The sequence below is a fragment of the Ochotona curzoniae genome, unplaced genomic scaffold (genome assembly GCF_017591425.1).
Source record: "Ochotona curzoniae isolate NIBS_2020 unplaced genomic scaffold, NIBS_Ocur_1.0 scaffold_3835, whole genome shotgun sequence".
Taxonomy (NCBI): Eukaryota; Metazoa; Chordata; class Mammalia; order Lagomorpha; family Ochotonidae; genus Ochotona; species Ochotona curzoniae.
Genome location: NW_024467114.1, coordinates 6,235,681 through 6,472,717, shown reverse-complemented (window position 1 = coordinate 6,472,717; position 237,037 = coordinate 6,235,681). Strand labels below are relative to the sequence as shown.

The window sequence follows — 237,037 nt, the reverse complement described above, 5'->3', positions numbered from 1 at the left end:
CAGTCCAGATCTTGCGTGGGCGGAGAGACCTCAGCTAACTGAGCCATCACTACTTTCCATAATCTGCACTGGCAGCAAGAGGCATTCAGCATTCAGAGCCAGGAGGAGCCAGTGAGTGACAGGGCCATCCTAACCACTAAGTACCTGCTCCTTCCACCCCCAGCGTGCACACACACAGCTCTGTAATTGCGGCTTTCAAGTAAGCCGTGGTTTCAGATGTTGGCTCTGTGCCTCTTCCGTGGCTCAGTTACCGTAGATAACCTCGGGGCTCAGTTCTCCCACCCTGGGAAAAGAGTTCAATCCTTACCTCTTAGCGTGGTTCTGAGTACGAAGCATGCTGGTTTAACAAGGACCAGCCTTGTTTCTTACATTTAAAACTGCCCCGTTTGCCCTCTTATTGCGAGTAGCTTTGCAGACTAGACAGTGAAATGAGTTTCTTGCCGGCAAAGGCCCTTTTCAGGTGTGGTGAAAGACTTGTCATTAACATCAATAATTAGTTGCCAGCCAATGAAAACTAAAAGCACGGATGTGATTTTGGAAAATATTGCTCTGTATATGGATGTTCTTTCATTAGCATGTGTTTATTTGATCCTGACATTAACGCCAAGCAGGCATGACGGGTCGCAAGTCAGCAGGAGAGACAATCTGCTGTGTGTGCCATGGTTGCCTGAGACTCTGAAGCATAACTTGCACCGGGGCTGGCCAGAGAAGGGCTGGACGGGGTCTTCTGAGGACCTGAGGCCACCCCGACACCTACAATCAGGTCGAAGCACTACACGGTCCTCTGAATAAATCACAGGGCAAGAAAATGGTCATTTCCCAGGAAAACAGGAGGCTTTGGCTGACCGAGGTCACAGGCTACATTTGCACCATGTTATTGCTCTGCGTCCCAAGGATGCTCAGTCATGGTTCTGATTCGGTTTTTGAGTCAGTGTTGAAGAAGGAAAACCCAGGCCTTTCCTCTCCACTTCTGCTCACAGGTGCTTTCCAAGTGCCTGGGCCCGTAGTCTCCGCAAAGTCCCTATTGGTAGGTGGTTTCCTGCCCGTGACAAAACTGACGAAATCACTCTTCCGCTTTTTTTTTTTTTCGTAATATTTGTTTATCTTGAAAGTTACACAGATCAAGGAGCTGTATTGGAAGTGGAGCTGCCAGGACACGAACCAGCACACAGATGGGATGTCAGCATTGCAGGCAGCTTGGATCTAGTGCATGTGGTGCTGTGTCTCACTGTGTGCTCCCATTGCATCCTTACCTGCATCTTTCACTCTTTGTTGGTGAAGGAATCTCACTTGATGTGGTAAAGCCATAAGTTCAACTTTGAATCCTTCAACACCATAATTTCCAAAAATTATGTCAATTCAGGATTTAATTTTCTTTGGTCTGTGCTTCAAGTGATGTCTGGTTTACTTGCCATGCACTTCACACGCTTCTATGGGAAAACGGTGGCCTGGGTATGGATCTGCACTGCAGGAAGCATTCACCGGAGTCCCACTGTTATGGATCCACATTGGAGTTGGGACTGCTCGTAGCATGATGACCTGATCCAATCCCAGGCAGCGCCAGTGGACTGTGAGGTGGCTCATGAGCTCAAGCCCCTGCTGTGCCCCAGTTGAACTCTGCTTTGTTCAGTGCAGTGTGTTCTTACTCCAAGAACCAGAGCCCTATGCCATCACCATGAGGCTTTTTGTTTAGACTCCTTAAGAAATCTACAAACCCTTTGGCAGTACCTTCTGTTTTCCCTGCATTGAAACAGCACTTTGCTTTCTGCCTCTGCAGACCAGGAGCCCAAGGTGAGGCAACTGCAGATGCCAGCATGAGGCTGCCTGGGGAGAGCATCAAGGGGCCAGGGAGGAGCCTTTGCTTGTCAGGGAACCCATGCAACTACCTGAACGGAATGGATGGGAGGCTCAATGCTTTACAACCCCAGTTCAGGCCCAGGTCTTGAGTAAGCAGCCCTGTCTGGCCTACGTGACTGCTCTGCAGCAGCGTGGGAAGGATGCTGGGTAAGGATACTTCACCTAACACCGTGTTGAGGAAACCACTCACCGGCCCACCAAACCAAAGCACTGTTGCTTTCTCATGTGAGTAGGCTGTGCCTGGAGAGTGTGAGACAGGAAAGAACCCCTTCACCAGACCACCCACAAAGCTTCTGAAAGAAACTTGCAGGGAAAAAAATGGAGTCAAGGGAGTTATGCGTAAAATAACACAGATCTTTTATTGAAAGTCGCTTTAATGATGTTATAATGAGAGTAACATAGAAAACAGTGATATCTCACTAGCTTCACAAATGAATACTAATAAAATTGTGCCAGAAACTTGAACTTCAAAGTACAGTGACCTTTAAAAACAGCAAGATTTTTGTTTGTTTGCCTACAAGGTGAGGATGGTTTTGTAACTTAGCCATAAAACAGATCACACTTGCTCAGGAGAAGCAGTCATGATGTGCATTGCACTTGATATTTGCCAAAACCCAGCGAGTTTTAAAATAGCTTAAAAACCAAGTTTACGGTAGCAGAGACAATGTTACAACGATGCAAATCTGAGTATTTACACGCTTCTACCTGTCAACAAAGGGGAGACCATGCTGCTAACTCTAGCCCACAATGGCTTCCCCAGATGTAGACAGCGTCACACCTTAAAAAGAGAGACGTGGAAACACTAACGCACACCTACGCAGGCCACCCTCCGGATGGCTGGGTGTAGGCAGCACACTCAGTTTCTGAAAGAAGCTGATTTTGAAGGATTTTCCTTAGGAGGGGCAGGTCTTCCAGCAAGTTAAAAAGGAGTACGTGCTGACTAGTCCTAAGTTAACCTTTTGCTAAGCACTATTGCAGTTAGTGTAAAAAAAAAAAAAGTCTCCCATATAAAAGAAAAAAGTCGGGTCCTTTTTACCCATTAGAAAGACTAGCCGTAGACACACAGTTTGATTTTGTGCTGGATTAGAAAAGAAAAGTGGGGTTTCTCACCAGGCAGTGGTACACAGGTATAACTTAGCAGGAATTCTTGTATCGTCGTGAAGTGTGTTAGTCAAATCACTTTTTGTGTTGTTACCTGCTATAATTTAGCACCGCTATGGTTAAAGAATTGGGGCTATTTGTGTTGTTTTTAGAGTGTAATCATCAAAACACAGATCAGAGCGTGAAACCTCACAAAACAGAAAGCTCTCAGGCGGAAGCCAATCAGCACTATAAATGTGTTTTAAACAAGAGAGGGAAATATCTTTCTTCAGAAATTCTGTGAAACTTCAATGATGATTTTTTTTATGTTTTCTATCTTAACAAGATTGCTTAGTATCATTGTATGCCTTTTTGTAAAATCGAACAACAGAGCATCCCTTTTGCCTGTTGTTGATTTCAAGGGTGATTAGGAATATGAACTGATAATGCCTCTGATAAAAATCCTGCCAGCCTCAGACAGCTCCCGGAATGGTCTGACCGTGTGAACGGCAGGAGGGGCATGCACAGTGGGCAGCAGTGGGTAGTAAGGGTGGACTAGCCTGTGACATATTTAGAGCTAACTACAACATATGCAAACCTGCTCTCAGTGCCCCGTCCCATGCCCCCAGATGGCCTGGTGGGGGCCCAGTGACCCTCACGGCCTTGGACCCTTCTTGTGGATGTCCATTCTGCTCCTGTGTCCTCCCAAGGTCCCTCAAAGCTCACTGCTGCTTGTCTCCTCCCATCCTGGATCTCACGCTGGCTTCCTAAACTGCATAATCCAGGCCAAAGTGCTCGTGGGAAAGGATCTGAGTGCCTCCCACGGGCACTCTGACACTGACGGTCCTCCTGAGTGGCAGCTTAGCTGAGGCAGGGGCCGGCCTGTGGGACAGTGCTAGGTCCTAGTCAGAGGGAAACACTGCACAGTGGCTGACGGGGAATTTCTGACGGGGAGCAGGAAGATTCTGAAAGTACCTCTCCAATCCCAGAGTGGGGGTGCTTATGATTTTTCAGGCCATAGATGTAAATGACAAAGAAAAAAAATACTACCTAGGCGGGGATTTGTTGTTGAATTCCCTTTACTGGACTGGATCAGGAGATGCTCTATTTGGCAGTGAACAAAATGCACAGAAATCCTCTTAGGTCTCGGGGCACTGCCACAGAGAGCACACACAGCCAGCAGGCACCAGGGGGCGCACTTCCACATCACACCAGCCACGGGGCGGCTGCTTCTCCCCTGACCCCCCAGGACCAAAGGGAACCCCTAGAAACTGAAGCTGTCGACTGCAGTCCTCAGAATTCCCGTGTGGGGAGGAAAGTTGCTGCACCCCCAAATCAGAATAGCCTCCTCTGCTCTGAAACACCCCCACGGAGGAAAGACATGTGAGCCCCAAAAGAAGCTCCATCTGATAAAATGTTGGCTTTGTATATACCTTAAGCTAGTAATGGGAGAATGAATAATTCATCTAACTTCATGCATTTAAGAGTAGATAAAGTATTTCGGTGACAGTTTTGAAGGAAAACTTAAAAAGGGAAAGGGAAAAGGCCATTGGGAACATGAGAAAGCCACATGCCGACAGTGGGAGTAGAGCTTCGTCCACTCCCCGCCTGCCCCACCAGCCTTGCGTGGGGCCGCCCAGGCTGGCAGTGTCCTGCCTGGCTTCCTTCTGCACACACTCCACAAACCAGTCAGGGTCCTTCCAATAGCCTCCCTTTAAGTCAAATAAAACGGCCATTTCTTTAGCCAAGAGATGTATTAGCTATGTTAAAGCACTGTGTGTGTATTTGTGTGAAACCAAGCAATGAATGGATGAGATGAATGAATAGTGTTGACCCTGAGCCAGTCTCCTCTAGGCCCAAGGTGAGGATGAAAAGCTGAGCAAAGGGAAGAGGCAGAGCGGCCTCAGGAGAGCGGCCAGGGACAGACTGAGCAGTGTCCATGGGTCTAAACACAAAAGAACGAGGTATGTAATTCTGTTACAGAACCCAGACATGAACAGTGCTTCTGTGGAGGTGTCAAGTATCTCACTGTATTTTTTGGCCACTTCTTGCAGAAACCCTTCCAGTCTCATGTGTAGAAGCCCTAGGCAGAACCAGCCTCATTTAAAAATGTGATTTCAAAAGCTTGTTTCTTTAAAACAAGAGGGAGAATGGGAAAAAGCAGACCTTACAAAAGCACCAATATCAAACAGAAAAATAAGTGTGGCCTCTTAAGTCCCCACTGATGTGTTTTTAAGGACTGACACTGAAGGATAGGTTGTGTCTCATTGAGAGACTGAGTTTGTTTAAAACCACAGCAAGCATCCCTAGTGGAAACTCTCGCTCTTCTGCCCTGTCAGGGAGCTGAGGATCCTTGGTGTCCAGGCAGCAGGGACCAGGGGGTCTGGGGCTGGTTTTGAGCTTTTGGGTCCCATTAGAAGAAAGTGAATGCAGCCAATCAGGCTAGTCCAGTTCCTAGGCCCTCCCTGCTGTCCTACCCTACGCCATTAACAACAAAGAAACCCAAAGTGTTCTTTCAGGTCAAGGATTGTTGCAGCATCATGACCATGGCCGACTAAGGCAGCAGGGCCTCTGTACACAACCGCAGAAAGACGGGGAAAGGCATACGAAGAGACGTGAAAGCCGAACTGCTGCTTCCTGCCTCGGGTTGATCCTGCAGTAACTGCTGTGTGCCATTCAAATGTTACTTGGGTGACAGGCTACACAACCTCAACTTTCTTTCCAAGACAGACATTTAAAAGGAAATAATGCTGTGCTTGTTGTTAGTGCTTTGGGTTCATTCTATCTACCTCAAAAGATGGAAGGTCACAAATACTTAGATGTAATGCTTTAAGAAAAATCAACCAGGAAAATGAGCTATTTTGGGATACCATCCATAGAGACTACAGATTGGTCAAAGAATTTTCCACAATGGCCCTAAGAATGCTTAAGGGAGATATCCAGCTATCCCAACTGGAACTCTGAGTTACTAGTCCTTGAATCATAACCTCTGTAAATAAATTAAAAAAAAAAAACTACTTTTTTCTCCAATCCACATGAAGGTTATCACCAAGGAGGATGATTACAAATTCTATACCTCTGGAGTCACCACATCTCCCAAAAGGCACATGACGATTTTCATTGAAAAATAATTTCATATTTAAATAGCCAGAGTGAAGAAAGATACATACATTGTCAACAAAGAGATGACTGATAAATGACAGATGGAGACCGAGATATCTGTTGCTACTTAGCTAGTCATTTATGGGTTCTCCCAAATTGGCGCTATCTAACTTTAACTAGGAGGCAAATTTACATGAGGCACCTTGCGTTCAAATCTATAAACTCTCTTTTATAGTCAAAATAAATCTTGTAGCATTGGCCTTTCACATACTCGATACCTGAAAAACATTCAGTGCACATTCAAGTGATCCTGCTCACTCGATTGGCTACATCTTTCTGTCTGTCTGCCCTTTTGTCCTTGGCTTGAGCTGCGTGACAACGTCACCCAACACTCACCCAAAACTCAGTCTGATGAATTTCGGTTTGTTGTAGTATCTACAATAGCATCCTTTCCAATCATGAAAAAACACCATTTCACACTGTGTAATTCCGGATGAGTAAATCGGGGTTTCAGACATTCTCAGACTTTGAGAAGAGAGGTCCATCAGAAAAGATGTCCCATGCCACAGCGAGAGACCAAACATAGAAAAGGTCCTTCTGCAACATGAAAGAGGATGCCAGAAGTACACTCATGGCAGACCATGTGGGTGATCCCCCAATGTCCACTTCAAGAGGGTTGCTTTCTTTTGGGGTAATAGCGACACTAACAACAGCTATTGGACTCTGTTTTGAAAGACAGGGTTTTTAATGCACAAATGCCAGTTTTTCCATGGATTAAGAAACAGAGGATCCAAGACATTAGATCCTTTCTCTTGTCAGGCATCGGTGTCCCATCTCAGGATATCTGAATGTCACTTAACCCCTTATGGCCTGTTGAAGAGGTTTTTCAACTGGGACAGAGTCTTCCATCATCTTGCTCAGAAGTGTGTGCCAAATGACCTGTCAGGACTGCTGGCCCAATGGTGACAAACACTGGTATAGACAGCTCTTTGTTACAGCAAGTCCATCCGGGTTAGGATGGCCACCACGTTTCATCAAGCAAGGAATACCTCCAGCCACAGGGGATTGGGGACCGACAAGTTGGTAGTTAGTGACTCACCAGCAGTCAGCAGTCTCCCATTGATTCCCCTGTGTCATCTCAGCAGGTCGCACTGCTCAGCGGCTCGGGGCTTCCATGGTATGCCCAGTGCAGGTGCGTGCTCCTGACAGGTACCAGGTGCCGAGGCAAGCAGTATGTGCCCACAGAGAAGTGGCCAGGCTGGAAGCGACCCAGGAGCTGACTAGCAGTTGCATTCCTGGCTCCCACTGCAGAGAGCTGCCATGGCCCGAAGCTCACAGGACATTCTTCTCTCCTAGACCACACACCGCATGATGAGACCAGCTCCGGATGACACAGCGCTCAACTACTGTGTTTACAACACAGGTATTGCAGATCGCTGAGCACCTGACGAGCATGGGGCTGGAACTCACTGGTTTAGGCATTTGGCAAAATACACTTATGTGTAACAGCTGCTTTTCCTTGTTGGATTTTTAAAAATCTTTACATATGTACAGGTGTCCTTGTGTGCTGATATAAATATGAGAAGTAAAAAAAAAATAAAAATACATGTTTAGAGTTAGCACATGGGATGTTGGCCTCTGAAAGCTTTAGAATCCTGCAGCAAACCCCTGGCTGCTTTAGCCCTACATGCTAGTTTCTACTATGGGATGCTGTTTCCTTAAATATGAAAAACAATTAACAGAAGTTCCATGCATTGAGCATTGGTTCTACAATGAGAATGTGCTTCTGAGGGTCAGGTTCTGAACCCACTACCGTCCTTAGGAGACTTGCTACATTTGGGTTGTGTGAGTTAATTATACTGATATTTCTATATATGTCTGTCATGCAGATTACACATTAACACATGGGACCCTGACCGTTCCATCATACGGTGACATTCGGTAGTTTTTTTTTGCATGGTTCAGTTCAGTTCCGCCAATGGAGAAAAAAAAAATTATCCAGATGTGAGATTTGGCTTCCCCTCCCGGTGGCTACTCAGGGAGTCTCTGAAGGGCAGACAGATCTGCAGGGATTCCGTGAGGCTGGGTTTCTATAAAAGTTGGAGTAAACAGTTTCGATGTGTCACGTGTAAACAGGTGATCTTAAATGGACGTTTCCCATAGCTGCACAAGAGAGAAAGGCAAAGTTTGCACCTGGTGAGTGTGAGAATCAAACATTCTGTGATCCACACAGATGTGTGAGACTCAGGGCTTCCAGCTGTACATCCACGCTGTGGACACACACCCTTGCAGTCTAATACACAGATACAACTGCTACTCCCAGTCTCTCTTCCACAACTGCATCTCAGCCTTTTCAAAGTCTACCACTTCTTCATGCTTGTTGTTTTTTTTTTTTTTGATATTTATTTGTTTGGAAGGCAGAGTCACAGAGAAAGAAGAGAGAGAGAGAATGAAATTTGCGTTGATTTACTCTCCAAATGGCCTCAAGGGTGGAGCCATCACTTCTTTATACATTGTCCTCATCCAAGGGGCTGATTGTGGTGCATTGTGTGACGTCACTGCCATTGCCTGCAACACCAGCATCCCGTGTGAATGCTGATTCGAGCACCAGCTCTTGCACTCCTGATGCCGCATACTGCTAATGGACCTAGGAAAGCAGCAGGAGACAGTCTGAGCCATGGCTTGGGCCCCTGCCACACCTGTGGGAGACCTGGATAGAATACCAGGCTCTTGGCTTCAGCCTGGCCCATTCCTAGCCATGGCGACTGCGTGGGCAGTAAAACAGAAGGTCATTTTCTCTCTCTCTCTCTCTCTTTCTCCTTCAATCTCTTTCTCTCACCCTCTGCTCACCTGTCTCTGTAACTTTGCCTTTCAAACAAATTAACTGAAAATTTTCATATGCTCATTTAGTGCTATTTGAAATGTAAGTCTAAATATTTAAATGTATTAATAGTTGAAAACAACACTTTTAAGCCACAAATGCTCGTCTTTCCCCAGGACTCTCATACAGCCACCAGGAAATGGTTGTTAATATCAGAGTATGTTACAGTCATCTGGGGAGGTTGTGAATGAAATGCTGTTATCTGCAGCAAAAGGGACAGAACCAGAGGCGAACATGTCAAGTGAAATAAACTAAACACAGAAAGACAAACTTTTTATGCTCTCCTGCAAATCTGGAAGCTAAAAAAAAATTCAAACCAAACCCAAGATACTAGGTTAGGGGCAGACAAAGGTGGAGAGAGTTTGGATAGCAGGTAGCAAACCAGAGTTAGACTGAAGGAATCCATCCTCTTGTTAGCACAGGTGGGTGACTACAGTCCACCAAAACCTAGAATACATTTATGAACGAACAGAAGGAAGGAGCTCCAAGCCTGCAAACATAAAGCAATGTCAAAGAAGAGCAAATAACAATACCCTGATTTGAGTAACACATAATCTGTAAGTACTGAAAGACCAACCATAATCCATAAATATGTACAATTCCTCTGTCCAGGTGAGAGAGGAGTTAGACTGGGTAGTGAGCAGTTAGGGTATTCTGGGTCCCTGAGTCATCATTTTTTTTCTCAAATATAAAAGGGTATTTTCCCCACCATGTCTTGGATTCACCAGAGACAAGCGCATATTTTAACATATCCAGAACACGCTTCCCCAGGAGACCAGGGCAATATTAACATACCAATTCCCCACCTAAAGCATCAACGGAATTCCATCGCAATTCTGTGTCTAGCCATTGCCAAGGGGGTAGTATCAGACTGGCCTCTTTATCATTGAAAAAGGACTTAAGGAAGTTGGCTGGTAACAGGGCCAACTTTCTGGGCCTTCTGTCCCAAGGCCAGTACCCCTGAAACCAGGAATTCTCTCCTTTGTTTATGGAGAGACTTCTTTGAAGTGAAGTTTTAAAACACACTATCCCCACTGTTAGTACGGGTTCTTCTTTCTTTCCTCCTCCTGCCACTATGGCAGAGGTCTAGGCCCTTTTCCCCTCTTCCTCCTGCCACTATGGCAGGGGCTAAGGGTCCTTTCTCTCTTGAAGCCCCCTCCCATCACTAGGAGAGGAACTCCTTTTCTGAGTTTTTCTAATAAATCTTTTTAAAACTAAACTGTGTCCTCATGAAAATTCTTTCTGCAAGACAAGAATTGAGGTTGTTGCCGTATTCTGGGTTGAAAACCCTACAACAAAAAGACACCCTTCCCTCTGAGCCTCTGGAAACCAACTGGGTCTATCTGTGTGAGGATCTGTCTCAGCAGCAGACACCTGCACCGAGCAGAGTTCAACTGGGACCACCAGGCTCAAAGGCAGAGAGCTGGACTGTTGCTCAGAGAAGGGTCTGAAGTGGTAAGCAGTTAAGAATTCGGCTTCAGAGAGCTGATGAGGTTGACTCAAGGATGGCTATGAAGATCAATAAGAGATAGCTTCAGAGAGGAATAAATGAATGGCAATGCAAGTCATGAGGTCCCCAGACTTGTCAAGCCATGGCTCTGAGCAGAAGGCATGAGCTTGCCCTTGTCAGCATGCCTCTGAAGGGCCTGAGCTCCAATCCCAGCTCTGCTTCTGCTTCCTGCTAACATGCCCACAAGAAAGCAGCAGGGGACGCTGCAGGACTTGAGACGTCAAGACTGGGTTTTGTCTGGTTAAGCCCAGCCATTTGGGGCATTTGGGGAGTGAGTTGGGCAGATGAAGACTTTTTCTTTCTTTCCCTCTAGTGTTCTTGCTCTTTCTCCTTCTCTGCCTTTCAAATAAGTAAATGTATTTTTTTTTCTAGTGAAAGAACAAAACACAAAGGGGCTGCTTCTGTGTTTCTTCAGCCAACGACGACACTGCAGAAATGGAAACTGTCTGTTGTGCAGGATTCTGCCCCTGGCTCACACACCTGCTCCACAGTAGACAGAACAAATCAGGACTTTCACAGCTGCAGGCTTCCTGATCAGCTCACTTAGCCCAGGGAAGGAGTCATGGGCCAGCCATTTCTCCTGGGGAGTGGTCATTTTCATTGGCTCTCAGATGCTACCATTTCCAACAACCCCCACTCCAGGGTGTGGCTCAGAGAATATCCTCAAGTTAATGAAGCAAAATAGCAACACAGACAATTTAGCATGGAGAACGCCTGCACACACCCACACACACCATGCTGCACTTAATTTTCTGATAGGGAAGGGAAATTTCAGTCTCACATGAACCATCAGGAACAACTGGGAGTCTATTAAACAATCTTAAGGCTAGAGAGCTAAGTGCTGAAAATCCCAGCGTTCTTTGATCACTTCCCATACGATCGTAAAGGTAATTTTCAAATGAGTAGCAGAATACAACCAACTGTTCCTAAAGACTTTTTGACTGAATTGAGCTAATCAGTTTTGGCTGTTTGCTCAGGACTTTACAGAGTTGAAATCTGAAGGATCCCTATAAACCCTGAATGCCAACATTTAGGGTCAGATTCAATGAAGTTCAGAAGCACCTTTCAAAATTGAGAATTCTGGGAACCCAGGACCCACTAGGGGACAAATCAGCTGAGCCTCTGAAAGCTTTATAAATTGACTTCTTTGCACCATTGTTTCTGGGAACACTGTAGTGCAAAAACAGAGCCTGCACATTAAAGGTAATTATGCACTACTTCCCAGCTCCATTAGGTCTCGAATTCCACACAATGGATACTTTCCTGGAATCCTGCAAGACAGCAGCATCCTCATTTAAAATGTAGGAAGGCACTTGGCATTTAATAAGACTTCTGGTGAATTACATTTGGGTGAAAGGAATCACTGTCTCCATACTTGTTTTTGACTATTTTGAGTATAAAAGCCTGTTAAATTTTGCCCCAACCCTTTGCCATATTCTTTTAACACTGCAGATTTTTCATGTCCCATTTCCTTGTATCAAGACCCCACCCCAATCATCTGTCAGTGATCTGACTCTGTCACAGTTCCTGTTGCTAAGATAGTCAGAAAATGGCATGAAGAAGAGAGGAGACTTGTTCATGTAATTTCTGACATTATCAAGGATATTAAAAGTGGATCAAGTAAATACATACCACTTTATCAATTCCAGGCTTTAAAGTGCAACCAACAACAGAAAATATATAGCAATGGATAATACACACAAACGTTTTCAAAATATATCAATGCAGGTTAAACTAATAACTAAAAATAAACCTGAACCTCAAATCTTCCAGAATCTTTCAGTTATCAAACCAACATTTTTTTTTTCATTTTCTTTTCAGACATGAATTCACAGATGAGTGGGTACGCACGGGCAGGACATCTCCACCTACCCTGGCACTTTGTCGGTTCACTTTCTTCTCCTCATCTGGAAGTGGAGGCATTGGGTAAGGGTATTTTCTGCTGGATGCAATAGACCCAGTCGATGATGAAGGAGACTTGGCAGGAGACAGAGTCCTGAGACGTTGAGAACATATAAAATAACTATTACATGATTGCCCAAGATTATTGTTAAGTATCTGAAAAGTGGGCCTAAGACAAACCCTCTGACTGCTACTTTCACAATCCCCTAAAGCAAAAGCTGAACTACCAGGAAGCTATCTGTCATTCCCAACACTGGCTTCCTAACTTCATGTTTCCCAACACTATAACGACTGCTATGGACTGTTCAAAACGTTACTATCCAGATTCATCATTTTCACCTAGAAATCCAATATGGAAGTTTCCCATAGAACAAAACGCTCACATGGAGAAGGGATAAAGTTATTGTAAGAACTCATACTGGTAAACTAAGTGTACAACATACTAATACTCTGCCTTATGGCTACCACTTAATGTATGAATGCTGCTAAGTACAATAATCTCAGTTATATCTTAAGATCTTAAAATATATCACAGTGGATATATTTGTTAGTTGCTAAATCACACACCAGTTTACACAAAACTCATGCATTTAGAGGCCAGTGTGTTAGTTGTAAAGGAACAAAGGCAAATATAGGAGTTTAAATCGTAAATTAGTAAACATGCAAGCAGTGAGGAGTGCAGAGTTCCAGCCAAACAAAGTCTGATGAGAACATACAGAGATGGTCTGGTTAGTCACTGCGATCAGCATTGCTGGGTAGGCTGCCGGTGCACTGTGCTACATTGGTGTGGTCTGGCATGTGGAGTGACGATGTTTGTAATTAAACTAGGCTCACCAGAGGAGCCCATTCCTGATGCTAACTTGTCTGGAGGAGTAAAAAACATCTACTCGTCACGTATCCAGGGGAAATTGATGGGTTGCTACAGTCCTTATCCCATCCACAAATGACCACTAAATATCATGACTCCTGAACTCCTGCCCCTGCGTGGTGGGGACTGGGGAACTGCTCTCACTGCCACGCTGCAGCCTAAGGACTTATTTCTGTAGCATGCCCCTCAGTGGCTGTGACTGACTGAGCTTGGGAGTGATGGTCATGGGGACAGCATTGGTAGGGCCATAGATTTTGCTTTCAAAACCTTCAACAGAATCAAGACATAAATTTCCTCCCTTTAAACAATACTTATCTTTAGGAAACAAATTCAGTATCTATAAAATGAAGTTTATGCTTTTGGATTTAAGTATTTAAAATGAGGGATCGTAACCTAGGTTCAGCTTTTTAGTCTATTTATGACTGATAAGACATCCAGGATCACAAAACCAAGTCAGGTGCACAATAACCCTATTTTCTATACTTGAAGGGGTCACCCCAAATGAGTCCCCTTTTTAACTTGCGACAGCACATGTATCCATAGAATGAACTGTTGGCGCCTAGCTTAACAATCATGATGACCTGAACTTGGCCATGGACAGGTGTGAGCACCTGTGAAAGCACAAGGAGTGTTGGAATCCCAGGCTTCTCCTTAAGTATTTCCAACAGGCAGAGCCAGTGACGTGTGAAAACAAAAACAGGCCCAAAGAAAGCTCACAGAGTCTACCTCTCACACGAACAACTAGTTGGCACTTGGGACCCTAAGGGGAGGAAGTGAAGCCAGTTTCAATAGAAGGGGCAAGAGGTTCTGAGGGCTGGGTGGGGCGTGGCAGCCTAACCTAATTATCTGAAGAGCAGAGAACTGGGCAGGGCCAATCAGAGAAAATCAACTCAAAATTTCTCACAATGTCTGAGGGAGGTCTAATGCTTAATATCTTTTTCTGGCCCTGGCCACTTGCCTGGAAGTCCCAACCCAGCTTGTACATCATCCTTGCCACATTCCTAAGAACCATGTTAACCTATGTGGGGTGGTATAGGTGCCACGTTATGACTGCAACATAAAGGCATGTATATAAGCCAATGCACTACAACGCAGCTTGGGTCTATGTGAGACTTTGCTGGGCTCACATCTTGTATATATATAAGCCTAGAGATCAACCTCACTCCATTTGTGCTCCCTCTTCCCCAGGACAGGATGAAGCAGGTCAGCTCTAGGAGAGAGACACAGGTCCAACCCTTAGTCACAGGTGTTTCAATATTTCAGAGTAACCTTAACTAGTAGCAGTTATGAAGTGTCCTACTGTAGAATTTTAGTATATGCCTGAAACTTCTCAGTAAATACGGTGGAATGAAATGAGAGCAGATTTGGGAGTCAGAAGAAGCCAGGCTCTAACCCTGCTCCTGATTCTTACTAGCTGACCCTGAATGACTTTCTGTGCCTGTAGACGGGGAGTAAGAATGATCCCTTAGAGTGTCATGAAGGTACGCAGTAGGCACTTGAAAGTTGACGTTAAGTTTAGCTTATTTTCAGGGTAACTGTGTTTTCTGTGTGATCATGGCAGTGAGCTGAAAATCGACTGCTGAGGTGAGCAATCAGCTGGTGGTCTCTTCTAGTACAGAGCTGGCATGGCACTGTTTGCATCTGGAAGGCACAGGCTGGGCTGACAAGATGCTCCAGCCCTGGGCTCCTCCACTGCTTCCCGATGGCCAGGACATGCACTGATGATAACGTGAACGACCACTGTCCCTGCAGAACCAGGTCAGGGCACACAGCGGAGACATCCTGGCGGCTCCACAGCTTCAGCTAACTGCCTGGCTTTTACTAAGTTCCGCAAGGAAAATGTTTTCGATTGGACCCGTAGGCTGCCATCACGAAGTCTCATTGTTTCATGATAAGAAGGCCTTGAACTCTGCACCACGTGATTAATGAGGGGACCTTTATCCTCACTAGTGATAATCCTGAATGATCTGGCAGCCAAAGAAGCAGATCTGAGCACAAGCACAGGCTGGCAAAGCACGAGCCAAGGGGAGGATGCACTCCGGGCCCCTTGGGTGAGGCCTGGCCATAATGGAAAGAGGATGAAATTCCCTCACTTGGAATCCCTGTGTTCAAAGCTCTGTGCCACCTCGGGCATTCACCAGAGCCACAGAAATTCCCTGTTGGTTTTCCAGTCTGACCAACATAGCTCTTGCTAATCCAAAAGTGACAGTTTCAAATTGTAACTGCCCATTGAGCTTCATGTAGCCTTTAAACAAGTCTATGATTTCTCTTAATGAATTCGAATGGGCCTAGCTTCAGCAGAAACCAAGGTCGCTTGCTAAGAGGACACTAAGGAATCCTCTAGGTTCACCTTGCAGCTCTGCGCGTGCAATCGGAGGGCGCTAAAGCAATTCCCCATCCACACTGCAAGTGGACAGCTTCTGGGCAGACCCGCGTGCTGGTTTCGAGAAAGGTGAGCTCTCCTCTGGGAGCCACAGCAACTTCTCAGCTCCCCCATGGGAGGGGAGGCCACTCCTAGGGACCATTTCACAAATCATGGTCACAGACACACTGAGTTTGCTTAGCAATAAGAGCCCTAATGCATACAGGACCCAAATCATTCTGTTTTGGCTCCAGGGCCATGACAAACTACAATCTGCCCACAAGCCTGAGGGAAATACAGAAGAGAAATAGGACTGAAGGCGAGCCAAGATTCCAAGTAGCATTCAAAATCATCTTACCTGTCTTCCTGACGTTGGTCATCTTGGGAGCTACAGGTGAGGGTGGGATGTTTGCATGTGAGTGTATGTGCATGAGGTTCAGTGTGGGGAAGTGTGGGACAAGCAGGAGGCAGGGCAGGAGGGGATCAGGAGGAAAAGCAGCATACATTTTTGTGAGCAGGCAGGAGTTACGCTTTCCTTGGAGTGTATGTAAATGTTATGGGCCAAATTAAATGCAGGTAGGTCTAATCATTTTCTCAAACTATACATGACTAAACTAAATGGTACACTAGAAGAGATAATCCACTTTATATGGATGCTGAGGGTTAAATATACACCTGCTATCTGGTTGGTTCTGACCTAAGTCATGGTAAGTAGTTTGAAAGCAGGTAACTAGTGATTAAGCATATATTTCTTCTCTACATTAATTGTCTATGAAGTAGCCAGATAAAAAGTGGACATTGACCTCCAGCAGGTCATTTGACATTGTAAAAGACTGAAAAAAATGCCATTAAATGTGCTTGGAAATTCTCTCTGCAGTGAATGAGGTCAGTTGAAGAGTTTGTAAACTCCTCTCCGTGGTGAGTGAAGCACATTCTGCCTATGGGCTTTCTGGTCTGGCTGAAGTGTTGGACAGCGACATTGTCATTCAAGTTCCCTGGATGCTTTGTGGAAAATCTGTGACCACTTTTCGCAGCGCTGCCCCTCTTTGGGTGCCAGTGGTTGCATTCTGCAGACACTACTGAAACGTCAACAGATTCCAAGTCTGCTTGGGTGCCAGTTGTAGTGCAATAATCTTTAGGTTGGATCAAATCGATTCCTACTCCAAGCAAAATTCCACTATATCCCATCTAATTTCTTGTCATAATTTCCTTGAGTTTTCAAATGCACTATGCACTCTTAGGCAGTGAGTAGGCAAAGATGCATTATGTAATTTCTAGATTCTAAAAGTTAGGTTGCTCAGGTTAATAGTGTTTCTTTATTAGTGGAAAGGATGTGTCATGCCTGTAGAACACTACACAGCATAAAATGAAGAGGAAGCTACTGACAAGCTGAAGATGACGACAGGGGCATGCATCAGATGACAACCCTTTTCAAATGGCTTCATTTGAAACATTCAGAAAAGCGCTAGACTCGTTCATGGAACCAAATAAACAGAGATCAAGAGGCAGCAAATAAACAAGGACCCCTCTTTCCACCTATAGGAACTTGTATTGGGAGATACAAGCTAGAGAGCCAGTCACACTACAGTACTCGTTTGTGCTGGGAGAGTTTGAAAAAGATATAAAATTAATTTGTGAAATACCTAAAGTATGGTCCTTCAGTGTTTTTATTCACATCTTCTACCCACTTAGCTACATTATAGTCTCTTTTGAACCATGGATTTAAATACCTGCAGAAAGCAATGGAAGGAACAAAGAAAGCAGAACAAGATAGAAAATCTGAAAAATACACAGCACAAGCTTAGCAAGGATGTCTACACCCTCCAAATGCAAGTGACTTTGGCAAATAAACCGGGATGGATGTTGGATGACTATGAGGCAGTCTATACAATGACATGAGTATCATCTCAGCTAAACAAGCCTCAAGGTATTTAAGAATGCAGTCAACCTGAGGACGCAGCTTCTCAGGGCTTCCCCAAGCAAATCGGGAAATCCCTTTCCATCGTGGTCCTGTCAACAGCTCTTCTCCATCTTCCAAAATGACTCTTCCCAGACCACCTCTCATTTGTCCCCTTGGTTTCTGAATGATACTGGTGCTTTTTGAAAAGACTCAGCTGGCTGTGATTACAACCAGGCATTTGGATGCATAACTCCTCAAGGACAGTTAAGAGAGGCTTTTACAAGGCTCTTCTCACTGCCTGGGGTGGATCCTAAGCTGCATTTAACAGACAGTTTGTTCCAGTTGGTTCTGTGGGGAACAGAAAGGGTTCCCCCTTCTGACCCAGGAGCCCCAGGGTACAGGAACTGGGGTTCAAATAGGTCCCTGTGACCACTGAGTTCAATAATCTGGTTGCAGCTGCAATGTTCCCTCCTCCTATTCTCACTGCTCACTAACATTTTTATATTCCGTTGGGAAATGGCTCTGGCAGGTTGCCTTCTGAGTGTTCGTCCTAAATTGCGTGAATGACTTCTAACTTGGGAGCCAAGCAAAACCACATGCTCTTAGAATTTGCCCTTTAAAATAATGCAGATTTAACATTTGAAAATTCAGTGTAGCAAGGATTTAGATGTTATATTGGATTTTTTCCACCACGTTAAAAAGTAACTTCTAGAAATACCATGAGAGATAAGCAAACCCTGTAAAACAGTCACTGAAAAATAAACAAAGGAACACTAAAAAGTACAATATCTGTTTCAGGTTAAAGTTTGCTTCTTTCCCCACTTTTTAGCTTTTGAGTTGTTTGTACATGCATCTCCAACAAGACTGCATTTAAAACAGGTGATTTCCCATAGTCCTTCCCCTCTTCGTTAGCCATAACCAAGGTATTCGGCAAATCTCATCGTGCAGCTCCTGAAAGGAGGCCCCAGCTGCGTTTCTGTGCCCAGAAGGCCATTTTTGCCAAGATAATGTCTCCTGACTCAGAAACAGCTTCCACTTGTTTTGCCTTTAGCCACAATCATTGCCAACTTGCACTTTTCACAAAGATAGCCAATGTAAACTTGCATAGAGATTTCCACTGAGACTCTGAACAGAACAACAAAAACTTAGAAAAGCGAGTGCAGCCACAGATGAAGGCTTGTGAATGCTCCGGCCTGGGGAGAGCCGTGGCAGAAGCCCATGCAGCTATCGTCAGGGAACACAGAGCCACACGGCAGACGGAGGCAGACGGCCACTCCCAGGAAGACACAGTGGTTTCTTTGACGGACCATCTTGGACACTCAAAGCACTGGTGCCCTGGCTCTTCCATGGAAGCACAAGCACATAGCTTGACCTGCATTGTTGAGCCTCTTCCTCAGTGTCTGGGAGCACAGCTCAAGGCCATGATCCGGTCACCAGAGGACACAGAGGAGAGCTGCAGATGGCAGTTCCTTCTGGGCATTTACCCAGGGAAGTGTCTCTGGGGTGGGCTTCCTAGCACCTCTAGGGAGGGGTGCTGGAGTGATGAGATCTAACCAAACTGCAGGAGACCTGCCTAAGTGGCTTGACTCGGCTCAGAGCGCAACATGCAGAAAAAAACAAAAAACTGCAAATACACTGGGTAGGAGAGCTCTCAGTGTTCTCCAGGATGGAAAGGCAGAGAATTAGCTGGTGCCGGCTGAGCCAGGAGCACCGCCAAGCAGACACGGAGCTTGGTCAAAGATCCAGTGACCCTGTTCTCAGACAAGGGAGGGACTTGGAAGGAGATTAAGCGGCAGCCCAGAATGAAGGGGCAGGTGGAGACTGACCTGTGATCCAGACTCCCTGTCTGGGGGCTGTCAGAGCCCCCTGGGCTTATGCCTTGGGATGGGACTGTCTGGGCGAGGGAGTGCCCAGCCTCAGGTGCTTGGGGCTCCCTCCTGTAAAAACACAATATATAATACAGAGTCTAAGCCAAAAAAGTTTTGTTTTTTTTTTAAACGTCATGTACAACAGTGAGGAAGATGCAAAAGGTTCAAATGGAAGACAGTACAATAAACAAGGATGCCTGGTTGGGTTCATCAGCAGAGCGTGCATTTGAGTGGCACGTTTGAATTCCCATCCTGACTTTTGCATCATCCCCTAGGGATGGTGGAACTCTAAACAGCTCCAGTAGTGGACCCAGAGTACTTCCTCTTTCAAAAAACTAAAGGCTCAAAGGATCTTAATGGTCAGTCTGCCCCTCTTAAGGTTGCACAGATATATCAGAAGCAAATGGGATCACTTAAATGTGGAAAGTACAAAACATGCTAACCCAGTTCTTGATACACCATGTATTAGGGCTTCTTACAAGAGGAAGCGTATGCACAGAGAGAGGTCATTCCCATACAGCAGCACGTGTGGGGACAGTGACCAGCCCCGCAGAATGCCTCACTTCATTGGCATGAGTCAGGCAACCAAACTTAGGAAGTCCATAAATCAGAGGGAAGCTCTACTCTCAACAGGTCTCCCTCACTAAGATGCTGTTATGGTGCCTTATTAATTATTATAGCTTAATGATCTCGCAGACAAGATTTTTCAAAGGCTATATGCAGCATTGTGATTTTTATATCCTGATATGAGTACACATTTCATGCAAGTTAAAAAAAATACCTAAGTGCCCTGGAAAATATTGCATACATATTGTTAATATGCCAAATATTCTTTGCTTAAGCTCTATACGTAACATACAATCGACTTTTTTTTTCTTTTGAAGTTTTCAAAGCCTTGTTATAAGAAATATTATCAGAATACTAAATTGTACACAGTGGACACTCTAAAGAAGATTTTAAAGTTTAACGTCTAAGGAGCAACTAAGGGGCTCTGACCAGGTGACTTCATGCAAGACATGTTAAGTCACAATGAGCCCTGAAGCATCCACACGCTTTGGGAATGCAAGAGATAAAACCTCAGGATTAGTTACTTAGAGCAGCATTCTAGGATGTCATTCTGGACCATGCAATGGTATCACTTGAGTTTCTCTATCCATTCTAGGGGTAAGATCTGCCAGGAAACTGTGACAAGCCACTTACAAGTCAATACCATTCAGGTGGAAGGTCCAAACTTCAGGGCAATACTAGCACTATTCCTGGACTGAAAAAGGCAGGGTATATAATGCAAAAGCTAACGTAAGTTTCTGACAAGCACTTAACAAATACCTGCTATTCATACTCTTTAAGGATTAAGGCATGAAGAAGCAATTGAGATCCCTGCAGTAATAATTACCACTACGGGAGAAACAGGCAGGGTTAAAAAAAAGTGCTTGTGACTAAAACCAGGTGGCAGCGCCAGTCTGAAAGGATTCGCAGGCTGCGCTGTGCAGGGAGGCACAGGTTTGCAGAAGCTTTGGCTTTCTTGACCTTTCATTGTGGAGAAACAAACCAAAGTGCATGGTGTCTACTTCATCGTACAAGGCTTTAAGTGCAACTTCTGTTCCCACCCCGAATGAAATGCAAAATCGTGTGATACTGCTGCATTCAGTGACAACGATTCCACTAAAGTGCATGTTCAGGGAGATGCCCTTTTAAATGTCCTCTGATGGAAGATTTAAAAGGGAGCCTGATTCCATTAGTCTGAGAGAATGCTTAGAAGGCAGCCATGAAGACCTGGGGAGGTAGGTTCAGGCTGTGAGCAGTTCCATGCTCTGGGCCCTGATGCTTCCAGGCTGTGTGGATTCTGGGGAGAGGGAGGGTGACCCCTTGAGATGGCTGGATCCCCGGGGGTGATGAGAAGAAAGGAATGTTAGCAAAATTCCCTTCAAACGGAACCAAGACACCACAATGGCAGGTGACTGGAGCAAAAACCCGCAGCGAGGGTGAGACCCCACTGTCAGTGAATATTGGCATGGACAGAGTTGCGGAGATGCCTATGTAAAAGAGAAAAGCCATGGTTAATTCTTAAACGACAGAAAAGAATTAAAAAGACAACACCAAGACCAGAGGCCTGGTTTACAGCTCCTGTCTGGTTAACTGACATTTGATACTAAGCGTCCAGAACCTTGGAGTGCCTTTTCTCCATTAGTCGTTCAGACTTACTCAGTTGAGTTAGATCGAGGTCTAAATCTTTTGCCTCTGATTTTCTTTCTGTTGCCTCCCAGGTTACCTGAAAAAGAGAACCAACAGCTAGATTTCTACATAAATAAATGACTCCTAGGTTCAACTACATAGTATTTGAAGTGGATCTCACAAGCAGCACCACCTACAACACAGGCCTTTACCCAATAGTATCATTTCCCACCCAAGAAACAAGAACCTGACTCTTGTTCTAAATAGCCTCTTCATTAAGAGAAGAGAGTCAGAGTATCCAGAAAAGTATAGGCCTTCATTAACCAGGGATCACATAATACAAAACTTGAATGTGTGGACAGAGACTTCAGAGCTCTGCCCAATACCTTGCCAGGAGTTACTGCGAGGTCGTCCATTTTCACAGATGTCTGAAATATGTTTTGTGTCTGGAATTCTTTCACTCCAAGAATGAGAGAGCCCATTGGACCTGAAATTGAAAATATTCACAGGTTGTTCTAAAAGAGAATCAAATATTCTGATATCACTAAGCAAAACTTGTAGGCATTACTGTGCATTGAATAAAACACATCAAGAAAGAAAAGTCTGAAATGAAAGAATGAAGAGAACATGAAAGTCTTCATGAAGAAGGCAGAATTACACAACATTCAATTTAAGAAAAGTCAAATACAATGGAACCCCATTACAATAGTCAATATAAGTCTTAGGGCACTGTGCAAGCCAATTCACATTCCCCAGAACACAGTGACCACAAATAGCAAAGGCAACACACACTGTGGTTGCATAACCCCAACAGCAGTTATAATGGGGTCCCACCATAGATGTTTCTTAATTGTAAAGCAATGATTTCCAATCTACTATTATGAGAACATGGACTTCTAAGAGATTACATGAAGATTTTGTTCAACTGCAACTAACTAATCATTGTTAGAATAATAATTAGGTATTCTCAGAGAAAAAAAATAATTTCTGAGAATTGACATTTTGGCCCACAAAAATGATCCAAAAAAAGTACAGGAGGTGCTGGTTGGTTTAACAATGAGCAAACTCAGAGGTCTGGCACAAAAGCCTCTGGGAAAGCCCATGTGTACTGAGCCCTCCTGCTGCTTGGTGCCTGCAGTCTTTAAAGGAAATCCTACATATCTTCGTGGTACCCCAGAAATAAGGAGCTGACAAATCCCCTATACTAAGCAGAAGTCTGCTAACAGTCATAGTATACTTTAAACTACTTAAAAATTAGAACCCACTGAATTCTTTCCTAAAATCTGATGTTACTCAGATTGTTTAGACTTTAGAAAGAGATACTTTAGAAAGTGGCACTACACTTAAACACTTTTTCCACATTTCATTCTGGGTAACTTTTAAATGGTTAACTATTTTATCTTTAAAAGACCTGTACAGGTAAGTGAAAATAAAAGGAACTCGGCACAGTTACTATGTATTAATTAATTCTCCAGGCTGGAACTTACAAACATCATCTGGTACATACTAAATGATTTCTATTTTGTACAAAAGGACAACAGAAATTCTGCCAGAGACCACTGACTTTTTCAATTTTTAACTGTGTCGTTTGAGATTTGATATTTGACCAAGAAAATGCCTACATCATGAGAGCATTCGACCAGCTCCCTACTTCATTTCTTAACTAGCAAGTGTGCTTTAAATGAAAAGCAAGGTTTTCAAAAAAAATCATTCTCCAAAACTGCACTCCTTGAGTCCAATTTATCAATTCTACTTTTGTCTTGAGGTGTATTATTTAAAATTACTCTCCATGCTTAACAAAATTCCACATAAAGCAGAGTTCCCGGTGTTGCTAAATTTTTCTCTTTCCCTTTCAGGTTATTGTCTCTGAAGACTGAAAGCCACTGCAGAATTTCCAGATGGTTCCCTGGATCTAGAACTCCAGAAGAGGCCATGCTCCCTCTCAATGCACTAACAGTTTTCCTTTGACTCTACAAGACATCTGATGTGCCCCAAGTCAGTAGTGGGGATTCTACTAGAACTCTGTTCCTCTCTGTTACACCTGTATCAGCAACTTCAGAGAAGTTTTTCAGCAAAACATTTTAGCTTCTTTTTGAAGTAACTGCAAGCCTCTAGAACATTACAAACATTACAACTATTTCTCCTACCCATTTCTTTTATTAAGTGATTATAAAGCATGCGGGATTTCAAATGGTGTCATATACCTTACAATGTTATAACAAGAACACATCATCAGCATTTCGAGTATATAAACAGTACATTAATCCCAGTTGAACTATGAAAAACTCAGGCAAATGTTAAGCATATTTAATAAATCTAATCATTCCATAAAAAAGCAAAAATTATACTATTTAAATACACGATTCACAGAGAAGCAATCTTTATTTCATAGCAAGCTTAGTTTTGAGATATAAAAATTAAAAATATCCAATGCAACACTTATATTACCAACTTATGTTAACAACTGCTTTTATTGAAGCATGACAGTAACCTTTTTCTTTGACTACCAAACATGACATAAAGCTCACCAATTACGACATGATTCAATATGATATATAGTTTGTTAAGTCATATAAAAACAAGACTGAGAAATCCTAGGGTTTCTGCACAGATTTAATGTGTCTGATTGCTTTGTTTCAATTTTGTGGCCTGATTTGCATAACAAATGGTTCCGAGCATATGGCATTTTTCAGTAGAGTAATCAAAGAACAAAGGATACCAGTTCTTAACATTCAAGAAAGAAGAAGAAGGATCAAACCTGCTGCAAAATAATGAAATGTTCTGACTAATGGAATAATGTGGGATGGAACAGGTAGAAATCTGAAAATGCGACAGAAAAGCAGACCTCTTCTTAGAACTAGATGCTGAGTTTGTGCTGACTCCAGGAGGAATGTCGCTATAAAAAGAGTCACCATCTCCAGGCTTTTTTACATAATCTCCCTGGGGTAACTGTCTAAGGCATAATAAACATTTCAGAGTCAGAAAACAGGACACACACATGAACACACACATATACAAATATTATTTCAGGAAAAAGAGAGGTAGGGATAATGATCTACATGAATCAAATCTATCACAACACATGAGATTATCAATAAATGTGACAAGTTAAAGTCATTCTAAAGGCAGCAAGCAGAAATGCAATCAGCAACACTTTGTTAGTTCGAAAGAGTAAAGTCTTTCTTCGAGGGGAGGGAAGGAAAGACGAGGCTTTTATACATGTAGTAACTTCATTATACTTAAGAGATGTTAACTGCAGCTTTGCCCTTAAAAAAAAATAACAAATTGCTATTGCAGCGTATGTGTGAGGGCAGACAAGACCTTGCCCCAAAAGGCACCACTGTTTTCTCACTGTGGTCAGTGAACCGCTCCCAGTTGTCAAACATGGTGTGATGCGACCTCAACTTGGTCCTCAAAGATCTTTTCAAGAAAAGATTTTTACGGCATCCTATTTTTTAATCCAACAATTCCTTATCACAGTTAAGGATTCCATTTGGAGCTTCAATTGATTATTTCACAGACATGTGAATAATAAAAAAGGTGACTTTATAACTGTACAATTTTATAATTGTATAGAGTATGTGATGGAAGGGTTGGAACAGTTCACAAGTTTTGTGGCAGTCTGTGGACAGAAGGTGATCTCACTTCTCCATTTCTACCTCAATAGGAGCAAGGGTAAGGACCCTGTACTCCATCATTACTAATGCCCTCATTTGACTCAAACACACTTCCATGACTCCTCCTAAAGGAATCAAATAGCCTTTTTTGGATAGGACCCCATCACCTTCCCCCTCTGCCCCCAGGCAATGGCTGGTCTGATCATGTGTCAATGAGTAGTCCCTAACAGCCAAATGCATCCGACATTTGAATCTGTTCTCCTCCGTACTCTTGTCGGGATGCCACAGACCAGGGCTGGACTGAGAATTTTAAACAGAGCTAATATTCAAACAGGTCTGCAATAAAAGTACTAATTTTTCCACTTGCTTCCCTATTTGAGTTAGCAGGATAACATTACTTTCTGATGCTTACTTTTATCCCCAAAATATAACTTTCGGACGCAACTTTTTTATTATTGAGCCCGTCTTGATGTAAATGTTTACAATCACTGGCCATCTGTTCATTTGAGTGACTGAATACCTTCTCAGGTTATTCCCAAATTATATAGTCCTACATCTTTCCAATCTCCGATTTTCAATGAATATAAAACATGCATTTTATTTTGTGTTATTTAATCTAATTCTCTCCTATAATTTAATTACAGCATGTAAAATTTTTCATTATTCTGGATATAAGACTAATTCTGGTATATAAGACTAATTAATTGACACAGGTTCTTCCAAAATATTTTTTAATCCTATAAGTGACTTTAGTTCACCATTACTATACTTTCTTTTTCATAGTGTCATAAAACAATTTTGTAGGAAGAATAGTACCAGCCCCATATTTATCATGTTAGCACACGAGAAATGACAGTATTTTCCAAGACAGATTTTGATCAGTGAAATCTTATTTGCTGTTGAATCAGAAAAAAAAAAAAATAATCCATCCACGCTTGAGGGAAAAAAAATCTCTCAATAAAATTAGAGTTCATATTTTGCCTTGAAGAGCAAACTTCCTTTTCATATCATTTTAATATTTACAACAGAATATCACAGAATGCCCCACCAACATTATATTTCCATTAATAACCGTTAGGGTCAACAACCCCTTTTTGTTACTATCTCTCACAACAGCCAGAGTGAAAGAGATGGGCCTCCCCAGATTCAATGAAATAAAGACAAGCTCCTGCTATGAGCTCTGAGCTTGCAAACCTGGCCTCTTCCAAGGCCTCACTAAGCAGGCACTGGAGGTGTTAAGTGGCGTGCCTCACACAGTGGAGGGGGCCCACTGTTTTGCTCTTCTGACTGAGCATGCTTTGGCACGCTTTCAACATTAACCACCCTGTAACGCACGATTATATTGAACACAGGGTACACACGTCCTCAGTGCTGCCCACAGGACCGTAGGCTTCGGTCAAGGGACTGGAGGGGAGTCTTATTTGAACAATCCTCTGGGACACCACCTCATTTTTGTCACCCTGAGCATGAGAAATGTATAAGAAATGCATGTAACGTTCTTTGCACACACAGTTAATGTCAATAGCAGATTACAAATGCCAAGATATCCTGAGGATAATATTTAATATTCTCCAGTATCCAGAAACTTGGTTTTAGATAATATTCATCACATATGATAGCTAATCCTATCAACAGGAATTCCAATGGTTGATAAAACCACATATTGTCATCTGTGACAGAAGCTCATAAATGATGAACTGAATGATTCCTTCAAAAAACTTTAACTGAACTTCTTTTCCAAGTCCTTGATTTATGTTAACTGCATTCTTTCTAAATGCGGAATGTTTTTTTATGTTTCCTTAAGTTTTGAAATGTGAAAGTGATTGCCGTACTAGGTGGCCTGACCCTAAGTTTTACAATGAGAACATTACTTCATTATATGGTATGCAGATATTTTAGACATGTGCATGATTACTATAAACAATAATCAAGAGGAAAATCAGTGCTTTTGTAACTAAGGCCCTTCTCATCCTGAAGGTTCCTCTCCTGCGTGAATGACAGCTGTCTTGCCCTTTGACCTCGGCATTCCACACTGGTGCGCAAGGATGCGCTGAGGCTGTTCCCCATTCCCTTGTACAAGCACCAACCCAGGTAACTCAATGCTAGACAAACACAACCACTTCTCAGGTCTACCACAGCTGTGCTTGTGGGGTGCTTGTTCTTGTTTTTCTTCAAGAGACAAAGCCAATCCATTTGGACATCTTCATAGTCATAAACTGTTGCATAAAATTTGAAGATTAAACAACTGCTTCCCTAATCACCCCCCAAAAGGCTCTAGCAGATGACTGCTCTTCTCATGGGGGAAGTCAAAGCTTTCCTCCAAACATCCGATGAACTATACTATTCACCTTAATAATGAGCACATACTGAAAATGAGGGAAAGAAAAGCATTTACTAAGTCTTTGCTTTAATACCGAAGCAAGTTCTTCTTCAACACTTGGCTATCTCTTATTGGAATTGTTACTTTACTGTTAGAAGAACTACTGTATAAAGTGCATCAAGGCAGATCGACAGATGCATGAATAACCACCAAAAAATAAGATATAAAAATGAAGAAAGGTATGAAAAAGGAAAAATTTATGAGCTGAAAACAAAGTTCCTAAAATAGCTGATGGAGAAAAGAAATGGGGTAGGATTGAATGATTCTATTTCTCCTTAATCATAATAATGTATATTCATTTCAGACAACGAAACAGAACAAAATTTCAGCTGGATAGGGATATTTGACAGTTCTAACTTCAACAAATATTTCTTATTCCATCGCTGTTTGCAAACGTGTCTGAAAATGAAAACTAAATTCTTGTAGCAAATCATTCAGCTGCTAAGTCCTTCAGTAGCTAAGCTATAAAACAAACAGAAAAGTCAACTGAAGCAGCTTCCGTTTCCTTTCCTGAAGATTTTCAACAAAGCACAGATCTTGATCTTTCCAAGTGCCTCACACCCAAGTCTCCTCCGGCTTCATGGTTCCACGGCTCTAACCCCCACGAGAGGACACTGGAAGATGCAAAGTGACACTGCACACATGTGGGATGTTAACACCACCACACCCCAAAAGGGGTACTATTTTTTTTTAATTAAGCAAAAAAAAAAAAGGGGGGGTGTTTCTCATCTTTTCGTCAGATTTCCAAGTAAGCTTATAATCCAGTGCTTTAATATACTAAGAACCTTGAGGACATATGCTCAGGAGGAAAATAATCTATCAAATTATCTGAATGATTCAGGGAATTATTTGTCCTCTCAGTAATTTTAAAGTGGAACTCAATTGGCTATTTCTGAGCCACTACAGCATTAATCGCATCTGGTTGCTGATGACACACACAGTGGCTTGTACTTAGTGCTAAAGCCAAACTTGACAGGCTCCAACACTGCAGCACTTCAGCCAGATGTGTGCACCTCCCATGCACCTCAGCGCTGTGGCTGGTGCTTCCTTCCTCTTGGGGACCACTGTATCCAGCTCTTCTGTCAGCACAGCAGAGCAATGAAAAGGCTTCAGAGGCTCTATACTAACAACGCCCCTTCTATCATGCTTCACAGATGATAAAAAAAAAAAAAACCTTCTTAGGTTTTAGCATTTAAAAAAGTTTCAGTGACTTTCCCATATCACACTGGGACAGATTTCTAAACACTTGTCAATAAATTTTCTCAGTATAGAAACTCAGTAGAAAATCTAATTCAAAGCAATGACAACTCCAAAATTCTTAATTCTGCTTCCTGGCATCCACAGGAACTGAGCAGATTCTTATTCAAACATCTCCAGATAGTTTTTTAAGATGGAAATTCTCTTAATGCCTGCTTTGGTCTATTAACCAAACTGATTGCCATATAACAAATACTTTTCAAACAGAAAAACTCTTCGAAGATACTTTCACAACTTTCTGATCTAAAGTCTATTCTTTGCATTTCTTCATTTTGAAAACTCTCTACAAACCTAATATCCTTTAGTTATAGATAAGGGTTCCCCACCAACAACAATAACAAAAAAGGTGTTGTTGAGACATATGTAACTATACAAAACAAAGATCCACCAAAGATGTGACAAATCTCAAAAAAGGGACAATTCCAAAAGAGGAGCCAGGCTGATGAAACGCTGACTTGCAAGACTAGGACAATCTTATTGGGCATACAGTGGAGATTCTTAGTGTAAAAATGCACCTTACTGTCACTATGCATATGCTGAGTGAGAATATGACATTTGTGCCCACTGACTCTTTAGTGAGAACACGCTGTGTTAGCTCTGTCTGTACTTGAAACACTTCACTTTCCTTTTTGGACATCCCAGAAAGTTAAATTACACCCTCGCTTTAGCTCCTATGGAAACAGAGCTGAGCCATCATTTTTTATCTTACTTCCCAGCATTATGTCTCAGTGAAGAAAGACACCAAGCTTAGGCTTCAAATACGACTAATTACTATCTACACAAGTGAGAGCCCAAGTGGTCCCTGCTCTACTAAAAAGCGTTTGTGAATGTAAGAGTTGGAAACTCATGAAGAAATCTAGGGACTCTTAAAATTCATATGTTTGCTTGACTTTTTTCGTTATTGCAGGGTAAAGTTGATATTCGCTAATATCTATGCCGCGTGCCCAGGATTTCAATCACTATCCCTTGGACACGATGTGTTTATAGAGATGTTACAGACACTTACGGCTAAAGCCTTATAGGGATTTTAAATTATAACACAGAAGGAAACAGAAGAAAAAAGTTTAGAATTTTGATTTATGAAAGGAATTAAAGTTGTGGTCGGGGCTGCAAGTCTCTCAGCACACTTATTATTCCTTACTCCTTATTCCTAACCCACCACACCTGCAATGCAACAACAAGAAAACTTAGATAAGTAGCTATCTCCTTCAATACCCTGAGTGCGGAACTAAAGCCTATATGATGCGCATGACCTGGTCTGTGCATTATTCCAGAGTAATACTGTTACCTTCTTTTTAACAATAGATAATAGAATTAGTAATGTTAAAATGCAAAAAGTGAAGGATGTAGCGCTGTGTTTTGTGTGTATGTGTGCAGATTTAGAAGGAGTAGTAATTCTTATGTAACACCAATGCTTGGCAGTCCTGCTAGCTCTTTGCTAACAGCGGATCTGAAGGTTGTGTTGCACAGCTGCCTGGCTTCGCAGGTATTCCTGTTTTTCAAAACGTAGACAGTAGAGATGCCAAGTGTGCAAATTCTTTCTTTTACTACAAATAAGCAGGCATAACAAGTACCAGAACATTCCCCCTTCACAGCAACACTGTCTCCAAATAAACGTGTCATTCATGATTGCAAGTTATTAATATAACAGCAACAGAAAATAAATCTCTCTGAAAATACTAACCACTAAGCAATAAAGAGGGCTTTAAAAATTAAGTTAGCAAATTAATGCAAGAAAATGTGATATCTTCACATTTGATTTAGAAGTGAAAAAAAAAAAACTTCTATGTATTACTATAAAAATACCAAAATAAGAACTTAGGCTAATTGTGGTATTTTTGAATGAAAGAACCACTAAAATAACACAATTAAATTTATACATTTACATTATTAAATCACTATTTTAAGAAAACAAAAAATCAATATTTGATCATTAAAGCATTAAAAACACAGTGAATTTGGCTCATAATTACACATATAATTCCAACAAAGCCAACAGGAGTTCCACCCTTCAGTTCAACGTCCAGATTATTCTTCTCACGTACCTCTGTTCGCGATAGTTTCTTTTCATGACAAGAAGAGATGGAGGAAAAAATGAAAGAATTAGTTAACTCAGGAGGAAGTGAGGAGGCAGCACTACACACCAAACTCTCCGCTCACTGAAGATTTGGAGTGGCAGAATCAAAACACAAAATACACACTCAAAATTTTCATTTCATCTTTGGGGCAGGCGACACCAAAAGATTAGTGACAACCCTGCCACTATTTTTAAAAGCCTTAAACAAGCCACATTCATTCGAGAGTAACTGCTGTCCGTGTTGTACCTAATATTACTTATGCTCTGAAGTCAATCTTATTTTAGATACAAGCTTTCAGATGTATACGTGGATTTAAATCATGGAATTAAGTTGCTTACATAAATTATTTATATTCTTGGAGCGCCAAAGCCATAATTCATTCCTATCAGAATATATATACCCTAAATTACGGCTATTCCTAAGAACTTCAAACAGGAGAACATTTCACTACTCAGGTACGACAAGCCTGGCTAACACTAGCAAGAACCTCCCGAGCTGTTACCGCAAACTCGCTGAAGCCTCACATTGCAGGGATATGCTTCATGGTTCGTGTCTGTATTATCTGGCCAGGGGCTAAGATAAACTTACATGAGTCTGAAATGACTGATCTTAACCAAAACTCTCCTCTAAAGAGCTCGCTGGTGTAGTACCAGTGTCTTTTTCCAAGAGAATTGTCGGCTTCCTTAACATAATCACATTCGAATGCTCGGCGTACATAAAAGGTCGAGTGAGTCAGTATTCTTAAGATTCCTTTCTCTGGGATCAAGGATAATGCTTTCTCATCTATTCTATCTACACTGCTGGCTTCATGCTTAACACGGGGCACCTGAGTGTAGACATGGCCGTGTGCTGTGACTTTCCATTCTAAACAATACCCGGTGAGGGGAAAAGGGAATCTGGCCTCACTGAGTCAACATGCCCTGTTCCCTATTCCCTCAGTCCAATGACCCGAGCTGTCCTGTCTGAGCGAGTGCTCCTCACGACCTCGTCCTTACCCCACGGCTTGGAGAAGGGCTAGAGAACTCAACTTGAAGGACTAATGAGAAAACGACTTCTCAGATCCAGAATCTGTTTTTGAATTTCAAGTGAAGAACGTGAAACATCATATTCATGAGTTTAATTCCTCTATTAAAATTTGCATGCTCTCATTCCCAGTAAGAAACATTGAAACTTTAATCATTTACATTCAAATAATTTGGGAAAAGGAAACTGCATTACAAATAAGACATGTCGTTTTTTCCTCAATCAATCTGCAAGGTACACATATTAAGAAGTGAAAAAAAAAACCAGTAAGGTTCAAAAAACATTGAAAACTAAGAAATCATATTATTAATTCTAATCATTAAGACAAACAAAAGTAACTTCGTGAGCAATCGGACTAGACAGCTGGGTTTCATATTTTTTGAAAAGCAATATTTTCCAAGATTTCAAAACAGGAAATGTGCATTTGCAGCAGCAGGTGGCAGAGATGCACACACTCCTAGGGCTGACACTCCTTTCCATTTTCACATGACCACTACTTCACAGCAGCAAGGACAGACATGGCAGCCATTCCAGGGCATGCAGAAGGGAAGCTGCGCAAACAGGTTAAGCTGTCTTGGGTGGTGTGAGGCCAAATGGTGAGTGTACAGAGAAGCCTTCCCCACAGATGGACACTTTCTATAACTTACATAAAGCTGTGCCTTGACCCTATGCTTGGTACCTCAAAGTCTCACCCTGGGAGAGGCCCGTAGAGACAGGCACAGGGCTCCTTTCATGGGGCTGAGCCACCCCCTGCCACCGCTTGGACCAGCCAGGCCAGCCAGGCTACGCTGACCGCCCCATGCCCCACCTGCCTACAGCAGTGCCACTCGCTAAGTCCTCCTCAGAAGTCTGAGTTTTGATGTTTGTAACATAAATACTTATTGCAGCCATAAATTCACTGCTCTTTCTTTTCAAAGAAACTCTCCCAGGGCTTTTATGCAGCTGCTATATACATGTTTAAGACTTTCATTTCATCGTGCAGAAATTATTTATGTTTGATAAGATACAAGGATGTTGCAAAAGTTCACAGAAAAGAGAATTAAAATATAAGGTTACTTTGGTCCAAAAAAAAAAAAGGCTTTGAAATTCAGCCACATTCTTCATAATCCAGATTTTCCACGAACTCTATCAACATTCTTCACACATCAACTCATACAACAAAAAAATGAGCCAATAGAAAGGTTTTGGAGAATTTCAAAGTCTAAAATGTTGTAATTCCCATTTAAATTATTAGAGACCTAAGTTCATGCGTACAGAAATATGTGCTGCTAAATGGGATAACACGCCACAGTACCCTGCAGCGGCTGTACGCTTCCAAAACCAGAAAATCCCTGGGCCCGTAGACTAGAACACCATCACCACCTCGGCAGAATATGATGTTTAGTTGAAATATTAAAGAGAAGTTCTGGGCTCCCCATGTCTAAGTTTTAACTTAATAATCTGAATTAGTTACTTTAGTATTAGCGACTTTTTAAATATCATTTGACAGAAGTACTTTAAAAGGAGACTGACCACATTAAATACAGAAATAAGGCTAGAATGCGTGAAAGCATTCACTTAGTAAAACCTCTAAGGGTGTTAAATACCATTCAAATGCTGTATGACTTATACCTTGCTAAAACGTGTATGAATAGGGGGCCAATGCAGTCGGGCAGCACATTAATCATCCACCGCAGTGCCAGCATCCCATGTGGGTGTCAGTTTGTGTCCTGGCTAATCTGCTTCCCATCCAGCTCCCTGCTTGTGGCCTGGGAAGAGTCAAGGACGGCCCAAAGACTTGGGACCCTGTACCTGTGTGGGAGACCTGGAAGAAGCTCCCGGCTCCTGGCTTCGGATGGGCTCAGACCCGGGCATTGTGACCACTTAGGGAGTGAATCAACAGACGGAAGATCTTCCTCCCTATCTTTCCTCCTCTCTATATACCTGACTTTCCCATAAAAATAAAACAAATCTTTTTAAAAAAGAATTAGGATTTTAAAAAACTACCTATGTAGCCATGAGGCAGAGGAATGCAGAGTGATACTGTCTCAGGTGCTGGATCATCTCCTGAATGCCTGGAGCTAACCCAGGTCTCGGTGGGTGTCAGGAGCCCTGCACCTCGCACCGTCACTGCTAGCTCCACCGCCTGCACTTCAGCAGGAAGCTGGCCAGCAGCTGCATCTGGGCACTGGACCCAGGCACTACAATACGGGACGCAGGTGTTTTTACAGCTAGATAAAATGCCCTTTCCTGATGCTTATTCTCTAATTTATTTTTTGTTTATTCATAAGGCAGTGTGACAAAGAGAGGGAGACAGAGACGGAGACGTTCCATCCACAGGTTCACTTTCAACGCCCACAGCTGCTGGGGCTGCTCCAGCCTGAAGCCAGGAAGGGCAGCGGGGTCCTCCACGGAAGTGGCAGGGATACCAGGACTTGGGCCATCAGCCCAGCTGCATGAACAGGAAGCTATTTCAAAGCAGGGGAGCCAGGATTTGAATCACATCCTATATGGAGTGAGAGTGCCCTCTGCAGTGGCGTCACCAACTGTACCACAATGCCTGCCTCCGATCTGGATTAACCTCACAACACCTTTTCTTCACACAAAAACACACAATTAACAAAGAAATGCCTCCTTCTGACTGATTGTGAAAAAACGGAAATTTGCCTTCCAATGGCTATAGCAAGCGCCTGTGTGTGCTGACGGCCACAGCGAGCCCTCCATGCCCGTCCGCTGCTGCTGTTCTATCTGGTGCCACTGCTGTGACCACACCACTAAGGTTTCATGCTAAACATCTTGCCTCGATTTGGAGGTACAGGTTCAAGTCAAGAGAAGTTCTAATGCTAAAAAAAGCAAGTCAACTAAGTCTTTGTAGAAGACACAATGCACATTAATTTTAAGACACTTTAATAATCTTCACACGATATTTGGTACTTTTAGGATTAAAAACAAACTGTCTCAAAATCTTAAAAAAGAATCACTGATTTTTCTCACCATGCCATGCTAATCATTGGCTGACTACTGAGTCAGAGTAATTTTCATTGCAAGTACTCTATCTAAAGGTATAAAACTTTCTAGATGTTTTCATTTAATCCAAATGTTTACAGGCAGATTTTGGCAGTAACAATGTTGAAATGTTTTACTTACTTATAGCCCCAGGCAGTTATTCCTACTATCAGGGCCAGCACTAAGATGGTGCCCGCAATTATGCCTATTATGATATTGGTGCCAGCTACACCTGGAAGAAAAAAAAGAAAAGATGAGTGACCTAGAAGTCTTTCAGGAACTTTACTCTCCAGATTTTTAATCATTATACTAATACAGTTATTTAGTTTTTTTTTAGATGTGTATTTTCCAAAGGAACAAAATCATAGTTCAGCAATCCACATCAACTTAATTTTTAAATAGTTTTTGTGTATGCTGTTTTTTAATTCTTGTCCAAGTACACTTGGCAAAGCTGTATTTTTCTGCAAGCTATGATGTTTTTGAAATAAAGGAAGAAAGGGTGATGACGCAAAGGAGAAGTGGCCACTCCTTTAGCAGGATAACACCCGTTAGGAGGGACTTGCAGAAAATCTGTTATCTCTTTCTCAGAAACTAGATATGCTACTGCTGCCATGTCACTCCATTTGGTCAACTAATTCAAGGCGCTAAGGCTCCTGGTCTGTGTGTGCTGTCTGATCTCTCCCAGTCTTACAGGAGAAAGCCTGCCTGCCCCCAGGCTGGGCAGGGAGGGCCGTGACACTGCAGAGAAGGAGCCTGCACGGAGAAGCAGTGCTAAGAGGAGATGGGGGCCGAGGTGGCAAGACAGAGGCTGCATGGGTTTAGCGGGGGACAGTGTACAGCCAAGCTCTGGCTCAGTGGGGGCACTGCGGGGACAGGATCCACTGTCAGGAGAGCTGATATGTGCCGCTCCAGGGTCACTGAACAGTGGCCCAGGGAGGCCATGGCACACTCGGTGAGTGCCAGCCAGGACCCAGTAGCAGAAAAGGCCAGTCTGAGGGCTGGCTATGGTACCAGGAGCCACTTTGCCAGCACATGTTGAACCTGTATGCTTTGCTCCTGAGGCCTCATGGAGGCCTGGAGGACAGTGCCATCCCCACGGTACAAACAGCAGCCTCCCCATCTGGGGACCCACAGCAGTCAAGCAGGAAAGCCAGGCTAGGCAATGGGCTGCTCTACCAGAGGATCCCCCAGCACCTCACCTAGGTGGGCTTTCTCCTTTTCTCCCACTCATTACAAGAATCAAACAACTTAGATGCTAGCCTTGCTCACTTCTTGGTCACCTAATCAGGCCCATACATCTCAGCACCCTCATCTCGCCAAGAACTGCCTGACAAGCTCCACATGATCCTCGCCAAGCATGGAGATGCGGACATCTTACTCTTCCTTGACCATCTTCATTAAGACCATACGAGTTAACATTTCTAACCTGTTTTCTTGATGAGAGTGGACATGGACTTTTTTTTTCCTCATCCTTTGGTGGTGAATGGGTATCAAGATTAGGCTGTTATTTCTTACAAAACAACGCTCATTAATCAAATGATGAAATGGCAACTGGGGCATTCACCTAGCTGTCTGCACTGGCTTTCTACTTCCCCACTTGGGCTATCCCAGCTATCAGCACTGGCACATTGTATCATTATACCACTGGCCATGGCCAATATTACTACTAGTAGTTGAATATGGATGAGGCTCAATAATAAGGGAAATTAAAGTGTTTAAAGATCAATCCTTGCTTTTTCTTTCTTATTTACCTATCCTCAAAATACAAAGTTCTTTAAGTTCAGAAAGTTAACAATGAGCACCAGTTTGTGGACATCTCCAGATGAATTAAAAAGCCCTCAGTAGGGGACAGGGCTAAAGCAGCAGACCAAACACCATCAGGATTACAGGTAACTAGGGTTTAACAAAAATGATCAGTTTCTAAGCTGAGTGATAGAATTCATTAGTGATGTGGGTATAGTTTTGCATTATCCTAAAAATAACTCAAACATAAATGTCTGAAGGGCAGTTGCCACTTTACTGCCTCTAAGGTCTATCCCAAGGCCCTGCAGAAACACCTACCATTACCAGACAAAGTGAGACCAGTCTTTACGCCGTCGTTGTGTGGGAAGTAAGTGCTGCAGTCAGCGCCTGTCCAGTGTCTGTTACACACACATTTGAGCTCGTTACTGCAAACCTGGAAGCCAAAGCAAACCTGAGTCAGTACCAACTCCAGCACACAGCAATGGACACACAAACACTGGTTTCTGGCTACCTTGTGCTTAGAATTTGGTCCCACTGAAAATTATCGTTGCTTCCTAATACTAATTACTTTTATCTCATTTCAATAATCAAAAAAAATTTTTCTAGAGAAAATGGTTAACCCAATGACGATGACTGTTTAAAATGAATTGTTTAATTAAACAGAAATGCAGGGTAACATGAGAGAGAAGGAGGGAAAGACACAAGATCCTGCCTCTGCCAGTTGACTTCACAAACGGCAGCCAGAGCCAGGTCCACGCCAGACGGAACTCCGCAGCCAGGAACTGGTCTCCCACATGGGTGGCAGGGGCCAAACACACAGACCATCTGCCACGGTCTTCCTAGGAGCGTGATGAGCAGGGAGCTGGACAAAAGTGAAGCGACTAGGAGCTCAACTAACGCCCTGATACGGGACACTGCTGTCTCAAGCAGTGGCTTGACTGGCTGTACTGAAATGCCCTATTCCTGAACAACGAACACATTGCTTAAAAAATAATAATAACAATCAAGTATTGTTTTGACTTGTACTGACTTAAATTTTATGAGGGAGATTTTTAAAACTAAGCAGAAATACCTGTGAGTTGTCTAATACAACAAGAGGGTCTTCGTGCAAAACGTTATTTACATTTTTAAAGAAAGATACATTTATTTATTTTTTATTGGAAAGTCAGCTATACAGAAAGGAGGAGAGACAGAGAGGAATATCTTCTTTCCGATGACTAACTCCCTAAGTGGCTACAACAGCTGGAGCTGCACCAATCCGAAGCTAGGAGCCCAGAGCCTCCTCCTGATCTCCCATGTGGGTGCAGGGTCCCAAGGTCTTGGGCCATCTTCCAGTGCTTTCCCAGGCCACAAGGAGGGAGCTGGATGGGAAGTGGGGTAATTACTTTTTTTTCTTTAAGTTCCATTTTTTCCAACATTAATTTTTAAATTGTTTTCGATAGTTCTTTGGCACTGGGGTCTCCCTTCCCTCTCCCCTGTTACCACAATCTAGCTCCTGGGCTAATGATTCACAGTAGCTCAGGGTGGAGGAGGAAGCAGGGAGGGCTAGGGCAGGTTGCAGAGCAGGCAGTTTCAGAGCTGCCTCCCCAGGCAGGCTTCTGGCAGCACAGGCTGCCTTCCTGTGTGATCTGCTTTTCCAGAAGACATCACACATCAACTCACAACTCAATGCAACATGAAACAGCTCCATCAGAGGACGCGGATGAACGAACATGGGGAGGGGAGGACTGCAGCTGGGGGACAGGGAGGCTCAGGCTTTAGGTCCAAAGGCCTGGATCTGAATGCTCATTCCACCATGAAATCAAGTCCACCTGCCTTCTGGAACATCAGGCTCTGTGTCCTACGGCAGCCCCAGGTAAACAATAACAGGATCAAGATGCAGTGTGCATCTTAGGTAGCACAGCTAACATTTCCTGCACACTGCGCCCCAGGCCTTGCTTCAAGTGCTTTACAAGTGTTAACTGCAGGACAGTCCTAAAAAGTAGGCATTTTTATTACTCTCCACTTCAAAGAAACTGAGAAACAGAGAAGCTCAATAATTTGTCCACAGTTTCCCATTTATTAAGAAACAGAAAAAGAGAACCAACAGTGCAACAGAGCAGATAAAGATGCCACCTACAGTTCCAGTGTCCCATACAGATGCAGGCTCAAGCCCCGGATGCTCCACTTCTGACTCAGCTCTGTGTTAATGCGCCTGGGAAAGCAGCACATGGGCCACATGTCTGGGTCCCTGCACTCACATGTGAGGCCCAAATGAAGTCTGCTCCTGGCTTTGATTTGACCCAGCCCTCACGGCTGTGGCCATTACCGTCTCGATCCATAACTCTGCCCTTTAAACATAGCTCTTAAAAAACAAAAGCAGCCACATAGGTGGGATTCAAAACCATCTGATTACAAGCCAACATTGCTGAAGAATATTTAACCTTTTTTTTTTCCTTCTCACATAACTAGGTTAAAATTCTATTTTATTCTATCTATTTTGCATAATTACTGTAAATTATTTGGATGCTATTTGCCATCTGACTTATTTGTATCTACTTTTACAAGTCCTTTCAACAAATGGTCATTAAACAAAGCTTTATTTTCTGAGTTTTGTACTCAAATTTTAAAGATGATTATTCATTAGTACAGATGATTAAGAAACAATGTCTTCTCTTCCCTGTCTTTTCAAAGAGCAGGTGCCCCCCACATCCTCTCAGTGACAAGAGGAGGCGGCCCAGCTGACCCCCGCACGGGAGCAGAACTACCGAGCGTGTCCTTCTGTGCCATAACAACACCTGCTCTGTTGGCAGGAGAGATGCTTAGCTACCTCCCTTGGAAAGTTCTTGGTGGGGGAATATCCTCGGGGATATGCAAGGAATGACCAGGATTGAGTCCTTACACAGGGATCCTTTACTTCAACTGTCCAATGCAACCAGTTAAAGGATCCAAAGAAAAGCACACAACACACAAGAAAAAGAATCTATGTTTCCTAGTAGTGTAGGTCCCTAACTACAAGTGACAACAGAGAATTACCACGCCAGATGATAAACACTTAACCTACAAACTTAGCAATGAGGATGTATGTATCTGATATACAACTGGAAGAATTTAAAGGGTTTGCTCCTCTTCTTTCTATTCCTTTGTAAGAAAATATTTCCCCGAATCACTGTTCTTATTTCTGAGATGTTCTCTGAGCTGGTACACATTCATTATAGTCTGCTTTGATAGCTCAGTGCCCAGACCACATGAGTTATTGAATATCATAGCATCCCCCTGCTATCCCAATATGGCCTATTAAAATCTGTTTCCCAGCTCACTTCAGAAAGCTGACATTACATGAAGTCACACTAGTAGAAACAAAAATGGAAGAATTTGCTTAGAAGGATTATCCTCCCTTCTCACATCTGTGTTTGCACAGATTAAACAGAAACTCTCAAGTAGCCATGATCCAATTAATGTTAACCAACCAAGGACAAACACATTTTTGTAATTAGGGAAATAAACAGCCTAGGATTACATCTACTTCTGAGAAGTAAAAGAAACAAAGGAACAGTTTCTCACAGTGAGGTGCAAATACTTACTCCATTTCCTGAACAAATAGTGCCTTCTTTACTGCTTAGACAAGTGCTAAAGTTGAAAGAAGCCACAGGAAGACACCTGTGCTCTAAGCACATCATTTGGGGACCACAAGGCGTCCCATCTTCCACATAGCCAAGATCCACATCTTCTTCCAGTTTGACATGCCCACCACTAAAAGCAAATTGGGAAGAAAAATAAGATGCTATTTCATTAACATGTGAACATGTTCAAAAAGCAGAAATTGGGCAACATCCCATCGCCTAATTCCTACTCATAATTGCAATAAAAACCAATAGCATAATCATGTCAAACTTTTAAGTGGAAAGAGCAGATGAACCTAAGCGAAGCCAAAGACAGAAGCCAGATCTGCATCTGGGTCTCACGTAGTTGCAATCCAGGCACTTGGGCCTTCATCTGCTGCCTCCCAGTGCACAGCAAGACACTGGACCAGAAGCAGAGCATGGACTCAATCCTAGGCACATAGGCTGAGGAACTCAATTCCAACGGCAACTTAAATGCTGTGCCACAATAATTTCCAGATTACTTTGTTACTTAGCTATGCATGTATTTTTAAATAATACATTTGCATGACAACTCTTTATTCTTCAACTTTAGATATTATCAGTTGACTTTACTCTTTGGAATTCCAAAGTTTACCCCTTGTCTTTCTTTCTTATGTCACATGCATAAACTTCCATTTTCCCTACCCTTTCCATTACAAACTTTGCTTCATCAAAAATTAAACCACATTATTACAACTATGTAAATCTTACTCAGTTTAGTAATGTCACAATTAAATCCTTTCAGAATGCAACTTTCCCTTCAGCAAACCACTTATCTGTTTTTTGTTTTATTACATATTTTTCTTAAAATTTATTATTAGCACAAAACTAATACAAGCTTTCTGCTGGCTGTCCAAATCCCCTCAAAAACTTCATAAATGGTCTAGTGAAATATGCCTCTAATTCCACACATAGTTTCCGGAGCTGTTAATGTGTAAACTCATAATTCCCTCTTGGGCATTGCTCTCAGTTTCTCTTATAATTTGGTAAGTTTTCCTCTGGTTCTATTTCTTTGCCTTTGCCTTTTGCTGTCTTACTGAGAAGAACAAATAGGGGTCATGTTTACAACCAGTCACTAGTTTGTTTCACTTCTGCCATCTTATTTTAAATTTCCAATGGCACCTTTTCTTCTCTGAATTACACGTTTTATTGTTGCTGTTGTTAATACCATTATTTTCTTACATCATAACAAAAACCTCTCATATCTCGCTAATAATGATAGGTGGTTCTACCACTACTAATTAAAAATACTTTGTCTCCTTTTTATTCATGTCAGAGACTTTCTTTACATACCTGGTAATTTATTTGTATTTTAGTTAGGGTACCCAAGTATTTGACGAGAAATTCTATTGCTCTGCAGACTGAGAATGGACCAAACCCATAAAACCCTCATATCAATGTTGCCTGCTGTTCCCCAGCTATGAAACCTTTTTCTTTAATTCTCTGTGTAGCACACAATTCTTCCATGGATGTGTGGGAAGCTCCCAGTGCATCCATGCCAGAAAAGTGCCCACAATGTACAGCTAACACACCAGACCTACAACACCTAACTCTTTCCCACTCTCCAAGATGACACATCTGATGTCTGAACCTTTGGGGAAGTCAATCTTGGAGAACCTATCTTGAATAGGTTCTCAGCTGATGAGAATTCAGCTTTCTTGGCAAAGATCAGTCATGTACCATATACCCACTTGCTTTATCCATTTCAAAGTTTAGTTGACATTACAGCCCATTTCTTTCCATGTCTCCATGTGGATACAGCAACTCTAAATATCTATATTTAGAGGGCAGACAAGTAGCCTAGCAGTTAGGTTGCTGGTTGCGATGCCTGCATCTCACATTGGGATACCTGGGTTTGAGTCCTAGCTCTGCTCTTGAATCCAGTGATCTGTTAGTGCGCACCCTTGAAAGTGACAGTTCAAGGAGTTGGGTTCCTGCCCAAGTGGGAGAGCTGCAGTGAGCTGCCACTTCCCAGGTTTGACCCAGCGCAGTCTCAGTTGCTGAGAGCATATGGAGAACAGATGAATAACCAGGAGTTCTCTCTCCATGCATATCTCCCATCTTTCCAGCCTGCCTTTCCTCCTTCCTTTTTATTCCTCCCTGTTTCCATCCTTTCTTTGCTTCCTCTTTTCTCTCCTCTCCTCTCCCATTGTCTCCTCATCTCTTCTTTCCTTTCTTTCTTGCCCTCTTAAATAAATAAACAAATACTTATTTAAATAGATTTATGTAAACTGGCATTTAGTTTAGTGGGTTAAGGTATCTGTGTCCTAGGCCTAGCACAGTAGCCTGGTGGCTTAAGTCCTCACCTTACATTGCACCAGGATCCCATATGGGGGCCAATTCCTGTACAGGCTGCTCCATTTCCCATCCAGTTCCCTGCCTGTAGCCTGCAAAAGCAGTAGAGGGATGGTCTAAAACCTTGGGACCCTAAAAACACATGGGAGACCCAGAGAAAGCTCCTGGCTCCTGGCTTCAGAGTGGCTCAGCTCCAGCCATTGTGGTCACTTGGAGAGTGAATCTGCAGACAGAGGATCTTTGTCTCTGTCTCTCCTTCTCTCTGTGAATTTTCCTCTCCAGTAAGAATAAATCAGTCTTTCAAAAAAGAAAAAAAAAATCTGTGTCCAATGCTGGAGTGTCTTGTCCATTTCCAGCTGTAGCTTGGGAGGCCACAGCAATGGCCTGAGTCAATGGGCCGCTGCCATTAACTCATAGATCGCATCCCCAGCTTCTTGGTCCAGCTTCATCCCAACTGGCCAGTGTGTGGTAAAACAACAAATGCAAACTAGTTCTCAATAATAAAAAAATTTAGAGATCCATTTAGTGACATTTGTGTAAACATGAGTCCCCATTTGTTTTTCTCAGTAATGAGGAAACGTAAACCAAGCCATTTAAGACTGTACTAACCAACTAAGCACAAACCTAGTAATGACATTACATCCTACATTCAACAGGATTTATTCACTCAGTCTTTTCATAAGAAGAGATTCCACTCCAGCCTGATGACATGGAGAAGAACTCAAAACAGAAGTACTGCACTGCATTCCTGGGAAGTTGAGGGTCGATGGGATGGTCAGAAGATTACCTGCAGTTTAATGTTCTCCCCTGCTGCACAACCACAGTAGATGTGATTTCACCATCGAGCTCTCCAAGCCGTGGAATGTTCCCAACGTTAGTGCACAAAAGGTAACCGCATAGCACATCCCTGTCCAAAGAGTACTGGTTACTTCCTTCCTCAAAGATGCAGAAAGGCATCACAACAAGAAGGGCGATCTCTCATTTCACACGTACTTTTCATCTCAACAACTCATACACAGCAGAAGAAAACAAGACCAAGGAGTCGGTCGCCTACAGTCTCCTCTCTGAAACTCTTCGTTGTGTATCCAAATCCCAAGTATTTCCTACCTGTTCCTTTACTGTCCATTTGGCCAGGCAGTTAGCTACAGAAAATTCTTCATCAAATAATTTCTTCAGCATCACTCTTCTTTTTATCAAACACATCACTGGATATGTTAAAGTATTTTGAAAATATTTTAGACGTGAACAAATGACCTCTGAATGACTATTCTTTTGCAAAACAGATATTTGTACAATTTAATTGCCAAGAACCAAAGGAAAGATTATAGATCGCCAGACAAAGGGGCTCTTTCTTTCCCATTTTTAATATATTTTATTACTTCTCCAATGACTGTTAACTTTTGTAAGCTAACTTACAAAAAATATTTTCACTGGTGTAACATACCATCGTACCTATTCTACCTGTCTAACAACCATATGTCAATAGTTAAGTAAATATTTGATGAAAACTAATTTATACAGCATTGAGATTGCATATTGAAAATATCAGATTTTATTCAACAGAGAAAAGAAGAAATAGGGTCTGTTTCTATCAAATAGAAAAAAAGTATTAATCTATTATTTAAAACTAAATTTAATTACATAATCATTTTTACTATTTCTATCATAAAACACTTTCTCAACACAGAATCAATGGTCATTCAAAAATATTTGAGTATCCTTTATGTATATGAACTTTACTAAGTGATTTAGAATGCAAAAAGAAGCTCAGACATCATCTTCATCCTTGAAGAAATTACACTCCAGATAAGAAGAGAAATCACAGACATTAACAACTACAAACAGATTAGGGTAAATATGTTTAGGAATAATACAATGGGAAGTGGGAATTTCAAGGAAAAGAGGAAGATAGTTTACTTCCAGAATGAATCAGGAAATTATTTATAGAGGAGATATTTCATAACTGGGTTTCTAGAAAGGGTTACATTTTGGCCTGTTGATGGTATGAATATAAATGGTACTACCCAAGGACTAAACAGCACAGCCACAGGCATGGAAGAAGGACAGGATAAACACACATTAGAAATGGCAGGGTTTGCTACACTTCAGAAGACTAGAGAAGACAAAATTATAGGTTGGGGAAAATTGTGAAGAAGGTACAGTGCCAAGATAAGGTTCCACTTTATTTCATGAATAAGACAATGTAACTCTCAGAAAAGTAATTGAGAGTTCTGAAATCAGATTGCCTGAATTCTAATTATATCTCTAGCACATCCTAGCTCCAGGATCTCGGGCAAATTAATGAACTATGCTTCAGTTTCCTCAGCCATAAAATGGAAGGAATGCCATATAAATGACCAGGTATAAGTACAGTAGGGTCCTCAGCCCATGACGCACACTCCATAAACATGGTGTGCTACTCTTGTTACTAATCAGCTATGAGGTACCACTGAAATCTGGACAAAGAATCAGCCTAGTCAAAAAGATTCTGAAGATTATTCTGATGCTAGCAGTTTAGAATTTGCTGGCATAGAAAAATTATTAAAAGATTTGTGTAACTTTTAAAGACTAACAGAAGTCTCGGTTGGGTTAATGCTAATCAGAATGGGAATTAAAGACAAATGGTGGGGACTTGATAGAGAACAGGATCGTGTGACATGCGGACAACAGAGAGAGGGACAGTAGATTCAAGGGTCACTTGGAGGCTTCCGAGCAGACACGACTTATGGACTGACATCCTTGGCAAAACCTAAGTGGTTTAGACAAGTTAGAGCCCGTTACTCAGTCAATGGCCCTGTGTGCAAATACTGCTGGCTTTCACTTCTGTAGCTTTTCAGATGCTGGTTGTCTTCTAGCACTGCAAGCCTGGGTCTCAGGAGAGAGGTGGGGTCCTTGTCAAGGCTGGGGAACCCTGCGCAGGTAAGGTAGGGACCCTGGGAAGGAAGGAGGTGTGGAGGTAAGAATCTGCTCTGCAGGCTGCAGAGGACTGGTGACGGACAGCCCTGTTCATAAACTGCCCAAGGGATGAGCCCCAGGCACCCTTCTCCACCTCACCGTTTGTTGCACTGAATCCATGTGTCTTTGTCTTTCCCACAGTTACCCTTCTCGGTCCCTTCGATGTTCAGTTTCTCGTAACAGTATTTGTCTGATGCTGTCACCTCTGCAGCAGAAGAGAAATGTTTGTTTTTCCTTTTTTTTTTTTTGTCAGTTAATGAGACAACATTTGAATGGTTCAAATGGCTTAAAGTCAAGGGTCAAGGTGATGTAAGAAATCTTCACTGAAATATTAGCAATTCCCAAGATGATCAACATGGTTCCGAGGAGCTGACATGTTGACATCGGCACTCGGGTATGTTGCTCACGAGTATATACACGAGAGTTCCAAAGAACAAAAAAGGTCAGATCTCGGATGACATTCAAGTTCTAGGTCGCAAAATCGATAAACGTCAGGAACAAAATTATATAACTATATATTATACACACACACACACACATTAGGAATTATCTAGCAATTAGGAAAAGGTGCCACAAAGTGGTTCCTTAAATAAATAATTCATCCAGGCTTTAATTTGTACCCAACGTAAAACATGCATTTCTCACTCACTATCTTACCACTCACAAAGTAAAATGTATTAAAACACTTCATAATCCAATTGGATTTCATGAACAGTGGAAGAACTTGCAATTTGCTTACAAATTCTTAGCAAATTCCAAAACTTATTTTGCTTTGAATAAGCTTGGTGCAAGCTAAATCTCTGGGAGTAAAGTAACACTTTAAGACACACACAGAATCGCTGCTTGTTATCTTGTCTGAAGCACGAATGATCAATACAGCTATCTAAGACAATAAAATAATTTTCACAAATTGATCCCAGGATGGATGTTTGCATATGTTCAAAGCCACAGCTAATTAGGTTGGTAGCTTCTCTTTTCTGCTCTAGGGGTAGAAATGAAACTATGTGTCATTATTCAGAGTATAAACCTGATTGTCTAAAATCCTCCATGCCAAGGTTCCTAGTTGTATAAAAAGAGCATATACTTCTCCTAAAATGAGTACAGTCATTACTACTGACAATTAAAGAGTATCATGATTCTTACAGCCTGTTGGTATTGGGAATAACACACACTGCCTCTTGAGGAGCCAAAAACAAAAAGTATTTATAAAAACCTTGGACAGTAATGCTTAAAGAAAAATATATTTGTTGTATTGTGATACATTAAAAGTTTATGAAGAAGGTCTCCCCAAGAGGCCACTGAACTTATCTGGACAATAAGACGCTGAACTTTATGCTAGGCAGGTGTTTGCAAGCAATGAATCTCAACTGAACTTGAACTAGGGTTATGCAACAAGGTGGAGGAATCCACCATGGGGGGAGGGGTATGGGAGGGGTGGGGGGGATCCCCAGCGCCTATAAAACTGTACTACATAATATAATGTAAGCAACAATAAAAAAAAAAAAAAAAAAAAAAACGAAAACAAAAAAAAAAAAGTTTATGAAGAAAACAATGAAACGGGCTTGTGTTTGTGGAAACACTTTTAACATCCATGCATAGCTTTTTCATAATAAGCATTTTAATGAACTATTTGTAGATTTTTCAAATTATTTGTAATTAAAAAAAAAATGTTTTACACCAAATAAACTTATCTTTAATTCAATTTTCTTCAAATGCCTTGGAGTATACTTGTATGACATTTATATGTATATATCTCTCTATATAGACATACATATATATATATATATGAGAGAGAGAGAGTATAATTTAAGTAATGGGATGTAACAGACCCATTTATAGTTTCCACTGAAAATCGTACAGATTTGAAGGAAACAATATTAAAATTTCCTTTTGACACGAGTGCTGGCTTGGCTGAAGGTCACCTGTAACTAGAAAGCTAATAAGAACGTACTGCAATTGCAATGTTCCAGTTCCAAGTGAAGGATGCCCTATTCAGGGACCATGTCCAACCCATATGGTTATACAGGTGTTGCTGAGGGCACCCAGCTTAGCAGAGGGCGAGTGGAGCTGAAATGCAGGTTCGCTCTGTTCCCCAAGCTGTGCATCCTAGCATGGGCCCCACCTGACAGCAAACACACCTTCTGTCCTGTCCACAGGCACCGGCAACCAGCAGATGTATGGGGCTATGTCTTCCCAAAGGGGTGCCTTTCTTTAATTTCTAGAAAAGTGCCCAGCTAAGAAAGACCTGTAGCAGCTTTCAGAACTTCCATCATAAAATGGTAAAAATGAACCTCTAGATTATGTGTCTTTAAGAAATCTGATAGCACACTTTAAACATAATCAAGCTGCCATTTCTACTTACTCTGTCCCCAGATATATTTGCATTGTCTGTCCCTGGTTTTGCATCTTCCTCCAAAGCAAATTCCCTAAAAAGAAATAAGAAATCCTAGTCAGTGATGCAATGTTGGTTACGTCTGGTAACTGAAATACAAAATAGGAGCGGGGAAGCTGCAGGCATGCACGCGTACAGCCCTGTGCTCTTCAGAGTTGATTCAGAAGCACCTGATGATATCCCTATTTCGATAACGCATGACAATCTTACGAAAAAAAGGAAGTGGCCTACCTGAACACCATCACATGAATAGCCATCCATTTTATGAATGTTAGGGGCACACTGGGGAAAGAGAACAAACCATGAGCCACATACAGAGTACAATACAGGGTGAGCCAATGCTTTGTAATTTTATTTTAAAAATTACTTTTGATAATACAGCTAGTCCCTTACCATCTGCAAATAAAAACAAAAATATCAAGAGGAAATACAACAATCCATGTACTTTTCTTTAAAAGTGTGATCTATCAGAAGCAAAAAAAAAAAAAAAAAAAAAGTTGATTACACAACAGTGACTCAAAAGAACAATGGGCTTATCCAAAAACACACTGAACTGCATCTTGCTCCATCCATGACTCCACAGAGCAAGAAAAGAAGGACACACGACAACAGCACAACTGTGTCCAGGCACTACAGCCTCCCCCCTTCTGTCAAGAGAAGCGACACAGCCCTCATGCTTAGAGTGATGACCTGGAAGCACAAGCCTACTTTGAAAATGTTTTATTAAATTTCTCTCTCCATTCCCCTCTTGTAGCCACTGTAGAGAATTACAATTATTTTACAGACATTTATAGATGGCAATTTTCAAATCCTATTTTGCATTTTCTTCCATTAATTACAGAGTCCTTTGAGAATAGCTGGGAAATGTAAAAGAAAGTAGAAAAAAGTAAGACGAAAGTCACCCATGCAACTATGTGCTACCTAACAGCAATAGACTTTTATATTTAGATACCTTTTAACCTCAACATTTTTATGCAAAAATTTACATTTTAAGACACAGGCATGACCGAATCACAGGTTCTCTTTTATATTGCTATCTCCCGTGATTTTGGTCATTCTACTGTCTACATGTGCATAACAAACTGCTCTATGGACACCGTTTTGAAAGGCTCTCACACACTGCATTGAATATAGTACAACAATCACTTCTATTTACTGGCAGACAACGTCTGCTGTTACAACAAATGCAACAAAAGCAACCTGTTATGTGTTATGTATTTTTAGATTTAGGATTCTTCAAAAACTCCCAGCTGCTTATAAAAATCGCATTCCAAGGAATGTGGTCTAAAATATACTTTCTTTTTTGGAGTTTTAAAGGTAACCATTAGCAGGCAGGTATTCACTTAAAAGACACTGCCACTTAGCAGGAAAAACACTTTTACACAAAAGATCTTTAATATCTTAGGATGACTATCTTTAAATGACACCTGCTTAATGCTCAGCATATGCATATCACAACTGAATCACTCTTCTCTGCAGAAAAAGTAATACAAAATCAGGCCTTGCTCTGCACAGCACTGGTATGCAGGAATTTCAGTTTCTGAGCTTTTTAAATGACAGCAGCTCCCCAATAACAGAGCCATAAGTTAAGTTACCACAATATATAAACTGTGATCATGCAGTAAGCTCATGAATCAGCTGATCACTGGGCACATGCCAGATGCCTCGAGAGCCACAACTTCCTTCAGTACATCTGGATCAGCCGCTGCTCACCTGTGCCCACTGCACAGACAAGAGAGTGTATAACTGTGTTGCCTCTTTTTCTCCAAGTAATACCAATCTTTACAAAAGTGAACACTCGAAAGAGAAAAGAGAAAGTGTAGACCCTGGGAGTCAGCAGGTGGTTGAGGCCCTGACACCCACTTGGGGTTGGGGTCCCTGATCTTGTGCATTTAGGTAGTGAACCAGTGGATGGCAGTACTCTGCTTTTCTCTCTGCCTTTCAAAAAAGAGTAGTGGGAATACAAAGTGATGAGACTAGAGTAAGATTCATATTATACATACATGGAACAAAAGAAAACAACAGCTTACTGGGACCAGTGATGCTGTTGCACAATAAGAGACTCTAAACAAACAGGAACGCAGTGATAAATTTATTGGCAAACTGAATGAAGTGCATCTGACATAACAGGTAATGTCCCAGAAGATGCAATGCCCAAATTCTTGCAACAACCAGGCCTGGGCCAGTCCAAAGCCAGGAGCTCAGCTCTCCAGCTGGGTCTCCAACGTGTGTGGCAGGGGCTCCAGTGTTGAGCCATTCTGCCACCTCCTAGGATGCACAAAGCAGGAAGCTAAACTGAAATATTCTGGATTCAAACCAGGCATTCTGACACTCTGATACTAAGTGTAGGAATCCTGATACGATTTAGTCAGTGTAGGACCACAGGGCTGGAGGTGCCTGCAGGCCACCAGCCCCTGGGCCATGGACAGTGCCTGATAACTTATCAATCAAACCACCATTTCCTGGGTTGTATCCCTGGGAGCTGGAAGGAAGGCACCAGGTGAAAGGTTGCTCGCCTTCTGAGCTCATCAAAGAACCCAGCCTTTGGGAGGCCCTCTTCTCACTGCACAGACCAGGATGCGAGGAGGTGCTGAAGGTGCCTTCTCTCTACTCCCCTGCCCCACTCCTTTCCTTACGGCCTACATCCACACATGTGCGTGTTCCCTTTCACGCCTCCTGGACAAAATCCACTTTACAAAATACTAGCATTAAGAATCCATCTCTGCATGCCTGGCAGAGACCTGGCATAAAAATTAAGTTATTAAGTTCAAGAACTGTTAGTGGCTAGGGTAGCTAAGTCAGCTAAGTGCCAGGAAAGAGGAAGGGGGAACTCAGCCTCCACGGATCTCTGCCTGGAGCAACTGGCAGAGCAGTTCTTATTTTCACTTTCACTAAGTAGAAAATAAAATGCTTTTTACCCTCTGCTTAAAAATAAAACAGTTAAGGCATGCGTGCAGTCGTAGGTTAGCTTCCTATTAAGACAAAATCATGCTAAACAGCTGCCCAGACTTCAACCACTCTAACTCAAAGTCCTGAAAAATTAAAGGAAACGTGATGGGAAAGATAGCACCTTGGAGTCAGTGCACTAAAAATACTCCTGCCTTTCTGCTAGAGAGGAGAAGAATTACTGCGTAAATTACCTGGCTTGAATTTCCTGAGCACGTTTCACGGATGTCACAATCGTTCACAGCTTCTCGGCATACGGTCCCCACAGGCTGGAACTATAAAAGGAGCAAAAAATTAACATGTAAAACTGTACAAGGAAAAGAAATATTCATATTATCATCTGGAAAAATGAAAATTGTGCAGATAGGAACTATCAAACTATTCCGTGAAAGCCACAGCTACTGAACACCATGCTGCTTTAAGAGACAGTCTCTCAGTGTGATTCTCACGGCCAGCGCACACTTCCAGGTGCTGAAGAAGGATGGAGAGCATCTCCACAAGATGGGAACAAGTCCAAACTCTGCTCTGCCCGACAGCGTTGGCATCCACGCTTTCTCCTTTCTTTGGTTACTCACTTCCTCCTTTTCTCCTCCCCTTTCTCTTTCTTTCTCCCTTCTTTCATCATATTTTCCAAGAATCTGAAGCTTCCAGGTTGATTTTCAAAGGCACCCTCCTAGCTTTCCCCCTCCCTTCTTCTTGCCTTTTTTTAATTTCCATGTAGGTAAAATCCTGGTCTTTTTTCTAATGCTCCCATTATTTGTGCCTGTGTTGAATTTGTTTCCTTGCACTTTGTTTTCAACTACTTCAAAGTGTGGGAGATGCACAAATAAATGTTTATATTCATTTATAAATTACAAGATTCCTTAGAAAAAAGGTAATGTTATCACACTTGCTCTCCTTTTCCCTCTACAGACCCTGGAGGCAGACACCGGGACCTTCTAAGCTTGTATTTCTGCTCAGACAACTGTACCCAGGATTTGACTTCCTTTCACTATTGTACCAAGTTTATCTTCTCTCGCTGCTGGGAGCCCTCCAAGCACCCAAGTCTCCTGCTCTTGGTGATATGGTGCAGGCAGGCAGCCAGATAAGGGTCACAGAGTTTGGAACCCACAACTCTCCTGCCCACCTGTGAGTCAAGTATGACTCACTTACCATTACCTGGAACGTTGGGGGTAGGGAGGGCTGCACTGCACCAAGGTGTAACCGTTTCCCTCCAGAGCCCTTAAAGCTGGCACTGAGGAGAGCACTAAAGCCGAGTCTTGGGAAGCCTACTGTGCTTCACGGTGAGGAAGGATGCAGCAATCCTTCATCCTTATCTTTTCATTTTCCAGCCCACTCTCCCTGAACACAGCCACGTATGTCTGGATTCCTCATCCTCTGAATAAACTTTATGCTGTGATGAGGCCTGTGCTAAAATGGCTTTTTAAGTAAGAGACAAACATCTGACCCAAACCTGGACCACAACAGCACGACATGTGCAAAAACTCTCAGCCAATTCTATTCCAGCTATCAGCAGATATTTTTAAGGAGAGAATAACATCTGTTCATCCGTCAAGTATTTACTAATCTCTTACAAGGTGCCACCCTGTGTTGCTCTACCCACTGTGGGTTCAATATGGAACAAAAGACAAGAACCTTTTACGGCATCAGTAGGCAATACAAATAAGTAATCAAGATGACTTAGGACTATCCTGAGCCATGGCTGAAGAAGATTCTCCTATGAGCAGATCTGATGAAGACTTTAGATGAGGGTATAAATGCCCAACAACTTCCAGGAAGGAAACTTCACAGGAAAGCTTAGTGAGGGAGAACTTGCTCCAAGTGCTAGAATACAGCAAGGGATAGAGTAACTAAAACCCCTTCCATCACGAAAGGAAAAACAGTACAAACATGTAAACAAGCAACATTTCACAGCAGGGGTCTACAAAGTCTAGTCTGAAGGTCAACTGTGGCTGGCTGGCTGTCTTTACAAATAAAATTTCATCAGAACACAGTTATGCTCATTTGTTTCAGCATTTGTACCAGCTGCTTTCAAAGACGGAATTGAGGAAGCGGGGTAAGACTTGAGTGCTCACTACGTAGCCCTATAGGAAAAGTTCACTGATGCCTGACTTACAGGCATATGAGTATAAACACTTGCAGAGGAAATACAGATATGCACCAATTCACATCCTGTTCTACTCTCCCTTCTCCATCCACTACTCTGCTTCTGGCTCCCTGAAGAGGCCGGATGGAGAAGTGATTGGAATAAGTAGTGAAGAAAGTGGCAAAAGAAAACAAAACAAACAACCCAGCTGTAATTTATATTGTAGGGCAGTAGTTATGTTATTTCATCTTATATATTATACCATATTTTGTTGTACATGCTCCTTGAAATGATTATGGTGCAGAGTCTAATTCTAGAAATCAAGGGAGAAGAAAGCGTAATTGAGTGCATTTTAATCACTGGCAGACTTTAAAAACTCAAGGATTAAGAGAAATCATTTGGGATCCCTTGTTATGGCACTTGGAAAAGCTCACAGAATAAACAGTTGCAGTAGCCAAAATCAAAGAGTGTCTGTTTCCCGTATGATTTAGTCTTCCTTCTTCTGAGAGCTCTGCCTGTCACTAAGAGCTGCCAGGAGACACAGTGGAGGATGGAAACCACAGGGGCAGCTGCCAGCCAACTGGGATGGAATCGCTCTTATTCCGTCCAGAGCATTTAGCAGTCTTGAGATTAGGATCACTCAATTGTAAACGTCAGGAAGATATGCTCATCTCAAAAGGGTACTGGTGAACACTACAACAATGGTTTCAGGCAGAGCGATGGGGCCTCAAGCGAACATTTGGCACTGTCTGGAGAGATTATTGGTTGTGACAATAAGAAGGAATGCTGTTAGCATCTAAAAATCCTGCAATGCACACGGCACACCCTCACAGCACTAAGGGATCGCCCAAATCTACCAACAGGGTTGAGGCATGCAGCTCTATTCATGACACAAAAAGTGCGGATGCAACCTCAGGCACACAGTGTGTTTTGGTCTGGCCCTCCTGCAGCTCTTTTGACCGAAGTCAGTCATCGAGCAGGCCTTGAGAGCACCGTGCTGACTGTTTCATTCACCCAGCAAATTACTGAGAACCTGTACTGATCACTGCGTAAGTGCCTGGCTCTGCTCCCAAACAAGCATCAGTCTTGCCACCAAGGCTCGCGTCTTTGTAGACAGCTATGAAAACGCTATCAGGAAGACAAAATCAGGCAAGTGTACATTTTGTAAGGAAGCATATCTAAAAGTATTCCTTTTTAATGCCTTAACAGACAATATGAGAACCATATTAAGCTGAGTCACAAGAAAAGAAGCAGCCATCGAATACCTCCTTGGCTTTTTGAAGATGGGTAAAAACCATTACGACTAGTAACATCTGGTTTCACACCACAGGTCCACTTTCAGACCTCAGGGAGTAAGAGGTTCATACCCTGGATTCCCAAACCGCTTGGTGCAAGACCTGGACCAACTACTGAGCCACCACATGCCTCAGTGTTCTCATCAGTGATATGGGAATTATTATTGCCCTCGAAACTTATAAACATCCTGTTAAGCAGATAGAATTTAGTAACTTAATGCATGTTGGATGCTGTTAATTAATTCATATTCATTTACCTTGCACTTTTTACAACAAAGACCATCACTGCATTGAGAGTCTTGAGTCAATGTGCATTTCTTGCAACACTCAGCCCCCTCTAGGACACATTCCTAAGGAACAGAAACATTTGCAAAAAAAAGAAGATGATGATGATGGCATTGTCCTGAAAATATAAGAATATTTTCTAAAATTAAATGCATGAACAATATTTTTTTCCACAAATCCCATAAAGCTTCCAAGTAATGGGGCCGGTGTTGTTGCAGCATAGCATGTAAAGCTGTCACCTGCAGCACAGGCACTCCATATGGGCACTAGTTTGTGCGCTGGATGCTCCTTTTCCAACCCAGCTCCCTGCTAATGGCCTGGGAAAGCGACAGAAGGTGGCCCAAGCGTTTGGGACTGTCACTGATTGGGAGATCCAGGAGAAGCTCTTGGCCCCTGGCTGCAACCTGGCCCCGCCTTGGCCATTTTGCCCCTCTGGAGAATAAACCACAGTAATGAAGATCTCTTTCTCTCTGTTTCTGTGTGTGTGTGAGAAGTTTCTTTCTCCTCTCCCCGTAACTCTGGCTTTCAAGCAAATAAATAAAATTTTTTAAAAAGCTTCCTAGTAAGACATTAAGACATTTGCTGTAGCTCAGTGCACAGATATGGAACGTCCTCAAACGATCTGAAAACATCATCAGAACAGCCCGAGACTTACAGCAGGAGTCCCACAGTCACACTCCTCTCCAGTTTCGATGAAGCCGTTACCACACTCGGGAGGATCAAGAAGCTGAGGGAGGAAAACCCAAGAGGGAGCTGAAATCCAGAAGACCGACAGACCATTTCACTCGTACACACCCGGCAACCGGACCGTCACTACAAAACATGTTTTTCTATTTCCCTACGCTATAAGATACGATTAGATCTTGGAGCACTCTCTATTTAACATATGTAAATGTGTTTACATGCATGTTTATGGATGGTAGTGTTTCAAAAGGTTCAGAGAGAAAGAGAAGTTAAAGCCAAGTTTATTTGGGTACAAAAATGTTTGAAATCCATGCATAAAATAGAGTGTCAAAAGTTCCTAAGAATGCATGCTATGAAAAAGAGCTACATCTGAATTTCAAATTTTACTGTACAAATTTTTTTGAGTTTAATTTGCTAGTTTATTTCCCAGAAACTTGAAGTACCTTCTTCAGCCAAATAGGATCTGGTTCAATGGAATAAAAACATATCCTAGCTACTGACTAAAACCAAGCCAGTCTGACTCCTGAAATTTAAGTTCTGACAAAAAGTAAGGCATTTACACCAGAATCTTTGAATTAAAAATCTTGGTTCAACTGATAATCCTGGGCAAAACCATGGCGCATCTCAAGAGACTTTAATTTTTGACCAGAAACATCTATTAGCTGTGCATTTACATCTCAAAATTGTGGTGAGGACCAAACTTTAAGCACCCATGAGAGAATCTTTCTAAGAATATTTATTTCTGAAGAACAAAGTTATTTCATGGATACAAGAAAACATAAGTTCTTTCTTTAAAGATAAAAACCTGTTCTTATTGTATTACAGAAGATTTCATAACTCGATCACATTTATTACCTTGGAAGGTTTGTTGAAAAGGCAGGCACCACCTCCACTGTTCAGAAAGTCATGGTACTCTTCGATATTACACTGGGTGAACTTTTTAGGAAGATAATAGCTATAAGAGAGAAGCAAATCCAATTCCATAGGTACAGCTGTGTCTTCCTGTCTAGTACTCTGAAAACTGAATCCTATTAAAAATTCACTTATGCATGATATTGTATTTCATCTCTATGAATTTTGCTTCAACATAGAATTCTCAGTTCTTCACTTGGCAACTATGGGTTGTTTGGTAGTTGTACACTCATTCAACAGAGACACACACATAATAGGACCTGTAATTTAACTCAATGAAAGTTAGAGCAAAATTATGGTACGAGAGATATTTCCCAATTACTAAAACTGGGATGGAACTGCAGAGCATACTACAAAATACGCAACCTCTAATCCATGCATGTGTCAGGTCACAATAGGTGAAGACAGACTAAGCAATTGTTCTGGACTGAAAGAAGTTAAAAAGACAGAAAACTAAAAGTGATGCTTGATACTCAGCCTTCTGTCATAAACGATGTTGCGAAATGTAAGATTACCTTGAAGGAGAGCTAAGCATTAGATGGTTGTATGGTTTGAACTGCAGTTATGTTGAAACATGAACTTGCTAAAAAATGCCCACTAAGGTATTTGGGGGTGAGAAGACACCAAATTAGCAATTTATGATTCAAAGAATGAAATGGTTTATTGTCATTAATCTTGTACTTTTTCTTCAAGTTTCAGATTTAAATATGTATGCTGGGGTCAGCATTGTGGCACAGCACTAAGACTGCTGCCTGTGATGCTGCTTTGAGTCCGGGCTGCTCCACTTCCAATCCAACCCCCTACTACCAGCTTTGGAAGGCAGGAGTAGAGGGCCCACGTTTCTTTCATGGGATCCCTGGATAACGCTCCTGGCTGTGGCTTCAGCCTGGCCCACCTGGCCATTGTGCTCACCTGCTCAGGGATACCAGGTGATGGAAGATCTCTCTGTCTCTCTGTTTCTCCCCTCTTTCTCTGTAACTCAGACTTTCAAACAATCAAATACACCTTTTAAAAATATATATAGCAAAAAAAGGATCAAAGGCTAATAAAATTTAAAAAAAAACTTGCTCTGAGAACAATTTGGCAATGTGCATTAAGAGCCATCACAATGAGTACATCCTTAGGTATAGTAATTCACTAAATTTTTCCTTTACACGTTTTAACTTATAACAGTTGTACGTATTTACAGGATATGATGTGGCATTTTTATTACATGCAAAATGAGTACTGTCCAATCAGTGAAAACATATCCATATCCTCAAATACCTACCATTTCTTTGCTACATCTGACTTCCTAAAACTTTCACCCATAGTTCTGTGTTTCTAATTACCTCAAGTCATAATCCTCTATCATGGAGGAATACCACCTCCACACTGCCTTTCAAACATCTGAGGGTATTGCCATGGCCCCTGTTTTGGGATGTGAATATCTGTTGTATTCAATGCACTCTTAACATTTTACTTTTTTGACTTGTAAATACAACTGATGCTACTCATTTCTACCATGCTTGGCAACAATTAGGAATACAGAAACTCAAAAAGTAGAAGTGGAAGAGAATCATGGACACACGTCCATTACCAGTAGTGCTAGGTGATGTTTAACATAGATTAAATTATAGAAACAGATCACATAGTACTGTATATAAAGAGCTTTTCTCTTGCTTGTATCTAGATAATGTAACAAAAGCTCTAATGCAAAAGCTATGCATATGTGAAGGCCGCCATATGATTTTGCTATACAGTATGCAAAGTGCTATGCAGACTATACACTTTTTAAAGATTTATTTATTTTCATTGGAAAGTCAGATATAGAGATGAAGATATTCTGTCCAATGATTTGCTCCCCAAGTGGCTGCAATGGCTGGAGCTGAGCAGAACTGAAGCCAGGAGCCTCTTCCAGGTGTCTTACATGGGTGCAGTGTCCCAAGGCTTTGGGCTGTCCTCGACTGCTTTCCCAGGCCACAAGCAGGGAGCTGGATGGGAAGCAAGGTCACCGGAACACAAACTGGTGCCCATATGGGATCCCGGAGCATGTTAAGGGCAAGGTCTTTAGCCACTAGGCTATTGTGCTGTGCCCTATGCACTTCTTTTTTTAAATCATAAAAATAATAAAATGTATTACAGAGCCTTCATAATACAAGAACTTCTAGCATAAACTTTCCTAATTGTTAAAATGTTATAACTGCAACACAAACACCTTTATTACCTGTCAAAACTAAAGAAAAAGTCCAAGGACATTTCAAAACATGCTTAAAATATATATTTGCATACACATTCCCTCCAATATTAATATTCTTTGTCAGACATACCAAAAACTCAAAATTCAAATGCAATCAATAAATATTTATTGAAAACCAAGTCTATATGAAGGATTATGGTGTGGAAGAATGGCATATAAATGAGCATAAAATGTAATCCCTTAAAAATGTATAACAAACTGGTTGGAAGAAGCATAAATACCTGCAGGGGTTAAAAATCTTAATATACCTCAGATGGCTAGGAATATGCTAGAGGAAAGAGGGGGAAGGCATTGCGTGCGAAGTCAGGAGGAGCAAACATGGAGAAGGCAAAATCCCATGGAGGATCTTGGTTAGCAAATCAAAACTGCAGGAAACACATGCACAGTTAGGAAAGCAATGTGATCACAAACAGCAAGTGGAAAAGGAGACCGTAAATCCACCTGAGAAGGAGCACATACTCCTGAATTCTACAAAAGGAAGTCTGAGCCCCACCCCTGAGACTACGGAGACTCACAGAGCAACAAAATGGATGGAACTGGAGAACATCAAGTTGAAGGAAGTGAGCCAGACACCTACAAAGATCAATGTTCTCCCCTGCATATGGGAGCTAAAATTAAAAGAAAAGCAAATAAGCAAACACACACACTCTGAACACTGCATGCGAGCGGTAAGAGGGATAGCAGGGGTATGGAGTTAAAAATCCAAGAGAAGCCGGATGAGGTCCATTCATTGTAACACGAGATGTTACTATGGGATGGGGTGAGGGGTATACGGAAACTTTTGGTACTAACTACCTCACAATTTAAATTTAAAACTATTTTGAAATAAAATGAGAAACAACACGTCTCGCTGTGGGCATTTTTTGCTGCAATTAAGCTACCACTTGGGTCAGCTGCCTCCCATGATAGTGTTTTGCTCCAGATCCACTTTTTTGCAAACGTGAATTCTGGGGAGCAGCAGAGGATGGCTCAAGCGCTTCTGTCCTGCCTCCCAAGGGGGAAAGGGCGCCTGCCCCGTCAGGAAGGCGCCTGCCTGGCTTAGTGCAGGCCAAGCTGTCGCTGGCATCTGGGGGACTGAATCCACACATGTGAGATCTCTGTCTTTGTCTTGTTGCTTTTCAAATAATATACATTTAAATACTTTTCTAGAGAAAGAAGATTTACTTTCAGTTTTGTCATAAATGCTTGTGATGAGGTTCCATACAGCCAGTTGCTGAGTGTCACATTCCTAAGACAAGAGCACAGCAGGAAAGGAGGAGGGAGTGACTGTCACAGAGAAGTGGCTCACCCAGTGTCGCCCATGATGCATCCTGACCAGGTGTCCTCACACTTACACTCACCTAGGAGGAAATGGACACACAAGTCTTCTTAGAAAGTGAACACAACTGCATCTGTTTCTATATATTAAAAAAAATCCTCTTGGCTTTCTGTCTTAAATATCTTACTACAGTTCTTATACTTAGAAGTTTTGTTATGCAATAGTTAACAACAAATAGATACATGGGACTACCAAGACAATATAATTTGAATAGAATAACAAAAATCTTCTGATGTGTTTAACAATGCTTTAAATGAAGGACAACCCATAACCAATTACAATAAACTAACAGCTTATGGTAATATACAGGATCCAGTTTCATATGCCTTTCTGGGAACGATGACAATTTCTCACTCATTGGTAAAAGTTTGGTATGAAGGCTCCAAGTGGATGGCAGTATACACAGGTTAAGCATCAGGAACACTTGGTTTGTCACCAAGTACCTGTGTATCTTAGAGGGGTGTATTTTAAACACAAATAAGCTAAACATGTACCAAAACTTACCACTTGCTAACTTTCGTTTGTCTGAGATAATACCAATATTATGGGCTAATGACTGGGCAAGGGTAACTGCCATTAAATCCGGTTTCCCAAACTGGAAGACAAAGAAAAATTAAACATTTAAATACAAACTGCTTTTCATGATGGGCATGACACAGTGCCACTATACAATCGACAGTAAGCAATTTCTGAGCTTTCTCCGCATCAGAAGCTTAGCATGTCGGTAGCTAGTGCTGAGCGTGTGTCTGGGAAGAAGTAATAAGAAATCAATTCATGTTGCATTAGGTCTTATGGGGGAGATGAAAAGCTGGAGAGTTAACAATTTTTGAGTTTGGAAACTTGAAACTAAACCTGAGCCCAAATTTCTCCACTGAGATGTATGTTAAACTGTGATCAAGCCAGCGTTTCAGATGATACAAAACAGAAATATAGGTGCAAACATTATCTGGAATTCGTTCACCCCCTTGCACTTGTATTCTCCACACGGTGCACAATGTAGCTAAAGACAACAAATGGGATGACTTAGGAGGAGTCGTTGCAGTCTGGCACCAATACAAATTTTCTAAGAGGATCTTATGATATTTGTGTAAACTGCAGCCTGTCCAAGATATGGATGTTTTCTTTTAGATCACTTCTATCTAGTTGAGTGCCTCAGGCATAAAAGGGGTCTTTTGGAAAATCCCTCCCCCAATTTTTCCTCTTCCCAAATCTGCCAAATCCTGTAGAGATAAGAAAATACCCAACGGGGTTTTAGGAGGGCACCCAAAGTTTCCAGAACTCACTGAGCTTTCTGGAAAAGCATTCGGAATGCCAGGGGACTCCAGTGAGGGAGGGTAAAGGGAATGATCTCTGTATCATCTGAAAACACACCAGGCTGAACCTGGAAGTCACGCTAAGTAAAACATGATTCTGTGATTTCCCAAGTCTTTCCCCGGCTATTAGTCATGCCCACTCTGATGGAGAGTCAGGCTAACAGCTGGAGTAGGGGCAACACCGCGAGAGCACGCCTGTAACATTAGAGAAACGTCTTCAGCCATCATACCACTGGGTATCGTACAGATGTTCACACCTACTTCATTCACGCCTCCTCCTTTCAGCAACGAGCAAATCCCACCAATATAAGCAGCCCCGCTCCGGCTACTCTCAAATTGACTCCCCCTTCAGAAAAGGAAACGAGAGACACTTACTGCTCACAGTCCAAACATCACAGCATGCTTTGTTATTCATTGGCTACATTTCTCTTCCCAACATGCACACCATGTCAATACCATCTGCCTCCTTCTAGATTCTCAAGGTCAGAGAGGAACATATGTCCCCACAACCAGTACCCAACTTAGCCTGAAGTACACCAGTTGAAAAAAGCATCTTTGATATGACTTACTCTGAGGATACAGAATCACCTAATTGGTACTTCAGCTAAAAATGCATAATGTGAATCTCCTACTGAGAAAACATCCAACATCCCCACTGTGATGAACAGGCTATAAAATGATTGGTATGCACTCCTCAAAAATGTCAAGCTCAAAAAAGACAAAAGCTCAGGGACTCTCTTAGAGGAGAGGGAGAGTTATGAGGTATGATGATTCAATGAAATGCAGGAAACTGCTCTGCATCCTGGCTGGGCTAAAAATCAGCTACAAAAGACAATGAGCCAACTGGAGAAATAGGAAGACAGACTACAGATTACATAGAAGTATTAGTGTTACGCTTTCTGGATTTAATAATTTACTGTGGCGATATAAGAGAACATATTCATTCTGAAAAAAATACATGCTGAAGTAAGTATCTCCAATTTAACTCTCAAAGGATTCAGGAAGAAAAATAATATATGGATAAATGGATGAAGGAAGGAAGACAGGGAGGAAAGGAATAATAAATGGGGAAAACACAAATAACTGATGAGTATGGATTAATGGTTTACTAATTTCCTTGCAGTATTCTTTCTCTATATTTGATATTAGGTTAGAATCAAATGTGACAAAAACATTATAGCTTTTAGTTCCACTGACAACTTTCCTCAACAGATCTGACTTTGGATCCTCAATGCTAATTTAAAAATCTGCTATTGCAGAAAATATGTATGTCATTCCAGAAAGAACATAATAAAAAATTAAAAGATAAACTGCAGAAACACTGAATTCTCACCTTTCAATGAAAACCCAGTATTAACAATTTTGAAACGGCAACTTTAAAAATGTATCTGATATTAAGAGTACTCTACATGACCATGAACAGTATTTTAATCAATCATGATTAAATCTTGAAAAATTCATTGAAATAGACTTGTAATAATAAAATAACCCAAAATTTCTTAAGATTTGATTGAAATTTCAAAGCATCTACACATTAAGCCCTTTTCTAAATTGTCAAATCACAAATATTAAATGCAATAACAGTATATATCTCAGACAAAAAAGAGCATTCAACACAGAACCATAAAAAAAGGTAATAAATTATCACAAAAGTTACGTACGAAAAAAGGTGAACTGCATCACTTTTCTCTTTGATAAAATCCCTCCTGTATTTCATAAACTCACGTAGGGTAATCAATGGATTTTCAGATATGGCGAACTTGTTGTCAGCTGCCCAGGTTTCCATGGCAACCAATACTATCCTTGTCTTAAGTTGGTCTTTATATATCTAGTGTATTAACAAAATGAACACATCAGCTGTACATGTGATCAAATGGTTCATGAATAGGCCTATGAAGCTCCTTTCACGGAAATACCCTGAGTTGTAGTTACAGGCAGGAAACTGCTTCTAAGGTGCTTTGACATGCATTTACTTAGAATAATAGAGAATCACATTTACCAAGTACAGTCCGCAAAGCACATTTGTCCATTTGGGACAAATATTTGCACCCTACTCAGGGCTCCCCCGAGTGGATTTTCTGGCACCCTAGACTAACAGTGCCTACATTCTTGGGTTCCTCTCTCTAAAAAGGGAATGATGAGTACACTCTCTCCTATACCACCTAGTCGGTGCCTGAGAAGGCCTGGGGACAGTGGAACTAAGTACATCATCACCACAGCACCAGGCACTCCTGAAAGGGCACAACTGGTATCCCAGTTCCACGTCGCCGGAAGCACTATGAATCTAGGTTCACGGCTGTGACTCGGCCTTCATCTGCTGGGGCATAAAAATGCATGGGGCAGAACTGTAGGCACCTCTGTAAGTAACTCGGATCATTTCCATTCATGGTTCCCAGCCATAAATCAGAGTCAATAAACTACAGTGTCACCCCAACACATTCAAGACACCCCAGTTAAGCTACAGCTCAGGACGCAGAAACTAGAAAAACCATCTCCCCACTCCGTTAGTTCCAGGGAAACTCACCCAGGGAAACTTACCAAGTCTGCCATGTTCACTACAGATTTTGCATAGGTGTTGGTGTGTACCACAGAGAGCCGGTGCTTTTTAAACTGGAAGCAAAAGGAGAAACCAGAGAAGGATTTGAAAGTCACCAGGAAATTAACATCCTAGCAAAGAAAACATGCTGCAATGGAAAGATCCCTAGGGCTTTTTAACAAATATAATTCTTAATGTTGAGGTGTCCTTCTGTGAGACGAAGAAGAAAATGCCCTTCCATTCATTTCATCTGATTCCTTTGAACAGGATTTTGATTCAAGAGGATAAAACATGAAAGTTGTCAATGAATTGCTAAACATATAGACTTACGCAGGGTACAGCCAGAAAAAGTGAATGTGAGCATTGCAACCAGTCTTAGAATTCACCACGCACAGCACTTTGTCATTATTTGGTAAGAACAAGCCCTTGAGGTCTTCAAAGGATGACAGGATAAGGGCGGATTCCCATCTACCTTCAGTTTGGCCCCAGTGGTGTTTCAGAATTCACAGTGTGCTGGCTTCAATTCAAAGCAGCATCACCATGAAGCACAGGCAGCCAGAGCACAGATCCTGCTCCCTGACACCACGCTGGCCTTCTCTTTCTCCCCAGCGCCCTTCCCTACTTAGACCCTGCATCTGGTTCACTTCACTTGTTACCTGTCAGAGGTAGTTGCAGAACCCTGAATTTATAACTGTTCCAAAATATTTTAAAATGTGTTCTTTTAGCTTATTGTTTTACAAAAATCTAGGAGGACAAAAGCATTCACAGGATTCAAATAGCTTGCATGACGAAGTAACACTCAATCTTGATTGCATTATTACAAGGGTGGCTACAATGCATACTATTTGATTAATCATATACAAGTAAGTGGCACATTATCCCCTCAACTAAATCAAATGAAGTAAATTAACAAATCCTTGTATCTGAAATCAGTTAAATTCAGAGATGTGCACTAATCGAACCTCTTTGATTTAACATTCTGGTTACATGGGATAATCAAAAGCATAACCTTCTGTGTGATAAAGCTCACCATATTGACTGAAGCTTGCCATAAATTAAGTATATACATGCTGGTTTCAAAATAACTGACTAAACAAGGAGGGGCACTGTGCCAAGTTCTCATCCTAAACTTCTTCACATGTATCCATAGAAGCATTTCCATATGGTTTTCTCCATGGTAAGAAAGGAAGAGGAAAACTGCCCTTCTTTTATTAACATATAGCCATATATTGCAAAATAAATGGACATATAACCAGCGACTCACTGTTTCAACAGAAAATGAAAGTTCCCATTTTCCCTTGACCTTGCCGTATTGGATGAGGACATTCAAACACGAGTACCTACACTGATGAAGCAAATCCAAAAAATTAATATTATCAATCACAGAAATGCTTCTGGGAACTCACGAATTACTTCTAGCTAGTATTTCTACATCATATGCCTTATTCTTACAGGTTGTTGCTGGTTCACAAATAGGCCCAACTATAACTTTGTGAGTTCTTATTCTTGAACCTACCAGCTTCACCAAAGGTATGGACAAGCTATTTTTTTAAAGCAGCAAATCCTACCATAAGATGGTCGTTCACAATCATCAGCTCGATGTACTTGGTTTCCTCTTCTACATCACGAGGATGTCGAAGATGCTGCAACACGGCAAAGGAAACATACATGAATAAGCCCTCTAAACTCAGAGAGGGAGAGCTTAGAAATAGGAAGAAATTAACATAACAAAATGGTCAACTTTTATTCCTTTAGCATATATATTTCCATGTTCACTTAGTTGCTTTGCTTACAAACAGGTAATTCATCTACACGGTTCAAAAATAAGTATAAAACGATATGGGAGAAACCAGACATACACAAAGCCTTTGGTGAGTCTGCATTTTCATTTGCATGCCCACGTTTCATTGTCTGCTGCATCTAGCTAATTCTGCTTAACAGTCGATCATAGAGTGACACGGTAAGAGCATTCTTTATTTAAATTTAAGCCCCTGAGGATTTCTGAGAGGGCACAATCAGGTGACTGACACTTTCTAGAGTCTGCAAATCTCTGATTGAAAGGGTCTTTTCTGGGGTGTGGTTCAGAGAATCCTGAGGCAACACAGGGGCTTTGCTGAAACTGCACCCTGAGCTCCTGGCCAGTCATGCAGAGCCCAGCAGAGCTAGAGCTGTCGGCTCCATGACCAATTTTCTCCATTTACAATCATAACCATAAATATGAGTGGCAGGAGCAGATACTGAGGCAGCCATCCTGTTTGATCTCTGCAGGTGGACTTTAACAATCTTTTACAAGAGCTGCAGAGTTAACCTGCTCCTTCAGACCAAGATTAAATACATATTTTTTCAAGTGAAATACTCAAATTTTATTCATTTATTAGAAAGGCAGAGAACAAGTGGAGCTGCCGGTCACGGCTCCCTCTGTAACTGCCCATAGCAGCTGCGGGCTGGGCGAGCCTAAAGCTGAGAGGCCAGATGTCCATCTGGGTCAATCTATGAGTAGGAGGAGCCCAAGGACAGGAGGTGTTGCCTGCTGCCTTGCACAGCGAGTATCGGCAGGAAGCTAAATCAGAAGCTGAGTGGACAGCCAACCCAGGGACTTCCATAGACACAACAGGGCATCTTAAAATCTGTGTCAAATGACCACTCCCAGAAAATACTTTTCACTTACTTAACAAGGCCATTGTTTGTGATTAACACCTATAGTCAAAACATATCTATTTATTTGGAGTGTTGCATTTAAAATGAACTTAAAAGGACCATAAAGATTTTTATCTCATTGCTAATCACATCCTTTAAAACATGAAAGAAAAAAACTGATTACATAAAACTGATAGAAAACAGAGTATAAACCAGAGATGGAAAAGCAAAGATGAGTAGCAATCTATAATCAATGACAACAGTCTTCAAAACAACAAAATAAGACAAACAAATATAAGAAACCCAACAGATATTTTTAGGATGACATGATCTGCTTTATTAACTGTGGAAGAGAATGATTAGCTAATACAAAAGACTGCCCAAAAAGTCTCTTTCAGTTTTTTAAGGGCATTTTTATTTGTAGGTCATAGCCACAGAGAGAGAGGAGAGATGCAGAGACAGAGAGATCTTCTGTCTGCTGGTTCACTACTTAAATGATTGCAAATCACTACTTCAAATTAAATAATAATGGTAATCATTTTTACTTAACCAGGTTTTAGGATCTACATTCACTGTATCCATGTGTGTCCAGAGTGTGTGTGTGTGTGTGTGTAGGATGAAGATCTTGATATACATATATATGCATATGTATATGTCCACCTGAGGGATTGGTCCCAGGACTGTCATGAATACCAAAATCTTTGGATGCTTTAGTCTCTTACATAAAACATAGTATCTGCATAGACCCCATGCATCTGTAAGCTTTAAATCAGCTCTAGATTCCTTAAAATGCAACTTGCAATGTAAATATTATGCAACTCTTTGGGACACTTTCTTGTTTAGGAAACAACAATAAAAAATGTCCACACATGCTCAGTAAACAAGCAATAGCTTTTTTTTCTCAAAGGTTTTCAATTAATGGTTGACTGAATCCATGATTGTACAGACAGACAGGAGGAGCAACTAGAGAGAAAAGTGGTTCACACCACACACAGAGCCTGTATGTGGAACACACAAGCCTCTGAGAGGCAGCAAAAAGGGCACCCGAGGTTCCATGCACCTCTTGGAGACCAGGCTTCCCCGGTCAGAACCTCAGTATCACAACTGGGTAACTGTATGATGGTGGAGGAATTTCTCAAACCTACAAGCTTCATTTTCTTTATCAACAAAATAGGAGACAATAAGAAAAACATTTTGCTTGAAAGGGTGCCACCAGGGTTAAACATGTTCATATAGCTAAAATTCTTACAATTAGGCTGTGCATGTGGCAAATATTCAATGGCATGTAGCAATCAGAAATCTGATTATGAACATTTCTTATGTCAAGGTAATTAAGAGGACCAGTTCCTTCAACCAATTCATCTTCCTCTCATCCTCTCTCCCTCTAAGTCACACAAATACACTTGCACACTCACCACGACTTCCATCTCCACCCCAGTGAGGACATCCAGATCCTGATGACCAGTCCTCTTGATTTGTTCAGCCAATTCACTACATCTACAATTCTTGGTGAATCACAGTCACCTATGAGAGTCATCATGTCTGTCCTTGTGAAAGGGGAGTAACCAGCCACGCCTCCTTCACATGGTTTGAAGCACTGTATGAACAGATGACTCAGTCTCAGATCCAGGTATGTCCTAATTTTATATTACGGACTCCATGGTAGTTCAAATAAGAGGGAACAATTTTCTGGTTTCTAAACTTGACAGATTGATCCTTAGAAAGTAGTTAGCCAGGGGTGGACAACAAGCAGCCCATGAGCTTGAAATCATTAGGTCTGTCTCTGCCAAGGCAACAACAGGTGGGAATCAAAATTCAACCAATCCCTAGACAACTAGGTTTTAAGATGATAATTTCATATGACCCACAATGCTACAAATTGGCAGGGAAAAAAAAAAAAGGCTCCCCGCCCCTGCTGAAAGATTAGAAAAAGGAAAAAAAAAAAGGACAGGTGGTACACACACAGACTGCCTGGTGAGAGGGCAGAGGCTCATGGTACAACCTGGGTACAACCTGGGAAGAGGCTGAAATGGTACAACCTGCGCCCTCACAACACATCCTCCCGGTGTGAATCCTAGGATGATCTGCTGGGTGGAATCTTCTCAGTCTACCAAACAATGTAGCCTCGATTCCATTGTGCTTCCAGACTTGCCACCCTTGCCATCAGCCATGCTGCCAGACACCTGCACCTCTTGTTAAGTAGAGACAACACAGAGTCCAAGGACCAGCAGCAGCTGAGTGTTTTAAAACATCCCAACAGAGACCTGCAAACACATACCTGCTGTATGCTCCTTTTTGGTCTTGACTTGAAAGTAAATTTTGGCAGACTGGTGTCTGCTTTCTGGAATTCTGAAAGCAAATAAAAACAAACAAAGTAAATTTAACTTAGTACATTTGCCATGTTTCTTTAACACAGGGAAATCAGGGCTCAGGCAGTAGATTGGCACAGTGAGTTAAGCCACCAACTGCAACACTGCCATCCCATATAGGGATTGAGTCCCTGCTGCTTCACTTCATCTGTCTGTTTGTTTGTCTCCTCTACTTCCGATTCAGCTCCCTGTTAGTGTGTCTAGGCAAGTAGTGGAAAATGGCCAGGTGTTTGGGCCCCCCACCATCCATGTGGGAGACCTGAATGGAGCTCTGGGCTCCTGGCTTGGACCTGGTCATTTGGGGAATGAACCAATAGATGGAACTTGTCTCTCTTTCTTTTGCCCTGTCTCCATCCTCTGCCATTCAAATAAACTTAAAACAATATTTTTTCTAATAAAAGACATGAAATCAAAGTTTTGCTGATCTTTCCTTGTTATGAACTGAATACATTTTATGAGAAGTTAAAGGAAAATAAAATTAAAACATGTTATTTGTAAAATTGTTTTTGAACTCTATACATTACAAGGTATTTAAAAAGTTCACAGAAGGTGCATATTATGGAAAACTGTGAGTGAATGTAAGAATTTATTTTCTACAATATAAACTTTCTTTGAATTACTGTTTCCACAAGCTTTTTGAAATTTCCTACTATATATTATTGCACTAATGACCTCACAGACCATTATTATAAGATGTTATCTGACAGTTATTATAAACAATGAGTGAATATAATGTACAAGATCTCAAATATCATTCTTGTACCAATTTGTATCAAAATTGTTTACGTTTCTCCTATAAATATAATCACTTCTTTGACAGGAGACTTCTAAACAGCCAATCTTCAAGGGCAAAACAAATGAAAGAAGAGCACACACACACAAAAACAAGTGGAATAATCACACATTTATAAGCTCATGATTTATTAAGGAATTACTATAGAGCACTCAAGTTTTCAATTAATTTTCCAATTAACTGGCATACTTCTTCACCTGTAACAAAATTTGCCTGACTTTTCTCATCTTGGGAACAGAAGTGAAATCTGATCTCCCCTGACCTGTCAACATTAATATCCATTGTTTCTGCATACAGATTTAACACTGGATAAAAGCAAGCCTATTTATACTGGAGGATATGCCTATGAAGTGAAGCAGAAACTGAACTCATTCCCCGTGGTATCTATTTCATAAGATTTTGACATGACTGAATGACATGAAGATGTCTGATGTGCAGCTTCTAATGCGAATGACGTTACATGACAGTGTGAAGCGTAATTGTTGTTATTAGGTATTATCTGTATAAACCAAAAAGTTCTCTGAAATCACACTGCTGCCCCAAAGTACTACACAACTGTTCACATAGGCAGTTACAACATGCATGGGGAAAAATTACTATGTATCAATTTACAAAATTACAAAATAATTTTAAATGATTTTTATGACTTTATCATTGTTATTGAGATTCATTTAAGTGACTTTATGGGGGCAATGGAAGACGGGAATGAGGGAGGGGGGAGCACTGAGAGAGATGTTTCAACCACAAACTCATTTCCCAGATGGCCCAACACCTAACACTGGGCCAGCCCAAAACCAGCAGCCAGAAGCCAGGAATTTCCAAAGAATCTCGCACATGGATGACAGGAGCCTAACCACTTGTGTCATCTTGTGCTGATTTTCCCAGGACTTTGGCATGGAGTTGGGTTGGAAGTGGGGCAATCAGGACACAAACCAACACCCATAAGAGATGCCAGCATCTCAGGTGGCAGTTTTACTACTAGTTCACAGATGCCTGCCCCAATCATTCTAACTTTTCAAAGACTCACTAAAAGGTAGAGCTACAGAGAGAGAAATGGGAAGACAGAGATTTACACCCAATGGTTCATTCCCTAAATGATCACAACAGCCAGCTGTGGGCTGGAAGGAAGTCAGGAGTCAGAAGCTTCTTCCAAGTCTCCCATCTGGGTTCATGGGCTCGAGTACCTGGGCCAGCCTCCACTGCTTCTCCTAGACTGCTGGATACGTAGTGCAGCAGCTGGAACACAAGCCAGCATCCATGGGACACTGGCATCGCCATGCCTTTGCTCCTTCTGCTACAACACTGGCTCTTGGACCATTTCAATCTTTAAGAACTGGATGTTAAGGGATCACCAGAAATAAACAAGCTTTTCCCGAAATGTATTCTTAGGAACAGTAGTCTTGAGAGCTCACAGCCAACAATAAGATTAAGATGGAGATCATCCACAAACCAGTTAAATGCACCCAACCTAAAACAAATACGCTTACTTTTAAGTTCATTTCACAAACACTGGAGTTCTAACATTTAGTTGTTTCTCATTTTCTTCTAATTCATTATATTAATCACAGTAATTTTAAAAATCCATTCTAAAAATTGACAATTCCAACCTCCACCTTAAGAGTGGGATTTGTTGTACAAAATTAGGAGAAAGGAAAAATAGCAAATAATTGAGGCAAACCTAAGTTTTCAAAGAATATGCCTAAGAACCATTTTAATAACAAGACTGCTGAGTCATTTCCAAAGTTTGTACTGCACAAAGCTCAAGAAATCTGGTAAGCCTGTATCATAACATGCCCACAAGAAAGTCTTCAGGGAAAATATTTATTACCTTAAATACTAATTAATGCTGGCTGCTTCCAGTAACATCTATTAAATTGTAGTTTTCAGGCAGCTAGCTTTGATTTATTTTCTTCCCTTAAGGGGAATCATAAAGTTTCATAAAGTTACAGAAGGAAGAGTTCGTGTCAAGCCAGAGCATCAGAGTTTTTGCTTGCAAAAATTACAAGGGTGAATTCTACCCAACAGGATCTTCTGGCCTGGTGGCAGCAGGAAGCCGCAGGAGTCCACACAGTCTTATTTAAGAGACAAAGGAGTATTAGCAAAAGGTGAAGATATGCTTTAAACTTCTAACTTTCTAAAGCAGTCAACTTTAAACTTTCTATGCGCTTGCTTGGGATTTGGTCTTAGATTCACAACTTTCCCATTTCCCCTCATTTGCCTGTCTCCTAGAGAACCTTTTCACTGAGTCACAATCCAAAACCCAACTCTCCCCTCTCATAGCTGTGTAAACCCTGTAAAAGGAAAACAGCTCGGGCTCTGCTCCTTCACACTACGGAAAAACGGGAATCATACAGAACTGCTGCAAAGATGATGAGGGAATTAAACATGAAGATGGCTTTCCGTAAGGAGAGGAGGAACAGCTCCACACCAGAAATCGGCATCTTATTACAAGGAAAGCACGAATGATGCACCAAGCCAGATACAACCGTGCCCACAGCACCCGGCTCCACCAGTGAGGCCAAGGGAAAAGGTGCACGCTCCTTCCAAGCTGTGCAGAGCGGAAGGCAGCTCTCAAACCACAATCTCTCCATGAGTGTGCCTATAAATACATGTGAGTAGAAAACAATAGTTTCAAAATAGCACATAATAAAAATAAAATGTTGGTCTATACTAGTTTTTTTTTTCTTAAAATGTTCTGTCCAAAAAAAAAAATAGAGAAGTGAATACTATGCTTGGGTCCAAAAGTTTCTGTGTTAAAATCTTACTGATCAAAGTCCCATACTGATGGCGTTTGCATATGGTGTTAAAGCAAAGCATTTGTGAATAAGTTCACAAGGGTACGGTCCTTGGGTGACATCAGTGGCTTCATCAGAAGAGGAGGACACACTGCAGCTGGCACACCTGCTCTGCCTCACTGTGTGACACCTTCTGCACAGGGTTCTAACAAGATGGCATGCAGGTGCCAACACCTGCTCTGGGACTTGCCAGCCTGCAGAACTACCACCCAGACCTGCATCCTTTGTAAATTACATGGTGTCAGATACTGTGCAACAACAGTGAATGGACTGAGACAATGAGGAAAACAACAAACAGGAAAAGAAATTCATTCCTATGTTCACAGAACCAGTATTTCATCCAGAGTTTACATATTTTACTTCTATATGTCAATAATTCCTCGAGCTAGTAGTAATAATAAGCCATATCTTCGGAATTCATCCCGTATTAATTAGAGGCCAGTTAGCATTTTATTCGCCCTCTTTATGTAACTTTATGCAAAAAAAGTCACAAGCAGTTGTGGGCTAATGATATTTCACATGTGTATAAGTTCTAAGGCATCAGATGAATTACTGAAGTTGCTTTTTAAAACAAAAAGTCAGTATATAAATGTCATACCAGATGGCAGATCATCCAAAGGAAATTCAGACAGCCTGGCCTTGTAAATGGAATGGAAGTGGAAATCCTCCTGAAAGACACAAGCAAGGGAGGGTAAGCAGTCAGCCACTTCCGGCTGCTCAGTCATGCCAGGAGAAAGGGAGACCCTTAAATGAACCACAGCCTGACTAGATATTCCTGGGTTTACAGCCATAGCACAACCCCTCCCACCCAGTCTCCTATTTTCCCAACACTAGAGTGACAACCAATCAGAAACAAAGCACCTAAACAGAGAGAGAAGGCAAGGTCTGCAGTAATGGAAAATCAATGACTAGACCTATTTCCCCAAGGAAAAATAAGACATCTAAGGGGAAAAAATGGGTTCTTGTTTTCTTATGACTGATTCTTTTTCACAGATCAGTGCCCCCTTTTAACAGCCCAGATAACATAGTAAAACCTGCAGGGTATCAACTAGCCATGCACTGGGGAGTGGGCGACTGGTGCTGTGTGTGCCTAGGGCAGACCCTGCTCCAAAATTCAGGTGTCACAGTTACACTAAAGGTTAAGACATAAAGATGAAAGGTGTTTCTTTTGAGAAAAAAGTAATTAACACTCATAAAATCTCATTTGGCTTCATCTAATTTAAAAAATAGATTATTATAAACACTCAGGTCTCAGTGTATTATTTAAAATGATGAGACTGTCAAGCAAAGTGATAGGACAGCCAGCAATGGACTCTTGGAAAATAATATAAAATACAGATGCTTTCCCAAACCATATTATTTGGTAGTAGTACATTATTTATCAATCAACTATATCAATAATTCAGTCCTTTTCTAATCTAGAGAAAGCAGATACTTCAACCAAAGTGAGGTAGAGAGTTAAGAATTCGTTTTCTACAAACCTCATTGGCAAAGAGCCTTAAAGGCAATTACTAGTGGGGAAAAAATACAGAAAATATGGGGGAAATGGAGTGAAAAATGAAAAAAAAAAAGGAAAAGTGGGGTAAAAAATTCATCCATCTGTGGAACTGACTATGAAAGGCTGCAGGTACATGTCATTTGGTGAAGTCGTAATACCAGTGTGACTGTCTGGAGATGCCATCTGTGAACAGGTGAGAAAGGCTAATCAAGGTCACAAAGGGAAGCCTAATCCAAGAGGGCCGGGCAGCTTATGTTCACATTTGCTGTGGCAACAGAAGGAGCACTTACTTGGGCTGTCTCATTTTCTTCTGGCTCAATGAGATACGTGTGCTTCCCGTCATAGAACATCCCACTGCCAAGGACAAGAAAAGAATTTAGGCGTGGCTAGACTTACGTCACAGCAAGATCACCAATAAGTCTAGAGCAGCCAGAGCGCCAGGTACTCCCATTGCCCTTTGCCAATGCCACCCCACCAACTGACCACACAACACACATCCTGTGCTTGCAGGGTTCCCTTATTCAAATAAGATCTGGGGCTCTGGAGGACCACACAGAAGCTGTGTCCATTACTCCTCCCTCTACCATACAACTCTAAGACTATAATTTGCAAAGAGTCAGCTGCTGGGCACAGAGGGGATGATGTAACAAAACAGGTCTTTTAGGACCTTCCAGAGTGTTCTGTGCGAGACTCAGGCAGTAGCTACCCAGCAAACCCCTGGGACTCAGGCAGTAGATTCTCAGCAAATCACAAGTGGTTTTGATTTTCAGGGGCTACACTGAGACAGGCTTTCCTACGACACCCCAGAAAGATCTTCTACAAACAAGAGTTTCTCACTTAAACAACTTGCAATGAGCTAGCTACTTGGCACTCATGTTATCTTTTCCACAAACTAGGGTACCTGTCATCATTTTACAGGCAAGGAGATCAAAGCCCCAAGAGGTGAGGTAACTTGTCCAAATTACGTAACCTGTAGGAGCAGAGCAGGAATAAAGCTCAGGGCCATGGCTCCTGAACTGTCCAACTACAGTCTGCCACCTACCTTGGTCCGTTCATTTAACATCCACTCATCTGAAAACCAGCAAAAAGCACTGCTATAGGTGTGGACACAGCAGCACTGAACTAAACAGACCCACCGCCCACCCCTTGGACACTAAGGGGTACCCCATAGATGACAGGCCGTAAATATATGAACTGAACAGACCCACCGCCCACCCCTAGGGCACTCAGGGGTATGCCAGAGATGACAAGACATAAACACAGGATTCAAACGGGGACATACATGAGATGCTGGTCAGTTCTAGGGTAGGAAAATAAAGTGGAAAAGGGTAATAAATAGTACAGGAGGGTAAAACATGAGAAATCAAGGGAGAGGACTGTGGATTCTTAAGGTAATTAGAGCAGGACTTCACAGGAAAGATGGGACTTGAGCAAAGACCTGAAACAAGTGAAGGGGTGGGCCATAGGAAATCTGCACAAAGAGCATCGCAGACCAAAGCCATGGTGAGACACTCTTGGTTTATGTCCAGAAAGAGTCAGACAGAAACATGGCTGGAACAGAGCCTGCGAGGGGTGGTAGAGGCCACGGACCAGGGGCCCTTCTGAGGGCCTTGGCTTTCCCTCAAAGAGACAAAGAGCCAGTGCAGGGTTCAAAGGGAAGGCAAAACACATCCTCCCTTGAGTTTTAAAATGATCACCCTGGCTGCTGTGTGGCAGTAACCGCTCGGATGGCAAGGTTAGAAGCAGAGACTCTGTGACAATGATCCAGGTGAGAGAAGACAAAGTCAAGCAGGCAATGGCAGCTGTGGGGAGAGGGAACCAAAGTCCGCACACATCAACAGGACTTGCTGATGCTTCTGGAACAGAGTGTGCAGGGTGGATGCCTGCATCCCACATCACAGCTCCAGCTTCGAGGCCTGGCTGCTTTGCTTCCAACCCTGCTTTGTATAGTGTGCACCCTGCGAAGCAGCAGATGACAGCCCAAGGACGTGGGTCCCTGCCACCCAAGTGGGAGATGGACAGGGACCCCTGGCTTCAGCCTGGGCCAGCCTTGGCAGATTCAGCCATTCGGAAGGATGATATACCTCTCCCCATCCGTGTCTCTGTGTCTGTCACAGATCCAGGGAGGCAGGTATCACGGCTCAAGGGACTGGGTTCCTGCCACCCAAGTGGGACACCTGGCTCCCCCACTTTGGTTACCCAGCTGGTCCTGGCAGCTGGAGAGTGAACTAGTCAATGACAGCTCTGTCTCTTAGCTCAAAAAATACATATATTTTTAAGATCTTGTGTTATCATTCAGGCATGTGAGAGGGACAAATCTAATCTTTTGCAGTGATTGTTCAGTTCCAGGAGGGCATGAATGCGTAACTTCCAGCTGTTCAATTCAGAACAGTATTTTTTTTTGTCCCTGGTACCTTAATGATACAGGTTGGTCCCCCTGCTCTATAATTATAACGCTTTCTAGTTCTGCCTCTATCCAAATTCTTTCATTCCTGCTGTAACATCTTCCACATGTCCTTCATGTTTATGTCCCCACATCTGCAGTTTTCAATCCCAAGTGCACTTTCAGAACTTGGAAGACAATGCATTTGGAACTTAAAGACAAACAGATGCAATCTGTAAGCTATTATCAACAACATATGTTTGAAGAAGCAGAGGGGGATCCTTTTCAGAACAGGAGACCAAATGCAGGAGCAAACACCCCTTGTGCCCTGTAGAGGTGTGGCCAGGCCCACCCAGAAAATCTTGTCACACGTTGCCAAACTTCACATGGCAACACGGATTAATGCAAGCAGATTGTTCTGTTAAAATACCTAGGATATTATTCACCCTCACATTATGTTAATATCCAGTAGGAAGATCAATTCTTTTGACAGGGTTTAAGCATCATGCTCACAGTGTAATTAGAGCAAATCCTGACATTAGCTACACCCAGAGGATTCTGGTTTTCTGAATTATACAATCCCAGCATTCATTAATTAACCAGTAAAAAATGTCACATGTGCTTTGTGTGAAAATTCACACATCTTTGCTACATTTATATAAATTCTAATAATATACACTTCAGTTCATAATAGAAAATTCTTGAATAAAAAATAGCTGGGACCAAGAATTACAAGCCAATTGAGATGAAATTATTAAAGCTACATTGAAACAAGCTCTTGGAAGAAGACAGCCATTTCACAAGTTTCCACAAGAGGGCACTAACCCCACATTTAATTCCATATTTTAGGGTTCCCATAGTTACAGGATTTTTGTGATAATAGCAAACATACAAAAATGTCTATTTGGTCTTTGAATTTTGAAAAAAAAAGCGTGCCCTCAGGTTCATATAGCAGACACATGAATTTGTTCTGCTTTATTTTCCTCTACTGAATTCAGTAAATCAAAGAACAAAAGCGGGAAGAAAAAACAAACCCTCCCTATGGATCAGGTAATTTCTAAAGGACGAGTCATGGACAAAATAAAGCACCTCACATCTAAACCACTGTCACTGGGAAGCAAACACTGTCCAGTGTTTAGTACCACTGCTCCAAAACACTTCTGTCCACAACCAGGACGAGGAATGCAATACCAAAGTCACAAGTCACGGCGAACAGAGGGGTGATCCAACGGACAGCAAAGTCGCAGCTCAAACACAGCAGTGCACAATCCTGGCTGCGGACACGGGGTGGGTTTCCTGTTTATTTATTTTCAAATGAGAATGTGTTTAACAATAATAGTACTTTTACAAAGCCTTTGTAGAATCCAGAGTTCCTGATGCTGTCACTGAAACCTCGCTTGGTTCTCTAAGCGCCTGTCATCCCATAGCAATACAGAAACACACATCAAGGACTGGCACCAAGGGGTTAAACACTCACCGAAACAGAAACCGAAGTTACCCAAGCCACTCCTATTTGAATTCCGGTGAAACTAGAAAAATGTTTCTGGTATCACTACAGGATATGCTATAATCCCAAAGTCTCTGGGGTTTTGCAACTTTAATTTAAAAAGCTTCTTGAGTCATAAGCCTCAGAGGGGGGAGGGGGAAATATCAGATCCAAAATTATTTTTTTATATAAAATAGAAATGTCTGCTACAGGGTAGTATAAACTAAGAACCTTAAGCTACTGAAAGGATACATGGTACAAATAACGTTTTTGAGCACTTACTGGAGTCCGTGGCAGGTTGACAAGGCAACGAATGAGGCTCGGTTTCCTCGGATACGGCCCTGGTAGTAACAGTGCTCTCCTCCCTGGGAACAGAAACAGAAAACACAAGCTTTGGCCATCACAGGGAGACTGCAGAGGGTCGTCTCCCACGGGGTTCCGGTCGCAGCACACACCCACGCATCCGGCTCTACACACTAGTCAAGGGCTCTGACGACCACGGCCAACCATTTCTAACAGAAGTACTTAAAGCACTCCGAGGGAGCTGACTCCCAAAGGAAAGACAGAGAGATAAAAGTTGACTTCACTTGCTTCTTCTCTGTAGCTGGTATGACAAAGTCACAGATACTGCGCTACGCACCAGTCAGGTGTGTATCTTTCCCACTGTGCCAAAGAAAGTTTAGTTACCATTCTCTCTAGCTCTGCAAGACTCCACCTACAGCATCAGCAACACGATGAAAGCACATGTGAATGCTGAGACTCGCCACATCACACTGAAAGAAGACACCTGTTTTTATGGTGTCTGTACTAAGATTTGACTGTTGCTAAACACTTTTTTTTCTCAAATCTGGAGGGATTTCCCAGGAAGCAGTCTAGGGACTAGGATTTGAAATTGTGACATTTTGCGTTGGAATTGTGGCTCATCAGGTCAAGCCACCACCTGCAAAGCCAGCATCCCATATGGATGTCCCATCTGCTTTACTACCCACCCAGACCCTCCCCCACAACCCACCAGCACCCTGCTGCCGTGCCTGAAAACGCAGCAGAGGATGGCCCAAGTGCGTAGGCCCCTGCACCCACATGGAAGAGCTGGTTGGAGTTTCCTACTCCTGGCTTTGGTATCGCTCAGTCCTGGTCTTTGTTGATTTCTGGGAAACAAATCTACAGATGAAATATAGCTGTGTCTCTCCTTCTCTCTGTAACTCAGTCCTTCAGATACTTAAATAAATCTTTTATTTACAAAATGAAGTATATTACAAAGTTTCTTCCAGTAGTCAGTTGTACTACTCTAGCTAACATGCTTGGAAACAGAAGTCTATCATACTTCTGGTTGTTTCAGATTTTGGAATATCAGTGTATACACAATCAGAAATCTCAGGGTCCAAACATGGGATTCACTGGTTTCATAGACACTTGACACGTACAGCAGAAAGGTAATTTTATGTATGCAACATTTATGCCTGCATTTTGATGGAATGCTTCCCATGGGGTCAGCTGTAGAATTTTCCACTTAGGGCCTCTTGTCACCACTCAAAAAGGTTCAGCTCTAGTGCATTTCAATTTAAGATTTTCAGACAAGGGATGTTCAGCCTGTACTGGTAAATTCATTTTTTTTTAATTAAATGTTCCTAGAAAAGGTACTAAGGTAAATCCACAGCGTTGGCACTCAGAAACCAGAAGCACTAACCTCCCCAGACACTCACTAGAAATGTAGACTCCCAGGTCCTGCCCCAGAATCTGCATTTTAACAAATGCCCCAGGTGACTCATTTGCATATTAAAGTTTGAGCTGCTCTGCTCCAAAAGATCTTTTTCTGCTTCCCCCATTAGTCTTTTTCTCCAGTGACTGGAAGCTTCTAGTTAAATTGGCTCCCTGAGATGGGAAGAGCAACACAGAAGGACACAATGGTTCCTCAAAAGGACATAATGCACCTGCTTCAGCATTTGACTGTAGGATAACCCAACTCCAAATGCTCAGAGCTCCACGCCGGAAGGGGAATGAATCAGGGAAAGCAAGGCGGAGCAGGGTTGGACGAATTTGCTCATCAGAATCCCAGAGAAAGCAGCCTGGCCTGAGACGGCTGCTCTCAGGAGATCACCCCAGGAGCCGCGGACTCTCAGCTTTGGGGAATAGCTGGGAAGGTACACACAGCAAGCCCTAAGTCAGGACAGTTGCAGACTCCGCATCCGGAGATGAACAAGGAGCTTGGGGGGAGGGAGAAGACAGAAGATGTCCTGGCACATGGGGGTCAGACATGGGACAGAACCCAGAAAGCCACCTGGAGCTTGGAGGCAGAATCAACACTGGACACCAGAACGTGGCCACTGACTCCACACGGAGAGTTTGAGTACCACAGTGTGAGCCCTGAGATCCTTGACTTTCTGGCTGTGTCATCTTCGGCAAGCTACAGAACCTACCTGGGTCTCAGTTTCCTCATCCGTCAAGAGCAGATGATTATCTCAGAGGGATGGAGGATTAAATGAGCTAACAGGCATAAAACGGTTAGAACAGTGCCAGGTTCCTGGCAAGCTCTCAATAAATGTTCACTGCTGTTAAAATTACTATGCCAATTATTGTTCTACTCAATTCATAGACATGATCACATTAAACCCTCACACCAATCCTTTGGAGAAATGCCATTATCTCCATTCTACATAGCAGGCCACAATCTGAGAGCCATGGTTGTCCACATGCGAAGTTGTCAGACACACATGTCAACTCTGTGGTGGCAAGGCCTGCATCCTTTCCCCTGCGCTACTTATGAGCTTAAGCTACAGCCTGCGAGAGGTGCAGCACAAATGCGAACTTCTCCTACACAGATTTATGTTATCTTACTCTATCCTATTTTATTTTATTATTTTGGGCAGTGCTGGGGGTAAAATTTTACATAATTTTAAAAAATCTATAGGTTGGAGCTGTAGCATAACAGAAAGCTTCATCCTCCGTGTGTGGTACCGGATATGTCTTCTGGCTGCTCCACTTCCAATCCAGCTACCTGCTTATGGCCTGGGAAAGCAGGGGAGGGTGGCCCAAGGCCTTGGACAGTGGGAGACCCAGAAGAAGCTCCTGGCTCCTGGCCTCAGAGCGCCCAGCTCTGGCCTTTGAGACCATTTGGTGAGTGAACTAGCAGATGGAAGATTCTCTCTATCTCTCTCTCACCTTTTCTCTTTCAAATTAAAAAAAAAAATCTTTAAAGCAAAAAAAATCTTAGGTGGGGCTGTAAGACTGGTGGCTTTTCCAGAAAATTAGATAATACAGACATAAGAGGATGTGATTTTGATGATGTAGGTTTCCTGGACATATGAACTGGACCAGAATCAACAACCCAGTCACGTGCTGGCCAAACATGAAAGGTATGTAGTCAGTTGTCTAGATGGAGACAGAATTTAACCGAAATCAGCTCTGTATGCCAAACCAGGATTAACCCTTTCAGGCAGGCTCAGAGTTAAGAGTCATACAATTGGACAGGATAAAGGGAAGAAAGGAAAAGCAGGGAAATGAAGCAGATAACAGCAAGAATTACATCATCAGTATCAATGGGAACTCATCACAGGTGGAGGAAGTATGTCAGTGACAAAGAGTACGAGAAATCTTCTGCAAATCATTAAAGTTTTCTTTAAAATATCAACCCTGTGAACACATCATATTAAATCACAGAAAAAAGTCATTATAAAAACATTTAAAATGTTTTCATGTTTTATTGTGGTAAGTTGGATGATTAGATTACAGAAGGCATTTTGGGGCGGGGGGACTTATCTCAGAATTTAAAAAAGGCCCAGAAAGTGCCTTTGATGGGGGCCCACCTGCACAAACACCAGCGCATCTCCGCAGTTTGGATTCTCAACTGGTGGCACATGGAACTGATTCCAACTAACAGCAAAGATTCAGATTTGTGTGATGATGTTTTTAAGAAATTATTCACTGGAAATCCAGAATTAATTACTCAAATTAATAACATCCTCTTTTTCTTCAAGATAACTATATTTTTGTCCAAGACAGAGACTGTATATACTATGAAAAGTGTTCCTTAATTTGTATAATACATCAGGAAGTTGAACTGAATTCCATTACTTTTTAATGCTTAAATCATTATTTTTATCTATTACTTTAAAATTCCATGCACTAGTGGTGAAAAAAAAATCCTCAAAATTCAGGGAGCACTTGGTGATGAGTAAAACGCCTTCCCTTCTAGACACACTGTTGAAGCTACACTTCCTTCTGAAAGAGAAGCCATTTTATCTTCTGCAACCTGTGGAGAATAGTCTGTGGATATTTATTTATTTACGGCCAGCTTCTGGTAATACATCCTGGGAGTCAGCGGATGGTGGCCCAAGTGCCTGGGTTCCTGACGTTAACCGGGGAGACCTGTTGGCAGCTCTGGCATCTTGAGCTTCACTTGGCCCTTGTAGGAATTTGGGGAGCACAATGAGTGGATAAATTTCTCTTTTTCCCTCCCTCCCACTCTGCTTTTCAAGGAGATACAAATAAATAGACACACATAAAATGGTTCCTACGATTTTATAATTAATCATTTGTAAAACTGAAAGACATACCACACTTTTGCTAAATAGCCAGCAAGAGGTCAAAAGAAAAATAGAATTCATTGTGAATTAACATCAAAAGATGAAATGATAACAAAAAAGTTAAGCAGTCTGAGTTAGCAAACAATGAAAATCCCACGGGATGCCGGTGCAGTGGTATAGTAGCTTAGCAGCTAAATCTTCCACCTGTAGCACCAGTATTCTACATGGGCTGCTCCACTTCTGATCCAGCTCCCTGCTTATGGCTGGGAAGTAGTGGAATCCAGCCCAAGTCCTTGGGCGCCCTGCACCCATGTGGGAGACCCAGAAGAAGCTCCCAGCAGGTGGAACACAGTATGATTAGATGAGGGGCAGAGACGGATAAATTTACTGAATGATGGATGCTACAGTTCAATTCTCTTACTTCAGCACTTCTGAGACTGATTTATAGTGAAGTTGATGGTGTCTCTTGCCCACATTGTTTGTTTAGGTAGCTCAGACAGCCAGGAATTCACATTTTAAAAAAAGATTTATTTATGTTTATTGCAAAGTCAGATATATAGAGAGAGGAGGAGAGACAAAGAGGAAGATCTTCCCTCTGATGATTCACTCCCCAAGTGGTAGCAACGGCTGGAGCTGAGCCAATCCGAAGCCAGGAGCTTCTTCCGGGTCTCCCACAATGGGCCATCCTCCACTGCTTTCCCAGGCCACAAGCAGGGAGCTGGATGGAAAGCAGGGCTGCCAGGACTAGAACCAGCACCCATATGGGATCCTGGTGAGTTCAAGGTGAGGACCTTAGCCACTAGGCCACTGAGCCATGCCCAAATCCACATTTTTAAATGCTATTCCAGTTTTACTAGTGTAGTGGATCTTGACCTTGGCTTGACCTAGTGGACTTTGAAAACTCTGCACTCAGGCCACCACTCAAACCAATCCAGTCACATTCTGGGGCAAGCCTCAGCATATGTCTCCTCTGATGCTCCAGGGCAGCTGCCAGTCTTGCAAACCCTACATAAGAGATATGCCACTCCAAGCACCACTCCACCAAGGGACTCAGTGTCACTGCATTGGGTTTGTTTTTTCTTAAGATTTATTTTTAATTTTTTTTTTATTGGAAAGTCAGATATACAGAGAGGAGGAGAGATCTTCCATCTGATGATTCACTCCTCAAATGTTCGCAACAGCTGGATCTGAGCCAATCCAAAGCCAAGGTTCCCGGAGACTCCTCTGGGTCTCCCACTCAAGTGCAGGGTCCCTAGGCTTTGGGCCATACTTGGCTGCTTTTCCAGGCCACAAGCAGGTAGCTGGATGAGAACTGGGGCTGCTTGATTTAGAACTGGTGCCCATATTTGTTCCTGGTGCTTGCAAGGTAAGGACTTTAGCCGCACTGGGCCCATGCAGTGGGTTTTTAAACACACTGATCCTGAGGCCTTGCTTGGTGCCCTGCTGGGTCAGAATCTCCAAGGAGATAAGAGCCCAGGCTTTTTATAGCTGCACAAGGTTCCCAGGTAATTTTCTGATCATAATTGGAATTATGGAATTAAAAAATATCTGAGATGAAGCCATCCCGACAAAGAAGATACCAGAAAGACAGATCTTGCATAGAACGAAGTGTCCACCCTGGCCATGCTGTCAGGGATTTATGTGACAGTTTATGGTGACTAATGAAGTGAGAAAACAGACTGAGAGAACCCTTCAAACCCAAGTACGCAGTCAAGGCTCTTTGTCCTTGTCCTCAAAAGCAGAAGGCTCAGCAGCATTAGCATGGGCTTGTTAGAAATGCAAAATCTCAGGCCTCTCTGAGGACTTGGAAGATCTGGGCGTGTGGCCCAACCTCCTGCGTCTCTGTACTGGCAAGGTGAATTCATTGTACCCCAAAGTTGGGGACACAGCCCCTTCTCACTACACCTGTCTCAGACCGTGGAGCTCCTCGTGGCTGAGCTCACTGAAATCGTACCCTACTTCTTAGCAGATCTTTCCCAAAACAGAAAGGATATAAATAGCCAACAGTGTTCCACTGCTTCTCTTGTTCCCTTAGAACCAGCTGGTTTTATCAGAAGCAAAATGGGAGGTGAGATAAGTATATGCACAAATTTTGCCATGCAGAGAACCAGGGAGAGCTGAGTTACTCCTTGTAGGTGCTGGTTACAGGATATAGTGTACGGGATGCTACAGACTGTATTGAAAGGGCTGGAGGGATCACCTGTCCCAGTGCCTGAGATAGAGTATTTCCCAGGATGCTGGTCTTTCAGCATTACACCTGTGGAAGTTACAGGCAAGTCAGAATGAGCTGGTCACTCCAAAATGGGCAGGGCTGGGACAGATATCTCCAGAGAAAAACTACCTCCCTCACTTTCTGGGGCTCTCCATTCACCCTCCTCCCCAGGTGGGAGCCTGCCTCACCCTGCTCCAGCACAGCACCTCTCAACCCTAGGTGCTCATAAATACCCTGTGGGAAGCTCTGCCCAGGTCTCCCACTGGGTGGCACAGACTCAACCACTTGGGCTATCACCTGCTATCTTCCAGAGTCTGTACCAGAAGGCAACTAGAATCAGGGTCAGGGCCAGGGCTGGACCCCACATAGGAAATCCACAGGAAGCTCCTGGATCCTGATTTCAGCCTGGTCCAGGTGTGGTTGTTGCAGCCATCTGGGAAGTAAACCAGTACATAAAGAAATCGCTCTCTCTTACTTTCTTTGTTCCTATCTCTCTCTCATGCTCTGTGACTCTGCACTTCAAAATAAGTAAGTAAATCTCTTTCTGTCTCTCTGTAAATCTGATTTTCCAATAAAAATAAATCTTTAAAAAAACCAAAACAAATAAATCTTTGAAAATCAATCACACACACACAAAGAAAATCAATCACACACACACACACACACACACACACACACACACACACACACACACACACGCACAGGAGAGAGAGAGAAACAGAGAGACAGAGAGATCTTCCATCTGCTGGTTCACTCCCCAGATGGGTACGGCCAGCACTGGCCAGGATAAGGTCAGAAGCTTTGTCCAAGTTTCCCATGTGAGTGTAGAGGCCCAATTAGTTGGGCCATCATCTACTGCTTTTCCCAGGCAACTTGCAAAGAGCCAGACTGGAAGCAGAGTAGTAAGGATATGAACTGGCATCCATATGGGATATTGGCATTGCAGGAAGCAGCTTTACATCCTATGTTAAAACATAAATACTTCTTTAAAAAAAGTAGATTACAAAAGGGAAAGAATTTTCATATAAAAGATGTATAGCAAGAATGGAGGCCTTCCAAATGCTCATGGCAATATGTATCATGAAAAACCCATGCATGGCCTTAAAAAAAAACTGCCCCCAAATAAAAAACCTTTTAATTCTATTTTTCATCAGCTTTTTGAAGCTCCTTTATAGCAAAACTTTCCATAAGAAAGGAACACACTAAAAAAAGTAGATAAATAAAAATGATAAAGAAGTTTATTACCAGTGGATGATAAACATCACAAAATACAGGAGCCGTAAGTATATTATGAGTTTATGAGTTAAAAACAAAACCCACAAGAGACTCTCATATCTGTTATATTGTGGGGCAGTACCCTTTCCTTACCCTGATGTGTCCGAGACAGTGCGAGCCGATGACTGCAAAGTATGAAAATGGGGATTTGGTGTTTCCCAGGAGTTATAGCTACTAAGTACCATAAGGTAATGACCCTGGAAAAGCAGTTGTTTCCAGCCATGTGGGCTTGTTCCCCCTCCCACAAACAAGTGCCAGTGCATCTTTTGTTCTCATGCTATTAAAACACTTCCTGTGCTCCTCTGTGAGGGTCACCAGGACAAATGACCCAAATCTGAATGGTTTACAACATCAGAAGTTAACCCCCCAACCCTGAAGGCCAGGAAATCTAAAACCCAAGCACTGCAGAGCCTGTTTCCTCTAAAGGCTCCAGTAACACTCCATCCCTGCCTTTCCCCACTCCCAGGTTGCCGGGCCTTTTGTGTCCCTGGCTCTTCAGGGTGTCCCTGCAGTCTCTGCCTCCGTCTTCATGGGTTGCTTGCTCCATGTGTCTGCTTCTGCCTTTGCCCCTCAATGTCCCCTACCAGGTCATAACCCAGGGGGCTGGCTTGGGGGTAGGTCTAAGAGCTTGTGGTGAAACTGAAATCCACACATCCAAGTGGTCTTTTAAAAAACTCATGGAAAGTTTCTTTACGAGAAATCAATGCAATTTCAATCTTTCTGCACATGGCTTATATTTTAATCCCATTTTCCATGATTGTTTTTAAATACCCTTGCATGACCTTATCTTGACTACATATGAAAATATTTCCAAGTAAGTGCAGGTTCTCAGAGCAGAGATGAAATAATTTTGGGCTGAACACTTCCCAGCGCAGTTCAGCTTATCCCTCTAAACAGGCTCAAGTAGCTTTCATATTCCTAATCCATGGATTTTGGCTTCTAAGCAGCTTGGCTCAGACATACAAACTAGAGGTGTCAATCATGACTATTACTCATCTAATAAGATTAATTTGTATTCAGTCAGCCATTCTAGTGAGCTGCATTTAAAAATATTCATCATTATTTTTACACAAATAATATGAAAGACCTGATCTGCTACTCTATCATTAAGTCAAACCAAGCTTCCAAAATTGCTTATCTTTAACCACAGAACAGTCAACGGCATTATTTTTCAGCTGTCAGGTAATCATTACACACCCACTAATATAGCAAATGTCTTTCCAGACTACCAAAAAAGTTTAGCTTCCCACAAAGTGCTCTTCAGCAACAAATTACTGTAAGGCACAAATTGCACTTGGGTTTTCCGAGATGCTGTTCTAAATTGGGAGAATGGAAAATCAATGTGAACCATGTACAGTGACTATATAATTACAAACTCAGGAAATTATAACTCTATCCAGGAAACCACTGCATCACTGTACCTTTTCACAAATAATAAAATTTAAGTGTATAGCTCTAAATAGCTTTTTTAGCACAAAGCGCATACATATATAATTTAGCATAATATATTGCCTAAAATCTTTAGCTGTAACTGTTTGAATACTGACAGAAGGAAATGTAACTAAAAAGAAGGCAGTTACAGAAAAAGAAGTTACAGCAGAGCATCCTTAAAGAAAAAACAAGATTATTATTCCAGAAGAAATGATGAATTTGATTATTATTGTTTGACTTTTAAGAAAATATGGGTAACTCTATGAAAATCTGATGTGGAGAGACAAAGAAAAATGCTTTTTCTCCATTTTTACCATGAATGCCTGCCTCCTGTATTTTCATTTCCAACCATTCGCCCTCCTATCTGCTCTGTTTTGAAGAAGGACAGATACACAAGAAAAGCCTGCCTGCCAGGAAAGGGCTTCCTCAGAGCACCGTCTTCTCTCTTGCTCCCCTGCTTGACAAGCAGTCCACAAGAGGGGAGGCGCTGGGGTTAATGTGCTGCGTGGGATACTGGTGTACTGGGAAAGCAGTGGAGGAGGGCCCCCTGCACCCACATGGGAGACCTGGAAGAAGATCCCGGCTCCTGGCATAAACCTGGCTCAGTCCAGCCACTGTGGCCACCTGGAAAAGGAGCCAGCAGACTGAAGACTCTCCATCTCTGTCTCTGCGTAACTCTGCCTTTCGTGTAGGTAAAATAAACTAAAAGACAGAGAAAGACAGTGTGGACCTGCACCCTGTAACTACATCAGAACACCTGGGTTGTACTTCTGTCTCCAGCTCCTGATTTTAAGGAAATATTAAATCTATACATAGATGTCTTTAATATACTTTCTGGATATGATTGAAATATTCCAAAATCACAGGAATTTTTGTCAGAGATCACCTGCTGGTATTTCATTAACTGGAAATGAAAGCTGATGGAGAAGTGGTTGTAAAAGTCCTTAGCAAGGAAACCCACGGGAGTGCGAACTTGTGTACAGGGGACAGACGGCAAGGCAGAGCAGTGGCTAGGGCTTGCTCTCTGGTTTCATCTTCCCCATGTCACCGTGTGCTCTTTTAGCAGGAGGAGGAGCATGCTCTCCCAGACATGTCACACTGGACTTTCCCCTCACACAGACACATACACGGATGAACGGAGTAACCACCAATCTCCTGACATGCGTATTCATTCCTTAACATGTTTTCTCCTTCCACAGATATGTGCTTTTCATGTACGAGCATTATGCTAAATGCCGAGTCTGCGTGTGGTGCAAGTTCTCCCAGAGTTTCTCTTGGGGTGCCTTGTGATAGCACTTGCAGCCTAGGCACAGAAGATGACCTCGTGAGGGCGTGAAGGGTGGAGGACCTCTGCGAGCCGCAATGCTCCCCATGTCACAGGCAGTAGTGGAAACCAGCAGCTACCAGCAACCAAGCCAGAATGTCCTTACCACCTGCCACCCTGCCACAGTCAGACGTCAGAACATGGATGGAGGGAGCACTCCCCATATCGCGAGCTCTGGCTGCATCAGGTGAGGACAAGGAAGTGCACAAGTCCTACGTACACAGTTCAAGGCCGCCACCTATTAACTGGCAAAGCCGGGATTTGAGGTCAGGTCCTTGTAGCTCCCCATTGATATTCCAGAGCCCCTAGGCTTTACTGCCTTCATATGTCATAGCAGCAAAGGAGGGACCTGTAGCATCTGCTACTTCTGCACAAGGAAATCTTAACCTTTTTACCCAACTGGAAAGGTAGCAAGAACTCAGGGAGCTATTCTTCCTCTGTCCAGACATCTGACCACTCTGCAATGCCTGATGACCTGCTCAGGGAGATTATCGCTGTCCTGCCTTCAGAGAGAGTTGCAAACACATCTTCAGGGTCACAGACAACCAAAGGAAGATGGAAACCAGCCTGAGAGTCACCTGTGCCTCAGTCCCTCTCCCTTGAGGCTGTACCCGGCTCTCTCCACTGCAGCGTGCACTCAGGGTTTTTATAACTCTTCGTCTTGTGCCACACGCTCCACCCTGACTCCGACCACAGCCTATCGGTCTCTTTCTGTTCTTCTCATGCAACAAGACCCTAGGCTGAGGTCCCTGAGCCTTGGCACATGCCAATTCCGCTGCCTGAAAAGCTCATGTTTCCATTTCACTTACCTGTAATTTAGCATTCAAACTTCAGAATTTCTCATTTTCTCTTCCTGAGTAACCCGACTGAGTCAGTTCTCCCATTAAATGCTCCCAGGATCACAAGCGCACCTCTCTTAGTGAGCTGCAAAGATTTGTGGGGAGTTATGTCCATGATGTCAGTGGCTCTTAAAACACGAGGCCCCAGGGCAGGAGCTGTGTGAGATGGTACTCAGCTAGATCCTTAGGCCAAGGGAAAGCACCTAACTCACCTCTGCTTAATGCAGGAGAGGCCTGAGAATACACATAGGGTTTCTGAGAACACAGGTGTTTCCCTGTTTGGTCACAAATCCCAAACACCAGCTTTCTAGCCAGTGGAGATTTCACGTGCAGGGCCAGTATTGGGGGCACAGTGGGTTAAGCGTTAAGCTGCCACTTGGAATGCCCACTTCCAATAATGGAGTGCCACTTCAAGTCCCAGATGCTCTGCTTCCAATCTAGTTCCCTACCGACATACCTAGGCAAGCAGTCAAGGACGTCCCAAATGTTTAGGTCCCTGCCATCCATATGGGAGACCCTCCCCCCTCCACCTCACTCCTGTTTTTAAAATCAATAAATAAAAAGACCATTTTTTAAAAACCAACTTCACATGCCTAGGATTCTAGCAGCCCCTTAGGGCGTCCTCATGTCTATTTCCATGAACCTCCTTCTATGTTCACAGGAGCGGAGAAAAGGCAGCTTGCAGCAAAGGTCAAACGGAAGCTGAAGAATGGCTAACCATCTCCCTTCCCTGCTCAGTGCCAGAAACACTCAAACCATTTTGCATCCAGGGTAGCTGTTCTCTGCTCTTTTATCACCTGTTCTTATTTTTACAGTGTTCCCTTATTCACTGTTCACTAGGAAATAAAACCTTTTATTGATGAATAAAAAATAAGTTTGGTTTGGGGAAACAGTAAGGAAATATATATATATATTTGCTTCAACCCACCTAAAACTTGTCAAAAGCAATGTCCTGTTCAAGCATAATAGTTCATTCTTTCTTTTTGAAATTGTGACATAAGAGTTGAAAAAAAGATATTATATAATGAAAATGTTAGCTCTACAATTAAAATTAAAATAGAAAAGATAGCCTATTATAAAATAATTAGTTCTATATTTAGCAATATCATTAGTTAGTGCTACTTTGATTATTTTACATTTATGGATAACTTCTTGAATATGAACAGCTGAAAGTAACCCTTTAGATACTGAACTTGGAAATAAAAATCTTACCATCAGAAACAACATGAAGAGGGCTTTCTACCTGAATAGGTTACAAACAGAGCTGTGGGAGCAGAGCCCACGCTGACAGCAGCTGTCACTTCGCATTTCATCTTACTCTCGGAGCTGAGATCCCTGACCTGTACAAACTGGTCGTAGGCCAATGTATTTTCCTCAGGCTACAGAGTGAAGACCACTTGCAATCTTAACAATGCCGTTAAGGCAGCTGATGCATTATACATGATGATGGAACTACAGCAACCTCGCTCAGTCCCCAGGGAAAAAAAATTTACCTAATATCCAACGAATTTTTTTACTATAAGGCAAAGGGAATTCAATTATGGAATCTGAAACCACACTGCTTGCAAGACGGGAGAGGAGCATATGTCTGCCTAAGCCTGCCAGGGGAAAATAAATACACACACATCAAGCTCATAAAAAATACAGAGATGCCTAGTGGTGCACACAAAAAGAAAGTTAGGAGACATGCCTGCAACAGCCTGATGTTATTGATGCAGAGGAAGCAAGCATCTAATTGGACAGTTTATCAGATTTGTACAGGTCTTTTGCGCTCTCTCTCTCTCTCTCTCTCTCTCTCTCTCTGTGTGCTGGAGAGAGGAGAAAGCAGAATTCTGATCTACTCTTTTGGCAGAATGAAGATATATCTAAGCTTAGTTTCTTTTGCCTATAAAACTACACATTTCATCCAGATGCAAATAAATTTACACATAAGACTGGCTAAGAGCTGAGCCATATGTTTATCATGTGCAGCTCAGCAACATACTGCAAACAGGAATGATTCAGTCCACAGAGCTGCTCTGTAATGAGTAATATACAATCTGACATCTATAGAGAACAAAGGATTAGAAATAAATCCTAAGGGAATATGAAAACAGCATGCCTCAGGAGGTCCTTGCTCTTCTTTGGAATAATGGGACTCTTATGCTGCAATAATTTCATCTGCAACTCATGGCTTGCTGAAGTAACTGCTAATGCAGATGCCACTGCAAATGGTAAATGATACATTTGGTGCTGTTACAATGATTGCATTCGAGTTTCTCTGCCACTCGTATTATTTGCTTCCATAGAGAGAGTATGCTGTTGTGAATAATAACACAAATTCTGGAGCTGAGCTTTCTGGCTTCAAAGTCTTGGGGAAGTTAACTATACTTCCTTTAGTAGAAAACCAAAGACAGCAATAGTGTACTGAGAAATTAAATATGTTAGCATGCACGCATCTCCAAGACCAGTTCCTGGCGCCTCATAGACACCAGGCCAGCATCTGCTGTTGCTCCACTGGCAACCAGTCCTTTCGCTCTTGCTGTTCCACAGTCAGCAATACTGATCACATCAGAGTGTCACATGATTGAATGGAGTACAGACTGTGCAAGACAGCAAATCCTGGGGCTGGTGCCATGTCATAGTGTGTTAAGATTCCACCTACAGTGCTGGCATCCCAAATGGGCACAGGTTCAAGTCCTGGCTGCTCCACTTCCAATCTACCTCCCTGCTGATGTGCCTTGGAAATTAGCAAAAGGTGTCTCAGTTGCCTGGCCCCCTGCATTCACGTGGAAGAGAATGGAAACTGGTACAGGGTGATGGGTAACCTGTTACTATGTTACAGACTGCAGCACCAGGTGCCTCATGGAGGCGCTCTCTACCAGGACCCTAAGGTAAAAACACAAATGCAGATGCTAGCAGGTGATGAGCTGTACCTCCCAAACACCCTGCCACTTACTTCACTAATTATGTGTGATCCCTTTAGTCAGCTTTGTTTATACAGTTCAAGAGAATCTCAGTCCTCCAACAGGCAGAACAGAAACAGAAACCACCTCAGTTTATGGTATGTGACAAACAACTGAATAAAGCTACGTATGAAAGATAAATAACTCAGGAGTAGATGGCTTAGCCTACTGGTCAATGCACCCACATCCCATATTACAGTGTCTGGACTAGATCCCCAGCTCCAACCCCTGCCTCTAGTTTCCTGCTGGTATAGATCCAGGGAAGCGGCAACTGATGGTTCAAATAACTCACATGAGTGTTCCACTCCACACTCTGCCCGGCCACCCCCAGCCCTTGTGGGCTTTGGGTGCCAATCAGTAGCTAGAAGCTCACTCCATGTCTCAAACAAACAAAAACCACTCTGGCAGCAGCAGCAGAACAGCTTCTAAGGACTAAATCATGGGAGTCTTCAATGAACATTCAGCCTTGAAATGCATCAGGCTGCCATGCCTGTCCCCAAACTTACTTATGTAAGAGAGGCCACCCCATATCCAGGGAGCAAAGAAAAAGCCTGAAACTTGGGCTTAAAATTTAGTGATAAGATGAGGCACTTAAGTATTATTTGCTACAGTTCCTATACATTGCTAAGTGTAACAACAACAACCCCCTCCAAAAAAATCTTCTTGGGTCCAGTGGGATAATCTTGTGGCTAAAGTCCTCATCTTGTACGCACCGGGATCCCATATGGATGCTGCTTCACATCCCAGCAGCCCCGCTTCCCACCCAGCTCCCTGCTTGTGGCCTGGGAAAGCAGCAGAGGACAGCCCAAAGTCGTGAGACCCCGCACCTGCACGGGAGACCCAGAAGAAGCTCCTGCTTCAGGTCAGCTCAACTCCAACGGCTATTGAGACCACCTGAGCAGCAAACCAGCAAATGGAAGATATTTCTTTCTGTATCTCCCTCTCTCTGTATATCTACCTTTGCAGCAGTAAAAATAAATAAATCTTAAAAAAAAAAAAGGCCCTTCTAAAAATCATCTCCCAGGCCATGTGATATGATCATTGCCTAGGTGCCTAAATATGTCAGAGAGTGACTGGGAAAGCTACCTTGGTGAGAATTCAAGGCAGAAAGCGTGTGGCTCAGATGTCAGGGAAAGCTGCAAACAAGCAAAGCCTCCTGCAAGGGAAACGCAGATGCAGAGCAGAGCCCTGGTGGGCGTCACTCTGCCACAGCTGCACGCACTGCCTCTCAAGGGCAGCTGACACAGCACACTGACAGCCTGGAAGGCTCCTGTCTCTGCCCCGATGATGCCCCCTGGATGCCCCTGCACAGGCAGCTCTGCATGGTGCATGCAGAAAAACGCCCTGTATGTCTAGGCCTGCCTGCCTTCTTCTTTTTCTTGCTGCTCTAAGAAAGAACGGAGACTCTGTCAGCTAATGCACTTTGGGAATCAATAAGGCAATTTGATATTCAGGAAAGGTAAAAGCAGAACAAGCCCTGTGTCCATTTTCTCTGCTATGAGAGACGCTTACAAAGTTTAACAGCTATTTCTGTACCCACCATGGTTGAAAAAGAAACAACTCAAGCATTTTTATAATGTTCAATTATTTGCACTGGAATTTGAGAAAAATGTGTATCATTAAAGGATATATTGGTAAAGACCTCATTTAAAAAAAAAAAGCAAAGGCAAAAGAATAATGCACCTAAACAACCACAGCCTACATGTTATATAAACTCAATTCTATCATGAACACAAAAGGAGAACATTTTCTTTTCAGAATGAAGTCCATAATATTTTACAGCACCACAGAATGATCTAGGGAGGTTTTTTTCTTTAAGGGAAAAATAAACAAAACATAAAAGATATTTTCGGAAGCATTTTCATAACACACATTATATCTCTTGAACCCCTCAGGGGTTGAGAACGGTGCTCCAACAGAATTCTAGAACACGGGACATGAGAAAGCCTGAAATCGACTCAAGGTCACCAGCAAGTTTGTCTCGGCGCCGTCTCGGTTCACAGGAGCTGCAGAGCGCCAGGCTCCTGCTGTCCCCACAGCCGCCACCTGCAAACCCGGTGATTCCTCAGGGCTGTCCCCTGCACACAGCCTCTTTCATGGCATGACAAAATCACGGCAGAAAACAAACCATTACGTTAGTGTTCTTTTTCTTTTTTTCAAAAGTAACATCTCTTATTTTCTTTTAAGATTTATTTTATTTTTATTGGAAAGTCAGATAAAGAAAGAGGAGAGACATAGAGAAAGATCTTCATCTGTTGATTTACTCCCCAAGTGGCTGCAACAGCTGGAGCTAAGCTGATCTGAAGCCAGAAGCCCAGAGCCTCTTCCGGATCTCCCACATGAATACAGGGTTCCAAGGCTTTAGGTTGTCCTCGACTGCTTTCCCAGGCCACAAGCAGGGAGCTGGATGGGGAGTGGGGCCACCGTGACATGAATTAGTGCCCATATGGAATCCTGGCGTGTGCAAGGGGAAGACTTTAGCCACTAGGCTACCACACCAGGTCCGTGACATCTCTAATTTAAGAAAGAAGGAATGAGCTGCAAATTTGACTCAAAAAAATGCACACAAAAAGATTGAGAGCACCTGCTGGAGGCACAGGTACACAGGAATTGTGCTAAGTTGGAAACATTTAATGAAGCTTCACACTTAGGCTTGGGGCTAGGAGGAGGTAGATGTGAATGGCAGGAGATGCTCAGCAGAAACACTCCAGCGCTCTCCTCACTTCTGGAGTAACTTCTGTCACTGTTTCCAGAAATGCCAGTGGCCATTTCAGCATGCTTTAATTAGAAAGGCATATTTACAGAGAGAAGGTCTTCTGTCTGCTGGCTCACTCCTCAAATGGCTGCAACGGACAGGACAGAGCTGTGCTGAGCTGACCTGGCCCAAAGCCGGAAGCCAGGAGCCTCTCCCAGGTCTCCCATGCAGGTGCAAGCTCCCAAGGATTCAGGCCATTCTCTGATACCCTCCCAGCAATAAGCAGTGATCTGGATTTGAAATGGAGCAGCTAGGACATCAACCAGCACCCATACAGGCAGAGAATGAGCCTGCAGTGCCATCAGGCCAGCTCCTTAGGGCTTTCTTTCTTTAGAAATTAAAACAAAAGGTGTTGGAGGAAAAGAAAAAAAATGACTCAAGAATACAACAAATAGAAAAGCTAAAGAGAATTCCAAGTCATCAATGAAGAAAAGGAAAACTCTATCAGATTCCATGTAAAAAGAACCATCCATAACAATGAGGTGCAGGGGCCGGCAGGAGGCAACAGGCAAGTAGCTGGCTTCTGGCAAGGACTGAGTGGTGGGATGTGGCACATCCAGTGCCATTCTTGGAAAGCACCCAAATGGGAATTTTTAGTGAGTCTTTTTTTAAAAAAGATCTATTTATTTATTTGAAATTCAGAGTGAGAGGAAGAAAGAAAGAGATCTTCCGATTCTCTCCGCAGAAGGCTACAATGGCCAGGGCTGTGTCAGGCTCAGGCCATGCGCCTGGCACACCATCTAGGTCTCCTGTACAGGTGGTCGGGGCCCAAGTACTTGGGCTATCTCCTGCTGCCCTCCGAGGTGCATCAGAGAAGGGAGCTGGATTGGAAGCAGAACAGCCAGGTCTTGTACCAGAGCTCCAACATAGCATGTCTGATAACACGCGGTGACTTCACTGGCTACACAACAGCAACCCCCGGAGTGGCTTGCTTAGAGCAGAGTTACACCCTCCAGCTGTACACTGTCATAGGAGAACGGGCTTATCAATCCCCTGGTCTGACAGACTCAAGGGTTAGGAGAACCGTCAATGAAGAAGATGCAAGTCTGCTAAAAATTCAGCCAACATCGTGTGTCAAGGTGGTGCTGCATGTATCATATGCATCCACAGATGCCCTGTGACCACAGATGAAGCATGCCTTACTCACTGAGTCCAAGCTCCTCAACAGCAGTACTACTGTAAAGGTGACTCGCCGGACTCATTTCCTGCCACATATGGACAAGGAAACTGAGTGGACTGCTCATTCCCTCTACTCCAATTCAACAAAGAAATAGGATACTCTGCATTCAAAAACCATTACCACATAAACCTGAGAAGGAAAGCCCGATGCGCACTGATGAGAATAAAAGAAACTGCAGGCTTAAAATCTAAGTAAGCAAAATGACAGGTCATGCCTAGAAAAGTCTCAGTATCCTTTTCACAGAAAGGCAGCGACATAAAGCAACCATTCAGTTACACTGAAGTCTGGAATGGTCATCAGCTGGACCAACCTTCTGAGAGAACCAGCACAAGTATATCCAGGTCCCTTGTAAAAACTGAGACACATGAAGTCTCTCTAGGTCACAGACCTGCAGTTGTGTACAGATGCACTAACTGGTCTACATCACACTGTCTAGACGATCTTTAAAATGCTCCACAGAAAACAAAAAAGTAAGCTGAGACTGATAAAGGACTTCAGCCGACTGGTCTGCCGGGGCGGGGGGAGCGAAGGAGTGCATCATAGCATTCTTTTTATTTCTGCATATATTTGAGATTTTCCAGAATAAAAGTTCAAACTTGTAACTGAGAACCCCATTCTCTTCAGGCTGATGATGGACAATGGATGTGATTTCACTTACTGAACACAAAAGTGAAATGAAACGAATATCTTCACTATAATAATATATATAAGCAGAAAACAAGGCAACTTAGGCTTTGTGGAAAAATGAGAAAATATTTACAACATAACACACTATTTACAGAAAACAGCATGATACAACATTGCAGAAATATATTGAGTATTATTCTATGTAAATCTATGAAATGGATATTATGCATTATGTTATATATTATATGTATTATGCATACTTATGCGTTATAATATGCATTATATGTATGTATAAATAGTATTGTATGTATAGCATACTACATGCTATATAGTATATTAAGTATATTTACATAGAGATATACATAGTGATATGCATAAGTCAAAAAATACTAAAAGGGAATGAAGAAAAGAAGAGAAGCAAAGTTTCTCAGGGATAAGTTTAAAGGTAATGATGTTTTGCTTTTTGTTATACTGTTCTTACAAGTCTTCTAAAAGGAGAGTCTATCAAATTTGTAATCAGAAAAAGAAAATAGAAACAAATGACATCATAAATCAGATAAGGAGAAAAGATAGCCTGAACCCTATTCACAAGAAAACAAACACTTGGCCAGAATACTACCTTCAACATCAAGCAGAGAGAAATGCCCTCTGTAAATGGGTTCAGGCCTCAATTGCCCTCAGATGACATCAGCAGGAGAGTGGGCAAACTCCCTAAGACATCTGGCACAGTGGTTGGTTCCCATGCTGCTTGGGCATGGGCATCCCATATTCAAGAACCTGGGTTCAGACGCTGACTTCCTGCTGATGTGCACCCTGGAAGTAACAGGTGCTGGCTCCAGTAGCTGGGTCCCTGCCACCCATGCAGGTGATCTGCATTAAGTTCCCAGCTCCCAGCTTCAGGACGCTGGAGGTACCCTGTGCATGCTCTCCCCACCCCATCCTCTCCCTCCCCCACGGATACAGTAAGTACATAAAAAAAACTAGCGATATCACAGTGTGCCAGGGAAAAGTCTTTTCACAGCTGAATGCAAAGCCATATACTTATCTTGGACACAGGATTTCACCTCTTTCTTCTCAGTGCTAACATAAAAGGCAATTTTCAGCAATTTTCTATGACAGATTCTTTCAAAGAACTACTTGCAGCTCCATTAATACCACTAAACAAGTTCAATACCTATAATACACTTAGAAATCTTTTTCTGATAGCTAAAAGTAAAGTTTCATTTTTCTACAACTTTCTTAACAGGTTACAAAATACATTAGAACTCTCAAAACTGTACATTGAAACCATAACTGAAAATTAAAACCATAACTAATAGCAAAGATTCTGAAAAATTTCCCTCAAAGAGAAGGAAAGCTCACTTACTTTCACTTCCACAGTCTTTCCTCCATGGTCAACGAACCTCTCCACATACTCAGAAGACAGCAAATCACTGGGAAAACAAAGAAACAACGGTGAAAGAGGGTCCCAAAACGTACTTGAAGATTGGAATACAGGTGACACAGCTTCTTCTTTATTTTTTAGATTTATTTACTTTTAAATTTTTATTGGAAAGGTGGATATACAGAGAGGAGAGACAGAGAGGAAGATCTTCCGTCTGATGATTCACTCCCCAAGTGAGCACAACGGCGATGCTATGCCGGTCCGAAGCCAGGAGCCTCTTCCTGGTCTCCCACATGGGTGCAGGGTCCCAAAGCTTTGGGCCGTCCGTGACTGTTTTCCCGGGCCACAGGCAGGGCGCTGGAAGGGAAACGGGGCTGCCGGGATTAGAACCGGCGCCCATATGGGATCCCGGGCGTGCAAGGCGAGTACTTTAACCACTGTGCCACTGCACCACCGCGCTGGGCCCGACACAGCTTCTTTAGCAATTCTTTTGCCTCGAGACATAACTTCTGCAAAAACTTCTTATTGTTTAAATCACTAGGGCATAAATTTTCATTAATACATAGGAATAATATATGAAACTAAGTTTCTAATGATGTTCTCTTAATAAACAGGGTGAATAACAACAGAAGCAAAACTTCTTTAAAATGCTGATGGACATCACCAAGTAAAAATTGTCCCAAACATACACACATACCCACAATGTGAACTTTCCAAGCACACAGCAGTAAATGACAAACACCATGCCTGCAGATGTTTCAAACATACACTGAGCAAACACTGCAATAAAGCAGGCATGATAATCCTGTTGTTTCCAAGGCTTATTTTACCTTTTAGACACCTATAATTACAGTCCCCACTTCATTTGTCTCTAAAACAAATGGTTCTACTGACTTCATATGAGAACCAGCCAGAATGTTCTAAGCTGCAAGTCAACAAAGGCACCACCCAAAGTGGCACACACATTGGCACATTTATCATCTTGCTTGTCAAAACCTCCTGGGCCAGTGTACCGTGACTGCTTTCTGCAATATTCAGTCACTGTTTGATGAATGAAAGCAAGGCTTATAAAACATATGCAAATGTTTTTCAAGATTTCTTAAATATTACCCAGCGCAATGGCTTAGTAACTCAATTCTTGCATTGCAAGTGCGGGGATCCCACCTACTTTGGGTCGTGTCCCAGCTACTCCACTTGCCACCCAAGTCTCTGCTTGTGGCCTGGAAAAGCAATAGGGGGGTGGCCCAAAGCCTTGGGACCTTGAATCTTTATGGGAGACCTGGAAAAGCTCTTGGCTCCCGGCTTTGGGTCAGCTTGGCTTCAGCCATCGTGGCCACTTGGGGATTGTACCAGCAGATGGAAGATCCTCTCTGTCTCTCCTTCTCTTAAATCTGGCTTTCCAAAGATAAATAAATTTAAAAATTGATCTCTTAAACATAGGTGAGCAGCTGGCAAGGAAATTTCTGTTAGAAGTTGGCAGAATTCTTTCAAAGCATGTAAAAAGTCTAAGAAGATCACGTATGTATTGCACATTGACAGAAAGGGTTAGAAGACTCAAAGGGAGTTCCTATCTGTGAGACATCTAGGAAATAACTACTCATGTTATACTAAACATGTGGAATGCAAAAAAAAAACACACACACACACCCAGAATATACTTAAAATGTATTAATCGTATTTCCAAGATCTTAATTCTACCAGCCACTTACACTATCCAGGGTTTCTCAACTTTGAAACTACTGACATTTCTGGCTAATTAATTGTTCATATTGGGAGGTGGCCTCTCCCACTGCAGCATGGTCAACACCAACGCTGGCTCTACCCACTGCACACCAACAGCGCCTCTAACATGCACCAATCACAGTCATGAAAGTATCTCCAGGCTCCACAGGCACCGCAGGAGAAAAGCCCTCTCGGCTCAGAACCGCTGATCTGAGCTCAGGCACCCCAGCCCCGTGCATTTCCCGTGAATCAGAAATAGAGCTTGTGACTGATCCTCAGGCAAGCCACAGCGGCTGACGGACATGCCTCTCCCCACACCCTTCCCACAGAGTAAGTGGGTGCCACTGGCCCAGGGCACTGGCCATCTAGAGGCCTCATCTACACCTCAGTTCTGCTCCTGGCAAAGATCATCAGCAGGGAAGGTGGAAGCAGGCACAAAGAGAAGCACGACCAAGGGACACTGTGTCCCCAGGGATTAACTACCTTGGTCCTTCTATCTTGCTTGCACTCTGTCCCAACCGGCCTCTTCCCTCTTGTTTCTATTGGTTAGCATTAAACCAATAGGGCATGGCCAAGCTCAACATCACAGAGACCAAGAGCAAGGTCCACTTTCTGCTCTGCCAGCAGCTTCTTTCACAACACAGCCACAGCAAGTAAAAACCAACAACAACAACAACAAAACTGCAAGGTTAAAAAAAGCTTACTGTTTGTTTTTTTTAAAATGAGCACACAAACCCTTCCCAAAATGCTCCTAGCATTCGTCTTCTGCCTCTTGCCAATTACATTATATGACTGTGCCCACTCCAATACTTTGACAAGGGCATCTGTCTTAGAACCATCCAGATTTTCCTGTCTGGCCTCTCTGAACATAATGACTAACACTGGGAAGGAGAGAAGAGTTGTTTTGCCTGCAACCATTAACTGTTTTTTAAAAATCTGAGTATGTTATCTACCGCATACTCAGTGCAAGATAGTAAATTCCGGGCCATAGGGAGGCAGTATGGTGCAATCAGCTGCAGACAACTCCAGAAGGCAGAGGGACCAGGCAGAAATTTGCAAGACCACCATGTCCCCTGGCCCTGCTATCCATGGCTGAAATCCCTCCAGCCCCAGATCTAGGAGGGAAGCATCACAACAGAGGCACACAGCCAGCTTTCCTCCAAGAATCTTATTTGCAAATTTTGAGTACTTAGCTCAGGAAAGAGAGGGAACTAGAAATTGAAAAATGAAGAGAACTGAGAGAAACTGACTTGTACCTGGATGCTGACCTGCCCAAGGCCAACACGGGGTATCTGCACATCACTGCCTGGGAGTAAAGGCCACTATCAGAGCGCCATGAATGAAACTGTATGTGCCCACGTAACAGGATGCCCAGAAGGGCAGCAGGGGCAGTTATCAGCAACTGTTCAGCAGCAACTCCTGTGTCTTGCAGATTCTCAGATGTCAGGGAATGTTTTCATTCGAATTACTTAATCTGTACATTCAGAGCATGTGATTCAAGGTGCAAATGTAATTACAGCACCAGAGAGCCCTGTGCTCAGGAGCTATGCGGCTGCTGCAGTCAAGCCCCACAACTGGGAGCATTGCTGGAAAGCATTTCACGTAAGTTAAACCGGAAACGGCCCACACCGTTGGCTTTGTTGGCCATATTGTGCAGGTCAGCTAACTATTGGGATTTGAATTATTAGGTGAAAAATCCTTCCGTTCCCTTTCCTGAACCATAAAACCCTTAGTATCAGCAAGTCCGAGCCCAAGCCAATTTCTCAAAACACTCACACACAAAATTCAGATTCTTTGGAACACAAAGGACATTTTCCTTGACTCTAAAATGAACCCAGTAGAAACCACTCCCTGCTTATAGCAGTTTCAATACAGATGTGTAACTGCTGCTTTGTCAATCTTGAAAGGTAGATGTAAAAATCATTTTCACCCCAAATCTACAGTCCATTCATTCCCTATGAAGCGTATAGACATGTTTTTAAAATTAGAAATGGAGACCACGCTTCCCTCTGCATACCATCATAAGCCTAGAATAAGCCAAGAGAATACAGTGTAAACATTCTCAGATGTAATAACCATTATCCTTGCTCCAGCAGGCGAATGTCATGAAGCAGGGGCAGCTAGTGGAATAAAGAGGTTTTTGAGCTGATCGTAATGACAAATGCGCTTTTAGAGCTCTGCCACTGGGCAGCTGCGTGACCTTGCCAAGGAACTCAACCTCTGTGGACACGGCATGCCCCTTTCTAAAATGGAGAAAACCAAAGCTGCTCCATAAAGCTGGGGTGGTGCTGAGCCCAAATCCTACACCTGCCATCACCTACTGCCTTTCTCGACAACTCCTGTTTCTGGATTTTCAGCCCAAACATTCCACCTGCCACTTCTTTACTCTGCAGCTGCTTTTTATCCACTTTCTCTGTTTCCACTACATGGTCAATCATGTTCATCAATCCATTGAACACAGTCTGAATCTCCTTATACCTCGCACCAACCCCACCACATCTCCTTTTGCCCTCATTTGCCTGACTATGGCAAATCTTAACTCTTCTATGAATCAAAGTCTGACCTGAAGAAGTAGAACACCTAAAGTGGTCAGAGGTCAAATTTAAGACTACAGTTGTAAACTGGACCCCTCAGCACCATAATGCCCCAAAGTGTAAGTCCACTATATTTGCCTAATCAACTGACTCTGGGATGACCCTTCCAAACTTCTCCCTACTCAAACCTCCAAAGCAGTCCTTCATCATTATTCCTTCCAATGAAGAAAGATACTACCATCATGTATTTTTGAAGTAATGTACTAAGAAGCACATCATTTGTCATCTAGTCACTCACAGTGCATAAGAAAAACAAATGAACAACGAAAGCAGACCTTGCACACATTCAGGACAAAGACTTAGTACAACTTGTTGTTAGATGAATCAGACTTCAAGATCAAGTCAAGAACATATTTGCAAGACCCTTTTTTCAGACCTCAGAAAGACTTGAGGCTGTCTTGTCTAGTCCACAACATCTACATAAAGAGTTTCTCAGATTCATAAGAGTTTAGCTCCTCATCTAGAGAAAGAATTTCCAAGGCTCTTCTAGGTAAGACTCATATATTCTCACATGAATAAAAATATCACAAGAATGTTACAGGTACTGTGCCACAGGACCCTAATTCACAGTCTAGACAGAGAGGTATACCTGGAAAAGATTTCTGGATGTGGTTCTAATGGAGTAAATCACAATGAATTTACACGAAGGCCTTCAAGCGTAAGGGGCAAAAAAAGCAGCACAGGAATGACCACCTGCATGAACCAAAATGGACAGTGAATTCAAACCTGTTTCAGTCAGTAAGCAGATGCAGAAAGACAGCCCAAGACCTGGGGCACATCTCAAGGTAAGAAATGTAACTTAGAGGGTGGAGCCAAGACACGTAACTAGAAGGAAGAACAGAGCCCCAATCAATGCACGGTCCATTTTCTCAAAGCAAGAAAAATTCATGATGTATCTTTTCCATGTTGGAATTTCACTGGACCAGTAGCTGCTGGATAGCTCTCCCAATCTTTCCTTTCTGAAGAGGACTGTCTACTGAAGCTACCCTCATAACTTAAGAAATGAGAATACAGAATTTGCCTTTTTAGATCAAGAGTCCAACTCACTTGAATTAATATGTCTTACTGATACTTGTACCTGATTCACATAAGATGCTGAGCCTTGAATTTGCTCGTGATGCTATAATTGAATCAGAATTTTCAGGGATCTTGGACAAAATTAACATATTTTGCATACGGGAGAAAGGTAAATACTTTGTGGGCAAATGATGAATTGTGGTTGGTTTAAGATGGTCACATATTCTGGGTCACTCTCAGAGTGAAGAGTTGACCATTTCTTATCATCTTTAATCTAAACAAGTCCTTGTAACAAACATAATAAAACTGAATTGAACCTATGTGTATTTAGGATCTGCGGCTTCCACTGTCATAATGTGGACCTCATCTACCATGCTGTCAGGAAGCCCAAGCAGCCAGAGAAAAAGTCTCACTGGAGCAGATCCAAATCCCTGGCTAAGAGTCCCACTTGAATTACCGGTCAGCATTGACACCCATTTCCAACCATGCGCTCGAGGTCCTACCGAACCTCCCAGACATCATGACGTCTCAGCTGAAATCACATGAAACATATGTACCCCATCAATACACACTGTTTTGCAAAATAACACCTTACAGAGCAACCAGCTGATCGTGCCTTCTTAGTCCACATGTCACGATTCTTACAATGCACAAAATTAACACTATTTTTCTTAGAGCAGTCTCCAAATGTTCGATGTAACTTTTTAAAAATAATATAAATATAAAAGAAACATCCAAAAATCTGAAGATCATAATCTATCTAATTAAAAAGGAAGAACAAATCCCTTATGTCATTGATTTCAATGAAAAGCAGAGACTTCATTAGGTTTTTAAGCTTGTGAGAAGAACTAAGGAAACAAGTTTCCAGCATCTAAAATTCATCATTTTATTTAAAAGGAATAAAAAATGGTAAATATTCCAAATTTCTAGAAGCATTCTTCCGATTATCTACAATCTATGCATATCTCTTCCTACCCCTCACTATTTCTCTTTTTTCCCTAAGTTCATTTATTTTAAAAAACAGAGGAGAAAGAGAAAGAAAAACAGGAGGAAACAAAGGCAAAAAAAAAAAAAGGAGAGAGAACACAACTTAATCCACAATGCCTACCCTCATCTTTTTCTCTGCATCAAAGGTCACTGAAAAATAGAATTAAATGAAAGCCATGCATAGCTCTTTCAGAGAAGACAGTGTTTAAACATTTCAAAGATCTCTTGTAGTTTCACACTCTTCTCCAGCTAAACATCAACCTTATAAAACCTTCTGACCAAACTAACATCTTGTTAAGAATCCTCACTACAGAGAATAGACACCGGCCCTGGATCTTCACAGCACTGAGGTTCAACCACCCATATTTGTGCCTTGATTTTTTTGTGTCAGAACTCTTCTCTGTATCATCAACATGTGGTAACCAGCATTCAGAATTCCTATTTTGTTCAAGTCAAATGAAAGGGAAACTATATAAGTGAACTAGAAGTTTAATGAACATCTGCTTTTTTGGATGAAAGCTTAGTTTTATTAGTTTCTACTCTCTAAACATGAAAATTCCTTTCCTGCTTAGAAAAACGAAATGATTTTTCTATACACCACTGTGCCTAATGGCAAGGCTATTTTAGTTATGATGAAGTTCATGGATAATGTATCTTATGAAAAACAATTATTCCTGCACCAAAAGGAACTCATCTTTTCATTCTATTTTCCCACAAACATTCTGAAGTAGCCTTGTATGGAGGAAGTCACAATCTGGATGAAAACCGTGGCAGAGATTTCAAGCTGTTTGTTAGTACTCAGGCACTCACAGCAAATGTGACTAGGTAAAGGTGAGATGGGCACTACCCTTAATGCTAGCCTTCCTTACAGAATTCTTACTAAAAAACAAAGGATTCCAAGCTTGGCTTGCACTGGAATCATAAAAACAGAAACACAAAGCCTGAGCATCCACAGACCTATTGAATCAGAGCCTCCTAGCTTGATTCTGACATACAGGAAAACATTGCCAAGACATGAAGATGCATTCAAATGAACGTCTATAGCCATTTTAGATTTCATTAGCAGATAGGGCTTTTCTGTGTTCTTATAAGTGTAACTCATTTCCACTTTGAAAGTCAAAGGATATCAGGGAACATACACAGCAAAGCAATGAAAAGCAGTCCTGGTGAAACAGGGTCTCATCAGCAGGCAGCTGTACGTTCCTCTCCACTGCAGGTCACTCCAAGACTAACTTTGTAGGAAGGAATCTGCCAGACTCACTTCATAATGTACTTAGATTCCCTCTGAGAATTCCAGAAATGGTAAATTTAGATATCTAAGAGTTTAATTTTGGAGGCGTAGTTCAAATAATTATTTATATTTATCAAAGATTCCTTTTTTCTAATATTACTCAAAAATTAGACTCAGCAGAGCAGAGCCAGCCTCAAATTCCCTCTTTCTCTCCCTCCCTCCACCCCAGCCCTCTCAATATATTTCCTCTTCTTTTTCTTTTTCTGTCTCTCTCTTCTCCTCCATCTAACAGGCATCTTGACCTTCTCCCTCCTCTCCACATTCGCCTTCTGGGAGTGAGACCATAACCCATTACAAGAACACATCATCAAAAATCAAAAAGGGCCTTGGGCTCCAAGAATCCTGCGCCCCCTGACACCTGTGTGACCCATGAGCAGAAGTTCAGTGGGAGTTTCAAATTCTGCCTGTTCTTGGCAAAGGAGTACCTACCACCTACCCTCCACCAACATGCTGAGCCTCAACATGTTGAACCACTTTCAAATAACCAAGATTCATCTAACAGGACCCTTTGTAAGTCCACAAGCTCAGACCCCAAACCACTGTGAGCTCTAGCCCTCCAACCGTGTTAGCTCTTTCCCCTCCTTCTTCTCAACTCTGCACCATCACATGCTGTTCCACAATGCCTTCCAGAACCTGGTTGCCTTCCCCTCCAGGAGCTGTATCTCCTGAAGTACATTCTATCTGATGGGGGTCTGTGACAGGAGATGGGACCTTCTTGCTGATCACTGCTCTATCACACCAACCTCCTTCATTCTGAAAGTCACCCCACCTTGTGCCTCCTTTCCTCAGACTACACCACTTCCTCCCATCCTTGCAGTCACTCACTGACTCCCAGTCTCTTCCCTCTTTCCAAGACTTCAGCTTTGCTTTATGGAGTCACTCTCCCACGTGACCCCTGCTGTACTTGGAGATCTTTCTAACTAGTTAGGACAACTTTACACACACTAGATTCCCAGGACCTTGACCTCATCTTCTGAAAACTTGCTTCAAAATGCTTCCTCCTTCCAATCTCATCCACCCACAAAATGGCCACAATGTCCAGTATCGCACATTCCACCACCTCCATCCATTCTAGTTTCCTTCTATAAAATTCATAACCTAGTGGACCCACAACCATTGAACTGTTCTCTGTCTTTTTCATGCCTCACTCCCATCCTTGCTCAGCTTAAATTCAATCATAATACTCACCACCTTGCAAATGTCCTTACCCATCCCCTGACATGTGACAGGTCCCATGGTTACACCTATCCTGGTTAAACTCTTGACCTGTTGCAGGACTGTTTAGAGCAGTGGAATGAAGCAGCAGAACAGCACGTCCTCACACTGACATGCTTAGCTTACAGCGATAAACACAAATCCCAGGTGGTCCCATAAAGCTGCCTGGCAATCATATCCCATCTTCCTGTATGTTTCAACATATCCATGGGCTTCGCCTCATTCCTCAAACCTTCAACAATTATTCCCCAGCCATTTAAAAAAGACATTTTTGTTTCCTTACTCATTGGAAAAAATAAAAAAGAAACAATCAGAACATTGCTGCCAGATCTCCTCCCCCTCCACCATACAGCTCTGCACCTACTAGTGCTTGCATTCATAGAGCAGTACTCCTGGTCACCACGAGTGGCTGTCCACACACTTATTCAAAGCAGTATTCCCATCCCCTATTCAGGCACCACATCCTTCCTCGCCTACTCATGCATCTGGCACCAGAAATTCTTCCTTCTTCTGCAACATCAGATTCCCCCTTTTATACCAGATCTTTCCTATCATGGTATAGATGCTCTTATTTACAAGCAATAGTTTTCAATGCCATTTCCTCTGTCCAGCTACACAAACTGTTCATGTCCACTAATCAAAACCACTTGAGATAACAGCCTACACTCATTTTTCATTTCTGTCCTCTCCTAGCTCTTGAACTCATCCAGCTGTGTTCTTCCCACTTCACCAAACCTGCTCTTACCAAGGTCACTGTTTACTTACCTCCATGCTAAGTCCAAAGGCCAATTCTCAGCCCTCATTTGACACAGCTGGTCACCTCCTGATCTTAGAAACAGTTCCTCCGGTTTCCTGCCAGGCACCTGCGTGTATGCTCTTACTCGCCTAATGGCAGCCTCTTTGTCTCCATTTCCGGTTTCTTCCTCCCAACCTCTAAACACTGGAATTCCACAGGGATTAGTCCTTGAGCCTCACCTTTTCACCCCACCTCGTGGTTCCATCTAATGTTTTCTCTTAAATAACAATTCTATGCTCACAAGATACATATTTCTTCAAGCTTAGAGTTCTCCAAATACTAGCACTGTTTACCCAATTTTATATTCAGCATCTCCTTTTACTCGGCAAACATGCATCTCACACTCAATATGCCTGAACTTGAGCTTCCGATCTTACTTAACATGATCTCAACAATCACCATAATGACTACTTCATCTTTCCAATTACTCCAGCTCAAAATTGTGGAATGACCGCTGACCTCCTAATTTCTCTTACGTCCCATTAGCAACTGATGCACATTCTGTCAACACAAGCTTCGAAATACGACCATCTTCTTAGCCATGCCACTTGGTCAGAGCCACAGTGACACCTTGCAAAGCTTCCTGTAATGCTTAATGTCTATCTGTGAAACTGTCAGTACTTCCTTCATCATCTGTGCAAGGAACTAAATGGTCTTATAGGGTGTAAATGGAGTACCTAGAACAGTTATCCACTGTTCACAATGGTCAGTTACAACTTCCTATTAGGAAAGGAATCCTTAAAATTTTAATAAAAGTCCAAAACTTCTGATGGCCTTTGCACCCAAGAATCTGAATATAGTAAGTAATCCTAAATATAGAAGATATTTTATGGCATCTAAAAGGTATTATTCAAAAATCTAGTGCTGATAAACCTACTTCTTAGAAAAACCAGGAGCACAGTAAGCACAGCTTGTCATAACTTTGCAGATGGCAATTTGATGATGCATATTAAACGCACACCTCTGAGGCCTGCAATTCTGCTTCTAAGGATCCAAGCTCAGGAAATAATTTTGAGTGCATGCTTAGGTTGACCTACAAAGACTGTCAATACGACATTATTATGAACAAACACTGGAAATAACAGAAAACCATTTTAAAAATAAGGTACAAAATGTACAGTGGAATACTCTTCTGACACTGCCACAGCTACTATGAAAAGTTCCACATTTGGAAAAAGAAAGAAATCTGTGTATGTGATGGGGAAAAACAACATCAACATATCACAGACGATAGTGAAATAAGTTTATATTTATAAAGTTCACTTAAACATCCCAGTTTTACAAAGGAGAGATGGGTGTTTTAAGGGAAAAAGTTAAAACTGGGATTTAGGACATTTTTTAATAATGAGTACATTTTTACTAATTTGGCACACTGCTTTTATTATTACTTCATTACTACTACACTGATTCTACAGTTTTCTTTTCACACATCATCTAAAATTTCTATAATAAAAACACGCTAAATTTCTAAGAGGAAAACAAATGCTGAAATGTACTTCACTAAGAACTCATACCATGTTATTAAGAAAACTTAAATACACCAGAAGAGATGACTGCATAAGTTCCATTCATTTATTATAATAAAAATAATAAAAAGTGAACAAAAGCTCTTTAATAAGAGTTCCTATTAACTAGAAAAAATGTTTCTGATTATTAAAGAAAGCAGAACATAAAATTATAGAGAGAGCACATAAAATTATATGAATAGATCCATGTACAGAAAAGAAAACGCACTCAGATGATTATAAATTTCAACATTAAATAGCAGCATTATATATATCATTACAAATTTCTTTGTAATTTTTATGTATTCATTTAATTGCTTTAAAGACAAAGGGACAGAAAACCAGAGTGACTCTGGGTGAAATCCTAACAGCTGGTTTCCGCTCCCTCTGCTCGAATGGATACAGCAGAGCCAGGCAGGAAACCAGAGCCAGCAACTCAGGCTGGCTTTCCCACAGGAGTGTGGAAATCCAACCACCTGAGCAATTGCCGGCTGCCTCCCAGGTAGGCATGAGTGGAAGGCTGGAGCTGATACTCCAACTCAGGCACCCCAGTACGGGGTGCAGGCACCCCAGGAAGCACTGTAACTGACGCTCAGCCTTAACATCATTTTAAACAATTTCTTCTGGGTGTTTAAATAAAAGAAATAAAACTTCTACATTTTTTTTTCAAATTTAAAATAGGCACTACAAAATAACGATTGAAGACAAGAGTCTTCTATCACAACCATGACTAACACTACGACTCCTGACTTAACAGCTTTACATGCATTAGCTCGTTTGATCCACCCAACCACTCTGTTCAGGGGTTATTAGTAGGATCTGCACTCAGATATGCAGCTACAGCAGCAACAGGTCAGTAACTGACTCAAGGGTACCAGGTCACAGAAAGCGGCAAAGCCAAGGCTCAAATTCAGACCACCTATGCTAGGGCTCCTTCTCTTGACACTAAACCAAGACCAACCTGCACCTTTCCTGCTCCTATAATTTCTTCTCTATATTATGTTCAGTTTTCTATGTGTGCCACTAAATCAGTCCTCCACAGAAACCTAGAGCCTTCAAATATGAAGAGACATCAAGTAATCAAGCAGGTTTTGTGTTGTTTTTGTTGTGTTTTGCTTTGTTGCTACACCCTTCCTGAGGTCTACCATGCCACATCCAGAGTAAGGGTTCACTAGGCCTGTTATTCATCTGTAATCTTGGAACTGGTCTTCATGGAATGTCTTTTATACCATTTCTGAGGCAAACCTTTCTTCCTGCATCAGAAATCTTCATCCTTCTTGACGGTTTCTCTTGTATTTGAGTGGAGTCCAGGCTCTCATACTTTCCAATTGAAGAACTATAGTGTTGATTTGTCTTAGGCATGCATGCCATTCCAGAAGTTGCCTTTGCTTGGTTTGGATGCTCAAGAACAGAAGTCTTGCTGGATGCAAACAGCATGCACTCTTGCTAGCCTCTAGTAATGCCAAGGTGAAGTCCACTGCTATTCTGACTCTAATCCATTTACATGACCAGTTTTAGCCCTCCTGATCTTGTCTTTCACTCCTACTTCTTAAACTCACAAGTTGTGTGTCTTCCTGTGGGTCTTCCTTCACTCATGCTGTTCTTTAGAATCTTTCCTCTCTGTGTGTCTCTGCTGTCTTTCTGGAACTCGTAATAGTTATCTATTCTGCTGGATTAATTCTCCAAGTTTTTATCTTTTCTTTCTTTCCTTCCATTGCTTGATTTTTTCCCTCATGTTTTCTGGGAGGCTTTTTTTCTTTAAAGATATATTTATTTTTATTGGAAAGGCAGACTTTTACAGAGAGATAAGAGAGACAGAGAGGTCTTCCGTCTGATGGTTCACTCTCCAAATGGCTGAAATAGCTGGAACTGAGTTGATTTGAAGCCAGGAGCCAGGAGCTTCTTCCGGGGTTTCATTTATCCCTTACACCATGGCCTGGATATAATTATATTTATTGAGCCTGTGTTCTGACTGTGCTTTACCGTACCAGGTCAGGTGTGAACCTTTTCCATTTGTGACATTAGGTCAACATTTCGAGCATCTCAGATTGCAGCATGCTTCAGAGTGTACATTTTTAGATTGGGGATGCTCAACCTACAATTAGGACAATCATTCATACTGGTAAAAAAAAAATGACTCTGCATGGCTGCAGACTGCTTCCAAAACTCAAATATACCTGATGAAATAATATTCTACTATCTAAAAGTTTCAGAAATGTCCTACCAACTTTGCTAGCAAATCTCTCAAAAGCTCTAACATTGGTCCAAGCAGCAGAGCTATTATTGTAATAAAGGAAATGGCCTCCTAGCCTGGAGTCATTATGACTCTAAAGAGACAATTCAATTGTCTGTACAGGTTTGAAAAGTCTGTTAAAGTCTCATTATGGAGGCCAGTGTTATGCTGTAACACGTTTAGGCACAATGTGTGAAGCCCACATCCTACAAAGATGTCCCAGTTGTAGTCCTGGCTGTTCCACTTCCCATTCGGCCTGTTGCTGAGATGTCTGCAGAGGCAGCAGATGGTGGCCCAAGTGTTAGGGTCTCTGCCACCCATGTAGGAGACCAGGATGGAGTTTCTGCCTCCTAGCTTCAGCCTGGAAATTGTAGAAATATGGGGAGTGAACCAACACATGCAAGATGGATCAACCAACCTATCTCTCATCTCTGTTGCTCTTTCGAATGAATAAATACATCTTTTAGAAAAAGAAGACTTATTACAGGAGTGGGCATTTGACCTAGTGGATAAATGACCAAATGTCATCTCAGAGTGCCTGAGTTCAATTCCTGGCTTTCCACCAAAGGGAAGCAGTGGCAGTTGAGGCAAAGAGATCCTGGCCAGTCCCAAGATCAGCATACAGAGTTCCCAGGTCCTGGCTTCTGATGCGCTTGCTTTTTCAGTTACTGCAAGCATTTGGAAAGTGAACCAATAAACATGAGCTCAATTCCTCTCTCTTTTTGCCCCTCAAACATCAAAATCTTATTACCTCATAATCAGTCCTCAAAATGGCTTAAATATAAAATAACTGTAACTAATGAGGATTATAGCATTATAATGTTACTGAACTAGCTTTTACATTTCGGGAGATAGTAGTAAACATTAATTTGCTTTTCTCTCCTGTTCTCCAGGATTTTAAAGTCATCTTTAGGAAAACCTCTTGGACATGAATTTTGTTATGTAAAAGCACTAGTAATTTTTCACATCTGAAAAAAAAAATGCCTAAAAGATGAGAAGGGAGCGATGTCATCTCTGTCAGTTACGGCTGTCCACACTCCAGGTATGGAGGACTGAGTGTCCAAGGCCTCTGTCCATGGCACCTCTTTTCAGAGTCACCTGATGGACCATTGTACTCTCTTAAATCCAAATTCAGCCACCATTCTCCAAAAAGGAAAAAGCATTTTCACTGCTGCTTTTTAGCTGTTCTTTTCAAATTGTGCTATTTCAAGACAGAAGTCAATGCATACTGTTGAGATTTTATGTCTATTTACAAAAAAAAAAAAATTCTGTGCAAACCCCCAAAGGAAAAGGACCTACATTGCTTACACGTGACAGAAATATTCACCCATGGCTCCTCATAGTCTGTACTAACTTTAGATTTTAGTATCAAATGAGTAAGGCACTGGTGGGAATATTTTCATCAAAATTAAACACTGTCCTTGCATGTTAAGAGGATTCAAAGGGAAGAAACTATGAATAGTTTCTGCACATGTTCCAAGAAGTACCAAACTGTAAGAGCTAACTCTATAAATATTAAATATTGTAAGAAATAAAATAGAAGTAGGAAGCATAGATTAAAAGAATGTTTTAGTACAGGGCTAAAAAGAATTTTAGTGCAGGACTAAAAGAATATTTCTCAAAATGCTTGAGAATAACATGAGGTTTTTCTTACAGGCAGATTCAATGCGATTGCCATGATCATGAGGAACTGTGTCAGTTCTACAGAACCCAGTACAGCATGGATTGTACAGGAGGAAGTGGGGACAGGATGGGGAGCACTTGCAGGATCATGTGGTCAAACATGCTTTCCAACAGCTGCAGCAGCAAGAACACCTCTTCTGTTTGACTCTCAGTATTTCCAACTTTGAGCAGATCTTAGGTACAAGGATGCAAGAACAGAAGAAATCAGAAGAAACAAGACACCTCTTTGGTATGTGCTGAGCTGATGAAACACCAAAGTATTCCTTTATAAAATGCTAATGGATTAAGGATGTTAGTACTGGGGTATAGACTGGAACATAGAGGAGAGTCCTACGCAAGCCAAAAACCGATGGACTTTAAGGGATTTTTTTTATGCCTTAAAGAAATATAAAACAAGGACTAGCATGATGGCTAAATTGGCTAATTCTTCCCATGCAAGCACCAGAATTCCACATGGGCACCAGTCTGTGTCCCCGGTTGTTCCACTTTTCATCCATGCAAGCTCCTTGTTTGTGGCCTAGGAAAGCAGCAGAAGACAGCCCAAAACCTTGGGACTCTGCATCTGCCTGCGAGACCCAAAAGTTTCTAGATGCTGGTTTCAGATCAATCCAGTTCTGACCATTGCAGAGTGAACTAGCAGATGGAATATATTTCTCTCCTCACTCTCCTTCTCTCTATAAATCTGCCTTTTCATTAAAAATAAATAAATCTTTTTTAAGAAGAAATGTAAAACAATGAATTACCCAATTTTGTATATAAGACACAAAAACGAATTTTAAAATAATCACTTATATCCCATCCAATTCTAAAATTTTTACATGGGGTTATTTAATTTCATTCATCAAAAAACATCTATTGAGCTTTTACTGTATGTTGTCCTAGCAAAGGTGTTTGGAGAAAGAGATAAAAATGGAATCACCCATGCCAGCAAATCAGCTAAGCCGAAGGCCAAGCAACGGACGAGGAACACACATCACAGTGATGAGCCCCGTGGCAGACGTGAGCAGAATTCTGCCATGCGTGCAGGACAATGTCTCACACAAAGAGAAGAGCACCAAACCAGGCCGGGAATGTTCGTGGAGAAAGAAACGAGCAGCAACAGTAGTTAAGGTGTTTCTAACAGGAATTGAAGGCAGAGCTGAGTCTTAAGGGAGAAGAAAGACTGGAGGAAGGGAGGAGGCTCTGCTAGGATGGGGTGGCAGGCAGAAGGAACTTTCCAGGGGTAAAACAATGTGCAAATTGAAAGAAGCACGAGAGAACAAGATCCCCGAGGTCCTTCAGGGAAGTCCGAAGCAGCAAGCACATGAACAGCTGGAGGAAGCAGACACTGGGGGGAACCTGTGAACGTGTCACTTGGGTACACCCTTTGACACAGCATTTAATTTACAGAATTTATCCTACAAGCACAATTCCTTGTGTTCAAAAGAATGTGTTAACATGCTCAATCATAGCATTATTTGTAATAATGCATCACTGGGACCAGTGTTGTGGCATATGAAGTCATGCCATGACCTGCAATGCTGGCATCCCATTTAGGTGCCAGTTCTAGTCTCGAATGCTCCACTTTCAATCAAGCCCCCTGCCAATGTTCAGGCAAAAGCAGCAGAGGACAGCTCAAGTGCTTGGGTTTCTGGTTCCCGGCTTAGACCTGACCCATTCCTGCCCATTGCAGCCATTTGGGGAATGAACCAACAAATGGAAGATCTATTTATCCACCTATGGCTTCCTTTCTCTCTCTGTAACTCTGACTTTCAAATAAAGATAAATTTTAAACACACATACAATTGTGAAAACCTAAGTTACTTTCCAAAGAGGATGAATTTAGTAAATTACAGTCACATCTATCAAATGGTATACTATGTAGTCCTCAGAAGGAATAAGCTGATGCCATATGGACTGATATGAATGGTATCTCCAAGACCCTGCTAAATGAGAAAATTAACTTGGAAGAATTCCTGAACTATCCCAAAGATTACATAGAAAAATAGAACCAGGGCCGGCACTGAGGCCCAGTGGATTGAAGCTGTCACTTGCAATACCCGCATCTCATGTTGGAATGCTGGTTCAAGTTCAGCTAACACACCTGGGAGAGGAGTATAAGATGGCCCAAGTGCTCAGATCCTGGTCACTCACCTGGGAAACCCAAACAGCCCCTGCCTCCTGGCATCGCCTGGAACAGCCTCAGCTGTGACAGCTATCTGGAGCGAACCAGCAGGTGGAGGAGCTCAGTCTCTGTCTCTGCTTTTAAATAATCAATCCTTAAAAAATATAACCATATGTGTTCATGCATTTTACAAATATCTGCATACAACACACAGGGAGGGGCCATAACAAACGCAATAAAAGACTCCACCAAAACAGGGAACTGACTTGCTAGAGGACAAAGGTATAAACGATATGCCTCTGACAGCCATTTTAATGCATAAGATAAATTCATGTAAATAAAATCCTAGAATAGGCCCAGTGCAGTAGCCTAGTGGCTAAAGGCCTCTCCTTGCATGTGCCAGGATCTCATATGGGTGCTGGTTCATGTCCAACTGCTCTACTTTCCATCCAGCTCTCTGCTTGTAGCCTGGGAAAACGGCTGAAGATGGCCCAAAGCCTTGGGACTCTGTACCTGCATGGGAGACTCGGAAAGAAGTCCCGGCTCCTGGTTTTGGATCATCTCAACTCTGGCTGTTGCAGCAACTTGGGGAGTGAACCAGTACATGGGAGATCTTTCTGTCTATGCTTCTCTCTGTAAATCTGACTTTCCAATAAAAACAAATAATTTTTTAATTAAAAAAAAACCCAGGATGACTTTTTTTAATCAAAGAAAGCTTTTACATAACTAATAATGGCTTGAGAGGGTGAGAGAAGAAAGAGTTTCATCAAAAGACTGGAAGAGTAAACTCAACTGCCGGGCAATGCACAGGGCAGCTGGACAAAGTGGACAATGAACTGGTTTCCTCCGTTAGTTGTAAGAGAAATAGATGCAAATATGTGGAAGGGACAGCAGATACTATGCAGCTGTTTCATAAAGCTTCAGACATCACGGAGAAGAGGAAGTTCTATCATTTGGGGATGGTGCCACGCATTCTGATCCTAGGCAAAACTTGATAACCTAATCAAATGGCAGCATTTGTTTTAAGGTAGCAAAAGCCGAGGGCCTTCGCATTCTTCCCAGACACTCAGCCACTTTGCAATGTGTACTAAGCGCAGGGAACAGTGGGGACATACCAGGATGGGCAGCAAGTGGCCAACACAGTACCTGAAAGAAGCACAAATAATAGAAAGCTTCAGGCAGTTTCACTGCTAGCAGATTAAATCTACCCAAACTTATATTCTGAATTGGGGAGGGGTTCACTTAATTTCACTCCTTGAAAGCAAACATAAACTTTCCCCGGATACAGCAAGAAAAAAGGAGAGCAGAGGCAGTTGTCTCATCCACTTTATCCCATTCCTTGACCTGCCGACCCTAATCGACCCACATGCGTATGCATCCCTCTCAACTATGTAAATATCATCAAAATAAGATGAATTTATTATTTAAAAGCAAAGGTAAAATCCAAAAACTGATTATTTACACCAAAACTAAAAGTGAAAGGTGAAAACCTTAGCTCATGATTCCCTTTCCTTGGGCACAACACATCTGAATCTTTCATCAGTCAGCAGAACACGATGTTTAAGAAGGGCCAGGTCGAAGGCCAAGTTCCTATAAGCCAGACTGTTAAGACAGCCAGGTTCTTTTTATAGAATAATTAGATCACTTAAGCTTTTCTCTAACCCTGATTTTAATGACTTTTCTATGGAACTACTCAGCAATCTTCTTTGCTCAGGGTCTTTTTCAATTTTTTGATTTATCCAACTGAAATCTCCGACTGATTCTGAATATTTTCTGTTCTATTTAATTCTTAATAATAGTCTCAAGAATTTAAATTATGGTATTAATAATTGAAGGCTAATTTTGGGACAAGAGTTTTTAAATAGAAAATACAAATTAAAACTTTATTCCAAATCTGTCCCATGTTATATTTCTGAGTTCACCTTTTCTGGTAGTTTTTACAAAAGGAACATCACTGTTTGTTCTCCTGAGAGTACTTCATGGTGCAAAGTTTCCATTATGAGAAGCACTTTGTATAAACTGATCTATTTCGGTTAAAAATAATATCTGTTGAACCACAAAAAAAGGTCTGTACCAGTCATCAGCTCTAACCTTGTACTTCCCAATTTATGACCAGCAAAGACAAATCCCTGTCAGCCCACAGTTTAGTTATTAAAACGGCATGTGGAAGAAAGTACACAAAGAAAATTCTACTCCCACAAAGACCTTGGGCTCTGCATGAGGAACTTGCCCTACAAGGACTTCAGCTGGAGATGAGAAGTATTCCAGCTCCCTGTATGGGATGCAAGAACTGGGCCTTGAGATACACAAGGTTTCCCAAGAGGGTGCAGGCTTCCAGTAGATGTTAGAGCTTCAGCTGGAGGCTTCCAACAAGAACCGGCAGGCCATTTATAAAATAAAGCTGGCCTCATCGCACACTGTGCCCATCAAGTCTAATTGGGCTAAATGATCAATTATTAAAAACAAAACCATGAAAGTAGTAAATGCTTTCGATAATCATTTTCTCTATGAGCAGGGCCTTTCTAAAACTAAAACTAAAAAACAACCAACCCCATAGATTTGGTTACTCATACAAAAGACTTATTAAACTCAGCTAATAACATAATGTGAGGAAGTAACAGAAAGGGGAATTATCTCTGGAATGTAGAGGTTAGTCATCAAATCTGGAAACACATTTTTTTGATTCTGAACTATAATAAAAACTCATAAATTACGTATTATTTATTCTTCAATGACTTTAGATTACTGACTGTCTATAAAGACAGAACGAACATCCTTAATGTATAAAATATACCTTCAAATCAATAAGAAAAAGTAAATATTCTAATGGACAATGGAAAGGGCATAGGAGGAACTGATTATAAACGGCCTACAACCTTTCTGATAGGCTGCAGTTCCCACTGGTAATCATGAGAACCAGAACTGGAGGCGGGCATGGCTGGACAGGCAGGGGCACCCACTGGCAGGAGTGTGGGCTGGAAGATGGAGTCAGTTGGGCTGAGTTAGGCTTCAATGCCCATACAAGATCTGGAAAGGCGGATATACAGAGAGGAGAGACAGAGAGGAAGATCTTCCATCCGATGATTCACTCCCCAAGTGAGCCGCAACGGGCCGATACTATGCCGATCCGAAGCCAGGAGCCTCTTCCGGGTCTCCCACGCGGGTGCAAGGTCCCAAAGCTTTGGGCCGTCCTCAACTGCTTTCCCAGGCCACAGGCAGGGAGCTGGAAGGGAAGCGGGGCTGCCGGGATTAGAACCGGCGCCCACATGGGATCCCGGGCGTGCAAGGCGAGGACTTAACCACTTGCGCCACCGCGCCGGGCCCCCATACAAGATCTGAATGGGATATGGGACAAACCGGACCAGGGAGGCTCGGAGGTGGACTATGTTGGCCAGTTGACCTCGGAAGGATTTCCTCATTCTTGAAGGGCAATATCAACAACATCTCAGAACTATCTAAACCACTTGAGCAGAACCCTCAGAACAAGCTTCATGACAGGGACTCCAGGATGACAGCAGGTACAGAGGCGGTTGGGAAGTTGGGAGTAGTCTCTCCCATTGTCAGAAAAAGAAAATATGTAAACAATGGACTCGCTCACTTTCCCTTGACCCTTGACCTTTCCCACCTGATCAACCATGTAAACATCGTCAAATATGAAATAAAAAACAAACATTTCAAAGTGCCCATTCAACATTTACAGAATCAAAGAAAAATAAAAGAATGACATTATTTTGCATACCATAAGCAAAAATTTTAAAGGATCAATGAAAGTGTAGGCGTACAGATTAACCTTGAATCAACTGGGATAACCTTTACAGAAGACAGCCGATAGGAAGTAGCATAAACAAAGGACATTTTCCAAGTCACTCAAATAACTCTCCTGAGAAAACATCCAAAGAAAATAATCGGACAAGAACATTGAAACATAGGAACAAGGATATGCATATGAGAATAGACAGACACTGGAAATAACCTAAATAGGCACAAGGAGGTTAGTTTTTAAATAAATTACAGAATAACCATGTATTAGCATATCACATAATCATTAAAAATGATCACATGGACCCACTCATTATAAGGAAATTTCTGTGTAATAAATTTAGTGAAAAAGTAGGCCACAGACAAGCGCAAATATTACCTTGCCATAAATAAGACAGGGAAGACATTCTTTTAAAAAAAAAAAAAATTGATGGAAGCCAAGCAATGGAGCAGGACGACCAGAGAAAGCGGGTAATTTCAAGTGCGACCTCACTTGCACTTTTACTTCACTCTGCCATTGCTAATCTTATGTTTTCACCTTTTAGAATATGCAGTTTTTCTATATATATGTTCACATGATGCTATTTAAATGCATTCATTGGATGCTCATATTTGATACATTTATTTTTTAAAATGTAATGTTTTATACATGTGTACTCTAAGCTTTGTACATTTTACATAAAATTTTGTGAGCTACTTCAAATAAATGATACAAAATTTCCACATGAACATATTACAAATCTATGCATCCAAACATATTTTAACTATTGAATCATTCAGGGTTCACAAACATCTGTAGTTCATAATATCTAATATATCATTTCTTAAACAAGGGCCATCTTTTTCAATTTCTTAAGAATACATGAGTAAGTTCAACTTCGGGGCTTGGGTGGATGGAGCTCCCAAAAGCATAGTGGCTGCTGGGGCTACGTGAGTCAGACTCAATGCTTGGGGTCCTAGCCCCAGCCACTGCTGGCAAGCAGAGCATCCTGGGCTTGTGGGTCGCTGGCTGCTTGGCAGCAAGCTCTAGGGTCTTGGGGGTGTGGAATTACTGCCTAGGGACATCCATGGATAAGCCACCGTATGTGTAGGTGAGGAATGAATCCTGAGGGACTCCCAATGACAGGGTCATTGTACTTGCATGTAAGCAAGGGAACTGAGACCTGGTGGTTTGGAGGGGAGAGATCAGAAGATCTGTATGGGTCAGACTGATATGGCAGCCCACATGGGAGACCTAGATGGGCTTGTTAGCATGGAACATTGCTGACCACCACACGCCACCCCACACAAAAGCTAAGGCTGGGGACCTGTCTAGCAGGGTACACGACTGGGAGAGATTTCATCGTGCTTGGAATGGTGGGATTGGTTGGCAGCAATTTAGAACTGCTGAACTATCAAAATGATTTTAACAGAGCTCTCAGAACATGCACCACTTGAGGGACCCTGGGATGGGTAGGAGGCTGGGTGGGGCTTCATCCTTTATCTTCCCTCTTACTCCAGATACAGAAAAAAAGAGAGAATGTAGAAACAATGGTCTTACCTCCTTTCCTGTAGCCCTTGACCCTTTTGCCCTAATCAACTATGTAAAGATTACCAGAATACAATAATAATTTTTAAAAATATATAATTTTCCAAAACAGAAAAAAAGAGCATTTCTGTTTTAAATTTATTTATTTAAAAGATAGGATAACAAAGGGTGGGGAGATACAGAATGAGTGAACTATCTTCCATTTCCTAGTTCACTCCCCAAAATGGCCACAGCATCCTGGCCTGGACCAGGCCAGAGCCAGAGCCTGGAACTGCACCTGGGCTTTGCTGAAGCAGCACTCTGATGGGGATGCTGGCATTGCAGTGAAGGCTTAAAGTGGTGCATCACAACACTGGCCCTGGATAAGGGCAGTTTTCGAAAGAGTTATTTATTTTTATTTGAAAGGCAGATTTATAGAGAAGAGGAGAGAGACCTTCCATCCACTGGTTCACTGCCCAAATGATCACAAAGACTGAAGCTGACCTGATCTGAAGCCAGGAGCCAGGAGCTTCTTCTGGGTCTCCCATGAAGGTTTAGAGGTGCAAGGACTTGAGCCATCCTCCACTGCCTTCCCAGACCAGAAGTAGGGAGGGTAAGAAGTGGAACAGCCAGTACAGGAATGGGTGCCTGTATGGGATGCCAATGCTGCCAGTCGGAGGATTAGCCTTTTTGACCCCATACTGGCCCTAAGATTATTTTTAATGGAACGGTCAAAGCGTCCCTTCATGTTCATTAGCTGTCCTGTTGTTACAATACAGAACCCTTGGCAGTCTGGTTCAGGAACCAGCTCTGCCTTGCAGTGAGTCATGGTGCTGTCATTGGTCAGCTGTGCTTGTTTCTTTCATTGTCCATATGAGAAAACATTGAGCTTGAAACTTGACCTCTCGGGCTTCTGCTTCTTTGTCTCTCAAAGGAGATCCTATTTGCATAACTTATCAATTGCCTGTTTATTTCTGAGGACTACTTACACTTTTAAAAACCCAGCACAGGACCAGCACATAACAACACTCTATTGTAGCACTGTTGTGCTAGCTTGCATCCCCCGCTCCAGGGGGGCTTGTCTTCTGTGTCTCTGCAGTCACTGGGACATTGCCCCTGACCTGCTCTTGTTACTCCTGTCATTTCAAACATCCTTCTCTGCTCCTCTCCAGTCCAGGAATATTTGATCCATTTTCTAGTGTCTGAATTCGCTCTTTTCCATGACCTCTAACTTGACAGTTTCAATTTACAGGAATCTTTTTTTTTTTATGGATTCTCTGTGTCTACTGTCTGCTCCACTTATTGTGACTTCTCAGTAACGCATTGCATTAGGGTGTGTTCTATATATATATATATATTTTTTTTTGTTTGCCTGCTTAGCAAAACTGAACAGTCCATGATAATAAATACTCTTTCAATTCTCATGTATTCTGCTTTTTATTTTTAATTATTTTTATTTTTGATGATTTTAACATAGTTGATTAAGGTGATATGGGTTAAGGGCTACAAGAAGGTGGGTGATTTCCATATTCTCTTTTTTTCCCTTCTGTATCTGGGGGAAGGAAGGAGATAAAGGGAGAAGCCACACCTGCCTCCCAACCATCCCAGGGTACCCAACATAGGACATGCTCTGAGGGTCCTGCTCATGAGGTATCAATGGTTCAAAAGTTCTGAATTGCTGCTGATCTTGGCACTCCAAGCACAATGAGATCTCCAGAATCCACTGGCTGACATAGTCCACCTTAGAGTCTCTGCTCAGCCCAGGGAGCCCCCAGACTTGGCCCTCATGTGAACTGGAATGTGTTACAACCCAACCCAGCCCAACCCACACTCCATTCTGGTACTCATATTCTCCAGGAGCTGATGATGTGAACTGTCCCAACCTGTTTTATCCTAGACCTGAGCCAAATGTATGCCAGTGGGTACCATTCCCTGGCCTGGTCTCAGCTGCTCCCTATCATGGTTCTTGCACTCACCTGCAGGGAGTGTGTCCAGACAGAGGAGTTCCCCATGCTCCTCCATCAGAACCTCTTGCAATGCCAGATCTTGCTCCCATTGGTGGGTCCTTGGGCCAGCCCTACTCAGTCCACCTCCTGTTTGGCAGGAACAGCTTCCTTTCCTGACTGGCCCTCAACTCGTTCCATTTCTTACTGTTGGATGTTTCAGTTGAGCCAAGCCAGCAAGAAATACTCTTAACTGAAATAATGTTAGAAAACTGAAAAGTCACAAGCAGAAGAATGGAACTAACCTTGTATTTCACAACATACTAAGAAGTCAAAATGTATTAATGACTTAAGTACAAGAGCCAAAACTCTAAAAGCACTAGAAGAAAAGCATTCTGAAATTGTTCAAGATTTTTTTAGATATGACCCCAAATCAAAAATAAGCAAACAATGTTGCATAAAACCAAAAAGTATCTGTATAGCAAAGAAGATCATCAGCTGAGAAAGAGACATTTGTTGGGAAAAAGATTATGGACCATTTATGACATCCCACGTACATATAGAACCCAAGCAATTCAAAGAGCAAACAACAGAAATAAAAATAAATAGCCTAACTTTAAAAATGGACAAAAAATAGGAATATGCCCATAAAGACACACAAATGGCCAACAGATACACACACACACACACACACACACACACACACACACACACACACACACAACAACAACAACAAAAACCTGTCAACGTCATTACTAACTAGGGAAATGCAAGTCAAACCCAAAGTGTATATACCAACTCACTGAAGTTAGACGGTCATTATTTAAAAACTTTTAAAATGCTGACAAGGATGAGAAAAGAGGCGAACATAAATTAAGGTAGTTGTTGCAGAAAACGGTATAAAATATTATTGAAAATCAGCACAAGAACTATCATATGACCCAGCAATCCCACTTCCAGGGATATTTATGAAGAAAATATAATCAGTATGTCAAAGAAGCCATCCCCACTTCCATTTTGCTTGCAGCATTACTCACAATTGCCCAGATTACAGAATCAATCTAAATGTCCATCAACTGATGAGTCAAGAATGAAAATGTGGTCTGTTAATATATGCGATATACAATTCAACCCCCACTCAAAGAACAAAATTCTGTAATTTGCAACAACTGGATAAACCTAGAATATACTATGCTAAGAGAAATAAACCAGGCCCAGAAACACAAGTATTGAACCTCAAAACTGGAATCACAGAAGACTGAGTACCACAGTAGTTCCCAGAGACTAAGGGTGGAGAGATGGGAGCATGTGGTGTGGTTGAAAGGGCACAAAATTCCAGTTAGACCAGAGAAATAAGCTCTGAAGATTTGCTGTCCCACATAGTGACTGTACTTGCTCATGTATTATATAATCAAAAATCACCAAATGTTCTCACCATAAAAATGATGTTAAGCAACAGATACAACAGTCATTTCATAAAGTATACATGTCAAGACATAATATTGTGAACCATAAATACATAGTTTCAGTTTCCTATATTTTTTTACTTAAGAGAAATTAATTGACCTCCTATTCACTGTTTGACTCTCCCAAATGCCCACAACAGCCAGTACTCATGAACTCAATCAAGGCTTCCCACCTGGGTGGCAGAAACACCAGTGCTGGAGCCATCATCTCTGCCCCCAGGGTCTGCAATGGCAAGGAGCTAAAATCAGGAGGCACAGTCAGGAACTGCACTCTGCAACCCTGATAAATGTCTCAGGCGTCACAAGTAAACCAAGTACCTTCCCCTGTTCGCTATATCTTAAAATATTGGGAAGGCAACTAATTAAAAATTACATAATTGCAGCAAGTAGAGAAGAGTCCTATAAAGACGTATCTTTTACATATGTTCAAAATGAATGTCTTGAATTTAGGGTAGATTTCAGTGGGAAACTCCACCTACCAGTCATCTGTGTGTTAGTAACCATTAGGAAAACATCTAAAGGAGCAGATAACACAGTAGCTCCTGAGCAGCCCACAAAAGCCATCCCAATATAATCACAGATAATACGTACATGCAGTATTTACCATCCAAAAGGAAGTCTAACTTTTAAATCCATTTGAATCACTTTCTTCAATAATTGGATTAATGCTAGTTGAACTAAAATGCGATTACAGTGTAACATTTCAGAACTGTAAAGGGCAATATGATTACACTCTGAAAACTTTTAAAAGCATTTTTACTAAATGGTATAATGTTTAATTCCTATTTTCATTTCAAAAAGGAATACTTCTCTCTCAGGTTAGTGTGTACCATATTGTAGTGATGAGAAGATCAGTACATTTGATTTATATAATACATACACATAAAATAGATGAAAAGAAGTACCTTTGATGTTAAGGATGGAAATTATTTTCTCTGGTATTCTCCTGCTTTTAAATAGTATGCATACTGAAGAAACACTCTCCACAACGTCCACCCACATATGGACTCGCATGGGTCTGTATGGATGTATCTGACATGACGTAAATGCTTTTCTTAAGGATCTTGCCTATACCTTTATACTCAGCTTTCTCATGGATTCAAAATGGGAAGAAATACAAAACTTTAAACATTTGCTATCAGAAGAAATGATATAAATCTTCTCTGAAGAGTAGAACATTCTTAGTATGTTCATATACCTGTAGTAAGTTATCAAGATAATGCAATGAATCACTCTTGCTATTTTTCCCATGTTTAGTTCCCTGATGACTATGCTTCAGACAAGATATGACAATATTGTTTGAAATAGATGTGACATACACACAGCTTACATTAAACCTTCATGACAGAAATAACAGGTAATCTACTTCAAAAGTGAGCATGGTACAAGTAAGTTTATCTGATCTAACCTTTTGCTTCCAATTGCAAACAATTGTTTTCCTCTACAGAAACTATAGAATATATCCAAAATTTCATCTGGTATGTACAGGAAAATGGAAATAAATAATGTTGAGATGGAGTTAGAAGCACGTTTTAGCCGCATTCAGTGACATTCTTTGGTGGATTCCTATTTACCAAGGCTGTCTTAGTTGGGAACAAAGCATCAACTGACTAGAACAAGTTCAAGAGAGACATGAGCTGGAGGAATCATTTCCTTCTCCACTACTGCTAAGTACATCTTGGAAAGGAGGGCTGCATGTGTAGGTGGTTAGGGGATGGATATTAATTTGCAGGCTCATTTTGAATTCCTTCAGATTAAGTGCCAAGCAAAGGGGTCTAAGCAAAGCAATATATGAACCAGAGCAGATCATCCCCCTCAGTGGTCCCAACAGCAACAAGCACATCAAAAACAAACGATGAGGCAAAAGAGGAAGTCTTCATTTCATATCTAATCACCAATTTAAAAACAAAAATTCCCTAGCAAATATACCACACTTGGAAGAAGAAATCCTAATTGTTCAATCCCCTATCTCATAAAATGAATTAAGAAGGAACCTTCTTACAGTCTACTAAATCAGTAGCCAAAAATTAACAGTAGGCCCTGCTGTACGCAGAATCAGTGGAGACCTGGGAAAATTGTCACCTAAAAAGATACTTCTTACATTGGAAAAACGATTGGAACAGTAAAGCAGAGAATACACAGATACAACTCAAAAACAAGCTCTATCATCGATTTTAGAAACACCAGCAGAAAATAATTAATAGCAAATCTCTATATTTACATAGAAGCAGATATTATTTATAAATATATTTTAGGAAACCAGAGCAGAAACATTGTTTTTTCCTTACTCAAATAAGAAAACTACATTTTTGCTTCTTAAGAGATTTCTCCCTATTTCTCAAATAAGAAAACAACATTTCAAACTGTGGTTTGGCTCATGCCAACGCCCACTACAGCAACTCAGAGGAGTCTTGACGTTGCTGCAGAGGTCGAGCCAAGACAGAAAGCAAACTTCAACCCTTACCTGAAACCAACAGCTCACACCACACCTGGACCAGCGGAAGAGCATGCACAATCGTGCAGTATTTTACAAAGGATACACACAAAAGGAACCAGCACCTACCTCCCAAAATATGCATTGAAATACAAGTGACTTGCAGGAAATGCTTACTGAGAAGCATCAAGGATATATTTAAGTTATAGGTGGTAGATATGTCTGGATGAGAGCATATTAAAACATTCATGTAAGCTTATCTTAGAATACGTACATATACGGATATATCATGAATATAATTTGTCATCAACACTTATATACATACAAATATAAAACCCCAAATTGTCACTTCTAACAGCACAAACTATGTTAGTACAACTATGTTAATATATTCACTTAAAAAAAAAACTAATGATAGAATTCAGTACCATCATTCTTGCTTTGAGTTGTGGAAGGAGTTTTGAGAGTCCTCAAAATTTCCACCCTCCACTGTATACACACCCTGCACTATACATTCATGTCCAGTGCTGTGGGATAGTGAATGTGAGATCCACACCCATGATCATGTTGGAGACAGCAGATTCAATTAAAGCCCCTTATGAGCTGACCCTTGGGATAATGAAAGGGACACGGAATTGGGTGGGTGTAACTTTAACTGGGTGAGCCTTTCATTGGGTCAGTTGTAAACAGAGAAAGCTTCGCTGCGAGCCTGGCAAAGGAACCATAACACCACAACTGTCTTATGGAGGTGTGGGAAGAGGAGGCCAATTTTAGGAAATACCCACAGAAACTAAGCAGCCAGCACAGTTCCTGAGACTACGAAAAGGGCACTGACGCAGGCCAGGATACAACCACATTTAGCTAAGGGGGAAGCTGGCATGAAACAAGTAGGAGGAAAGGACAAATCTGCATATCAAGTCTTGAGGATTTTCATCATCCTCTTTCTTGAGGATTTTTATGTCTTTCGAGGTAACTTTTCCAAGTCTTAGAGAGCATGCAAAGTAATGAGGTGATGGAAGTAGTTTCACCAAAAACTTAACAGGAAAGTAAAAGTGATGTTTTCCCCTTAATTTCAGATTAGGTAACCAATCCCTGACAGTACTCAACAGTACCATTCTGAAAAAGGAAAACACACAGAGTGAGGAACACATCTCAACTATCATCCAATCATTCATCGCAGTTTTCGAATTCTGCAATATTCATAAAGGTACAACACCCATTTCCTATATAGGAAGTTATTTATTTTCTAATTTAAAATTTCTCCCCAAAACTTTCATAATTATAGCAACCATCTCTTAAACGTCTATGCTTCTGGATAATCATAAACTCTGTTTTTATTTTAAAATGCTTGTATGCAATCACAATGGAGAATTACAAAGATGTATCTTTTCGTTTATGGATTTTTTTGCCTTTTTTTTCTCTTTTTCTTTTCTGTTTTAGAACTTGCTTGCATGTGGAAGCTCCAGTTTGAGACTTTACTGAGGAGTTTGGGTATTTACAAGGCAATGACCATGTCTGATCACAGCAAGCCAACACATCTAAAACATATACTTCATATTCGAAATTTTAACAGAGTGGACTAAGTTTTTATCCTTAGTCAAAATAAGCAAACTGCTCATGGAAGTTGAACATAGAATAGATAGATTATATAGGAATAGGGGGATACCAAAAGTCTTAATTTTTATAGCTACTGAGCTGATTCTAGAGACTCAAAAGGAAATAAAAGATGCCATCAGACTAAGAGTCCAGCAGGTCACAACTCCAAAGCATTTGCATGCCAGCTTACAAACAACATTCATAGGGTACAAAAGAAACTATTCATGACGTAAGAATTCAGAATTAATCCATGCTGTTTAGCTTTCTAATCTACATAACATATGAGGCTTCTCTGGCCAACAAAGTCTTAATGAAATGGTATATGAAAAAAGCTTTATGAAAAAAGAAAACTTCCAGGAGAGTGAGAATGAGAGAGTGTGTGAAAGAGAGATGGAGCACGGGGTTATCATCCAAAAGCTTCTTGCTAAAGACAAAGATGATGGAGAATATTGCATCACCTTTCTTCATGATCATGACTGCATCTGAGGGCAAGCACATAGTGAGTTGTGAAACGTGTTCCAATCATGGGGGGAAGGTTAAAGACATTACAGCAAGCTTCATGAAAATTGGACAAAAGGCAGAAAAACCCAATACACATACCCTCACCATTCTTCTCTTTTCTTTTCTTTTCTTTTCTTTTTTTTTTACGTGAACCTCTGGGCTTTAAACTGTTTTTCCTCTCATGAGAAACAGAAAAAAAAAAAAAAGGAGGTAATTCGGTAGACCGAGAGTGATATGTGTACATGAAGAATAAAATTCTATTTTTGTGAGCCTCAATTTTCAAGAGTTATTATAACATTGCAGCTACATTTTCCTAAGTTTCAAAAAATTCTCAAATTCATTGTGCAATTAGATTACTAAAAAATGTTATCTACTCTTGACCCAATAGCCCTGTTCCTTTCAATTTTTCTTGAAGAAATAGTCCCTTATGTGTTCATAACTGCATCATTTGTGAAGCCCAACACTAAAAATAACATAGGTAACAACCAAAAAGCATAAATTCCTTCACAAACTGCAAGAACATCAGCAAAGATAATCTTATTCAGTCATAACTGATTGTAGCATAGACGAAGAAGTTGGTGGCAACTGTTCAGTAGAGTGAGAGAACACACACTCTGACAGCGCAGGATCACAATGACACACAGTACGTGCAAACCTACCGGGCAAGGAAACGAAACAGTAAGGTGGGCAGAAGCCACTTTTTTCTTTCGTTAGTAAAATTACATCGGAGGCCTCTTGTTTTTCTCTTACTGTTATCATAAATCATAAGCATTTATACCAAAATCCTCAGAAATGTTTCCATTTATCTTACACTGAGAGGAGTCATTAAAAAGTCTGATGCCAAAGCAAGGGAAATGGATGCAATCCTATCTACTCTGGTGGATTCCAAAGTAACAGTTAACTTTCCCCATGGCTTTGGTGTGGGTGGTTGTTCAAGTAGCTGGCTGTGCTGTTCATGTACCATTCATATATTCCAAGCCATAATGCATATCAAACATGACAATTAAATGAGCTGCCATGTTGAAACTGGGGCTGTGAGAAATGTTTTACATTTTTATTCCTCTTAGTGTCTGTTTCTAGCCCTTGATTTGAGCATTGCAACAGAAAAATGGCATTTTCCCATCAAAAGGATTAGGACAATACATGCAATCACTCAAAAGGATGTCTGATTTTTAGGGATGGGGCAATAAGCCTTGTACCTATTATAACTCCCATTCTTTAGTGAAGGTTTTAAGTAATTTGCAAAGAAAAAAAGAGAGAATTACATGGAAAAATAAGCAGTGAAGACCTATTATGTAAAAATGCCCACGTAGGAATTATTTCCACATGTGTCAGGCACATGAAACGTAATGTGTGACATATTTTCCACTTGCATTCATATTTAATTTTGTTAACTTAAAAGCTTTTCACAACAACAAAGATTAGGTGATGATTATATTTAAGTATTTTCTATTTGACTGTTTTCTATAGAAAGACCATGAACATGTGTAGATCATAAAAGATCCACATTTTTCCAGACATTGTCTCTACTTCCACAGTTAAAATGGAGCAAGCGTAGGAACCCAGAGGACATCACTGCAGTGTCTAACGTGACAGTAGCATTTTTTGACACAAGTGCTGGTATAAACTCACACACTGCTGATGTCTGCTGGTTAGGCCCCCTTAGCAAAATGTCTCCACTACTCCGCCAACTGACTATACCACACGGCTGGTGGTGACCCAAGTTGACTGGCCTAACTGCACATGGGCCCAAAGCCACACCACCAACCAACTCATGCACCTTGGATTTCCATTTATTCTTAAACAGGAAAAGAGAAGCTTAATTTCCTCTATCATTTTATGTCTGTGGTAAGTTTGACCTTTTCCATGTCTGTGGTGTATCTTGACCTTTTCAAGGTCTATGGTCTCTCTCACTTTCTCTCTCTCTATCTCTTTCTTTCAGCATGAGGAAAACTGTCTTAAAAGAGAATGAGCCCAGGACAGATTCAGGTAGGGTCAGGAAGCTGAGGCCCTAGAAGCAGCCAGGCAGGAGCTTGGCCCGTATCACCATGAAAACAATAAAATACACTCCCTCAAAGCTAGCCAGGTTTCAGGTGTTGGTCACCACGAAGTCCCAAGCAACAGTGAAGTGACCTGTGTGGAAGTGAACATGGATCTAATCCAGCATAGCAACGCACTACAATGAACAGGGCAACAGATAGGCATCTGACATGGGATTTACCATACTGCTGGGGCCACTCACACCCCACTGGGGAGAGACAGAACTAGAGTCCCACCGATATTCCTACATCTACCTTCCTGCCAGTGCTTACACTATGAGGCAGCCACTGAGGATCCTGCCACACATGTGGGATATCCAGACTCAACTCCCAGCCCCTGGCTTCCAAATGGTGCAGTCCTGGCTGTTACAACATCTGGGGAATGCACTGGTAGATGGGAGGTGTCTACCCCAACTCATTCTCTCTCTGCCATTCAAATAAGTTATTTAAAATAAGTAACTTCTTGAAAATCATACAACTTCTTGAAAATCACACAGCACAATAGTTTCAGTAGTTTGTGCACAGCAAACCAAGCCTCTGCCTAGGGTCCCAGCATCCTACATTGAGCACTGGTTCCCATTTAATTCCCTGTTAATGTGCCTGGGGAAGCAGTGAAAGATGGCCTGGGCCCTTGAACTCATGTGGAGGACCCAGAAGAAGTTGCTGGTTCAAGGTTGCTCAAGGCTACAGCCATCTCAGGCTTGGCTATGGTAGCCAAAAGTTAGGGAGTGAACCAGTGGGCAGAAGATTCTCTTTCTAGCACCCTCTCTCTGTAAAGCTCTGCCTTTCAAATAAACTAAAAAAAATATTTCTTTAAAAAGAGAAACAGAAAACACCCCTAAAAATAACTAGAATATCATATGTTGCTCTTTTGTAATGATTTTAAACATTAAGTTAGAATGTATTTTCCTCAAGAAAATATCTGACAAGAAGTAAGAGCAAATTAAACAGGAATTAAAATTGTGGCAAGACTGTAAAATAATCTACATAAAAGCATAAACCTATCATAAAATAAATGTATTCAAATTACTTTATCAAACTTATTTACAAATATTAAAAAAACAAATTTCACAAGATAAAACAAAATTTCTAGTCAACTGCTTGCAGAAGAAAATGTTATGCAAGTTTTTCTTTAATCCAAATCTTATTGCTTAAGCAAAACATTTTTATCTTGCTCAAATTCAACAGAAATAGACTCACTGAAAATAAATAATCGCATTAACTGGTCATGACTTTTTTTTTTTACCAAGATTGCACTGTTTCATATTTCATTTAGAAGCAACTCATCTACCTCACTAGAGAATCTCAGCTTTCATGTTACTAGGAAGATGTGAATTTCAATGTCATAAGATGTCTGGTATCATGCGGTTTGTCTTGTCCACTAAAACTTAAGAGTACAGAGGTCACATTAAAACACACACACACATACATAAGAGGAAAAGAAATTCTAGACTGCACTTGCATTACACCAATGATTCTCTTACATGACTCAGGCCTCTGTGAGAATGTAATGGAAGCCATGGCCCCACCCTTCTGAAAATGGCACAGGTGCATACTACAGCACTTTGGGTACAGTTTGTATCATTCTTGAATGTCAACGTCCACCCACAGATGGAAGGTTAAGAAAACTGAAAAACCTGTTTAAGGAGAAAAAATTGCTACAATCACTCATCAGAAAGGAGCCAATATATTCTCTCTCTTTCTCTTTTTTCTGCCAGATCAGTAATAGAAAACACAAGGCAATAACACAAAAACAACCTACTTTGTACTTTTAAAGCCAAAATAGACATCCAAAGTACCCAGAATACAAGAATAGGATGATAACATGCCATAATGTCTTGAGTGAGCTTCACCAAACCTTTGGCATGCGTTAGGGTTTCTTCCCAGCAACAAAGTTTGCTTTAGGCCAACACACAAGTCCACTCAAGCATCACCCACCATTGGTTTACTTAAAAACAGCTTTCTGGAGGCCCAGCGGCGTGGCCTAGTGGCCTAGTGGCTAAAGTAAGTCCTCACCTTGCACGCCCCGGGATCCCATGTGGGCGCCGGTTCTAATCATTGGACGGAAGATCTTCCTCTCTGTCTCTCCTCCTCTCTGTATGTCTGACTTTCCAAATAAATAAGTAAATCTTTAAAAAAAGAAAAAACAGCTTTCTGGAAGGCTTTGGGGAAATGGCTGCTTTCACACAGCAGAACAAGGTATCAGGGCAGGAAAAAGACTGTTGTCCTCACATATTTTTCCCCTGGGTTTTCCTTGTGCCTCACAATTCACTTGCTACCCTGTCCTGTACCCCAGAAGGCTGGGGTTGATGGCTCCCAGCAAAGAGTTCCATGCTTTCTGGTTCTGATACTGTTGGTGCTAGAGTTTGTGGTTTTTCGTCTCTGAATCCCATGTTGAGGCTTGGTCTCTAGTGTGACAGAATTGAAAGGTGGTGGAACAACTCTATAGTAGGGCGTTAGTAGGAAGTAGCTGGATTGTGACGCATCTCAAGAGAGATTAATGCTGTTCTCATGCAGTGGGTTGTGTCTCACAAGAATGTCAGTATCTCCTCAAGAGCCAATAGTTACATAACAGTGTGGCTGCCCTTTCCATGCTGTCTTACTTCCTGTTGCCCCCAACACCTCTCCCTCTCCTGCCATTGCAATGCCACGAGGCCCTTACCAGCAGTCAGATCCATGCTGCTGGGTCTCCAGAAGCGTGAGCAAGATCCACCTTTTGTTCTTAACACCATACCCAGCCTTAGGAATTCTACTGTCCAACATGAAACAGACTAAGACTAGGCAATGGAAAGGACAGTGAATCAGAAGGAGGGACAGGAGTGAGGTTCCTTCATTCAAGGCTCCCTGAAACTAAATTCTCTCCCCTAATCTCAGGTTCCTTATCCCCCAGACTTTCATAAATGATTTCATTATATATATGTAAAAAAAACTCAGCAGGAATAATCTTGTTTTGAATTCCATCTATCTCCTCCTGGACTGTTCCTGAATAACTTAATTTTTTTTTAAGATTTATTTATTTATATTGGAAAGTAAGATATACAGAGAGGAGGAGAGACAGAGAAAGATCTTCCATCTGCTGATTCACTTCCCAAGTGGTCACAGTGGCCAGAACTCAGCTGATCTGAAGCCAGGAACCAGGAACTTCTTCCTGGTCTTCCACATGAGTGCAGGGTCCCAAGGCTTTGGGCCATCCTCGACTGCTTTCCCAAGCCACAAGCAGGGAGCTGAATGGGAAGTGGAGCTGCCGGGACACAAACCAGTGCCCATATGGGATCGGATCCCAGTGCATGCAAGGTAAGGATTTTAGCCACTAGGCTTCCATATCAGGCCCTGAATCACTCTTTCGGTTCTTCAAATTATTTACTATATGAACATAAAATAAATAAAATTTAAAGTATTGAAAACAAATGTTATCTTAAGAGCAAATAATGTGAAACCCTTACAAACTTTCTGGGCCTACTCCATCGGCAGGAGGATTCTAATTTCATTAGAATTCACCTGACAGAATTTCACAGGCAGGCAGTACTTCCTAGGAAGGGTGGTGAAGGAGGGAGTGAGGCCAAGGCCAGCACACTGGAGCAATCAACACGCCACAACAACAGTGCTGCTTCCACTCTCACAATGAGAACCTGTGCAAATATCAAAAGCCACCCACTGAACAGACACGCATCCTCCGGGTAGGACAACAGGACAGTGCCCTCCTGAACAATGTCTCCACACGTATTGGTGGCATCATCTGGGATGCCACTGACACGAGTGGTGGCTTAACATCATGGGCGGAGCTTGAAAAACCCGGAATGTCAGATCTTAGCTGGGAAGTTCCAACTTCAAACTGAAGGAGACTGAAGTTGCAGCCTGAATGCGGTCTCAGGAAATAATATATGAATGAATTTGTACATCATTTACATTGGTACTTTACACTTCAGAGCTTGCTCATTAATGCCATGGTACCAAGAGAAGGTAAGCCGTCACAGCCGTGTCAGCAGGACCATTTCTGATCATCAATATTCCCCAGGAAATAATTTACTGTCCATGTAACAGTTGACTGTTAAAATTTTTGCAGACTCTTATAAGGGCTCACAAAGTCAACACTTAGTCCATTGTCCTGTTATTTTAGACAAGAAAACACTGAAGCAGCTTTCTATAATTTATGGTTTAGTATTCACATTTTAAAGATACACTCTATTTAGAAGAAAGTTCACTTCCTTAAAATCCAAATCAGTACGATAGACCTTAAAAGGGCCAATGTGTCATCTTCCTAGGTCAATGCTACATTGTTCAGAGGCGTTTATTTCACTAAATAAAACTGGAACACTTTTGAAGCTAAATCTTTTTTTCATTTAGAAGTTTATACATTTCAGAAAACAAAACTCCACTGGGTTTGACACATGATGTATGCCATGAAATATGTTTTGATACTACCATATAGAAATATTTTCATAATAAAATAACATAGATCTCATGAGCTATCTATTAAAAAGAATGTGTACTGATACCAACTTGATATAGGGTTTTTTTTTTTCTAAAGTTTATTTCATCCAATAGTTTCCTGAAAATGAACTGGAACGGCACCTTGATATGGCCAGCTAAACCTTTGCCTGATGCACAAGCATCCAATATGGGAGATAGTTCCAGTCCTGGTTGTTCCAGTTCTGATCCAGCTCCCTGCTGGTGGCTTAGGAAAGCAGTAGAGGATGGCTCAATGCCCTGGACTCTGAACCCACATGGGAACTCCTGGCTCCTGACTTGAGATCAGCTCAATTCTGGGCGTTGTGGCCATTTAGGGAGTGAACGAGTGGACAGATGATCTCTCTGTGTGTCTTCCTTTTCCCTCTGTAACTCTTCCAAGCAGAAAATAAAGTAAATCTTAAAGAGAACACAGAAAAATTAATTATGTAATTTGTTTTCCACAGATCATTATGTAAAAAGCGGATATATTTCCTGCTGAGGAGCCATTACTTATTGCTACAAATACACTGAAGTGAGATTCAACCTTCTGGGGTTTCCAGGTTCCAACTTTGTTCCAGGCAGGAAAAGAGGCAGTGAAGAAACCTCCGAGGATCTAAAAAATGAGTTCAATTGGAAAAGTTCCTTTGGAAATAGTTTTCTTTCTTTACCATGTACCTTATTGCCAACAGTTGCTGCAAATAAGGATAAAGGCAGATGCTCTGTCCCTCACCCAAATCCCAGTCATAAAACCCCCTCTATTAGATTTGGCTTCTCTCTTTTTAAGCACATCCTGATGTTTTCTTCCGATCTGGTCAGGAAGAATATGCTAACTAGGCAGAACAGCAACACGGGGAAAATCTGCATTATCTAGTATAACTCTCTTGCAGAACAAACATATTCTCACAAAAGGGTCTAGCCATGACCCTGCTCCATATGGTTTTTTACAAGATTTTAAGAAAGAACAACAACAACAAAAAACCAACCAAACAAACAAACAATAAAACAAATCAGCAAAGACATTGTAGCTTGTAGGAAAAATGAAACAGAACTGTGGCTCCTGGATGTTGTATCTGAACATTTTATATGCCAAAAACAAAAGGGAGACAAAACTACTGCCTTCGTGTCCACCTGGCATCAGAATGATTTGGACCATCTAGCACAGAAACAGTTGGGATAAACTGTGCGATTTCTCAAGAGCTGCTCATTAACACAGGGTAATGAAAGCTGCTGACCTTGGACAACGTGTCTCCGTTAAAGTTCAGAGCTCATGTCAGAGACCCGAATCAATAGAATTGCCTCTAAATCTTGGGAGAGAAAGTGTGAGTACACACGAGTTCTCCCTGACCTCAGCAAGTTTTTTGTGGATAAGAATGCAGAGCAGAAATAGTTCATATTTTTGTGGAAAAAAAAATTAAAGTGAAATGAGAAAATATACACCTATATGTATGCAGTTGTAAAAAAAGAAACAATAAAAAGAAGATTCAGAAATTCACACACAAAAAAATAGCTCTTCCTAAGGGAGGAGGTGGAAAGTGCATGTAGGGAAGGCTTGTACATCCACCTTTTTTGAGTGCACACTCCACCTCTTATTTTTGTTTTCCTGAAAGACACAAATATAGGGATCTTCCATCCACTGGTTCACTCTCCAAATGCTTGTTTGTGATGGATCTGGCCAGGTCACAGCTGGGAGCCTGGAATTCATTCCCAGAATCCTGCCTGCTGCCTTACAGTGTGCCTGCTAGCTGGAAACTGAAATCAGAAGCAGAGCCAGGACACAAATGCATCTTCTTGAAATGCAGATGTAACACCCGAAGCGGTATCTTCACTGCTCAGCCCTGAGCACATGCTTTGGACACTATCGAACCTGTATACGGCTAACACAAAATCCATTCCAAAAACAGTTTATGAAAACATGGAATTAAAAGTTTATATTGGTGCAAAAAAAAATTTTTGCAAGCAATTTTAGGGAAAATCCTAAGGGACATTTTCAATTTCAAACACTCCTTATACATTTATGGCATTGAAGGAAACTGATTTTAATTCAAAGCAGGAGCAAGCAATAAGGCACAGGTTATGACATCAGCATACCATATGGGATTTCCTATGCTTGATCCCTGGGCTCAGTGTGGCTTTCAGCTTCCTGCCAATGCACAACAGTGATGGTTAAACCAACGGGGTCCCGGCCACCACCTGGGAGATGGAGCTTGACCACCTGCCTCCAGTCCCAGTGCAGACCCAACCACTGAGGGTGTTGAGAGAAACAGCCAGTGGAAAGGAAGGGTGGGGAGACTGCTCTTTTTCTTTTTCTCTCTGCCTCTCAAATAAAAATAAATCAAAAGCAGCTGCCTCGTGCAAAGATAAAGTATATGATTATTTACTTCATTAAAAATGTACATAGGTAACCTTGATCAAAAAAAATCAAACTCAAAAGGGAAACATGATAAGTACTTCTGATCCACTTCACAAATTCCACAAGAGCAAAGACATGTGCAGGTTCTTAGACTGGTAAAGAAAGAACAATATCTGAGAACATGGTGGTTGAAAAAAAAAAATGCCTGGCTTCTACAGCTCAAATTGTGAATTTTCTGGGCTTGGCTCGGTTCTAGTAAGATGACAATGTTCTGAAATGAAATGTGATGGCTGGAGATCTGTTCTACTTCCTCTAGTTTCACCAGCTCAGACTTTTTATTTGGTCCAACCATCTTCCTTTTACCACTTAGTTTTTCTGAACCTCTCTCCTGAAGCCAAATGCTCACACCTTTGTATGCCTGGGACGACTGCCACCAGATGTACAATGAAATGTCAGGCCCAGCAGAGACAGCCCGGTTCACTCACACACACAGAGAATCCACACTTGCTTTATTGTGCTAGAGTATGGGCATATTCTTTAGGCATTTTACTAATTTTCTTTCACCTTTGTAAAGGTAAGATAAAATTTATCTACTTGACAGTTAATTAATGTCTGTGCAATGCTTTCCAAGCCATAGATAAGATTCATTAGGGTTTAAAACAGCTCAACCAACTTTAACCCAGAACTCCTTCTAAAGCGATTGTAAACTTCTTTGGGACAGGTGTTTGGCACAGATATTAAGATGCCCCTGGAGACGCCCATACCCACAATGGAGGGCCTGAGCTTGGGTACAGGATCTGCTCCTAGTTCCAGCTTTCTGTTAACGTGCATGTTGGAAAGCTGCAGGCGACAGTTCACATTACTCTCTCTCTCATTCTTTCTATGTGTGTATGTTTACCTTTCAAGTAAATAAAACAAACACTTTGAAATTAACTTCTTTAGATGTCTTCTTCAAAATGCTAGTCAGCAACCACAATGAGAAGGAAACAGGGAAGCTGCAAGAGATCTTCAAAAAGTTCATGAAAAAAGAGTATGTTATGAAAAACTACACATTTCCAAAAGGGTTTTTTTTTGAGAAAAAACAAACTTACATTGTAATTCCATCTTTCTCTGCCTACTTTGAAATGCCTTCATATGTTGGATTATTAAGTGAGGCTCTGCCCTAAGAACAGGGCACAGAGCACAGCTGGATGGCACTGCTACATCTCAGATCAGCTGGGGAGACACAAGCCTGCAGGTTCCCAGCTGCTCCTCCTCCGGGGCCACTTGGGGCTTGTCCCCAGGGATAGTGCTACAGCCAGTCTGGAGATCCACTTTTGGGAATTGCTGCAGTGTCATTACTTCAATAGAATGATGACTTGTGAAATGCTATACCTGCACACCTCCAGTGCCAGCCAGCAGGCTCTCCAGCAACTCCGGGTGTGATGTGGCAAATCCTTAGAGAGCCCAGTGCTGCCAGGAAGGGTATAACTTTCTGGTAAGGATCCTGCCAGGACAACTTCCTAGGCTGACGCTCAGATTTAAAGAATTCTGCAATTACTTATTCTCATGGATATGTGACCCAGGAATTGAAAGAAAGGTGAGCCTTTTGAGAAGAGATGCAGGCCCTGGGCCATGACCTTGTCCCTCCCACACCAAGTCAGATTCTCCCAGGGCAACACACTTCTGCTGAACCAGCTGACTAGGGAAAGATGAAACAATCAATGCTCTAGTGACAGGCTGTTAGCCAGGGGAGAGCAGTGTGTTCCATCCTAGGTGAGCATGCTACTGCCAGGACATCGAACAATTTTACGAATGTTTTATTCTAACATTTAGGCAATCTTATCATGGCCTATCAGTAAAAAAATAAACATATTACCAAAGCAAACCCAAATATTGCGAATGGAATATGTGTATATATGTTATAGCTATTGCTACTCCTTGCAGTGAATGGGTATATAAGATTTTAAAAGTGAATCTTCAAGAAAAGTATTCTGCAAATAATAACTGTCATATTAAGATATAGCTAACATTTACTCTTCATACAACTTTTTGAGAATTTTAAAAAATTTATTTGAAAGGGAGAGTTACTGAGAGAGAAGCAGACCAGGAGAAGGGGGTCTTCTATTCACTGATGTTCTAAAGGGCTACAACACATGGGGCTAGGCCACACTGAAACCAAGAACCAGGAACTTCTGACCGAAGGATCCTAAGCACTCAGCCCCTTCAGCTGAGTTCCCCAGAGGATTAACGAGAAGCTGCGTCAAACGCAGGCTGCCAGGACTGGAACCATTCCCCATATGAGATGCCAGAGCTGCAGGCAGCACCTTGAGCTGTATGCTACAACGCCGAGCCTTACATGGCAATTATTGAGAAAGGCATTCTTGTGAAAGAATTTAGACAAGTCTCTGTCATCCTCAAGATTACATTCTAATAAAGTTAAAGCATGAATATGGAAAATACCTTTTAGTACTTTCCATATGAATTTGATTATGAAAAGCCAAAAATCATTCATCACCATATAGCACTCAGACTGTTCAGGAAAAATATGAAGGGAGTGAGACTTAATCATAAGATTGGAGAACACATCTCTCTCCCAAACCGCTACTCACCACGTATGAACAGAACTCCTGTGAAAAACAAAACAAAACAACAACAACAAGCGCAAAAACAAGCAAGCAAGCAAACAAAACACAGTAGGGTACAGCAAAAAGGGCTACAAAGCATGAACCATCCTTAAGGAGTTGCCTGATTTTCAAAAGCAAGAGAAACAAAGAACAGCACAGGAATTCGAAACATCTAGTACTTACAGCCATAGCAATTTTTAAAACAACGTATCCCCGACGATATTAACATCAAACAGTTCAAAATCTACTTCTACCCAACATTTTATGTCAGGTTTTCGACAACAGTTACAGATCACAATAAAAACAAAAGGAGAAAAAAAAAAAACATTGTGAAGAGTCATATCAAGTTTCAAACAATTATCGATTATTTTAAATAAAAATGAATAACATGCTAAAAGTGTTCATAGAAAAACACATAAGAACTAATGAATAAGTAAGCAGAAATATGAAAATTTGAAGAAAGTCCAGAAAAACACTGTAACAGCAATGAAGAACGCCTTCAATAGGCTCACCTGCAGAATGGACATAAATGAGGGAAGAATCAATGAGCTTGAAGACCTGTTCAATAAAAACCTCACCAACTAAAAAAAAAAAAAAGATTAAAAATGAAAAATTATCCAAGAACTATGGGACAATTTTCAAATAATTCCTTACTGCAAGGAATAAGAACATCTGCAAAAAATGAGGTTTGAGGTTCTAGCTGCATTTTTGGTGATGCATGTTGACATGCTCCCGTAAATATTACAATAATAAGTACTATACTGTGCACAACTGAAATGCCAGAAAAAGCAAGGAAGCGAGAACAGGGAAGGAATACTTGAAATACTTGTGGCCAACTCCACAAGACACCAAACCAAGGAACCAGGGAGCTCAGAAACCACCACTCAGGATAAACACTGAAATATCTACACTTAGGCACATGACATTCAAACTGAAGGAAACCAAAAACAAAGAGAAAATTTCAAAAAAGTAGAAGGGAAAACAGGCCTTCCAGAACAAAACACAGTAAAAAGTAGGTTTATAACAAATCTGACAGACTTCCTAAGCAGGACCAGCAAAAGTATTCACATGGTCTTAACACTGATCATAACTGCCAAAGATATTTAACCACAGTATGAGTGGTTATGAACATTTTGAGCCGGCAGTAGAAGTGGAGTGGAGTCAGTGAGCCTGCCAGAGAGTTCACATCCCTTTCATGTGCAGTTGAGTTACTGAGTCTTGAAGGGGTGGGAATGGCATCCACAGACCCTTCAACAGCCCAATAAACAGTCAACACAACAAGAAGGTCCTCTTCCCAGGGATGTGCCCTGGGATGCAGGACACTAAAGCACACAGGTGATGAAGATAAGAGGTTTACAGAAAGACTAGTCTGTGGAAAATTTTTCCAGTTACCCAGATGCTTAAAATAATTAGCACTGAATTCCATTATCACTGATGCCAGTCAAAATTCAAAGTGCCGTCAGAAATATACTCACACTTCTCTTTTTTGATGAAAATGGCATATTTGGTAAAATTTGGATGCATCATTTTAACTGAAATTTGAAAAAAAAAAAAGACTTCAACAAAACTACTAAAGTATTATGATGTCTGAATTGGACATATACAAAGAGTACTTTGGTTTCTTTGAGATTTATTAAACAATAACAAGAAAAATCAGATTTTTAAAAAATGAAAGCAATCTCAAAGGTGAAAGGAATTAAAATTATTTTGACACTAAGAATCAAATGTTATAAAATTTATTCAGCCTGTACCAAAAGCAGTAAAACACCGGAAAGAAATAAAAATAATGAATAGACTCTGGGTTATTTAGCAACCTAATTATTTAGAAAATATTATCCCATGAAAATTCTGGACAAAGATTGTTACAAAACGCTGAGATTAGTAAAGATAAAGCAAGACTGATAGGATGCTGGCAAATGTATTTAAGGAGGTCACAGTGCAAAGTATTTAAGGTTAGTAAATGTCTGCCTCAAACGGGAAATGTCATTAATCTTGGCGTTCATTATGATAGAAGTTCACTCAAATTCTTCAGCTGAGAAGCTAAAAAAAAACTTTTCTAAGCTATGAACTACTGAAAAATACATGTCACTCTTTTTTAATCTGAAAATGTGGAGGGCTCTGAAGAGAAAGGAAAAAAGCCTGTTTTATCAGAAACTCTGCACCTCTTAAAAGAGAAAGGATTTTCACAGCATTGTAAATCAAACACCTGAACGACAGAAGTTTGCCAAAAGATGCTTTGAGAGGCAGGAAGGGCGTTTGTCTGTGGAAGCGCTCAGCTGCAACCCAAGGAGCACAAGTAGAGGTAGAGAACTCCGACTCACGTGGTGAGGGGGGCAACAAGTGCTGGCACCTGCAGAACTCAAAACCTATCAACGGAGAAGGCCAAAGTTCCACAAGAGGCTATAGCTTGCTCACTTCTGCCGAACCTTCAATGGCACTTTTTCCAAGCTCTGAAAGGTTGAGTCCTGCTCAAACTGCAGAACCACACATCATACGGGGATGGGCTGAAGTCAGCAAACAAATGCAGTTACAAGTGCAGCTATGGCCGGATCAATAAGTTAAGTGCCATGACAGACAGCACTATGATTGCTCAATCTCTCGGTAAATATAGCATCATCTGCCTAGCAAGGCTCTGATTCATGAGATCTGGACCAAATATACTTTTTAAATGCTTCAAAGAAGCAAGTAACTTTCCATGGTCCTTAAAATTATCTTCCCCATATGGTGTAATGCAGAAAAAGACCACCCAGTTTGCAAAAGAAAGATAAGCTGTAAAAAGGAAAGACTGGATCAACAGTCTTACTTGCAGGATGAACTAAACAGTGACGGCTTTCAGACTGAGGAGGAAAAGAAAGAAAATGTCAAACAAACATGCAGAAACAGTGTGCCCCTAAAGACTGTAACATGGAGAGTATTCAAAAGTGCATAGCCTCCCATGATGGTAAAGCAAAGCATTGCAGCACAGCTGCAGGCCACTCACTTTTTATATAATGTCACATTTCTGGATTTTATGTTGTTGTATTTGCCAGCTTTTGTTTAAAAATGTATCACCTTTTTTCACCTCCGATATGAATTTTCACAACCATAATTTGTTTCGCATTTTCTCCTTGAAAGGGCTGTTAAAATCATGTAACACTCAGGTTTACAGAACCTGGATTGAACCACAGACCCAGCCCTGTCTCATCTGAGGAAGAGTCCCCAGGGATGCCTACCTTGGTCAAATGTGGCTGACGTGGCAGCATGTGTGGTTAATATTCCTACAGCTCCTCAATCTCTGGGAGCTCGCATCCACCAGAGCTTTGAGCCTCTGAATACACTAGTATAATCCTTCACAAGACCAAGCTTGGGTCTAAAAAAAGCCTGTTTCTGCTGCCCGAAAACTCAAAGTGTTTGATAGTAGTAGATCCCACGATGGTGGTGACAGCACTGGGCCAGCCACCTCCAGAATCCACCCACCACAGGCACCATCTGCTCATCTGCAGTACTTGGAATGGGTCCCCCACCCAGCCCTAACGTCCTGTTCACAGCCTTACACTATGTCCCAAGGAGTTCAAGAGCTGCCCCTCTTCCACACCTTCTTCTTCCAAGTACTGTTTCTTTGTCATCACTGCCACCAGCAATGTTCCAATTAACAGGAGAGATTCACTTGATCCCTGTCTACCTCACAATCCCCAAAGCCTTCCTCTTGCTTAAGGACTCTTAATGAACAGTGGAATGACCCACCCAAATGTAGGCTCAGCCTTTCTAGCCAGATGATCTTGGCATCTCCTCTGATGTTTCTCCAGAGCACAGAGAACAAAGTGCCAACACCAACCTGGCAGGCAGTGCCGGTGGGAAAATCTCATTTCTACAAATACACAAATTCAACGAGAAGTGCTGAGTGGTCTCTAAAACAGCAGAGCTCTTCTTCCCCTCCTCCATGAAAAGGAACCAAAACTTTTTGGGGGTAAATCACATTTTCCAAAATCATCAGAGTTCTTACTCTGAGAGGCAAATCAGTGTTGTCTAAAAGCCTAAACTCGTTGTGACTCATCGTGAATCCCAGCTTCACCACTTACTCCATGGGTTGCCTTATGCAGTTAGCATACTCTCCAGGCAGCACCCATGCCTGGGCTTACTGTTGTGAGTTTCTGCTGCATTTACACAAGCAAAGTGCTCAGAACCAAGCTCGGCATGGGAAACAAGGACAACTTTCACCATTTGGAAAATCAGAGCCTCCTGAGGCTTCCTTACTGCATTTCACAGTTTAGTGTTTCTTCACCTGGAATTATATCCACTAAGGTCACCACCTTCCATTCAAGAGCTGGGGCTTGAAGGGTCAGAATCTGACCCAGGTTAGATCTTAGACCTTCATTCCTGTGATCTCAAAGATGTTAACAGATGGTTCCATGAAAACAACGATGTCAACCTGATAAAGACGCCTAGAGAAATGCTGAGTTTCGTGTCTACACCCCAGGCATTAGAAGCTTCAACATGTGGGCATTTATCATCCAGTTGACAGAGTCGTAGATAATAAATTAGGAGAAAACAATTCCAAGTCTGTCAGCTTTCCAAGTATTTTCTTACGATATTTCTTTCTTTCTAAAGTCCTCACGTTGCACACACTGGTTGGGCTTCATATGGGCACCAGTTCTGGTCCTTGCAGTCCCACTTCCCATCCAGCTCCCTGCTTGTGGCCTGGGAAAACAGTTGAAGACAGCACAAGGCCTTGGGACCCTGAGGAGGAGGGTGATAGACCCGGAGGAGGCTCTGTGCTCCCAGCTTCGCATTGGCTCAGCTCTGGCCATTGCGGTCACTTGGGGAGTGAGCCATCGGGCAGAAGATCTTCCTCTCTGTCTCTCCTCCTCTCTGTATATCTTAATTTCCAATTAAAATAAGTAAATCTTTTTTTAAAAGTTATTTCTAGGACCTCCTAACAATTCTGCAGACCTGGGCCTTGCTTCTGCACAAAGTAAATCAACACAGTTCATTCCTGAATGTTGACTTGAGACTTGCGGGAGCAAAGGCAATTTTTCATATTCCATGTGCTCCTTTACATGTGGTTCCAAGAATTAGACAGAATGCAGAGTATTTCCTGAACTTCTCTGACTTTCAGAACTTTTTTTTAAAAAAAGGAACAACTAAAATAATCTCAAAGACCAGCTGCCCTCAAATAGTGCTCAATTTTTGTCTTCCTAGATGGTTCTGTTATTAAAGAACAAGATTTCCTTCCACTTGGAAACTGTTATCTGCCTTCTCTCCACATTCCAAATCCAAAACAGCCAAATATTTCACAATATTTTATGAATACTGGCATGTAACCCCATCTTCTAGAAGAAGTCAAGAAGAGGCTCTCAGGATATATTGAACTTGCAGGAAGAATTTGAATGAAAAAAAAAGGTCCCTAGCAAACCTGAATGACAGCAGCAGCGCCACTGACCCACTTGACTCCCACTTATGGCAAGACACAGACCTTCTCTAAGCTCAGCTTTCCCCCACTGCTAAAACAGAATTGTCATGAGGCCTAAATGATACAGAGACTATCAAGCTTCTGGGACAAAGCAGGCAATTTTCAAATGTCAATTTATTTCCTGAGTTATGGCTGTCCAACATCCTGCAATCCCATGTCTCTTTGAAGCTGGTTTATTGTGGATCTCCTAAGACTCTGCTCTCCCCAGGGGCAGCCATGCCATGCCTCCTGCAACTGTCTGCATTCCCAAATAAAATCTTAATGGAGTTTCCATAGTATCCCTTACTTCAATTCTTTTCATTTTGACTCCACGAAGTCTCTGAGATTTATAACAGATTTCACAATTGATGGAGCTACCATCTTGGCTATGATGTGCACCTTTCTGACAAAGAACTGCTATTTCTTAGTGCAGGTTCCAGGACCGCACAAATCATGTTATGTTATTGCATCTAGCAAGTTTTGCTAATTTTGTTTTTCTTAAATTAAGACCAAGTTTGTTCCCAAACTCCCTAAAGGTCATGAAGGAAGTAAAAACCACCCCATCTAGGATTCTCTAGTAGAGAGAGGGTGCAAACACAGTTGTGCTGATGTTCAGCTGCTTCAGGAAGGTTCCCTGTCCCCCTGATCCCTGGACACTCACCAAGAAAACAGCAGTGTCCTGTTGCGTGCTCAGTTGCTCACATGACACAGGATCCCATATGTTAGTGAAGTATTTTCCAAAGGTCTTTTGGGAAATCACCACACATTCAGCTCATGTATACTGGGGGATCAATTTCAGGCCCCTGCTAACCACAGCCAACAGCATCATTATACTCCTGGCTAGGAAACCTGCTTCAGGGATGAGCCTGAACACTCTGGAGCTGGTTCAAGACAATGAGACCCGGGGTCAGGCTTGTGGCAGAGCACACTAGGGCAGCGCTCTGCTTCACTGCTGTGAGATAAGTGTTGAAGTGTCCAGAGTGGCAGAAGATGCTCTGAGTGCTTGGGCCCCTGCCACCAAGCAAGGAAACCCAGATGGAGTTCTAGGCTGCTGGCTTTGGACTAGCAGAGTCATTGCAGCCATGTGGGGAGTAAACCAACAGATGGAAAATTAATCAATCAATCTTTCCCCACCTTCCCACTCTAAATCTTTCAAATAAATAATTAAGTATTTTTTAAAGGCATTGAAACTCAGTCAGACAATAAGACATGGGTAGCTGTCCTCCCCACAGTATGGAGCTTGAAGACACATTAACTTAGAAGCTGAAGACAGACAGCAGCAGAGCCAAGACATGACAAGCAGTAAGAACTGCAGCCCGAAAATCAAGATCAGCCTGGATTGCAGTCACATGAGTCAATCAGTCCCTCTTTTCTTCACAAAGTTGCATCAGATTTTTCTTACACATGACAGGAAGATTCCCAAGCAAGTCACTTCTTGCTTAACTGCTTAATAAAGTTGGTGAGATGAACTGTTTACACAATCCTGCCAGGTCAAGCAGAAGAACAGAATTTGCCATATTAGAATCAAGCAAACTGCCCTCGAGAGAGGTTACACAGGGTGGACAAGGGCACGTACTAGGAGGTGAGAAAATCCAAGTCAGGCTTGTATCTCTCAAATCCCTGGTGTATCCTAATTTTTACTTTTCTACAAATGTGTTACAGAGCTTTGTAAGGCACCTGCTCCTATCTGACCTTGCCAGCTCTCTACACTGTGGCCAGGCCCCCAAAGCCCTTGTTCCTGGATAATTACACAGATCGCGAGGCCACCATGCCACAGTGCAAATATCACCATCTGCAAAACTGTAAACTTGGTCTTTAATTAAGATATTGGATTTTTGGTTTTAACAGGCATTTACTTGTTTTTGAAAGGCAGAGTGACAGAGTAGGGAGGTAATTAGAATGTTCTTCCATCCACTGGTTCACTCCCCAGATAACCACAATTGCCAGGTCTAGGCCAAAACCAGGATACCAGAACTCCACTGAGGTCCCCCCTCAATTGGCAGGGACTATTCAGGCCACCTTCTGCTGTTTTCTGAGATGCATTAGTAGGGAGTTAGCTCAGCAGCCAATAGTCACAACTTGGACTAGCACGCCAATACTGGATGCTAGCCTAGCATCACAGGCAAAAGACTAACCTGCAAGCTGTAATGCCACCCTTTAAACTGTCAGCAGCAACACACAGTGGACCACACATCTCCTCCAGCCACATCTTCAGTGTCCCACCCTCCCATTTTCAAAGACCAGACTCTAGCTGTAAATCCAAACCCATGAGATGGTCCCCTCTCAGAGCAGACAGTGGTGTGCCTGGTGGCTAACCAAGAGTGAATTCTTTATTTCTAAGCATTAGCTTTTGATCTTTCACTGCTTTTCATGCTTTCTTGATCAAAGAAAGCATGTATCATTGTATCTTTTTTTTTTTTTTTGCTTTTATTTCTGTACTTTTTGGCTAAAAGATGGGCAAGTACCAGAAACTAAAGTCCCTTTTATTAAGGAACATATCCCCTGAAATCTAACGAATCTCAAGTCTTCTAATCTTACAGCACCAAAGCAATACAAGACAATCCAGTTGTAGTGGTATGCTGTCCACACCAAAAGCTAACAGCCAACAGCTAACAGAGATGGGGAGCAGCCTTCCCCATGACTACAGCAAAAACAGCTCAATTCTCCTCCAATCTACTTCTTCTCTTCCCAGCATACCACAGCTAATTCATTCCTGCTGACGGCAATATGAATTTTCCTAAGTTTCAGCCTAAATGTTCGAATATTCATATCATCATCGCTACTTTCCATCTCCAAGCTTCCTTTATACAGTCATTTTTGTTTAGAAAATCATGTTAGCTAAGCTGCAATTTATTTTGTTGACCTGTAAAGTTGGTCCTCAAAAACCAAGACTTTAAAAATGTATCATAGTAAATAATGCAAAAGTAGGACATTTTCCCATGGATTAGAAAAAACAAAGTGAAAGGAACAGAACAAAGACATTGGAAAAGTCATTAGCCTTCATGTTTACTTTTCAAAAAATATGCATAACCCTGAATATGCATACCTAGTTTGTTTTAATTTCCTGAAATCAATCATAAAATTAAAGACAATAGAACATAATTTTACCAACAACCCGAAAGAAAGTTCCTGTTTACTTATTACAGCTGTGTTGCTCATGCCCTAACTAAAATACTTACGGCTATGCTGTGATTTGCTCTTCCTATTGATGCGTATTTTTATCTCGCTGTACTGTTGCTTTCTGTCAACACTTTACTACACAGAGAAAACAGAGACCAAAACAGCGAGGAGGAGTTTAAACATAAAACAGCAGGGGAACAGTTTATTGTTCAAAAAAGAATATTTTATTATGGTAGGAAAAACAAATGAGATAGCTAAAGATTAACAAGAAATTATTTAGCAACACAGAATGTAAAGAAATGCTTCTGTAAAGAAAAACACATTTGTTATTTCCAGGACTTAAAAATGACTGCTATATTGATGAACTCTGGGTTTTGGAGAGATGGTATATTGTAGCAAGTAATTTTTAATAACGAATTCATCTAAGAATAAAATATTCAAATGAGACTAATCTTGAGGTTTAGCTGACGTTTTAAAAATCCCAAAATAATGGAAAATGTTAATCCCTTGATATTCTAAATCCAAATTAACTCTGGTATCAGGCCAAGTATCATCCATTCCCCATAAGAAGTTTTTACATGTTTTAAATATTTTGAAATATTGTAAAAACCAAAACAACTCTCTGGGGGAGCTTTAGAGTGACCCAGGAGATCAAATTGCAAATCCCAGACTCACTACCATTTTTTAGCAAATAGGACATACAGTCTTTGAAGTTAGAACTAAGTTCGAGTTTCATTTCCACACCCTAAGTAGCCATCTGGCCCACACAAGTCAGCCCCTTTGAGTCTTGTTTGAGGTACATGCTGCAAGATGAAGAAAACAGCAACCTTCATGGATTACAGGGATTCTATTACATATCCACACTCACACCCAAGGTGGATGGTCTGACTGAGCAAAGTGAACTGCCAAATATTCCAAAAACATTATTCTCTCCCTTCTTTTCCCTTCTCTATAATAGTGACGCCTCCTTCTGAATCCTCAAAATAATGAATCTATCTCCTAAGTCCTTTTTGGCTTTCTAAATCTGAAGCTGGAGAGCATATTAGCAACTGTTCTCTCAAGCACTGAGTGCCACACATGGACCACTTCACAGAATTTTAAAATATAGATACAAATGCTTTCAAAAATATCTTTCACCAGTAACTTTTTATAGCACTTACACAATCTCTTCAAAAACCCTGGGGCCTTATGTGTTTCAGAGTGGAGAAATTGTTCCAGACTGATAACAATGTGCATATACTATTCATATTACTCAATGCCCCAGCAGGATGAAGAACAAACTAGGGTCAAACCCATGTTTCTGTGCCAAATGATACTTCTGCAGTGTCAGCCTGAGATTGCAAGTAGTCTAGGTGTCATGGGAGGCAGAATTTACAAAATGTGCCCCAAGATTCCAATTTCCTGGTTGCTCAAACACTAGCCTTGGTCCTGTGTGCAGAAAAGTAACCAAAGTTATTGACCAGTGGTTCTCACAACAGGGAAGCTAGCCTAGGTCATCTGGGCAGATTCAAGAGAATCACAGGAGGCCTTCCCAGAACAGGGAGGGAACAGAGTCAGTGGGGGAGACAGGTGGAGAGGAGAGAGCAGTGGACTGGGGTCTGAGAAATGCAACACTGGGCAGGGACTTGCCAGGGCCCTCTGCCTTTGCAGCACGAGGAAGTGAAGGGGGGGCTGGCCAAAGACTGCAGGTGGTATCAGCTAGAAGCCATGGACAAATTCCAGTCATGCCATCAGTGCACACTTCTCCAGAGCCCTAAAAAAGCATAGAGTCTGGAGCACACCTTGATTCAGCTCAGAAATGCCCAAGCAGAAGACCCAGTAGCGAGTCCTTCTCTGCTCAATCCCCACCCGGGATCCTAGCTTCTGGCCTGCAGAACCCACAAGATCATTACATGGCTGTTGCTTTAAGATGCTTAATTTAATGGCAGCAACTAAAACTAACAAATGTATATTCAAATGGAGTCTGTAATGTTTGTAATGTTGATTCAACCACTTTCACAAGTGTAGAATGAATTTCAGGTAATATTCACAACATCAGAATAATTTTATAAAAAGAATTAGGATATTGTTTCATATCAGAAAATCTAGGAGATTCCATTATTAATATTATTATTATTTAATCATTTATTTATCATTGGTTTGACTTTATTCTCTAAGCCATTATTGCTCAAGTGTCTAAAATTCCTCAAGAAGTGTAAATATGGGTTTATGGATTCAAATTATCCTCTTTTATTTATTTTCTTCTTTATTTAATTTGAAAAGCAGAGAGATAGAGACAGACATACAGAGACGTCTTCTGTCCACTGGCTTAGTCACCAAATTCCCACAGCAGTTGCGGTTGGGTAAGGCCAAAGAAGAGATCCCGGGACTCAAGCTGGGCCTCCCATGTGGCTGACAGGAAGCCAACTACTCGAGCTATCTTCCACGCACACATTAGCAGAGGGCCAGCACCAGAAGCAAAGTCATGACTTACATGCTTTTGTTCTTACAACCCAAGCAGCATTCTAACAACCATACCAAATGCCTGTGTTTCTTTTTAAATTGTTTATTCATTTTTTTTCTTATTTTCTTTGAAAGAGAGACAGAGACAGAGGCGTATTCAACATGATCATTCACTTTCCAAATGCTATCAAAAGCGGAGGTTGGGCCAGGTTAAAATCAGATGCGTGAAATTCAATCAAGTGGATGGAAGGGTCCCAAGTATTTGACCCATTACCCACTAACTCGCAGAATACACTGCAGCAGGAAGCTGTACTGAGAAGCAGAGCAGGGATTTGAACAGGCCCTCCCATACAGGATGTGGATGCCCCAGCCAGTGTCTTCCTCACTGAGCCACGTACACGCCCCTCAAGTCACTCTGTGAGCAAGGCTAATTCTTACTATATCATTTGTAGAATAACAGACAACATCACAGTATCCAAATTCCTACTTGTCTTCCCACCGGTCCTGAATTACCACCACACTGCAGAGTCAATCTAACATGCTGCATCAATTTATCAGACAAGTGATCAACAATATAGTGTACAGAGGTGACGACAATGCTCAACAGGGCACAGGAGAATGCACAAGGGAGTGGAGGTTGTGGGGGCAGGCGAGGACAGGAGGGAGTCAACAAGGGGGTGCGATTGCCTGAGGTGTGCTGACTTTCCAAAGAGGCTGGCAGGAGGGCAGGGACGCAGAGCACCCAGAGAGTGGAATCTCAGTGTGGGCAACATGACATTCCATACTGACTCATCTGATTATTCAGCTATTTACGGCAAAACCACAACCATGAAAAAATATTAAAGCAGTTTATTCTGGGGTCTCATTGATTATGAATGCCAAAAGGTGTATGTGGATTACCAGTGGACAAAGCTCAGTAAGAGTTTCCTAGGGAGAGAGGTGCAGCTTGGCACAGCAGTCAGGGCACCCTTGGGATGCTTAGATCCCGTATAACAATGTGTGGGTTCCCACATTCAACTTTGTTCCTGACTGCAGTTTGCTGCATGCACACCCTGTAGGTCAAGTGCTGGGTCTCACAGGAAATCCAGACTGAGTTCCCAGCTCCCAGCCTCAGCTCAGCCCAGTCCAGGCTGGAAGAGGGATCCGAGGACCGAGTGATGGATAGGAGATAACCCCACCCTCCCCTCCTCTCTCTCTGCCTTGCTTTGTCCTGCAATTTTTTAAATTAATATAAAAAATTATAATTCCCAGGATTTCCTGTCACATGGCTTCCTATTTTTTGATAAAAGGAGGTCCCTCTAGATCAGATGATCAAAGGTATACATCTACTAGACAGAACACTCTCCTTTCAGCAAGTCTGTAACACTCAGCCCTCAAGCCTGTTCATTCTTTGAAGGTCATCTTTATCCAGAATTCTGCTAGGCAAACCCAGCTGGCTTACTCTCCAATACCCACACCACGTAGCATTTGCTAACAGAACTCTGGCTCAGACAGCCTCTCTTCTTCCATACGAATCAGGGTGGGACAAACACATGGCAGCTAAGAGCGATCCCGATCATGTCAACAACCCACAGAGGATCTTTTCCATCGTCAACAACTGGCTTACAGAGAGGGTTTGACCAACTGTGGCCAGCACCACCTCTGGAGCTCCAGTAACGGAGCTGGCTCCCCTGCAGTGAGACGGGCAGAAACGTGACCTTGGCGATCTTTGTGTCTTTCCTCTAGGCACAGGAGCCCAGCGGGCGCCACACCAGGGCTGCCCCGCCTCTGGCAGAGTGAAGTGAGATCATGAGTCTCCCTCTGCTTCCCCCGGGATGAGTCAGACCTTTCTATTATCAAAATGCACCACAGGAAAGCAAACTTCACAAGCTGAGTAGACTAGGTACGGCAGACTTACAAAATAATCACCACCAACACAGTATATTTGAATAGAGACAGTTCAGTTTTTAAAATTCCATATTATCTCAGACAATGATGTCATTAACAAGAGAATAGAAAGTTTTATTAAGGATTAACATGAATATTAATACTATAAAATGCTATATCATGAATGCAAAAATATTTCCTTGTTACAAGGAAAAAAAAACTACACTTATAAATATTGTGTACTTGTATACAAAATAATTTTATGCTTCTGTTTCTGAAGGCACCTTTAGGATCTTAAAGCAGTACTCCAGTCAAGCAATTAGCAGTACATAAATCTATCAATATAAAATATACAAAAGATCGGGTCTTGTCTGTACTGGTTCTTTGAATTCACAACATGTGTTACTTTCATCAAATTTAAATTCTTTGCATCCACTTTGTGTTCTTTTAAAAAACTTTTTATTTTTCTTTGATTAATTATCTAACAAAAACAAGTTGGGATAAAAATGTATTTAAACTTTTCATCTGTTCCTCTATATATGGAAATTTGTCACAACTATTATTTTTATTTAAGGAATAATGTTTTGATTAAAGAGCTCATTCATAAATGAAAGCATATAAAATGATGCCATACCCTAAATTCATTCAAATGGTTTCTAGCCTATATTTCCCTTTTAAGAACCAAATTTAAATTTTAACATGGAAACAGTTAAGGCATAAAACTTGATTATATGTAACTTTTTACTCTAAAAATAAAACATATGCAAACAGAATTAATTGTTCATTTTCTAATCCTTATTCCCCTGGAACACATGCAGAGAGGATACAACAAACTTATTCTTGTTTTTTTTTTTTTTAGGAAAAACTTCTATTTTTATTTCAGCAATCATAACTTCTCTTTTAAAAGAGCTAGTGAGAAGGCTAATTGTGTTGACTGGGAATAAAAGGAAGTTCCTTGAAGCAGCTATTTCACTTTTGTAATGGAGAAGGGAAGCCACCCTGTGGACCACCACTGTGGGAAAGGACCCTGGGCTCTAAGAACACAACAACGGAATAAAAAATAACCTCAGTGCCTTTCCTTGCTCTCTTCTCCCGTATCTTGGAATTGGTAAGGTGAGGATATTATTGTATCCTAAGGTTTAACTGTACAATTATGACTTGTATCAAAATATTCAATGAAGATGCAAATACCTTCCCATAACATATGAACTTACTATGTATCCTATTTATGGGAATTCTGCTTTTCTCCTGCTAACAGCCAGAAACGTGTAATCCGGCAAATGCAGTTCCTGAAGCGGTCCCCATGCTGTGCTGCAGTCCAGGCCCCTCAGCACAGTCCAGGGGCTGTCCACCAGGCACCAGTGCCCCCAGCCACAAATGGACACAATACACGTAACCCCTGCTAATCCCAAACCAACCTGTCTGCCAGGCTGCCTTGGGGTTCTGATCGTAGGTTTTCCAGACCAGCTCCTGGGAGGAAGTGCATACGGAGCTCCACCTCCAGTTCCCAAAATGTGCGTCCTTAATAACTACAATGTGAATCTTTGTTTCTTAGAAGTGTGTTTATTCTTATCATTTCTATTCCATCACAGGTCAGCACTGCTCAATTTTAGACAAAAGACTCAGCTAGAAATCAGATGCCCACACTTGCTGCCTGAGGCTGGTTGTCACAAACATTCAGAGGACAACGGTGTAGTGTCTAACCTGCCCTACCAGATCTCACTGGCGAAGCACGCCTGCCAACAGGGGTAGGATTTGGGAGCAGTGGGTTAAGACACTCTGCAATGTCTACATTCCACTCAACAGTGCCTGGGCTCACTTCCCACCAAGCCAGTTCTTCCTTTCTTTCTAGTTTTCTTTTTTTGTTTTGTTTTTAGAAGATTGTATACTTAATGAGACCAACACTGTGGCATAAGGTACATTCCTCTGCTTGTGGCACAGTATCCCACATAGGTTCCAATTCGAGTCCTGGATGTTTTGTTTCCAAGCCAGCTTCCCGATGATCTGGGAAAGCAGCAGAAGATGGCCCAAGGCCTACACTTAAGCGGGGGGCTCAAAAGTTTCTGGCTCCTAGATCCTGGCTCCTGACTTCAGACCAGTCCAACTCCAGCTGTTGCAGCCATTTGGGAAGTGAACCAGTGGATGGAAAGTAAAGCAGCTGGAACTTGAAACAGCGCCCACCTGATACCATTCAGGAGGCAGCTCAATCCAGCAGCCTCTCAAGCCCGCTTGTGATTTCAGTTTTCTGCTGATACCGCTCTGGGAGGCAACAGGGGATGGCCCCAGCAATCGGGTCTCTGTCACCAACGTAGGAGACACGGAGTTCTGCCTGTGAGCCTCAGCCTGTGCCAGAGCCATCTCTGCAGGCATTTAGGGAAATAGGTGCCTGCATCTCTCCCCCTCTTCTTACTCTTTCTATGTCAAAGAAAAAAAATCAAAAACTTTTACTAGAGATGCCAACAGGTGAAGATGTTCACAATGTGTGGGAACAGACTGACACATGCACGGAGTGAGAACCGCTATTTCAGAACCACAGAACAAGCCGGTTCTCTGCAGAAGGCGTCAGCCACGCAAACACGCACCTGGTACCTCACTCGAGCATTTTACTGTAAAACGAATACTGCTATTACATAACAGGTTTCCACTTACTCACACTGGGACTCTTACAATGCAAAGAGTTTGTTCAGTCAGTAATTTCATAAACATAATTGTAACTGCACTAGGTTTGTATAGAAAACCCAATTCGCTGTGCCTGGTAGAGCTCCCTACAGTTGAGCTGTACTGTTATCACAGCCAGATGATTCAGCAGCCTTTAGTAACTTAGCACCTTGGAGAAAAAAGCCAGTGAGCATCCATGATTTAATCCTCAGCACGTCTCTTTAATCACTGTAACAACTCAAGAGTTGTGTAATTATCCAAAAACAATTAAACTACCAGCTTCATTGTTGCATAGGAAAAGTATGGGATAGGGGCTGGCATTGTGGGATAACACCTTAAGGAGCTACCTGTGATGCCAGCATCCCATCTGGGTACCAGTTCACACCTGGGCTGCTCTATTTCCAATCCAGCTGCCTACTAATGCACCTGAGGAAACAGCAAAGGATGGCTCAAATAGAAAGCGGTGGTTTATCTCAACTTTTGGAAGCCTGGTTGTAACTTTCTCTTTCAGGCAAGCACCTGCTGGGCTTAGCTCAGGGAGGCCTTGTGCCCACCTGGGATACCCAGAAGAAGTTCCTCATCCTGGTTTCTGCTTGGCCCAGCTCCAGACACTGCAGCCATCTGGGGAATGCACCAGCAGACAGAAGATATTTCTCTGTCTCTTCCTCTCATCACTGTAATTCTACTTTTAAGTAAATAAAACCAATCTTAAAAAAAAAAAAGATTTATTTATTTGCATTGGAAAGTCAGATTTACAGAGAGGAAGATCTTCCATCTGCTGGTTTATTGCCCAGGTGGCCACAGTGGCCGGACCTGAGCCAATCCAAAGGCATGAGCCAGGAGTTTCTTCTGGGTCTCCCATGTGGGTACATGGTCCCAAGATCTTGGGCCGTCCTCCACTGCTTTCCCAGGCCACAAGCAGGGAACTGAAAGGAAAGTGAAGCATCTGGGCTTGAACCCACACCTATATGGGATCCCGGGTGTGCAAGGCAAGAACTTTAGCCAACAGGCTACTGCATCAGGCCCTCAATCTATTTTTTTAAGCATTAACTATTACCCAGTAAATTACATTTTCAATTCATCTAATAAAACTGTGACAAAAAAAAACAGGGTAATCATTTCAAGCATCAAAAACCGTGTGTATATGTTTCCTTGAAAAGTCTAACAATATAAACAACATCTTAGCTATCCTAAATAATATTATAACTATTTTATATACAATTTAAACATGCTCATAAGTGATTCAGATTTCTAGATTCCCCTATTAATGAACAAAAAAGTAGGCACTGCAAAAAATATCTAGAGGTTTTGTTAAACAATCAAATGACAACACGTGTGCCCCGAGGATGCACCTTCAGAAACAAAGGAGAAAGCACCAGCTTGAACAGGTGGGTAATGAGAAACCACTCAGTAGCCAGACTCCACATGGCTCGGCCCTGCCTGCTCCCAGTAAGAGGCCTGGCCGCCCTCCCACAGCATCCTCTCCACCCACCAGCCTGGCCCTCGAGAGCCCAGTAAAGAGCTCCAGCCCCAAGGGTCCTAAGAGACATTCCAGACACTCCTTCGGAAGCAATTTCCCTGCCTTGGGTCACTCTTTGATTTTTTTGCCAGACACATCCAACGGAGGATGGAGGGCTTCCGGAGCCTTGGATCTCCCCTTTGCAATGGGCTGTGCAGCCAGAGGCTGTCCACTCATCGCCAAGGCCACCCTGAGCGGAGCCCAGGGACTGCTGCCTGGAGGGGAAGCAGAGAGGGGTTACCAGTAGGCTTCCAAAAGCCCAACTTAATCAGCCCTTTTTGATGCTAGAACAAGGAGAAATAAAGTACGAGTGAAAAGCCAAATACATGAGGTCTACACAAAATACAATGCTACTCCTTAAACATTTTTCCATATATAAATACATACGTGTAGATAGATCCAAGACCTAATTTGATGATGAATCAATCAGCATAAGATTATAGGCATGAGGAGTATGTAACTCTTTCAGGTCTTACAGAAGACATGTAGCTGAGAGCCTGAAGCCACAGTAACTGGATTCATATCATCCCTGCTGAAAAGCAGAGCTGATACAATAACATCTGATGCAGCATTTTATAGATAAAAAAAAATAAATCCTAAGTCAACCCAAGAAAAACAGCACTTCTCAAAATAATCAAACGTAAGACTATCATATAATCTGAATATTCCATTTCTAAGTATCCAACAAAGAGAAAAGAAAGCCTACACCCAGGCACTGACTGGCTCGTGGCAACATCAGCCACAAAGCCAAACCCTGGGAAATCTGAACGCCCCTCAGCAGGTGAATGCAGAAATAACACGTGCTCTTGCCACACAGTGAAAGAACATTCAGGAAGAAAAACCAATGGGCTACTGACACATGCTACATCAGAGATGAACTCACCATAGTGAAATTAGTAAAAGAGCAAGATATTCAGTTATAAATGTATTAATAACAGTGAGATATTAGAACTGTCATAAAACATCGTCATTTAATTATAACCTTACCTTCACCAGATGCTTCTGTCCACATCAGCATTGATAAGTAAATGAGAGTCTTCCAGAGCTAACTTCGAATCCCTACTGAATCCATACCCTATTAGCCATGGAGAGCCCTACTTTGCCTTTGATATCAAAAACTCCAGAGGACCAGAATCAAGAGATGCCAACTGGCAAGTGGCTGAGAGAAGACAGGACTGAACTTGCCGGTCTGAATGGACTCCAGGTCCATTTTCTCCCATCTCGGCGCACATGTTTACCACCTGTCATTCTACACAGGGAGCCAGGTCTGCTGACACCTGTCATGTCTGACTGCCTAGCTGTCTTTCCTTCCCCGCCCCAGTGAAAAACAAGAGAGAGACCACTACAACAGGATCACCTCCCTGAAAACCAGATGACAACACGTGGGTTTTCTCCATTCTTCATGTTGCCCATCATACAACAGCCAACCATGGTCCCTGTGGAGGGTCTGTCTCTGTGTGGGGGAGTGCAAGGGACAGAGGACTAACCTTGAAAGGAAAAATGCTTTCAGTATTTGCCTGCTTTGGGCAGTTCCATTATCCCCTTCCAGATGAACGGGACTTACAGGAAAGGACTGGGCCCACACAGCTGAGCTAATACAGGTAAATGTCGTTATGGAGCCTTTTTCTTCCAGAGGAATGTTTCACAATGAAGTATACTATCCACTGCCTCCTGGCAAGGACCGGTGGAGCCACAGGACTAGCTCAGCAGGCCAGGCAGGTGCTATGTCAAGTTTTATTCATATTATCCACCCAAAAGAATAAAACTTCCCAACTCTGACTCCTGGAAGGGAAAACTATTTCCCTTCCTCTTCACGATTGTGACAAAACAGGAACTGGCAGTGCTTTTCATTTTAACTTGGTTTTTCATTCATCTGCCTGTTGTAACTAAGAGACCTGAGCACAGCTCAGCACACACTTACTGGTTCAGCACGACGTCGAGAACGAAGGATGTTCCGAAGGCATCAACCTGGAAGCTGGCCTGGTCAACGTGAGCCAACTGCAGAGTCAGAGAGAAGACCGAGCGATAGTTAGCACTTCTTGCAGTTATCCGAAAGCCTGTGCAACACCACCACGGAAAAACACAGTTCAACACGGAGAACAAAAAAAAGCAAATGGATATCAAGTCACCCGTTCTTAGAAACCAGGCAGATGCCAAACTGAACTAAGTCACTGCCTGATCGAAGAGCCCAAGGGCCCTATTTCTCTGGTGTATTTCAAGTGGTTAAACATTTACTTTTTTTTTTAAACCTGTTTTTAAATTTTATTTTTTTTTTTTACTCCTCAAACAGTAACAACTATTTGCATATTATTTACACTGGTTTAGGTGTAATTTAGAGATGATTTCAAGAAATATGGGCAGTTGTGCAAAGGTTCTATGCAAACACTAGGGAGATGGGTTTATTTTTTAAAATGTATTTGAAAAGCTGAGTAACAGAAATAAATATTTCCACTGCTTCCCTCCCCAAACGCCTGTTACCACCTAGGACTTAGCCAAGCTGAATCTGGGGACTAGAAATGCCACCTGCATCTCCTGTGTGGGTGGCAGGAACCCAAGCACTTGGGCCATCATCTTAAACACTTACTTTTGAAGAGGACTACACGTCATCAATCTTACTCCATATTAATGGTCTAGCTCCTTGACTGAAACTTTGTATGCCCCCAAAAGGAAAATACCCTTAGTTTAAGAGTAACATAACATGGTGAGTCTGAGGTATTTGCAAAGCAGACACCTGCACTTTTCCAAAAGCCTTTTCATCATGTTTAAAATTGTATCTTAAAAAAACAAAATGTCCAATTGACCAAACCTAATTTCACGGAGGTTTTTTCACATGTACCTGAAAACAGAATCGAACCTGTACATCTGCTACAAATACCACCCATTCAAATTTTCTTGGTTTAAAAAAGAAATCACTATTTTCTACATCATTCTCCTAGAAGGAGACACAAGAGACTAGAAAGCGAAGAAGGCAGTGGGACCAGTCACACCAGTGCAGCCTGTCGGATGGCCTCACGCAGCAACCGGAAAGAGGAAGCTAACTATTCCTTCCATCTAGCCCCTCCAATTGTAGTTGAACTGTAAGATCATAACGTAGCAGATTTTATGATTGTTTTGTAGAGTATATGACTTCCTAAAATAAATGCACACAGTTTAGATAATGGGTAAAGGCAGTAAATACTTGGGAAGGAAAACCATTTGAGCTCCCACGTGCACGTGGAGGTTGATGGTCCCGCAGCACCCGAGGACCAGAGCATCCTTGGCAGGCTGTGGGTGAGCATGAGCCAGCCCTCAGCAGAACGCTCAGACTGACCCCTCAACTTGTACTCCTCACCCTGCCCTCTCACCAGCCTGTCACTAAAGATGTCTTCCTTTTCCTTTCTGTAATTTTGGGAGCCACTTCACCCTTCATTTTCACCTTTAGCACAGATCACACGGGCCTCTATGGTGCTGAACTCTGCTTCTTAGCAAGATCCTTACATGCTTCAGATCTCCTACAGCCTCCAATATAATCCTCCTCTCCCTGGAATCTGAGCTCCTCAACCGTCCCTTAGCATAATTCCTTCTTGGGCCCAGGGCGATAGCGTAATGGTTAAAGCCCTCGCCTTGAACACGCTGGGATCCCACACAGGCGCCGGTTCTAATCCTGGCAGCCCTGCTTCCTATCCAGCTCCCTGCTTATGGCCTGGGAAAGCAGTCGAGGACGGCCCAAAACTTTGGGACCCTGCACCCACGTGGGAGACCTGGAAGAGCTCCTGGCTCCTGATTGACGTGGCTCCATCTGTTGCGGTTACTTGGGGAGTGAATCATTGAACGGAATATCCTCCTCTCTGTCTCTCCTCTGCTCTGTATATCGACCTTTCCAATAAAAACAAATAAATCTTAAAAGAAAAAAAAAAGATGAGAAAGAGAAAACATATTTCTTTAAAAAAAATCCCCACATGCCCACACACATTCCATGGCTCAGCTCTCCTATCTATTCTTTAATTCAAATGTTTCATTTAACCAATTTTTCCCATGGCTTCTACTCATTCCTTTCACTAAGGGCTTCTCTGACCCAGACTCCATATCAAGGCTTTTCCCAGAGTATGGCCCTGCCCTTCCATAGACCCACCTCAGCTTCCCCTTTGTCACGGTCAGATGGGTGGCCGGAACAGCACGCCACACCCATGCAGAGCATGAGCTGTGCAAACGTGCTTTGCAGCATGCTAGAGGCTGCAAGTCAGACGTACTGGGGATCAGAGCGCCTCTTCCACAAAGTTTTCCCAATTCTTCCCGCTGCATGGCCCCCTCCAGTGAACATCAATACAGCAGGGCCTCTGGGCCGATCACCAACAGGTACTGGTCACGTGTTTTCCGCCCGGCTGACCCAGTTGCAGGGTCACTTTTTGAATGGCCCGCATGCATAAAGGAAGAACAACCAAGGAGCTCCAAATGACTCAGACAAACACAGCTGTCCATCCTGGTAGCTTTCACTGCCACGTGCACAAGTAATGTGTCTACACTGTTGGGCACGGTCAGCTACCCCGGCTCCTGCAGCCCTCCTAGGCTCTCATCTCAGCCTCTGTGGATTACAAATGTTAATGCTGCAAGTCTGTGATGAAAACAGAAGATGCTACCATGACAGACTGAGCCAAGTGAACATGACCAATCTTTCTGGCACAGCATTTACTGACTGCGTTCATTCGAATTCTTAGACTTCACTTTACACCTAGTATTCTATTTTGTTGCTCTCGGTGACATCCCCAAAAAAGCTGCTGATAGCACACTGAAATGCTGTCTAATTTAAAAAAAAAAAGGTTTGCATTATTCATCTTAACAGGAATAGGAGTGCGCTGAGACATGGGGTCCCTGACACTGCCTACACATCGATTCATCTTGAGTCCACTGGGTGCTGAGAATACCCTAAATGTGGGGGGAAAGCGGTGAAGACTGTTCCAGTGGAGCTTATCTTTTAGCAAAAGGAGACAAACAAAAATGAAGTGCATCAAAGAGTATAATACACTCTTCTCAGATTTTGCAAAAGTAAAATAAATCTGTCAAGAGTGACCAAGGAGAATAAGGTTTAAAGCAATCCAGGAAGGCCTCTCTGAGGAGGTGGCGTCTTGAGGCAATCTGATGATCAGAGAGAATCTGTGCTGCGCAGAATAATGGCCCCGCAAGCAGTCTAGTTCCCAGCCCCTGTGACCTTGGGATCTTGGTGACCAAGCCAAGAGGGGCTTGGCAGATGCAACTGAGGACCTTCAAATGAGGAAATCAATCTAGATGACTTGGGTGGGCCCACTCAGCCACAAAGGTCCTCACAGGAAGAAGGGGACACAGTCAGAGCTGCCAACAAAGCACAGCGAGGCAGGGCTGGGAGAACAGGAGGCGGGGCTTGAGAGAGGAATGCAGGGGCAGTCTTCAGCACTTAGAAAAGGGAGGTGATGTCTCCCCGGGCCTTTGCAGGCTCAGAGAGGCTGCTAGTTTCACGTTAGTCTCCCAAGATGCGTTTCAGGCTCTGGGCTCCAAAAATTCGAAACAATATATGTTGCTTCAAGACACAAAGTTTCTGGCAAGATGAGGGTACTTCAAAAAGTTCTTGAAAAATAAAGTTAAAGAGTAAATTCATTTTGACACAGAAAAACACTGAAATCCATGCATTACTTTTCCATAGTATATATTCTCCATGATCCATGCTCTCAGCAATTCAGTTAATCATGGACTTGCCTTTTGAGTTCAAAGAGAAAAGACCTGTTTGAGATGAGAGAACTAAATCATATCTGGATCTTCCTTTGGGAGTGAGCCGGCTGGTGCACAGCACCAAGGGGTGGGGGAATCGAAAACTCATTAGCTTTAAGACTAGAGAGCAGTTATTGGCTCTCAGAGAGATTTGAAAAAATATAACTTTGTATAATGCACTTTCCTATTACTATAGATGAATTATTTATGAAAATACTAAACATTCCAGCATCACAGGATCATAGGGAGAGAACCCCTATAGCTCCTAAACCACACATCCTGGCTTCACACAGAGGGAGACCGAGACAGTGTTGGCAACCAGGCTTCGCACAGGCTCTGCACGGTGGCACTGCTGGCATCTCCTCCCCAACGCTCCTTTGCTCAGGATTCTGCTCTTTCGCTTTGGTTCTGCAGCTCAAAGGTGCCAGCAGGATTTCCCAAGTTTTAGTGAGTATTATCACTCCAGGAGCATTTCCAGGAGCCAGGGATCATTGTCAGGGGCACAGTTCGTGGATTTGAAAAGAAAATCAGAACAAGGAACCAACTGAAAGAGTCCCGTTCTCCTTGGAAAGGTGCGTGTCACCGCATCGGACACACGTTCACATTCTACAACTTTACAAATCCAGAGGAACACTCTGAAATGCACATGGAGGTGCAAGGATTAACTACCGCTTCTGATGCCATGAGGAAATTTCTGATGCCACGGCACCAGTCATACCTCTGCTTCTAACCTAGCTCCTTGCGAATCCTACCCTTAAGCACAGCGGAGAGGGCTCACACACTCGGGTCCAAGCACACGGACACCAGGACACCTGGCTTCTGGCGTGGATGGGCCCATCCATGGCCACTGCAGGCATTGGGAGGGTAAGTAGCAGATGGAAGCCACCTCCCCTCCTCCACCACACAATGCATCCTTCACTGCCTTTCTCCACCTCACCCCATGTCTGACTTTCAAAACATGTAAACAGATTAGTTTAAAAATCATGCAAATAAACTATGTAAGTATAATAAAGTGACTGTGGTTGTTCTTTAACACATAAGCATTTGAGGCTGATATTTATAGAAGCTGTGAAACAATAGATTTGAGGAGAAAGACCAAAGTATAAAATAACTATCCAGATGGCAAGAACGCTTCTTTTTTTCTTTAATATTTACTTATTTTTATTGGAAAGGCAGATTTACAGAAAGAGGGAGAGACAGAGATAAAGAGCTTCTGTTTACTGATTTCTTCCCCAAGTGACCAAAATGGCTGGAGCTGAGCCAATCCAAAGCAAGGAGCCAGGAGCCTCTTCCAGTTCTCCCACACAGGTACAGAATTCCAAAGCTTTTGGCTACCCTTGACTGCTTTCCCAGGCCACAAACAGGGAGCAGGAAGGAAAGTGGAGCAGCTGGGATACAAACTAGCACCCATACAGGATCCCAGTGCCTGCAAGGCGAGGACTTTAGCCCTAGGCTACCATACTTCTCCTCCCCCTCCCCATTCCTCCTACCCCGACCCCCAGGATTTTTATAGTTAGAAAAGGTGAGTCAAAGATGGGGCCAATTCCTTCCAAATTCACACCCAGGGAAACTTGAGCCACAACTCAAACTCAACTTCTTCAACTGATGTTACTGGATGTAAATAAATTGATAATAACAAGCAATAGCTGCTGTCTCTGTTTTGGAACAAAGAATATATCATGTAGATCTCAGTATCCAGGAACTCTTGGGGTAATGCAATGGATACCACAAAATACAACTTATTGAAATCTGAAAGGGTATTCCCTGACTGAGTTTCCAGCTCAGAGGGCATGACTCCCTGGCTGCTGAGGCCCAGTCTCCCCCATGACCCCCTGCTAAAACCAGCCGGAAGGCAGGGAAAGAAACAGAGCCAGCACTGGCACTGGCTCCCACTTTCTCATCTCATTCAGGAAGCCAGGCAGCCTCATTACCTATTTATGCCTCCACTATCTTCTGACGAATCAGTCTCTCCATCATCTTGGCCATTAAACTGCCCATTACTAGGCCTGGGCAACAAAACGCTTACTCACACACTCCCCCAAGTCAGAGTAGACCTTTTAGATACTAAGTAGGTTGGGAACAATACAATATGTATTTATATTGAGCTGTAATTAAAGCTGAGTGTAAGGAAACTCAACATTTAGATGCAAGACAATCAGCAGACAAAAAAAAAAAAATCCCTCAGATGAGTGGGTCCTGGGAAACTGATATTCTTGCTCAATACAGGCAGGCTGGGAGGACTTCCTGGCCCGTTGTTGGCTTGATATTTGATTTACTGAAGGAGTCGTGTAAGCTTTCCACATGTCATCCTGTTTTTACCATATGTGGACTGAAAATAGCCACAATTACAGAATTATGAGAAACAAAAACTTTTGTTTACTGTGAAAAAAACATACAGAAACTAGTTGCAGAGAATATTGCAAATTCTGCAGGCTAAGTAAAAGGTAAAAAGAACAGAGGAGGAAAAAAATGAATGGGTGGTTAAACCACCATGCTCCCAAGCAATGAACTAGTCAGTGTGGCTCTAGATCAGACAATTCTAAAAGACCCGGAAACAGGGCCGTCTCCGACAGCTGGGCTGCAACCTGTCCTGCAGGCAACAGCAGAAACAGGCCAAGTTCAAAGAAGCAAATTAGGAATGGTGAGTTCTTCATATCAAGATCTACTCTACCCAGATTTGTCAGTGGAGCTTTCCTTGCCCGATTGAGCCTTACTGACTCAGACAGCAGAGGTCGAAACCTAAGGCACAGTTCAACTAAAAGGCCATCTCTGAGTTTGAAACAGAAAACATCAGAAACATCACAGAACAAAATCCCATGATGGACAGCTGGCACGTGGAAATTCTACAGCACTGGTTTTTGGGAAACAAAGTCATTTGGAATAGAAAGCCTCTTCTCCCCAGAACCACATGGCAGCTGGGCGTTTCATCTAGCACTTAAGGCTGCCATGCTCCGTGTCAGAGTGCCTGAGCTCAACACCCAGGTCTAGTCCCAACTCCAGTGTGCTACCAAGTAGTTTTCTGGGTGACAGTGATAATGGCCCAAGAGACTGCCACCCACATGGGGGACACCCAGCTAGTCCCACGCTCCTGAATCCCACCTGGCTCAGTGCAGGCCCAGCTGCCGGCGGTGAGGGAGTGGACCAGCACATAAGCTCTCTCTCAAGTTCCAAAAACAACAACAAAGGCACCACAGAATTCCAGAGGACTTCTGTTCACACAAATAACAAATTCCAAAAGGACCAGATTCTTTCCTTACTAACATACAAATGTTTAAAGTTGAAAAATAAAGAATGTATCAATGAACTCCCAAAGAGCCACTGCCATCGGGATGAGGGAATGCTGCTGTCGGGACAGGTCAGAGGACTCATCCCTCACAGCTCCACGCCCAGGCACTCAGCCGTGATCCCTTGTGTCCCGAAAGAGACCCCTGGCTCTTTGCTGCTAACAGGCTCTGATTTAAAGCTGAATAAACCAAACTCTTTAGCTCCTGCTTCTCCTGAGGGCAAATGAGGGTAGCTTAATGAGGCCCCTGTACACCTAACATGCTGGGTTAAAGAGAGGATGCCTGCAAGACACCCTGATTCTTTTTCACAAGGAAAAAAGGCTTGGGCACATTTGTTCCTTCACAGGTCTTAGGTTTTTCTTTCCCCTTAGAACTTGTTGTTGCTCTGAGGCAAATGAGTACTTTGAAAGTAACACAGAAGGGGCATTTTTCATCTCATTCATTAAAGGATCCCCAGGAGAATTTACTCATTTCCAAAAAGTGTGTAGGTAGCTTCTCTGAACTTCAGCCAGTGGGTTTCTTGGAAGCCACCACCTGGCAAGCGTCCCTAATGAAATGCTCCCCAGATGCGCACGCACAGCGTCCAGCTCCTGGCTGCCCTCCTCTGCCCTTCTCTGGCCGTTCCTGCAGGACAAAGCATCTCCACTCTCATCACCAAGTCCTAACCCCCTTCCATGTGCACAGGCCTCCAGGAGAATCCAGCAGGCCCTGGGGGAGACACAACCCACGCCCCCGGATCGCTGATGTCCAGAGAGCCGTGTCACCATCGCACAACACAGAAATCTAGTCCAGAACCACACATTTTGTCCAAGATAGATTTCCACCTCCCAAGAAATTGTGAACATCTACTTACAAAATGCTGCGGAAGATAATGAGTTAAAATGCCAGATTCTAAATTTAAATTTGCTACACTAAACGTCTAGCTCCATTCCCTTCTAAACTGAAGGATCCTGGGCAAATTAAATTCAGCTCTGTGTGCTTCAGTTTACTATTAAATGGGAATGAATAGTGCCAACCTCTGGTCACTGATGTCAAGACCAAAGACATGTAAAATGCACAGAAAAACCATGCTCCACAAGTGGGGGATTATTACTCTGCCACATGAATAGCACAGTACAAATGAATGAACAGAACTTTACACTGTATTCAACACTCAGAACCATTCCTGCCACTCTTCACACTTTCAGATGACCACTCCCCTCTCTATGAGGTCCATGTTTTAAGATATAGCACCTGGGCCTGGCGCAGTATTCTAGCGATTAAATTCCTTGTCTTGCATGCACTGGGATCCCATACAGGTGCCGGTTCTAATCCCGGTGGTCCCACTTCCCATCCAGCTCCCTGCTTATGGCCTAGGAAAGCAGTAGATGGGCCAAAGCTTTGAGATCCTGCACCTACACAGGAGACCTGGAAGAGGCTCCGGGCTCCTGGCTCCCAGTTTTGGATTAGCTCAGCTCTAGCTGTTGCAGCCACTTAGGGAGTGAACCAATGGATGGAGGATATTTCTCTCTGTCTCTCCCTCTCTCTGTAAATCTGAATTTCCAATAAAATTTTAAAAAGAAAAAGATGCATCACCTTCCACTCCTCTGTACCCCTAACACCTGGCACTTTACTTGGCACAAAGCATATGCTGCTCAAAGCAACCTGACAACTGTTATCTGACAATAGTATAAGCATAATTGATTTTCCAAACAGCAATCAGCCAAACACTGGAAGTCATTATCAAGTTTGGGACATAATAAAAGTTGTTCTCATATAGTTAGACTGCTTTAATAGTTTCTTAGTAGATCTTCAGAATCTGTAAGCACTACAGTTGTCACAAATCTTAAAACCATTATCATCGGATGTGTTCCATTGGGTCTCTTTTAAAACATCTGATCGGTGTTAACTTTATGTAACTAATGAGTTGAGGAGTTATGTGGCTCTTTAACTTGGAACATGCATGATCTACAAGACAAGGAGAGCAGAGTGGAACACATACTTACAGGGAACCCTGGAGAGCTGCATGATTCATTCATGTGTGAGGAAACACACATCCACTCAAAGGCATTTTGAGAAATGCTTGTTGAGCCTATTCCATAAGGTCCTTAACCCCCTCTTTGGGCTCTGTTCCAATGCTGAATCATCTTATTTTCCCTCTGCAACAGTTAATAAAATTCTGTCCTAATGTGATTTAAATTCATCTCCTCTATTTGTGAAATGAGAAACGTTCAAAGATGACTCAGGAGCATGCCTTTCAGCTGGTAGGCACAGTAGAAGTATTTGCTACCTGGTAAACCTCATGATTAGAGGATTAGCACTAGAAATACCTACCATGCATGCAGAGTAAAACATGGCTCCACCTCTGCCCCAGCTCTGGACACTACAAAGCATTTAGGAAACAACCAGCAGATGGGAGCTCTGTCTATCTCCTCTTAAGACAAAGGTATAGCCCATGCTTGCTGTACCCTTACTCCCCAATATTCAGCTATACCTATTTTTCTTTCTCACAGCACTGAACACCTACAAACTGTTTAACTTATAAGTCACTATATTTTATCTACCTGCTACAATGTAAGTCCCAGAATAAAGAATTTTGACTTTTTTTCTAATCCACTGTTAATTTCCAAGGACCCAAAACAGTATCTGCAATGCAATATGTTCTCAGTAAATATCTGTAAAATGAATTAAAAGTATATCAATTCACAGATAAAACAGTATGTAACTGCATACATACACACACAAATGCACATACCCAAATACACGATATGAGTGTTGTCCAAGTAACTATCGAGTCTTAACCTAAAACACAAGAGTATCAATGGAAAACTTTTACCTGTAGAGTTGGCACATTAAAACTTCATAGGAAGAGTGACAAGAGTCATATTATATCAAATAGTTGCCAATCTCTTTGGTTCCCTCATTATTCAAAGAGAGGAAGTCAGAAGAAGGAATAAGACTTTGTGGTTCTGTGGAAAGCACATCACAGAGAACAGACACTATAAAAAGACATGATGACTGCCCAGACAGAATTTAAATACCCCAGCACACATTCTAGAAGGTGCAGAGGAAAGTAGAGCTGTTTGTGTCATCAAATGAAATGTAAGGACTCAAACTGACACAACAACCTTATAGAGATAAGTGGTCCCATGAAAACACACACACACATACACCTCTAACCGCAGCTGCAACAATGTTCTCTGCACTTGGTGCTGTTTTTCGTCTAAACATTTCTCTACAGTGAACATATGATGCTAAAATACAAGCATACGGACTTCTTCTAACCTAATTATTTCTTGAAAAAGAAATAACACAAACAATCCAGTTTGAAATAACAGATTTTGGAAAGATTGTTGAAATGTTGGAAATTCAAGAACACATGGTTGGTGGATTAAGTGTTAAAATATTTATGAAATAGGGGAGTCCATGGGAAGAAACGGAAGAGCTGAAGGTCGCAAGCAAGGCTAGGTGAAGAGTCACGTTGATCACAAGCTGAGTAAGAGAACTGCATGTCCTAATCGGTTTCTAATGGTACCACAGGAAATGTAATGCTAAGTGGACAGTCCAATAAGCAATGTAAAAACAACGAATGCAAAATTAAAGATTTACTAAAAGCTGCATTAGGGGCTGAGTATTTAGCCTACATCACCATACATGGGTTTGATACTCTGCTCCAGACCCTGACCCCAGCTTGCAGCTATCACAGAGCCTGGGATGCAGTAATGGCAGTTCCTACAACGGATGCCTGCTTGAGATCCACAGGTGTTGGTTTGGACCCAGCTCAGTCCCAGCTGTTGCAACATCCAGGAACTGAAACAGCAGTTAGCAGCCATTCTATTCTGCTCTTCAGTATGTTACATCTTCCTGCTTCTCAAACAACTAATATTTTAAGTATTTTTAAAATAAGCCCTATATAAAATACTAGTGAATTGTATGATTCGAAGAGGTGGATTTTATGGTATATTTTATAATTTTAAGTTTTAAAAAAAAACCCTGAACATCCAGCATTATGGCATAAACGTATTTCAAGAGAAAGGACATAGCTGCTTTCACAGAGGAAGAAGGCTTCCCCAAGTTGTTTCACTGCAGCAAGGCTGAGAACTTTCAGGAAATAACAGAATCAAGCAGGGGAAGGCACACTACTGCATGAGGCCAGGGTAATTACTGCTGCTCGACACGCTGATGGGTGTGTGCGTTTGCACGGGTCACCTACTTCTGCACAAGTGTTCACAGCAGCATTACTCATAACACACAAGCAACGGGAATAACCCCAATGTATTGATGTGAGTAGATAAAAATGGGATACTAGTCAACAACAACAAAAGGAATGGACTACTAATGCATGCTGCACTATGAATGAAAATTGACAACATTATTCTAATTAAAAGAATCCAGTCAGGGAAGATGGCACGGCGGTAAGGTGCCCAGGTGAAGTACTGGTGGTCTGCTGTGTGAATGTGGAGGTCCCATGCATGAACTGCTCAGACAGGAGGGTCTGCAGGGGAAGAATGCAGAGTCGGGGCTTCCTAGGACGCAGGGCGGGGTGGCTGGGGAGCCAGGAACTGGGGAGAAGATGTTTAATGTTGCTCATTGTACTACTTGCACAACTCCAGAAATAGGTTAGAAAACAGAATTGCACATCATTTTTTTTCTAAATGGATGGATTCCATGGTAAGAAAATTATCTCAAAAAAGTAGCTTTAAAATATACACAAGTAAAATAGAATTGTTTTGCTCCTCAGAGTATACTAGGTCAGCTGAACTTACGAAGATGGTTGAGGCTAACTTCTGTGGGACGGCTGATTCATGTTCTGAAACACAGCTGCCTTGCCACGGGGAGTACTCACTTTCTTTTCCAATCTTGAACCCACTCGCAAATTTTCACTCACGTGAAGGTATACATGCTGAAAAGCACTTATACTGAAAAGCACTTATGACTATTTTCCATTGGTGTTTTTTTCTGATTTAAGTCAGATGCTACAGAACTTTTACAAGCATGGAGGTTTCACAGTGTGACATATGGGTAACATCCACACCCTCACATATTTTTTAAAAAATAAAACAATTGTAAATATTTTAACCTACCTTCATTACTATTATTAATAAAAACAACCTTATGGAATTATATGTAACTTATGTTTTATTCTTATGAATATCATAATAAAATTACAGAATTAATTTATAGTTTTAAATGTATTTTATACTAATGTATTGGTCTATAAACAAGAAGAATGAGAAAATTAGAAAAATAAGAAGGCAGGAAAGTAACTGGATTGGCTAGAGAGAGAAAAGAGAATGGGGGGGGCGGAGACTGTCTTCAATTCAAAACCACAGTTAAAATCAAAAAGGATTTCAAGGGAAATCCTTGGCTGAATGTGTCACATGAACACAGATCCATCAGAAACACTGTATGTCACTCTCCCAGAAGATGAACGCCATTGTCTTAAAGAAAACACTGCTCCAGGCAGCAAATGACAATGTCTGTGAATACAGTCACACACAAAGGTTAAGTAGGTTGGATTTGTTTTTGTTAGGCAGATCAGAGCTATAAACCGACATAAATGATTTTGTCACAGTGATTCAAGTGGCTGAGGGTATGTTGGTATGCCAACCACTGCTCAAGTTCAAGTCCCTGCTATCTGAGTGTCACTCCCCCTCCCCCATCACCGTGGTGTGGCCGTGCCTTGTTGGGGACATGAAGCACGAAACAGCCTTTTCATTTCAGGCGATTGCTGAGCTGGGTTTCCCAGAGAACACAGGAGGACTCCATGGGCCAGCAGCAATACACGTGGGTGGAGACGAAGGAAGAGCTGAGAGATAAGGGTTTCTTGTGGAAGGACTCCATGTCATTCCAACAAAAGCCCTGAATGATCCAGAGGAAAGAAATATTACACTGCTGCCAATATCCAAAAGCATATATAATACCAGAAACAACAAGGATCACAAAATGACTTTTTTCTAGATGTATGAAGCAAAAAAATCAAACAAAAACACACTATACTATCAGTGTCCAACCCCACTGGCAACACACACGGTATACACAATTTTACATCAGGCGTCCAAGGCAAGCTTTCTTTTCAGTGCACCTGTAAAAGTACCTCACTGTTCCTTTATGCTAACTAGGACTCCTATAGTCAGGCAGCCACAGGTCACTATGCAAAAGCAATGGGTCACCGTGCAAGACCAAGAAGCCACAAGCTTAGCACGAGTGGCTCGGGATTGAACATAAAACTCAATGCTTAACTCCAAAGGACAAGGAGCCAAGAGAGGTGGGACAGGAGCTTTAGGAAGGAGATGATTCCAGAAGCAATACATGGGGACTCTTCCCAACAATGAATGCAAACAAGCTCCAGAGCTTGGTCTTTGCTTTAGTTGTTAAGAGGAAAGAGACACCAGACAGAAATAAAGAGGGAAAAAAGTATAAAATAGACCAACAGCCATAGCGACGGAATAGCTATGTTCCCAAGGAAATGACAAATACAAAGAAGCTCTAGGAAAGTGGCAGAGCAGGGACTGAGACTCAACAAAAGAAGATATGATGAGACAGGAAAAGAAGAATTAACCAGGGGAACAATATTATTATCACATAGGAATGGGAATATAAGAACAGAGTATAGCTCTCCCTGTTAAGTCACTGCACTAACAATTCACTCAGCACCACCTGCCTGTTGAGCACTGGCTATGTTTAAGGCTACACCAGAGTTCAGGGTCGGGAGTGGGGAACAAAACCAAGCACCCTTGGGTCCATGCTTTCATTACATGATCCATGCAATCAAATAAAAATGAAATTTTATCCCATAATCCCACAACTGCAAACTCCAGGATTTCATAGTCAGAACACTCTAACCATTTATTAGCTACTGACCTCAAAAAGATTTCATGTTAAGTTGATTGACGCCCGAGACCAGCTCCAGCCGAGTTCAGATCTCAGCCACACGGCCACTCACACTTGGCGCCCTCTAGTAACAGCTCAACAAGAAGCTGTCCTTTTTATTTATTCAGACACATCACAAGCCTCTGCGCAAACGCTTCATTGTTCTATTTTTACTTTATGACCAAGTGGGTACGCACAGATGCTTGATTATTTTATGTTTTACTTCATGGTCAGCCAGGTGCTCTTAAAGATAATTCTTTAAGTTACCATAATCATTTTCTTCAATGTAAGCCATTATTCATTCTTCAGTAGTAGCCACTGGGTGACAGCCAGGACTCCAAGGTCAAGGCACCTGCGATTACCTGCTAATCAGTAATACATTCCTACTGCATTTCTATTTCCACAACTAAATGTGGAAGAAATGGGAGAAATGTGACACAAGGAAAAAAAAGCATAAAATCCAAGACAAAAGTTTCAAATATTAAATTCCCCTACAATTATACTCTATAACCCCATAAACAATCAAACAATAATCAAAATCATATCTCTATAATTTTGATAAAAGCATCCTTTAATTCTTCTAGCCAAAAATTATATAAGAGGCTATAACAGATACATTCCCTATGCTCCAAAGAAATTGCAAAGACAGGCTAGCCTTTAAGGTCATAGTAGTTGTATTTATTGCCATAGCAGTTTCAGCTCATACTCCCACCATTTACATTAGTTTGTAGGATTCTTTTTTTTAAAAAAAGATTGATTTTTTTAAATTACAAAGTCAGATATACAGAGAGGAGGAGAGACAGAGAGGAAGATCTTCCATCCGATTATTCACTCCCCAAGTGAGCACAACGGCTGGTGCTGTGCCGATCCAAAGCCAGGAGCCAGGAACTTCCTCCAGGTCTCCCACATGGCTTTGGGCTGTTCTCGACTGTTTTCCCAGGCCACAAACAAGGAGCTGGATGGAAAGTGGAGCTGCCGGAATTAGAACCAGTGCCCATATGGGATCCCAGCGCAATCAAGGCGAGGGCTTTAGCTCCTAGGCCACGCCACCGGGCCCAGTTTGTAGGATTCTTATCAAACCATTTCCCAGAAGGCATGTTACTTGTCTAGGCCAGATTCCAGGACAATGGGTGGCACATAATAAGGTGTCCAGAAGCTGCATGGGCTTAACTGTATCCCTGTGTATAGTTAAAGGCCCACTCACCAAGACATTATCAGTAACAATAACCCCCAAGTTAACATCAGTTGCAAACAACAATGCTGCAATAGGTTACAGAATTCCTAATGGGGTAGTTGAGTGTCCATGCAAAAGGGGTGAGACTGCAAAAAGGTGGTCAGAGAGACATCCACCAGGCCGTGCCAAACAGCTGGAAGCTCCTCTGGGCCTTGCCAAACAGGGGAGCTGTTCTCTTCACATTTTTGTGTCATCCATACCCAGCAGATTGAATTATAAATTAATGGTACTTTTCCTATTATTAACTATGAGAGAACACTGTCTTTGCAAGATCATTGAGAGTACAAGAATATCATGCTAAATTTATCTCAGAAACTAAATTGATATGGATTCTTGATATTTCAGCACCAATTCCCACTTTTTTGAGTACCATGTGGAACCTGAAGTTTAATTTAAAAAGAAAAAATTGTTATGCAATGTGATTTGAAATAGTCCTACCTCTAGTTAACTATTTACCTTGTGACATCAACGAACACAGCCTGAATTTCCCCTTTTTTCTTGGCAATCAATAACTGTTGATAGTATAAAGTGCTTTTATAAAGAAATGTTAGGGGGAAAACAGCAATATATTATTTGCAGTTTGACCAGCTGTAAAGGGTCATAAACGATGAGAATACTTTTAAGAACCTGAATCAAAATTTTCATCATCTTCAATGAAAGGGGAAGACAAAGCAGCAGAGGAGAGGCTGGAGCAAAAGGAGCTTGATGAACTGCTTTTTCCTGGAAGTGAACACTAAAAGTTCATGAAGAGATTGGGGGAAAAAATATCCCAAGGACAACTAGAGCAAGTTTGGCTTATAAACAATTAGTATAAGTTTCTCTTTAAAAACCCAAGACCCAGAAATCAAGAGTGGAGCCAACTACAAAAATCTAGATGACTGAGATTAAAATTCATCAAGTGCCTCGGATCCAGAAAGCTCCCTCTGGTTGAATCAACACAACACACTTCGGACATGCTTTTCCCTACAGTCCTTCTTGGGATGTGCTATGTGCTACCTTCCAACCTTCCACTGCCCTTTTGGCCACAGCCAGCTCCTGGCAAAACCTGATGATCCTAAACCACTCTTGGTCAGTTGCCTGCCTGGTTCTTCTGCAGTCTACTCACAGTTAACACCAGCAGGCTATGCATAGGGCAGCTAGCCACAATGCCCACAGAGGATCCGTGAAAGGCTATACCAAAGGCCTTTGAAATCCAAGGGCAAATTCAAGAAACTGCAGAACCAGGGCTGTCACTAACAGTGCCTCCTGCAGTATCTTGCTACTTAACCCAAACAAAAAGAAAACACTTGGAGAGAAGCTTGAGTAATGACCAGGAGCACCAAACTTCCACCCGCACCCAACGCCCAACAGCCTAACCTCATTCATGAAGGACATGTCCACAAAGCAAGCCTCCTGAAACAGCAAACCAAGGGGCAGGAGGGATCAAAATAGAAACTGACCAACTAGAGGTCAAATGGACAGCCTTGAGGCAGTGCCAAGGAGGAGAACAAAGGACTTAACAAAATTGTCCACCAGAAATTCTGCCTCGAGTAGAAAATTTTTAAATGACTTGCAAAATGGGAGCTCTTGAGGCCTGTCTCCAGAAAATACCATCGATTTCCCATCCTCAAAGAGTTATCTAATGATCTTTACTTAGCACTAAAGAAAATATGCAGCAAAACAGCTACTACTGCTCAGTGCTAAATCCCCTTGCACAAAATCAATGTTTAAAAAGGAGAAAAAAAAATGTTCAACCTCACTGATATATATGATTCTGAAAATCTGTAATACAAATAACACAAATTTGGAGGCAAAGGGAGATAACCGAATTTTTTAATGCGTTGATTTCCAGTTAGAACTGATTTTTCTGGATTGTGATACAATATTTTTTTAATTTTATTTTCAAAATCAAGTTACATATAATAGCCTATCCTGAGGAAAACAAAACTGATATTTATCTTAAAAGGAACTTGAGTGATGAAATCAGAAGAAAGGACAGCCAGAAGTCTAACATCTTGTTTTACATGGAATATTTTTTTGGCTTGAAAATACAGCTTGTTGATCTCTGCTGTAATTACATTGAAATAGCTACAAGCTAACTAAAGAAAATATCTGGGCAGGGCCAAGAGTCTCAAGGAAATAATGAGCTGAATGCAAGAACCACATGTCAAATCAGAGACAAAAAGATGATTACTGTGGATGCTAACATCTTCTTGGGAGTCTTTTTTTTCCTTTTTTTCCTTTTTTTTTTTTTTTTAAGTCAGATATACAGGGAGAAGGAGAGACAGAGAAAAATTTTCCATCCACAGGTTCACTCCCCAAGTGACCACGATAGCCAGAGTTGAGCTGACCCACAGCCAGGAGCAAGAGCTTCTTCTGGGCCTCCCACATGGGTGCAAGGTCCCAAGGCGCTGGGCTGTCCTCCACTGTTTTCCAGACCTCAAGCTGTGTGGCAAGCGCAGCAGCCAGGACCTGAACAGGCGTCCACATGGGATCCTGGTGCTTGCAAGGTAAGGATTTAGCCAATGAGCCATCACATCATGCCTGAGAATGACTTTCCAAGTGCCACCACTTGTTTGCAGCATTATTCAGCCAGTTCAGGCTTCCTCAGCCTCCAGTCTTCTCTTCTGTACAATGGGGAATCAGTCCCTCAAGTTAACAGGTGCTGCATCTACACATCAACGAACCACAGATGGAAAATACTCGGGAAAAAACTGTGTCTGTATCAATTATTCACAGATTTCCAGGATTTCATTTTATTTCTGATTTTTTAATTTTGTATGTGAGGGGCAGAGTAACCAAGATATAGAAACAGCTCCTTAACGGCCACAGTGGAGCCCAGACCCGACCCAGGTACCAGGCTCTCAGCTGAAGTCTTCCAGGTGGCCAGCGGGGACCTAATCACTCGAGCCACCACACGCTGCATCCCAAGGTCTGCACTGGCCACATGCTCGCATCAGCAGGCAGAGCTGTGCACCTAACCAGGCACTCCCGTGTGAGAGACAGGGGTTATAACCACGAGGCTAAATACTCCCTCCTATACAGACTTTCTGTTATTATTGGTCCCCAAACAACACAAAATAGCAGCTAATTACACAGTATTTATTTTTTATTAATGATTATAAACGCTCTCAACACGACACAAAGCGTATACTCGTACCTACCTACTATGAGAGGTAATACATGCAGATCACTCATCACAGGGGCTTACAGTTATTATCTAACAAACCTGAGCTGCTTTTCTCAGCTCCTTTCTCCCACTGTTTGCTTTCTTGTGCTTTTATTACTGAAGGAAAAATATCCACCTGCTCACAAAAGCAAACACTTTAGATTATTTGTTACATATCCTTTTTTAGATAATTATTTTATTTTGATGATTTTTACATATTTGATTAGGGTACAAAGGGTCAAAGGCTACAGGAAGGTAGGTGAGGCCATTATTTACACATTCCATTTTTTCCTTCCTGTATCTGAGGGAAGAGGGAAGATAAGAGAACAAGCCACACCCAGCCTCCCAACCATCTGTACCCTGGGATGGAGGACAGCCACCTAACACCATCCCAGGGTCCCCACTGTGGGACATGTGAGGATCCTGCTCTAGAGGCTTTCGTAGTTGAAAAGTTCTGATTTACTGCTGATTTTGCCACTCCAAGCACAATGAAATCGCTCCAGAATTCACTGGTTGACATAGCTCCTACATATCTCTTTTTTCTTTAAAGATCAATTTATTTACTTAAAAGAGGGACAGGGAGAGAGAGAGAGACAGAGGTATCTTTCACTTGCTGAGTCACTTCCCAAATGGCCGCATGGCTGGGCCAGACTGAAGCTAGGACTTCATCCAGGGTCCCATATGGGAGTCTAAACGCCAGACTCCTGTTCTGTTGGCTTTCCCAGGGCATGAGCAAGGTGCTGAACCAAGATCTGAACTGACATTTGTAGTTCTGCTGGAATCAGGCTATAACACTAGCCCCAATTAGGTCTCCTTTACCTGAATGATTTCAAATTTGGTAACCTGGTATGACCAGCTCTGTAAAACCACAAAATATATTTCTTCCCCCCTTTTTTTAGAAAAGGATACATGAGCATAGATGCCTATTTAGCACTCAGCCATGTTTCCATTTATAAAATTACGACCTAAGAGAACATACATAATTCTAGTGTGAACCACTGAGTACTAAAATGTTTGCCTTACAATAAAATGTGTAACAACCAGTGAACCTACCCACTAACAGTATACATGTCCTTCAAAAGGTAGTTTTTGCTATTTAAATGTCAAATGTCTACATAGATCGCATCTTCATTTTCAAAATTGTAAAACTGAAGCAACGTTGCTGTGTTCTGAAGTTTCTTCAGTATCACAGTTTTAAAAATATATGTATTTTTTCAAGCTCTGCAAGAAATAGACAGTGCCAACGAGATAACTGTAAAAAGTCATTGACTCCAATCCCAATATATCTAAATGTTTTGGATGACTTCTAAAGAATAGTTGCTGACCTCCTACCACAAGCAGGCTAGTGCAGTGGTCACACCCACACAGCACTGCAGTGGTCATACGCCCACACAGCAGTGCAGTGGTCACATGCCCACACAGCAGTGCAGTGGTCACACGCCCACACAGCACTGCAGTGGTCATATGCCCACACAGCACTGCAGTGGTCACACCCACACAGCACTGCAGTGGTCACACCCACACAGCACTGCAGTGGTCATATGCCCACACAGCACTGCAGTGGTCACACCCACACAGCACTGTAGGGCAGAGGTGCCTGACTTCAGCTCTCTTCTCAGCTACCTATGAGTTCTCTGATTTCACAGATGCTGTGTTGTCTGTCACATGTGACTTTGAGAGGATGAGATGAACTAGCGGTACATCAAGAATACAGGAGGCTAACAGGCACATCAAAGGCACCCATAATAGGTTGGCATGAAACACTTGCCCTCTCATGCAAAGTCAGATTGCTAGTAGAACTTCCAAGATATCTGCAAGCATCGACACTAACGGCCTAAGTGTCTGTATTTTGTTAGGTCTCACAGAGTAAAAAGAGATGAATTCTTAAATTTGTTGAGATGACCCACTGTTTTCTTTCTAGGATTCTGAATCCACTTAGTTTTACACATTTTAGGGAAGATTAAAGAAAACTCTTACAATTCTGAATTTTAATTTCTTTTTAACTACTTCATTGTAACAGAAGAATCCTGGTAGGGAAACAAAAATGCAACACAAAATAGTTCCCCTCTGTGTGTAGCATAAGAAAGTCTTGTTTGGTGGCAAAACTATCAAAATTAAGCTACTCATTTAACAAAGGCAACTCTCAAAAATGCTCTATCCTTGCAAAAATATTTCCAAAGCTGTAATTCCTAGGAGTCCTCCACTGGGGAAGCAGCACTGCAGGCAATTTACTGGCAAGCTGACTCAGAGCTCTCCAACGAAACGGCACAACTGTAAGTACAACTGTAAGTACAGCTCTGCCCTGCACAGGGACGCATCACAAGGAAGCACACTACTGCTGGCCACCTCGCTACCATCCCCTCTCATTACTTACTATCTATTTTTAATTTTTTTATTTACTTATTTATCTGAAAGGCAGAGTTACAAACAGAGAAAGAGAGAGAGAGACCAAGATTGTCCATTGCTGGTTCACAACAGCCACAAATGGTTGCAACAGCTCAGGCCAGGCCAGGCTGAAGCTGGGAGCCAGGAGCTCCTTCTAGGGCAGTCAAGACTTGAAGAGGTACCCACGTGGAATGCCAGAGCTTAACTCATCAGACCACATGGCCAGCCCCTCATTACCAGCCATCAAAACCAAGATAAACTGTACATTGAACTGATTATCTCAGAGACACAATACTTTATAGGAGAAGAAATAAAGAAAGAAGTAATCCAGCTAATCCCTGGCATCAAAGAGTTTTGATAAGGCGACATTTTGCTATTCATAAAGAATAGAATCTTTGGTTGAAAAACAAACCACTGGGGATTTGGGAGATAACTGCACAACAAAATAAACCACACAAGCTCCTTTCCCTGATGGTAATGTAAATTTATGATGCCTGAAGTAATCAATAACTTGTTTATTCTAAAAACTAGCAAATACATGATCACAAAAGCAAACAATAAAAAAAGATTCAGCAGGTGACATCTTAACCATAAAGAGGCCAGTTTTTTTTGGTGTTGTTTAATGAGTTTTACCCTTTCTGCTGGAAATAAGAAATGCCTTTAACATAAACAACCTCAAGACAGAAGACATCAAACCGTTTGGATAGTCCTGTGTACTATTTCCAGCACTGAAATTACATCTAAGCAGAGACAACCTTGAAGTTTCCCAGTCACAAACAAGTATGATCCCTTTGATGGTTACTTCTGGATTCTATGACACCCTAAGCTCTCAGTACTGGCCAATCATCCCACTTGGATTAAAAGCAAAGGATATACTCAATACTCAACCATGCGGTAAATACATCTTTTTAAGAACAATCCAATAGCATTACTATCTCAAACAAATTGTCAGCATTTAAACAGAACAAAAGAAAAAATTCCTCCACAATGATAGTTTTATGTTCTCATTTAAGGATGAAAACTGAAACAAGACCTTATGAAGATAAAATTATGGGGTTAAATTTCTTGGGAGCTTTCTGAAACATTATCCAACACATTGCTGATTCCTCAACCCTTGATCAAGGTCTCCAGTCGCCCAAGTGGAAGTAAGTCCTGAATTAGGTTAGATGACGTGCAAGATCTCTTCCCTGCTATTTGATTCCACTTAATTATGCAAATTTGAGTAGTCTGTAAATTAGTTCTAGAAGTGTGTTTAAATCTCTGGTAATTGGGGCCTCCATTTTACATTTAAGTGACGTCATACGATTTCTCAATCCTGCTGAAGAAAGGTAACACTGCTCAGCACACGCACGTAGCACCTACTGTATACGCTCAGCACTGGTCCAGTAAATTACAAATGTTAATTCACACACTGTCCAGTATCTGAGCTCTTGTGAAGCTTAAGTAAAAAATGGATTTACCAATAAATTAAAATGAACAATCACACGCATATATTCCTTAAAATCAAAACTACTCATTCCACACAATCAGGACTGCCCCACAAGGGCATGCATCTGATCAGCTAACTTCTTCTGGAAATCCTTCCATCACTTCCAGACCAGTCCACACTCCTCGGTCAGCCAGCAAGGGGTTTCTGCACCCACCACCTGCTCACCCGCCTGGCCACTGCTCCCTTAAACCTTCACTGTTTGCAGACACACCCCACTCTCACATGCCTCTGTACTTGCTGCCCCTTTGCAGGATACACCCTCCATCTCCTCTCACTGTGGCTTCTTCTAGCACTCCACAGACACCGACAGCTCCTCCTTCAGAAAACCCACTCTAATTGATCATTGGGGTTAAGTACTGGGTCTGTTATTCTCAGGAAAGTACAGGGCAGGGCAAAGCATAACTGATGGTTCACTCCTTCATCCTTCCTCCTCTAGGCTCCTGAAAGGCTAGAGCTAGGGTTCCCCCCCCCGCTTCAAGCTCTGTAAGTCCCTGCAAATAAACAGATGATCACGTAAACTTGGTGAGCTCACAAAAAAGCATCTTAGATTTTATTTCTAAAGTACAAAAGGAGTTGCTAAGATATTAGAGGTTGTGTCTATTGCATTACCAAAGAAATCAGGGCGGCTACAGAAAGCTGACCAAAGGCTTCTGTTCCAACGAGACAGCTCTCAGAGAAACCAGAAAGGTCAGAAGTGCAAGAAAATTCAGGTTTCCAGCTGTAAGAGAAGTTGTCCTGTGGCGACAAGGACTTTACAACACTGCCAGATTCAGTGCTGGCTGCCAATGACTTGTAGCCGTAGCTCCAAGGACCTGGACCACTCGGTGGTGGCTCCCCTTAAGGCACGCACTGGGATGCCCTGTGCAAAACCCACTGTTGGGAGAACCTGGGACAACCTCTGGCAGTGACAGCTCTGGCGCCGGGACTGGGCAGCGGCTTTTACTTCAGGCCTGGATAAGGAAATCTATTCACGAGGGCTGGCATCTAGCCTGGCAAGTAAGATGCTCATGTCCTGCTTCAGAGTGCCTGTGGTAAATTCCCAGCTCCGGCTCCTGGCCGGAAATGCCAAGATTCTCTGGGCAGCAAAAGGTGGTGGTTCAAGCAATCGGATTCCTGTTTCCCACCCAGGAGGCCTGGATTGAGATCCTAGCTCCTGATCTTGTACCTGGCTTCATTCCAGGCACTTGTTTGGAGAGTGAACTAGCAGATGGAAGTACTCTCTTTCTCTCTCTCTACTTCTCAAATAATCCATCCATGTAGCTAATTTTTTTTAAAGACTTACTCATTTTTATTTGAAAAGTAGATTTTATAGAGAGAGAAGGAGAAACAGAGAGAGGGGGGTCTTCCATTTGCTGGTTCACTCCCCCAAATGGCCACAATGGCCAGACCTGAGCTGATCTGAGGCTGAGAGCCAGGAGCTTCTTCCAGATCTCCCATATGTCTACACGGGGGCCAAGGACCTGGAGCATCCTCTACTGCCAGGGCCAGTTCTCCCAGTGCCCCCAGTCCTCCCAGGCCATAAGCAGAGAACGGGATTGGAAGTGGAGCAGCTGCGACTAGAGCCAGTATGTATGTGGGATCAAGGTACCAACAGACAGAGGATTAGAACGCTACACCACTAAGCTGGCTCCTAGTCATGCTCTTTAATTTGAACCCTACCAATTCATCTGTACCTCACAGGAAGTCAGAGTCATTCGTCTTAACCATGAGGTTTTAGAGGACCAAGAGGCCTTCTGCCCGAGTGGAGAGATGTGAAAGCCAAGGAAGCTACCGAAGTGGTGATCCCCCGAGCAGGAAGAGGGGGAGCCACCTATCTTCCATAGCAGTGGTCCTTTCCCCCACAGATGGGCAGGAGGCTCTGGGCACCTGGCCAGAGCCAAGCACCACCCTGTGGCTCTCTGTTTCTGTTCCATCCTTCCTCCACCCAGAAAGTCTTTGAGACGTACTTTAAAACGCTGCCTGTGTCAGCAAAATCCAAAGTTGGGAAACTCTACATGAAAAAGCCATGTTTTCAATGAGTAGATTTCAGGGACAAACAAATAAATAAATGTTGGAGGCTATAAACTAACAAACCTTTACAACACTGGGTGGCCTCCAGGCAGAGCCACTTCAGACACTGGTATCCCAGTCCAGAGAGCTTCTTTCAAGTTCCAGTTCCTCCACTTTGATTCAACTTCCTGCTAATGCACATGCATAAAGCGACACACACATCTGTAGACACACACACACACACACACATTTCCTGAAAGGCAACTGGAAGACTAAAAAAAAAACCTAAAATTCTTAATTTTTAAAAAATATAACACAGTCACATTTTCAAAAGAGCCCTAACATCCTGCAGGCCCATTACTGAATTTTTTCATTAATAAAAGAAGATTCACTTTAAAATAATTTGGGATTGGGAAGAGAAGAAATAGTCTACAGATAAGGCCAGCTTGGTGATGACCTGCCAATTGCTAGAGCTAGGGAATTCATATCTGATTTTTTTCTGTTTGTGTATAATCAAAGTTTGCACAAGGACATGAGAATATTCTTCCTAACCAGGTGAAAAGTAAAACAAAGAAACGGTGCCCCCAACACTTCAATTTTCACATGGAAACAAGACAAAACGGACAAGGAAAAGTGGCATTTACCAAACATTAGTTCCAAGAATAGAATAGTTCCTTAAAAGCTTGGCATATTAAATTTTCTATCTGGTAATCTAACTTTAACGTGTGCTATGGTGTCCCTTAAATTAATTCCCTATCTTCTATTCTACAAAATCAAGTGTTGGTTACAACTACAGATTTAAATGTTCTCTGCTTTCATATTTTCACACACACAGATATAAACAGATGAACCATCACATCACCAATGCAAGCTGAAAAGGTGGGACATATTTACGCTTGTGAGAATCTGTAGCTTGCCTTTATTTCACTGAAGTTGGTGACTACAAGATAAGTTCTGTCTTAAAAGATACCTCAAGCACGTGAACTGCCTGCAAGGTTGATGTATATAAACGCAAGAAAAAAATCTACACAGCCCAACAGAGGCTTCCCGAAATGAGCCAAGAAAGTCACAATTCCCAGGAATATTTGTGAGTATGTAAAACTGATCCACATCCACATGCAATGACAAGAGTTTCTGAAAACACGATTTACAGATGCTCGGTAAACACTGTCCCAACGGCACCAAGAGGAAAGGTGGGAGAGGGAGGTGGCTGGCACGTGTCGGACACCCACAAACTGGAGGGCGCCGAACACCCTGAGGCTCAGACGGCTGTGACTGTTGGCATTTCCCTACGGCGTCTCTAGCCTTGTTCTTTCTCGCCAGTCCTACAGTGTCAATCTCAATGGTTACCACAAGAATGATGATGCAAACTGCGCAAATACGCTCTCCCTTCTCCCCTACGCTGTTGCCGGCAGAAGGGGCAAGGTCTCCTGCCTGTACTCCACTCCGGTCAACCACACCACCTCCCCTCCACCAAAGCCCTCACCCTGGAGTTCTCAGGCTTTCTGTTTATGCGGGTCCACCTCTGCCTGCTTTTCCACAGGGACCGCCATGCATGCAAGGCTCCCGGTAGGACTGCGCCCTTCATTGAAGACACAGCGTCTCCGGGGCAACCGAGAGCAAATGCGCGGGGTCAAGGCTGAGCAAGGCTGCACAGGACTACTCTCCCACCCGCGATCCCAGTCTCCAGCCCTGGACCATGCCTCTCACCTGCAGTCCCCCAGGGTCACCCCGTACCCGCGTGTTGAGCTCATCGTGCTGGGTCTCATCCTCGCCGCCTGAGCGGTAGACCAGGCGCAGGGGTACAATGCTCTGGCGCTCCAAGAAGCGGTTGTCTCTTCTCCTCTCCAGCTCTGCCAGCGAGACGTCTCCTGCTAGCAGGAAGGGGTCAGTGGAGAAGGAGAGAAAGGGCAACGAGGATGACACAGACCCTCACTCCTCCGCGCAGCGCTCCCGCATCTCCCGCTGCTTCCTCCTCCCTCCAGGACCCATCAGGGAAGGACGCAGTGGCGCGGGCTGGGAGCCTTGGAGCATCTCAGCGGAGAGCACCTAGGCTTGGGGCCCAGTAGCCAGAGCACCCCTTCCCCACCCTCCCCACTCCTCCTTTTCACGAGGAAAGCACACATTCGACCAAAGATTTCCAAAGCATCTTCCCAAAACAGTTTTTTTCCTTCACTCCTCAGCACCATTCCTAATATCAAAATCATCATCATCAACCCCACCATCATCTCCCGGCGCACTTGGGAAACAGGGATGCTTCCCTGTGACATGCGCCTGAGGACTCCCAGGATTCCCGAAGCCTGCGAGGTGGACGAACTCACCTGCCCGGCCGCAGCGCGCCGGGGGGCAAGTCCCCAGGGCGCAGAGCAGCAAGAAGGGCACGCACGCAGCCGCAGCCGCCTGCATGGTGCAGCTGTCAGCCTGCCTGGCCGAGACGCTCAGCTCCTCATGCCCCGTGCGCCCAGGCCGGCTGCCTCGCTCGGCGCTCCCCGGCTATCCTCGGCCGCCCCCTCCCCGGCCGCTGCTGCGGTGGCCGCTGCTGCGGTAGCCGCGGCGCTGCAGCCTCCACCGCGCTGCCGCCTCAGTGCTGCATTGTGCTCCGCGGGCGCTTCCGCTGGCGGGGGGAGTGAGCCAGTGCTGCATTGGGCGGTTGGCAGTAGCTAAGTGGCTTCTGGCGCCTCCCACCTCATCCCCCTGGCACAGGCTCAGGCGGGCGACGAGCGCACGGCGGGGCGCGGGCGCACTGTGCACTCGCCCCACGCGCGCGGGCAGGGGCGCACGCCGGGGAGCCCGCCGGGAAATGTAGTCCCGGCTCCGCGTGCGCCCGCCTGCGTGACGGCGCTGGCCGCGGCTGCCTCGTGAGGGCGAGGCCCTCTGCCTCCTGCGGGCCCCGAGGAGGAAGGGGCAGCGGGAGAGGGCAGGCAGGCCCCCTGGCATCGGGCAGACCCGGCCGTGGCCTTGTCGCAGCCGGAGAGGCTGAAAGGAGCCCCGCGGGTGAGTAGTAGCAACCGAAGTGATCCAGGCACCTCGCGGCAGGAATACAGTAAGTTCATCACTGGGCCAGTTTGGGCAGAGGGTCTTCTGGGTGGCGGTTGGCAGCCATGAAGGGTGCGTGTGTTAGACACACTCACTCTGAGACACAGGCAACTGCAGAACGCTTCTAGAGGAGGGTCAGTCCCAGGACAGTTCCCTGGTGAATGTCTACCCAGGGCCCCACTCTGCGGGCATTTTCCTCAGGCACACCTGCCTATCTCAAACCTGGATTGGGAAACGTGGGGGAAACTACTTTTCTCACGCTGCTCGTTCCATTTTCTTCTGATTCCAGAGGTTAGAATTTTTTTAATGTACTTGTTTGAGGGAGACTATCCTATGCCCAGCTGGGGCTGGGTCCGTCGGAAACTAGGAGGCAGGAACTCCATCGAGGGGCTCACACGGGAGAAAAGGAGTTAGCAGGAGGCTGGACCACAAAAAAGTAGCAGGGACCAGCACTGCGCAGTGGGATGTGGTGACCCCAGCAGAAGCTCAATACATTGTGCCACGAAACCTGCCCCCCACCATCACCTGTTGTGTTAGAAATCTTGAGCATAAAACAAAAGCAAAATAATTGCCGAGATGTTTAACACATGCATGATATTGTACAGTCTTCCAGACTTTACATACTCTTGTTATCATATGATCTTTAAGGTCAATGATTTCGTAAGAATTATGTCCATTTACAGGCAGAACTCCCATCTGCTGAGGAACTGCTTAAATACCAGCCAATGTTCAGGCTGAGCTAGCATGAAGCTGGGAACCAGCAATCCAGTCCGGGGACCCTCTCCAGGGGACCCAGTGAAGTGAGCAGCACCTGCTCCTCGGCAGGTGTGCGTTACTGCCAAGCTGGCATGGGGAGCAGGAGTCGGATCACAAACCCAGGTACTCCAGGAAGGGCTGCAGGCTTCTTAACTGCCATGTCACACGAGGTCCTATACCCACACGAAAAGTTTGAGAACTGTGCCATCCAAATACAGCAGCCCTTAACCACATGTGATCACTCACATTTAAATGAAGTAAAATTAAGGTTCGAGTTCCTACATCACACCTGCACATTTTCAGTGAACCCAGTTCTGCTGTGTTGGCTTAGCTACTGAACATTCCCATGCATCGAAGGAAGTGCTGTTGGACAACACTGACTTCCGGAACTGAAGCCATGTGGCCCGAGGTCCCATGCCAGGTCGTGAGTAGGCTGGTGTTGGGATTTGCCACTTGAAGGGCTGAGCTCTTCCCACACCCCTTTACTAGAAACCCGTTTCTGTGTAACCCTCACCCTGCTCCTGCAGAACACAGACAAGAATCTTCCATATAATATTCTTTGGAAATGCTTTTCTCTTTCCCAGAAGATTGGCTTTAACTCCATGCTTCGTGTGACTTAGTTGTAGTTTTCTTTCCCTTCCTGAGGGTCTGAAAGTATATCCCAGTATGTCAGTGTCTCAGCTAAACTGTTTTCAAGAATTCGTTATAACTCAAACATGTTATTGCCAGCAAATAATAGACGCTTTTTCTTGTCCTGAATTCTTGCCTAAGAGGACATTTTATCATATTTTGGTGAGGACATCCATTAAGTTTATTATTTTAATCCCCCAGATCTTCTAATCAGTGACAGTGAGAACCCAGTGTAGTGTGTACAGTTGTGAGGGCAAGCCTCGTGTCCAGGCGTGAGGATGGCCCAGTCCCACACTGAAGTGCCTGGGTTCCACTCCTGTGGCGGTTTACGCCACCTTCCCAGCCAAGGCTCAGGCAGCTGGTTTCCTGCCACCATGGAGGATCTTGGCTCTAGATTGTCAGCTTCAGCCCAGCCCCTGTCTTCTCAGACAGTTGGGGCAGTGAAACAGGATGGGCGTGCATTCTCTTCCAATAAATTTATATAACTTTAATTTCAAAAAAAAGACATGCAACTAATACATGTTAGGCCTTAAAGCAGACATTTTACAGTAGGTAAGAAAGATAATTAGAATGCAGTACCTGGACACCTTTACCTTCCTCCCATATTATCACAGATCCATTTTTAACAAAGTTATCTAACCAGAATGGATGACCAAACTGCTCTACCTATACTGTTTAGTTTTTTTTTTTGTTATATTTGAAATATTTAAATAATTTCATAGGATGAAATCATCAGCTCGATATAGTAAGTTAAACGTTTTCTTGAAGAGGCTTGTCTGGTGGTGCAGATGAAGCTGCTGCTTTTGAATGCTGACATCCCAGAGTGCAGAGTCCCGACTACTCACTCTGCTGCTGCGGCAGCTTCCTGCTCATGCGCCCAGGAAACGGCAGAGACGGCTCCCACCCGCCCCGGAGGCCGAGGCGCAGCTGGCCTCGTCCCAGCCCGGCCCCAACGATGGCAGTCATTTGGAGAGTGAACGAGCACGTGGAAGATCCCCCTCACTGTTTCTCCCTGTTACCTCTGTAACCCCTTCAGACACATGAATAAATCTTTAAAAGGACGTTCTTCAGGCTTGTGTAACTGACACAACTGACAGGACTCCTTAAATAGCGCAAGCATGCATGTCGCACAGTCGGAGGTTTGAAGATGAAGGCAAGTTCAAGAGGGCTACTTCCCAACCTAGACAAGCAGCCTTTTTTTTTTTCTTAAAGATTATTTTTATTGGAAAGGCAGATATACAGAGAGGAGGAAAGACAGAGAGGAAGATCTTCCATCCATGGTTCACTCCCTAAGTGACTGCAGCAGCTGGAGCTGAGCCAATCCGAAGCCAGGATGCTGGAGCCTCTTCCAGATCTGCAGAGTCCCAAGGCTTTGGGCTGTCCTCAATTGCTCTCCCAGGTCACACGCAGGAAGTTGGATGGGAAGTGGGACCGCTGGGATTAGAATCAGCGTCCATATGGGATCCTGACACGTTCAAGGTGAAAACTTCAACCATTAGGCTATTGCGCTGGGCCCAGCCTTATTTTTGCCCTCGGACACACTGACTCCATCCTGGTGGTTCCACCCTTATGACTTCATTACCTTCCAAAGGCCTCATCTCGGAGTAGCATCACTGTTGTGCTTCTACAAATTTAGGAAGACACATTCAGTCCTCAGCAGGGAGTAAGACGCTATCATTTGTCAGATTTGTAAATCTGAATCGTTAGGTGCCTGGCATGTTTGAGCAAACAAGTAATGAGTTGCAGACTGTTTTTTCATTAGTCATGTTCACAGTGTTTAATGTTTGGGAAATTTACTCTGCCAAATTTGTAAGTTAGTTGAATATTAATCAAAGAAGAAGTGAAAATGATCATGCTTCACAAAACATTAAGATCAGCAGCTGAGAGTAAAAGCGTAAGGAAAGCAATGTTTTCATTGTACCAGAGTATTGCTGTAGTGCGCGGGCACCTGCTTCAGGCAGCAGTGCCCAGCGTGGGGAGGGCAGGGTGCTGCTAAGCATGTTAGATGTACTACATGCTTGGGGAACTGGCGGCTGCTCCACCCGCCCCGGGCCCTTCAGCAGACAGTCCAAGGAACTCAGAGGCCTTCTTCCTTCCACATCACCAACTGCTTTTTGTCATGGTTCCTAATGAGGCGTTAAAGGAAAGGGGCCCTCGGGAGACAAGGAGTCTGAAACAGAATCATGGTGTTGGTTCTTAACTATAAATTATCTGAAAAAGCACTGAACTATTTGTATCAAATACAAGTTATGCTTCAATAAGGTTCTTAGAAAAAGAATGCAAAGGTTAAGACTTCTGGTGTGGACGTGGCAAGCTCCCAGCTGTCAATCTTGTGTCGTCTCACTGCTCTAGAAGAGGGGCACTAATCAAGGGAGGGATAGAAGAGTGACCATGGGAGGTTTTGACTACAATAGTCATATGCTAGCTCTCATTTCTACCTAGCAATTCTTTTTTAGCATGCATGGATTAACTCTTCTATTTTTACAAATGAGGACTTCTGCAAAGTAGGGGCCTAAGAATCCTGTAATTTCTCCAAATGTACTGTAAGCTAATTGAATTTTTAAAAAAGATTTTTCTATTCATCAGGGAGTTTCAGAGAGAGGAAAGATCTTCCATCCACTAGTTCACTTCCCAAATGGCTGCAACAGCCACAGCTGGGTTATTCTTAAGCTAGGGGCTTCCTCTGGGTCTCCTATGTGGGCGCAGTGGCCCAAGGACTTGGGCCATCCTTCACAACCTTCCTGGGTCTTTAGCAGGGAGCTGGATCAGAAGTGGAGCTGCCGGGACTGGAGCTGGCATATGGGTTGCTGGGGCCTCAGGTGAAGGCTTAGCCTGTTACACCTTGGTGCTGGAACCAAGTTAGTTTGAGTATTTCAATGGCAAGATACTGGAAGTTGTAAAGTCAATGTGAAGGTTATGTAAACATTTACACTGATCTCTATATGTACACATATTCAATACTTTTTAGATCATCCTCAACTGCTTTCCCAGGCCACAAGCAGGGAGCTGGATGGAAAGTAGAGCAGCCAAGAGTAGATCTAGCACCCATATAGGATCCTGGCACATGCAAGGTGAGGATTTTAGCCACTAGGCTACCATACCAGGACCATATTTATTAATTTTATACTAAAAAGTTTTAAATCAAATTCACAGGCCTAGCTACCTCAAAGAAGTTTGTAAAGAGAAAAACAAAACAAACTATTGTTTAAAATGATTTAACCTTTAAACATTTTTCTATTTGAAATATGAGTATTTTGGCCAGAAAAAATTCAAACGTGTTTGTGTAAAAAGCAAAGCAGGGCCTGTGCCATGGCGTAGTAGACCAAGCCTGTGGATGCCAGTTCATGTCCTGGCTGCTCCACTTCCCATGCAGCTCCCTGCTTATGCTAGGGGAAGCAGTGGAGCAGGGCCCAAGTTCTTGGGTTCCTGCACCCACGTGAGAGACCTGGAGCTGAGCTGATCAACAAATTAGTTGTTGCAGCCATCTGGGCTGTAAACCAGTGGACGCAGGCGCTTCTCTCGAACTCTGCCTTTCAAATAAAAATAAATGTTTTAAAAATTAAAATACATCCATTTTGTTTTTTCAAACAAAAAATATGCTTTTAACATAACTTTAAACCAATTTTGTACGTAAGATACAGTTTATTTTCTATGTTGCCAAAATTAGCAGCAACTTCTTTGAAAAGGACTTATTTTTATTTGAAAGTGAGATTTACAGAGAGGAGATGGAAAGACCTTCCCTCAGTTGCTTCATTTCCCCATATAACTGCACTGGCCAGGCCTGAGCCATCCTATGTGCATCCACCATTGGGCGGCACTATGCTATCCACAGGAAAGAATTTGTTGTTGGGCTGCTGTGGTGGCATAGTGCTCCATTCCACCATATGTGATACTGACATCCCATATTGGCACAGGTTTCAGTCCCAGTGGCTCCACTTTTGATCTGGCTCCCTGCCAATGGCTGGGAAAGCAGCAGAGGATGGCGCAATGCCTTGAGACTCTGCACCCACACAGGAGACCTGGAAGCTGATCTGGCTCCCAATTTTGGACCCCAGCCCAACTCTAGCCATTGTGGTCGCTTGGGGAATGAACCAGCAGATGGAAAATCTGTTTTCTCTCTGTCTCTCTGTAACTTTTTGAAGTAAAATAAATAAAATCTTATTAAAAAATGTACTGCTTCAGGCAAGGAGCATTATCAAAAGTAGACAATTTTCAAGTGTTCTTCCTTTAGGTATTGTCTAAGCTGCCCTGCTGCATATTAGTGAGGCCCATTGCTCAAGCAACCCAGTCAACTAGCTAGTGCATCTTCACATAGAAATTTTGCAAATTCCCACGTATGGTCAACTGATACCCAAAGGCATACTCAGAGCACACCTGCACATCAAACCTCAGAAGTATCTGCTTATTGTGGAATTTAAATCTGTAATGAGTTACAATAAAACCTCATAAAAATAGTTTGATGTTTGTCAACATCCCAGATGAAAATAGATGCAAACATTTCTCAGCAAAATACTAGCCAACTGAATCCAACACATCAACAAAGACCATTTATCCAAGGAATGCAGACGGGTCAACATGTATAGACAAATACATTTAACATGTTACCTCAACAGAAGAATAAAAATAATTTAATTGTCTCAAAAATGAAAGAAGCATTTTGTAAAATTCAATATTCTTTCATGACAGAAACCCTGAACATGTTAAGAAAGGAGTATAACCTTAACATAATAGTGGCTACAATAAACCCACAGCTAAAATGCTGGTGAGGAAAAGCTGAACGCTTCCTGTAAGACCTGGAACCAAACAAGGATGTGGCCCACTCTCATGACTCTTGGGCAGTGCACAGATAAGATAAATGAAACATATACAAATTGGAAAAGAGGAAATCAAGTTACTGCTATTTACACTTGATATTACATATATATATAAATCTAAAGATCTCACTAAGAAGCTATGAGAACCAATAATGAATTCAGTAAAGTTGCCAGATTCAAAATGAACACACAGACACCAGTAATACTTTCATACACAATAACAAACTCACTGAGAAACAAACTATACCAGGCCCATTCACAATAGCACACACATAAAAATACCTAAAACAAACTTGCCTAAAGATGCAAAAGACATCTACAATGAAAACTATAAAAGACTGATGAAGACACCAAAAACAAACAAAAGATCTTTCAATGTCATGCAAGGATTAGAAGAATATCGTTGAAACAACCACAGTACCCAAAGTGATTTACCAAGTCAACACAGTCTTCATCACAGTACCAATAATGTTCCTCACAAAAATGGGGAGAATCCTAAAATTCATATGATAACACAAAATAGTGCAAATAGCCAAAACAGTATGAAATGAAAAGAACAAAATTGAGGACATCACAGTGTGGTTTCAAAACACAGAGCTCTGTAAGAGCATTGTATTAGTTCTTGACAAAAGTGCCAAAGACATACAATACAAAAAGGAGACTTTTCAGCAAATGGTATTGGGAAAGCCACAAACCTATACATTGAAAATTGACTTATCGCTCTATGTAAAAATCAACTAAAAATGGATCAAAGCAAAGATCTAAATATAAGATTGGGACTATGATGCTACTGCAAGAAAACATAGGAGAAAGATTGCAAAATATCAAACCTCTTTGTAACTTACTAAAATACAAATATTTTAAAAGAAAAAACTTCCCTATCTACTAAAATTTTTTCAATTCCTGAAAGTATGGAACAAAAATTTTGGAATCTATGCATTTTTTTTTTAAGTTTTCCATGAACTCTTTAATGGTTTCATTGATATCATAGAATTCGACGTCATGTGCTTGCTTGGGAATTGTTACCTGCCTGGATCAATTTAGCTTTTTACTTTTTATAAACATGAATTTCTACTTTTAATAAACATATATTCATTTGAAATACACAATTATAGACAGGGGTTTTTCAATGGCTGGTTCACTCTCCAAAGGCAGCGACAGCAATGTCAGGGATTGAGCTCAGACCAAGCCAGGAGTTGGGAGCTTCTGCAGCGTCTCCCATGTGAGTGCAGAGACCCACTTAAGCCTTCTTCCACTGTTTTCCCAGGAGCATTAGCAGGAAGCTGAATTGGAAATAGAGCAGCCTGGTGTCGAACTGGTGCCCATAGGGATGCCAATGTACAGGCAGAGGCTTACCCAGAAACAATAGTTCTGGCCCAAAAGCACATCACTTTTAAGCAAATCAAGTTTCCTGTCTACTTTGCTAAGGCCTTTTGAAGATTCCAACTTCTGAAGATACTTTGCTGTGTTAAAGATCTGTTTGGTTTCGTGGGCAGATCTGGAAAACAAGGTATAATTGTAAGTGCTATTATAGAACAAGTGCCACTAGAGGTTTTTAATTAAAGGATTTTTAAAAAATCACCTTCTCTGGATACACAAAATCCCAAAGGTACACGTGCTGAGCGTGGATAAAATTTAAGAAAAGCACTTGGCGTCTATCTGGGTGCCCTCCCGGTCAGGACAATTACATGCTGCAGAGAGCTGGATGCCCACCAGCTTTCATCCTGATGGCCAGGTACCCATCAGCATGCTGCAATCCAATGCAAGCTACGTGGCCGTCTCTCAGTTTATAGCAATATTCAAATTAACTGCTACCCAAGCATTTCTTGAATGCTCATTCTGAAAAGCTTAGAGGAAATTTAACAAACCCTAGAGGTTTCAGCTTGACTTTTTTCCTCATTATTAAATACAATGAAAGCAAAATAATTGTGAAGCAACAGCACTGCAAACTTAAGATTCATTGGAAAGTCAAGGAATGCAGCAAGCTTACCTCTTATTTATATAGATAATAACAAAAGGAAAACAAACTTCAAAGTACCTTCCACTTTTCTAGATTTTTATGACTGTCTATAGAGCCCAGCACAGTAGCCTAGCAGCTAAAGTCCTCGCCTTGAATGCACATGGATCCCATATGGGCGTCAGTTCTAATTCCAGCAGTCCTGCTTCCCCTCCAACTCCCTGCCTGTGGCCTAGGAAAGCAGTCGAGGACGGCTTAAAGCTTAGCGACCCTGCACCCAAGATGCAGAAGAGGCTCCGGACTCCTGGCTTTTAATCTGGCGTGGCTCCGGACATTGCAGCTGCTTGGAGAGTTAGGAAGATCTTTCTCTGTATCCCCTCCTCAGAATATCTGCCTTCTCAATACAAATAGATAAATCTTAAAAAAAAAAAAAGTTTATAAAACTTGACAAATACACACGTTCCTTTGCGATAGAAAATGCTGTAATCTGCAACTGAAACAAGCTCTAGGTGGCAGTGTAGACTCACTGATCCTACCTAAGGAACTGGGATGAAAAATCAAACTGAAAGACTGAGTATTCTCACTGATATTGTGCAAAATCATCCAAATAATATAAGGGTACTGATAGTCTTGAATGGTTTTTACAAAATACACATTTTCCATAAACTGTAAAGTTCCTTTCATGTCAAAACATGTAACAGTGTATAAAGGAGCTACAGGGGATTTCAAAAACTTGTGACTGTCAACTGATGTTAACTTTTTATGACAATGTATTCATGCAATACTCAGTGGCATCAAGTTTTTACCACTGGAATATTCCACTGCTATAAATACCTTATTCTGTAAAGATTTACTTAATGGAAAATGGCTCATATATCCTTAAAAAGATTTTTTTTTTTTGGTTATATATATATCTAAATTATTGTACAGACAAGAGGTAGAACAAAGCAAATCACAGATTTGCCAAATTGTTAACTATAGTTCAACATCACCTTTCCTTTCTCAATACCAAATTAGCACAGAGCATCATTCCTCTCAAATTTACTTACAAATGTAAATAATTAACAGAAAAGTTATATTCTACATTGCAGCTGGTTAAGTTTTTCCTTTATGGCTTGAATTTACCATATATACATACATAATTTGTCAGTTAAATAAAATATGGTCCAATTAGGTCACCCTCAAGTGTCAGTGTTTCTAATAAAAAATTCCAGAATCCCAATGAAAAGCTTACCTTTTCCTTTTTTTATGAATTAAAAAAAATATATATAATAATGCTGTTTTATCACAGGAATCTATTTTAATGGACAATAGATATAACTAAAATATCCAAATTCATGCTGACACATTTCTCCTATTCTCAAACACTCAAATTAACTTGCAGCGGCATAAAGAAAACTATATTGTTCATTATAATGTGCCAAAAATAATTATGAACATAGTAAAATGACATGTGAAAAGTTTATAATTTTCCTAATAATTCAATTCTGGAGAAAACAAAGCATCACCTTTATCATTAATATTTATATTTGTAAGCAAAGTTGGTCCAAAAAATCATAAGAATTTTTATAAATATTTATAACATTTTAAGAATATGATCCACATTTTCTGAAATGTAAATATCCTAAAAGCCAGTAAATGTAGAATTTGAGGGGGAAGAAAAAAACATTGACAACAGATTATTTGAGCTTTCATTGTCCCAAATATCTAAAACGTCACACACAGCACTGTTTTCAGGATAGCTTGTGAAACCCAAAAATTCTGACTTCTCTTCACTAGTCTGAAATAAGTCCAGTAGAGACTGTACTGGTGAACTGCAAATACTCTCTTCCTGTGTAATAAGATACTCAGTTCTCTTCCTATCCATTTCAGCATTTGGCTCCAGATTTTCTTTTTTATTTCTTCCTAATAATATTTTTACTTTTCGACGTATTTTACAAGGTAAACTATCCACATTCTTGAGGTCACATTCATTGGGTTCGTCACCAGGCCTCTGGGATTGAGTTTCTGCCTGAGGTGTTGGGAACTCTTGTGAACTGTTAATTGTTCTTAGATCAGAACTGGGATTAAATATTGAATGAAGGTGCGTTTTCTTTGTATTCTTTGCTGGAGAAAACACAGTCTCTAACTTTTGCGTTGGTTCAGCTGCACGACCAGTCATACTGGAAACAGAAACTTGTGCAGGAGTTTGTAGTGTACATGGATAGTGATCTACCCTCAATGCTTCCAAGTCAGTGTTAATTAATTTAGGATCAGAAATGTTCAGAAAACATTCCTTTATATTTTTATGTGGAGGTAGCTCTCTAGAATTCTGGCTTATATCATTTTCTGCTCTATTGAACATGGAACACTGATTATTCATCTTCTCATCCAGTCCTCTCAATTCTTTTGAGGGATTGTGGATAGATTCTGGAACCAACAAAAGCTGTTCTTCTCGTTCCTGGGTTTCTCCATGCAAGAGATTCTGCTCCGTCACCTGCACCTTACTGTCCCTGAAGTCCTTCTGAGAAGTGTGCTGCAATTCTAGCTTCTGTTTTAGTTGAGTCTTTTTCAGGACATCAGCAGAAACAGGAGAAACGCATCCAACACTGTATTTGATTCTTTACAGGAAGAAAAAGAAAAGGCAAAAGATAAAACGATTGCAAAAATACCTCAAAACTATTTGAGAAACCAATTTAACTTAGAAAACATCACGATAAAGAATTCTTAACATTTTGTCTAATTTTAGGTGTTCTAAAACTAATTAAAATATTAAAGATAGAGCTGAAACTCCTGCATCTCACTTTATCCACATTCTATCCCTGCAACAATTAAATATCCCGATTCTGATGCTTCTAACTACTTAATCATGTAAAGCAAAGAAAAATAACAGATTTAGGTCTGCCCTGAATTCTGCTCTTGTCCTGAAAAGCTTTCCTACTTCTGTGCTTTGATTTGTACTAACACACAGGGCTTATCCATACAAAAAGTAATCTTATGAGATTTCGGGAATAAGCTAATCAGAAGTATTTTTCTTAATAGGCAGTTGTTGTACTCTGAATAATTTTGTATTCTCAGTTAAAAGCCTTGTTGGCACCTTTAGTAATTATTACCAGTAAGGAGAGTTTAATACTTAGTGAACGTAAAAAAATAAGACTTCAAAGAGGCAAGCTGAGGAAGATGCCTTAAAATTCTTGAGATTAATAAAAAAAAGTTGTAATCCTCTTTCTAAATCTATCATTCTAGAGCAAAGACAAGCAAATTATACAAATTATGGGACAAGATGAAGTGTTCAGTGTACTTCCTTAAAAAGTTTTATAGCAAAGTTTTGTGGCTCAAAAGCTGGATAGTTCCAACAGAAATCTTGTGGTTCACATAACCTTATTTATTTTAGACTGATCTGCTTGAGAGGAAGAATTACAGACAAGGAGAGATGGAAAGTAATCTTCTATCCACTAGTTCACTCTCCAACAATTAGGGGTAGGCCAGGGTGAAGCCAGGTCATCCATGGTGGGTGTGGGTCCAAACCCTTGGGCCATCCTCCTCTGCTTTCCAGGTCCATCAGCAGGGAGGTGGATGAGCAGTGGACCAGCTGGGATATCAACTGCACCCTGTAGGGTTGCAGTAGCACAGGCAGGGCTTTACCAGCTATGCTACAATCCCAGCCAACATTATACTTCAGAAATGGCTCTTTGAAGAAAAAGTTTGCCAATTCCTCTTTTAAACAATAATGTCAAGAAGGGAATTAAAGGTAATCTAATGTAAGCATCTTTGGTAGTGGGGAAGGAAAGAGAGGAAGTCACTAGTTCTTAACCATGTATCCTGAAAGAATTTCCAAAGACAAGCACATTTCAGAATTATTTTGAGGTTAATCAAACAGTTAAACCTAGTAGAATTTAAAACTTAGGTTGATCAATTTACCTTTTTTTTTTAGGTGTGTCCCTTTCATATTCCATAAAGTCAAAAACTAACTTGGATATGATATCATCAACAACTTGATAGTGGCTACTCTGTGCAAAGTTTCTGTGTTGCTCAGTTAGAAGATGCTAAAGTAAAAGTGAAAACATGTCATTAAACTATATTTTTAAACAAACAGATTGCCCCCCTACCCTGTTCAGGTTTTCAAATATGCTCAGGCTTCAAAAATTAATTTACAATAATTATTCCAAAGAACATACTCTAACCATACATCAAAAAGATGTTAAAATAAAACTTCTTAGAAACCAGTAAACTACTTTTTCAGTGGAACTGAAGAGTAAGCAATCAAAAAAGATGGAGAAAGAATAACACTGAACATTTAGTGTATGTTTTAAATATCAATAATGTATAGTTTAGGGAGTAGTAAATGAATGAATAACTAAAATTAACATCCAAAAGTCAAAAACATTTAAAGACTGTTCAGATTAAATGAACATTATGAAGTATAGAATTAACAACTCATAAGGAAGTTAACATCTGAGAATGAGCAGAGCAACTAAAACCAAAAGTAAACAGAAAACAAAGTTCTTTCTAAATACTTGCTTTCTCCAAACTAACTCTATCACATGTCTGTCAACTGGCCAAGAAATCCCATCTACAATCTTATGCTAAGATAACTATGCAGGAATCTTATTCCCATTTCCCTAGTTTCGCATGTTAAATTTTGATTACGTCAATATCTGAAAATTAAAAACTACTGGCGCTAAAAAACAACACGTCAGATACATATGTATTTTCTGACTTGCAATATGTATGAAGTACAAGTTATGCATAAGAAATTTCAAAAAGTTCACGGGAAAATGCATATTCAACAGTATAAAAAATGGAACATATAATTTTTCGAAGTATTAAATGTGTTCCGGGGGAAAACCATTCATTAGAATGAAACCTTTTCCAACATGCAGTTCCTCTCCATCTCCACCTAGTTCCTATTCGACCTGTAAATCTTGAAAATTTCACTTTCTTTTATTCTAGGCTAAATAATCCCATTATTTATGATAAAGGCTTCACATTTCACTTGTGACATCACATCACGTTTACAAATGTATGTTTTAACTCCATCTTCTCTGCCATAACATAAAATGTAGAATAGGGCGTGCCTACCTTGTTTTAGCTTCAGTGACCCCAAAATATTTTTAAATTAATTTCTAATATTTTACTCCCTTTCGATTTCTAAAACCTAAAGATATTTTAATCAAAAAGAAATATATACTTAGTTATCACATTGCAGACGATCAATGTAATAAGCTACAATTTAAACAGCAAGTATCCAGCTTTACAAACATCAATCCCCTGAACATAAAATCCCATTTACACTGTCGAGATCTTCATATTTCTGCAAACAACATTCACAGTATCCTTTTCTTTTCTTCTCTTTCAAATGGATTTGAACTGGATTTCCACCATATTTATCAGCCTCTGTTTGGATTCTGAGAACAGAAATACATGGGGAAAACAATTCACAGCTGAGCCTAAGCAAAAAATTTTTCAAAAACTATTGTTTTAATCTGTTATGTACAGAATCTTCCATACTTTGTACAAATTTGTATTACCCAATGCTCTTGTACATTTATTTATCTAGCTAATTTAATTTGATATAGATAGATCAGAAGATCCACTGCTCACTCCCCACATGCCTACAGTCGCCAAAGCTGGGATAACTTAAAGCCAGGAAGCCTGGGTTTCCACGTGAATGCAGGGATCCAAGTACTAACTTATCTATCACCTGCTGTTTCAGAGTATACATGAACAGGAAGCTGGAATTGGAAGTGGATCCAGAACCTGAACCTAGGAATTCTATTATGGGACATTCTAATAGTGTTTTAACTTCTGTGCCAAACACCCACCCAATAAATGCTTTTACTTTGTTCAATTAAAAGGAAAATATGAAAAAAATAAGAATAATGGATATTCTGAGGAATATTTCAGATCACTTAAGAGAAATATTCCATGTTTATTATTTGAAAATATTTTCAGGCTCTCCTTCCCAACAAAATATGGTACCTTAAAAAGATCACACTTCACATCTAGTAGAGTGCTACTAAAATTACACAGGTGGGAAAGTAATCACAGTAGCCCTAACAAACTAGCAGTTTAAAATAAAACTTTTCAAATTATTATTTATAAAGTAAAATTACTTTAAATTTTAGAAATAATACTCCCCAAAATATTAAAAGTTCAAACCAACCTTAGTTTAACCTGAGTTTTCTTTTGCACGGCAGATGCTTTATCTGTATCAAATGGACTGAAGGGCTTCTGGATAGAATAGTTGATACAAGGCATAATGGTCAGCTGAAGGTAAAATGGCCTATACATTCTAAAAAGTATAAAAAGATAAATATGTAAGATTCCCTATAAAGAAAGGAAACGAAGCTTAAAGCCTTCCATTTAAAAATCATATACTTGGAGTCTGAAACAAATAATAAAAATGGACTGCTTCCCTTAAAATGACAAATTTCTACAAATAATTTTTTTCAATATTTAAAAGCAATCTTAACTTGTGGAAATATACCACAGACTTAATCATCCTAACTACTTTTAAGTGACTAGCACAACTTCATTAAATTTCCTCAATACTACGGATCCACCATCAGCACTGTCCTATGCAGTGCTATTAAACCCTGTACGCAGTAAGTAAAAAGATCCTCATTTCTCCTTTTTCCTAGGTTCTAGCTACCACCATCCTCCTTCCTGCGCTTAATGAATTTGCCTATTCCAGATGCCTCACATAATTGGAATCATACAGTATCTTTCCTCTTATTCCACTTAACCAGAGTTCATCTGTGTTTGTGTACATGTAGACCACTGATGATGGTGGGAAGGGTCAAAGAATAGGGGCAAGTTGGTGAGACAATTTGTTTCCAATTTTCTTTTTCATCATCCAATATCTGAGGGAATAGGGATGAGAAGGGGAAAGTCATACCCAGGATCCTACCCACACCGTACCCGGGGTCAACCCAGGGTCACCAATGTGGCACACCGTCCAAGGGTTCTGCTCCAGTGGTTGCAATAGTTACAAAACGCTGTCGATAGTTGGCGGGAAGAGTTGTCCAATTGGTCCTGCACACCAGCCTTTGCTATGGTACTAGATACCCTCTGCATGCTCCAATGGACTGTCATATTCCCTACATGCATCTGGGCATGCCACCTACAGCACCATTGCCAGCAACTGAGGAGGCCCAATTTTGATTCATGCACTTCACGGTCAGATCAGATCTTGCAATTCTTCCACTGGCTGGAGTTCTAAGTCCAGAAGTTTAATTGGAGATCAGGAGGTCTCCAAAGAAACCTTGTCTGAGATGACCCCACACGTGACTCCTGTGTGTGCTAGCCAGTACCAGGTCCAGTTCAAGCTGTCACCCACATCAGGTTACACACACACTGGTAGTTGCAGATGCGGGGTCTTTCTCCAGCCCCATCTCTTAAGCAAACCAATGGATCTTGTGGCCCAGACCAACCCTGCACACGACACTCTCAGCCCTCATGTATACTGGCGGGAACTCAGCCCAGTTGGGTGACCCAGAATAGCTCCCACCAGGAGACCCCCACCCAGCCTTGGTTGGTATCATAATTGCTTCAAATCTGGCATTTCAAAGAAATACCTATAACATATTAAAACTAAATTTAGCTCTGGAGCACAAATGATTTAATACTATCTTCTGTAACTTCTGCTATATGCAGATTAGAAAAACAAAAATGAAGCTACAGAAATCAAACAGTATTACTGGAGTTAGTTTGATTAGTTATAAAGATGTCTCTAATGCTAAAATCATACAGACTGAATTGAAGATACTTACTGATTTATATCTTCCACCTTTACAAAAGGCTTTTTGAGTCTTCCTGCTGGAGCACATGGAAAAAATTAAACACAAATCTGATTTTTTTTTTAAATAAAACTACATGGCAATAAACAGCTCCTCTATTCACACCTTCCCCTCCTCTCTAATACCTTATAGATTCATTTCAAAGTTTAAGCCTCAGGTGAGATATTTTCTATTATCACTCATTTCTAGAAATCATAGCAACTGTTTGCATATCCCCAGATTATTAAGCTGAAATAGCTTAAAAAACTATGATTAATTTAAGAGAAACTTGAACTGCAACTGGGGAAAAAAATGCATTTGTATTTTTATTAATCTCTAACTGAAATTTAACATTCCTCCAGTTGTAAGCAAAGAAAAAAAAAATCACAACTGAATTTAAGTACCAATAACTCTGATATCAAGAGAAACAGTAGATATTGATATATTAATCACAGCTCTCAAAAGCAACATTTATGCTAGTTATTCCAAAAATAGATAACAAATGGAACCACAAGAACTTTTCTGGGATGGGTAGTAAAACCAAGTATATTACCAATTCATAATTACAATCTATTCTGATATCTGATTTTGAATACAATTCGATACAACTAATTTGATTGCTTCTGTTTGTTTTCTTAAGTCATCTAGTAATTTACTTTTTAAAAAATCTGAGAGGCAGGGTCCGGAAAAGTGGCCTAGCGGCTAAAGTCCTTGCCTTGAACGTGCCAGGACCCCATACAGGCAGCAGTTCTAATCCCGGTAGACCCCACTTCCCATCCAGCTCCCTGCTTATGGTTCAGCTCTGGCTGTTGCAGCCACTTGGGGTGTGAACCATCGGACAGAAGATCTTCCTTTGTCTTTCCTGTGCTGTGCATCTGCCTTTCCAATAAAAAATAATAAATAAATCTTTTAAAAAATTGGAGAGGCAGAGAAAAAGAGCATGAGCAGGAACACTCCAATGCTCACTGCCTCATTCCGAACACCTGGGGAGTCAGAGTATACAGAAGTTTCTCTTTTAAGTCTTTCTAAAAAAAATAAATAAATCTTAAAAAAAAGAAAAAGAGACATCTGAATACATCATTTAAAGAATTGCTTCTAGGGCCTGGCGCGATGGCATAGTGGTTAAGGTCTCGCCTTGAATGCCCTGGGATCCCATATGGGCACGGGTTCTAATCCTGGCAGCCCCACTTCCCATCCAGCTCCCTGCTTGTGGCCTGGGAGAGCAGTTGAGGACGGCCCAAAGCTTTGGGACCCTGCACCCGCGTGGGAGACCCGGAAGAAGCTCCTGGCTCCGGATTGGCTCAGCTCCAGCCATTGCGGTCGCTAGGGGAGTGAATCATCGGACAGATCTTCCTCTCTGTCTCTCCTCCTCTCTGTGTATCCGACTTTCCAATAAAAAATAAATAAATCTTTAAAAAAAGAAAAAAAAACTGAATTGCTTCTAGATTTATTTTGTCCCCTAAAGCAAACTACACATATTTAAAGATATCAAAATACTTACTTTTGGTTTTTTGTGAGCCAATGCAAACTCTTTTACCCTAAAAAATTTTGAAAAAATATTGAGTTTCATTACAGCAAAAATAAACAACTTTAATTGCTAAACATCCTGAAGAATAAAAAAAAATCATATAGGAAACCTACCATATATTAAAAAGGAATGATTTGTGAAAAAGAAAATTTTACCTTACAAAACCAACTAAACCAAAGCAATTAAACAATGACTATTCAAAAATTAATGAACTTAACCACTGGTAAAGAAAAAGTTCAATTCTATAGCAAATCCACTAGGTACCTTGCATTCCAACTATACGTGTTTTTGTTTGGTTTTTTTTTTTTTTTTTGCCTTCACAGAAATTTTTAATTCTTAAGCTACAGTCAGTTAACATGAAAATGGTTATACAAGTTGGTTATGCTTTTATGTACTCATCCAGCAAAACCCTTGTGTTAACATGAAGAAAACATTTAGCCAAGAATTTACTGTATATAGTCTGTTCAGGCCAATGTGAATTACATCTAACACAGGCAGTGAAACCCACTGACAACTAAAACCTCCTAATAATATTTACTGCAAGGAACCACCTGTAGAATGGAAAGGCAAGAGCCGACTATGGAAAGGAACCACGGCACAGTTCTGCAGTAGCACGGGAAGAGCAGCTACAGTCCCGCACCAATCTCACCTTTCTGGCTCCAGCAGTCCTAAGACTACTAAGGGAATCCCTGCATTGTTTCTTTTTCCTTTTCTTCCAGTTTTTGCTCTCACAATGTGTCTTGGGTTTGAAGCTGTAGCTGTTAAGGTAGCCTCAGCAACTAAAACTGAGGAACACTGTGAAAAGGACTACTGCGTACTAGATTTACAGGCAACCCAGACAAAGAGGAAGCAAGAGGAGACCCCTGACTCCCTGCACAAACTCACTCCTGTGGCAGATTTAACTTCAAGCTGTAGATGCTAGGACAGACCTAAAGCAGCAAAAGGCTTTGCAAATTTAATCAAGATTAAAGCCACCATCCAAATTGTAGACTAAACTATACATGGCATGTACACATGACAACTCAAAAGCTTCAAGCAAGACTAAAACTTGAAATTGAGATTAAAACAACCAGGCTCAAAAATTAAAATGCAATTGTTCTGGGGGTGGGGAGGGAATGGAAGAACTATGTGATAAGAAAAAACTAGCATTTTTCCACTATTGCAATACATCTAAGAACCATACAGCCAAAAGTTGCCCCACATATAAAGAACTGGGAAAGTATGATCAATTTTTAAAGGAGAAGGGACAAATAGATGGAAATTCTAAGATGTTTCCAATGTCATAATTACCAGAAAAGATTGTAAAATTAATGGTAAGATACAAGTTTTCAGCAGAAAAATAAAACACAAGAAAAACAAAATTTGCAAAACAAAAAATACCTGGAATATAAAATTCATTAGAACAGGCTTAATAAAAAGCAAAACACAAATAATAAAGTACTAGTGAACTCAAAGACAAATTAAGAAATTTTCAGTTAGAAAAAAAAAAAAGGAAATTAAGTAGATAGAGGATCTGTGGAATAACATAAGCGCTCTAACCCTAGTGGTGTTCAAGTTGTAGAAAGCGTCATCCTCTAACTCACCAGTCAACTTGTAATGTATAAGAGAGAATGTTCAAAACATGCCTTCCCATTTATCAGCTTCATGGCTATGTACACCCTGCTGTGAAATGTTATCTTCCTAAAGCCGCTACAGCATTCATTCAAAAGCTCTACAGACCATTTTTGATCTGCGAAGAATAAGGAGAACCAGAAGAAAAAGAAAATTCTGGAAGAACAGAAATAAAGGAATGGATGATGACCTATCATCAATAGGACTGGTTTTAAAAAATACTCATGTAAGGGAATGTATAGTTATGGCCTAACAGAGATTAACATATTCAGATGTGAAGATACAACGCCATATGCTTTCTTACTTCCAAATCAAAAATGAACTCCCAATGAAATTGTTGGACATGTCTAGACAATGGGATGCTGGACTGACATTCTCTGTACCAGCAATGTAGGGGCACACTTAAATAACAGACTGATGCACTTATGACTGCATATGAAGGACTGTTCTAATATGGGAATAATCAGTCAAGGGGTAGGTGCAGAAAACCCAAACCCTATGGAATTGTACCAAGAAGTTCAAAACAAATTAAAATAAAAAATCTGAGTGGCAATTTGTCAGGTGTTTTATACCTTGTAATTTGAAAAGTGGGAAGTAGAATGGGATAGAACAAATCTAAAAGGAAGAAATTGTAAATATTAGATACATAGTTAGAAAGAGATGTGAGATTAAGGAAGGTTTTTTCTACTTTAATAATACTTTGTGTGGCAGGATAAATTTTATATGTACATAAAAATCAAACTTGATCACTTTTAAAAATTAAAGAAGGCAACATACCACATCTTTCACAGAAACACTTGATTTCTTGAATAAATACAATTCTTTTTTCTTTTGGTCAATGTAGTATCTAATATCTTTATTAAAAGAAAGAGAAACGTTTAAGATTAGCAATTTTATCTTGAAGTTACAATACTGTTTTTTCAGATGTAATAAATTTTAATGAATGAATTGCCATTATAAATAGCTGTTGCTATTAACATTTTCATTACATAAGTCAGGAACTAAAGGGTAGATATAAATTAACAAATATTGTCAAAAAGACAATCATAAAATCCTTACCATCAATATGAAGAATTTTTACTCCCCATGATAAGGCATTTGATAATATACTATTTGATGGGATAAAATCCTGTAAAAAAAAAAAAAAAAGGACAGTTTTTCTAAGAAATTATCATTTTAAATAAAACTAAATTGCTAAAAAAAATCAATTGTTTGAAGCTTACTAGTTTACTTTGTCTCTGAAGTGCTAACTGATAGCAGGTCACCCTCTGAAGTTACAAAACCAATGAAGGCATTAGGTATCTCTTCATGGTGTTTCTAAAATCAACCCCATTTAATATACCCTCACATTCTTTACAATTTCATGAATATTTGTACCACAAACTTCAAGTTCTCAGTAACATTTTAAAAGGCCACAAGATGGGGATGTTTCTTCACGAAAAGCAGACTGTAATATAGACATAGGTTGAAATTCATGTTATCCCTTTTAAAATGATCAAAGAAAAACTCCAAAAATATCCGCTATTTCCAATTAAGTTTTAAGTAACAAAACATGCAGTGTGAACTTTCAAAGTTCCTACTTACATGGTCCTTGATAGCTTTTTCAACCAATAATTTTCCTCTGCTTAAACATACCTAGAAAGGAATAGGAAAATAAACAGATGTTTAATTTGGAAAAATTAAATAGCTATCTCTTAATAGCTATCAATACCAAACCTATGTAATATAGAGTGATTTCTTCAGGACTTTGGCAGGACTTTTATAGATCACTTTCCTGTCTGTTTTTTTTTCTCAATTTCTCTGCTTTTTAGATAGCTGCAGAAGACTTAAGATTTATTTATGGGGCCCAGCATGGTGGCGCAGTGGTTAAGTTCCTCGCCTTGCACGCCCGGGATCCCATATGGGCGCCAGTTCTAATCCTGGCAGCCCTGCTTCCCATCCAGCTCTCTGTTTGATGCCTGGGAAAGCAGAGAGGACAGCCAAGATCTTGGGATACTCCAGCCATGTAGGAGACCCAGGTAGGAGCTCCTGCCTTCTGCCTTTGGGTCAGCTCTGGCTGTTACAACCACAAGGGGAGTTAACCAGTGGACGGAAGATCTTTTCTGTTTCTCCTCTTTCCCATAGATCTAACTTTCCAAAAAGAGTAAATATTTAAAAACAAACAAAACAAAACCAGGCAATGGGGGCTAGATATGACTGGGGCCATATTTTCCTTACCACCTAAAATTAATATATTTGCATTTCTTCTTTAGAACAATCTAGTGGTTGGCATAGTGGCGCCAACAAGCTAATCCCCCACTTGCTGGCACCGGCATTCCACATAGGTGTCGGTTCCTGTTCCAGTTGTTCTACTTCCTGATCCAGCTCCCTGCTTATAACCTGTGAAAGCAGTAGAGAACGTCTCAAGCCACTGGGCACCGGTACCCACGTGGGAAAGAAGCCCTTGGCTCCTAGCCTGGGACCAGTCCTGCTCTGACTGGTGAGGCCATTTCTGCAGTAAACCAGCAGATGGGAAACCTCTACCTGTGTCTCCCTCTCTTTCTTTCAAAGTAAAAGAAATAAATCTTAAAGGGTTCATTTAGAATCAGGCTAGAAATACACAAGTACTATTTTTTTAAATCATTTCCAAAGATAGCACTCTTATTGTTACCAGGAAATCACAAATAATATGACTGTATAACTGTTCTAGCTAAATGAAATGAAGTCTGCAGCCAACCTGCTATTGAAAACCAAGAGATCCTCAGGTGACAGCCTTTCCAAGCACATTTAAGGGACTTACTGTGTCTGGAGACTTAAACGAGCTCCCATCATGGCTGGGGTGAGAAGTGGCTTCTGCAGTATACACAGATTCGGGACTTGGTACAGGAGATACTCGGCCCAAGGTTTGTGCAAATTTAGCTTCCTTTTTATTTGAAATAAGATAACTGATATCTTTGCTGAGAAATTCTTCGACCCGCTAGAGGCAAATAAAAAATGTGTATGTCATATATTAGGCACAGGTTAAAGCCCTATTTTGATGCAGTTTACTATTTTGTAAATTATTTTTATGGCTTTATTTTAGTAAACATGGAATTCTAAGGAAGTATGAGAGTTTCAAGAACACAACAACAGCATGTGCTGTGACCCATGTAAGAACCACACGGAACTAGTGCTTTCCATTTTTTTCAGGAGACGAGATAAATCGTGGCTTGTCAGAGGTTATACCAACAGTGAATTACAGACTTTGAACAGTTATTTCAACTTGTGACACAACTTTAGTTCATAATCTAAAATGGCAGAGCCCATTAAAACTTTTTGAAATGCTGAAAAGTTTTCTGAAGTAACCAATACAGTCCCCACTTGCCATATGGGATTATTGAGCACTTGAAATCTGGCTGGCGTGAATAGGCCATGGGATTTTATATTTTATTTGAACCTAAATCACTAAATTATAAAACTTTCTGCCAAGGCCTAAGCTTACAAAAGGGTAAGAAGCTCCACCTTGACAAGTGTAAGATAGTTTAAAGAGAATCTCCCTACAAAAAGTGTGTGATATGGGCCCAGCGCAGTGGCGCAAGTGGTTAAGGTCCTTGCCTTGCACACCCGGGATCCCATATGGGCGCCGGTTCTATCCCGGCAGCCCCGCTTCCCTTCCAGCTCCCTGCCTGTGGCCTGGGAAAGCAGCCGAGGACGGCCCAAAGCTTTGGGACTCTGCACCCACGTGGGAGACCCGGAAGAGGCTCCTGGCTTTCGGATTGGCATGGCATCGGCCGTTGTGCTCACTTTGGGAGTGAATCATTGGACGGAAGATCTTCCTCTCTGTCTCTCCTCTCTGTATATCCGCCTTTCCAATAAAAATAAAATAATAAAAATAAATCTTAAAAAAAAAAGTGTGTGATAAGCACTGTTCAAATGTCTGCAGTTATGGACACGAAACAAGTCAGCATTACTGAAGATCAGTCACGCCTGGGGCAGGCAGGAAGCACACACTAGGTTAAAACAAACAAACAAAACCGCTAGTACCATATAAAATATACACTGCATAAATACAAATATTAAATAAGACACTAAATACTAGGCAGAAAAAAAATTATTAATAATTAATTTTGCATAAAAGAAACTCTTCTTTAAAAAAAAAATTGGTTTTTGTTGGAAAGTCAGATATACAGAGAGAAGAGACAGAGATGAAGATTTTCCGTCCATTGATTCACGCCCCCAAGTGACCGCAGCTCCTGGTACTGGAGCCAATCTGAAGCTAGGAGCCAGGAGCTTCCTCCAGGTTTCCCATGCAGGTGCAGGGTCCCAAGGCTTTGGGCTGTCCTGGACTGCTTTCCCAGGCTACAAGCAGGGAGCTGGATGGGAAGTGGGTTGCCGGGACACAAGATGACGCCCATATGGCAAACCAGCATGTGCAAGGTAAGGACGTTAGCCGCTAGGCTACCACTCTGGACCCAAAGAACCACTTTTTAAAAATGGATAATTTCATCTAAGAATTACATAGAATTCGCTACTGAAACAAGCAAGCCTTCTTTGGGTACAGGTAAATCATTTTTTGTGTATTCATTTTCACTGATTAACAAATACAGCATCCACATTAGTTTATTCCAGGGATTACAGACTCAAACCCCTACTAGTTAGAAAGGAACCTAAATGAGCAGTTCAGACAGCAAATACACTCTTCATTTTTCTAATATTCCAAGAGAAGCCTAATCTCCTACATATTTTGTAATAAAATATACACAAGGCATGGCGTGATGGCCTAGTGGCTAAATCCTCACCTTGCATGCGCCAGGATTCCATATCAGTGCCAGTTCATGTCCCAGCAGCCCCACTTCCCATCCAGTCCCCTGCTTGTGGCCTGGGAAAGCAGTCAAGGACAGCCCAAAGCCTTGGGTCTGTGCCTGTATAGGAGACCCGGAAGAGGTTCCTGGCTCTGGCTTTGGATCGACCGTCAGCTCTGGCTATTCAGCACTTGAGGAGAAAAGCAGCAGACAGAATATCTTTCTCTCTTCCCTCTATGAATCTGATCTGACTTTCCAATAAAAATAAATCTTACACACAAAAGTTTTAGCATTTTAGCCATTTTGAGAAGTTTACTTTTTACTTATTTGAAAGACTAAGAAGCAAAGAAAGTTTATTCATTTGCTGGTTTACTCCTCACATGCCCCTAAGAACCAGGGCAGGGCTAGGCCAGAACTCGAAGCCAGGAACTCCAGGCATCTCCCAAGTGCTCAGCAGCTAGTCAAGTACTGGAGGGACACATTGTCAGGAAGCTAGATTAGAGTAACTAGGACTCCAACAGAAGTTCTGATATGAGATGCAAGAGTTCCACAAAGCAGCTGTAACCCACTGTGCCACAATGCCTACCCCATTTGAGACATTTTTTTAAGTATTCAATTGATAATAAGTACATTCTCAACGCTATGCAAACATCACTGCTATCAAAATTTCTACAACTTCTTCATAATCCCAAATTGAAAGTTTGTACCAAAGTAAACAAGCTAAACACCTTCTGTCCCCACACCCCAGCTCACAGTATCCTTTATTCTATTTCCTGTATGAATGTACAATTCTGAAAGTTCTCAATAAAGCTCATATTGGAATTTAATACTGTGAATTCCTAATCTGTGGTATTTGGAGGCAGGACCTTTTGGGAGCTACTTCCTGTTAAAGGAAGCCATCAGCATGCATGCTAATTTAGCAGGCCTGAGGCTATGATAAAAGTGTCACCATGTAATGCTCTTCCTGCCTTGGGACTTGGCAAAGGCTTCTCAACAACAAGACCCTGCCAGACAGGACCACCTGACTTAGAATTTAAAAACAGAAGCCAAAAGAAACTTAATTCTTAATCTGTAGGACTGTGGTAGCAACAGAAAGTGGACTAAGCCACTCATGTCAGTGGAATCCTATATTTGTCCTTTTTGGAATGTTTTATTTCACTGAACATATTTTTAAGGTTTATTCACAATATGTTCTATATTTCTTTTTAAAACTGAGTAATAATCCATTGCAAATATCTATAGTGAATGATGTTTCTGCTAATAACTATTAACTGTGGATAACACCTCTATGAACATAAAAAATCTTCCAGAACGATTTTCACATCTTTTGCATATAGATAGCCAGAAATAGAACTGCTAGATCATAAGGTAACTCAATTTTTAATTATTTTTTTTAGAAACCACCCATACTGTTTCACATATTTTTTATTTACACTCTTAGATAATGTTTTTTGAGGCACCAGTTTCTAATTTTCTAAGTCCACCTTTTCTAGTTTTTTTTATTAGCTGTGATTTAGCTATCATATCCAAGAAATAACTACCAGTCCAATGTAATAAAAGGGTCTCCCCCCTAATATTTTCTCCATTAAGTTTTTTTTAGCTCATATTTTTATTTCTTAGATCCATAGTTATTTTAAAATATTACATTAAATATTATACTGACTCAACTTCCTGTTTTGGGGTTTAGATAATTCCGTTTTCCTAGCACGAGGTATTGCAGAACTCATGTCTTATTCCCACAGAATGATCTCAGTACTCTTATTGGACCCAGCACAATAGCCTAGTACATAAAATCCTCTTCTTGTACATGCTGGATTCCCATATGGGGGCTATTTTGTGTCCCAGCAGCCTCTCTCCCCATCCAGCTTCCTGCCTGTGGTCTGGGAAAGCAGTGGAGGACAGTCCAAGCCTTGCATCCATGTGGGAGACCTGGAAAAGACTTTTAGCTCCGGCTTCGGATTGGCTCAGCTACGGCCTTTGTGGTCACTTGGGGAGTGAATCATCGGAGGGAAGATCTTCCTCTCTGTCTCTCCTCCTTTCTGTATATCTGACCTTGCAATAAAAATAAATCTTTCACAACTCCTTGTGTTTTCTACACTTCTTAGAAGGGATTCAAATGCCTTTTACAACTAAATCCTAATCTAACTATTTCTTGCCATTTCCCTCTTCTAAATCACGGTAATCATTTGCCTCAGCTTTAACAACAATTTCTACATATTTTGCCAAAGTACTAACAGTGCTTTACTGTAAATCATGTATTAGCTTGTCTGGCATTCCCACTAAGTTGTTACTTCCATGAGCGGACCTACACCTTATTGCCATACCTATCATCTAAAATCAGGCTGATTACTGGAGGAAAAATTGGGGGGTGAATATTCCCAAGTCCATATCTTGTTTTTTTAAAGTTACTTCACATATATACACTCTTCATCATTATTCAAAGATGAGTTCAAACTGTATTTATACAATATTCTCTAGAATCCCTCAGATGGAGTTCATCTCTCCTTGATATTCCATGTCAACTCTATCTAAAGCAGAACCTGAGGGTGGGATAGAAACACTGCATTCACATTTTTAAACACAATTTTTTCCCCTTTTTTTAAATCAGAAAAGCAAAGTGAAACAGGAAAGGTTCAATGGCATTCATCCTCGAGAATCAGAGGATGAGGGAGAGTATCATGTTGGAGTGTGGCAATTTATCCAGCTACTGATTCAGCTGGCTAGAGCTGGCATGAACTCCAAATTTACTCTTGCATACACTGTCCCCCCTGCCTAGCTATGAGCGGAGTCAGACAAGGTCTACTGGCATGCCCTGGATCCACATTTCTACCTACCATGACACAACACACCATGCTCTCCAGTAACCAGATACTCACAATTGTTGACTTTACCATGGTCTTTACTTTTTGATGACTCAAACTTGTGGTGGCTAACTTTAACACTATCCTCAAGTTCATGGTGTGGCAGGGTATCTGCCCTCACATTTCTGTTCTTTTCTAATTTTAACTGTGACTGTTAAGATATAGACCTAAATGTGATTGGTTCCAGATGGCTTTGTAAAACAATAGTCACTTTTCTTACCATTATTAGATATTTGGTCATCATTTTGTATTTCACTATTATACCCTCAGTACTTGAATTTGTCAGGCACCACTGCCAAATTGGGGTACTTAAATGTTTTAATTAAGACCAGAAAAATATATAGAAATGCCCAATTAAACAAAAAGTCACCATCAGTAATAGTATGGAGACAAACTGTAAAAAAGATAAAATTAAGAAACACACAGGAGCAGGTATTTGGCATAAAGGTTATGATACCACTTAGGGTTCTGCATTTCATACTGGAGTGCTCAGGTTCAAGTCCTGGCTCTACTCCCAGATTCCTGCTAAATGTATACTTTGCGAGGCAGCAGGTCATAGAGTTCAAATGCCTAAGGCTTTCCTTACCCACACAGCAGGCGAGGACTGAACTCTGGGTTCCTGGCTTTGGTCTGGCCAAGTCCCTGCTGTTGCAGGAATTTGGGGGAAACAGCTGGCAAATGGGAAACGTTTCTTTCAATTCTTTTTTAAATTAGTGCCTAGAGGCCAAAGTTACTATAATTCATGTAGATTTTTACGACATGATCTTTTTAGTGACAGAAATGTGCCAAAACCAGAAAACTCAATCCAGAGAATAAATATTGGAATCCAGTAAAGGCCATACATGAAGGCATCAGAATTCAATGAATAAAAATATTTTAAGATGACAACTGAGGCTAGTATTGTGGATAGCAAGTTAAGTGGGCACTTGTGACCCCATACCATGACAGTGGTTCAGGACTGATTCAAGTCCAGTCTGCTCCACTTCCAATCCAGAACCCTGTTAACAGACCTTGCAAAGCAGCAGATGTCCTAATTGTTTGCATACTTGCCACCAATGTGGGAGACCCAGACGGAGGCCCTGGCTCAGTCCCAGTCACCACAACTATTTCAAAAAAAAAAATCAGTGGATACAAGATCTCTTTCTCAGTGTTTCCCTCTGTCACTCTTTCAAATAAATAAACTTTTTAAACAATTTTTTATTTCTGTGAAAGAATGATAGAGGGAATGAGAGACAGATTTATCCACTGGTTAACCCCCCAAATGCCCTCAAATGCCAGGGCTGGGCCAGGTGCTTCTTCCAGGTTTCCAATGTAAGTAGAGGTGCTGGGGCATCTTCCACTACTTTCCCTGGTATTTGTACAGGGTGTTGGATTGGAACCCTAACAGGAAAGCAGGGTCACTGGTATTGCAGGTGGCAGCCTTTTCTATTATACCACCAGAGTAGCCCAAATAAAATGTATCTTCCAAAAATGAGATTAGCAAATTAATTTGAAAATCCACAGCTTTAGGGATAAATTTTATACAAGCCTTTAATATGCTCCAAATGTCATTAATCTCTTCAAGCCATTTTAGTAAAGATTTGCAGCATATACAACCAAAAGATTCCTCATCTATTATCTATGGCAGATTCATCTTACAAGCACCTCATAAACTGCTAGTGGGGATAAAAAGCAGGGCAAGGAGTTCTTGTTCTGGCATCCCTATTGCTGCTAGTTCCCTTTTCACAGCCTTTCTGCATTGCATTTGTGAATGTACATTTTTATACCACCATTAAACACAAAACTTGAGGGTCAGCCCTGTAGCATAAAAGGTAAAGTCACCACTGGCAATACCAGGCATCTGATATGGGCTTCACTTGGAGTCCCAGGTTCTCTACTTCCTATCCAGCTCCCTGCTAATGTGCCTGGAAGGGCAATGGAGAACAGTGGAGAACCGTGTGAGTACTTGGGTCTTTGCATCCATGAATGCAACTCAGAAGCAGGTCCTGGCTTCTGGCTTTGGACTGGCCTAGTTCCAACTGTTGTGGTTATCTGGGGAGTAAAGCAGTGGATGGAAGCTCTCTCTGTAACTGTGCTTTTCAGATAAATACATCTTTTAAAAACAAAACAAGATAGAACAAAACAAACCCACAACATCAGTAACAATAGCTAATGGCTCAGTCATTACATTTCAGAGAGCTGTCATAAAAAGCTACTTGACAGCCAACGGCTGCTACAGGAATAAAAGGTGCCCTGGTACATCATGACTCTGGAATTAGAGACCTAACATTGCTTTCACTGATCTATTTAGCAAGTACTTCACTTCTACAATGAAAACATTCAACGACTAAGATCCTGAGCAAGTTAAGACCACCTTGATAGGCAACAGTCATTATTAGAAAGCCTAGAAATAAAACATGAGCTTTAGGAATTCAATCTAGCAAAAGATGAGTAGCAAAACTGAACTGAAGAATAACTTTCTAGACAAGTAAATCACATGGGCAAACAATCCTAGAACACATGTTACAAACATGCCTAGCCTGTCTGGCTCCTGAAAGGACCAACGGAGATGCTCAGAGATGTTGACCTACACTGACTCAAAAGTTCAGAAATCTTCAGACAGAAAGCATGCGCTAAAATTTAGCTAATATTTTCCTTAATTATAAGAAAATCTTAGCTTTTTGCTTGAGTTTCCTAATTTCTAATTAATGGATCAGGTAGTAAAGTGAGTTTCTCACAGTGGTACTCTAAAATTTTGTTTCCTTACTGACATTTGTTCTTGTTCAGCCTCAATATTTCTATCAGCCAAGAACAATTTTAATTCTTGTTCTGTAGTAACATTTTAGATTGTTACACTCATCCAAATTAAGTAGATCTTTTACTAAGCTGTAAGGCATCCAACATTACAGTGAAAAGGCAGAGTAGTTCCACTAGGACAAGGAAGTCTCATTTTGCACACTTTGATAATTCAATGCTACTTTCTTAATCAAAGAAACCTCAAAAAAAAAAAAAAACACCTGTTTTTATTTATGACACATTGATTTAAAGAAAGTCTTAACCCCAGTGGTAATAGATGGTTATAAATTTTCCAAAATGAAAAAGGCAATTACATGATTACAAAATTTCTTTCAACACACAGTTCTTACTTACCCCTCCCAGATCCTTAATTTCCTTTTGCAGTTTTTCACACACTGGGGCAGAAGGTATGTCAAGGTAAAACACTTTCCCCCAAAGCGGTTTATATTTGGACTTTTCTGGTCTGTTTTCAGTTTTCAGAGATTTTAAAGACGATCTGTTTTTCTCATTTTTGACTTGAATTCCATCTGTTATTAAAAATGTTTAGAATGAGATCTCACTGGAGATACAATCTGTTTAAAAGTATTTCATGCCACAGTCCTAGGAACAGTCCTCATAAACCTTAAATCATTAGCATGTAAATACTTCATAGCACCACTGAAGATAAAGGCAGCAAGCCCCAGCCACTTTTTACTGATTCGACCTTAGAAAGTTGCATCTGCAGGAAGGCGCAGAACTCTACAAAAGTGCAGACAGAAGCTTTTAAAAGCATGCACACTCTTCCTACGACTCCGAAGTGCGTCCCAGGCATCACGGCCGGCCTGCTGACCCTCGGAGCTCACAGCCCGGCTATGGCTGCCACGCAGGCCCCAGGCCGCCCAGGCCTGCATTCCACAGCCAGTGGGGCTCCTAGGTGGAGAGGAACCCAACTTGGGATGTCCCCACCCACGGCATCATCCTTCCTGGAAGAGACCCTGAGCTACAAGCAGCTGCTTCAAAACAGCCAACCGCTGCCCACGGGAAAGCCAGCCGCGACGGCGACAGGCCCAAAGGAAGGCGACTCCACACGGACTGCTTTCCCTCCCCGAAACCAGGGCAGAGAAACACAAAGGCTTTCCCCTAACCCCAGCAGCGAGGGAGAGCGGACGTGGGCACAGACCCCCGAGCAACCGGCCCTCTCACCCTGAGGCGCGAGCCCTCGCTATCGCCCTGAGGAAAACGCGGGACGCAGCCGCCCTTCCACCACGGCCAAGAGCTGACCGAAAAGAGGAGAAAGGCGGCAAAAAGGAGGCGGCGGAAGAACCCGGACATGTACGTGGGGCCGCGCGAGGAGGGGAGGACTGAAGGCTCGGCGGGCGGAAGAGGGGCCGCGTACCCTGGAAATGCCCTTTACTGTGAATCCTCATGGTTCCGGAGTTCATGGCAGCCGCCCGGCACCTACATGCTGAGAAGCGCAGGCTGTCGCGCCGGAGGGCCGCCAAAGCACGGCGCTGACAGGACGGCCGCGCTCCCTCCCGACCACCACCGGCCGCCGAGCCGGCCGAGGTCCGGGAGTCGGCGGGCCGGGTTTCCGGGTCCGGCTCGGGCTCCTAGGCGCGGAGGAAGAAGTGCCCCAGACACCAACGAGTGAGCGGCGGCGGTTGAAGATTTGAAAACGCGTCACGAGGCCGCGGCGTGCCGACGCGCGCCCCGCCTCCTCTCCCGCCCGGTGCTGACTGCGCGTGCCCGCCTCCTCGCGCCGGTTCCGCCCCCTGGCGCCGCAGCTCGCCTCCTCACGCCTCCCCTCTCGCGCTCCGCCCCCTCGCGCCGGTCCCGCCCCTCGCGCCGAGGCCCGCCCCGCTGCGGCGCCCAGGCTCCCGCAGGCCCCAGCCCCGCCCCTCGCGCTCGCTCCGCCCCCTCGCGCCGAGGCCCGCCCCGCTGCGGCGCCCAGGCTCCCGCAGGCCCCAGCCCCGCCCCTCGCGCTCGCTCCGCCCCCTCGCGCCGAGCCCCGCCCCGCTGCGGCGCCCAGGCTCCCGCAGGCCCCAGCCCCGCCCCTCGTGCTCGCTCCGCCCCCTCGCGCCGAGCCCCGCCCCGCTGCGGCGCCCAGGCTCCCGCAGACCCCAGCCCCGCCCCCGCCCTCCAGCGTCCCGCCCCGCTCTGAGGAGTTGGAGTGGCTTCGGGGTGACCACCGCGGGTGCATGCAGTATCCCCGCCGCACGGCGGGCTGTCAGCAGCACCGTCCCCCCGGCCTCTCGAACTGCCCGGAACCTCGTGCCCTTCCAGTCGCCTTCCCCAGGTACGCTTGTGTCGCGCGGGGCGGACGTCCCGGAGGCTGCGGCCCGGCCCGGGTCGCCCCGCGAGGGGTGCCCACGGTGCCCGCGGACCATCCGGCTGCAGACAGGCCGGGCAGCCCCGTGACCCCGACGCGGCCCAGGCTGCCCGCCGGCTGCTGCCTGGTTGTTGACCCCGCGCGGCCCCGCACACCGGCGCTGGCCTTCCGGGGATCAAAATGACGATGACGAGAGTGGAGAGAGGACCCTGTGGCGTGGCTCATCCTCGCGACTGGGATAACGGAGCACTGTGGTGTAGTAAAATGTGAGGCGCGAGTTGGAAAATGCCACCAAAACAGATTAGGGTGAATTGCAAATCCCTGCCCTGAAGCGCAGCCCGGGGAGACCTGTGACACCTGCTTAGCAGAAGCTGGGAACTCGGGGCTGGGTCGGGTGTTCCACAGGGCAGCTGCGAGGCAGACAGGCTTCGGTGGAGGTCCCGAGGCTCCTGCTGGAGGGCTCGGCCCGGGTGGACAGCTCGCGGGGCGGACGGTGGACGGCGGCCCCGGGCGGGTGCCCAGCCGAGGCTGCAGGTCTGCGGGCGCGGGAGGAGGCAGGCTTTGACCGAGCCTTCAGGGTTCTCATTTCTAGTCGACAGAACCTATTTTAAGATGCAAGATACCAAAAGAGTACAGGATGTTTATCTTTGTATGCTTCTGTGTGAAAGGGTCGCAAACTAGCCCAAGTCGGGGGAGTGTGAGGAGAGTGGGAGATGGGAAAGAGGACCAGCTGTAGGATGAGACCTCGGAATGCAGCTTGCAGTCCCCAACTCCCGGATGGCACATACTGGAATTTCTGTGAGCTTCTGTGGTAAGAAGGGAGTTGCAGAGAGTTCTCAGGGCTGTTAGGAGGACGTGATGGGACATTTTTGAAATCTTCATTAATATAGAATAACAGCCCAGCAGTGGCTGTCATCCTGGTGAACTCTACGCCAATCCCTCCTTCCCAAAGTTTAAGAAAATACCACGACTTGAAAAGTAGGCTTTGATGGTGCTGGTTTGTCATTGGTTTCCTTAGAATTTCTGCAGGTGGCAGAGCTAAGTACTAAGTAAATATGATGGACTTGAGGTTGACAATTTAAGCATACTGTTTACAAAAACTTTGTCAGTAGAGAAAAACATTGGGTCTTTGGGGGATTTAGTGGGTGTGGGATAGATTGAAGTATGTTTCCAGCCGAGCAGGACGAGTCTATCTGATGCTTCAGCTATGTTTCTTATTTAATGTAATGAGGCAGCACAGTGACGTAAATGAACACTTGGCCTGTCAAACTCTGACTTGACTTCGCAATTCCATAGGATGATTAAGCACAATGCTTGCCTTGCCTGTCGGTTAGTGTTTTTCTCATCTGTCATCTGAGGTTAATTTGTCACAGTGTTATTGGAGCCCATATCTTTGAGTGACTGCAGCAGGAAGGGTTTGGTCATGAATCTATGACCAGTTAGGATAGAAACCTCCTTAGCAGTGACATCGTTAATCCAACCTATCAGTGAGAAAGTGAGATTCCCACCAAGCGCGTGAAAACATGCGTGAAGAGCGTCATCACATAAAGGGTGTGCATTCACAGGGAGAACTTAAGGGCACAGGGTTCTTTGTAGTGACAAGTGTGATTAGTCAGTTAGAGCGAGGCTGAGCCCAGGAGAAAAGCCGCAACTCAAGCCATACACTCTGGTACGTGAGAGGGGCACCCCAATTCCCACCGCTTAAGCTGAATTTTTGTGATTACTGTAACCGGGAAGTCTTCACTTGTTGGTTCTCTTAAGATTCCTGTGACCTATAACAGTTCTCCCGCCATTGTTCTCTTTTTTCCCTTTCTCTATGAGCTGAGGAAAACAAGAAAATGGCAGCTAGAATTCTACCACTCCTATCATTCTATAGTACCTGTTATCTCATTACTGTAGTTTCTGTATTTCCTGTGAATTGAAAGTTAAATGTAAACCCCATTTGGATCCAAGTTAAAGATTTTTTTTTTCTCCAAGAAATATTGGTGATGCTAGGTCTTTAAATTTGTGTAACAAAATGTGCTTGTTCCGTTATAGATGATGCCAAAAGTAACATTGTGTTCAGGTCCTGAATGGTTTCCTTTTTAAGATTTATTTATTTGTTTTTTACTGGAAAGTCATATATACAGAAAAGAAGAGAGAAAGAGAGGAAGATCTTTCATCCATTGATTCATTCCCTAAGCAGCCACTATGGCTGGAGCTGAGCCAATCCAAAGCCAAGAGCCAGGAGCCTCCTCTGGGTCTCCCACATGGGTGCAGAGTCCCAAGACTTTGGGCTATCCTCAACTGCTTTCCCAGGCGACAAACAGGGAGCAGGATGGGAAGCAGGGCCACCAAGATAAGAACTAGTGCCCATATGGGATCCTGGGACACTTACAAGGCGAGGACTTTAGCCTCACTAGGCTACCACACCAGGCCCAGTTTGTTTGTTTGTTTTTTTAAAAACTGAATACGTTAACCAGGATAGCATGAAGTTTTTGTGAACATGAATTCATAACCTCAGTGCTTTTGTTACTGTGTTCTGCGTGGTCTTCCAGATACTTATCAAGAAACATTTAGTAAATACAGTATATATATATATGTGTGTGTGTGTGTGTGTACATATATGTACATATATGAATGTGTTTTATATGTTGATTTGTGTTTTTAAATCTCACTATTGCTCTCCCTTAGACTTATTTTCCCTTTCCTATATGGAACGTTGAGGGCATTGCATTCTTTTTTCCATTATAGGTTTTCAACTACTGATGCTACAAACAATAAAATACTGGAGTATACAATTGAGGAAAAGACTTAAACCAGGTACGTAGATACCAGAAGCCTAAAGAAGCCGTAAGACTACCATTCTTTTTTGTGAAAGACCCAGTTAATATAATCTACAAAACTGGGATTTCAGCTGTGGAATGTTATAATTGTTACCTGACTTGGGTAGATATACGGTGATTACATAAAATAATTTTCTTAAATAATTAGGGTGAAGGGGTATTGGTTTGTGCTGCCTACTTTTAGAAAAAGTAAATTACATGTGATGTGAGAGAAAATTTGTTGAAGATGTAGGTCATTAGAACACCATACAAGGATGGGCATGTGAGTGGGACCCTCCACCCTACCAGCTGCTTTTGGCTGGTTGTGGGGGCCTACTAGCCACCCGGCAATGAGCTCTAGAGTCTTGCAGGTATGGAATTATTGCCTAGGGACATCCACAGATAAGACCACTCTATGTGTAGGTGAGGGATGAATCCTGAGGGACTCCCAATGACAGGACCACTGTACTTGCAGATAAGCAAGGGAACTGAGACCTGGTGGTTTGGAGGGGAGAGGCTAGAAGATCTGTATGGGTCAGACTGATACACCAGCCCACATGGGAGTCCTAGATGGGCTTGTTAGCATGGAACATTGCTGACCACCACACACCACCTCACACAAAAGCTAGGGCTGGGAACCTGTCTAACAGGACTAGTTCCTAGTACTTGACTGAGTGGCAGCACAGGGGACTGATCACATTAGCTAGGGCCATGACACCAACCAACATGCGAGAGAACAAGGTCCAGGGTTAGATTCTGTGGGGGATAAGTGAGCCCAAACCCTGTGGGAATACAAGTCTCGCTGGTTAGCTCATGAGTTGGGGTGGTGATGGGCTAAGCTAGGTGTGACCATGGAACCTGCCAACACTCACGGATGCTGGGGCCTAGAATAGTCTGGGCAGGTACAGGCTGCAGCACCCACATGTGCATCCTAAAATAGGGTATGGGACAGGATGGGATGCAACATTCCACATTTCATAAAAGGCCAAGATGGAGGGGCAGGCTATGCCGGTCAAGGGCTTAGAATGTGAAATCTGGGTCTGGAAGTGAGCCGAGTGGGAGAACTTGAGAAACCCCTCGTGAGTCATAGCGCCCACTGGTGAGCATGTGGTCCAGGTCTAAGGGTCGGGCAGGCTGGTATCAAAAAAAAAGTTAGATCTTATAATATGCATTTTCCATTTACTCTTTGAAGATCCTTGATGTGCATGAATTTCAAAATTTTTCCCAAAAGTAAATGTATTTAAATTCCATTTTTCTTTAACTTTTCATGTCCCCACATGTATCATATGTATTTATGTATATACATATGTATTTTTACAGTTTGCATATACATATAAGAGAGTATAGACACAAATATACACACAGCTTATGCTGCAAGTAGTGTATCTAGACTTTTGAAAAGATGATACCTCTATGTTATCACTGATTATTTTTCAATAATGTTTTTAATAAATGATTTACGATTTTTTGTGTATTATCTGACTTTCAACAAAGGACCTCTGATGCTTTGCTCACCAGTTTTTTTTAAAGATAATGAATGCTTCTTATGAAGCTTCGTGTCTTGTTTTATGCCTATGTGGCAACATTCGATGCAGCAGAAGTAGTGTGGCAGGTGTGTGAGTAGTTGATATTCACCAGTCTGTGACTTGTTGATCAGCCCCTTTCATTCTGTGCTGGGTTTAGGTTCTTTCCTGTGTCTTAGATCCCCTACAAACATGATGCTGCTCACAGGGCCTCCTCACCGAAGAACGTCACCATGTGACGTGATATCGTCATGGCAATTGTGTGCTACCTTTGTGTGTGCAACATTAGTTGAAAACATGAACTTTGGGATAAGTTCTCATTCTTGCTTTTATTTCCTTTTTAGCAATTAATTTTAAGGACATTTTCTAATCAAGCTTATTTTTTTGCCCTTCTATAACAGATTTTTCTTCGATCAGTTAGAAAGTATGGAGCCTGATACAGTGGCACCGCAGCCCATCAGAGTGACACCTGTTCAGCAGATGCTTGCCTCCTGTACAGGAGCTGTGTTGACCTCCCTAATGGGTAAGGTGCTTCACACACACCACACAACCTTGGCTGTCCCAGTGTTTTACTGACTGTGAAGTATGACATGTCTGTCAAGAATTCTCGTATTCCTTCTTTGGCACAGTGATATGAAAAGATCCTGGCCAGGGAAGAGGGAGACAGGTTTTACTGCTTGCTGAGTGAATGCGGCTAGGAACAGTACTCAGACACGACTTTCAGACTGGAGTCTTAGAGTAGTCTTTTGTGTGTGTGTGTGGTTCCTTTCAGTATTAAACTTTATGACTGTTGCCTATTTTTAAAATAGCTAACAAGAAGATGAAATAAAACTGACACAGTAAATAACTTATACAGAATTTGGACAACTGATAGTAACAACAAATGTAAAATTAGTGATGTGCATTAACAATTACTTAAATTTCTCTGCATCACATTTTATTTGGTTTTGTCATTATTATAAACATAGCAAAATAACAGGTGAAACTTTAGCATTTTTAATTTGAATTGTTGAGAGATAAACAAGTTAACAAACAGATCTAACTAATTGCTTTGTGATGTAGAACATTCAAGGGCAGAAATTTAGAGCTGTAAAGCCTCAGGGGTTATGACTTGCCTTCCTCAGAGGAGGTGTTTTCTTAAAAACCACCCTTGATGGCACTTTAATGTGGATACAATATTTTACAGTAACTAAACTCATTTTTCTTTCCTGTGCTGTTGCCAAATGGTATAACACAACTTAAAGACAATTTATGACTGTGTAACTCAAATTTTCATTTCCTATCTTTTTGATACAAGTGGATTTAATACAGTGGGTAAGCCAGTTGATTAATAATCACTTGTAACACAAAATGATTCTCAACTGTCTAAGTAGGCTTTTGGAGCTTTATTCCTTACCTACAGAACATACTGGCTCATAAATATTGGTATTTTAATATTACTGTTAATGGAATTATAGCTGAAAATTATGGAACAAGTATTATACATATATTATATATATAATATATATATATATAGTGCTAATTCTCTTTAGGCAAAATTCAAGTTGGAATGTTACACTCAAGACTAAGATAAATTTACCTATCACATAGTCATAAGGGAAACTATGAATTGATGTATTTTGTGTTTTGAAAGTTGTACAGTTTAGAAGTATCACTTGCTAATTGAATCTTAATGTTTGCTTTTAGTGACACCCCTGGATGTAGTTAAAATTCGGCTCCAAGCTCAACATAATCCATTCCCCAAAGGTATGAGTGCTAATGCTCCTGAAAATGCTGTTACCTTTTTTAATGTTAGGGCATGCACTTTTGCATGTGTGACATTAATTTTTATTAATTTGATGGGCTTTGTACCTTTTTATCCTCCTGCAGGCACATTTCTCACCATTTAGTGGTACGTGATGAGGTGTAGGCAGAAATCAAGATGCACACATCAGTGTTTTATGAACCTGTGTGTAGTTGGATGTGTGCCTTCCAGGCAGTGATGCAGCAGCACAGCCAAGGGAGCCTTGGATTCTAGGTGCCTCAGTTATCCCGAGCCAATCATATTTCATCTTAGAAAGCAGAGATAGTTCCCTTTCTTTTTCAAGGCTATTTCTCTTTTCTTAAGTATCTAGCCCCCTCATTGTACCTCCAGTTTGCTCATCTGTAAAACTAATCCCGTGATGTGAAGTGATTGTTGACAGTTGCTGTCTTCCTTGTAGGAAAATGTTTCGTGTACAGTAATGGCCTCATGGATCACGTGTGCGTCTGTGAAGAGGGAGGCAACAAAGTGTGGTATAAGAAGCCAGGCAACTTCCGGGGGACAATGGTGAGAAGACTACAGAACTCAGAATCACTGTGTGTCTTCTTCCCTTTCCATTTAGGTCTGAAGGATTTCTGTTTACACAGAAGTAATGAGTCCATCTGTCTAAAGGAAAAAAGGAAATGCTTTGCTTTTTAACCCTCTGTGCTTTTCATTAGTTCATGCATTTTATTACATTAAAAAGGGAGGGAGCTAAGTTTTTTTTTTAGTTTACTTTTTTGACTTTTATAGGTCAAAAGAAATTTAAAGGGGCCCAGCGTGATGGCGCAGTGGTTAAAGTCCTCGCCTTGCACGCCCCAGGATCCCATATGGGCGCCGGTTCTAATCCCGGCAGCCCCGCTTCCCTTCCAGCTCCCTGCCTGTGGCCTGGGAAAGCAGCCGAGGACGGCCCAAGGCTTTGGGAACCTGCACCCGCGTGGGAGACCCGGAAGAGGCTCCTGGCTTCGGATCGGCATAGTATCGGCCCGTTGCGCTCACTTGGGGAGTGAATCATTGGACGGAAGATCTTCCTCTCTGTCTCTCCTCTCTGTATATCCGCCTTTCCAATAAAAAAATAATAAAAATAAATCTTTAAAAAAAAAAAGAAATTTAAAGAAAAGTAAATCTCCTATACCCAGTAGTAAGATCTCACAAAACTAGTACAGTACACAACAAGGATGTTGACATTTATAAATAGTTCACATGAAGAATAATCCTGTAACCACAAGGATCTTGCCTGTTTCCCTTAAATTGTTATGTATTTGTTTTTGCTTTGTTTGAAAGGCAGACAGAGAACTCCCATTCCCTAGCTCACAACCGTAACATTTAGGCTGGCTCTGTTACTTTACGTTCCCATCAACATTGCATGGTTGGTCAGTTTCTGTGCATCTTCGTGAGCATTAGTGTTGTGACTATTACAAGTTTTATTTGTTGAAAGAGATCCTTCATCTGCTGTTCCTCTCCCCAGATGCCCACAGCACCCCGGGCTGGGGTTTGCCATGTGGGTGGCCCATGCCACGTGCCTCTTCCCAGGTACTGGAACAGAAGCCACGTTGGCAGCAAGCACGTGACGCAGTCAGTTAACTGATCGCCCTTTTGTTGTTCTTGTTCTGTGTTTTTGTAGCAGTTGTGAGATTGTCTAGATTGGTATCTCATTATGTTTTAATTTGCATCTTTTTGCAAGATGATGATGTTGCCCATATTTTCCTGTGTTTTTTTTTTTTTTTTGGCCATCAGTGAATTGGCTCTTTGCCCATATTATAATTAAATTGATTGTATTTTTTTTGCTGTTGTGTTTTGAGAATTCTTTGTATATAACAGATACTAGCCCTTTGTTTTGGATGTGTAGTTTGCAAATTTTTTCCCCCACACTTTTTAAAAAAGATTTCTTTATTTTTATTTGAAAGGCAGATTTTCAGAGAGGAGAGACAGATCTTCCAACCTCTGGGTCACACTCTCCCCTCTCCCCCGCCCCACAAAATGGTCACAAAGGCCAGAACTGAGCTGATCCAAAGCTAGGAAGTAGGAGCTTCTTTCTGGCCTGCCTTGTGGGGATAGGAGCCATCCTCTGCTACTCTCCCAGGCATGCGCAGGGAGCTGGATCAGAAGTAGAACAGCCAGGACACAAACCGAAGCCCATATCTGATGGAAGTGCTTGCAGGAGGATTAGCTTGCTGAGCTACTACACCTTTTCATGGAGGATATGTTTTTATTTTTTTTTAAATCCTCTTTATCATTTTTTTCCTTCTAGATCATGCTAAGATCTCTAGATCAGTGTAAGAAGTCTCTACTTACCTTAGGACTCTTTCCTAAATTTTTATCCTTAAAATTGTATAGCTTTACGTTGTATTGGGATCCTTGCTCCATTATTTTTTATAACTATGAAGCGGAGATTGAAGCTTGTATGTTTGTGGCTGCTGCCGATGCCCGCGGCTATCCAGTTGCACTGACTGAGAAGGCTCTCTTTCTTCCACTGAGTTGCTTTTTTGTACATTTAACCAAAATCCTCTGGAAATACTGAGTGCATCTGTTCCAGGAGTTCATGTTCAGTTCCATTGATACATGCCTCTTGCTCTGTCCTCACTGTAGCTTTGTTATAAGCATTAATTATTAAGTATTCAAATCGGATTCTTCCTGTTTCATTCTTATGTTTCTTTTTCAAAATCATGTTCCATACTCCCCAGGTTCCTTTGTATTCCCATGTATATTTTGGAATAATCTTGTCAGTATAGGCAAAAAAAAAATCTTGCTATGATTTCTGTAGGGATTTCACTGTCTATATAAACTTAGGGAGAAATTTAATATACCATGTTATATTTATTGATATTACTTATTGGCCATTGGATTATTTCTACTATTGCACTGAATAATGCTGGTATGAATCTTCATGTTTTTGTGTGACTTTGTGTTTTAACTTCTCATGATTACATACCCAGAATTTAGAGTGATCCGCTCATGTGGTAATTCTGTTTATCCTCTGGAGAATATGCCAGAATGTTCTCCTAGGTGGCTCTACCATGTTACAGTACCTTCAGTCTTGGATAAGGGCTACAGTTTTGCCACATTCTCACCAGCACTTACCATTGTCTGTCTTTGTATTTTAGCTTACCTAGTAGAAGTGAAGTCCCATCTCACTTTGGTTCTGATTTGCATTTCCATAATGATCAGTGTTGTTGAACAGTTTTTTTCACAGGCTTATTGGCCATGTGTGTGCATTCTCTGCAGATGTGTCTATGAACAGCCTTTGCAAATTTGTTTTGTTTTACTCATTATTATTGACATATAAGAGTTTGTTAGCAACAGAAATCCTTTCTGTAGCTCCCTATTTTTGGTTCCTCTCCGAGATTTCCTGGTGGGCTTTGGTCGTAGGTTCTCAGACTTATAATTTGGAGAGCTTATTGGACTAACCATCTGCCTTTGTACTTCCTCATTTTTATAATATTTCCAAGGCTTTAAGCTCTAGAAATGATTGATTTAATTGGTATTGAGATTGTGATTTTTAAAAGGATGGACATAAGCCCAATAAACTAACTTTATAAATGTTTGAATCAAGTTTCCAGTACTTTTAACTGTAAATGTTTAGATAGCAGGTCTCACGGTATGTTGACTACTTTTTTACTGTGATTTTAGGATGCCTTCTTAAAAATCATTCGAAATGAGGGAATTAAATCACTGTGGAGTGGGCTTCCCCCTACCCTGTAAGTTGGAATTAAATTTTTTTCCTACTAAATGATTGTTTCATTGTGCTTTTAAAGATTTATTTGAAACTCATGTTGTGTATGTGTGTGTGTGTGTGTGTGTACACACACAGAGGAAGCTTCCATCTTTTGGTTTGCTCCCCAGATGGTCACAATGGCTGGTGCTGACCAGGCCAACTCTAGGGGCCAGGAGTTTAATGTGTAGCTCTCATGTGTGTATCAGGAACCCAGATGCTTCTCTCAGGCAGTTAACAGGATGTGGGATGGGAAGCGGAACTGTGAAGACACAAACCAGTTCCTGTATGAAATGCTGGCACCATAGGCAGCACCTTTTATCAACTATGCTGCACGTGCCCCTGTTGTGGTGTTTCTGTTTGTGTATTTTCAATCTTGGATTTTGAATACTGAGAACTGGCTCACTTTCAGTAATGTCTCGAGAGTCTCACAACCACGCATACACTGGATGTGGTGCTGGAAGGGCTCCCAGGGCCTGCACCAGCTGGAATGTAGGGTTGGAAAGCAATTTCAAGCATTGAACCTCAACAGTCGGATATAGGATGTGACTATCTTTTTTTTTTTTTAGCATTTTGATTTATGCTCAGTTTATAGTTTAGCTTTTTTCAAAGATTTATTTATTTTCATTGTAAAGGCATATTTACAGAGAGAAGGAAAGACAGAAAGGAAGATCTTTTGTCTACTGGTTCACTCCCCAAGTGGCCACAATGGCTGGAGCTGAGCTGATCTGAAGCCAGGAGCCAGGAACTTGCATTTATGTGAGAAATCTGAATGAAAACTTCTGGTTGCTGGCTCTTGGCTTTGACCTGGCACAGTTCTAGCAGTAACTGCTATTCAGAGAGTTAATCAGTGGATGGAAAATCCTCCCTCTTTCTCTAACTTTGCTTTTCAAGTAATTAAATCAATATTTATGGCTCAGGGCGGTAACCTAGTGGCTAAAGTCCTCACCTTGCATGCACCAAGATCCCATATGGGTGCTTGTTCATGTCCTGGCTGCTCCACTTCCCATCCTGCTCCCTGCTTGTGGCCTGGAAAAGCAGTTGAGGATGGCCCAAAGCCTTGGGACCCTACACCCACATGGGAGACCCAAAAGAAGCTCCTGGCTCTTGGCTTTAGATTGGTTCAGCTCCAGCCATTGTGGCTACTTAGGAAGTGAGCCAGCAGACAGAACATCTTTCTGTCTCTTCTCTCTGTAAATATGCCATTACGATGAAAATAAATAAATCTTAAAAACAAAATTTTTCTTCCAAAATAAAATCAATCTTTAAAAAAAAAATGAAGAATTATGTCTAGGCTAGTTTTTTGAGGTTTCAGCTTAGGAGAGGGGCAGCATGTGACCTGGTGGTGACAGTGATGGCTGGGACACGTGCTGCCCCCCATCCGAGCACGTGGGTTTCACCCTGACTCCGGGTATCAGCTTGCAGTGAATGTGCATCTGTGGAGAAGAGGCACAGGGTGGCATTGATGGTCAGGAAGTTGGGTCCCTGCTCCCAGCCCGAGGTCTCAGCCCCAGCCTCATCCTCGGCTGCTAAGGACTATGGGAAGGGAATCAGCATATGGGAACTTTGTCTACTGTCTCTCATTCTCTGAGACTGTATTTCACACTTTGTATGTCTCTCTCTCAATATGTTTGGTTTTGTTTTAGTTTGTGTAATAATAATTTAAATTTTAAGAGTATGTTAGAGACCTGCTGTTGATTTTGAACAAATCTTTTGTGCATGCATCTCCGACAGAGTGATGGCGGTTCCTGCTACAGTTATTTATTTTACCTGCTATGATCAGTTAACTGCTGTTCTGAAGTCTAAACTAGGAGAAAATAAAACCTCCATTCCAATTTTTGCTGGAATTATAGCCAGATGTAAGTAATAAACCTTTATTTTTATTTTGATTTCTTTTCAAAGCATGTGTGTAACTGTTGGCGTTCGTGGAGCATATGTGTAATACACAGGGTCCTGCTAAGCTGTTTTGTTGTATTACTGTTTCTGTAGTTAACGTTGTCACATGGAATGGTGATCGCCTGTAGAAAGAGCAGCAATTAGTCCACGTTAGGTGATGCTCAGGCCAAGCTGTTAGAATGACATCCAACAATGGTTCTGAATGACCTGAGCTTTCAACAGTGTCCCCTGGCACCAATTAGGACAATGTTCTCAACCGCTGTCCTTCTGAACTTTGGGCATCAGAATTTATTCAGAAGGAAATTTGCCTCCATTTATGGAAGTATGCTTTCTAAAATGGTATGTTTTGGGGTGTTAGCTGAAATGAGTTTTTATAACAGTTCTGTTGAGTATAACATTTCTGGAACTGCTCTTAAAGAACCAGGATGTTGACATCATTAGATACTTTGGAATTAAAGTTTATCAAAAAATGCATTAAATATTCATCTTTTGGATGTGTGTTTGCATAACACATTATTTTGTTTCATTCTGTTTTCCCTTGCTTGCTTGTATTAGTTGGTGCAGTCACTGTGATAAGTCCCTTGGAATTGATTAGAACCAAGATGCAGTCTAAGAAGTTTTCTTACAAGGAGCTGCATCGCTTTGTCAGCAAGAAGGTGTCTGAGGATGGCTGGATTTCCCTTTGGAAGGGCTGGGTGCCCACAGTTCTCAGAGATGTACCTTTCTCAGGTGGGATACATAGCATGAGTGTCTAATCAGTTTTGAACAGCCTTGTCGTATTTCTGTATTATTTCACTGAAACGGAAGCCCTTTATGCTGTAGTGACACCCAACTCCTCATTCATTATTGTCAGTTCATGACAAACTTTCATGGATTAAATAGTTTCTGCAAGCCTGGTTTTCTTTTCTCCTTGTTTTCAATTTATTGTTAATCAATTTTATATTAAATATCACAGGGTACAAATTACCTTTAATAATCTAGATTTAATTAGTTAAAATACTAAAATGGGATTCACAAAAAGCTGGATCAGGACTACAGCTGCAGTCTGCATAGAATGCCCACAGGTTTGCCTGTTACACCACCCTGCCGGCCCTGCGTGTCTTCATTTTTCATAAACATAGCTTTTCCTTTTCTTTATTTTCATGTTTTTGCCAATGTGTGTTATCATGTAAAGGTTTTGATAACTTTTGCATTTCTGGCGTAGCACACCTCACGCATGATATATACTCTTTGAAAGAATAATTCTGGCCTCTGTTGCTTGTTGTTTCAGAATTTGAACATCTGTGTTCCTCAGCCAGGCTGCCTTCCCTTTCTCCTACTATTCGTGTGTGTGTGTGTGTGTGTGTGTGTGTGTGTGTGTGTGTGTGTGTGTGATTATAGACCAGATGTACTGCTGTGCAGTTTTGTTTATAAGACTGCCAGAATATTACTGAGAATTGTGTGCTCTCCCTTTTTAAAAAGTTATACCAGGTGTAGGTATCTAAACAGGAAGTTGTTTTCAAGGTTAGACATTTTCGTTTCCTTTAGTAAATATTCCCTGTAAACCTTTCCTTTAAAGTTTCCATTTCATTTCTGAATGTGTATTCATTTCATGTTCTGTTTTTGTAGCACTGTACTGGTATAACTACGAAATTTTAAAGAAATGGTTGTGTGAGAAATCTGGTTCATATGAACCAACGTTTATGATCAACTTTACTTCAGGGGCATTGTCTGGTTCTGTAAGTTTATTCTTTTCTTCTTAGTAATCCAGAAAACTGATAACTGTTACAACAAAATATTATTTGTATTTCATACATATTAAGATAGTAATTTGGGGGTTGTATCGCTGTAAGAATTTTCTAAATATTTGCCATCCTAATTTATAAGGATAAATTAACCAGTTAATATTTTAAAGTATACTTTGTGTTTATATTTTTTGTCATATGAAAATACATTATCAGGTTTTTCCAAGAAACACTGAGGATTTTTAAAGATAGCTACAGTTTTGAGAATGATAAAAGTTTTTTTCTTTTTTTTATTAATTACATTGGAGAATGATAAAACTTAAATACATTGTTATATATAGAAAATTTGGTTTTTTATATATGTATATATATATATATAAGTTCAATAAAAGCTAGTAGATAATATTTCATGGAGTCTCAGCCCATATGTTTAACCATATTGAGAAAAACAATCCTCCACTGTTAATGCTCATTTCTTTGGAAACATTTTGACTAAGTACTTGAAAGAATTCAATAGATTAGCAGACAGAAGGGAGGAATCACAAATGGCTCTCTTTATGCAGTAGACAGTTCACCTTCCCCAGCCCTCAGTAGAATGGCAAATCATGTACTGGACTTCCTTTATGAGATTCGGGTCATCATGACCTTAGTATAAGGGTTTTCTTATAACCTCGTGCTTCCAATGTGAATTTGTGATAACAGTAAGACATTGACACCCCAGAACACAATTTAAAAAAGAGTGATAGGGCAGAGGTGAAGTGATGGAGAGCTGAAGACAGAAAGTCTAGACTGGAAGGCCAGGGAAGCTGAGTTCAGAACTTAGGTATGGATAATTGAATGCCTGTCATCTATCGGATAAACCAATGGGCCAGAAGCCTCCCGAGCCAAAACTGACAATTACTTTCATTGAGTAATGCCTTCAAGATGTTTTACCACTTTATGGACATATGGAGGGAGACTATTTTACAGAGGTGGAGGTGGAGAGATCACCCGCCTTCTGATTCAATCCTCAAACACAGGCAGCGTTTGGTGCTGGACAAGCCTGAAACCAGGAGCCAGAATCTTCACCTGGGTCACTCACAGGGGTGGCAAGGATCCAACTGCTTAAACTACTGCCTCCTGGGGTGGCTCATTAGCAGAAGGCTGGCATCCCAAGCACCATTGTGTTGACCTTGTTGTTGTTAAAGATTTATATATTTTCATTTGAAAGGTGGATTTACTAGAAGGAGAAGAGAAATCTATTTGCTGATTCACTCCCCAAGTGGTCTTAATGATAGGAGTTGAAGTTGACCTGAAGTCAGGCGCCAGGGGCTTCCTCCAGTCTCTTATGTGGGTTACAGGGTTCTAAGGAGTTGGCCATCCTCTGGTGCTTTCCAGGTCATAACCAGGAAGCTGAATCAGAAGTGGAGCAGTTGGGACAGGAACCAGTGCCAAAACAGAATCCCAGGGCTGTAATTGGAGGATTAGTATACGCTGTTCCTCGCCTCACCACCATCAAGCAACATCTTAATGCTGCTGTCAGATTCCTAAGAAAAATTACTTTTAATGATTCTTTTAAGTGATCTAGAAAAGTCACAAAGGTACAACTATTTTCAAATAAGGTTGTGTTTCTACAACAAAAAACACATGAACTGTTTCCAAGCTTTCTTTCAGAATACAAGACACTTAGAACATCATCATTTTGAAATATGTCAGAGGGGCTTACACGGCCTCATGGTGGAGGAGCGTGTCAGAGGGGTTTACACGGCCTCATGGTGGAGGAGTGTGTCAGAGGGGCTTACACGGCCTTGTGGTAGAGGAGTGTGTCAGAGGGGTTTACACGGCCTCATGGAAGTTGCACAGAGGTAGAGACAGTCACTAATTTGGATCTGCCCTTAAATCTTTGAATCTGATCTCAAAAGCTTAAACAAATCATAAATGATTTTAAGGGGCATTCTATGAGTCCTGGCTAGATGTGAGATGAGAAGCAAAAAATAAACAGTAAGCTTAACTCTGTATAACTGTTATATCAAATATTATAATATTCTTAAAAACCTTTACTTACTCAGAAGATCCTCTCTCGGGGCCAGCCTGTGGTACAATGGATTGGCATGCTGGCATCCCGTATAAGTGCTGGTTTGAATCTCACCTGCTCCACTTCTAATCTAGGTCACAGCGACTGAGCCCAGAAGACAATGAAAGATTGGCATGAAGCTCGGTCCCCTGGCACCATGTGGGAAACCTGGGCTGAGCTGAGCTATCTGGCTCGGCCCCCGACATTTAGACATTTGAGGAATGAACCAGCAGAAAGACGCCTCTCTTCTTTAACTTTGGCTTTCAAATAAATCTTTAAAAAAAAATCTTCCCTTGCTTAATTATCATACTATGGAGATTTCACATGAAATCACTTTTGAGAAAACCACCTTAAAATTTAAATCATGAAAGCTTTTAATGATATTTGATAAACGTGTTAACAAAGAGAAGGCATATAGAACTCAACGTTTGAAGTCTGTTATTTCTTGAATATTTAAAATTTATTGTTAAAACATTTGCTGAGAATTTTCAATACTTACATTCAAGCTACCTGAATTTCTGCTTTACATTTCCTGTGAAGCAAAGGCATGGTGTTGCGCACAAAAGCACCCTAAATCCTGAGTGCTCTTTTTGGGGTCAGAGAGATTTCATTGGAATTATAGCTCTGTTGCCATTCACCGTGTGACCTCAAGAAAATAAAGTTTTTCTGAGCTTTGTGAGAAATATGTAAGACACACACACCTGGTTTTGCTTAAGGCCCACTTGGTTATGATTTATTTATATTTTTACTAAATAATATGTTACCTAGAAGAATGTAAAAGTATTTTAGGGAAAAAAAAGTGGGCTTAAAGTAACCAATGTTTCTTTTTGATAGTTTGCAGCTATTGTAACTTTACCATTTGATGTCGTAAAAACTCAAAAGCAGACACAACTTTGGACACATGAAACTCATAAAGGTAAGTTTGTTTGTAAGATGCAATTTTTGCTTGTTTATCAAAAATAGTTAGAATTATATATAGTAAAAAAAGCACAATTATTTTCTTATTCCTTATTCTTTATATAATGGAAATGATAAATGTATACTATTAAAACGTAACACTCAGAAAAATTATTCTAAACCCAAACAAAACATCCAAGAAATCTTAAGGTCTAATGTTTTTCTTTAAAGATGTATTTACTTGTTTGTTTGACAGAATGACAGAGCAGGAGCCTCCATCTGGGTGCTTTTGCCAACTGAGCCCAAAGCCAGGGCCGGGCCAGGCTAGGACCAGGTGTCAGGAACCTCCCTCCTAGAGGGTCTCTGTCTGGGTGGCAGGAAACTTCTTCCCCTGCACATCAGCAGGGAGCTGGATGGAGGTGGAGCGCCTGGGACTTGAACCTAGTATGGTATGCAGGGGTAATTTGCTGTGCGGCAGTGTCTGCTTCCTGATTTTCCTTGACTGCTATCAGTGAAGTCTCCTAAATACGATCCAGAAGGATAAATGGTCGTCTTTCTGATTTGAGGGACAGAGATCCACTGACTCACTCCCCAGATGCCTGCATCTTCAAGGGCTGAGCTGGGGCCCCAGCCAGGAGCTAGAAGGGCAGTGAAAAAAGAAAGAAAGAGAAAGGAAAGAAAGAAGGAAAAGAAAGAAGGAAACAAAACAAAGATTTTTTTAAAAAGCTGTAAAAATTTAAATGACAAATGGTTATCAGGACTTGTTTGGGATTTCCTATAAAGGTTAATACACATCTTTTAAATATTTGTAATGAAATATGTTTAAGGAATGAAAAAAATGTAAAGAATTCTGTACCAAGCTTCAGAATCAGACATTACCACTTGAACCCTTCTGGATTGTTCTCCCTGACATCCAGCTGCCATATGCCCTCAAAAGTAATCTTTGCCTACTTTTTCATAAATCCAACTGTTAAAAATAAGATTGAAAATAGCTCTTTACATAAAATAGTTCTTCTGTTCTATTAACTAAATGATGTATCCTCAGATGGCACAAACACCACCTTATTTGTATTACCTGTATTAGAAATTTCATTGATTTAGACTGGCATTTTTTCTTTTATTTAGTTCCTGTGCCTTTGCAAATGTCAACTTGGGTTATAATGAAGAACATCGTTGCAAAAAATGGAGTTTCTGGATTATTTGCAGGTAAAACTACTTGCTTTCGCAAATCAGTGCTCCATCACCTAGCGGTGACATTCAGGGGAAAGTCCACGTTACATTCCAGGTTAATTATTTTCTCCTAAAAGTGTTAAATAACACTAGATTTGCTCTCAGTAAAATAGCATTTCTATATACATTGGAGCTGAAGTTAGAAATTTGAAAATGAACCCTTTGACCTGTTTACTAACAATTTAAAGTACAAAATTTTATACATCGGTTAGTATATTAAAATGAACCCCCAAAAAGTTGTTTATTTATTTATTTGTTTTTTAATGAAGGCTAATGTGCTGTTTTTCCTGTTCTCCTCTCAGGCCTGACACCTCGCTTGATTAAAATAGCCCCTGCCTGCGCTGTTATGATCAGCACGTATGAATTGGGAAAGGCTTTTTTCCACAAACAGAACACTCGAAGGCAGCAGTAGTAGCGATGCTGCACCTGGGGAGAGCACCCAGCGCCCAGCGAGGTGGACGCTCCTGGGAAAGGACTTTGGCCACAGTTATGTCTTTACAATGATTTTTTTTCTTTCCTGGCATTTAAATGATAATTTTTAATCTACCTATATATTTAAAAATAAATTATATCCTATTTTTGGAGGTAGTTAAAAAGCTATCCCAGAAATCACAATCACTGGGTATTTCTCATAAAAAAAGGGATTATTCTTTCGCATTGAAAGCAGTGTATGAGAATTTAATATACGTATTTAATGGCTTTTTTAGGATAATTGAATCACATTGGGAGTGGGTCAGACACATCAGAGCTTTTTTGAATTACATGCAAATGATGGACAGAGTCTAGAAGGAAAAGCCCAAATCTTATGCACATTTAAATTATGTATGTGGGCATTTCAATGGATAATACAAGGCAGCCATTAAATAAATCATTCTTGTTTACCAAATATTACCTGTGGGTTTTTTTTTGGGGGAGTGGTTTTGGTAATTCAAAGACATGAGGTTTTTTTTCATCATGTTAGTTTAAGGCCTCATTTGCATTAATGTTTCTATGATTAAAGATGTGACTATTTTATCTTTATAAACCAAAACATATTCATGTGGTATGGCCTGTATCATTTCCGATTTCTCTTTCACTGAAGCAGTAAGCGTTTACTCCAGTATGCTCCAGTGTATAGTAGGGAAATGCACTGTGTTTAGTTAGCAAAACTAAACTGGGTACAGGAAGGACCTCGGTTTTTAATCCAACTACCATTTATGGTTCCCCAGGTGTACTAACTTATTCTAACACAATGAATATCATCATAGGTTAAGCATATCCAAAATTTTAGAACCTGAGCATTTTTGAGTGCAGAAATGTCACCAATGGAAAATTTTATACCTAACCTCATGGGCTGCAGTTACAGCACAAAGCATACTGAAAAGATCACATAAAGTTACCTTTAGGCTGTGTGTGTCTGTGTGTACGTGTGTGTCTGTGTGTGTACATATAGTGCATATATATATCTATATACACACATAAATCCTAAATGAATTTGATATTTAGGCTTGGGCCCCCTTCTAGAACTGTCCTTTTTATATGTACAAATATCCCAATATCCAGAGAATCACAACTCTGAGCCGTTTTTGGTTCCAGGCATTTTCAGCTAAGGACACTCATTCTGCACTATGAAAGCAGCCCAGCATTGGTCTGCTCTGCTATGAAGCTAGCCAAAACACTGTCAGTCAAGAAAACTGCTTTCAATCATAGCCATGACTAAGTAATTTAGCTGTATATGTAAGAATAAATGATGATGGTGAGAGGAAGTTTTATGTTTTATTCTCAGCTCTCTAA

General features: G+C 41.9%; 3 protein-coding genes and 1 non-coding gene across 18 annotated transcripts; 1 reads left to right on the top strand and 3 right to left on the bottom strand.

Moving 5' to 3' along the window:
* Nucleotides 1-7,994: 7,994 nt before the first annotated feature.
* ADAM22 (ADAM metallopeptidase domain 22) lies at nt 7,995-185,485 on the bottom strand. 14 transcript variants are annotated; one of them, XM_040964740.1, is made up of 33 exons: nt 185,171-185,255; nt 184,560-184,720; nt 158,672-158,748; nt 97,903-97,969; nt 77,708-77,790; nt 73,847-73,910; nt 72,657-72,726; nt 68,380-68,450; nt 65,033-65,107; nt 63,467-63,538; nt 62,590-62,756; nt 61,190-61,274; nt 60,120-60,210; nt 59,586-59,637; nt 56,002-56,101; nt 55,118-55,189; nt 54,435-54,527; nt 50,991-51,071; nt 48,082-48,132; nt 47,821-47,884; nt 45,558-45,663; nt 43,291-43,410; nt 40,149-40,317; nt 36,904-37,018; nt 34,984-35,074; nt 30,802-30,819; nt 24,348-24,455; nt 21,889-21,989; nt 21,533-21,599; nt 19,289-19,399; nt 17,206-17,292; nt 12,303-12,426; nt 7,995-8,202 (listed from the first exon to the last, which is right to left on the bottom strand). In XM_040964740.1, the coding sequence occupies exons 1-33, from the start codon at nt 185,253-185,255 to the stop codon at nt 8,182-8,184; spliced, it is 2,919 nt and encodes a 972-aa protein (XP_040820674.1). In that variant the 3' UTR covers nt 7,995-8,181. The 14 variants fall into 14 exon arrangements, with proteins under 14 accessions (XP_040820674.1, XP_040820675.1, XP_040820677.1 ...); XM_040964741.1 differs by lacking the exon at nt 19,289-19,399 and having other exon boundaries at nt 24,261-24,455; nt 185,171-185,485; XM_040964743.1 differs by lacking the exon at nt 17,206-17,292 and having other exon boundaries at nt 185,171-185,485.
* Nucleotides 185,486-195,322: 9,837 nt separating this feature from the next.
* On the bottom strand, nt 195,323-217,043 carry DBF4 (DBF4 zinc finger). 2 transcript variants are annotated; one of them, XM_040964852.1, is made up of 12 exons: nt 216,713-217,043; nt 215,692-215,864; nt 207,721-207,897; nt 206,526-206,576; nt 206,001-206,070; nt 205,719-205,795; nt 203,304-203,340; nt 201,797-201,842; nt 200,188-200,316; nt 199,315-199,429; nt 197,943-198,067; nt 195,323-196,642 (listed from the first exon to the last, which is right to left on the bottom strand). In XM_040964852.1, the coding sequence occupies exons 1-12, from the start codon at nt 216,756-216,758 to the stop codon at nt 195,667-195,669; spliced, it is 2,022 nt and encodes a 673-aa protein (XP_040820786.1). In that variant the 5' UTR covers nt 216,759-217,043; the 3' UTR covers nt 195,323-195,666. The 2 variants fall into 2 exon arrangements, with proteins under 2 accessions (XP_040820786.1, XP_040820787.1); XM_040964853.1 differs by having other exon boundaries at nt 201,797-201,839; nt 216,713-216,976.
* Nucleotides 212,378-212,514, bottom strand: LOC121145970. The gene has a single exon (XR_005882127.1). It is a non-coding gene; the product is annotated as a small nucleolar RNA SNORA58 (small nucleolar RNA).
* Nucleotides 217,044-217,470: 427 nt separating the features above from the next.
* Nucleotides 217,471-236,142, top strand: SLC25A40 (solute carrier family 25 member 40). Its single transcript, XM_040964994.1, has 12 exons — nt 217,471-217,612; nt 220,379-220,447; nt 222,374-222,495; nt 223,659-223,718; nt 224,174-224,280; nt 227,383-227,450; nt 229,199-229,323; nt 229,916-230,089; nt 230,969-231,078; nt 233,972-234,053; nt 235,160-235,240; nt 235,567-236,142. Exons 3-12 carry the CDS (start codon nt 222,399-222,401, stop codon nt 235,674-235,676), a joined length of 1,014 nt encoding a protein of 337 aa, XP_040820928.1. The 5' UTR covers nt 217,471-217,612; nt 220,379-220,447; nt 222,374-222,398; the 3' UTR covers nt 235,677-236,142.
* Nucleotides 236,143-237,037: the final 895 nt, after the last annotated feature.

Coding starts and splice junctions, on each gene's coding strand:
- DBF4 (XM_040964852.1), bottom strand. CDS start 216,758: ATGAACTCCGGAACCATGAGGATTCACAGTAAAGGGCATTTCCAGG. Junction 206,071..206,525: donor AAAAAGCTATCAAGGACCAT/GTAAGTAGGAAC, acceptor TTTTTTTTACAG/GATTTTATCCCATCAAATAG. Junction 198,068..199,314: donor AATATGAAGATCTCGACAGT/GTAAATGGGATT, acceptor CTTTTACTTTAG/CATCTTCTAACTGAGCAACA.
- ADAM22 (XM_040964740.1), bottom strand. CDS start 185,255: ATGCAGGCGGCTGCGGCTGCGTGCGTGCCCTTCTTGCTGCTCTGCGCC. Junction 62,757..63,466: donor TAGTGAACATGGCAGACTTG/GTAAGTTTCCCT, acceptor TTAATACACTAG/ATATATAAAGACCAACTTAA. Junction 59,638..60,119: donor CAAACGAAAGTTAGCAAGTG/GTAAGTTTTGGT, acceptor ATTTCCTCCTAG/GTGAGTGTAAGTGTGAGGAC.
- SLC25A40 (XM_040964994.1), top strand. CDS start 222,399: ATGGAGCCTGATACAGTGGCACCGCAGCCCATCAGAGTGACACCTGTT. Junction 223,719..224,173: donor ACATAATCCATTCCCCAAAG/GTATGAGTGCTA, acceptor TCTTCCTTGTAG/GAAAATGTTTCGTGTACAGT. Junction 234,054..235,159: donor GACACATGAAACTCATAAAG/GTAAGTTTGTTT, acceptor TCTTTTATTTAG/TTCCTGTGCCTTTGCAAATG.